Below are 285,843 nucleotides of genomic sequence, written 5' to 3'. Positions count from 1 at the left end.
TTGCAGAGAGAGGAGAGGCTGAGGGTCCACACACAGCCAGGGGTCAAACTCAGGTTGCAAGTCCTGTTTTTCCACCACCCTGTGCTGCTCCCTTGGAGGTGGGTTTAGCTCAAGAGGCAAGGGCTGATTCTGATCTATCCCCTCCCTCCCTCCAGACAGATGGCCCCAGGCAGCCCAGGAAACCAGGAAGCTAAACTGTCTGACTCTGAGAAACTTGTGCTTTGAGATCATCCCTTTCTTCAGGCCAGCGGGAGTTTTTACAGAGAAATTTTACAGGATTAAAGAGTTACATACTTTTTAAAAAATCTAGAATAACTAGAAGAGAAACAAACATTCAACAAATCTCTGGAGGGAGAGTGTCTTTTTTATACTTGGAATCATCGATGAAATCGCAAAGGAAAGATTAGCAGGTTTGACTACAGAAAAATTACCTTTTCTGCACTTAAAAAAAAGACTGAGAAGGGACAAGTGGGGAGAAATACTGACAGCAAATAAGGGAGATAAAATGTCTCTTTTTATTTATTTATACTCTGCCTCCTTCCTAAAGAGTTTTGAGGAGGGAATATTTCATAAAAAGCACATACAAACTGATAGTTTAAAAATAAACAAAGGGTCTTATATACAAATAGGCAAGGAGCGTGAAGAAGCAATTTACGTAAAACAAATTATGACTAGTAAACAGATGTGTAGAAAAACGTCCAACCTAGTTAACCGTCAAGGAAATACAAAGTTAAATAGAAAAAAATTTCAACTAACATCCAGTGCTCATACATGGGTGATAACAATTACACCTTACAATTCTTAAAGAAAATATAGTGATAGATACTGAGAACTATAAAAATATTTGTTCTCTTCAACAGAGTAATCTTACTACTAGGGACTTATGCCAAAGACTCTAAAATGTGGAAAGAGGTACATGAAGATGCTCACTGCAGAATAAAAAAACAAACCCCAAAAAGCTGAAAGTTGAAAATGACCTAAATGTCCTAAAGGCGAGAAATGCTTAACTAAAGCTTGCCCCATCCACACAATGAAATACAATGCAGCTTCTTTTTTTAAAAAAATTATTTATTTATTTATTTTTCACTGTGTTGGGTCTTAGTTGCAACACGTGGCATCTTCATTGCAGCATGTGGGATCTTTCGCTGTGGCGTGTGGTCTTCTCTCTAGTTGTGGCGCACGGGCTCCAGAGCGTGGGCTCTGTAGTTTGCGGCACGTGGCCTTTGTTGCCCCCGCGGCATGTGGGATCTTAGTTCCCCAACAAGGGTTTGAACCTGTGTCCCCTGCATTGGGAGAATGATTCTTTACTACTGGACCACCAGGGAAGTTCGACAATGCAGCTTTTATAAAAGAAGTTCATAGAGGCTTATGGTAAATAAAAACGCCTACAACAAAATGTTAAGTTTAAAAAGCAGGATATGGAATTGTAGCATTCATAATATATAATTAATAGTATGAATACAGTTATGTATGCATACAGATATGAGACAGGTGTGCGCCCAGCATGTGTGGGGCCTGGGGCAGGGATACAAATGGAGACCACATGCCAAATGCCTAAATATTAAATAATTATTATTTATTAAATATTTATTCAATCAATTCAATAATAAATAATGCAATAATTATGTATTAAATAACTATTAAATTAATAATTAGACATTTAAATTACTATACATTAAATATTAAATATTTAAATAAAATTACTTATTACATATTAAACTATTAAATAATTCATGCTGACAAATTGTCAAATAAAATGTCAAATATTCTGCTACCTTGTGATAAGCTAAGATGCCTGTGGTAATCCTTAAAGCAACCACTAAGAAAATAATTCAACAACTCCAAACTAGAAATAACTCAAATGTCCATCAACTAATGAATGGATAAACAATGGAATACTAGTCAACAATTAAAAAGAAATGAGCTACTGACACACATTATAACATGAATAAACCTCAAAACCTTTATACTGATTGAAAGAAGCCAGACACAAAAGAACACATATTGCATGATTCCATTTACACTGACATATCCAAAACAGGCAAATCTACAGTGGCTATAGCTAGGGTTGGCAGTTTAACAGCAATTAACTGCAAATGGCCCAAGAGCTTTTTGGGGGGTGATAGAAGTGTTCTAACACTAAATTATGATGATGGTTATGGAGATGCACAACTCTATAAATTTACTAAAAATCATGGAATTGTGCACTTAAAATGGGTGAAATTTATGGTACGTAAATTATACCTCAATAAAGCTATTTTTAAAAATATGCTAAAATTTTATAAATTGTGCTGCAAATGATACCATGAAGAAAATAGGGCTTCCCTGGTGGCGCAGTGGTTGAGACTCCGCCTGCCGATGCAGGGGACACAGGTTCGTGCCCCGGTCCGGGAAGATCCCACATGCCTTGGAGCGGCTGCGCCCGTGAGCCATGGCTGCTGAGCCTGCGCGTCCGGAGCCTGTGCTCCGCAACGGGAGAGACCACAACAGTGAGAGGCCCGCGTACCGCAAAAAGACAAAAAAAGAACAAGAAAATGAAAAGACCACCCACAGAATGGGATACAATACGTGCAAATCATATATCTGATAAGGGACTTGTATCCAGAATATATAAAGAACTCTTACAATTCAATAATAAAAAAGATAAGTAACCCAACATAAAAATGGGCAAAGGATCAAAAGACATTTCTCCAAAGAAGATATGCAAGTGGACAGTGACTGCATGAAAAGACGGTCAGTATCCTTAGGTATTAGGGAAGTGCAAGTCAAAGCCACTAAACCACATGAGCTACCACTTCATACCCACTAGGAAGGGTATAATCAAAAAAGTGGATAAACAAGTGTTAGCAAAGGTGTGGAACCCTCATATACAGCTGGAGAGAATGTAAAATTGTGCAGTCACTTCAGGAAACTGTTTGGCAGTGCCTCAGATTTTTAACATGAAGTTCCCTTATGACCCAGAAATTCCACTTCAGTATAATACTCAAGAGAAATGAAAACACATGTCCACATACCAAGTGGTACATGAATGTTCATAACTGCAGTATTCATAACATCCCCAAAATGGAAACAACCCAAATGTCTGTCAACGGATAAATGAATAAATTAAATGTGGTACACCCATAGAGTGGACTATTATTTATCAATAAAAAGGACTGAAGTACTGACTCACGCTACAACATGGATGAACTTTGAATATATTATGCTAACTGCAAGCAGCCAATCACCAAGGACCACATATTGATTAGGCAAATCTATAGAGAGGGAAAGTAGCCTAGTAGTTGCCTTGGACTGCGGGGGTTTGGAGGGAAATGGGGAATGAGTACTAATGGGAACAGTGTTTCTTTTGAGGGTGAGTAAAATGTTCTAAAATTGATTGTGGTGATGGTTGCAGAACTTTGTGGACATAGTGAAAACTGTTGAATTGTACACTTCAAGTGGATTATATGGTATGTGAATTATATCTCAGTAGAGGGAAAAACAAAACAACAGTGTAGGGCTTCCCTGGTGGCGCAGTGGTTGAGAGTCCGCCTGCCAATGCAGGGGACGCAGGTTCGTGCCCTGGTCTGGGAAGATCCCACATGCCGCGGAGTGGCTGGGCCCGTGAGCCATGGCCACTGAGCCTGCACGTCCAGAGCCTGTGCTCCGCAACGGGAGAGGCCACAACAGTGAGAGGCCCGCGTACCGCCAAAAAAAAAAAAAAAAAACCAACAGTGTATGCTACTGTTGCTAATATCACTGCTATGTTCCCAGAATCCTCGTGTCATTGTTTCCTTGGTGTCTCCACAGTTCTTCCCAGAATGGCCCTTTGGCCCTTTTTTCAGCCCTCCCCTCATGCACTGGCAAAGAGTCAGTAGACAGGTATGAGTCCCAACTCTAGTAGCCTGGCTTGGGAAACTCCCGTATCCTCTTTGGGGTCCAGTTTCCATGACTCTCTATATTGATTTGTTTTCTTATTCATTCAACAGACGTTTCACTCATTCATCAGAGCAAACATTTGCTGAGAGCTCACTGTGTCCCAGGCACTGTTCTAGGTGCTAGGGATACAGCTGTGAACCAAAGTTGCTGCCCTCCTGGAGCAGGCGGGAGGAGGGAGTACAAACAGGTACATTAATTCTGCAAATACATTACAGAAAGCATGTGTGTCTGGCTCCTTGAGGACAGAAACATGTCTGGCTTCTCCTTCTGCTAAGGCTATCTCAGCCTCATACAGGGAGGCACCTATAGATTGTAACTAGACTTGGTGCTTTAACTGGATAATTCCTTGAATAAATCTGCCCAAATAACACTGTGAGATTCGATTCCCAAAGGAGTATTCCTATAGTAGGAGAGGATAGAACTTTAGTCACCAACTCATTCATTTATACAAGCGGTTTGAGCATCTTATAGTGGTTAAATCATTTTGTCTGCCAGTAATAGAAACCTAATTTAAACTGGCTTAAGCATAAAAGGGAATTTGTTGGCTAAAGTAACTAAAAAAGTACCAGGGTGGCTTGATCCTGGTGTGCGCACAGCATCATCAAGAACACCTCTCCGCCCAGTTTTCCTCTGATTGGCTCCATTCCTGAGCTAGTGCTCAGACCCCAAGGATAGTGAGCTCTTCCTCTCCCGTCCTAACTTCCCTTTCTAAGGCTCCCTCTGCCCTTTTCCACAAAAGTCCTGCCTGAGCCCCTATTGAATTGAGTTCAGGCTTGAACTAATCACTGTAGTCAGAGAGTAAAATGAGCTAATTTCTAGCTCATCAGGGCCTGGGCATTTGCCAAGGGCAGGAGCAGTCAGCCCTGTCCGAAGCACAAGGGCTGAGAGCAGGGGAGGGGGTGGCTCCCAAAGGAAAACTGGGATGCTGTTACTAGAAACTGGAGAACAGATGCTTCGTAAACAAACAAAAATAACCCGTGACCCCACATACTTTGGTACCAGGCCCGTCAATTACTGCCTTACATATGTAATGAATATAGGACATGAGAGAGAGGTGACAGGGGTTTAGATAAGATGCTGCGGAAATGCAGAAATCAAGGACCACCTCATGCAGGAGGTACCATATGAACTTGACTTTGAAGGATGAGTGGAATTAGCCATATGTATCCATGAGAGAGGGCACTCCAGGCTGGGAGGACTGTGTGACTTAAGGTATGGGGGATGCAGACTATAAATGGGGAAATTGAGCGATTCAGTGTGGCCAGAACACAGGCCCAGGAAGAGGTGGTGTAACCTCTGAGGGAGGAGGTGGAAGCAGGGATCAGATCTTAGGGGGCCTCAGGGGCCAGGATAAAGCGCTTAGAAGACAGTCTAGAGAAAGCAGGAAACCACTGAAGGTTGTGATCATGGCAGTGATATCACCTGGGACATGAACCTGCTCAGATAATTTAACTTAGAAAGGGGAAAGCATGGAGAGCAACCAGTTTAGAGACTCCAGATATGGTTTAAGCAAAAAGCAAAGAGAATCTGAATGTCCCATTGGCACCTCCAACCCAGCATGTCTGAGACAGAAGCCAGCCAGCTTGGTTTCCCCATGCCACTTCTCTACCTGTGTTTTCTGTCCTGATGAATGGCATCAGCATCCCCATGAGTCATCCCGGACTCCCGCCTCTCCCACGTCCCCCGCAACAAACTCATCCACAAATCCGGTCCATTTCTCCTCCTGTTTCTTGAATGTACTTGTCTTGTTCCCCTGCACCGCCTTACTCCTCAGGTCGCCATCATCTGTTGCTTGCATGTGGCTCCAACGGCCTCTTAACTGGCCTCCCGGCCTCCAGCCTTATGCCCTTTCAATCCTCCGTACAGCAGCCAGGGTCACCTATTTAAATCACAGCCAGCTGGGGACTCCCCACTGACCAAGCCCTTTCAGGATGTGGTTTCCAGCCTCGCATCTTCCTGCACCCCCAGCCATTCTGAGCTGCGTTCAACTCATCAAACATTGCTGTTCTCTTTCCCCTCTGGACACTTGTATGTGCTGCTTCCTCTGCTCTCCCCCGCACTCCCCTCCCACCTCCTTTGTTTCTAGTGTAGGAGCTGGAGGGCTGTTCCTGGTGGGAACGTGTTTAGGAGGCTGGGAGACAAGAGAAAAGAGTAGGGGGAGTGCTGGGAGCTTCCTGTGGTGGACACCTTCCGTGTCTGCCCGGCACTTGCCTTCTCCTGGGAACAGCAGTGCCTCTCCCCACATTTTGTGAGCTGCTCCCCACACGCAGGTGTGTGGTCCAGTCGGAGCCGCCACCTCACATGGTCTTGCCTCCCTGCCATAGGGGTTCACTGTGAGGTGGATGACCCAACCAGTCTGGTCCCCAAAAGTTTCCTAACCAGAGCTATGGAGAAATGGCCTCTTTCCTTTTTGGTTGAGGCTGAAAAGTTAGATTGTGGAGCTCCTTGCTGCCAGGTGCCCTGCCTTGTGGCAAAAGGTGACATTCAGAGAGAAATGAAAATGACAGGCTGAGGGGAGGGTCCTGACAGGGTTCTGGTCACTTCTAAGATCCAGGGAGACTTGTTAACTTGCTGATCTGTAGAACAATGCTTCTCAGACTCTCTGTGGGGAAGGGCCAGATTTTTTTCCCAATCTACTATCAATCACTACACAATAAAAAAACTTTAAAAAATACCCTAAACACATTTTCTTAACACCTCATTTTTTTTACTGTTGTATTCAACAGACCTAACATTAACTTGTCAATTTGTTATAAAAAGTTGTCAACGCTTGATCCTAATTTCTGTGCTCGCCTCGTCACGGGCTATATCAAGCAGCCAGTAGTGGTACACACTCTGAGTAGCCCTGCCCCAGAGGCCTTCGTCCACCCTTGCTGGCCCCAGCTCTGCATTCCAGCCTGAAGGAAGGGGGAAACAGAGGAAGTGTAGGGCAAGCAAGTTCTTTTTAAAGTAGTAATGCTGCCCAAGGGGGAGGTGGGGAGGGGGAGGGATGGAGTGGGAGTTTGGGGTTAGCAGATGCAAACTATTATATATAGGATGGATAAACAATAAGGTCCTACTGTAGAGCACAGGGAACCATATTCAATATCCTATGATAACCCCTAATGGAAAAAAATATAAAAAAGAATGCATATATATGTGTGTAACTGAACCCTTTTGCTGTACAGCAGAAATTAACACAACATTGTAAATCAACTATACTTCAATTTTAAAAAAAGAGGTAACATAGAAGTTTCACACATCCCTTTCATTCCATTCCACTGGTGAAATACATGGTCACACTTAGTTGCAAGGAGGACGGGAAAAGATAGCCTCTAGTTGAGTGGACTTGTGCTGTTACTAAAAAGTTCCATTACTAAAAAGAAAAAGGGGAGGAGATTATGGGAGATCACGGCTTTTGCCACGTGCTGCTGAGAGCCACTAGGGGGCTGCCCCCAGGGCCTGACTCTATGCTTGGGAGTGTGGGAGGCTTGTCTACCTGGGGACTATATTGGTATCTGCTGCTTTGCAGCAAACCACCACAAATTTAGTGGCTTAAAATAACAACCATTTTCTTGGCTCACGTTTTTGTCGGTCAGCAATGTGGCTGGGTTCAGTTGGTGGTTCTGCCGGTGGTCTCGCCTGGGGTCGCTCATGCAGTTGTTGTCATCTGGTGGTTTGATTAGGGCTGGATGGGCTAAGATGTCCTCACACACGCATCCAGCAGTCAGCAATCTTAAAGCTGGGGTGCCTCGGTTCTCCCTGTGGCCCCTTCATCAGGCTAAGCTCAGGATCACTCACGTCCTGGTCTCTGTTCCAATCACAACCAGAGAGAGAGAGAGAGAGCAAACCTCATGCACAGGTGTGCTTCAAGCCTCTGCTTGTGTCACATTTGCAAACGGCCCATCGGCCAAAATAAGCCATATTGCCAAGCTTGGATTCAAGGGGAAGAGAGAAAATCACTTCTTGATGGGAAGAGCAGTAAAGTAATGTTGCTGAGAAGCACAGGAGGAATGTTTCATAACATCTTCACAAAGAGCCTTCCATGGTGACCTCAGCTTCCACCTATAAGACCAGGAATGATTGTCCTTGTTCAGGCTCTTGTGGCCCTAAGAAAAAAAATCCCCCAATGCCCCAAGGAATGAGTTCTCTTTTTCAGGGTACATATGGCCTTGCCCTGCATCTGAAGGGCTGCCAGGAACCAAAGCAGTCCCTGGAGGCAGAAGCTCTTCCTCTGTCTCACTGCTGAGCTGCAAGGTCTTCCTCATGGCGCCTCTTCCCCCTCTGTCTGCTCCATTCTCCTCTCTGTTGATTGTTTTATTTCTATTTACTTCCAACACCTGCTCCCTCACAATTTCTGCTTGCTCTGGGCATCGACCTATGGCACCCTTTCACCTTCCAGCCCTGCGGCTAGCTGGCTCAGCCTCTCCATGTTTCCCCCGTTCCTGTTCCAGAAATCATCACCTTGACCGGCTGGCTCATATCCTCAATCTGGACCACTTTGTGGTGGGCAGGCCAGCCTATGGATAGGCTGTCTGGAGCTCAGGTGTCCACATTTCCTCCAATCACCTGGAGAAGTAGAGGAGCACTATTGTAGGTTGAATGGCGGCCCCCAAAATATATTCCATGTCCTAATTCTCAGAAGCTGTGAACGTGACTTCATTTGGAAAAAGGGTCTTTGTAGACGTGATTGAGATGAAATTATCCTGGATTATTCAAATAGGCCCTAAATTTAAAAACAAGTGTCCTTCTAAGGAAAAGACAGACACAGAGGAGACCGTGCAAAGATGGAGGCAGAGGTTGGCATTATTCAACCACAAGCCAGGAAAAACCTGGCACCACCAGAAGCTAGAAGACTCAAGGAAGGATTCTCCTCTAGAGCACCTGGAGGGAGGGTGGCCCTGACAACACCTTCTCAGACTTCCAGCCTCCAGAACTATGAGAAAATAAATTTCTGTTATTTCAAGCCACCAAGTTTGTGGTCATTTATTACAGCAGCCCTAGGAAACTAATATAGACACTGCTCAAAATAGAGCCTCCTGAGCAGCAGGACCCATTGGTAAGGCAACTTCCCGGCACAGACATATAGGTCACATGAGCACATACCTCATTCCCCGACCAGTGAGCGAACACTTCTGCTCTATGTTCCAAGGCCTGAGACCTGCAAGCCAAGACAGCTCATACCCCAGTCTTCTACTCCTCAGCATCCACAAACACGATGCTTTCAAGGGGTCTCAAGCATAAAAGGATGTGGGAGAGATATAGAGAGAGAGACATACAAATATATTGGAATATTACTATACACACACACATACACACACACACAACACATACATTGAACTATTGCTCAGCCATAAAAAAGAATGAAATCTTGCCATTTGTGACAACATGGGTGGACCTAGAGGGTATTATGCTAAGTGAAATAAGTCAAACAGAGAAAAACAAATACCGTATGACTTCACTTATGTGTGGAATCTAAAAAAACAAATGAACAAATACAATAAAACAGAAACAGATTCATAGATACAGAGGAGAAACAGGTGGTTGCCAGAGGGGAGAGGGATTGGGGGAAATGAATGAAATAGGTGAGGGAGATTAAGAGGTATAAACTTCCAGTTATAAAATAAATGAGTCACAGGGATGAAATCTATAGCGTGGGGAATATAGTCAATGATATTGTAATATCTTTGGATGTTGACAGATGGTAACTAGATTTATCATTATGATCATTTTGTTATGCATAGAAATATTGAATTACTACATTGTGCACCTGGGACTAACATAGTGTTGTAGGCCAACTTTACTTCAATTAAAAAAATTTTTCTGGGCTTCCCTGGTGGCGCAGTGGTTGAGAGTCCGCCTGCCGATGCAGGGGACACGGGTTCATGCCCCGGTCCGGGAAGATCCCACATGCCACGGAGCGGCTGGGCCCATGAGCCATGGCGGCTGAGCCTGCGCGTCCAGAGCCTGTGCTCTGCAACGGGAGAGGCCACGGCGGTGAGAGGCCCGCGTACCGGAAAAAAACAAAAACAAACAAACACAAAAAGCAGAGGTCCAAGAGAAGAGTGACTTACCCAGGGCTCACAGCTGTTTGCTCCCGACATCCAATCCCTTCCTTTTCCTGTGCGGCTAGGACTTCCCAGTGTGCCCTTGGCAAAGACGACTATTTTTTTAACTGACTTTATTCATGTCTCTACCCGTTGTAAAACGCCTCTTCTACTTCTCTATTCCTGTGCCCTTTCCCTGCTTCCCTGGACATAGAGGCTCATGAACCCCTTGCTCCTGCCAAGTGCAGCTGAGGAAATAGGAGCGGCTGCTTGGCTGGGCAGACAGGAAAGGATGCACCGAAGGGGTGCTGGTCCTCCAGCCTGGCCGGGACCGCAGCATCTCCACCTAACTCTGCACATTCCTCTGCCTCCAGTGGAGAGCCCTGGGGTCTTCAGTTCCCAGCATTCCTTGCCAGCATGGTTCTAAGTAAGATCCTGGCAATACAGTCACTTGCACAAGACTCGATAAACCAAAGATAGGAGAGCCCACCTTCTCTGAATTGGCATGGAAAGGCGTGAGGTTGACCATGACCTCCAGGCAAGCCCCTGCAAGCTGCCCACATTGGTGCTGGGGCGATCCCGGCATCTTCTCTGCAGTCCTGGCACTTCCTGATTTTGTGCAATCTGACAGTAGCTTCCCTAACCTGCCCTCATCCAGCCCTCCCATCAGTTAGGTAAGCCTCTAAATCCCCAGTATTAAACCTTGTGTATTTGGGATACATAGAGTGGCTTCTGTTTCTCTGACCAAACCCCAACTGGCACAAGTAACGAAGCTGTGTACAGGATGTGTGTGTGGGGGGTGGGGGGAGGATCCCTTTGGAATGTAAAAGGTTCCTCCTAGAAAGTGAAATTTTTTATATAAAGTGACAAATCGTCTCCTAGGTTTGTTTTTGTTTGTTTGGTAGGAGCCATAGTGGGTGTGTGACCTTGGAACCACGAGGTTAACATCAAAGCTCTCCTTTGAGACGTGTTCCAGGCAGGAGAGCCCCTCTGTCCCACCCTCGCCCGTCACAAGATCCAAGAGAATCATGGTCAACACGGCCAGATCAAAGGTGAGTCTTCCTTCCCTCCAGGACTGATGACACATAGGGAAAAAACCAGAAGCCACAAGGAAGTCCAGAGCAATCTCTTTGAGTATGGCCATTCTATTTCATAAGCGCAAGGAGAACAACAAGTTTACGTTACCTGGTTTCCATGAAGAATGGGAACAAAAGTTAATCAAGTACAACTAATCTTTTAAGACACACTTCCATTGATATTTGGGCTAAATCATAGTATTTGCTGCCTTTTATTGACACTTTTCTCTGTACTGCCTGAAGCTGTTTTATATATTATCCTATTTAATCTTCCCAACAATGTCAAAGTGAGGACAGCATTTTCCCAGGTTCACAGAAGCCTGAGGCTCAAACAGGTCAAAACTGCCTGACTCCTGAGCCATCCTCTTTCCCTGAGTCAGTCGGCTTCTTTTACTAGAAAGGAGGAAGGAAGAACAAGAGGGAAAGAGAAAGGCAGCAGAAAGAGGAAACGAGAGAGATGGACAAAGGGAGAAGTGAGGGGAGACATGTGTATAAGAAGAAACAGGAGGGCTTCCCTGGTGGCGCAGTGGTTGAGAGTCCGCCTGCCGATGCAGGGGACACGGGTTCGCGCCCCGGTCCGGGAGGATCCCACATGCCATGGAGCGGCTGGGCCCGTGAGCCATGGCCGCTGAGCCTGTGCGTCCGGAGCCTGTGCTCCGCAACGGGAGAGGCCACAACAGTGAGAGGCCCGCGTGCCACAAAAAAAAATAATAAAAGAAGAAGAAAGGGGAGAGAGGGGAGAGAAGGCCCAGGGGTTGTGCAAAGGTGGAGAAACTCATCTCCTCACCACCTCTACTCAGACCGTGTGCTTCAGAATGTCACCTCTGCTCTCGGCTGTACTGATTAGCCAGGTAGCCACTGTTCACAGCCCTTCATCTGCTCCTTATTCTCAGGCTTTCTGAGCCTCCAGTGTGAATGGAAAAAGCCACAACAATCCACTGGGTAAAGAATTCTTTGGGCTGCCCCATCAGGGCTCAGAATAATGTTACACCAGAGGGTAGATTAAATCAAGCAGAGCGACAGCCCCAGCTTCTGGGCTAATAGGGGCTGGGAAGCAGGTTTGCCCTTGTGCCATAGGGTGGCTCATGAAGACTGTCTTGGATACTCTTCTGCCTCTCCTTCCGGGCCCTTCTCTAAGCACCCTCAATCCCACCCTGGTATCCTATACCCCCAGCTACCCCTGGGCTTACCATCATGAGATAATGACATCCTCAGCCCCCAATGACTCAGCGAGCCCGTCCTTGCTCTGTGTCCTGTGAGAAGGCATCTAGGCTGAGGAGGCAGGGCAGTGGCAGGTCTTCCTGGAGCTCTCCAGCCACACCCTGGCCATGGTCCCTCTCTGTGTACATGTAAGGCCAGGCCAGGGCTGGGAAGACCAAAGAGGGCACTTGACAGCTGGTCCATATCTCCTGAGATCCTAGAGTCTCAGAGGTCCTGTGAGCCAGTCCTTTCATTTCATCAGTGGGCAAACTGAGGGTCAGAGAGGTAAGGGGAGGAGCCCAAGGCCACACTGTCTGCACACTGCTCACAGCCCCGACACCCAGCCCAGCGCCCTTCCCTCTGGCAGCTCCCAGGACCCCAGCGGCCAGTGAGCCAGCAAGAGCCTCACATGTGATTACAATTACCGTGGGCTTGGCCTGAGCCCAGCCACACCACAAGCACATCCAGGCCTGGTCGCTGGCCAAGTTTCCATCTCAGTAGAAAAATGAATAGGTTCAAGGGATACATGTTAATCTCAAACACACGAGTGGGAAGGAGTGGGGTGAGAGGGAGAGGCCAGCCAGGATTTCTCGGGCAATGTCAGTCCACCAATAGCTCCTGAGGAGGCAGAATGCCCCTGGCCAACAGAAAAAACAGGCTGTGTGCCTGCTAGGGGACCAGGACTGCCCACCTGTTGGGCATTATGGTTCAAGAGCCATCTCAGGATTGTTTGTGGTTATAAACCCTGCCGGCTCCTGGGTCCAAGATGGAACTCAGCTGGTAAGACTTGGCTGAGGGTCCCCATAGCAGTCACCCCTCCTCAGTAGGCTCCTTTCTTGCAGTAAGCATTTTCCACAGCCTTTGTGTTTCTATCTTTCCTTCAACATCACCATCCCCTGCCACAGATAAAGAAACTGAGGTGCAAGGATGAAGGATGGCCCGAGGCCGGGTAGCCAGAGGAGTTGGGATGGGCTAGGACACAGGCCAGTCTGGCCCACAGCCTCCCTCTGATGCTCCTGAGCTGCCCCTGGGGCAGCCTGGGCTGTGCCTGGGACTCCCCTGCTTTCTCCTGCCCAGCGCCATGCCCAGCATCTTAAGACTTACTCCATGAACTGTTGTCTTCATCTGCCCTACCTCAGCGGCGTGGCCCTGGTGGGGTCCCAAATTCCACCCTAGCTGCCAGCTTTTGCCCCCCTAATAATGACGTCTCACATCCTTGAGGCTTCTACACTGTTTCTGCAGCCCTTCCACCCTCGAGACTAAAGTTCCTTCTTTCCGCTCAGACTTGAAGCAATCGTGAGCAGCACGCTGCTCCCAGTCTACCTCAACTCCCAGAACACCCATTTGCAAGCTGTGCTGGGTTCTGGCCTCAGAGAAGCAGGACATTTGAATTTTTCACCTATGATATATGTGCATCTACCCTTTGGGGGGCTTATAACAGGTTCAATAGATATTAGGAGAACCACCGCTCTCTGCCCTGGGGGTAAAGGAGTTAACACTTTGCTGGAACCGTACCAACACCATGTGATATGCTAAAAACTCTATGGAGGACAGCAGCCATCAATTAAATATCAACTGTCAGGTGGGGAAGAGCTGTGGCCCCCAAAGGGAACAATGGACTTTTTGATTAGTGATGCCTCTGAGGGAATACCATTCCTCAGAAAATGAGGTCTGCCTCAGAGAAATGTGCTTATTTACACTGACTTCTAGACTGGCTGAGGACAGCCCAGGGCCTGCAGCCAGGCATCTGAGTGAAGGGGCGAGCAAGCTCAAGTGCGGCTTCTTGCCGACTGGGGGATTTACGGGCTTCCTGGATGGGCCAAGCAGCTTGGGTTTGAGGCCAGCAGTTGGGCCAGGAGGTTGGCCAAGGTTTTCTTAGAGGCTTTGCAAGCAGTTGGGCCCTTGGGGGAAATGTCTTGGACACATGGCGGGGTGGGGGGGAGGTTACCTGGTCTTCCATCTCCTCCAGAGGCGAGGTCTCAGCAGGGGCATTTTTTCCTGATGAGGCAGGGGTGGGAGCCATGGGGGTGGGTTGGGGAAACGGAGCACAGAAATGAAGCATTATTCTCAAAAGGCCATCTCTCTCTTTTTTCTGCTTTCAAAAAGCCCCCGTGATCACTTTGTATTTAAGCCAATCTTGCTTTTTCAAAGAAATGAAGAAAGAAAAAGAAGTTTTTCCAGGTCTAATTATAAAAACCATAAGTCTGGAAAGTTATGGAGGAAACTTCTGTCTCCTGGTTCTGCCTCCACCAGGTACCAGCAAGGCCCACAGGGAGGTGCTGGTCTGTGAACACCTTGCCGGGGTGGGGAGAGCTCCATCAGCAGCCCCAGGGCCCCCAGTCTCAAGACACCCCACCCCCATTCTAGTCACATCCCCATTGCTGGAATTAAAGTCCATTTCTTTCCTTTCAATTGTTGTGAGAACTAGACAATGACCAAGAGACTAGAAGAGCTGGTGATCTGAGTCCTTCTAGGCTCTGAGGGAAAGCAGGCCAGGGGGTCTCTGTCATCCCAGGGCACCTAGTTCTTAAAATCTCTGCCGTCGCATGACAGGGCAAGCCCCAGATCCGGGGCTGCCCCAGTAGGACAACTGTCTGAACCGCACGGCCAGGGCGGCATCCTTCTAAGCAGATGGCATCAGTCTACTGGTCTTGCGCTGACCAAGAAAAACAGAGGGGGTGGCCCTTGATTTCCTGTTTGAAGATGTGCTGGTGGGTAGGGGGAAGTTGGGGGAGAGCGAAAGCATCTCATTCTCTCCCTCATCCATCAAATCTACAAATCTCGACTTCCCCAAGGTGAGGTAGAGGTGGGCTGACGGGGCCCAGGGAGCAGGCATCTGGCAGGAGCGGCCGTGCTCTGGCAGCTCCTCCAACTCTGACAAGCTTTGAGCTCTGAAACCAGGCCCTGGGGGATGCCCATCACCCCGCAGCAAACCTCTCCTTGCTCCCAGAGCCCCTCACAGCCCTGGCCACTCAAGATGGCATTTTCTAAACACTGGAGAAAGAAGCAGACAGGAGGAGAGGCCTGGGAGCTGGAGATGGCCCCAGGAGGAAAGCAGGCTCCCTGCTGAGAAAGGCCGAGGCACCCAGATTCCACAGGGGACTGGACGAGGCCGGAGCACGGCTCTCACCCTGGTTCTGACACCACGCTGAGTGGGAGCCACACAGTGGTGGGAGCCAGAGCCCTTGGCCTGGCCAGTAGTTCTGTGGTCATAACTCGTACTCCCCGGAGCAGCCCGAGCACAGGCACTGCCCCCCACCAGCACCCCGTGCCCCAAGAGCTCCTGCAGAGCTGCCCAGAGGGGCGATGGCAGAGCTAATCCTATCAGCGGGTTTGAACGAAGCACTGTTCCCTCTGTGCTTCAGTTACAGGACCAGGTCTGGCTCGTGGCCTTGTGGCTCTCAATATATATCTGGGGAAAGAATGACTTGCTGTATTACTCCACCTGGAGGGAGCTGGCGTTTTAGCTGGGACAAATTCCCCAGGGATGGAATTTCAAAGGCAGAAAGGATAACCGGCGTCCCTTAAAGCAAACACAGAGGGGCTTGGTTAAGTGTAGGTGGCCTGCGTGGGGGAATCTGGATGACCCGAGCTCTTGACCCATCTGGGGTGTTTTTAGGTGTTTGTAGGAAAGTCATCCAACAATAACAACAATAAGAGTAATGATGGGTGCTACAGCGCAGAGGTGGCGGGGTGGGGGGAATCTTCTGATGGGCTCCAGAGTGTAGTTTCAAGGTCACTTCCAGCCCCCCTTGAAACCTTCAGAATAACGAGCAGCTCAGCCTGCTGCCCTGTAACCCGAGAACCCCTGAAAAGTGGGCTGTTTGAGGTTCTGGGCTGGCCGCTCATTGAATCCCTACCCCCTTAAACTCTCACCTCCAAAGACAGTCATGCAGCCAACGCTTCAAGGGAGATCTGCACACCTCACACATCCCATGGATGATCTTTGGTTCCCCTCCAGCCTGGACAGGGTGAAATATAGCCTCTCGCCACTACCCAGCTCAGCGCGCTGCTGTCTCAGGGCAGAAACCTTGAGAGGAATCTCAGCTCCGGCCAAGGTAAACAGAGGAGTCGGGACTGGCTAAGCCAGGTGACTTCTTTCTCCCCACCTTCCGTCCCCCTGATTACCATCCTCTGGAGCCAGTGAGGTGTTTGGGTAACCCCAAGATCCCTCTCCACACTGTCTACAGCCAGCACCGGTGTTCCGGCAGCATTCCAGAACTGTGGCCTGGCTGTGGGTCGCTGCCTTTGAAAGGGTGAGAAGTACGGGGCTCTGGCTCCCAGGAGACAGACTACCTCAACCGGCCTGCCTCCTGCCTGTTTGGCCTTCCCTGAGCAGGAACCCCTTTTGGGGAGGGGTGATTGTCCTCTGAGCAGGGGTCCACTCCCTGCCCCCTACCAGATGCAGCCCAGAGTCCCTATTCTACAGGTAAAGGAAGAAATTTCCTGATCTCTTTTGCCATCCCATCCAAGGTCCCCCACGCTCCTCCAGGCCTAACCTCATGCTGAATTGCTGACATGTCCTCGTCTGCTGGGCTTTGTGAAAAAAACTTTCCTACCTTTGTGACTCTGGGTTCCAAAGCTTCACCACTTTCTCTTCTCCAGGTAAAGAACCCCAGCATCTGACAGTGTTCCCTTCACTCTGGAACACAGAAATGAAACGCAAGCCATAAATGAGAGCTGTATCTGTAATTTAATGCTTTCTAATAGCCACATTTTAAAAAAGAAAGGTGACATTTGTTTGAATGATACGTTTCATTTAACCCAATATATTTATATTAACTCAAATGAAACTTATCATTTCAACCTTTAATTAACATAAAAAATGATCGATGAGATAGCTTATATTCTTTTTTTTCATGTTAAGTGTATTCGCTTCCTAGGGCAGCTAGAAAAAAGTGCCACAAACAGGGTGGGTTAAAATAATAAAATTTTATTCTCTCATAATTCTGGAGGTTGGAAGTCTAAAATCAAGGTGTGGGCAGGGCCGTGCTCCCTCTGAAGGCTCTGGGGAAGAATCCTTCCTTGCCTCTTGTTAACTTCTGTTCGTTAGTCCTTGGTGTTCCTGGGTGCTCGGCTGTCTCCCTCCAGTCTCTTCTGCCCTCACCACACCACCTTCCCTTCTGTGTCTTGATCTTCACATGGCCTCCTTATAAGGAGTCACTGGGTTTAGGGCTCATCTTAATCCAGTAAAATGTCATTTTAACTTAAACAATTACAAAGATTCTATTTCCAGTTAAGGTCACATTCTGAAGTTCCAGGTGGACGTGAATTTTAGAGGGCGCACCATGCAACCCAGTGCAATGTCAGATTCAACTTGATCTGGTCAATAAAGTCCATGACTCCTCCCCCATCTGATTTTTGGCTCCTAAGTTTCTGTCCTGTTGTCTTTGTCCCTTTGTTTTCACTCTGGTGGTGCTTGGGGCAGGACCCCAGGTAAAAAGAAACAAGTGAGATTAATTTTAATAAGATTAATTTTAATTAACTTTAACCCAGTATCTCCAAAATATTATCTCAATATCTAATCAATACGGAAAAGGATCACCGAGATATTTTACATTCTTTTCTTCATACTAAGTCTTCAAAATCATGTATGTGACGCTTACAGCACATCTCAATCCAGACGAGCCACGTTTCAAGCGCTCCACAGTCGCAGGTGGCTAGTGGTACCTTGTTGGACAGCGAGGCTCAAGAAATTAGAAAAAAAGAATGAGACCTATGGTGATGCAGGGGACGCCCCTGGGGAGGTTGGGGTCGGGGGAGGGCCAGGGGTGGCATTTCCCCAATGGCTCCACCACCTCCAGGTTCTGCGTCTCTCCTGATTATCTTTCATCTGTGTCTCCTGGTGGTGGAGACAGGATGAGGAATCTCTGAAGTTAAGTCAGAGCTACTGCCAGTCTCTTAAAGCTGCAAGTGACATCTCTCTCCTCTCTCTCTCTTTCACAGAAACGCAAAGATACACACACACTCACATATCTTGAGAGCCTTCCAATTTTCTTCTGCTATGCACGGACTTCACAAAAAGTGACTCAACCTTACATAAGATCTGAGGGGGCCCAGGAGTGTGACTCACTGCCTTGAAATTTCCAGTGGGTTACACATGTCTTCCTAGATGATTTTTTAAATTTTATCTTTAATGGTTGTCAAAAAGAAACAATTTGGTGTGGGAGTCAGATTGGGAGGAGAATCCCGCCTCAGGGCAGGAAAGGATAGTTGTGATGGACAGGAGGGGACTGGGCCTGCTGACAGGGCCCTCGAAGTGTCAGGATTCAGAAGGTTCTGGTGAGAAAGGAGGATGCTTCCTCTCAGGACCTCTGGAGACGGGGCCCAGGCATCAGTATGTTTTGTAGGTTTCCCAGGTGATTGCAACGTGCAGCCCATGAGGAGACCCTGCTGGTGGGAGGGCCTGGGGTCCTTTTACACCAGCTGGATAATTCCAGTCCTTGATGCCTAACGAGGCCCTAATGCACAAGGGGGAATTGTTAGTTTACAGGTGGTGGCGACTTCCGCCAGAGAACTAGAGCCTCTGTTTGGCCAGGACTAGGAGGCGTCTTTGGGTGTGAAACGTGCAGCTCCCAGGGAACAGCCTGCATAGGCTGAAAGTGTGGAGGAGGGCTACCGAATTGCCTCATGCGAAAGAAATACCAGGAATTGGAGAGTTGGGGCTGGCAGCTGGAGGAGAGAGGCACTGCCAAGGAGAACATTCAGGCATTCAACTGGTATGTGTGTGAAGGAATAGCCATCGACAGTCTTAGGAGTGTGTGACAGGGACTTCCCTGGTGGTCCAGTGGTTAAGACCAGGCACTTCCACTGCAGGGGACACGGGTTCGATCCCTGGTCCTTCATGTTGTGTGGCCAAAAAAAAAAAAAAAAGTGTGACATTCTGTTTTAAGGTCTTTGCTATGGCATGGCATGGGATCACCTCCCTCTCCACCCTCGTGCCTTTAGTAAGTGACAGGACAGAGTATTCCAATGCCAAGGAGACAGGACAACTGTTCCAGGCCGGTTCCCACCCCACCGCACAGGCGCCCTCAGAGCTGACAGGAGCGCTGCCGGGTCTACCACCGTACCTGGTGTATCAGGCAGGGGCCCAGCAGGAAACAGATGACACGCTCAAAACGGATAACGTGAGAGAGTTGAAAGAAGGGACTGTTTACAGAGCCGTGGGAAGCTTTGTGTGTGTGTGGACACCATGGAGCTGGTAACAGCCCAGCACCATTAACTCCACTAGGCCTGCGGGGATGGGGCCAGAACAGGCTGCGGGCCGCATGCCGAGAGCTGTGACCTTCTGTTTGAGGGGCACAGACAGCTCTCAGTGACCCCACAGGGAGGCAGTAGGGGCAATGATGTTATGGGTTGAATTCCATGCCCCCAAATTCCTGTTGAAGCCATAACCCCCAGTGTCTCAGAATGTGACTGTATTTGGAGACAAGGCCTTCACAGAAGTGCTTAACTTTAGACAAAGTCGTTAGGATGGGCCTTAATCCAATCTGGCTGGGATCCTTATAAGAAGAGGAAGTTTGGTCACACAAAGTGACACCAGGAACAGAAGTACAGAGAGGAAAGACTGAGTGAGAAGACAGTGGAAAAGTGGCCATCTGCAAGTGAAAGGGAGAGGCCTCAGAAGAAACCCAACCTGCTGAAACCTTGACCTTGGACTTCTAACCTCCAGAACTGGGAGAAATAAATTTCTGTTGTTTAAGCTACCCAGCCTATGGTACTCTGTTATGGCAGCCCTAGCAAAGGAATATAGATGAATACCCCAAATTTACCCTCCTCCCTCTTTACAAGCTCTGGCTGGTGCCTCACCCCTACTGGCCAAACCCCACCAAAAGCAGGGGGGCATGAGAGCAAGTGGGCATGGTCCATACAGGTCAGGCCCCAGGGAGGAGAAGGTGGAGCCTGGACCTGGAACTACAGACAGAGGGTGTCCGTCTACTTGGGAGGGGTGTTGAGCCAACTTAATGTATCAAAGGATGGGCGACCAGGCATCTGACACCAAGTTTACAGGTAGGACACAGGATGGTGTGGTGAAAGTAGGCCACCACTTGGACCAAGATTGGGAGAAAACAGAAAAAAATGACGATGTTTGGCAAGGTGGTGGCTGACTTTTTTGTCAAACTTTTCTTTACCAATATGGTTAGGTTTTTTAGCCTAAAAAGAGAAAATCCAGAGGCAGACTTTTCAGAAGAAACAGCTCGGTCTAGCTTGGGGGACAGCTATTAGGGGGCAGGAGGCTGCAGGGGCAGGGGTATAGTGGATGAGGGCAGGCAACTCCCCTGAAATATTACAAGCACAACTGGAAGAAAGGTGTCCAGGTATTTTGTGCACGAGAGCCCCCTTCTTGCATGGGACAGGTGATTCCCCAGCCCCGGACTCCATCTCAACATGGGACACACCCAGGGCACAGTTCAGAGAGGAGCTGCCCTAAATGCCCCTCACCCCTCACTTCTGCCCCCAGAGTCCCTGGGGAGCTGCCATTCTAGACTTGGTCCGGTGTCCCCACCTTAGGTCTCTGAGCACCGTGTGTGTCCTCCCTACTGGGTGGGACAGGCCAGGCTGCCAGTTGCCCACCCCAGCCCTTCTCCCTCTCCACGCTGGAGCCCTCGTGTCAGAGTCCCAGGACTGCTCACCAGCCTGCCCTCCCTGCAAGCCCCTTCCCTGGCTCAGCCCCTGGCCCCGCAAGCCTGGGTTTTCCAGATTAGAAGATGCCGACTGCCCTTATAGGTTCTTCTCCTGGGGACCTCAGGCTGGGCCAGGTGGAGGGGTCCTGAGAATATACCTGTCTTACCCAGAGCTGACATGTACTCAGCTGCTCCCCGAGTCTCCTTAACTTACAGGAATCGATAAGAGGAAACCAATAACACAGGATCACCTACCTCACCAAGCCAATGTGAGGGCTGCATGAAAATCAGGACTGGGGCTCAGAGTGTGTGGCATACAGACGTTTCTGACAAACGGGGAGATTACAACCAGATTACAGAGGCCTCTGGGAGGGAACACAGCTGGACGCCTCCCTTTCTGGATGGCCGGAGTTCACAGTGCCCTCCCATCTGCAGGGCACCACCATGAGCTGATCTGAGAGCTCTCCGCGTCCCACCTCTTATAACACTCCTGATCATTCCCTGGGGGTGGGTGAGGGGGAGAGGGAGGCTGTGGTTCTCCCCGTTGTGAGCCTGAGGCAAGCGGGACAGAGTGGTCGTGTACCCAGCACACAGTCAGGCATACAGCAATGACACAGCCAGGATTTGAACCCCGGTAGATTCAGGGGCTGCTCTCTGAGTCACTGGCTCAGTTTCCTTGTAGCTGAAGGTAGCCAGAAAGGTACTCACCGCTTCCAAAAGAATAAGAAGAGGCCCACCTGAAGACGACACAACTGGTCCTGTGAAGTCCAAAGGAGCTCCCTGCCTCCTACTGGCTGAGGTCCACCTCTGTCCCCAGCCTATGGAGGTTGTCCCTGGAGAGACCAGCTCTTTCTTACCTCACTGGGGCTCAGCTGGGCTCAGAGGTCCTGCAGCCCTGCCCCTCCCCCCACTCCCCATCCCTTCCCCTCCTTAGTATCGACCCACAGATTCAACCAGGGATTTACAGATCTCCACAGGAGGGATGAACTATGGGTAACAGTAGGAACAGCTCCAGTCTTCTGAGTCCAACCTGGGGTTTGCTTGACTTGAGCACTTGACCCCCAAGATATTAAGCAGAGGTCTACATGTTTAGGACACATTAGTCAAATATGGGACACGGGCTGGGAGTCCTCTCGGGAGGAAGTGGACTCCTCCCTAACCACTGCCTGGCCACCCCCAGCATTGGAATGGCCCCAGCTGTCTGGCTTAGAGGTGTTGGGGGAGGGGGAGATGTAGGCCTTTCATCTTCCTCTTCTTGACACCAGAAAGAAGTGATGGTCCTACATTAATCAGCTCCTCCCTCCAGGCAAAGCGCTGAGCAGGGAGACGCAGGTGGGGCAGCTCTGACATTATCCCTTGTTAGAAAGCCAGAGATCTCCAGCAGGCATCTGTGGAGTTTTCAGTCCTCATTTCATATACATTCAGAAAATGCAAGACATTCTGATACTAATACTAGACAGTGGGTGCTTAATAATCACCAAGATCGCCCAACGCAAGCTTGCAATGTAAAATATCTCATAATTCTAATTAATAGCACATACTATGTGAGGGACGTTTATAGAACAGGCACTTCCTAAGATCATTTTATGTCTGCCTAAGAGAATACACCTGCCATAATGAGCACTGTCTTAGCAAAATGGCTTGAGAGTTGCAGGGGCAAAGTGGTTGTTACTTGAAGCCACCCAACTTGACACCCTAGGGATATGTTTGCACCTGAGGGAGTGACTTGTCACATGGAAAGCTAAAAGAATGACACCACAGGGACCAAGCGACCCAGCTAGGGACCCTCCAACATGGGGAAGAGAACATACTTCTACCCATTTTTCAGTGAAGCAAGAAGTGGTAGGGACACATAACTACCTTTAGCAGGAAACCCAACTCCAAGTGGCTTAAACCATCTCACATAACAAGAAATCACAAGTTAGGCTGGCTCCAGCAAGGGTTGATTTAGCAGCTCAATGTCATCACAAAGGACCCAGGTTCTTTCCACATTTCTGCTCGGCTATCCTTGGTGCTCTTGTCAGCTTCGGGCTGGTAACTACATGCTTACAGTGGTTCCAGGCACGATATCCAGAGGTGTAAGAGAGATCTCCTCCTATGAGAATGAGAAACCTTCTTCCGAAGCACCCCTAATAGACTTCCCCCTTATATCTCATTGGCCAGAATGGGGTCACATGTCCATGCCTAAGCCAATCACAGACAAGAGGAATGGAACCTTCATGATTGGCTTGAACCAATCGGGACCCAACTTGTGAAACTAAAGATAGGCCCAGCCTGGGCTGAGGCACAAGGCTGGCTGGGGGAGAGTGGGTGCTTGGATTAAGTCAGGTTCTATTACTGAGGAAGAAGCTACACGCCAGCTGAGGCCAATTCCAGGAGTTGGCACATAGCAGGCACCAAATACTTATAGTCATTTCCCTTTAAGCATCTTGCCAAAGGGCACAGAGCTATAAGTGGCCTGGCCAGAACACGAATCCACAGAGAGAACAAGAGGGCTAAAGATAAGCTGGGCTTGTTCACAGTTGTCCCCCAGGACAGCTCCCATGATGAAAGGCCTCGTTCTCTTGTCATCCTGCAAGTGAGGGCTGCAGCAATAGCTTTCTGGAGCAGGGGTCCCCCCTCCACTCCATGGTGACCCCGTGAGTCCCACCTCTGCCAATATCCAGCCAGCCCAGCTCTCACACCACAGCTGCATTTTTCCACCTCTTCTGTACAAAATAACTCCCCAAAGTCTGACAGTTTTTCCTGTCTGCACTTGATTTATGGCTACAATTACAAGCTTTCCTTCACGCAGTCCGCATGCCAGCAGATATCTTTTGCAATTCAGCAGCGTTGCCCTCCCAGCTCCTGGCTCAAATCCCCAGCATGAGTGCTGCGGAGGACCCTTCCCTCCACATTCTGAGATACCAGGCCCTGCTCCCCACCCGCCCCACCCCCCGCCATCCCCAGATGGCTGGGCTGCCTGGGATACATCAGAGGTGGGGCAAGAGCTTAGGTGATGTCTTTCAACAGAGACCCGAAAAGACAGGAAAGGCGGCTCTCCCCACCAAACAGCCACCTGGGATGGCTCAGAGAGCAGCGTCTGCAGTCAAGGGGGCTGGTGGCTACCTCCCTAATGAGATCTTTACCATATGTCTCAGAGGGTTCCCGTCTTTAAGAACAGAAAAAACCCTGGGCCATGTTTGATCGGTACCCCAGCCTCACTTCTGCCTCTTTTGCCGCCTCTTCCTAAAGTAACCACTCTGGAGTCCAGGTCCCTTCTTCAGCAAGTTACTTACCTCTCTGTATCCCAAGTTCCTTCTGTAAAATGGGAATAATGATAGTACCTACCCCATAGAGCTCTTCTTGGATTAAATAGGATTAGATTTAAGTCCTTAGGATAGTATATGGCATGTAGTCAGTGTCCTCTCAATGTTCTTTTTTTATCCTTACCATCATGGGTGTTTATTTGCTAATCCAGAGCGACTGCTGGGTACCACTCACTGAGCATCTCATCCCACCGGGCACGATGCAGGTTGTCTCTGAGTGGGATCCCAGTGTTCCTCACAGCCTCTCTGGAAAACAGCACCCCCATCCTGCAGTTGAGCAAACCCAAGTCCGAGGGGCTAGGAACTGGTCCAAGTTCTCACAGCCAGAAAGTGGGAAAACAGAGATTGCATCCCAGATCTGGCCGGGTCCACTTTTTCACTACAGCAACTGCCTTGCAACTCCATTTTATCCGAGGGATGTTTTTGGAGGATTTGGGGGCAACTGGAGAAATCTGAGATGCGGGAAAGGGACGTCACCCAATTAGGAAACAATGCCACAATCCCAGAGATCACCAGGCATCCTGGGGCTCCTGAGAAAAGAAGGCAGGGTCTGGAAAACACTCACAACCTCCCACGTCTGTGACTTTTGTTGTCTGCCACCCGATGCTCCACAGCGATCCTTGGAAACTTGATAAAAGGAGAATGGCCTCCAGGGTCACTGCATGGAAGCAGGCTGAAAAAAAAAAAAAAAAGAAAGCCAGGCATGTCAGGGCAGGGAGGTGCAGGTGTGGCCCTCAGCCTGCAGAGGAAAAAAATTCTCTCTGTCCCTTCCCACCGCCCTCCTGGGCCAATTCAAGGATGTCGATGGGGCCTATGGGCTAGTGGGTGGGGTCACTGTGCACTAGGGTGTGGCCCCTTGCAGGCCAAGCCAGAGCGGTGCCCAGCTGGGAGCTGAGTCTAGAGACGAAAGGCCCAGGGGTCGCTTTCCCTTAGAAAAGATGTTTCTCCATGCGTCTCCCTCTCCCCACTTGTTGCAAGTAGCCCTAGACGGCTCTTCCGGCCCCACCCCAAGCCTGCTCCATTCAGAAAATGTGAGCCTGAGTCTGATCCCAGGAAGGCCACCTGGGCCATGCAGGCCCATATGTCCGGCCCCTGCTGCTTCTGTGCTGGCCTCTGCTTCCCTGAGACCCAGGTGTGGCCTTGTGGGGTTAAGAGGCTCTTTGGTCCAAGGCTCTGGGCCCCGATTCTGAGGAAAAAGGCAGTCCTGTGTTGGTTCCTAGGTTTAGGGTCAAGGTCCCAGCTAGTAACAAAGTATCCAGTTACTTTGCTTGACCTTTTTCTGAGAGGGGCTGGGAGGATGGGAAAGGTCTGGGTACTTCTGAGTCCTCTGATCTGACATCCATCTTATGACCACCTCAGTCTCACTGTGACATCGACAGCGGGAGGTGGCAGCTATACGGAAAAAAGAAAGCGAGAAAGAAACAGGAAGGTGGGCTATGTCCTTGAGCCTCTGCAGATAAAAAGCTGTGTCCCCGGCTCCTGGAAGTCTGGCAGCCTAAAAGCCCGTGTACTTCCCTGACATGCGACCCGCAACCCAGTGGCATTTAACTTAGCAAGGGGGACAAGTGCAAGAGAAATGAAGACACTGGGGGTAGGGGAGTAAATGAGGGGGGAGACGGGGAGCAGCGGTGACCGAGAGCTGGGGAGGGAGCCTGTGTCTTGTGCCCTGTTCTGGTCCCATAATACAAGCTCTCACGACACCAAGGCAGCTCTGACAAACTGCCCTGTGTCACTCACACCAGAGCAGGTTTCAGGCCTTTGGGGTGACGATGGGATAACCAAGGCCAAGGTCCAGCCGGCCAATGGGAAGGTGGGTGGGTGGGGTCCTCAGGAGGGAGGCTGCAGGTTCGGAAGCAGAGGCTGAACCTGCAGTAATGGGCGACTGGGTGAGGTGGGGTGGAGTGGATAGGGCTCTGAAGGGAGCAGAGGGGAGGCCCCTGGGAACACAGTGTTCTCAGGAAACAGCAGTTCCTGTTGTAAATCCTGGCCCGTCGCCTCCCACAGACTTCCCGATTCTGAACTGCCTGGCCTCTGTGCTGGCACCTTCCCCACACGGAGCAGGAGGGGAGACTGGCCCCTGTGAAGGTCTGCCGTGTGGCACGGGCTGCAGGACGCCCACCCTGACTCCCTGGGGGGCGGGGGCCGTTCCCACTGTGCAGAGGCTGAGCCTCACCCCATAGCGAGTCACTCAGGGCTACTCAGAGCGGTCACCGTCCCCAAACTGGGACTACAGGGACTGCATTCTCATCCCAGTTGATGTGCTACGGAAGAGGGCACGTCACTTCTTTGCGCCTCCGTTTCCTTGCCTGTAAACAAGAATACTAGATCTCGGAGCCACCTTTCAACTTGAAGGTTCTAGATTCCTCTTTCGGAACCAGGGGTGCCACATTAATGGCTTGCCGTGTATTCCTAAATTGGTTTATATTTGGGTGTCTTCAAAGCTCCCATGCGAAGAAAGGCAGCCTTTCTCTCTTGGCATGTCTGGACCTTCTAGGGGAGAGGCTTCTGCCTTGCTAACAGGGGCTGAATCTCCCTCTGCCTCCAAATTAAATTCCACTCAACAAACATTGACTGGGCCATGCCATGTGCCTGTCTCAGGGCTGGGCATCATTGAGCTTAAGGAACTTCCCTCCAGGAGTTCTTAGTCTAGTAGGGGAGACGGTCAATAAAAGCTCGCTGACATAGGGTAAGAGAGCAGGTCAGGGAAGGAAACAAATAGCTCAGTCAGGGAGGTCAGGGAAAGTTTCACAGAGGAGACGGGTCCTAAACTGGGTTTTAAAGGGTGAATAGGAGTTCAATAAACTAAAGCACAAAAATACTCGAAGGGCTTCCCTGGTGGTGCAGTGGTTGAGAGTCCGCCTGCCGATGCAGGGGACACAGGTTCGTGCCCCGGTCCGGGAGGATCCCACATGCCGCGGAGTGGCTGGGCCCGTGAGCCATGGCCGCTGAGCCTGCGCATCCGGAGCCTGTGCTCCGCAACGGGAGAGGCCACAACAGTGAGAGACCTGCGTACCGCAAAAAAAAAAAAAAAAAAAACTCTAAAAAAAATACTCTAGGCAGAAGGAATAGAATGTGCAAATGCACAGGGTATGAAACAGCGTGGCATAGGGGAGAACCGCAAGGGTCTAAAATGGGATGAATGTGACTCGGAGGGGAACACCAGGGATGAGGGTGAGGCTGTGAGTGGGGGCAAAGCGAAAGGCCTAGTGGGCAGCCTGAAGACCGTGAGCTTTATCCTGAGGGTCGCAGGGAGCCATCGAAGGGCTTAGACAGAAGACGATACGAAGATCTGTTTCTCAGAAAAAAACACTATAGTGCGGAGGGCAGATCATGGGCGAGGGTGGATGAGGGGAGAGTGGAGGCAGGGAAAGCTACTGGGAGCTATTGCAACAGCCCAGTAAGAAGCAAGGAGGACTGGACACGGTATGGTGGGCATGGAATCAACAGCCACCCAGGGGAGGGAGGCAGCGGGAGCAGAAACCATCAGAAGTGGCTGGGAGGAAGAAGGTCCAGAAACCAGTTAGGTGTGTTTCATGCTACAGGCGGGCATGATTTTTGCGCACCCAGTGAAGCTGTTCTCAAAGGAAACAAAACCTGGGCTCCCAGCCACCTTCCCTGACCACGTGACGTGCCTCTCTCCTCGTGCTCTCCGGGTGGGGATGGGGTGGAGTCTGTGACCCCAGCCTGGCCAGCCCAACTTAAAACACCTTTCTGGGTCCCAGACAGCCTCCCACCTTCCTCTGTCTCAAGGCCCAGAGTTCTGGTTCCCATGACAAGAGGCAGAAATTCGAGGACTGGGGAGAGATGAAGGGACCCACCCAAAGTCCCACCAGTCCAGCAGCTGCCGGTCCCAAGGCTCCTCTGGACCTGAGCCCTCCCCTTAGACCTGTGGTTTTCAATGGGGACAATTTGTCAAAGTCCTGAGACATTTTGGGTTGAAGGGACAGGGGGTGCTACTGGCATCTAACGGGTAGAAGGTGGATGTGCTGCTACACATCCTGAAATGCATAGGCTGGGCCCTCACAACAAAGAATTATCCAGCCCCCAAAGTCAGTAGTGCCGAGGCTGAGAAACCCCTTTTTAGACAAGGGTGTCGGGGTGCCCCTGCTCACAGAAGCCAGCAGAAGCCTAGATGCTCAAGCAGGGCTCCCAGGAAGGTGTCCCAGTGATAAGAATAATCCTGCCAAGAGCAAGAGTCTGTGTTCCCAGGGACTGATGTGCTCAGAGGGGCTGCGACCAGCCCTATGTCCCCCAGGGGCAGGGGCAGGGCTGGGCCTGGAGCCCACCTCTGCGGCTTCCTCGGCCAAGTCCCAGAAGACACCCTGTGTCCTCTCTGAAGAGCAGCACCTGCCTGAGTTTGAGGGGCTCCTCCCCTCCCCCTCCCAGCACCCTCACTCCAGCCGGCTAGGGGAATTTTTTCTTCTTTGGAGCTTACAGCGTGTTCAGCTGTCTCTGACACTGTGGGCTACAGGGGCCCAGCTGGGCGTCTGTCAGGAGCAGCGCAGAGCCCACCCTCCACCAGCCCGGCTCAGTGTTTTGGCAATTCACTCAGAACACACACACGCCAAACGAAAGCAGGGCTGTCTCCAGGACATGTGTCTGCCCCACTGTGGCTCACTTTTATTTGTTTATAGACCAAACTGGCCTGCATTTGCTGTCGGTTTAACCCAGCTTCCCCCATTCCCCACCCCACCCCGCCTTGGGCCCATGCCCTGTCCACCCTTCAGACCCCCAAAGGTCCCTCTGCCCGGCTGGCCCTCCCCTCCTGAGCCTGGGACACAGATCCCAGAGGCCCCCACGGCACCCAGCCTGAGTTTGGCAGCATCTGTTGCAAGTCAGGACACTCTAAGGGGAAGTGTGCCATCAGACCAGCTGGGGTTGAGGTTGGAGAACAGGCCCAAGCGAGTGGGATTGTCAGGCTTGGAGTCCAGCTGCTCCCCTTCTGCCCTGTGACCTCGGGCAAGTCCCTTCACCTCTGTGTGCCTGCCTTCACATCTGTAAAGTGGGGGCGGTAATAGCAGGGCTGTGGTGAGGACTCCCAGCTGCAAAGTATCAATACGTAGAGCAGAGCCAAGCACTGGATAACAATGAAGAGCTATTATTGTTATCATGTGGCTTGGTGCTCCTTTGTGAAGCCTGAGCCCTAGGGTCCTGGTCTTTGGCCCACCAGGGGCTCTACACAGGGGTGAAGACCAGTCCCCTTCCTGGCCAGATCCAAGGTCAGGATGCTGACTGGGCAAGATAAGGTAGGGGACATTTTTTCGGGCAGAGGCTGTCATATTCCTTCTCCCTCAATGGGCACCACCCTGAGGCAGAGTGTACGGTTCATTGGCAGTGGGGGGGGGGGTGGGGAAGAGCAAAGCCTGGCCCTTGCGTCGGGTCTACAGAGAGACTGTGGACCTCACTTCCAAAGCCTGGATCCCCCTCCCTGTTCCTCAGGCCAACCCCTCTCCCCGTGCCAGCCCCGCCTTCCCAATTGCCACATCCACAGACCCCCATGACTTTTCTGAGCCTGTCTCTGGGCAGAGGGGCAGGGGTACCCCTGGTCCTGAGGCTGAGGAGGTCAGCCTTCTGCCCCAGGCTTTCATGTTCTCCATTTCTTTTCTGCGTGTCCGTGTGTATCTGAAATGTACACATTGCTATACAAGTTCAGTCTCCTGCCACAGTCCTCATGGGTCAACATACAAGATTTCTACCCCCTGATGCCATAAATTTGTTCCATCGCTTCCCACCCTAGGACACGTACTGGGCCCCCTTCCATCAACTTCACCGTAGGAGGCACTGTACCCTTTTCTCTTTCCCAATTCCCAGGCTTCCTCTGCACCCCCTCCCAACCCTCCCTAACCCCAGCACAACAGTCCCGCTGCCTTTTTTAATAAATTCCTCACCTCTTTATTCCTCTGCCCTGTGGTCCTGTTTCCTCCCCCAAGCTGGCCCTGCAGGAGACTGCCTGTTCCCGGGGCAACCCCTCTAGGAAGAGGGAGAATTCCAGTCTTTAGAACACCTTTAGGGCCTTGACTTCCAGCTAACACATCTGTAGGCCCTGGTTTTCAAATGATCTGTAATTAATGTGGTTTTTGTTATTTAGCACTCTCTCATCAAAGGACTCACTTATTCCTTGCAACCATCTGACAGATAAGGTCACATTTAAGGCTTCTTGTGAGTAGCCCCAGTGAGATGAATGGAAGTCCCAGACTCCTCTGCCCACCTTGAGTTCCTGTTGCCCATGTTAATTAATTGCTATGAAGGATGGGAAACAGGAAGGGGAGATATTCCATCTTCCCTTTCAGACCAGGGATGCCCTGAAAGCATTACCTATGGTTATCTCAAAGGTAAAGGCCCCGTCTCCTCCAAATGGGGACATCCCCAAGTACTGACCTACTGATTTGGGTATCTGGTTGCCCAGAACTGTGGAAGCCTGCTCTAGAATGCAGCAACATCTCCTCTGAACTGGCCCCCAAATGGCAGTCTTTCTGTACACCTCCACCCCAGGATAAGAATTTAAAGCCCCCCTTCCCTAAGCACACCACATGGGACTCTTGGCTAAATAGCTGGCCTCTTGCATCTCCCCTCCCCCCCCCATTACCCTAGAACGTGGGAGATCCACAGTGAATGCTTGATAAACACTGGTGGCAGGGGAAGGAATCTGATCCTCTAGTACAGTGTTCTCAGGAGCGGCTGAAGAGAATCAAGCTGCCATCAGGGATCAGGACAGCCTCTCCTCTCAGTCTCCAGCCCTGAGCGCAGGGCCAGATGATGGGGGCGGGGGGGGCAGCCTGAGGGGGGTAAAGGTGATGACAGGGGATCAGGGTGGTGGGAGGAAGTGGCCCCAATGGTCCAAGGCCCCTTCTGACTTTTCAACTGGGAATTTCTGCTCCCCGCACCGCCCCCCATATTCCTCACCCCCAACACTCCAACCTCACTTTGCACAATCAGTGGATTCCTGAAAAGACGCCAGGAAATTGGGTTTTTTGGGAAATCATACCCTGTTCTGAATGCCCAGTGGGGAATGCTGTGTTGAAATACATCTTCTGTAAATCCTTTTGTAAAGTAACACCCCCTCCCATGACCCCCATTGCCCAGACCGGGTGAGTTTCTCTAGGAAACTTCCTACTTTAATGAGCTGTCCCCCCACTTCTTACGTTAATGAGCTGTCCCCCCACCCACCCACCAGACTCACTTGGTCTGGAGGTGGAGGCCAGGCTGGGGGACCCTCCATCTCAGAGGACAGAAAGGACAAATAATGAGATGTCTGCCCTGTGCCGGCGGGACCTTAGCCCCGCAGCGCTGTGAGTCACGGCGATGAGTCACCCCTGCATTGTTTGTGCGGATCATCCTTGGAGGGATCAGTCAGACTGCAGGGGAAGGTGACTTTCCTCATCCCCCTTTGGGCTTGTGAGTTTGAGTGTGTGCGTGCCTGTGTGTGCATATGTGTGTGTGTATGCGCACATGGGGCAGCATACATACACCTGGAAAATCACTATTTCCTAACACATCTGGGGTAAAAATGACTGCCCTTCAATCGCAAGCTTGTGCCTTAAAGATAACAGGGTCAAGGCTGTACAGCACCAGCCTTTGGAAGCATCCCTTGGGGGTGCAGTGGGGAAGTACCACTCCCTGCTCCCCTAAGCAGGGCACCCCTTCCTCCTCTGGCTCACCTCTCCCCTCTCACCAGTCACATCGAGGTTGGTGTTTGTTTCCTCTCCCAGACTGAGCTCCTTAAGGGCAACAGCTGTGGCTCATTCATCTTTGCACACTTGGCACAGTGCATTACACATAATGTATGCTCCTTAAATAATTTTGGGCCAATGTCCCAAGTCTAGTGTTGACCTTGACCCCCGCTGTTCCCTACACAGTTAATGAACAGAGCCTCTCTTGCCTCTGTGGAAGCCTGAATTCACCTGGGCTGACAGGGCTGAGAGCAGATGGTCTCTACATGCCTCTCCGACCCCATCCTGGGGAAACCGAAGCAGGAGGTGCGTGTTTTCTGATACAGGGAGCATTCTGAAGAACACGAACCCTGCAAAGAGAAGAGCTTGTTTCTGAATTGGTTGGGATGTGTTTGGCTACCAGGAACTAACGCCCCCTGGAGCTGGCCTCAGGGAACTCAGTTTAAGGAGTAGAGGGTGTCTTAAACCAAGGATGAGGGCCTTAGAAATCGCCCCAACCATTTTCCATACAAATGTGGATACAAGTGTAAGTTTTTACAAATATGAAAACAAACTGTACACCCATTATTTTGTTATTTTCATTCAACAACATATCACAAACATTTTTTCATGTTAATAAACCTAGACTTAAAACGTGATTCATTACTGGTAGTATTTCCGTTGTAAGGACACGTCAGGGTTAGATGCATGAGCCTTGTTGTTTGACAGTTAGCTTATTGGTCATTTTAACATGGAAAACAACATTACGAAAGAATGCCATTGTACATGCCTCTTGAGTGATCATCTCCATCAGAGAGTTATTTAAGTAGCATCGCTGGACTACGGGGTAGGCATTGGGGTTTTCAAGTGTTTCAAGGCATATCACCTACGTCTCTCCAAGGAAAGATTGTATCAATGAAACCCCCCTCTCCAGCAGCCTGTGAGACTGTACATCCCCTCACGCCTGACCAGCACTGGGTCCTATAAGCCTGCAAATGATTATCAAAGAATCAATCAGTCATAAATAAATTTTCCCCTCCCTTGCTTAAAATACAGCTTCACAAGGGACGATCCAAACTCGCTGGGGAGGGACTGACATTACTGAACAGCTTCTACCATGTGCCAGGCATGAGACAGTTTCACTCTCATTTAACCCCATGAGGTAGATACTATTGTTCCCATCTTACAGATGAGCAAGTAAAGGTTCAGAGAAGTTGAGTGACTTGTCCAAGGTCACACAACTAGGAAGTGGACAAAATTAGGCTTTGATCCCAGGTATGACAACAAAGCCTATGACCTTTCTCCATATAGGTCCTGGTGACACAAAATAATCTGGCCTTAATCCACACCTTCCAGCCTCATGCCTTCCAAGCCACACTTTAGCCACACTTCAAAGGGTATACACCCTGTGTTCGCACGGCCACTGCTAGGTGATGGAATCGGAGATGAATTTTTTTCTTGCTTATTTGTACTTTCTATCACAGCAATGTTTTACTTATTTAATAAAGAAACAGAAAGGGGTTTTAATTTTTTTAAAAATTCATTGTCAAGATTCTCTTGGAGAAAAGAGTCCCCTCCAGTGTTTCCCAGTGTCCCCAGACACACACACACACACACACACACACACACACTATGACAACCTGGCTGTAGGCAGGAGGGAGCAGAGCATCTCAAAAACATCCTGTGACCTTCTAAGGCCATGAAGAAAGGCTGGGGCCAAGTTCACCCACAGTCAATTCTCCCACAATAGGCCACTGGCCTTTGAGGATGTCCTAGAGCTACTGCTGGCCTCCTTCTCCCCCAGGGACCTGACCTCCCTCGACTCAGGCTGGCTGTCTCTGGCATAGACCCTCGACCAGCCAGGCCCTGGGGAAACAGCTGGAACCAAATGACTCCAGCGGCTGTAGTTAAATGGCCAGGTCTTCCAAAATAAGTAAAGGGAAGCCGAGGAAGACAGAACTGCCAGCATCAACGAGGGAGTCAGCTGAGGGCAGCAGAAGGGTGGGGTGGGGGTGGAGGGAGGAAGAGCCTGGGAACAGGCTCAGGGGGAGCCAGGGCAGCAGCAGGGGCTGATCCAGGAAAAGGGTAGAAACTGGGGGACAGGATGGAGAGCAGGGGAGGGTCTTCCCCCACTACACCCACATCCACACACATCTACCAGAATGCACGCTCGTTTGGGACTTCTGCAATATATTTAAGGCTTAGAGGATATGCAGTATACATTGGATGGATGGATGGATGGATGGATGTGTGGATGGATGGGTGGATGGATGGACGGATAGATAGATGGATGGGTGGATGGGTGGGTGGATGGATGGATGGATGGGTGGATAGATGGAAGGGTGGATGGATAACTAACTAAACAAAACAAAGAATGCATACATTTATGGATAACTAATAAATAGACTTGGTTCCTTTAGAGGTCAATGATACCAAGGTGAATCGAGAGTCATAAAAATGTTCTTTCCATTAAATACCTTTCCACCTGATTTTTAACATAGCTCTACAGACTTACACAGTTTAAATTCTTTTATTACTTAATGTTATTTCAGAAACAGTGTTACCTTTTTTTACAGTCTCATTCTGGTTATCATTTGAATGGTTGCATAATATAACATTTTACCATAATTTACTCATCAACCCCAGGTCATCGCTCATTTAGGACATTCTGGTGTTGCTGCATTAGAAGTAATGCTACTACGACCCCTTGGGACCAGAGCAATTTTCTGCCTCTGAATTATTTCCTTAGAGTGAATTCACAAGAATGGGATAAGGACTCAATGAGTGTGAACATTTTTATGACTCTCGATACGGGCATTCTGGTAGATGTGTGTGGATGTGGGTGTAGTGGGGGAAGTCCCTCCCCTGCCCTCCATTCTGTCCTCTGCTCCCTGGAAAAAGACCAATAAATTCAGATTCACTGAGCTTGGAGTACCTGCTGTGTGTTGATGCCTTCAAGGACACTTTAGGATGATAGCAGACACGAACATAGTGTTTGCTCTGGGCCAGGAACTTTATGAGAGCTTTTTTTGTGTTAACGCAATTAATCCTCGTAACAGCCCACTGAGATAGATACTATTATGCACACTTTAGAGAGTGGAACACTGAGGCCTGGAGAGTTTGGCTGGGCCCAAGAGCACACGCTGGTGACCAGAGAACCAGGATCAGGAGCCCTCAGCACCTCTGACACGCCTGCTGCAGTCTCCTGAGATCACCGTCCTAACAGTTTCAGACCTGGAGTCACAATGTAAGCGTCTCTAGCTCCACTGCAGGGCTCTTTCCAGAGGACAAACCCGCTGGTCAGTCAGCAGTTGACCATTTTTTCCTGATGAGTTGGTGCCTTTGCTGCACTGAAGCAGCAGACCCGGCCTGGACCAACCCCAGGTCCTCATGCCCCATCCTTCCTCTTCCCAGGCACTCTGCTTCCCCGTCTCCAGTCCTTGGATTTCTCAGTTCAGTACCCTGACCCTGGGGAGGGGGCTCCCAATGCCAGAGTTCTCTCTCTCTGAGACTCCACTCCCAGGAGAACCCAGGGGGCGCCCTCACCCCCAAGTCCAGAGGGCAGGATCATCGCTGGGCACCAAGCCTGGGAAAATGATTGGAACAGAGGAACCAGCTCTGTGACCTGGACAAGTAGCTTAGTTTCTCTGATCCTGTTTCTTCATCCGTCAGGAGGAAGAATTATAGGTATTTTGTTCCTGTGTCTACTTACCACACAGCGTCCCAGGTGAGGTGAGAAGGCGGCCTGAGGAGTAACAAGGGCACTTCATCCTGCCACTAGGGGGCTCCCGGCTCAAGGACGGGGCGAGCCCTGCGTCTGGACTGTGGGTACTGAAGAGAGGACGGGGCTTCTTGGCAGGTAGAGGGAACGGGCCTAAAATCCCCTAACAGTATTATCCTAACCTCCAGCTGTTTGGAATTCAGCTCACAAGTATTTCTCAGCTCCTGCTGCAGGTAAAATGGTGTTTGTGTGTTTGGGGCCCTGTGGGGAAACGGAGGATGATGCAAATGGAAGCAGCAGTTGGGCGGCTTAAATGAACCATTACCTGCTACGCACAGATTTTTCACATTCACTGCTTCCTTTAACCCTCACAGTTGCCCCAGGAAGTAAACACAGTCACCTCCTTTTACAGAAGAGGAAGTGGAAGCCGTTCCAGATTTTCCCACGCACCTTGGTATAGTCTGAGCGAACTGAGGGACGGGGACAGGAAGAGATGCTCTCCAGGGACTCGGGTTCCGGCTGAGTCACCTGCCTGGATGTCCATTTCATATGGCCTCCCTGTTACTCACTGACCAAGAATATGACTTAATTCCCCGTGGGCGATACCACCAGGCACATAAAGAAATGGATGATGACTGTGACACAGAAGCTAAAAGCCTCAATTACCCTCCATGACAGGAACATGGGACATTTTTATGAAGAGAGAAATTTTTGCCTCATAAATTGCACTTGTGAGAAATCAGCCCACGCTGCTGGTGACCCTGTTACATCTTCCACAGCCAGAGGCAGCCTCACAGATGGCGGGGATCACCTCAGCCTCACCCCTGCTCATTAAGCCCCAGATATGTGTTTTGAGAGAGCGCTTAGGGGTCAGCCAGGGCCAGCATTAGGCCAGGATAGGCAGCCGGAACGCAAGTATATTCCCGACTCTCAACCTGGCTCTGCTGGTTGGTATCAATTGTGGGGGATGGGCATAAGGGAGGGTCTTTAAAAGGTCTTCTTGACGGTCCCACCCCGATGATGTAATTGTTCTAGGGTGCAGCCTGGGCACTGGGAGCTGTAATAGCCACCCAGGTGATTCTGATACACAGCCAAGCTGAGAGCTAAATAGACCTTACCCCGCCCTGCCAATCAATGAATCAAACAGCAAGATTTTAGCAAGTGTGGGCTGGAAGGGGGACCAGAAATAGGACACCGTTTGTGCCCAGGCTCGTTTACATGAAGCGTATTGCTGACTCCCCACACCCCATGGGCAACAGAGACCCTAGGAGGATGCCTGGGTGCAGGATGTGGTACCTTGGGGAGCAACAGCTGCACCTATTCCAAGCCCAGAAGCTGAATCCGTTTGGGGGCTCCCAACAATGCACACAACCATTGCTCCCCGCCCTGTACTGCCATCACACATGCATGCGTCCTCTCGGCCCTGCTTTCTTAGTCCTCTGACCTTCACCAAATGTCCTGAGTGCAGCACACCCAGCTGCTTGAGGATCCCCTTTCATTCCTCTTACAAACGTTTGCTCACCACCTCGGACACCAGGACTGCGAGGGGCAGCAGGCTGGTAGAAACAGGGACACGGGCGGCAACACGGCTCCTTCAAGGACACAGCAGTTCTTATCTCTAACAGGTGGAATCCATTCATTTGAGGCGCTGGGTATTTATTTATACCCATCAAATGATAAATGAATGGGTATTTATTTATACCCATCAAATGATACCCATTTGATGGGTATAAATAAAGTCCTATTTTCTGTAATCAAAATCCAGTTCACGGGCTTCCCTGGTGGCGCAGTGGTTGAGAGTCCACCTGCTGATGCAGGGGACGCAGGTTCGTGCCCCGGTCCGGGAGGATCCCACGTGCCGCAGAGCGGCTGGGCCCGTGAGCCATGGCTGCTGAGCCTGCGTGTCCGGAGCCTGTGCTCTGCAACGGGAGAGGCCACAGCAGGGAGAGGCCCGCGTACCGCAAAAAAAAAAAAGCCAGTTCACTTGAATATCAAAGCCCCAAACTCTCACCCAATTTCACCATCTCCCCTTCCCTCGGCCAGCAGATCAGCCCTGAGGTGGCTAAGGGGTCTCAGGGTCCATGCTGACACTCTCGGGGAGACTCTGTGCGCTCTTCAGAGACTTTCCAGGGCTGGCGGGGTTGGTGTCCCTGGACTCGACAATACCTCCTCCCGAAGCTGACACGACAGCAGAAGCCTTGTTTAGCAGGGCTGTTTACTTACCCAATACTCAAACTTCTGTAGGTTGTCGATGTTTTGCTGTTTGTTTTTTTTACTTTTTAAAATTATTTTTTAATTAAAGTATAGTTGATTGACAATGTTGTGTTAATTTCTGCTCTACAGCAAAGTGATTAAGTTATACATATCTATACATTATTTTTTATATTCTTTTCCACTATGGTTTGTTGATGCTGTTGTTTGTTTTCTAATGAAGATATTAAGAATATGAAATTTCATCAGAGTACATCTTATTTTTGTTCATTAGCATTTATTGCTCCCCCTACCCTTCAATAATAAATAAAAGTATTTTATGTTCATTGTACTGTTTCTATTGATACAACCCAGAAAAGCAGTCATTAATTCATTCAACAAATATTCAGCCAGTGGCTCCTGTATCCCTAAAATCGTTCTTGCCACTATGGACACATCAAGAAACACATCAGCATGGACCCTGCATTCAGAGAGCTTACCATTCACCCAGAACTCAGAAAGTAATAATTATGATACCATCTGCTGCAGAAAGATAAAAAGCACGTCACCCTTCATCTCAAAGCCCAGAGGTTTCCAGAGTCCACATTTCAGTACATGACTTTCTAGTACCAGCATTATCATTTCTACACAGCATTACATTGTGAATAATTTTTCCATATCAACAAATTTTTTTCAACAAAATGATTTCAGTGTTTCAAGATGTGGATGAATCATGAATATCTTAATCATGGAATCTTTAAAGCTGAAAGAGCCCTCACCAGTCTCCTATTCTGTGGGTGTGTGAAGTGGGTGTAAAAATCAGGAAAGAGTGAGAAGTATGAATAGTAGCAGCATTTCCCTCCTAACGGCACACACATTTTTGGAAGGGAAGGGAAGAAAAGTTAAAACTCTGCACTGGCCAAACACATCATGTGTAAGATTTAGCCCCAGCTCCTAAAAAACCACCCCTTCACTGAGCCACAGATGAGGCCTGAGAGACCCAGAGGGCTGTGTGCCCAGGTGGCCCTGGGGTGATATGATCAGGACAGCTGATGGTCACCATCATGTTGTACAATGTCCAGAAGCTAGATGGCCGGGTTCCCCCTGCTCTCTCTGGATTCCTGAATTATTTGAATTATTGCCTCTAATTTCTCAGCAAAGCCCAAGGCTGAGGCAACCAACGTTGGAAGCCACCTTTTTCCCTTTCTAAGGGAAGACATTGTGCTCCTTGCACCCACAGGGCTGGACCCTTAAACACCTTCTGAACGCAAAGGCTGAACTTGACTCAAATTCCCTTTCCTCAACCGCAGCCAAACTGCTGCTGAATTTCAACTTTATTTAAACCTTGGAAAGGTCTGGTGAGTGTCTTTAGTTGGAAGAGGTTTTCTCCCTTCCTTTTAATCAGCTCATAAGTCAATAAGCAGCTTGGGCCATAAAGTTCATACTTGGAGAAACCGAAGACTAAATCACCATCTGTATTCACACCCAGGGTGGACAGCCTCAGCTTTCAAGAATTTAATGTTTGTCTTGGAGAAAACCAAGAGCCTAACTGCAGCCAAGGGAAAGAGAAAGGCCGCCGCTCAGCCCCAAGCTCGGCTTCCCCTGCAAACACCAGAGCAAAGGTAGTAGAACCACGGCACTGTTGAAAAACACAGTCCAGGGGAGCATCTGTTCAGATTTGTTCATTTGAAGGTTCTGAGATGGTCTTGCATCACCCTCCATGTTTGAGTATGTGAATTCACTAAACCATCTGCTGATGGCAGGTTTTCCAACTAAACTTTCAGCTTTGGACAGGAACCTTGTGGGGCTCGGGGGTTTGGTTTGTTTTACTGCCACCCACCTCCCTGTCCACCCATGGCCCTTCACACAGGCTCTGTTGTAATGTGATGGGGAAGAAAAAAAGTACATCAAAAGCCGTGGTTCCTGTTTCACTTACAAGCCACTTGACACAGAATAAGTCACTTCTCGGAGGCTCGGTTTCTCATCTGAAGAATGGGGAGAGCAGTGTCTGCCCTGGGAGGCTGTGCCGCATTAAATACAGTTGGTTAAAATATAAAAAGTCACATAAAGTTGATTGCTATTATCCTTACTGTTAAATGCTAGTTACCCACATGGAGATTTGAATTGTCTCATAAAGAATGTTCGTGTCACTTCATTCTCCCCCTGGTATGTTCCCAAAGAGAAAACATTATAGGAAACTTCTGGAGCAAAAGAATAAACTGCAAATTGATGGAGCCTAGCCCTGGGCGTGATGCTTTCTCATGAACGCGTTTATTCCCCCCCAACCCCATGAGGGGAGAAATATAATTATCCCCGTTCAGATGGAAAGACAGGCTCATTCAGAGTGGTTTTCCATGACCTCCTCCCTCAAGGTCACCCAGAGCAGGAGAAGTTACAGAGTGTGCTGGTAAACTGGCTCTCTGAAGGAAAAAAAAAATTAAAAAGCCTCGGCTGGTGGGTTTGCCTATTGCTCTGGTGTAAATGCTCCCACCGTGGCTGATTTCACACTAACCAGCATGCACCAGTGTCAGCACGCTCCTGGACGAGCAGCATCTGGAAGCAAACTCAGGGTTTTTGGTAAAGAACCTTTCCTGAGCCCACAACTGAGATGTTCCCCTCCAGCAAAGAATCCCCTGGCACCAGGGAGGGACCAGGGATGGCTGAACCACCTGGGGCTCCACTTCCAGATCCCCCAGGGCAGGGCCTAAGGGCCTGCATTCTAATCACAGACCTGTATGTGCACTGGAGTTTGGGTACGGCCCAGCCTTCAGCTGCCCAGAGGTTATGAGTCCAGTCACCCAAAGGCCCCTCTCACTCCGGTGCTCCAAAGGAAGCAGGGGGGCTGACGGAGGAGAGAGAAGACAGCATCCTGAGTCACCTGTACTGGGATTCTTGTTCTGAGTGTCGTTTAGAGGCTGGATCATGGTGGAGAGCTGATGACTCTGTCTGTATGATTGTTACTGGTTTTCACCAACTCTAAGATTTCACTGATTGTAGTCACACCATGATTCCATTTTCATTTACCACCAAGAAAGAAGAAGGGTTGCCAAATTCAAATATGTGAAAACATGAAGATGCACATTTGAGAATCGATGTAATATATGTGATGTATATACATTCATAGGGTCTCACTTATCTTTATGTATGGCCTCAGAGATCCATCAGATTTGGTTGAATGAATCCATGCCAAGGAGCATATTGATACATACAATTGATCCATCAGTTATCAATAAATGCCACAGGCACTTGACACTTAATTTCCACAACAATCTTATGTAATAGGCACTAGATTATCCACACTTTACAGAGGAGGTAACTGAGGCTCTGAGAGGCCACCTAACCCCCAGAATCCTGACCCCGTTCAATCCTGGCTCTTGAGAGATGTTCAAAACTGCTGTCTGAACTGATCTGTAGAGCCCTGTTCCTCAAGGCCTGACAATAAATAAAGCAGTTTGAGTTCTCTTTGGTGCTTGTGTTGCTAAAGGATGAGTAACATTTCTAAAAGCAACGTTTTCTCACCTCTGTTGGGGTTTCAGCGTTCTTAGACTTTTTAAAAATATATATATATTTATTTATTTATGGCTGCGTTGGGTCTTCGTTGCTGCGCGTGGGCTTTCTCTAGTTGCAGCGAGTGGGGGCTTCTCTTGTTGCGGAGCACGGGCTCTAGGCGTGTGGCTTCAGTAGTTGTGGCATGCACGCTCAGTAGCTGTGGTGCACGGGCTCTAGAGCACAGGCTCAGTAGTTGTGGTGCACGGGCTTAGTTGCTCTGCGCCATGTGAGATCTTCCCGGACCAGGGCTCACACCTGTGTCCCCTGCATTGGCAGGCAGATTCTTAACCGCTGCGCCACCAGGGAAGTCCCTCTTAGACTTTTTGAAGAGAAGTGTGGCAGGAGGATTTTCTCAGCTTTGGTAACATCTGAGGAGCTTGCTGGAATCAAACCTTAAGGATTAAGGTTAGGATATAAAGACCAGGGTGCAGGGCACTGACAGAGCTCCCCCCATTCCTGTCTCTCTCTTGGGGTTTGGCTCTTTCAATCTACCCCGTTTTCCAAATCCAGGTTGTTTCCCATGAATCCCCATGCCTCTCCACCTCCATTCTCACAATGTGGCAACCTCTGGGGTGGCCTTGCTCCCCTGGAGAGCCATCCTGATTGCAGTGGAGGGGAAATTCCTTTTCTCCTTGGCCGAGCTGCCATAGGGTGGAGATTTTTCAGAAGGCATTTGTATTAGGAAAAGAAAGCACAGTGGCACAAAGGCTGATAAAGCCTAGATTTCATACATTGCTTTGGCCTGTTCAGAGTTTACTGGGTCCACAGCACCACCATCTCTTCTTTGCAGCCAGGTCATCACTTCCATTGTTTGGGGAAAGGTTAATAATGCCTTTTCCCAAAGTAGTTCAATCTGAGCAGTTTCATTCTCTTCAAGTTCTTATTCATTTTTGAATGGATTTGTTGTTGTTTTTATTGTGTGTGTGTGTTGGTGGTGGTGGTGGGGTGGTGTGTGTGTGTGTATGTTTTAGAAGAAGGGTTCTAGTGGCCATTTGATGCCGGGAGATTTGAAGAGGAGTCAGCTTATCTTTTTGCCCGTGTAAATGATCGTGTGGAAAGGAGGGCAAGTCACCTCCAACTAAAAAGACCCTGTGATTCGGCTCTGCTGCTCGGGAACACACATAAGCGTTTGATGTCAGCCAGCCTGCTGCTTGGATTTGAAGATTAAAAGGCTTTTGTTCCACCTTGAAGCAAACAAAGCTGCCGACCCACAAGGAAACGTTCTGTGTCCTTCTCAAGTTCAGTGACCCAAACACAATCTACTGTAAGGTTTCTCACCAAGCCTGATTCATCTAAGAATAGCGTGTGTAATAGGCTTGGGGCTAGCTTGAGATCACTAGGATCATCAATGATATGTTCTTTAATGTTTTTATTTTTTAAATTATATAATGGCAACGTGACAGAGTAGTTTGTATAGAGAATATTTCATATAGACCATCATCCTTCAACTGCATCCCAGCTACTGACTTCATGTTTGCACGTCACCTTCGAGGCTTCATCCACATACGTACTTTAGCCTCGTTGCAATCGGAGTTTCTTGTAACTTACATTTTCCAAATGGACTGAAAAGCCCAGTGAGAGCAGTACTGCTCAGACCAGCACTGGTTCCCACTGCTACTCTAAACCGTTCTCCAACCTCCCCGCCCAAAGACCACAGCTACTCTTCCCCTTCATCCTCAGGACGTGGCCACACATCTGAGACAGGGACAGTGTATCCTGTAAATGAAGCATAGCATTGGGTCTGACACATAATAGGTGCCCAGTAAATGCTGGTAGGAACTGAATTCCCCATGCATACCAATCAGATCATCTTGTACTGACCTTAGACAGTCTACCTACCTACCTACTCTCTTCCACTTTTCCCCACCGCGTTCCCACTGGAGGAGCAAAATAATGCAGTGACGACACTGTCTGGGAAAACCACATGGGTCGGGGGAGGTGAGGAGGGTAGTGACCTTGGATTTTCCGGGAGAGAAATAGAACTGACTCAAAAAATAAATGGCCCTTGGATGGGCGTCTAAGGGCTGGGAAAGGAGATTCTGTGGGATGCTGCTGCCATCTAGTGGTGCACATGCCAATGACAAATTTTGCATCAAGAGACCTGAGGGGATCAACAGGGTAGATAACAAAAATCTCAGAATCTTAAAATATAGACATTCAAAGAGTCATCATAGGCAGAGTCAACAAATGCTGATTGAGTGGTCCTTCTTGGTCCAGCCTCTGCTGTGCATTCAAGTCGGGGTGGTGGTCCAGCGGTCAAGAGAAGACAAACTTAGGTCCATCGAACACAGGACTCTGCCAAGACAATGCCACGTAGAACAGGAGCAGACCCCAGTGAAGGGCAGGCAGGCAGGCGGAGAAGTGATGGGGCCTGGAATCTTACTTTAATACACATCTCTTCGGCATTTTTAAAAATACATTATTTCAATGGCTATAATTAATTTATTACATGTTACTGACCAGGTACTTTCTAGGGCAAGGGTTCTTAACCTCAGGTCCACCAACCGTCCCTAGATATACTTCAGGGGATCCATGAGCTTGGGCAGGAGAAAAAGTACATCTTTATTTTCATGAAACTCAAGCTGAAACTTAGCATTTTCATCAGTCATGCATTAGGCAACAAACCGCGCTGGTATTAGCAAAAACCGTTACTTTGTCATTCAGAGAAAATTACAAAACGTTTTCCTATCACAGTGCAGTTGCTGCAAATGTCTGAAATCACTTACTCATCACAACTTTGAAATTACAGTGATTATTAGAAGTGCCGCTAGATCTTACTAATGTTAATTAAGAAGCATATATATTAAGTCGCTCACCCTTTAAAATATTTTGATATCTGTATTTCAATATAATTGGCTTCTTTGAAATCCTTTGTCTTTTATTTTATGCATTTGAAAACATTATTCTGTAAAGGGATCCATGGCCCACAAAAGGTCAAGGTCTTCTGTTCTGGAGGCTCAGAGGAGGGACAGGTGACCACGGGCTGGACTAGTCAGAGGAGAAAGGATGAAGGTCTTCTTCAATACAAGCCTTTCCTGGGGAAGTAGAACTAGGCTTTGCCAAAATGTGAACATGGAAAAGTATCTATGACTTCTCTTGTGTCCAGCCCAGCAAATGATCCCTTTGAAAAGAATCCAAGAAGATAACTTTGTCCTAAAGGATGAATGGCTAAAATCATTTTCATTTTGGGGGGGAGGGATTTTCACTGAACGTGACTCAAAGCATCTATGAATACAGAGGACTGACTGTCTGTTGATGGAATTCAGTTGGTATGGCAAACTGGGTCAGCCTGCCCTTGAGTTACACTGTCCCCACCGACTTGTCCCTGTGCGTTGGCGAGGTTCTCTTGGTCGTAAACAATATAGAAACCAAGTTAGCCAGACAGAAAAAGGCAATTCAGTGGAGGCCACTGGAATCTGAGGGAGAGTGGAACCAAACCTCCCAGAGCAGCAGATACAGGGCAGCTCAGGCCTCCTGGCAAAAGGTGTCTGCGGACCTTCTCTCTAGAGCAGCTTCTCCAGTTCAAATGAGCACACGAGTCACGGGATCTGTTAGAGACTCAGCTGATCTGAGGTGGGCGTTCATAAAGCTCCCAGGTGATGCTGCTGGTCTATACCACACACTGAACAGCAAGGGTCCCACACATGCCTCCACCACTGTGCCTCCCTGCTGCTGTGTCCCTCGGTCCCAAGCATCAAATCCCTGGGAGGGAGAATGCATTGGCCCAGCTTGAGTGGGTATCCAGGCCTAGCTCTGAAACTATGATCAGTATGGCCTTACAGCCTGGGTATGTCCGCCTTCTTGGAGGGGGGAAATGTGAGAACATTCCAGAGGGAGGCACACCTGCCCGAACTATTGGCTAGAGGTCCCACCTTGAGGCAGCCCTATGGCTTCACCATCTGCCTCTGCTCCTTGCCTGCCCCATCTACACCATCTTCTGCCCATCCAGTGACCTACTTCCACAACCCAAGGATGGGTTTTGATGAGGTTGCTGTTGATGGGGCCCTGGGCTCCCGTAACCCACAGGCTACACAAATGGGTACTTTCAAAACCCTTATCCCTTGAGATATGGTCCCCCCATTCTACCTCTCACCCCAGAGAGCTCACAGAATTTAGCTATGGATGCCAGACCCTGGCCTGTGGATGACACCACACGCGCGCACACACACGCACACACACACACATACACACACCCCATTTCCCACACTCTGATTCCCTGACATCTGTGAAGCTCAAGGTCTCTCCCCAAGATCTCCTCCATTTGGACACCTGTTGCATCTCTCCTCTCAGGTTCACCCACTACAGCCACACCTCCCCCCACTCCACTCCTCTTTGGCTGTACCCACAGCCAGGGACAAGGGACACTCAGCTTCTTCAGTCCTGTGGGACTCCGGCCACTTAGGTCAGCCCCTCGTAACCCCCTCCACCGAGGTGCAATGACTTCCTCACCCTTCCTCTCCCCTCCCTGGGCCTCTTAGCCTTGGCAGGAGCGACCTGTACATCCTTCCCCAGCCACCCAGTGGGAAGCAATTAGAAATTCATGGACAGAAAATGCCCAGCGCAATGTTTCTGGCAGAGCAAAGCGAATTCTCTGAAAGCCTCTGGAAAAAGGCTCTAATTGTGAGCACTGCCAGTACAGCCCCTGGGGCACTAACACCAAGTAACAGGCCTACTCTAACGCTATCTCAGAGGGCCCACGTTTAAAATTGCTGTGGTGGGGCTGAAAAGACTATGTCTTTCAACACTTTATTTTTTAATTAAACTTTTTATTTTGAGATAATTATAGATAACTCACATGCAGTTGTAAGAAATCATAGGGAGATCCTGTATACCCTTGACCCAGTTCTCCCCAACGGTAGCAACTTCCAAAACTAGAAGGCAATATCCCAACCGGGATTTTGACACTGATACAGTCAAGATACAGAGCATTCCCATCACCACGAGGATCCCTCCGGTTGCCCTTTTATAGCCATGACCACTTCTCTCCTGCTCCCACGCCCTCCTTAATTCTTGGCAACCATAAATCTGTTCCCCATTTCTTTAATTTTGTCGTGTCAGGAATCCTATATAAATGGAGTCATAGAGTATATAACCTTTGGGGATTGGCTTTTTTCCACTCAGCGTAATGCTCTGGAGATTCACCCAGGTTGCTGCCCGTATCAATAGCTTGTTCCTTTTGGTTGCTGAGTAGGGTTCCATGTTATGGATGTGTTATAACTTGTCCCTGTTGAGGGACCTCTCAGGTGTTATCACATTTTTCATTTCTAGATTGTTTTTCCAATTTTTCCTTTTTCATGGCATCCTAATTATGTTTCATGGATGTGATCAAGTCTCACATCTCTGAGGACACCGATTATAATTTTTTTAATTGTCTGCTCATCCCTGTGTTAATTCAGTGTCCCCAATGTTCCTCTTCTCAGTTTGTTTTGGTTACTGTCTCTCTGTGGTGTTGAAGGTTTCCCTGAACTGACTTATGATCCTAAGTAAACCATTCATATTGAAGTGTGACACTAACAAGCTGATTGGCAGCCGTAGGTGTGTGGACGGGCTCCACTTGGTGGTTGTCCGCTGGGGGAGCAGGTGGCCATACTGATTTTTCATTGGGAACCCCAAAATGTTAGTAATTGAAGGTCTTGGCGGGGGGCAGCTCAGTTTCTCAAGAGAATGAACTTGTCGTTCACAGGGAACACAAGCCTGGCTCCTGGCTGTCTGGAGCTATGTAATCGTGTGCAGAAGTGCATTTCACTTCTGTTTTCAGCGTGGTCCCTCATCCCCACTCTTCTCCACTTGGCATTCCCGAGACAAGAGCGTCTCTGGCTCACCTCCCTCAGAGCCAGCCTGCAGTATTCTGGGGAGGCCAAATGGGGGATGCCCAGATGAGACAGACTGGGCCTGGCTGGGTCTATCCCCTCTTCTCACAGGGTTGGAATAATCCCTGCCTGTGGCTCCGCACTTCATATCCACCTCCCATGGTACCTCGTTCCTCTAGCCCCTGAAGCTTTCTAGAATTCTAGGGGACAAAGAAGCTGCTTCCTTCAGTGCCACCCCCATTCCCTTCCTGTCAGCCTACCTACCACACTCCTCCTGCTTTCCACCCTCACATCTGGCAAACCCAGGCCACTGAAGATGGAATTTGTTTTTTTGTTCTTATTCTTGATTTGGGACAAATTACTTGAGATGGAGATATAGATGCCTTTATTCTATCATCTTGTAGTTGCCATTTATTTAAAAAATCCTTCTCTAGTGCTTTCTTAAAACTACACACCTCCAAAACTCTCTTGGGGAACCGCAGGTGAAAAAGCAAGTTTGGAAGCAGCTGTCCTCTGGTGGTCTCTATCTCCACAGCCCTGCACACTTGCTGGTGCCTCTCTTCTCTTTTCCAGATCTTTCTAAGGAGGGAGGCATAGCTAATGGCTTGGTGCCTTCTGTGTGCCAACGAAGGAAATGTGGGAGGTGGTCAGTTCTCCCCTTTCTCAGGGGGATTAACTGAGGCCCAGTGAAATCAACTGTCAGGAGGCCAGGTGAGCAGAAAACTCCTTTGGTCCGATTTCTGCTTCAACGCTTTTGTGTCTTTCACCACTGCATTTAATACGACCCTTCACTTCTTCTCTTCTGAGAATTCATTCACTCACTCACTCATTCATTCAGCACTTAGACTGAGGAATATAAGAAGCAGAGAAGAGGGAGTTCCCTGGTGGCCTAGTGGTTAGGATTTGGCACTTACACTGCCATGGCCCGGGTTCAATCGCGGTCAGGGAACTGAGATCCCTCAAGCTGCGCGGTACGGCCAAAAACTAAAAAAAATAATTGAAAATTCAGATTTAAAAAAAGACAAGCAGAGAAGACCCTTTGATGCGAGCCCCTAGGGGCCGTAAACTTCTGTCCAGCCCCTCAAGCTCCGACTCTTCAGTGAGAAGGGGCCCTGACTCTTCAGCCAGGCTGAGGAACAAGTGACTGACCGTGTTTAGCTCCTACTCTGTGCCAGCCACTTGCCTGATGTTTTATATATTTTCTCTCACTTTGTTAATACTCTTAACCACTCTGTGGGGTAAGCTTCATTATAGTTTTATAATGAAACTGCAGTGGGGAGAACTTCAGAGCATAGCTCTGCCTGAGTCCAAGGCTTGTGCTGTTAGGAGGCGGCCTCTCTCAAGTATACTTATCTTCATTTTAGAGATAAAGAAACTAAGGTGCAGAGATGTTTCTTATACATTCTGAGAAACCCTTGAGGTGAACTATGAGAAGGCCAATGCCTCACAAAAGGGAGAGGAGATAAAGGGGGTATGAGAGGGAAGGGTAGACCATGCTCTGCCCCTAATGGTGCAGGCCCCTCTCCCACAGGGAAATTTCCTAAGAGGAAAGGTAGGCTAACAGGACCGCAGAGGCCAGCATGGAATAATTTCAAATAGCAGCCAGCTGTGGAGGAGGAAAGAGGTGTCTGGTCCGGGTGACTCTACCTTGTAAGAATCGGCTTCTTGCTCCCCAGCTGCCTCACTCCCTAGCTGCCAACAGTGCGAGGTCCTTTCAACCGCGAACCTGCTCTCTAGATCCATCCAGAAGGGCAGCTCTGGATGAAGAAGGGGCTTCGGGCAGGGGGTGGGGCTGGGGGGGGAGGCAATGGTAACTTCTTCCCTTGCTCATTTTTCAATTGGCAGAACAAAGTGTCATTCCCAAAAAGCCAGGGAAGACTGTGCTTTTTGCTTGGGCCAGGGAGGCTTTCGATAACACTATCTAATTAAATTTTCTGGCAAAGAAAAACCAGTCACCAGACTCAAGGAGAAAACCTTGTATTTTCCTAAGCTAGAGAATGCAGTCATAATCTGAACGTGGCCAGAGAAGGAAGGTCCAAAAAAGTGATTTCATTCAGAGGAAAAAAATGCCTAAAAGGGAAAAGTGACTGTGAATCCTGGGAATCTACCCCTGCAGAAAGGAACAGGGTAGCGCCGGGGTGGGCCCCAGCACCTGGGATGGAGAAGGCACGTGTAAACTTCTGCATTAAACCAACCGACCCTTCGTGTGGTAGGAGAAGCAGCCTATGTGGACAAAATCAACTGCTCTTTCTTTTGTTTCATCGGTTTTATTAGTCGTATATCCAGAATTCATTATATAAATCTTTCAAAATACTAGACTTTGCAAGAATAGTTTACAATTCAGCTCTGATTGCACAAATACTTGACACGAAACCATTTTTACAAATACTTATTTTTCTTGAAAGAATACTTTGGTACAGAAAATAGTCTCTATATATCTTACAGCAAATTTTATGCAGTTTTTTCCCCATTCAACCATCACTTCAGGTTTCCTATCACAGCACATGCGTCACATCCCATAAACCAAGTTATAATCTGCTTCTGCTTGTCTTCAATTACTACTCACCATGTTAAGAGTTTTCAGGCTTCTTTTTCTAATCTTTCCTGATCTGAAAGAATTCACGTATCCAGGCTAGAAGAGGTAATTTAAACAACATTCTTTCTAAACCTAACTTGCATTGGGTTAATCACTGTGCTTCATGAACAATCTTTACACGTCTCACTTACGCTAGCCCAGCTAGTAGCTCACCCCTGCTGTATCAAGCAGAAGGGATCAAGTCCTTTTGTCCCTAAGAGCTTCTAAACTGCGAAACAGAACCCTAGAAACAAGAGTTAAATACAAATATTTAGAAAGCTGTAACATTTGCTAATGATGAGAAGTAGAGAACACTTTTAGACTCGAGGTCTCTCCTAGGTTGAAGAAGACATAAAAGAAAGCATAAGGATGTGGCAGTAGTTTTATAAAATATTGAAAAACTGAAAACGGTGAATCACTTAGGTCAGTGGTGTGCTGTTTCCAAAGTGCCAGGAGATACAGAATCTTAGACTCTGTGGCTAGCTGAACTATTTGACATTCTTCGAAATAGATGCTGTGGCTTTGAAATCGCCTAATAAATACTCCCTTGGCCAGAACAAGTAATCATTTAGGCCAGGGGAACTTTACAGAATACTGACCATGTTTCCTGAAGACAGGACCCACCAGGGAAAACGTGTGGCATTCATTCCATTCCTTCAGTTGCTGAAAAGTGTGTCCAGTTAGCAAGAGCTTGTCTTACTCTTCAGGTAGCATGAATTAAAACCAAGAGCCTGGCAGCATTCTCCAGTCTAGTTCCTGAGTGCTCAGCTCCAATTATCCAATATTCTTAAAAGGATTCTTTAATCAAGCCCTTGTCCAATAAGAGATTGAATAGTACTTGGGGACTACAGTATGTCCCATTTCTCTGCTTTTTGATTTCTCTTGATTTCTCTTTCTCACCCCAGGGTAACAAGCTGCTACAGGTTCAAAACACCGTAGCAGTATTTTGGAAATGAGTTATTTTGCATTACCGAAAGTGTTTGGTCACATTATAATGGTTCACGTTTGCATCTAACTGGGAGGTGGCCACATCGTGTCTACTGCAGTGATTTTGCGAACTCGGCATAGTCAATGTATCCGTCATTGTTCTTGTCATCGTCTCTCAAAACACCATCTATTAAGTTGATCAGTTCATCTTCGTTCATTGGTGTCTGTTCATTCCCTTCCTACAAGGTACAAATTAGACAAGGATGAGCGGCATCTTTTACTGGAAGCGCTTGGTTAATGTCCAAAATAAAACGTCAATAAACTCCTTCAGATGTAGTATTTCTACTTCCAGGAATCCACAAACCACATATCAGATCCAGAGTCAATTCATAATAATCCAATTTAGAAATGATTTTTTGGCAGTTAAAAGGATGATACAATCAAAGTAAGCCCTCGCTTATTTGTTTTAAAAATTACTTTTCATTCTTTTCTCATTACAAAAGTCATATGTGTTCATTGTAGAAAGCTGGGTCCACACAGAATTCTGAGCTTCAGAGATTCCAGGACCCGCAGCCCCATCCTAGAGAAAAGCTCACAGCCCAGGCCCTCCTGAGGGTCAGCTCTGCTAAAGTGGAAACAGTCCACGCTAGACAACATCTCGGGGTCAGAACAAGACGAAGAAGGCACTGCCGACCAGTAGACCTCATCATGATCTTTGAGGCGAAGGCATTTCTGCTCACGGGGCCGAGCGCTGAGCTACTGCTGTTCACGTCCTCAGCTGATTCTTCCCCTGCCTCCTCTCCCACGCCCCCCTTCCCTCTCCTGCCGCCACCAGCATCCTCGCCTGCCAGGGCTGCTGGACCCCAGTCCCTCTGCCTGGCGTCCGCCCGTATGCCTCCCATAGCAGACCCTGCGCTCGTCATGCCAGCCTCCTGTGCGAGCCCTAGCACTCCCCGCAGCCTTCAAAGCAAACCCCGCCCCGCCCTCCCCAACTTTGCCTCTCCTGCTCTCTAGAGATTACAGTGTGGCACAGTGGGACAGACATTAGATCTGGAGACATAAGATCTGAACTTCAGCTTCCTTACCTCTCAAACTGGGGGCAATGACAAGGCCTGCCCCTTCCTGCTCCCAGGCTACTGCAGTGATCAAACAAGATCTCTAAGCTGCCAGAAAGTGCTTTGTAAACTACGAGCACCGTACTGTATCACCCAAACCCTCAATTATCCCCAAATCCCTTGAGCCCTTGGTCCCCTGACTCGCCATTCTTCCCAAATGAGATAACTTCTCCCCTGTTCTGCATTTGGAATGTGGTCTGTCTTTTAGCTGGTTCTCAGATGCTGGTGTGCAGCAGAAATGCCAGCAGCACTTGCTAAAGATAAAAGGAAAGTTCTGGGGCTTCTGCCTCAGCCCGTCACCCTGTATGAGAAGGACCGCTGAATAGGAAAAGAGGCAGAACAGAGGGTGAGCAGAAAAAGGAGAGGCAGCAATAGTGTTGCACAAGGACGGGGGAGGTCATCAAGTTCGGGGACTGAGTTACCAGAGGGAGGCTTTTCCAAGCTGCTGTCTACTGAGCCATTGCCTGACCTACCTCCTTATGGACATGAGTGATGGCTGTGGAGAGTTCTAGGCCGTCAAGCAAATTATTGCCGTCATAATCATGCATTTTGAAATAATGGAGCTGCAGTTCTTGTGGGGACATCTCTGCCTCTGGTTTGTTGACGACACCTTCTAGATGCTCCATGATATGCCTAAAGACCAACAGTGAGACTCAGACCGCTTGGTGGCGAGGCTGGGATCCTACCAAAATCTTAAGGACTCTGAAACGTTCAAGATCTTAAAGTTCATCCATCCCAGAAAAACAAACATCAACAGTGGCAGACCACACTCAAGGAAGACAGATACAGGCGAGGCCCTGAAAGGAGCAGGGGGAAAAAAAAAATCAAATAGTTCATTTGTTATGCTGGCAAGATTATGGGTGTTTTTCCTTTTTATTATTAGAATATTGTTAGAGCATTTTGGGGAGCTATTAATTTTTTTTTCTTAAACCAATTTAAGGATAACAGAGTATAATGTGTGAGGCTAACTGGCCCAGGGCAAAAGTGGCAACAAATGATTCGATGTTTGAACATGCCAATACAAAAGAAAAAGGTCTTGTCAGAAGCAAGAAACCTTAGCTCTATTTTGGACTCTGCAACTACCAGTGTGTGTGTGTGTGTGTGTGTGTGTGTCTGTCTGTCTGTCTGTCTGTGGCGAAAGAGAGAAACAATGAATTCAGGCAAGTCATTTATCCCTTCTGGGCCTCAAGATCCTCCGTCTGTGATATGATGGTGAAAAAAGAATAGCTGACTTACAGGTGGCCATAAGGAATAAATATCATCCTTGGAAAATGTTAAGGGGTCGTACAAATAGTAGAAGGCAAGTTGGACAGCGCGTGCCTTTGCAGCTGGCTGCAGCTGCAGATGGGGAGGCCCCTGGACCACAGCCCCGGCTGAATACGTACTCTTGGTCATGCACTGTGCTCTTATCCAGGCCCACGCTGCCGGGATGGGAGAAGCTGGCCCCGGGCTCCTCGGCCCTGGCACCCAGGGCACAAAAGGCCCAGAGCAGGGCGCACAGGAAGGGCGTTCTGAGTAGCTGCAGAGATCTCATGGTCACCAGTACCTGGGAGGCGGGGAACACAGAAGAGGAAGGTGAGAGCACCAGAACTGAACCGAGGTTCTTTCAAGACTTGACACAGCGCACTCCTGGGAACCTGGGTGAAGAAGCAAGGCTGGGAAAGAGGAGGGCTGGGCCCAGGACAGCTCTGGCGCCAGACTGCAGGGTGACCTCGCGCTCTCCAGGTTCCCATCACTCAAACGGGAAGGCAGGTCCATGACATTTCCTGGCGCCCCTTTGGAATGCCAAGCAACGTGGTGAGAGCTTATAGGAATGTGGAGAGTATTTCTGCCTACAAGCAGCTTATAGTCTGGCGAGAGAAATACTTCCTACTGAGAGCACGAATCAAGGCACAAGGTGAGGTGTACTAAAGAAAGATTAAACCCTCTGAGAGTTCAGAGGAAGAAGTTTCCTTTGGGCGAGGGAAAGCCAGAGAAGGTTAACAGACATGGGGATACTTCAGCAGGGCCCGGATGGATGGGCACGCAGTGGATGTGCAGGGACTGAAGGACGAAGGGAAGGTGTGAGCAGAGGGGCAGGTGCAGACAAGTGGGAGAGAAATTCCGAGTGGTTGAGTCAGGCTGGAGCTTAGAGGGTATGAAATAGACGGAATGGTGGACAACAGGCTGCAGAGGTTGACCAGGCCGTGCTGGATGTGGTTTTGCCCGCTAGGCCAAGGAGGCTGAAGTTTCCTGGGGATAAATGGGAGCCACTGAGGGTTCATGAATGGGAGACGAGATCAGAGCTTGGTTTCACAGTGGCTCAGCTGGCAGCAGAGCAGGGAAGGTATTAGGTGGACTGAGTCCAGAGACGGGGGTTGAGGGAAGCAACGGGGCGGGTCAGATCAAGGCCCGCGGTGGTGGACACGGAAAAGAGGACGTTAACCCTTGCCTTGTCCACCTCCCAGGGCTGTGACGGGGGCAAGTAACTGAACCAGGTGAAAGAGCGCTGGAGAGGAGAGTTCCATAGGAATTAGGTTCCGTCAAGTACTTCTGGGGTTTGGCTAGACTTGGAATCGTGGTCAGCAAGAAGACACAACTGGCTACACAGCAAGCTCCCCGAGGGCAGAAGTGCTTTGTTCCCATCCGTATCCCCACCAAGGCTCAGGCCTTTACTAACTGCTGTTAAACAGAAAGTCCTGGTCTTTCCAGGGGCTTACAGACTGACCTCAAAAAGGAAGGTGAAGGATAGCCAGGAGACCTCCATACAACACAAAGGAAACACCTGACTCACACATTCACTTCCCTGGATAATAAGGGCCCGTGATTTCTAAGGGGCCAGCTGCAGCCAAAAAACCTAGAGCAGCGAGGAGAAAGCATAAGGTACTAGTCAGACCCTCGCACATGCCACACAGGGCTCAGCTCCGAAGCCGCCGCCATCACCACTGAGGTGTTACAGCCCCTCTCACCCGCCCTAAAAGGCTCTGTAGGGTAGGACCCTGGGAGAATACCATCCCCACAATGTTTAAGAAAATTTCCCAAACCCACTTCGCTGGATATCAGCAGTATCCTCCCTAAGGAGACAATGGTCACTGGGATGTATAACTTCTAGGGTATAAAAAGAAGCATCTAGTCTCACAACTGAATAGGGACATCATAATGCAATCGTCATAATTCATAACAGAAACAGAAAAAGATGTTCAATATATACCAAGAGAAAAAGAGCAGGCTATAAAAGTCTGTAAAGAATCATTCATTTTTGGGGAATTCCCTGGCAGTCCAGTGGTTAGGACTCAGTGCTTTCACGGCTGTGGGCCTGATTCAACCCCCGGTTGGGGAGCTTTGATCCCACAAGCCACGTGGTACAGTCAAAAAAAAAAAAAAGAATTCATTTTTGTAAAAACCAAAACAATGTATGTATATTTCTCATACACAGAACAATGACTAAAAACTATTAACAAAGATTATTTTCTGAATTATGAGATTAGGAGTGATTTTTTTTTTTTTTTTGCCCATGCCATGTGGGATCTTAGTTCCCCGACCAGGGATCTAACCCACGCCCCCTGCAGTGGAAGCTCGGAGTCTTAACCACTGGACCACAGGGGAAGTCCCCAGGAATGATTTTGATTTTTCTTCTCTTTACTTTTCTATTGCTTCTAAAATTTCTACTATAAACATGTTTTGTCTTTACAAATATGTATTTAATGCAATTCATCCCATAATTTTGTTCCAGACTATATGGATGGAATATAAAGGGGGATTCCAGTTAAGTCTCATCTCTACAAAATAATTCAGGAACAGCCAGAAACTACATCCCAATCTTACCAAATAAAAGTGTCCAGACCCTGATGAGGCGACTGTCACTGTACCTGGTACCAGAAAACAAGGTCTCAAGTTACTCTCAGCAGAGACTGCCCCAACTAGAGCAGAACAACTTGTTCTGACCACACACCATAGAGTTCTGGGACAAGAGGGACCAGAGGGGGAAGCCAGCTCCTCCCAAGTCTTTCAGATTCATATGCATTAGATGTCTCTTTCTCCAGCAAGCCTTCTTCAATTCCAAGTCTGGCTTAGGCGTTCTTCCCATATGCTCCTAAGTGATTCTCTTCAGAAGGGTCCTGTCCATCGCTGACAACAGCTGTGCACATGACCTTGAACATGCCTGATTACCTCTCAGTACCCCCTGCGGAACTGGGCTCTGTGAGGCCGGGGACTGCATCCACATCCCCAGCATTGGGCACAGTGCCTGCACAGAGGCTGGTGATTCTCAGCCTGTGTGCCACAGTCCTCGGGAGCTGGGGGGGATTATCACCTTCACAGATAACGCTGCCGAGTTTTGATGTCAATGTAACTGAGGATGAAACTTAGTTTTGGAGGTATCTATCAGATAGAAAAGCTGAGCGGTCATCGGACCCATGGCACCATTTCCTATAACTATGTGGTTGGATACTTAGTATATCAGGTAGGGGTGGGGTAGGCGGGGGAGAGGTTCTATTTAAATGACACCAAAAAGCAACCAAGTGCTTGAGTCCAAATTACCCCCTCTTCATAGGAGACAGGATAAAGGTCAAGAACCATACATTTTGGACTTAGCCCATTTTGGTCTGCTGTGGCAGGTTTCTAACCATTAGGCCACAACAAAAGACAAATCTACAAACACAGAAGAGAAACTCCCCCCTACAAGTGCTACAAGGAGCACAGGGAATCTGACTGCCACTTAACAAATTAAACCACTCACATTGAAAAGGAAATATTAGCAAGTTCCTCCCACCGAAAGAACAAGTTGCATCATCCACACTCCAACTACTTAGCTCAAGGCCATAAGCAAAGAGCTTGGCAGATAAGCCCCAGGAGTTCCTGGGCTCACTGGCCTCTGAGGAATTAAAGGCTAGGCTGGAGAAAAATCCAGAGGAGAGATTTCTGAGAGAGTGGAACACAACCACTGAGACATGCTTCACAAGGAGAAGCGTCATTCCTGGGAGGAAACGCTAGACCACTGATGGTAGGGAGCTCCCGCAGTGCCGTGACTGTAACTGGGCTTCCCTCACAGCTCCAGCAGCCTCTTCCAGTCCCAGAGCATTTGTTCCCACTGTTTCCACCTGTCCGTCCTCCCTGTTCCTTCCAGGCCCAATTCAAATGTCACCTCTGTGTTCTCCCAGCCAAGACCAACTGTTCCCTCCTCTGACCTCAGTCTGCAGTCCCTCACACTCACTTGGCCTTAACATATGGTCACATATTGTGCTCCGTTTGTTTTTCTCTTTTCTCTCCCTCTCTGAAGACAGGGAACCTATTTTCTCTGTTTCTCCTTTACCCTAGTGAATTTATTACAAAGTGCTGAGCCGACCTGGTATAGCACACCTTCACTCTGAATCAGGGCAGTGGATCCTGCAACCTAGGTGTGCTGTTCCCTATCACAGAGGATCTGACTACACTAAAAAAAATAACTGGGCTTCCCTGGTGGCGCAGAGGTTGAGAGTCCGCCTGCCAATGCAGGGGACGCGGGTTCGTGCCCCGGTCCAGGAGGATCCCACGTGCCGCGGAGCAGCTGGGCCCGTGAGCCATGGCCGCTGAGCCTGCGCGTCCGGAGCCTGTGCTCCGCAAAGGGAGAGGCCACAGCAGTGAGAGGCCCGCGTACCGCAAAAGAAAAAAACAAAAAAAAACTTCCCTTTGGAGCCGTCCCACCAGTGGTTTGGCCAGGCCCACGCTCATTGTGTCTTACCAACACCTAAGAGTTTGCAGCAAGCCTTCCTCCCATAAAAACCACAGCAGCTGCTAGCCACTTTTCTCTCCTGCTGGGGCCCTCAGCTGAGAATCAACCTCAAAGCAGCCACACATCCTGTAGCCAGAGGTGATGCCAAAGAAAAACCTGACTGGCATTTCCCCATTTAAAACTACCATGGTCCTGGACTGAAAGCAAGAAAAGAACCAGGTTCCTAGGCAAAGAAACCTCTACATGGGTTGGGGATTGAGAACTGGTTCTGAAAAAGCAGGCATTTAATAACTTGATCTCTTTGTTCATTTGGGGAGCCCAGGGAGCTGCCATGCTTCATTTATACATTTAGCTAACACTCTTCATTAACAGCTTGGTGCTGCACAAGGTTCTAAAGATAGGGCTGTGAACCAGACAGGCTCCTGTCACACAGATTACAGCCTGCTGGAAAAGAAAGACCAGTTCATGCAACAGCCCTGGGGTACCACAGAAGCCCGAACCCACACCTGGGTTAATGCATGAAGAATGATTTTTTTTTCAAGGTGCTAAAGGACAGCATCTCAGGTAGAGGGAACATAATGTAACAAACACCTAAGCCTAGAAGGAACTTGACCCAATCTGGGAAATAAAAAGCTTTCAATATGGTTGAAGACACAGTATAGTGGAGATGGATGAGTTAAAGTAAAAAGAGGACAGGTCACGAAGGGCCTTGTAAGCCCTGTTCAAGAGGTTATAAGAGCAATGGGAATCCACGGAAGGGTGATAAGGGAATGGGGAGAGGGGTCTGGTGACGTGATCAGATTTCTGTTTTAAGACCATCACTCTGGCTTTCCACTACATAACAAACTACAGAGGATGGAGAAGGGATACAGGGGACCAGTCAGGAGGCTACTGAGTAGTCCAAGGGAAAGATGAAGGTGGCCTGAACTAGCTAGAGCAGAGGAACTGGGCGTGGAGAAGTGGGTGTATCCCAGAGAGATTTGTGATGAAATCGATGTGGGTGGGTAAAGAGTGTAGGAGGTGAGAATGATGCCCAGGTTTCTGCTTGGGCAACTGGGTGGATGGCGGGTGCCATGCCCAGACAGGGAATACTAGAGGGGAATACAAGCTCCCCCTGCCTCCCCACTCCCCTGGCACGGCCTGGCCAAGCTCGCCCGCCCGACAGGACCTGCTTATTGTCTCCCCCAGAGAGAGATGGGGTACAGGAGCAGATGGAGAGCTACGACTCAGGCCCGCGCGCAGGTCCACGGCAGGTCTCCAAGTGGGCAGAGATTGGCCCTGATCGGGCCCATCTGCCCCGGGGGAGAGGCTCTGCTCCTAGTCGGCTAGCTTCCCGGACCGACTTGGGGTCCGATACCCTCACCCAGGCCGCTCCTGCCTCCCAACCTGAGCCAGAAGCCCCGAGCCCCGCGAAGGGACGCCGGGATCCCGCCCGCTGCGGACCCCTGAATGCCGTCCCACGGACTTCCTCCTCCAAGGTCGGGTCACAGGCCTCACAGGCCGCAGCCAGATTGCGGCTGCTCCCTGGTTCACTCACCCTCGCAGCTAGCAGTTGCCAAACAGCTTTCTCCGGACACGAAGCCCTACGGGGTGAGCCTCACCAGCACCCGTCCTCAGAACGCTTTTTCTCGGCCCCGCCCCACACCCCCGTCCCTCTGTGCGCACGCGCACCCCTTCCGCCCGCCCATTGGCGCCGCGGGCCCCGCCCCTGCCCGGCGCCGGGCTGTGTGGGCCGCTGGGCTGATTCCGCGTGTAACGGGCTCAGGCCCAGTAAGGGCTGGGCGGAGGCATTTCTTCCCGAGGGCGACACTCGGTTGGGCCACCTGAACCCCCAGAGTCCCCGCAGGTTGCTAGGCAACCCCGGAAGCCCCCAGGGACGTAGTAGGGCTAGGACCTAAGGTGGCGAAAGCGGATGCAGCGGGTGTCAAAACTGGCTTTCAGCTCCAACTCCACCTCCACCTCCACATTTACAGGTTCCTGGGTTCCTCTGACTGCAAGTTGGGAAGAAAAATAATAGCGTAAAGGAAAAAAATGTTGCGTGCCATTCCAATTCTACAAGGATCAAGCCATTAGCCACTGCAATTGACCACCAACAGTGTGCCCCGAGGGGAATTCAGGATGGAGGAAAACAGGAAACTTTCTGTACTTCGGATATACTGATCCTTAGATAGGTAAGATGCATCTCTAAGGAAAAATTCCAAATAACCCCAGGAAATATGGAACTGCCGGGGTCTCAGCCAGGGACTGAAGAAGATGCAGGGACTTGGTTGAGAGGACCATGTCGGGTGTCTGGGAACTGGGAGAACAAGGCACCCGGGCTTCCTATCTTTTTATGTGTTGGCAGAATGAAGAAATAAACATGGATGGTGAAAACATGGTCTAGGATCAAGAATCACTTAATAGCTTAATAGCCCAGAGAAGGCACTGTTTTTCCAGTGAAGTTCAGAAATCTTTATTTCCTCCCTTCCCTGACCGTGTGGCAAGAGAGCAGGGGCTTTGTAGGATAGAAGAAACCCTATTAATTCCAGGCTCCTTCCCCTTTCCTTCCCCTGAAGTTTGAGTTAGTTATAGATCTAGTTCATTTTTCAGCCCTCCCTCTGCCATGCATCCATTCTACCATTTGCTCATTTATTCATTAATTCAGTAACATTTCTTGAGTACCTCCTAGGTACTAGGCACTGTGCTAGGAGTTACCAGAGAAACAAATACAAACAAGATATGATCTCTTCCTTCAACAAGCTCAGTGTCTGATGGATAAAGCATTCTCATTCTATTTAACCAACGCTTACACTTTTTCTATGGATCTTATCCTCTGTCCTCTCTCTCTCTCTCGAATCACCAATTACTCCCCCTCTAATAGCCCATCCCCGCGATCATATAATCTTGCTCTGGTTTCTTCCCCACTACACTGCTGAAACTACAATCTCCATGCAAATTCAGTGGTGCTTCTCCTCTGTTTTTACTTGCCCTCTCAGTACTATTCCTCACAGTCAGCTATCCCCACTTTGAAACACCATCTTCTCTTGTTTTCTGATGCCATGTACTCTTGGTCCTCCTCCTACCTCACTGACTATTCTTTCTTGGGCCCTTTTCACTGACCTCTCATCTTCTGCTCCACCTGTAAATATCAGAGTGCTTCGTGTTCTATCCTTAGCCCCCTTCTTTGTCTCCCTACCCACTGACCTTCTGTGACTTCATCTGGTCGTATGGCTTTAGCTGCCATTTGCAAGCAGGTGACTCCAAAAGGTAGATCTCTAACAATGACCTCTGCCTGTAAGTCCTGACTCCTCTAAACAACTGCTTACTTGGCATCTCCACACGAGTGTCCAACTGGCATCGCAAACTTAACTTGTCCCACCAAAATATTCATTTTCACCCCCAAACGTGTACCTCTCTGTTTTTCCCATGTTAGTGACTATGACTGCCATCCGTTTAGTTGTTCAAGCCAAACTTGAGGAGCTATCCTTTTTGCCCCCTCAACTTTATTGGGGTGTAATTGACATCCAGGAAACTATCACCTGCTACCTACCTTCATTCTTGCCCCATTTTAGTCCGTGAGTCAATTGTTTAAGCCATTTATAGGTGAGCATTCCGTAACTTGTAGCTGAACCCATTCCTAACAGGCAGATAACTTGGTACCAGCAGTAGGACACGAAAAAACCAGATACTAAAACGTGAAATTGGCTAACAGAAGGTTAAGGTAGCCAGTGGCAAAGACTCTATTCCAAATGGAAAGTTGGTGACCTACATGTTAAGCAGTAGGTAAACCGTTGAACTGCTGTCACTTGCTGGACCTTGGGAAAAACCCACATGCCAACCAAAGTTGTATTGCGGGAGAAATCTCAGGAACAATACAGAACATTCATGACTGTTGGCTTTTTTTTTTTTTTTTCCCCTTTTAAGTAGCTTTCGGCAAAGTCCTTCAAGAGAGTGGCAAATCCAGATTAGAGAGAACTGATTGGAAAGCAGAGATTAAAGAAATTAAGGCCTTGGTGGGAAAGGAACATCTTGCCTGCAGTTTACAACCTAAATTAGCTGAGTCCCACAATTTGGAGACTTGCTGGGTTGAAATAAATAATTTTCTTTAAATACCCAAGCTGAAGCCAGCACAAATGGAGACAGGGAAGAGGCAGCTTTATCAGGAGAGAAGATGGAGGCCCAAGGTAGCAAAGATGGACTATAGGTGGCTTCTCTACCTTCTTTGTTTTGAATTGTCTCCACTGCAATCAAGCACACAGATACCAGCCCCTACAAGACTTAAATATTCTAATAGTTGGTTTTGCTTGTTTTGCAGAAAGAAACATTTGAGGTATACACAAGAAACTAATGAAAGAGAACAGAGGTGAGAATAAGACCTCATTTTATATCTTTTTGTTTGGCTTTAATTTTAAAAAAATCAAGTAAATATATTAATTATTTGGGGGGGAAATATAATCTTTCATTAGAAAACCATTTAAAGACTCCCTAGATAAGTTATTTGATTGTGATTACTCATGTATGGAATTGACCAGAAGCCTAACAAATGATTGAGGGAATCATGTGTCCCTCAAATCTCAAGCCTGGTCAACATTGGTCTGTTCCTGTTTAAACAAGGGAAGGGCTGCCAGATTTCCCAACAAGAACTTAATACACTGCCACTGACTGGGGGATACTGCATATCTTCCATTCTTTTTTTCTGAAAGGAAGCATTTATTATTTTTTCACATTGTGCATTGAATGTGTTTCCCTGTATTTTTCGTGTGGTTTTGGTTTTTACATTTCATTGATGCACGATTGTTTAGAAAGAACACACTTCTTTTTCCCTTTACTCACACACACAATACTCCTGACAGCAGATGTGTGGTTTTTCCCCACACCAAGCAATTCCTTACAACACCAGCTGAGTGTCCTACAATGCAATGCAATTCTGACACTAACTGAAGTTAGTACAGTCCCCACAGGTAAGGGCTCAGCCCCATAAGACTGCCGCCCACTTCAGATGCCAAGCACAATTAGTAGGTCCCCAGGTTACCCATGACTTCTGTCCGACTTTACAAATTGAAGGCTCCCATGACTCCCTCCCATGATCACTTGCTAGAACAGCTCACAGAGCTCAGGGAAACACTTACATTTACCAGTTTATTATATAACACAGGATATCATAACGGGTACAGATGAACAGTTAGATGAAGAAATACACAGGGTGAGGTCTGGAAGGGTCCCAAGCACAGGAGCCTCTGTCCCTTTGGAGCTGGGGTGCCCCATCCTGCAGACACGTGGATGTGTTCCACCAACCCAGAAGCTCTCCGAACCCTGTACTATTGGGATTTTTATGGAGGCTTCCTCACATAGGCATAATTGATCATTAACTCAATCTCCAGTCCCTCTCCCCTTCTTGGGGGATAGTGGGTAGAGCTAAAAGCTCAAAGTGTCTAATCATGATTTGGTCTTTATGGTGATCAGACCCATCCTGAAGCCATACAGGGGCCCACCAAGGGTCACCATATTAGAACAAAGGACACTCCTGTCACCAAGGAAATTCCAAAGGATTTGGAACCAGGGTCACAGGCCAAGTATTAGAACGAAAGATACTTATGAAATTACAAGCATTTTAGAAGCTCTGTGCCAGGAACCAGGGGCATATATGTAAATATATGGGGTTTTTTTCCTATTATCTCAGAATAGTATACACAAAAGTACCCATACAGAAAAGCATACAGCTCAATAAATTTTCGGAAATTGAACACCCCCATATAACCAGCACGCAGATCAAGAAACAGAACATTACCAACACCCTAGGAGACCCGCCTGTGCTCCCTTCCAAGCACCACCCTCTTCCTAAAAGGTAATTGCTATCCTGACTTCTAATACCACAGAGCAGTTTTTCCTGTTTCTGTATGTTCTATAAATGGAATCACACAGTACATACTCTTTTATCTATGGCTTCTTTTACTCAACATTATGTTGAGATTCATTCATAGTGTGTAGATTTAGAGCATTCATTCTCATCTCTGTATGCTATTCTCTTTTCCCTTTTACTGTCAGTGGATATCTGGGTGGTTTCCAATTTTAGGCTGTTATAAATTATGCTACTTCAACATCGTAGAACATGTCTTTTCTTGCACAAGTGTTCAGGTCTCTGTCAGGTATTAACCTAGGAGTAGAACTGCTGGCTCCTGGGAACGCAGATGTTCAGCTATATTAGATAGTGCCAAAAGGTTTTCCAAGTGGCTCTGTCAGTTTACACTCCAGCAAGAGTTCTATTGGTCCCCCTTCTCTCCAACACTTGGTACGTCCCATCTTTCTCATTGTAGCGGAAAATGAACTTGTCTTAGCTTAAATCATCCAACCATGAGAAGCCACATCTGGACCTGAAAGGGGCCTGCACAGTACACAGAGTACCTGGTCTCCCAGCTGTATGTAGGAGCTGGCTGGGACTTTAGGATTACCTCCTCTATGGAGTGAGCTCCCCGCATGTCAGATGTGTATGTGAGAAAGCGGGATGCGCATGGGTTTCAGGTAACCAAAGAGCTACACCGGGCCAACGCGGATGAGTTTGAGTCAGTGGTAGCCCAGTTTCCATTTTCAACACCCTTCTCTCTTGTCTGTCTCCACAATGAAGGCTAAAAAAACGTTAAACACTCACTTCCCCATCTTTTCTGCAGCTAGATGGCTAGGTAACATAGTTCTGGGCAATGAGACAGAAGGGGAACTTGGGAAATCTTGCTTTTCTGATGAAAGAGACAAGTGACGGGTGCAGACCTTTCCCCTTCCTCCAGCCCTGAATGGGGACGTACCATCTCGGCAGTCATCCTCAGTCATGGACGGAAGTGGGAGAGAATTTAGGAAGGCTGCCCCGACACTGAGGGCCGCTGAACCAACACCAGCAGCTTACTTCCAGATCTCCCGTTATGTGCAGAGAGCTCCTATTCGTTTAAGCCTCTCGAAGACAGTTACTTGCAATCCAAAGCATTCTCACGTGATACAGAGGTCCAGCAAGATGTGGACTCAGATGTGAACTGGATTTATCAGTGTGAGGTCACTGGGGGCTCAGAGAGCAGTTTACGTGGAGTGCTGGGCAGCAGCCAACGTACAGTGGGTGGTGAGTGGCTGGTGCGAAAGACTGGGTACAGCAAGTATGGGCAAGCCTTTCATGCTTGGCTGTGAGGGAAAGGAAAGTAGTTAGAGGGGGACACAGGATCCAGAAGTGTTGTCTTTAAGGTGGAAGGCCTTGTGCATGTTTAAATCCTTTCGGGAAGGAGCCAGCAAAAATGAGACTGAAAAGAGCAGAATGGACAAAGCTGAAAGAACAAGGTTATTGAGGAGGCAGGAGAGAATGGATACGAAGCCCAGACGGGTGTTAGCCTGAAACGTGGGAGGCATGGCTATTTTCTGAGAGAGCCGTGATTGGGGGAAGGGCAGGTAGATTGAGTGGGTCAAAGTTTGAAATCATCATTGTGTATCTGGGAAAGCAAGCTGCCTAAAGGAGATAGAAGACTTCCTGGCCTGAGTTGAAGGCTCAGTTGAAATTGGAGATTGTTCATTTCGAGCGGTACGGTCTGCATAATTATTTGATTATACACAATGGTTAATGTACATTTCATGAATTTTAATTTAAAAATTTTTTGCATCTAAGCTACACATGGATGTGGCTAGAAAAAAGTAGAACAGAAGGTTGTCTAATAAAATACCAGGTTCCTCCCTCTCAGTCACCAGCCCTTCCCCATCCCACTAACTGCTGTTTATGACCACGCTAGGGCTGAGCGGCCTGATGGACTGGAGAGTAAGGGGGGTAAGGAAGTGGTTGCGGCTCTGCTTCCCCCACTCCATCTGACTGGTTTAGTCCTGAGTGCCTTTGTGCGGCTCCCCTGCTGAACCCCTCACTGCAGTCCCCCTGACATGGGTAGCACCTCTCTTTGGGAAGGCTCGTGGTCCTCTCTCAATGTCTGGTTTTCCCTAGCAGTCCAACAGATACTCTTTTGGGCAGAATCCCTTTAAAAATGATCCCAAGCTGGTTCAAGGGCTCATGACTTGGGTTAGGTTTGAGAGGAGACCAGGGTAGAGTCCCCACTTTCCCTTGGGTGTTTTTGTTTGTTTTTTGCGGTACGCGGGCCTCTCACTGTTGTGGCCTCTCCCGTTGCGGAGCACAGGCTCCAGACGCGCAAGCTTAGCGGCCATGGCTCACGGGCCCAGCCGCTCCGCGGCATGTGGGATCTTCCTGGACCGGGGCACAAACCCGTGTCCCCTGCATCGACAGGCGGACTCTCAACCACTGCGCCACCAGGGAAGCCCTCCCTTGGGTGTTTTCCAGGAGATGGCAAGCCCTGTGGGGCCCAGTATGGAACCTGAACAATGGAGAAGCAATTCTGAGAGTGATGTCTAGGAAGATGGGCCTGAGAGCATCCTCAAGCCCTCAAGCCCTCGAAACCCAGCATGGTTCAGCCAAAGGAGGCAAGACTTCCAAAGCCCTCCAAGAGGGCTAGGTATGAGAGCAAAGCACACCAGATGAGACCTGGGATGAGGAAAATGCAAAGTAGATCCACCTGACAGAGACAGGCCATGGCAGAACTTTGGACATTAGTGGCACATGCAGAAAGCACAGGGGTGTCCTGTCCTGGGCGTATTTGCCTCCAGAGCCATTCCTCACTCTTCCCCTCTTGTGTTCTGCATCACAAGCAGGCTGACCCCAGTGGGTTGCATTTCCTAGCCTTCCCTGTCAGCTGGCTTCCTGCTGGCTCAGCTAATAGAGAGTACCAGCAAGGGGTCAGAGGATGGAAGGAAGAAGCTGCCTCTACTGGGAAGGGAGACCCAGTGAGTTTTAGGAATGCCAGGTACTCAGGTTGAAATCCACCTAGATTCCCCCATCCTAATTCCCAAGGTCCCATATGTTCTTCATCAATGCCATAACTTTCTCGTAAGAGACAGGATTCGTTTTGTAAACAAAAAGAACAAAGGGTGTCACTCATCCCCTTATACAAAGGGTTAAGTCGTAACCCACTATAGTTGTCCACCAGTGGTGCGCCCTGAGCAGAATTCCCGATGGGAAAAAAATGATGAGACATTCTGTGCTTTGGATACGCGGGACCCTAGATAATTAAGACGCACATTTGAGGAAGAATTTCAATGATCCCAAATTCTTGTATCTTCCCAGACATAGATATCTATTCTTTGTCATTAGCAGTAATCTTTTACGAAGATGTATGCTTGACTATAGGTATTTCCCGGCTGAAAAATTAATATATATATATATATACCAGCTCTGCAAGGCTCTGGACGTGCAGGCTCAGCGGCCATGGCTCACGGGCCCAGCCGTTCCGCACCATGTGGGATCTTCCCGGACCGGGGCATGAACCCGTGTCCCCTGCATCGGCAGGCGGACTCTCAACCACTGCGCCACCAAGGAAGCCCATTGTGCATTTTTTAAGTTGACAGTTTGTAAATTCATCTTACGTTATAATATAGATTACCACAGTATCAGACACTGCATCTGGATTTTAGCTGCTTGTGTTCAGGAGCTCTAAGACAAAAGAGATCTTTTAGGACATTTTTAGAGACTCTGACTCGTTTGAGGCAAGATTTTTAAATTTTGGGTTGGTGATTTTTTAAATTAATTTTTTAAAAATTCTCCATTCATTCATAATGACCCATCACTGTTCATACAGAGCATGAGTACTAGAGGGTACATACAGATATTCCAAGGGTGCTCAGGCACGGGTAGTTTTAGAGATTACTTTCCAGCCTGTCCGTTTTTTCTATGCACTGCACTAAAACTGACCTGCCTGATAAGGACCTGCCTTAGAACATCACGTCATTTGTCCCTTTCACAGTCATGTTCCCTCCCCCCTTCAAACAATGAAATGCCACCCTGAATCTTACTAAGATGCATTGTCCCAGGGTATAAGAACCTCAGGATAACCACAAAGGGGGCAATTCAAAATACTGATGTCAGTAAAATCTGCTTAATCAAGGCAGTGGGGTAGGGTTTTGTATTTCTCCGTCTCTTATTCATATTTCTGATAAGGGCAAAACATGGTGCTAAAAGTTTGGAATTCTGGCTTCTCTTGGGATGTTCTTTTTCAGCTGTACTATAAACTGGGGTGCTGGGAATGATACCTATCTGGATTTAATGACCCCACTTCTTCCATCCCTGACTATTATCAAAGAACACATAACTCCTGATGAAAATTCCCACAACTGTTGGTTTCTTAAACTTCTAAGTATATATACCTCCCTTCTAACAAGTCAAATGCATTAGCATTTTTAATACCCCTTTTGTCTCCCCCTCCTCCCCCATCATGTTGTTCTTGTTTGGAATTTTTTTAAAATAAATTTATTTTATTTATTTTTCTATTTTTGTCTGCGTTGGGTCCTCGTTGCGGTGCACGGGCTTCTCATTGCAGTGGCTTTTCTTATTGCGGAGCACAGCGCGCGGGCTTCAGTAGTTGTGGCAGACGGGCCTAGCTGCGCCGCAGCATGTGGGATCTGCCCGGGCCAGGACTCGAACCCGTGTCCCCTGCATTGGCAGGTGGATTATTAACCACTGTGCCACCAGGGAAGCCCCTGGAATTTTTGACATTAGTTATTTTGGATAAACATTCTCTTCTTTAGTCTTAGCTTTTTAATTTTTTTTTTAAACAGCAATAAATTTATCAAAATATTTGATCACCCTGACATCTCATATCTCTTGAAGGTTCTCCTGGATTTGTTTCTCTTACATAAACACTTCTTTTAAAGGTATTTTCATTGTGGATTTTTGTGTGTTAAACTTCTGAGGCCTTGTGTGCCTGAGAACGTTCTTATTACTTTCTCTCATTGAAATGAAAATTTGGCTGTGTTGCACATAAAACTTCAGGTTCAGAGCTCTTTTCCTTCAGTATCTAAATAAAGAAATAAATACATTATCGTAAGAAAAGTGATCTTACGATCATCTAAAAAGATGGGGTAAAAAGGTGTTTGACAAAAGTCAATACCTGTTCATAATAAAAATGTTCTGCAAGCTAGAAACAGAAGAGTAGTCTCTCAACCTGATAAAGGGCATCTATTAAACACCCACAGTTGGGACTTCCCTGGTAGTCCAGTGGTTAAGACTCCATGTTCCCAATGCAGGGGGCCCAGGTTCAATCCCTGGTCAGGGAACTAGATTCCGCATGCCACAACCGAAAAGATCCCGCATGCCACGAGGAAGATCTCACACGCGGCAACAAAGATCCTGAGTGCTACAACTAAGACCCAGCGCAGCCATATAAATAAATACATATTAAAAAACAAAAACCCACAGTTAATGTTCTTGTAGCAGAAGACCGAATACTTTGCCCCTAACATCAGGAACAAAGCAAGGATGTCCACCTTCAACACTTCTATCGACCATTTTAGTAGAGCTTTAAGCCACTGCAAAAAAATATATAAAAGCCACACAGATTGGAAAGGAAAAAGGAAAATGGTCTTTACTCACAGATAACATGATCATGCAGATAGAAAATCCTTCTAAAGAATCTACAATAGAACTAGTAAGTAAATTTAGCAAGGCCACAGGCTACAGGTCAATATACAATAATCAATGTTATTTCTGTATGTTAACAATGAACATGTAGAAAACGAAATTTTTAAAATACCATTTCAACAGCATCCCAAAACATAAAATACTTAGGGATAAGTCTAATTATTTTAAGCATACGTTTTAATAGTCTTGAAACTGAGGGCAGTCATCAATTAGAATCCTTGAACTATAACTTGCTTAATAAATAATAACTTGTAACCTGCCTTCACTAATCAAGCTTGCTTTAATTGTTCTTGCAAATTGCATACCCTCCAAGCTTCACTGTAGCCTGGGCAATATATCATAAGATTCCTTTAACCACCCCCTCCAGGTAAAACCTCTGACATATGGGTCGCTATAGTAATGGTTTCTTATTTTATTTTTTTTATTATTAAAATTTTTTAATTTAAAAAAATTTTTTTTCATTTTTGGTTGCCTTGGGTCTTCATTGCTGCATGTGGGCTTTCTCTAGTTGCGGCGAGCGGGGGCTACTCTTGGTTGCAGGGTGCAGGCTTCTGATTGCAGTGGCTTCTCTTGTTGCGGAGCATGGGCTCTAGGTGCTTGGGCTTCAGTAGTTGCAGCACGCGGACTCAGTAGTTGTGGCTTATAGGCTCTAGAGCACAGGCTCAGTAGTTGTGGCGCATGGGCTTAGTTGCTCTGTGGCATGTGGCATCTTCCCAGACCAGGAATCGAACCTGTGTCTCCTGCATTGGCAAGCAGATTCTTAACCACTGCGCCACCAGGGAAGTCCCAATAATGGTTTCTTAAGTTGTTTTTCAGGAACATGGAGTTAGTCTTGCCCAGTTCAAACTGGTCAAGCACACTGACCATTCAACTGGGCCTGTGCAAGTGTCGGATGGATAACCTATTGTTGTCAGAGGGACAAAAACTCCATCATCAGATCATGCTAATGCCACCATTTTCTGAACACGTGTCTCATGAAGAAGCATGTAACTCAGATACACCTGCGCAGAACACTGATTACTTCACGTTTTTCTTATCTTCAACCCCCTTTCCCCATGCCTCAGACCACCCTGCTTCTTTATCCTGTAAATATCCCAAGCCCCTCACCTTTAGGGAGGAGGATCTGAGACTTGTTCTCCCATCTCCTCGCTTAGCTGTCTCGTGGATAAACCCTTTCTCTGCTGCAAACTTCCGTGTCTCAGTGTTTGGCTTGTTGCGGAGTGGGGCAAACAAACCTGGTTTTGTAATAGTCTGGTAATTCTGTTCAATATTATCTGAAGTTATTGTGGTCTCGTCCTGCTGCTGTGTTTATTCTTTTTGACTCTGTGAAAGCGTACCTCAGAGACATTTAGTTATCTGCATGCAAATGATATACTTGCTTATTTTAAGGAGAATAGTCATTAGGCTGTTGTCAACAAAAAGGGCTTTATAGGGCTTCCCTGGTGGCGCAGTGGTTGAGAGTCCGCCTGCCGATGCAGGGGACTTGGGTTCGTGGCCCGGTCCGGGAAGATCCCACATGCCGCGGAGCGGCTGGGCCCGTGAGCCATGGCCGCTGAGCCTGCGCGTCCGGAGCCTGTGCTCCGCAACGGGAGAGGCCACAACAGTGAGAGGCCCGCGTACCACAACAACAACAACAAAAAAGGGCTTTATAAGAGAAAAGAAAAAAACTACAGACACTCTAAGCACAGCAAGGTTTTGGATTCTTTCCATTTGATATTGGATGGGGGGAGGCTAATTGATTAGCTGTCATCTAGCAGAGCCTAGTCTGTGAAGTGTGCTCCGGAACGGGTTGCTTAGGGTAAACAAAGGAAATAATTTCAGCCACTGACAGATTCTTCTGACAACTTGAAGACTTTAACTGTGGAATATTCATGCCAGTTCGAAGCTACCATGTTAGGCAAGGTCCATACCACTTCCCTCCTCAGAATTTCTCAGTTCTCACTCATGGTGATTATTTCCTCCTGCATTTTGTAGTTTTAGATGATGAGCTCATCTTTAGTGGGGCTTTGTCTATGGGAATCCTGTGTGGTCCGAGTGGAGAGTATATTCCTTTCAAAGAAATTTTATATTTGCTTCTATCTGCTTGGTATCCATTTTTAAGTTAATTTTTCAACTTGTGGGCCCCTGGTTTCTATAGGTAGTATAAGATTGAACTCTAGACCTGAGTAAGGGCAGACTGTAATTTTAAATTCTCAGGGGAAATTTTTTTAACCAAATCAAGAGGCTCCACCAGGAGATTCTGTGTTTCCTTGTGCATTTCTGCAGTTTTGTTTCTGGTACACGCTTTCATCAAAGGTACAGCCCTTGCAGAGTTCTAACTTTATGTGAAAGCATCAACTCTATCTCTTCATTCTTGTTAACCCAAGGTCTCTTCTGTTGCTATATGTCCATTAAAACTCAAAATCCTTGGATCCTGAGACCAGTAAACTCCAGAGAGGCCTCCGCCTCACCTTATCTGACTCCCGCTCTCCCCTACCCCGCAATTTAACTCCCTCTTAGTTTTGTGACCACTGAGAATGTTCCCTACTTTCTTGTGAGCTTAGCTTTCCAATGAACAGAAAGCTTTATTTATTTTACCAGCATTTTAAGGTGTTTTGAAAGAAACAGAGTGAATACATTTATGGAATATATTCATATACACGAAGAAAAATATATTCTAGAACATATTGAATACAAATATTTTAAATTAGAATATGTGACAGTAATATCTTGAAGACTATCCTGAATAACACATATTCCCTGTGATACTCATAAAAAATACCTTAATATTCATTGGATATTTTCAAGAGTTAAGTTTTTGGTAAATCACACATTTGGCAAATTGGGAGTAGCTTGGACATTGAACTAACTGATCCTTCTGTGAACTGGCCTTTAGGGATCTGGGCTGCTTCCAATCAGCTTCCAGTACTTTTTTAAAGTACAGGTCAGTTCAGTACACTGCACTTGTTTTTCAGTAAAATGTTGACACGTGTCTGCTCAGAATAAATTAACTTGACTACGTCAACTGACTTACTTGGTGGAAAAAGGCAATTCACAAACCAGTTCCTATGCTGACTTTTCTCCTGCCTTTCCCCCAGATTCCCACCATTATGGTTTAATCTTCTCTAAGTAACATTAATAATTATTTTCTTTTTTCCACCCAATATCTCACACAGTTTTAATAACAGTAAATGAAGGGATAGACTTGTGAATGAAGCAGTTAATCAAATTTTTTCCTATCTACTTAGTATTTTTTTCCTTCCAGTTTTATTGAGATATAATTGACATAGAGCACTGTATAAGTTTAAGGTATACAGCATAATGATTTGGTTTAACATATGCCATGAAATGATTATCACTGTAACTTTAGAGAACATACATCACCTCATATAGATACAAAATTAAAGAAATAAAAAATGTTTTTTCTTGTGATGAGAACTCTTAACAACTTGTCACATATAACATACAGCAGTTGTACATCACGTTGTACATTACATCCCCAGTACTTATTTATCTTATAACTGGAAGTTTGTACCTTTTGATATCAATTTTAAAAGAATGGTAAACTTTTAAAATTTTATTTATCATAGTGACACCTGTTGACCTATACCTGAAATTCTGATTATTATAAATATACTGAAGAACGCAATGATAGAAATAGAGAAAAGAAGGACGAGGCAAGAGAAGCATTTTAAAATGTATTAAATTGTACATCGTTAAAAAAAAAAAAGAGAGACATTGTAGGAATTGAATATTGAAAGCCAAAAGAGCTGAAATGTAGGACACAGACAATATTAAAATTGAGTTCAGAGATGAATGAAAGTGAATTTTAAAACCCAGGTGGGAGGGGAAGGCTTTACAGAGCAGGTGAGTGTTGAGCTGGAGCCCCTGGGTATTGATTCAGGAAACTAGGACCCTTACAAGCCATTGGCTAAACAAACCCAATAAACTATAGGTTACAGCCTGACTATTCACATTATAAAAGTCTCTTCATATAGAGGGCATTTTCTATGATGATCATTTCTGCTTTTCTAATTATATTTAATTTTACAAAACTTCAATTGATACGTTACTTTCCAGCATCACAGCCGCTGCATGAACGGAGGTAGTTACTTGTTCTGGAGTTTTCCCAGCCACAGTGTTTACTCCAAGCATTAGCTCAAACCCTCTGCTTAGTCATCAGTTGTTTCACTATTCTTTGTAAGTAATTAGGATAAGTGTTCTCAGGGTCAACAGTACACTCACACCACCCTTGACATGGATGAAAGGAATGTGTTAAAACGAAAGGGACTTCTTTTGACAGAGCATTCTTTTTCAGAAAAGGGTAAAGGTTTGAATCCTTCTGATCCTTCTGGAAGAATGTTAGATTTTAGGGGCTGCCTTACATCCAAAGAACCATGCAGAGTGTTTACATGAACCTCTCTATACTGATTGATGGCTCATCCTTTACTATTTGGAGGCAGAGTGGGGGAAGAGGAGATTAAAGCAGGTCCATTTTAGATGCCATCCTTTGGGTTTATTACCAGAATTGCCAAGAGGATTTTAATAAACAACTTTCTCCCATCCAAGTTTAAGGAGAGAGTTCATTGTAAAATGCTATTGTGTACTTTGTCTTATTTTTCTTGGAAGGTCCTTATAAACTTGCTCCATATCTGCTCAAAATGCTTCAAGAAATGCTCATGGGCTTCCCTGGTGATGCAGTGGTTAAGAATCTGCCTGCCAATGCAGGGGACACAGGTTCGAGCCCTGGTCCAGGAAGATCCCACATGCCATGGAGCAGCTAAGCCCGTGTGCCACAACTACTGAGCCTGCACTCTGGAGCCTGTGAGCCACAACTACTGAGCCCATGTGCCACAACTACTGAGCCTGCGCTCTAGAGCCCATGCTCCACAACGAGAAGCCACCACAATGAGAAGCCTGTGCACTGCAACGAAGAGTATAGCCCCTGCTCTCCGCAACTAGAGAAAGCCCACGCACAGCAACGAAGACCCAATGCAGCCAAAAATTAAAAATTAAAAAAAAAAATGCTCACATACTTTTTATCCTTTGTGATCAAAACCTTTCCTCTGGTGTTCTGAGTGGCTTGGTGAGGCCAATCCAGAGTCGATCAGAGGTATGTATTATCTACACCTGCAACCTATGATGGACGGAGACCACATCTAGGTACATACTGGGGATGGGGACTTCCCTGGTGGCGCAGTGAATAAGACTCCACGCTCCCAATGCAAGGAGCCCGGATTCGATCACTGGTCAGTAAACTAGATGCCACATGCGTGCTGCAACTAAAAGTTTGCATGCCACAACTAAGGAGCCCACATGCTGCAATTAAGGAGCCCACCTGCTGCAACTAAGGAGCCAGCAAGCCGTAACTAAGGAGACAGCAAGCTGTAACTAAGGAGCCTGCAAGCTGCAGCAACTTAACACCAGCACATCTAACTAACTAAATAAATAAATACTGGGGACACAAGAAAGTGTGAGCCTGGAGCAGAGCTGAAGGCACTGTAGTCTTCCTGTGGACTGGACAGCAGACGGCTGCGCAGCCCCTGGCTCTCAGAGTCAGGCAGGATGGCTGCAGCTCCAAGGTTGGAGGCCCAGCTGCAGAAGGGAGAGGTCCCTGTGTCAGGGGGAACAGCTCCTCTACTCTGCCTATCTTCCTCTCCCTGCTGACTCAGCCAGGTTTGGGCTTGCCCAGGGCTCAGTTCATTACCTCCTTATCTTTACAACTTTAGTTCCACAGTTTACAAGCAAATTCTTTCTGGGTTTCTTAGCTGAAATCCCTGGGAAGAAGAATCTGGTTGAGGCCATTTTTGTGTGTCAAGCCATCCATAACAGCTAATTGGTCCATGAGTGGCCTGGCTTCCCTTGGAGCAGGAGCCCCCTCTTCTGTCTTGTGGTCACTCGTCTCTAAATTCACAAGGTTCCCTGGCATGGAATGACCTGCTTAGGCATGGTTTGGGGCTATGAATGAGTGGGGCAGATTCTCCTAGGAGGGAGGAGGGTGACTGATCAGGCCTGAAGCAGCCCTGATGGTGGCCTCTCAAAGTTCCTTGGGGAAGTATCTCCTTCAGCCTTTACTCCTGTCAGGGCCCACCTATACCCTGGGGCCTGGGGAAGGAACAGGCCTCTCACAGTCTGCTCTGGAGCCCACTTGTTTTAGCCTGGATTAAAAACTGAGCCTGGGGCAAAACTTAACTAAGATTTTATTGGGAAATCAACATGGAAACTTGGGCAAAGAGAGCATGTATTGCCTAAATAACTAGCATGTGTCCTAACCTAATGCAAAATTTGCTCAACATTGTTACAAATCAAAGAAAGGCTTAATTCTTAATTTTGGCTTATTAGACTGGCAAAAATGTAAATATCCAGTGTTAGGAGGGTATAGGGAAAATGTAAGAGAAGATATACTCTCACAATGGAAATGCTCACCAAAAGCCTTGAAAAGGTGCATACTGTCCAACCCAGCAATTTCATTTGTAGTAGGGATTTGAAAATTCACATGATACTCCCTAGTATGAAACACAAATGCAGCCCTTTGGTTTTCTACAACTGATCTTATTTCCTCTAAAGCAGCTATCTTGATGGAAAGTGAGAGAAAACTAAATTTAGTCCGCTCCACTAAATCACAGTTTAATTAAATAATGTAAGCTGTCCATTTAGATCCTCAGTCTATCCAGGGAATTGCTCAGTCTCTTAGCTTTTCTCTCTTCTCCTATTTCACTGCAAGATACTTTTAGGTATATAGGTGATGGGAGGGCTTACATATCCTTACGGTGGAAGGAAAAAGCCTCCTTGGAGTTCATGTATGTTACAATCCCATTTTAGTTATTAACAAAGAGTGCAAGTGTGTCAAAGAAAAAAAGTGTAAAGCTACATAGCAAATTCGACCTTTGAGTTATCTCTGGGAGGTGGGATTGCCCTGGGTCACTACATTCTTTTACATTTATGTATTAGTTCAATTTTATGAGAAGCATACATTCATTTTGTAATCAGAAAAACTAATGATGTTTTTGTTCCAGTAAAAAACAAATAAGTACGACAAAGGATGTTAAGTGGGAAATTTTGATTGAAATGCCAAGATATGATAGTTACTGATCATCAAAGGTGTGAGTGGACCACAAAGATGCAGATCTTCAAAGGAAATTTTCAAAATCTGGTTACCTGTCTCTTGGTCCTCTCATCTAGGGAATCCCTCACCCAGAAAGATGATATAGGAGAGTCAGAAGAAGAGAAGGTTGCAGGGGGGCAGATTTTGAGGGGAGGATTTCTTTGGGAAAATCTAAGGAGTTACCTGCTCCCTCCACTCCAGTCTAGTGAGAGAGGCCTCAAGGAGACTGACCACTGAAGGAACTTGATGTGGCCTCTGCCGCCACTGGCTGGCCCTGGAAAGCTAAGCAGCCTTGGCAGACAGAAGAGGATCTGGGCATGAACCGCTCTACCCTCAGAGTACAGGTCAAAGGAGACAAGAATTCTGGGGACCAGATGAGGAGGGGGCAGAGGCAACGTCCACCTGGGGTGAAGCCTGACCAGGAGGGTGGCCAGTCTCTCAAAAGAGACTCAGCCGTTAGAGGCCGGGAGGCAACTGCTGCAGCAGAGGCTGTGGGAAGCAGAGGAGCAGGAGGAGAGGGAGCTGGGTCTGAGGAACCCAGAAGGGGGAATCTCCCAGGAGTCTCCCATGAGAGCCCCTAGGAGTCAGTTTTAAACATCTGCCAGGAATCTGTGGGTCCTCAGGTGTAGAACTTACAAATCCATTCTACCAGGAACTTTCCTATCCCCCTTCCCTCTGCTCCTTTTCCAACTTCAACCTTAAAGGTCAGAAGCAGCAGCAAGATGAGGAGGAAGAGAGTAAGAAAGAGAAGAAACTGAACACAGCCTCCTCCAAGGCTGCAGACCACCCACCTGCCATTGACCCTAGCTTTGTGGGAGTGGGAGAGAAATATTATCTTTGAATGAGGATTTAAACATTGATTAATTAAGTCCACATTTGTGACTTAAAGTGACCCCTGGACTTTTACCTAAGGATGCACAGAAAAATTTATGAGCTTGACAGGACTTTTACACATGGCCAGGAAAAGACCATCCTGACCCCCACTGGAAGTGGTTAGAAAGCCATGGAAGGGGACTTCCCTGGTGGCACAGCGGTTAAGAATCTGCCTGCCAATGCAGGGGACACACGTTCAATCCCTGGTCCGGGAAGATCCCACATGCCGCAGGGCAACTAAGCCCACGAGCCACAACTACTGAGCCCACGTGCTGCAACTACTGAAGCCCACACACCTGGAGCCCATGCTCTGCAACAAGAGAAGCCACCTCAATGAGAAGCCCGTGGACCACAACGAAGAGTAGCCCCCGCTTGCTGCAACTAGAGAAAGGCCCGCGCACAGCAACAAAGACCCAACGAAACCAAAATAAATTAATTAATTAATTAATTAATTTTTTAAAATGTAGACACAAACTTTAAAAAAAAAAAAAGAGCCATGGAAGGGATGGACTTGGAAGGTATTATTATGCTAAGTGAAATAAGTCAGACAGAGAAAGACAAATACTGTATGATATCACTTATATGTGAAATCTAAAAAATAAAACAAACTAGTGAATATAACAAAGAAGAAGCAGACTCACAGATATAGAGGACAAACTAGTGGTTACCAGTGGGGAGAGGGAAGGAGGGAGGGACAAGATAGGGTTAGAGGATTAAGAGATACAAAGTATTATGTATAAAATAAATAAGCTACAAGGATATATAGTACAACACAGGGAATATAGCCAATATTTTATAACTATAAATGGAATATAACCTTTAAAAATTGTGAATCACTATGTTGTACACCTGAAACATATAATATTGTATGTCAACTATACCTCAAATTTTTAAAAAGTCAGTGGAGGACAAAAATAAAGTGGCTTTGACAAATACAACCCACAAGTCCTGTGTGTTCAACATACTGGTTGTACAAGATTCCTTTCTTAGAAACCACTCTGCCTTGAGTTCCTAGATACACTGAAACAGTACCACTTAGATGTCAGCAAGAGTCCCTCATTCTTTGGAGGTCTGGGTAATTCCACAGCCTGGAAAAGTTTGTTTGTTTGTTTTTTCTAACAAAAGACTATTCATATGAACAGGTTTAATGTAACATGAAATGTAAAAGATTCGAACCAGTAATGAAGTATCTAATTCTTATTTCAACTTAAAAAAATAATTAAAATAAATAAAATCAAAATAGAATAGTGACCAGAATAATAGTACCATTATAATCACATTAAATAGAAAAGCTTCCATCAACATTTTAAGAATGTAATAAATGCAGTATGATACATTTTAAAATACTCCACTCAATTTTGTAATCCATTTTCATAAAAATGTTACTCAGAAGAGAGGCTTGGACACCCCTGGAAAAATGAGAAATCAGCTTAGAAATACGTAATATGCCAGGATTTACTAATTCACTGTTAAAAAGTACCTTATATTTCTCTTAGATATTTTACACAAATGAATAATTATATTTCACATATAAGACAGGTGGTACTTCAGCTACATTAGAATTATATCAACTTTTAGATGTACATTTAAATTGTCACATTTTATAAGAAGTTAATTTTCATTTCTCCTTATTTTAAAGGCTCACCAGGTTTGCCAATATAGTATTAGGATCAGCAAATGTTGGACTGAACTACATTTAGTTATAATATGTCTAACATCCAATTTCACATAATATATGTGAAATGATACACCCCTAAGTGGTATTTAGATATATTTCTTTGAAAAAAATATTAATTTTATGAATGTGATAAGAAACAGCCTTATTCACCGTATGCTTTTTTTTTTAAATGAGCACTACAGATAGCAGACATATAACTTCTTACTACCTATACTGACTACTAAGAAATAAAGCCGAACTTTAGAAAAATACAGTGCAAGAAAAGATTCAAGTTAAAAATATACTCCTTTGGTTAAAAATCATCCCCTTAATAATTTCATCTGTAATCTAAACTCAGCATGTCTCACCAGCCCAAAGTAATCTTCTAAATGTCACTATACTTGTATTACAGTGTTTTTTTCAATCCAGTATTTATGGAGGTCACTGGGTTGCAGCAACAAAGTATTTTAACTCTAGGAAGAGAGTGTAGCCTTGTTGCATCAGCTCCTTTGACAGATGTCTTCCTTAAAAGGTTTTACTTTAGAAACCTCTGACACATGTAGTTTTCTTCAGATACTGTATATCCAAACTTTTTCTAGAAACCAGCGTTTTATGGTAGACATTCAAGGGTAATATTATAACAGTTCAGTTTCTTGCTTAGGAAAGTAAGGGTTGATAATAACAATTTGCCAAGCTGCTTTCCTCTGCATTCATCACGAACAACAACATCTTCTACTCTTCCTCTCTTAGCACAGGAACGGATGAATTTATGTTCTATTATCAGAGTTGCTGTAGCAACTATCTGTCCTAAAGTGACATCTTCCACGACTGTAACATAATAATCCCCAGATTTCTTCATGTGCTCAAAAGATTTCATAAATTGTTCCAGGTTGACAACTCCAGTCTCTGTCAGCTGACCTGGTACCTTAAAAAAACCTCTATTTAAATCAGCAGTACAAAGAGGCCTCAAAACCAAACCTTCTCCAGGATGTGTTGGGGAAATGGCTAGAGAAAATGTAGCTGTATTCTGACTCCAGTCCACTTCTTTGAGTAGACTTGGGTCAAACATAGGCATTTCATCAGGTTTCATCTTTGCAGTAAGGTCTGTAGAGACCTGCAGTCGGCGCTCCTCTCCAGGCCCGTCGGATTCTCACCCACCCGGGTACACAGCACTAGATCCACATCCGGCTTCAGCGGCCGCCCCACCTCCTCCACCTCCGGCTCTACAGTCTCCCGCAAGGCTGCCGCTCCGCTAGCCGCCGCCAGGACGTGGCAGCACCGACATCTCCAGCCCGCCCCTCCACAGCCTGGAAAAGTTTGATCTTGTCCAATAATTTCTCTTCATTCCCAGAAATTTCCCAGAAACTCACCTGAGATGCCCCTAGCCTCTTATTTCTGTGTCTATTTTGCTTTCCACTCTTTCCTCTCATCAGCCGGGATGCAGAAATAGCAGCTCTTAGCTCCATAGAAGAATCTCCTCACACAAAGAGCAGTTGTGAGTAGTGGAGACTTAACTGAAGTTTTTCCATCTCCTCAAAGTGGGGCAGTGTTTGATGGTCAAGGAGGTTTCTTTAGTAAAAGTTCAGTTGAGTTCCACAACATTTATTGAGTGACTGCTATTACCAGGTACTATGATAAATGCTGGAGACACAGAGTAAATGATATTCTCTATCCTCAACATATTTATAGTCTAGCTGGAGAGAGAATGTAAGAGAACAGGTAAATGCCTGTTAGAGCCCAGGTTGCCATGGCAGCACACAGTGGCCGGGGGGTGGGGCATGTAAACAAGCCTAAGGTGATTATGGGGGGAGTCAAGGAAGATGTCCCTCTGTGATAGAATAGAAGAGTGATAAAATAGCAGACTGGAAAGAGAATCAAATAAAAATTTGAGAACAAAAAAATACAATAAGAGATGTTAAAAACTCAAGGGATGGGTTCAACAACAGTCTAGACACATGAGAAGAAAGAGTCAATGAATCAGAAAACATGGTAGAGGAAACTATCTAGAATGAAGTAAAGAGAGACAACAAGAGAGAAAATACAAAAGCAAGGTAAGAGACACAGAATGCAGTGAGAAGGTCTTACTTATACCTACTTGGAGTCTACTTGGAGCCAAGAATGAGCAGAGACAGTATTTGAAGATAATAACTAAGAATTTTCCAGAACTGATAAAAGACTTCAAGCTCAGAATCAAGAAGAGCAACAAATTCCAAGATAATTTAATTAAATCTATTCTTGGAACATTAAAATAAATCTGCAAAAAATAAACCAAAAAAATATTAAAGATAAGCAGAAGAGAAAAAATATTATTTTCAAAGGAGCAACAGACAGCTGACTTCTCAACAGCAACAATGGAAGCCAGAGAACAGTGTAATATTGTCTAAGTGCTAAAAGAAAATTGCTAGTCCAAAATTCTATATCCAGCTAAACCATCCTTCAAGAATAAACATGAAAAAGTTAAAAAAAAAAAAAAAAGAATAAAGATGAGAAGACTTTTTTTTTTTTTTGGCTACACCGTGTGGAATGCAGGATCTTAGTTCCCTGACCAGGGATTGAACCTGTGGAAGTGCGGAGTCTTAACCACTGGACCACCAGGGAAGTCTGAGAAGACATTTTTAGACAAACAAAAACTGAGTGATTTATCGACTAGCAGAAACACTCTATTAATTTTCTATTTCTGCATAACAAATTACTACAAACTTAGCAGCTTAAAACAACACCCACTTATTATCTTACAGTTCAGGGAGAAGTCCAGGATCAACTAGGTTCTCTGCTCAAAGTATCACAAGGCTGAAATCAAAATGTTGGCCAGGGCTAGGGTCTCATCTGAGGCTCAAAGTCCTCTTCCCAAGATCGCATTGTTGAAAGTGAGGTCTAAAAAAATCTGAGATTTGAGAGATACAAATCATATCCTCTGATACAATGCAATTACACTAGAAAAAAACATTTTTTTAACTCCACATTTACTTGAAAATTAAGAAATACTTCTTAATAACACATAGCTCAAGTAAGGTATCACAAAGGAAATTAGAAAATATTTTGAACTGAATGTTAACAAAATTTCTATGTATAAATATTTTTGGGATACAGCTGATAACAGGAAATTTATAGCCTTAAATGCATATATTAGAAAATAAGAAAGGTTAAAAATTAATGGGCTAAGATTCTACTTCAAAAAGTCAGAAAATAAGGCATGGGATACTATATTATTATTCACAAAGATTCACCCGCTCTGGGCACTGGCATCAGGTTTAGCTGTATTTCCTGCTCCGGTCAATGGAATGTGTACAGAAGTGTTACATGTCACATCTAGGCAGGATTTTTACATATGGTTCACCATCCTGTCTCTTCTCTCTGCCATAATGATTGTCAATGTTCTAGACAGTGGCTGTTCTGCCAGCGTGAGCCACAAAGTGAAGACAATGTGGAAAAGAACCTAGCTAACCTGGATCGAACAGGCAGCATGAGTGAGAAATAAACTATGTTGTTGAAAGCTCTGAGAGTTGGGGGGGATTGTTTGTTACTGCAGCCTAACTTAGCCAATCCTGACTCTTACAGAAGTACAAAAGAAACCCAAATACAGTAAAATAAATGAAATAATAAGGATAACAGCAAGAATCAGTGAAATGGAAAATAACATGCCATAGAGAGGATCAACAGAATCAAAAGTTGGTTCTTTGAAAAGACCAATAAAATTTACAAATCCTTGCAAATTATCAAGAAAAAGAAAACACACAAATAATCAATGCCAGGAATGAAAAGCAGATATCACTATAAATTCTATAAACATGAAAAAGATAAGAGGGGGCTTCCCTGGTGGTGCAGTGGTTGAGAGTCCGCCTGCCAACGCAGGGGACGCAGGTTCGTGCCCCGGTCCAGGAAGATCCCACATGCCGTGGAGCGGCTAGGCCCGTGAGCCATGGCCGCTGAGCCTGCGCGTCCGGAGCCTGTGCTCCGCAACGGGAGAGGCCACAACAGTGAGAGTCCCGCGTACCGCAAAAAAAAAAAAAAAAAGAAAGAAAATACAACCAATGTCAGAGACAGAATGGCCCCAAAGATGTTCACATCCTTATCCTCAAAACCTGTGGATATCAATCTTACATGGCAAAAGGGACTTTGTAGATGTGATTAAATTAAGGGCCATGAGTTGGGCAGATTTTTTTTTTTTTAATAAATAAATAAATTTATTTATTTATTTTTGGCTGTGTTGGGTCTTCGTTTCTGTGCTAGGGCTTTCTCCAATTGTGGCGAGCAGGGGCCACTCTTCATCGCGGTGTGTGGGCCTCTCACTGTCGCGGCCTATCCCGTTGCAGAGCACAGGCTCCAGACGCGCAGGCTCAGTAGTTGTGGCTCATGGGCTTAGTTGCTCCGCGGCATGTGGGATCTTCCCAGACCAGGGCTCGAACCCGTGTCCCCTGCATTAGCAGGCAGATTCCCAACCACTGCGCCACCAGGGAAGGGAAGCCCTGGGCAGACTATCTTGTAGTTTCCCTGTGGGCCCAATGTAATCACAGGAGTCCTTATAAGAGGAAGGCAGGAGGATCAGAGTCTGAGAGAAGATGTGACCATGGAAGCACAGATTGGAGTGATGAGCTTTGAAGATGGAGGAAGGGGTCACCAGCCATGGAATGCAGCTGGCCTCTAGAAGCTGCTAAAGATAAGGAAACATGTTCTCCCCTTGAACCTCCAGAAGTGCAGCTCTAAGCCAACACCTTGATTTAGCCCCTAAGACCCATTCTGGCCTTCTGACCTCAAGAATTGTAAGATAACAAATGTGCTAGTTTTAAGCCACTATGTGTTTGGTAATTTGTTAAAGAAGCAATAGGAAGCTAATACAACTAGATTGATTTTATTCTAGAAATGCAAGGATGGTTTAACATTTGCAAATCAAAGTATTTCACCATATTAATAAATTTAAAGGAGAAAAATTATGACTATCTCAAAAAATGTAAAAAAAAAGTATTTGTAAAAATCAACTTCAATCATAATTTTTTTAAAAATTCTTTTAACTAGGAATAGAAGGAACTTCCTAAATCTAATAAAGGATATCAGAAAGCAATGCAGTAATTACCATAAAAGCTAGCAGTTACCTTTACGAGGGCTGGGGTTGTGTTTGGGAAGGGATATAAAGGGAGACTTCTAGCAAGCTGGTAAAACTCTATTTCTTGACTCTAGTTGGTGGTAAACAAGAGTTTGCTTTAGTCTAGCACACGGAATATAGTCAATATTTTATTATAACTTCAAATAGAGCATAATTATAAAAATATTGAATCACTATGTAGTATACCTGAAATTAACATAATATTGTAAATCAGCTATACTTCAACTTTTTAAAAAGGTGCTTTATAATAATTATGTTTTATGTACTTTCCTTTAATTGTGTTATTTTTCACAATAAAAAATGTTCTTAAACAGATAGCAAAGAAAGATTTGCAAAGCAGATAGAGCAAAGCTATCGTCTAAGGCCTAAAAGTGCTATAATCACTGAAGTGGTAGGGCTTAAAATCAGACCAGCTAAGGTGAGCTGAAAAGGCTCTGGGTGCTGGTGGGTGAGGCTGGCTTCTCTCCCCAGGATGGCAGTAACTGGGCAGGGAACCAGTACTGACCAAGGCTAGGAGGAAGGATGGGCCCCCATTCTTGGGAGGGTACCACTGCAGCAGTCCTGCAAGATGCCACAAAAGCCACCAAAGAGAAGCAGGAGTCACCTGGGAGCCCAGGGAACAGAACAGACAGGCTGATGGGAGGGAGTTTCGTGCATGGAGGGAGGTGCTAGTATCTCAGTCATGAAGTGGGTGGGTGGAGATAGGAGACACTCCAGAGCTCTCATCTCCCAGGAATAGGAAAACTTTTAATGTTCTAGGATTCTAAAATTAACATAACTGGGGGGAGGGGAATTGGATAAAGGTAGTCAAAGAGTACAAGTTTCCAGTTATAAGATTAGTAAGTACTAGGGACGTAATGTATAATATGATAAATATAATTAACACTGCTGTATGCTATATATGAAAGTTGTTAAGAGAGTAAATCCTAAGAGTTCTCATGAGAAAAAAAGTATTTTTTTTCTTTTTCTTTTATTTTGTATCTCTGTGAGATGATGGATGTATGTAAGTCAGATCATTATGCTGTATACTTTAACTTATATAGAGCTGTACGTCACTTATATCTCAATAAAACTGGAAGGAATAAAATAAAATTAAAAACATAACAAATAATTACTAATTACACACAAGCACAAAGAATTCATGGTTTTGAAACTTGCCTTTGTACAGCCTTTTTCCTTATCTAGTGATTATCCCCAGCTTTTCTGGCAGCTGTCAAAGGGAAAGACTGACCATACAAGCCAGCCCCTGGCAGAATTCATGTCAACATTCTAGGAGGGCTGGTTGGGCTAGCCAGTCCACAGCACTGATAATTAAGACATGAGTTACATCATAGGCCAGAAATGCTATGAGCCAATAATCACGGTAATAAGTAAAAGTTGGTTTCTGTATATAAGGATTTGGGCTATGACTACAGAAGACTGGGAAGGCAGTTGTCATTCTGCTCTACATCACATACCCTGATGACCTGGGTGGATGAAGGGACTGTTGACTGTGAACTAAAGGTTTAATTCATATTCAAAGTTAGTGTACTTTTTTAGGGTTCCTGTTGGGACCCCCAAATGGCAAATACAATAGTGTGAAAGAAGAGGCTGGAGAGAACATCTGAAGAGGTGGGAGAACATCTCTTCATCAGGCTGTCTCTCCCTCTGGATGACCTAACGACTCGTGGCCACTGTGATAACCAGTATAAATAGGAGTGATTTGATGGGGGCAAGGGGATGTTGCAATAATCATATATAATACAACTTTGAGTCAGTGCATAGGAAGAACCAAACATCCTGACAGCTTACTATTGACACTGACATGACTTTTCTGTTGCAGGAAACTCTTGCCCGGGATAATAAAAGTTGTTAACTATCATTTTTTGCAGAAATTTCAAGAAGAAAAACATTTAAATGAACTTTGCGACTTTTCAATATTTTGCATCCAACCACTCTCTAAGACTCTGAAATCCTTGCCTCAAAACCCTCCCCTTGGGCTTCCCTGGTGGTGCAGTGGTTGAGAGTCCGCCTGCTGATGCAGGGGACACTGGTTCGTGTCCCGGTCCGGGAAGATCCCACATGCCGCGGAGCGGCTGGGCCCGTGAGCCATGGCCGCTGAGCCTGCGATCTGGAGCCTGTGCTCCGCAACGGGAGAGGCCACAACAGTGAGAGGCCTGCGTACCACAAAAAACAAACAAACAAAAACAAACAAATAAACAAACTCTCCCCTTGCCCTAATAATCCTCAACTATTGTATCATTATTCTTGTCCAATCCCTAATCAAGCCCCCCCAGTGGAAGAGCTGCCTTCAAATAGACCCCAACACTTCATAAATATCCCGACTTTGCCTCCCCAGTTTAGATGGTACTCGGGCTCTGCAGAGTAGTTAGTGTTCTCCCTTCCTGTGATGAGAACTCAGCTTTACATTATCACAAAGTTGTTTTGAGGGTATTTTCAAGGGAGCCACCATTCAATTATTGAGCTCCACCGAGATCCAATGGAGACCCTCTTCACCACTGCAGCACAAGACCCCTGATTCAGAAACAGTGTCCCAAAAAAAAAAAAAAAAAAGAAACAGTGTCCCCTTCTGAGGCCCTCGATCCCCTCAGGGGTCTTTCAGGCTTCACTAGTGAGGGATGTAAGGCCTGTCCTGGGCCCAAGTTCCAATTTCTTATTTTAAGTCTCCTTTTTGTTGAGCTGCCCAAATACTGAATCTATTTTGTCTCCTAGCAATAAGGAACCCTTTTCAGGAATCCTTTGATTACCTGACCATATTTGAAAATCTTTTCTCCTGGGTGCATATCCGCCTTATCATTAACAAGGCAACTATTTGTCTATGCCCATCCTGGTCATTTATTGTTGTGCATATATTAGAATAAAGTTCATGGTGAAGAGGACAGGTGTGGGTCCCAATAAGTCCATCCCTAAGCCAGCCCAGGGAAAAGTTTTGTCTCAGGCCACTGAACAACACCTTATGAGAACTTTCCTCAGACTAGTTTTGTCTGTGAGAGTTTGGATCAGCAGAGATCTCTCCACGCCCTTCATCTGCTGAGAACTGTAAGTTCAACAGAGTTGCCATTGGGTAAGGTCTAGCTGTGAGGTTGGGGGTCCCCGACCCACAGGATACACAAGCAACTCTCCACTGACATTCCCAGTCTTAGTATAAACCTCAGTCCATGCCTTCCTTGGACCCAACTTCTGCTTCTTACCTGTATTGATGCTATTGCCCAAATTTGTGCACTTATCTTTCTAAATAGCATCATTTCACCAAGGATAATTCAGAATGACAGTGGCCACTATAAGAACTTTTGTGTTTTTTTTTTGCGGTACGCCGGCCTCTCACTGTCGTGGTCTCTCCCGTTGCGGAGCACAGGCTCCGGACGCGCAGGCTCAGCGGCCATGGCTCACGGGCCCAGCCGCTCCGCGGCATGCGGGATCCTCCCGGACCGGGGCACAAACCCGCGCCCCCTGCATCAGCAGGCGGACTCTCAACCACTGCGCCACCAGGGAAGCCCCACTATAAGAACTTTTGATACGAACAAAGTTATTCACTTGAGAAGTGCCTTTGAAGGGAAAGGGAACATAATTCCAAACATCCAACAGTCTTCATTTTTTTATTAGCATGAGGAGGCATCCAAAAGAAATTGGATTCCAAAATTGCCTCCTTAACAGATTCCTTGTCCAAAGCAAAAGAAAAATATAACAACTTAAAACTGTCTTTTAGATCTCCCGCAAATCACAACTCAAACACACTATTCCTCTTCCTCTATCCTACATTCTTCCATCTACTGCTGCCCCATCTCTCCCTCTGACCCCCTCTCCTTCCCTCCTAGCCAGCCAGGTACCCCAAACCTCACTTAACCTCTTTAAGGGAAACCTCCTTCAGCACAGAGAAAAGCTCTTATGGTGAATTTTAAGCTCTGGTTCCATTCTCAGCTGAAAGCCATTGCCTAAGACTCTCCAAGGCCTAGATAAGATAGAACATTGCAGAGGAATTTAGAATAGTTTGAGGGACATGTAATCCAGAGTGGCCAGATATATACCAATAGTGCATACGTTGCAAAAAGTTCGATAAAAAAGTCAGAATTGGAAGACCTCCAATGATGACTTAAAAGACCTTGAATTGTATAGGAAGCTGAAGGGACTTAGAAACACTGCAGATGTCGGTCAAGGACTTTCGGAGGCTATCCTTTGCCTTTCCTGTGAAATTAGTGTTCTGATTCAGTTCTTCAAGCCAAAAAAAGAGAAGCCTGATGGAGACTTTAGGGATAGGTTCTTTAATACGTTGCATTCAGTAGTAAATCTTGAAGCAGATGTGACCTTGGCTCTCCCTGTTATCTTTTTGTGAATGGCCTCAAAGCAGAAAGAGAGGATTTAATATGCAAGCAAAAAGTAGGGTGGGAAATAGGCCCATGGCCAGACCTCCAAAACCTTGAAAGAGCTCTATTTTAAAAGAGCTCTAGAACTAAGAAACTAAAGGGAAAAGAAAGAAAGAAGTTATCAATGAAGGTGTTCAACTTCCCATTCTACCTGCAAACCCACAAGGAAACATTTCTCTAAAAATTAAAAGACAGTCTTACAATTTTGATTGATATGGTCACAATAATATCAATCTTAAACCTGAGCACTATGATACAGATCTTCCTCAACTTATAATGGGGTTACATCCTGATAAACCCATCATAAGTTGAAAATATCCTAAGTCAAAAATGCATTTAGTAAACCTAACCTACCATCATAGCTTAGCCTTGCCACCCTTAAATGTGCTCGGAACTTACATTAATTAATTAGCCTGCGACTGGGCAAAATCATCTAACACAAAGCCTATTTTATAATAAAGTATTGAATATCTCTTGTAACTTATTGACTACTGTACTGAAAGTGAAAAACAGAATGGCTGTGTGGGTACAGAATGGTTATAAGTGTATTGGTTGTTTCCCCTTGTGATCACGTGTCCGACTGGAAGCTGCCCTGCCCTGCCCAGCATCATGAGAGAGGATCTTAGGGCACTTTGCTAGCCTGGGGAAAAAGACCAAAATTCGAAATTCTAAGGGTGGTTTCCACCAAACTGATATCACTTTCCTACCATCTCAAAGTTGGAAGAAATCAAACCATCATAAGTCAGGGACCCTCTGTACAACCCTTTCCTTGGAGTCAACAAACTACTTGGTCAGGCATCTATCTAATAATCCTAGATATCTAAAACCACACCTTCCCTAGGCCCCGGCACTTAACCACCAGCCCTGTACTTTTAACCAAGGAATGTTCTTTTCTCCTTTGTGACACTACACTCATTAACTTAATAGCAAGGGATTTACTGTGTGAATGGAATTGCCACATTAAATGCTCTCCTGACGCCGCTTCCCTCCAGTCCCTGAGGACCTCCCTGTTCATAATGAGGTCCTGGCTAATTCATTTGCCAGTACTTTTGTGTGTAAATCAAACATAGATTGAAGCTCTCCTGTGGGCAAGCAATTCCAGAATGTCAGACATTCTACTAGAACTAAACCCATCAAGGTTCAGACTGACCCACCTAAACCTCTACCCAAGTTTGCACAATAGCCTTTCAAACAAGGCACTAAGGAAGGAATAAAACTAAAATCAAAAGCCATAAAGAGAAAGGAGTCTTCATACCTCATCCTAGTCCTTGTAATACTCCTATCCTCCCAATCAAAAGCCCAGTGGCAGGAGTATAGATTCACTTAGGTCCCTGGGGCCATCAAGAAGTCACTCTCCACTTCCCTTTAGAACCAAACTCAAATACTGTTTTATCCTCAAGGCCTAAGGAGACTGACCACATGGTGTACAATTGTAGAACTCTGTTGTGCTTTCTTTGGTGTCTCTTTAAAAGTTAATACCTGTCTTCTCCAAGGAAAATCAACAACATACTTGGACTGGTATGCCTCAGTTTCTGAGATGCCCTTCTACTTTTCACAAGTCCTCAACCAGGACCTCCAGAGCTTTAAATTGCTCTGTGACCCTATTCTTAGCCAATATATGGATAATCTTTCTTGTTCTAAAGGTGAGGCAAGCTCTAAGGCTGATTCATCTCTCTGCTTCCTCTTTTAGCTCAGGGAGGGCATATGGTTTCCAAGAGAAGTGAACAATTTGTCAAAGGAAAGTGCACGACCTAAGACAAGATTTATTCCGTGGAGGCAAATCTCAATCCAGACAACCAGCTGTGCAAAAGGTACCCGGCCAACTAAGAGACAATTATGAGGATTCCTGAGTCTCACTGGCCACTGCAGGCTGTGTGTTCCCAAGTTTTCTGAAACTCCCATACCATTATTTGACCTGCCCAAGCCTCTGGTAACCAAACCTTTTCTCTGAGAACAAACATGAACTTGTTTTTTGTGAGTTGAAATGAGGTGTTCAATACCCTCCTACTCTGGGCCTAACTAAACATCATAAGCCTTTCAACCTATAAGTAAATCAGAGATCTCACTAAGCCCTTAACTTCATGAGAATAAAGACTAATAGCTTAGCCTCTCTTGTGATCCAATGGCAAGAGCTTCCCACTTTGTTGAGGGGCAGCAGCTAAACAAATAGTCTCCTATTGGCTTGGCTTTAGAGTCTCCTTTAAACCAGATGGTCCCTCGTGCTGTACCATCTTTGTTGCTCCCTGAAAATACACATTTCTCATTAAGTCGATTTACCTCCTGCGAACTTCCTTCTTTTCTCTGAGATGCTACAAAGATTGTCAAGGCAGTGCTCTCCCTCACTCTGGTAAGCAATGAACTCAGCTTCACCTGATCAGCAAGTTATTTCAGTAGCATTTCTGAGCTGGCAAATGACAGTGGTCTTTATCAGGATGTGTCCTAAACTCTCATCTGAGAAATCCCAGATTATTAAAAAATAAAAACAACCACCACTCTTTCTATTTGTCATTGATTTTGGAAAATATTACTGATTGGATCATGATTGTTCTTTGTTCTTGTTCCTACAGCCTCTTACTCCCCTGTAAGATGTTGGTCACTAATGGGCTGGGGTCCTGTCTCTGCTGGAAAAGAGCCGTGAAGGGGTCCAGCATGTGTTTTGTGGTGCTGAGGGGCAGTTCGTCATAAGCTTTCACCATGATGCTGTGTTCCTCCCTCCCATGCCCTCACAAATATTGATGCACCCGCGGAAGAAACAGGCAGCAATACCCCTTCAGTTAGTTCCCTGGAGTCCAGCAACCTGGGGGAGGGGTTGGCAAAGGATTGGAGATAAAAGAGGGAGGAGAGGAGTTTTCCTTATTTTGTCAGGATTCCTCTTATCAGCTCTGCTTTTCTTTGCCTGCCCTAGGGCTGACTCTGGGGAATGCCAGATTGGGGCAAATAGCAGGGTGTCCTCAGGCCACCCTCACCCACAGTACACGCACATCTCTCTCCAAGTGAAATCTGGTTCTGGTGACCAGCAAGGGCAGGCAAAGGGTAACAAAAAGCCGGCTAGGGCAGTTGACAGGAGTAGGTGAGGAGGAGTTTGTGTAAATTGAGTAAACTGCCAAAGCTGTCCCCATTTTCCTTCATCTATCTCCTGGTCTCTAAGAGCTCAGGACAGACCCCGGAGCGGCAGCCAAGGTGAGGAATTCTGCCCCCCCGAACAAGGAATGGAGCAGCATTTGAAACCTACAGAAGAGGATATCCACGGGGGAGGGGGGAGTTGGGGGCGACAAGGGGGGGCGGGGGGATAGGAAGGCTGCCTTCAACAGATAACCCCTTGTGGCTGCAGAGCAAAGGGCCCAGGAGCCTGAGCTCCACTTGACAAAAACTTCCCACGGTTACAGTTGTCTAGAAGCACGAAGCAGTGAGTCTCCTGACACTTAAAAGCTTGCTCTAGCTCTCCCGTGTTCTGGAATCTTCGGTCTGTGCCATGCACTATGTCACTTAGTTTTGTTTTGTCGCTTGGGTCTCGCTGTGATTTCTTGAGCGACGGCCTCCATCCCCACACGGGACTGTACGCTGGGGTCGCCCCGAGGCGGGGTCACCGTAACCAGTGTTCGGCAGAGGGTGTCGTCCGCCTCTGCCCCCGAAGCCGCCCTGTAATCCTTTGAACTTCTTAGTCCACACAGCAGCGAGCTAAGTCCTAGAGCTCGGTACAGCTTTGATCACAGTCTTCAGACACCGGAATTAAATATGTAAATACCGAGTTGGAGAAACAGCTTAAAAAGTTTAAAAAATCCAGAGCAACAGGATTCCGCAGAGGACAGGCCTGCCAGTTGGGTTGGGGGCAGACAGGTTGGAAAGAGGAACACCGCTCTGAAAAAACAACGTTCAAGTCTCTCATGGTGGAGGCGTCCCGAGAGTCGCTGGACTCCGAACCGGCGGGTTCTCCCGAGAGCCCCGCGGGTGGCGCGCAAGGCTCGTGCGGCCCAGTAGGGCGGGACCCGGGAGGCAGCCGGCGGCTCTCCGGGGAGGCTCGCTCTAGGAGTTGCGAGTGACCGGCCGGCCGGCCTCTCCCGGGATTTGTGACGTGCCGGAGAGCGGTGGTGACGGGGCCACCACATAAAGCCGGGTCGTCGGGGCGGGTGTCTCCCAGGCCAAGAGCCCCGATGGGATGGGGGAGGGATGGCGAGCGAGGCGCCCCCGAGCTCCGGGGCTCCGCGCAGCGTTAAAATGACGCGCTCCCGGCTCGCCGAGGCCGCGCCACGCCCCCGCGGGGGTGGAGCCGCGGCCGGGGGCGGGTCCGAAGCTGGCGGCGCCCAGGCCTGGGGCGGGGGCTGTGACAGCAGCTGCAGCGGCGGCGGCGCCCGAAGCTGCTGCAGCAGAGGCGGAGGCTGCTCCTGGACGCGTCCGGGCCGCTCAGCCGGAGCCCCAGCCCAGAGACGCCAGGCGGTGCGCTGGGTGCTGCGGCTGCTGCCCGCCGGCCGCCGCCCGGGCCCCCGCTGCCACCCGGGCCCCGGCCGCCGCTGGCGCCCGGGTCGACCCCGCCCGCGTGTGTGCCCCAGCCGGGACGCCGCCCCCGGCCGGGTCTCCACTTCTCGGCCGCACCTCCCATGACAGCGCCCGCTCGAAGATGGCTGCGAAGGGCGCGCACGGCTCCCACCTGAAGATGGAGAGCGAGCTGGAGCGCTGCCGCGCCGAGGGCCACTGGGACCGCATGCCAGAGCTGGTCCGGCAGATGCAGACGCTAGTCGTGCCCGGCGGCGGGGGCGGCCGGCGAGCCAGCCCGAACGCCGTGCTCACCTCTATGGACACCGGTGAGTGAGGGAAGGAAGGGGCCGGTTCACAAGCGCGGAGCGCGCGAAAGGCGCCTCCTCCAGGAAGCGGGCCCCGACTGCGTGGGGCCGGCGGTGGCTGCTTTCGGTATTACCGTTCCTACAGTGCTGGTCTTAGGAGCAACCAGGGTAGTAAGGAAGGTTCTTCTGCCCAAGGAGAAAACTCACATGCTTTGGGGAAAGGAGAGAAACGGTTTTTGCTCTCTGCCCTTTCGGGTCATGTGGGCTGCTCCGACTGCTGTGAAATGGTGATTTCGGCACGCATCAGATTGGGGCTTAGGCCGGACTCTTGCGCCGCCCCTCCAACCCCCATTCCGGTTCCTAAACTCCGTCAGGTGAAGGCTGTGCCTGTCTCTCCTTGCCCTCCCCCTCTTTCCCCCAAGTCAAATTAACGGCGAAGTTCTGTGCGCAGCCAGTATGATTGGGGGCTTAACGAGCGCCGGGTGGAGTGGTGGAGAAGTGGGAAAGAGGCCTGGTAAGCCTCAGTTTCTTCTTCTGAGTTCTGGCTCGGGACGCATCTAGCCCTGGCAGTCTGTGGCTTTAGCAGTAGGGCTGGTTTGGCTGGGCTGGGCTCTTGTGCTGGGGTTGGAAGGCACCCTGATGTGGCAGTGGGAGAACACCCCGCCCCAGTCTCCAACCTCAAACCTGTTCCTGGTGCCTTCAGCTCAGCCCTGAGCCCTCTCTTTGTGCGCAGCCAACTTTAGAGCCTTTGTGGAAGGAGGCAGGGAGTAAATAAATACAGATATAAAGAGTTTTAAAGACTGCCCAGCCTGTGGAAGGCTCTGTGAGGAGACAGAATGATAACGGTAATAGTAACAGTAATAGCTAACTCGCTCACTCACTGCGTGCCAGTGTACTAAGCGCTGCAATCAACCCAGTTTCTCCCAACAACCCCATGAAGCAGGTACTCTTGTTTGCCACTTACAGATAAAGAAACTGAGGCACAGAGAACTTAACTAACTTGATCATCCAGCCAATAAGTGGTGGAACCAGGATTTGAACCCAGGTTTCTGAGTACATCCTTTTAACCACTTGCACCATGACCTCTCCAAGAAGTATAACAAAATCCCAGCTTGAAGAGGTGACAAAATGGATGGGAAGGCAGAGGGGCGATCAGAGGGCAATTGCGTTAGATTATGGTGCTTAGAGGAAGAGGAGTTTTCAGGAAGCAGCAGAACTGGTACTGGCCTCTAACTGGTGCTGGGAAGGGCAGAGTATGTTTGCCCAACGAGGAGGAAGGATAGATGGACATTGAGGGGGCTGGGTGGCAGGGATGGACAGTCGGTTTGAGGCTTTGAGGTAGGTCTGAGCGTGGCAGTGAGGGGTAGTGGCCAGAGCTAAAGATGCACGTTTGGTAGAACCTGATGAGACCCCACCTTCCAGGGAAGGACAGATACATTCCAGGTTCCCCTCTGTCCCCTGTGTGGGGTGATGTGGTGGGGTGGGGCTGGTGAGGGTGGAATGGAAGATGACCCATGCAGAGGGCACTGGGGCCTGGTCAAGTGTGGGAATCTGGGTGAGGTTGGCAGCGCCACAGAGAAGCATGCTGGGCCCAAGACAGTAACCGGGGCCGCCTAGAGTCTATCCAGGGCTTTACTTCCTAAGCTGTTCTTTAGAGGTCTCAAGGAGGTTGAGTAATTAATTCCTTGGTATTCTAGGATAAAAGGGTTTGGGGAGCCAAAAAAGCTAAGTCATTAGACCTAACAGATTCAGTATTGTTAAACTGATCTTTTTTAACTGCAGGACTTCTCAGAGCCTTTAATATGCTCACCTGCGTATGATGTTCAAGCCGAGGTTAGAGTATAAATACCACATTTCTCAAACTTACTTTGACCGTACTCTGTGAAGGATTATTGGGAAACACTGGTATGGCATAGTTTATAAATGGTATGGTATAGTTATAAAGTGCTTCTTCTATTTGAAAAAAACTTTTTTTTGTAAACAGCCCTGTGGGGAGGGCAGGAATTATTGTCCCCATTTTAGACATCAAGGCCCAGAAAGGTCACATAATGAGTATGTGGCAGAGACTGTACCCAAACCGGAGTCCCTGACACCAGGTCTACTAGTGACAGAGGGAGGAGTGTGGAGCCTGGGTTGGCTTCACTGTGGGAGCTGACTAGCACAAAGAGGGAGGCTAAGGTCAGTGGGGTCTCTCCTGCCAATTTTGGGGTTTGGTCCTATGAGCGATTTTCTCCCATTGTTATTTCCAGATACATTTATCCCAGAACGCACACATGCCTGCACACACGTGCACACACAGACACACACAAGGAAGGAAAACAAATGACGCCCGAAGCCCATGCTTAGGGCATTTTTTGGATTGTCTGCTATTTTGGTTCTCTCTCCACTGGGTTCCTTGATCACTGGAGGGATCCAGGGCCTGTTTTTTTGAGGGGTTGTGGACACTGAGCCACCTGCAGCCCGGGAGGGAGATTCTTAAAAGTCCCACCTGGTGTGTTAGACTCAACGACCAGAAGCTTCAACATAATTACATAATTTGGGAGAGGTGAGGAAGGTGCTGAGGGAGGAGGACAAACCCCAGCTGAACGCTATTTTACAGACAGAGGCCCTGCTGGATCTGTGGGATTTCCCAAAGAAACGAAGGATAGCCCCCAGAACATGGGTTTCACTCCAGGGAGCACAAGGGGAAGACCCAGCTGAAGGGGGGGGACCTCTTTCTGGTCTGGTGGGAGTAAAGGATCAGGAGATGCTCCCGCGGAAGGGGCCCCCTTTTCCTGTCTGGGGAGGCTGCTCCCCACCACCTGCCCAGGGGGAAGGTGGTTACTACTGTTTGTACATTTTCTTTCAAACTCACATCCGGTTTAGATTTGGTCAGGATGGAGCAGGGGAACCCCAGAGGGTGGCTAGCTGTAAAGGGTTTTGTTCACGTAAAAACAAAGAGCCCCATCCAAGTGGTTTAAAAAGAAACAAAACACTTGATTGAGAAAAATTTCCAAAACGTCAAAAAAGTAGAGAGAAAAATGAATCCCATATACCCATCAACCAGTGTCAGTGATCACAAACTCATGAATAGTTTTGTCTGAGCTACACCCTGGGCCGTTTCTCCCCCACGTTGCAATATTTCAGTATGTATTTATCAAACAAGAACTCTTTTGAAAAATAAAACTACCATAGTTTTACTACAGCTCCCCCTCATCTAATTATTTAATTTTACAGTTTGTTTGCTAGAATGAGGATCCAAATAAGGCCACACATTGCATTTGGTTAATGGGTTGAATCTTTCTTTTATCCCCAACATTTTATTATGAAAAGTTCAAACATACAAAAAGTTGAAAGAATTTTGCAGTAAACACCTGTATTCCCACCACCTAGATTCGAATATTCTTTTACTATACTTGCTTAGATCACATCTGCTACTCTCTCCATCCATCTGGAGTCTCTCCTAATCTGTAGTCATCCCCTATCTTTTTTTTTAATTAGTGATTTTTTTAAAAAAGAACTGGAAATTGTTCTGAGCATTTTTTCAGTCGAAGTTAGCAGGAGTACATTTGAGGCAGGTGGCCTCTCACTAGTTTTGCCCTCTTCCTCCTCCTGCCGCGGTTGGAAGGTCCCAGCCCTTTGCAGTCCTGTGAAGTGAGCCTCTGCAGAGACCATCGTGGCCCCATTTGACCCAGTAGGGAAGGGTCTGGTCTGAGCGCCTGGCCTGCCAGCTGGAACCACCCTTCCTGACTGAATTGGCAGGTGGAAGAATGGGGAGCACTGCCCTGCAAATATGGGTTCCAGGGAGGAGGCCGGTATCCTTGAAGTGGGTCCCTGTGAACTGGCACGCTGCGAGAGGCCTGGAGAGGGGTGGGAGTGGAGAGGAAGCTAGCCGCCAGAGGCCTCCTAAACAAGGTGGGGAGACTGGGCGGGCCACTAAGTGGGGACTTCCTTTGGACCTCTGCTGAGAGCAGAGAGCTGGGCTGGGCTGCCAGAATCAGGAGCCAGGCTCCCAGAGTCTGTTGCACTGTCTGGGAGGAAGGCCTTCCTAATGCCCCAGCACGGGAGAAGCTGGAACACTTTACCCAAACCAGGATAGGGAGTAGGTTTCGTACGCTAGGATGATGAAGAGCAATCTGTTTTACCTTTGGAGAAGGATACGAAAGCCTCGATCCACCTGGATTCTTATTTAACAACTGAAAACCTAGAACTTTTCATTCCAAACTACCCTTCAGTTCCATAGACTGACCAGTTGAGAACAGTGGGATGGAAAATGTGGAGCAGGGAAGAGAGTTAGACAAGGAAGAAAAGAAAGTAAATTCCCGATATCTACTTGAGTGTATGCTAAATGGAAAAACAGAGAGACTGAGTTGGGTGTGAAGAGGGAGGGCAAAAAGGCTCTGGAGAAGGATCCGGAGTGTTAATCTACAAAACAGTCTGAAACTCACAAGTGTGTGACAGTGAGAACTACTCTTATTCCTGTCCTTGGAATTACGATTCGCTTTTAACCTACTGTTTACAGCTCTTAGACTGTTCTTCATTTCCAAACTGTCAGAAGCTCTGCTCTGTGTGGGAGGTGGGGAAGAGGACTGTTCTTTGGCTGTGTTATGTTATGTGGGTTGTGACCATAACAACATTGCATCTTTATTGTCATCTATAAAATGGGAATCATTTCTACCTATCAGGGCTGTGCAGGTCAAATGATACTATATAATAAAGTACCTGGTACTCAGTGGGCCATCAGCAAATACCAGCCCCCCTTTTTCAGTAAAAGGCACTTTTGAAGTTTAGAGCAGTGCTTGTCAAACGGTCTGTGGTGAAGGCTCAGTTTTATGTTCTGGTTTTTTTTTTTTAGATTCCCAATCTGTTGTGTTCCGATACTTTCTTAAAATACATAAACTGATACCCGCTCCCCCCACCACCAATTTTTTAGTATTTGATTCAACAATTATTCTGTCACATGGTTATCAGCGTTTCTGAACATATACTCCAAATTTCTGCACTCACCCCGCGGGACTGGGTCACAAAGACGCACAGACCCACCCCAGACCACGGACCACACATGTGTTCAGAGGACATTTTGAGGAGAGGTGTGGGCTCTGGGGAGTATTTCAAGATTGAGGTTTGCCTAGAAGGAAGCTGGTTTCTCTTGGCATGAAAGGAAAGGAACCCTAGGGAGCTCTGGGCGGGGCAGCTGGGTGGCGGAGGCGGGACCCGGTGGCCGGAAGGCTGGGCTGCAGACTGGCACCTGCAGACCGCGGGGCGGGAGCTGTGCGCACCGCTGCACCTGACGGCGGAGGGGCGGGACCAGCCCGGCAGGCGGAGCCTGGGGAGGGATGAGGTTCTGTGGGAAGGAGGAGGTTCATAGCTCTACCTCAGGTTTTATAGATGCAAAACAGATTAGAAGGGGACAGCCCATTGCCAGGTGGCCCACAGCTCAGGAATGCTGCTCAGGCACCCACTTCTAAGCAGCCCACTCCCCCTCCTGGCTGAGCTATTGGAAATGTAGAAGATTCCTTCTATTCTTGGGTCGATTTACATTTAATTTTGACTAGGTAATATATTCACATGGGTCAACCTTCCAAAGGTACCCAAAAGTAACGAGTGAAAAGCCTCCCTCCATCTCTGCCCCCGTCCCTGTAAGGTAGAAAAGTTAGCAGATGTTCGTGTTATCCTTTTACGTATTTTCATGCATAAACACACAGTGGTCCACTGTGTGTGCTCTACTTTCTAATCAGTTTATCTTGAAGTTCATGTCATGACAGCCCATACAGAGCCTCCTCATTCCTTTTTATTGTGGCATGGTGTCCCTTTTAATGGATATATCATGCTTTATTTAATCAGCCTTCTGTTGATGGACATAAAGTTTTCTCTGGTTTTCTGCCATTATAAACGGCGCAGCAGGAATGACCTTATATGTTGGTTGTTTTACACATACATGTTCGAGGACATCTGTAGGCGTGGGATTGCTGACTCAGTGGGGATGTGCAAGAAATAATTTTGATCTATGTCTCCAAGTTGCCCTTTGTAGAGGTTCTGCCAACTTCTGTCCCGCTAGTGATGGATGATAGTTTGAACCATCATTTTTGGCCATTTCTTCCTAATGTTACTTTTAGAAATCATGAGGTAGGTAGCAAAGGATGGGCTGCTGGGCTGTGACATCCGTCTGGGCTTCCAGGATGCTCTCTGTGGGGAATCTCCCTTACGAAGAGAGACAGTTATTCAGGGACATGCAATTTCACACCCGTGGTTTTGAGTTGTGAGCAAACTGCAGTGGTCCTGAGAGTAAGGAGTGCGTGGCATTCTGAGTAGGTCTGAGAATGCCATTCTGGCAGCAGGAAGAGCACTAGAGGACGTGGGATCAAGCACATGTTCCTGGAGGCATTTTGTTTTTTTAATAAATTTATGTATTTTATTTTATTTTTGGCTGCATTGGGTCTTTGTTGCTGCATGGGCTTTCTCTAGTTGTGGCAAGCGGGGGCTACTCTTCGTTGTGGTGCGTGGACTTCCCATTGCGGTGACTTCTCTTGTTGCGGAGCATGGGCTCTAGGCGCGCGGGCTTCAGTAGCTGTGGTGCACGGGCTTGGTAGTTGTGGCTCGTGGGTTCTAGAGCACAGGCTCAGTAGTTGTGGCACATGGGCTTAGTTGCTCCACGGCATGTGGGATCTTCCCGCACCAGGGCTCGAACCCATGTCCCCTGCATTGGTAGGCAGATTCTTAACCACTGTGCCACCAGGGAAGCCCCCCTGGAGGCATTTTGGATGGGCACAGAACTCCCTGAGCCTCAGGGCTTCCCCATGGGGGAGTGGAAAGGATCCCATTACTCAGTTGCTATTTATTGGGTGCCTGTATTAAATGGTCCTTGCTCTGTTCGAGGGGGACAGGCCAGGAGCCAGTCACCAAGCACAGCCACCCAAGGTGGTCCTGAAACCACCCTCAACCTCAAACCCTGCACCCTGAGCAGCTGGATCCCACCCCACTCAGGTCGCCCCTGCTGTAGGTAGCAGGGATACGGTGGCTTCAGGATTGCAGTTTTCAGTGCTGTGGGGGAGACAGCAAAGTAAACCAAGCAGTATGAAATCACTAGCCAAGGGGTGAGGTCTGTGGACGAGCTAACGTGTGCGGGAACTCCAGAAAGTCCCAAGGATTGCCGTGCTACACCAGTAAATCTGCTTCCGGCCTTAACTCTCCTTGGTTGCTAGGTTATCCCTGGGTCATGCTAAAATACCTTAATAACAGAGAAAACCAATTCTGCTACATGGAAGATAGGAGCACCTGACAATGTGTTATTAAGCCAGCTTGTATATTTTTCCTCTTCAGTTCTCTGCAGGGAATTCCTTCCTTGTGTAAGAACTTATCACCTTGGAGCATGGGTGTGACTTTGTCCCTCAATATTTTTTTTTTCCTTTTTTAAAATTTAATTTAATTTAATTTTGAATTTTATTTATTTTTTATACAGCAGGTTCTTATTAGTTATCCATTTTATACATATTACTGTATACATGTCAATCCCAATCTCCCAATTCATCCCACCACAACCCCCCCCCACCACTTTCCCCCCTTGGCGTCCATATGTTTGTTTCTCTACATCTGTGTCTCTATTTCTTCCCTGCAAACTGGTTCATCTGTAGCATTTTTCTAGATTCCACATATATGCATTAATATACGATATCTGTTTTTCTCTGACTTACTTCACTCTGTATGACAGTCTCTAGATCCATCCACGTCTCAACAAATGACCCAATTTCGTTCCTTTTTATGGCTGAGTAATATTCCATTGTATATACGTACCACATCTTCTTTATCCACTTGTCTGTCGATGGGCACTTAGGGTGCGTCCATGACCTGGCTATTGTAAACAGTGCTGCAATGAACAGTGGGGTGCATGTGTCTTTTTGAATTATGGTTTTCTCTGGATATATGCCCAGTAGTGGGATTGCTGGGTCATATGGTAATTCTATTTTTAGTTTTTTAAGGAACCTCCATACTGTTCTCCATAGTGGCTGTATCAACTTACATTCCCACCAACTGTGCAAGAGGGTTCCCTTTTCTCCACACCCTCTCCAGCATTTGTTGTTTGTAGATTTTCTGATGATGCCCACTCTAACTGGTATGAGGTGATACCTAATTGTAGTTTTGATTTGCATTTCTCTAATAATTAGTGTTGTTGAGCAGCTTTTCATCGGTCTCTTGGCCATCTGTATGTCTTCTTTGGAGAGATGTCTGTTTAGGTCTTCTGCCCATTTTTGAATTGGGTTGTTTGTTTTTTTAATATTGAGCTGCATGAGCTGTTTATATATTTTGGAGATTAATCCTTTGTCCATTGATTCGTTTGCAAATATTTTCTCCCATTCTGAGGGTTGTCTTTTCGTCTTGTTTATAGTTTCCTTTGCTGTGCAAAACCTTTTAAGTTTCATTAGGTCCCATTTGTTTATTTTTGTTTTTATTTCCATTACTCTAGGAGGTGGGTCAAAAAATACCTTGCTGTGATTTATGTCAAAGAGTGTTCTTCCTATATCTTCCTCTAAGAGTTTTACAGTGTCCTGTCTTACATTTAGGTCTTTAATCCATTTTGCGTTTATTTTTGTGTATGGTGTTAGGGAGTGTTCTAATTTCATTCTTTTACATGTAGCTGTCCTGTTTTCCCAGCACCACTTACTGAAGAGACTGTCTTTTCTTCATTGTATATCCTTGCTTCCTTTGTCATAGATTAGTTGACCGTAAGTGTGTGGGTCTATCTCTGGGCTTTCTATCATGTTCCACTGATCTGTGTTTCTGTTTTTGTGCCAGTACCATATTGTCTTGATTACTGTAGCTTTGTAGTATAGTCTGAAGTCAGGGAGTCTGATTCCTCCAGCTCTGTTTTTTTCCCTCAAGATTGCTTTGGCTATTCGGGGTCTTTTGTGTCTCCATACAAATTTTAAGATTTTTTTGTTCTAGTTCTGTAAAAAATGCCACTGGTAATTTGATAGGGATTGCATTGAATCTATAGATTGCTTTGAGTAGTATAGTTATTTTCACAATATTGATTCTTCCAATCCAAGAACATGATATATCTCTGCATCTGTTTGTGTCATCTTTGATTTCTTTCATCAGTGTCTTATAGTTTTCTGAGTACAGGTCTTTTACCTCACTAGGTAGGTATTTTATTCTTTTTGTTGCAGTGGTGAATGGGATTGTTTCCTTAATTTCTCTTTCTGATCTTTTGTTGTTAGGGTATAGGAATGCAAGAGATTTCTGTGCATTAATTTTGTATCCTGCAACATTACCAAATTTGTTGATTAGCTCTAGTAGTTTTCAGGTGGCATCTTTAGGATTCTCTATGTATAGTATCATGTCATCTCCAAGCAATGACAGTTTTACTTCTTCTTTTCCAATTTGTATTCCTTTTATTTCTTTTTTGTCTCTGATTGCTGTGGCTAAGACTTCCAAAACTATGTTGAATAATAGTGGCGAGAGTGGACATCCTGTCTTGTTCCTGATCTTAGAGGAAATGCTTTCAGTTTTTCACCATTGAGAATGATGTTTGCTGTGGGTTTGTTGTATATGGCCTTTATTATGTTGAGGTAGGCTCCCTCTATGCCCACTTACTGGGGAGTTTTTGTCATAAATGGGTGTTGAATTTTGTCAAAAGCTTTTTATGCATTTACTGAGATGATCATATGGTTTTTCTTCTTCAGTTTGTTAATATGGTGTATCACATTGATTGATTTGCATATATTGAAGAATCCTTGCATCCTTGGGATAAATCCCACTTGATCATGGTGTGTGATCCTTTTAATGTGTTGTTGGATTCTGTTTGCTAGTATTTTGTTGAGGATTTTTGCATCTATATGCAAAAAATACTTTATTGCTAAAAATGCTAACCGTCATCTGACCCTTCAGTGAGTCATAGTCTCTTTGCTGGTGGAGGGTCTTGCCTCGATATTGATGGCAGCTGACTGATCAAGGCAGTGGGTGCTGAAGGTTGGGGTGTCTGAGGCAATTTCTTCCAGTAAGACAATAACGAAGTTTGCCACACAGATTGACTCTATATTCATGAGTGATATTGGTCTGTAATTTTCTTTTTTTTGTAGTATCTTTGTGTGGTTTTGGTATCAGGGTGATGGTGACCTCATAGAATGAGTTTGGGAGTGTTCCCTCCTCTGGAATTTTTTGGAAGAGTTTGAGAAGGATGGGTGTTAACTCTTCTCTAAATGTTTGATAGAATTCACCTGTGAATCCATCTGGTCCTGGACTTTTGTTTGTTGGAAGATTTTTAATCACAGTTTCAATTTCATGACTTGTGATTGGTCGGTTCATATTTTCTATTTCTTCCTGCTTCAGTCTTGGAAGGTTATACCTTTCTAAAAATTTGTCCATTTCTTCCAGGTTGTCCATTTTATTGGCATAGAGCTGCTTGTAGTAGTCTCTTAGGATGCTTTGTATTTCTGCGGTGTCTGTTGTAACTTCTCCTTTTTCATTTCTAATTTTATTGATTTGAGTCCTCTCCCTCTTTTTCTTGATGAGTCTGGCTAAAGGTTTATCAATTTTGTTTATCTTCTCCAAGAACCAGCTTTTAGTTTTATTGATCTTTGCTATTGTTTTCTTTGTTTCTATTTCATTTCTTTCTGCTCTGATCTTTATGATTTCTTTCCTTCTACTAACTTTGGGTTTTGTTTGTTCTTCTTTAATTCCTTTAGGTGTAAGGTTAGATTGTTTATTTGAGATTTTTCTTGTTTCTTGAGGTAGAATTGTATTGCTATAAACTTCCCACTTACAACTGTGTTTGCTGCATCCCATAGGTTTTGGATCATTGTGTTTTCATAGTCATTTGTCTCTAGGTACTTTTTTTTTTTTTTTTTTTTTTTTTTTTTTGCGGTACACAGGCCTCTCACTGCTGTGGCCTCTCCCGCTGCGGAGCACAGCCTCCGGACGCGCAGGCTCAGCGACCATGGCTCACGGGCCCAGCCGCTCCACGGCATGTGGGATCCTCCCGGACTGGGGCACGAACCCGTGTCCCCTGCATCGGCAGGTGGACTCTCAACCACTGCGCTGCCAGGGAAGCCCTCTAGGTATTTTTTGATTTCCTCTGATTTCTTCAGTGATCTCTTGGTTATTTAGTAACATATTGTTTAGCCTCCCTGTGTTTGTCTTTTAAGTTTTTTTCCCCTCAGTTGATTTCTAATCTCATAGCGTGGTGGTCGGAAAAGATGCTTGATATGATTTCAATTTCCTTAAATTTACTGAGGCTTGATTTGTGACCCAAGATGTGATCTATCCTGGAGGATGTTCCATGCGCACTTGAGAAGAAAGTGTAATCTGCTGTTTTCGGATGGAATGTCCTGTAAATATCAATTAAGTCTATCTGGTCTGTTGTGTCATTTAAAGCTTGTGTTTCCTTATTAATTTTCTGTCTGGATGATCTGTCCATTGGTGTGAGTGAGGTGTTAAAGTCCCCTACTATTATTGTGTTACTGTCGATTTCCTCTTTTATAGCTGTTAGCATTTGCCTTATGTATTGAGGTGCTCCTGTGTTGGGTGCATAAATATTTACAATTGTTATATCTTCTTCTTGGATTGATCTCTTGATCATTATGTAGTGTCCTTCCTTGTCTCTTGTAACATTCTTTATTTTAAAGTCTAGTTTATCTGATATGAGTATTGCTACTCCAACTTTCTTTTGATTTCCATTTGTCTGGAATATCTTTTTCCATCCCCTCACTTTCAGTCTGTATGTGTCCCTAGGTCTGAAGTGGATCTCTTGTAGACAGCATATGTGGGTCTTGATTTGTATCCATTCAGCGACCCTGTGTCTTTTGGTTGGAGCATTTAATCCATTCACATTTAAGGTAATTATCGATATGTATGTTCCTATTACCATTTTCTTAATTGTTTTGGGTTTGTTTTTGTAGGTCCTTTTCTTCTCTTGCATTTCCCACTTAGAGAAGTCCCTTTAGCATTTGCTGTAGAGCTTTTTTGGTGGTGCTGAATTTTCTTAGCTTTTGCTTGTCTGTCAAGCTTTTGATATCTCCATCAAATCTGATTAAGATCCTTGCCAGGTAGAGTAATCTTGGTTGTAGGTTCTTCCCTTTCATCACTTTAGATATAGCGTGCCACTCCCTTCTGGCTTGTAGAGTTTCTGCTGAGAAATCAGCTGTTAACCTTATGGGAGTTCCCTTGTATGTTATTTGTCATTTTTCCCTTGTTGCTTTTAATAATTTTTCTTTGTCTTTAATTTTTGTCAGTTTGATTACTGTGTGTCTCGGCGTGTTGCTCCTTGAGTTTATCCTTCCTGGGACTCTCTGCACTTCCTGGACTTGGGTGGCTATTTCCTTTCCCATGTTAGGGAAGTTTTCTACTATAATCTCTTCAAATATTTTCTCAGGTCCTTTCTCTCTTCCCCTTCTGGGACCCCTATAATGCGAATGTTGTTGTGTTTAATGTTGTCCCAGAGGTCTCTTAGGCTGTCTTTGTTTCTTTTCATTCTTTTTTCTGTATTCTGTCCCATGGCAGTGAATTCTGCCATTCTGTCTTCCAGGTCACTTATCTGTTCTTCTGCCTCAGTTACTCTGCTATTGATTCCTTCCAGTGTATTTTCGTTTCAGTTATTGTATTGTTCATCTCTGTTCATTTTTTAATTCTTCTAGGTCTTTGTTCTTTAATTCTTCTAGGTCTTTGTTAAACATTTCTTGCATCTTCTCAATCTTTGCCTCCATTCTTTTTCCAAGCTCCTGAATAATCTTCACTATCATTATTTTGAATTCTTTTTCTGGAAGGTTGCCTATCTCCACTTCATTCAGTTGTTTTTCCAGGGTTTTATCTTGTTCCTTCATCTGGTACATAGTCCTCTGCCTTTTCATTTTGTCTTTCTGTGAATGTGATTTTCGTTCCACAGGCTGCAGGATTGTAGTTCTTCTTGCTTCTGCTGTCTGCCCTCTGGTGGATGAGGCTATCTAAGAGCCTTGTGCAAGCTTCCTGAAGGGAGGGACTGGTGGTGGGTAGAGCTGGCTGTTGCTCTGGTGGGCAGAGCTCAGTAAAACTTTAATCCGCTTGTCTGCTGATGGGTGTGGCTGAGTTCCCTCTCTGTTGGTTTTTTGGCCTGAGGCGACCCAGCACTGCAGCCTACCTGCTCTTTGTTGGGGCTAGTGGTGGACTCTGGGAGGGCTCACGCCAAGGAGTACTTCCCAGAACTTCTCCTGCCAGTGTCCTTGTCCCCATGGTGAGCCACAGCCACTCCCTGCATCTGAGAAGACCCTCCAACACTAGCAGGTAGGTGTGGTTCAGTCGCCTATAGGGTCACTGCTCCTTTCCCTGGGTCCCGATGCACACACTACTTTGTGTGCGCCCTCCAAAAGTGGAGTCTCCCCTTCCCCCAGTCCTGTCGAAGTCCTGCAATCACATCCTGCCAGCCTTCAAAGTCTGATTCTCTGGGAATTCCTCCTCCCGTTGCTGGACCCTCAGGTTGAGAAGCCTGATGTGGGTCTCAGAACCTTCACTCCAGTGGGTGGACTTCTGTGGTATAAGTGTTTTCCAGTTTGTGGGTCACCCCCCCAGCAGCCATGGGATTTGATTTTATTGTGATTGCACCCCTCCTACCATCTCATTGTGGCTTCTCTGCTGTCCTTGGATGTGGGGCATCTTTTTTGGTGAGTTCCAGCATCCTCCTGTCAATGATTATTCAGCAGTTAGTTGTGATTCTGGTGCTCTCGCAAGAGGGAGTGAGCGCACGTCCTTCCACTCCGCCATCTTGAACCAATCTCTGTCCCTCATTTTAAATTCTGAAATTCTGGGCTTGTTCCAAGTCCTGGGAACTCCACCTCCTCAAACACTGAACTACAGAAAATAAACCCAAGGGGGCAGTTGGTGCTGTGACCATGGTAGAATGTGTGTTTTTTCTTTAAAGGCTGTTTTAAGTGCATAGAAACGATGTCTTTATTTTCTCAGATCCGAGCCATTCAAATGCTGGGTTGGGGGTGTTGGGTGGGTACAGGGGCGTGTACCAGTCTCCACATCTGCCATGTTCAGGGGACTACTGTCCTCACGTAGCCACTGTGATCCCTGCCCTGTTTTCCAGATGGCTTTGGGAAATTGCTCCTGGCCGAGGCCCTCCTGGAGCAGTGTTTGAAGGAGAACCACTCCAAGATAAAAGACTCTATCCCTCTGCCGGAGAAGAGTGAGCCGAAGATGAATGAAGCCAGAAACCATCTGAGCAGTATCCTTAATCACGGGAGGCTGCCGGTAAGTTGTAGACCCCCCCACCCACCCAGCCTGGAGCTGTCTCTCCTCTCTCCTGCCTCATCTCTGCTGTGAGGACCTTCTGGGGTCATTTGGTCACCTGAGCAGCAAGTGTCCCTTAAGGGTTGGCCTGCCCTGCTCAGTACAGTAGCCACTAGCCACATGGCTTGTCCAAACTGAGCTGTGCTGTGAGTGTGAAACACACACTGGATTTTGAAGACTTAGTACAAAACGCGGAATATAAAAGAGCATCAATTCTTTATATTGATTACATATTCAAATGATAATATTTAGAATATATTAAATAAAATGTATTATTAAAATGAATTTTACCTATATTTACCTTTTTTAATGTGACTAGAAATGTTTACTAGAAAAATCTAAATTACACTTGTGGCTTGCACTTGTGGCCCAAGTTATATATTTCTATTACACAGCGTTTGGTTGACCTAGTTTGTGCCTGGTCCTTTGGCTTCTTTGAGGATCTCAGGGAAATAAAACCTCAGTGAATGTATGATCTAGTTGGAAACAGGCAAACATTCTGAGTTGGCTAGCAACGGAAGCACTCCATAACATGGCAAGCCAGTTCGAGCCCATGTGCACTTATTGAGCAACTACTATATGCAAGGCACTGAGGGGCAGTATAGAGGGAAGTATAGTCACAGCTTTCTTTAGACCTTTACTGCTCAAAGCATGGTCCACCCACACGCAGTATGGGCATCATCTGGGAGCTGGTTAAGAATGCAAAATCTGATTCAGAACCTGCATTTTTAACAAGCTCTCTTGGTGATTCTCAGGCAGTTTCAAGTTTGAAACTGTTCTCAATTACCATGTATCCTGAACTATAAAAGAAGTATGGGTATGTCATTAGAGAGCCCAAGGGGAAATGATTTTTCAAGAGATGTTCCAAAGTAATATATTTCCTGACTTACATATTTTATTGCAACCTACTATGTGCAAGGCATTGTATTATGTACTCTCAGGGCAATAAAGATGAGTCCAGCATGGACACTGCCCTCAGGGAGGTTGCAAGGCTACTGGGAAGATAGTCCTATTAAAAAATTATTCAGGGTGTACCGTGACACATGCTACAGGAGTAGCATGCATGGGGAGGCAAGTCTGAGGGGGACACTCCCTGGGGTGAGGTGGGGAGGCAAGTCAGGATTATGATAGTGCTGGAATTGGACCCATCTGGGGGCTGGACCTTGAGGGAGGTCAGGATATAGACATACACAGATAAGACAAGGCATTCCAAGCTACGGAAGCAGTGTATACTCAAAGAGCTCCTCTTAGAAGAATTTCCTTAAAGTATGTCAGTTAGCAAGAGTGTAAGGGACTGGTGTGTAATTGGTGTAAAGGGACATTAGGGCGAGAGAGTGGGACTGGAACAGCAGGCCAAGAAGTGGGGGGGGCGTTTTCTGTAAGCAGTGTGGGGAGACTATACTGGAAGTTTAAGGTAACTGCGTTTAGACTCCTTGACAGGGATTATTGTAGCTCTGGGAGGTTTTGTCTCGGATTAAAATAGCTGCTTGGCCCTGAGCCTGTCCCCTGATATCCTGGACCCTCCAGTTCCTCGTCTGCCAATCAAAATGGTTGGACTTGATTGATGGGTCTCAAGCTTTTCCCACCAAGACCCTTTTAATTTTTTTCTTTCCAGTAGACTCTATTATATATTTAAAAATTCTTTTTAAAATAAAAATGACTCGGGCTTATTGTAAAAAAAAAAAATTCACTAAATAAAATAAAGAGTTTGACTAATAAATACATCCTTGTTTCCACCCCTACCCCCATGCCCACTTCCATCCCCAGAGTTGAGCGCTAGTCACCATTTGGTGTGAATCCCATATGCTTTCTTTGTGCGTTAACAAACACACATACACATGTGTGGAGCTTTCTTTTCTTATTAGTCATAGGATTCATATTTGTCAAGTTGCACTTTTGCACTGAAAACTTTCACTTGAAGCTTTCTGCATGCCAGTACCTCATTCTTTGTATTGGCTGAATGGTATCCACGTGTATTATTGTGAAAACTATTTTGTCTACCATATCACATTTATTAAGTACAAATTTTACCATGCTTGGGAGTTCCCTGGTGGCCTAGCAGTTAGGATTCTGGGCTTTCACTGCTGTGGCCCGCGTTCAATCCCTGGTCAGGGAACTGAGATCCCGCAAGCTGTGTGGTGCGACCAAAAAACTAAAATTAAAAATTAAAAAATGGCTAGCGGTTAATTTTAAAATTTTACCATGCTTTGTTAATCAAAGACATACATAGACACCAATGAAATTGAGAAATTCACTGTTTTGCGAGCCAAGGCCAAAAACTTGCTGTTGATCAGGCAAAGTAAAATGTTAAAAATAGTTTGTGGGATTCTCTATCTTACCCCAAAGGCCAGGGTGTGGCTGGGGGGATGCTCTTTCCTGGCAGCAGATGAAATCTCAGGTGGATTCCCCTGCATCCCGAGTAGCTCTGATGGGATGAGGAGGAGAGGTGGGTCCTGGGGCGCCTCCTCAGGGTAGTTTGGAACTTTCTACTCTTAGTCATCTCTGAGATCCTATACAGCTCAGTGCTTTGGAGGCTGGTGACAATGAGCCATTTGTCCTAACTTCTGTTATCCAGTGAGTGCCAGGCTTTGCACCCTCTCGCTGGTGCCTCTCTGTAACCTTCTGCAATGGTATTTACTATTATCCCCATTTTCCAGATGAAGAAACTGAGACCTAGGAGAGGTTAGTCACTTAGCCAAGGACCACAGTGCAGGTCTTGAATGCGGGCCTATTTGCCTCTACTCCCAAGTTCTCATGCTGTTTGCCATTTCCTGGTGCTGTCTCCGTAGTGCTGGAGTAGAAATGAAATAATGACTGAGAAACCTGAGCTAACGTTGGTGGTGATGCTGCCACTCCTGCTTTTTCAGGTCTCATTTTGCATCTGTGAAGTATTTCCTCATCTTTTCTTCCTCTTACCTGGGTATCCACATGAGGTCATTCTTCCCTATTTATTGACAGAGACAATGAGAAACAAAAAGACTAGGTGACACGCCTGACCCACCCAGCAGAGGGACTATTCCCCAGACCCAGTGACTTCCTACATAGCATCCTTCCACAGGGCCTGGGCTCTGTGGTTCCCTGACTGTTGGATTGACAGGCCAGGTTCAAATTCAGAGGCATGGGTTCTGCTGAGTGTAGCCAACTTTTCATTCTGCCAAGTAAGGACATTAAAAAAGCCCCAAAACACAACAGCAAAACCATACCATCTTCTATAACCATCACTCCATAAAAGAAAAAATAACACTGAAACACAAGACAGATGTGCTTAAGAATTAAGGATAACGTTTTAAATAGTATAACTTTAGCTTTAGAAACATTCACCACATTGTCCTTAATTTTCTGCCAGCTTGGTGGAAGCTCTGTTGTCAACTGTCTTTGATCCACCAGGAACCACTCTGAGCTACACCCTGTCATCTTGCCCTGAAACGTGTCCTGAGCTTAGCTGCCCTTTTCCCCCTTTATAGTAGGACAGGATAATAATAATAATTACTCATGGCCTGTGTTTATCTAGCTCCTTTCTAAAGAAAAGTTCAAAGCTGTTTTCTGGACTTTGCCCTGTTAATGCTCTTGGCATTGCTGTGCTGAGAGTTGAGGGGTGGCTGTTATTTTCTCACCCTCAGCAATGGGGAAAACCAGGCCAGAGCAGGGAGGAAATGTGCCTGTGGCTTGAGACCAGGGGAGCAGGGATGGCAGAGCTGTTGCTCAGCTTGAGGGACTGTGGGCCACATGCCTCTGGGGGGGTGTGATCTGTGGCCCTGGCCCAGGGTGTAGGCAACCTGTCTGGGGAGACTAGCAAGTCCCCTTGAAAAATTCAGCCTTTGAGAGTTAATCACTAGTCAACAGGTCAGGCACGCAGGGGCCCAGTGGGTCCACTTGGTAGAGACGTTGTAGGAGGTCAGCAGAAGGGAGCTGTCTGGTAGTCAGGGAGGCTTCTAGGAGGAGGTGGGCCTGAGCAAGTCTCCGAAGGATAGAGGAGGATCTGGATAGACCGAGGGGAAGGGAAGGCTCTTCTAGATGGGGGCTTGTGTGAGCAAAGGAAGAACGTGTATTTACAAAAACCAAAGACCAGTGAGGAAGGAGAATTTGGCTTTGCCGTGTTCCATTTCTCTTCGTTGGCTTCTGAGAGGGCAGTAGATGGCGAGGAGTGGTGGACGCCTCCCCTGGGCTCACAGGCTCCCCAGACTCTGCTCTCCCTGCAGGGAGTCAGGGGCAACACCTTCCTGTTGGTGACAGAGGCCGGGGTGCTGACCGACGCTGCATCTCCTGGGGGCTCTGTGGACAGAATTGATGCTGTGTGGCAGGGGTGGCGCCCAGAGCCTGGCCAAGAGGGTGGTGGGTCGGCTGAGCACAGACATGGAAGTGGAGTGGCCTCAGAAGGTGGGAGCTCTAGGCCTGCGTCCAAGGCCAGGACTCTCAGGCAGGGCTGACCACACGTCCTTGGGCTCTGAGGGAGGCCCTAAGAGTCCTTGTATGGGGTGGAGATTTGGGCGTAAGCGGCACTTGGTCAAGTAGGGGAAAGAAAACTGGTTTGAATGCAGGCACTTGATTCTGATAAGAAGAGGGCAGTGGCCTCACGGGCCTTCACTCTCCTCCTGTCTTCTGTCCATGCTGCTGCTGTGGCCGTCTCCCCGCAGGGGTTCTGCTGCTTTGAGTGCGGGCTTCAGCTGCCTCACCTGCAGGACTCTTTCCAAGGCCTTTCACCTAGTTATATATTTGTACACATATGCATATATAGAGGAGCCCCCCAGTTATATAAGCTTTAGGCCCCGCAAAACTTGGCTGGGCCCCTGACTGCCCACTGGTGGGCCAAAGCTTCTGGGAGCTTCAGGAGAGAGGAGTCAGGGCCAGTCTGCAAGCTGCCTGCAGTCTAGTTGGGGGCATAAGGTACACACACTTGAAGCAATTAGGGACTCATAAGAATGTCACTAAGAGCCACAGCATAGGCCACGGACTGCAGGTGTGCAGAGAGGGGAGCTGTCCACATGTGTCTGAGGGTCGGGAAGGCTTCCTGGAAGAGGAGGGGAGTTCTGAGCAGGATCGTGGGCAAACCCTCATGGCTCGGCGAGGAGAGCGTTCATTCTCAGGTCCCCGGTGGGAGTGGAGCCGGCGTCTCTGGGGCAGGACCCTGCTGATGTGGTCCTTGGCCTTTCAGCCGCAGTACATGTGTGAGGCCATGCTGATCCTGGGCAAGCTGCATTACGTGGAGGGCTCGTACCGAGATGCCATCAGCATGTACGCGCGGGCCGGGATTGATGACATGTCCATGGAGAATAAGCCCCTGTATCAGATGCGGCTGCTGGCGGAGGCCTTTGTCATCAAAGGTAGGTGTGAGCACCGGCCGGGTCTCGCCGCCCCTGTGCACAGCTCGTTACACTCTGGCCCCCATGTGCCGGGAGCGGGTGGCAGCTGCAGGGCAGCAGTGCTGTGTTGAGGGTGGGCCTGCAGGGCAGCGTTTAAGGTACTTAACCCCCGGGAGTGCCCAGGCACTGACCAGCCGGGTGGATGCCAGGGTAACCAACCACATCAGCACATGCCGGCTGACGGCAGGCGCTGGGCCGGATGTCAGGTCAGAAGACTCAGGTTCCTGCCCTGGCTCTGTCGACAGATAGTCACCTGACTGTGTGCCCTTGGGCATATAGCTCTTCACCTTTCTTGGCCTCAGTGGATTTACCTGAAAGACAGGGTCGAAATACCTACCCTCACAGGGTTACCATGAACGAGAGGAATCAGTTGTGTAACCAGGGTGAGAAAGTCTTTAAAAGCGTGCCACCCGTTGCTAGAGTGGCACTAGTGACTGGCGTTGGCTACAGATCAGGTGCTCGATGGCACAGAGCAGCCTGGCTCTCCTCAGGTATTCGCTGGGCACCTGCAGTGAGCGGCCCAGGGAGGCAATGCTGGGGTCCTGTGATGGGCAGGTCAGAGCCAGTTCCCAGGGCGAGTGATGCTGTGGTGGGGAGCCAGGCACACAGGGTCAGTGATGTAGGAATTTCATCATGTGTGCTGTGGATGCCCACCTGGGGAAAGAGTGCCCTTGAACTGACCCTGAAGGTGTCACATGGCAGTTAGAGCCCTCCCCCAGGCTTTGTGCTTCAGGCACCGCCTTCCCTGGATCCTTGAATCCTGGGATCGCAGAGCCTGAGTGGTGGCTCTTGGTGGCAGTGAGGTCCCAGGAGCCCCTCTGTCCACACTGTTGCCAGGAATCTTGGATGTTTGATCATCTCTTCATTCCAGCACAAACCAACCCCAGAGAAAAGTCTAGAAACACGTGTGACCCTGTGGGGATTTGGTGTCTGGCATTGGTAAAGTATTCGTCACCTTCTTTTCTCTTAGAGATGGGGACATTCTCCCATCTTATATACAGGCAAACTGAGGCCCAGAGAGGGGATGTACCCTACCTGGAGTTACCCAGAGATTTGTGGCGGATCCAGGATTGGAACCTCCACTCTCTGACATTGGCCTTGCACTATGAGTCCCCAGTCCCACGCCTCTGTGTCCTTTGGGTCCTGGAAGGTTGACTATGACGTCTGTGCAGGGCACAGCCTCCTTTAACCATGGCCGATGGGGCTTCTTGAGAGCTGTTTGCCCACCTGTGGGTCCCTGGGTCCCTTTCCCCATTGAGAGACTGTTCACACAATCCCGGGGGGTCTGCTGAGACCCTCCCCCAGACAGACCTGGTGCCAGCCTGTGGGAGGCAGGTGCCCATCTGGGACAGTCCAGTGTGTGGGGTCTTCTCCCTTTGCTCTCTCATCCCCTGCTCTGTGCCCCCGGCACAGGCTGGTCTTGGGGGTGATCTTCATTTGGCATTTGGGTCTTTCTGGCCTCTTGGAAACCACTTATGCCATGGACTCCCGAACCTAACACCCTTTCTTAGGGCTCCTTTCCGGCACTTTTTCCTGTAGACCTGGCTCGGTACCTGCTGCTCCCTGTCTCCTGCTCTCTACTCTTTCCAGCACGCCTCCAGCTTCTTGGGGGAACACAGGCCCGGTGGTCACAGGTGCTGCAGGGGAGGTAAGGAGCTGGGTGTCCCTGGTGTGGGCTGCTCGGTCATGGGCTGTACTGGCTCCCTGCCCCCCGCTGACTGCACTAGGCTTCCCACTTGCTTGCCTCCTCTCTGCCCGTCCTCCCTGTCCTGTCGCAATGCCTGCGCCCTGCTGCTCAGCATGCTGAGGTTCATCTGACCCTGTGTGTGCTTGAGACTGTGCACGTGGCCTCCAGGGTGTGCATGGTGTTGATTTTCCTGGGTTTGGCAGGACCTGGTGTGGCTCCTAATGCAGAGAGTAGGGGATGGGGATGGCTGGTCATTGGTCCTGACTTCATTTATGAGCATGGGGCTTGTCTTAGTCTGCTAGGTTGCCATAACAAAATATCATAGACTGGGTGGCTTAAACAATAGGAATTTATTTCTCACAGTTCTAGAGGCTGGGAAATCCAAGATCCATGTACCAGCAGTGTTGGTGTCTGCTGAGGGCTCTCTCCTTGGGTTGCAGATGGCCACCTTCTTGCTATGTCCTCACGTGACTTTCCTCCATGGGTGCTCATGGAGAGATCCCTCTCTCTTTGCCTTCTTATAAAGCCACTAATCCCATCATGAAGTCCCCACCCTCATGACCTCATCTAACCCTAATTACCTTCCAAAGTCACCACCTCCAAATACCATCACATTTCGGGTTAAAGCTACAACGTATGAATCTGAGGGGACACAAACATTCAGGCCATAAGAAGAATGGTGGCAGCAGCATGCCACAGAGTTCACAGAATAATAATATATATTTATTAAACACTCCATGCCAGGTGTGCCCTCATTCAGTCCACACAGTAACCCCCCTCCCTGAGTAGGTGTTCTCTTCAATCCCATGTTATAGCCCAGGAGTTACGAGTAGAGAGGTGAAGGGACTCTTGTGGATTTCACTGGAATTGGCAGAGCCAGGATTTGAACCCAGGCAGCCAGAGCTTGTAAACACCCCTTGATGGTGCTGCTCAGAATTCTAGACTGAAAGGAAACATAGAAATGATCTAGGCCAATTCTCAGGTTACAGATGAGAAAACTGAGGCTGGTGAAAGTAAAATGTCAGTTGGTTTGTGTGTGAACCAGAATGCCCTGCCACCAGGCTGCCTCTTTTCAGGCTCTGTCAGATGCCAGGCGGCCTCCTGCGGGAGCCTGATGTGCCTTCACCACAGTACTCGGCCTGACTAGGCCATTACGTCTCAGCTCATTTATCATCTTGCATCGTATTCCGCTCCGTGGTTCCACTTGGTATCTTCCAGTGGGGCAGGGAGTTGAGTTCTCAGGCACACCTGGTTGGCGGCAGGAGGGCGGGGCAGTGTGTCATGGTGGGAGGGGCCTGAGCAGCCAGGCCTGGAGGCTCAGTGGGGGGCGTGTGTATGGGTGTCTCAAGAGCAGGCTCTGGGTCTCTTCACCCACAAAAGACATACTCAGTGCACCTGCTTTCCCCTTCAGAGCAGAGGGACTTGGCAGGGTGTCCTCTGGCGGTCACTCACAAGGACTTGGCCTTGCTCTGAAGTCAGGGGGACGTGGATTAGACCAGAAGATGCTTTCTGATTCCCAGGGAGGGCTTCAGACACTGTCCCAGGAGCTTGAGAGAAGGGAGCAGTTGAAGCAGTCGTGGGTTTCCCTTGCTTGAAGTGCAGAAACATTACGTGCACATATGTATATATTGCTTGGTGGGGAGGTGGGTGATATATGACCCTCCAACTTCTCCAAGGGGAAAAAGGTTATTGTTAATGTCAAGTTTGTTTAGAAACAGTATGAACACCACAGATTTTTCACTGAGATAGAAAAATAAAATAGGTTCACTTCCCTGTCTGAGCGAACTGTCGCCCAACTTCACAGCTGGGCTCAGACTGACCTGGTCCTGCCAGGAGCGGAGGCCTGGATTTTTAGGGCCTCATTTTGGCCTCCGGGAGGTGGGCTGGGCCCTGTTGGGGCCTCTGGCTTTGGAGGAAGAGCTCCCTCTCCCTAGGTCCTGCGTCTAGCTCCTCCTGGCTGCCAGGTTAATGGGTCTGGCCTGTACTGTGGCCGGCTGCTCCCAAGCCACCTGCCGGCCCTGGCAGGGCTGAGGGCCCTTCCCCTGCCTAGCACAATCCCCCATTTGGTCCCTTCTCCCCCAGTCTTCCAAGCTCCTCTGGTGTACCTGACTTTGATGTTGTACCCAGAAACTTGAGGCGTGGACCCTTCCCCTCTGGAACCTGAGCGTATGATTGTCGGGGGCATGGGCGTGGTAAGGGTGCGGGATTATCACATGTGCACCACCCAGGAGTCTAGAAATGTAGATTCTCAGGCCCCTCACCAGACGTATTGAATCAGAATTTACATTTTAACAGCTTTCCCAGGTGACATGTAATGCACCTTACAGTTTGAGAAACACTGCCCTGGAACTCTTGTTTAATAAATACTGATATTTGTTGGCTGGTGGGTTAACTTTCAGTTGATCTCTGTAGAATGGGAGGGAGTTGTTATATGCCCACTGTATGGATGGAGAAACTGAGGCTTGCCCACGATCGTGCAGCCTGTGAATAGCAGAGCTTGGTCTGGTGGCCAGTGGTTGTCTCCCAAGCCTGAGTCCTGCCTATGACAGAGGACCCCTCCAGAGGGGTTACCTCCGAGATGCATTCGCACAGACAGAGGAGGGTATGGGACGTCCAGAAGCCCTGAGAAAGGAGAGGTAGGGTCCTGACACTTACTGCAGAGCCTGGGGGCTGGCCAGGATGGATGATGCCTTTGGGCACTGTCATTCTGCCCCTGAGGGTAGCCCAGAGGGGGCCCTAAGTGGGCCTTGGGGACATGGGGGACTCTAGCAAGGTTAGACCCACATCAGGGTTCTTTGGGGGGTCCTGGAGGAATCAGGCCTTTCCCGGGCCGTAGCCTTAGCTCCTGATGGGGTCCAGTTTTCCTGCCCCTTCCGGCACTGCCTTCAGCAGGAGCAGAGAACTGCCAACTCCGATTGTCTGATTTGATTCTCAGCTGTCTCTATTTTTGTCCCCAGGGAAAAAGGGCCTGTTTGCAAAGCTGTGTCATTCCGAACAGCTGCCTCGAGTGCAGCTTGCCCCTTTCTCTAGGCCTTACTGTGGGCCCCAACACAGGCTAATTACCCTGCAATGTTCTACCAGATATCCTAAAGCTCCAGCCTTCGTGGCCCAGGGTCTCGCCTCGAGACAAAATAGGCTGCATTTCCACTGGCACTGCTGCCGCCTTGTATCTGGAATTCCAGCTTCTTAGCTGAGAAGTGACACAGTCCTCACTCCCATGCCTGACCCCAGCTCAGCCAGTCCTGCATTTCAGGAACTGTTCCTCTGACATCATGCTTCTAGGCATCGGTTTCTGTATAATCAGACTTACGGTTGTAATGACAAAAATGCAACCCCAACTAGCTGGAAAAGCAACGACCCAAAGGGGGAGGGACTGAAAATGTACAGACCTATGTAACTAGTAAGTCGTTGGGGGCAGATAGCATCAAACATAGCTGGATCCAGGGACTCCACATGTTGTGGTCTTTCTCGACAGCTCCAGGTTTACGTGGTCCTGCAGCCTAAACTCACAACCTCAGGAGGAGAGAAAGCCTTGGGGAAGGTTCTCGTTGACCTGGTTTGGTCTCATGCCCACCCTGGAACCAATTTCAGTGACCGGCATTTAGGTGGCTGGTTTGGTGCCCGGGGTGGGATTTCCCCACTTGAATCTTGTGGACTGAGTTGGAGGAATGGTTCCTCGAAGGAAAATCAGGGTGCTGTTACCAAAGTAGGTGAAAGGTATGGAGGACAGAACCCCAGGGCTCAGGCAGAATTGACTCTCCTCAGGTTACACCAGTAGTGCCCAGGTGAGGATTTGAACTTGGCTCTCTCTGATTCTGGCTTTGGGGCTCGTCCCTGATGCCCAGGGAGTACTTGTTTGACTGACACACTCTGCTCCAGAGAGGGAAGTGAGTGAGACGCAGGTAGCTGTGGGACCTTCCCATGTGGGCTAGGAGGTGAGGCGGGACTTTAGGAGGAATCAGCTGCTGGTGAGTGGAAGAGGTACCTTCCAGGTGAAAATCCAGAGGGAGGCCCCTGGGAAATGGAGGTGGCTTGTCTGGAGCGGGGTGTTGTCATACCTTTTTGGAGCTAAGAGAGGTTGTGCATGGGAGGATTGGGAAATGAGGGGGCATTGAGAGCCCAGCAGGAAGGCTCAGGGTCTCCCTTTTGCTGGTGTTCCAGAACTTTGGCCTTAGGTAGCCATACCATGAAGTGTGGCCGAGCCTGTTTCCCGTAAAATCAGCTCACCTGTTGGTCAGCATGCTGTCTGGGTCCATCTGGAGCAGAGCGCTCTGGGCCCTAGACTAGGCAAAGCCGTTGTAGATCCAGGTGACAAACTGTCCTCTTTTCTGTTGGTTTGAGTCCTAAGGGGTAGCCCCAGCTTTGACGGACGTGCAGGATGCTTCAGGGACTGTTCTTTCGACATCTCAAGCCTTACCCAGTTCAGCCCCCAAAAGCACCAGTGTCATTGTCCGCCTCTGTGGCGAACGGCTTCCTTCTCTCCTCCGGCCTGTGTTGCTTTCCTTTCTCTGGTGCTTGCTCAATGTGGTAATGATGTGGGGAATGACCCCCCATCTCTCCAGCCATGAGTCCTGCCCTGAGCTCTAAAGACCGAGTCGTTGCTGCCTAATTTGGGGCTTGTTGTGCCTGTGGGCCCCTTGAAAACCAGTGCTGCCCTGTGTTTCAGCCTAGCAAACCCCTTTGCCGCTTGTTCACGGCCCAGCACCAGCGAGGCCACTCTGGGCAGTCTTGCCTGCTAGCTTACCGATAGAAGGACCTGCCTGGCTATGAAGGAAAATGCCCCCGGTTCACCCAAAATACTGCAGTGAGATGCTCAATTGTGAAGGTGCTGTGAAAAGTAAAAATGTAAAAAACATTAGGCAGCTGTGAGAATTATGATCTGCAAATTCTCTTCTCCTCACCCCTCAAGGTTTTTTTTTTTTCTTTTTTTCTGTTCTTTCAGCCTCTGAAACCCCCAGCTCCTCTGCTCTCACCTGGAATTTTATGGCTTTAGTAAAACTTCCAAAAATAAAAGAACACCAGGCTGCTCCTGGGGCAGGACGTGGTGGGATATTGGTTTGGGGTTTTTTTTAGTCCTGGTATGGCAGGAATTAACTGTTTACTTTGGCTTCCTTCTCAAAGGGGCGTGGGCCGTCTGCCTTGTGGGGAAGCAGGTCAGCACTTTTGGTGCTGCTGCCCTGGCCCCAGACTGTGGTCCACGGAGTGAGAGGCTGGCCTCCAGGTGGAGAGGAGTGAGCAGATGAGGGCGTCTTGGAAGGAGGCTGGGTGTGTTCATTGTGTGCTTACCAAGCCTTCATTGAGGTTCTGCCTGGACTGCGAGATACGAAACAGGGCAGGAGGGTAAGTGGACTCATGGAGGGAGACCACGGGGAGTTGGAGTGGTCTCCCCACATCTTCTCCTGGCAGGCCTTTCCTCCATCGTTGGAGGTCACCCCAGAGAGTAGTCGGTAGAGGTGTGGAGTATGGATAGGGTTTTGAGGGGTGTATTTGAGAAACCAGCACCGACACTAGGGCCTATCCCTTTCAGGTTAGACAGCTCTAATTCAGCCATTGGATACACATGGGAAAGGCAGGCCCCCGTGCGCTGGCCAGAAGCCTGAGATGTGGGTTACCGAGGGTAAGGAAAGATGCATGGAGTCTGAGCCGAGAGAACGGACGGTGTTGAAGCCAGAAGACCTGGATCTAGTTGGCACTTTGAGCTGAGGGGTGTTGGAAGGAGTATCTTCTCCCTGAATTAGATTTCTCATTTGTCATTCTAGGGAAAGGCTAAACCCCTACGTGAGAGGTCATTTTGAGCATCACTTGAAACGTTTTCTGAGAGCGCACTTTCTGTTCTTTATAAGACCCATCTAATTTAATTTTCACAGCTACCCTATGAGGTGGGCATTGTTAGTGATCTTATTTTGTCTTTGGGGAAACTGAGACTAAGATCTCTCTAAACATTTTGAGGTATATCCTTCCAGTCTTTTTTCCTATAGGTTTTTATGTTTTAAATGAAAATAAGTTCATACAGTCATATATTTTATACGCTTGTTTTTTAAAGCTAATATTTTACGAAATAGTTTCTAGTATACATCTACATCACTGCGTAAAGTAGCTTTATAGCATTTCATTGTAAGAATCTATTGTAGTTTAGCAAACTTGTCTCCTGTTCTTGAACCTGTAGGTTAAATCTCTTTTTTTTTTTTGGCCACTATAAACAATAGTGCACTGGATATCCTTGAAGCTCAACTTTTGCATTTTTTGCATACATTATATTTTTAAGGATAAATTTCTAGAAGTAGAGTTACTGGATTGAAATGTGTACACTTTTCAGAAACTTTGATACAAGGAGTCAAATTGTCTGCTTTTTTTTTTTTCAATTGGTAAAATGTAACATAAAATTTAGCATCCTGGGCTTCCCTGGTGGCGCAGTGGTTGAGAGTCCGCCTGCCGATGCAGGGGACGAGGGTTCGTGCCCCGGTCCGGGAAGATCCCACATGCCGCGGAGCGGCTGGGCCCGTGAGCCGTGGCCGCTGAGCCTGCGCGTCCGGAGCCTGTGCTCCGCAACGGGAGAGGCCACAACAGTGAGAGGCCCGCGTACCGCAAAAAAGAAAAAAAAAAAAAAAAATTTAGCATCTTAACCATTGAGAATTTTTTTAGCTGCAGTGAAATACACATAACAAAAGTTATTATCCTAAAACTTTTTAAGCGTAAGTTCCGTAGTGTTAAGTACGTTCATGTTGTTGTGCAGCCAATCTCCAGAACACTTTATCTTGCAAAATTGAAACTGCACCCAGTAAACAGTTTTCCATTCTCCTCCCCCAGCCCCTGGCAGTCAGCATGCTACCTTCTGTCTCTATGAGTTTGACTACTCCAGGTACCTCACAGAAGTGGAATCATACATTGTCTTTTGTGACTGGTTTATTTCACTTAGCATAATGTCCTTAAGGTTCATCCATGTTGTTGCATATGGCAGGATTTCCTTCTTTTTCAAGGCTGAATAATATTCCATTGTGTGTATATACTACGATTTTTTTAAAAAAAATAATAGTTTCTACTTTTTGCCTTGCATTGGGTCTTCATTGCTGCGTGTGGGCTTTCTCTGGTTGCGGTGAGCGGGGGCTACTCTCAGTTGTGGTGAGCAGGCTTCTCATTGTGGCTGCTCCTGTTGTGGAGAACAGGCTTTAGGCACGCGGGCTCAGTAGTTGCGGCTCGCGGGCTCTAGAGCGCAGGCTCAGTAGTCGTGGCGCACGGGCTTAGTTGCTCCGCGGCACGTGGGATCTTCCCGGACCAGGGAATTGAACCCGTGTCCCCTGCATTGGCAGGCGGATTCTTAACCACTGTGCCACGAGGGGAGTCCTGTCCTGCATTTTGTGTATCTATTCATCCATCAGTGGACACTTGGGTTGCTTCTCCCTTTTCGCTGCTGTGAACAATGCTGCTATGATCATGGGTATAGTACGCGTCTCTCTTCTAGACCCTCTTTTCAATTCTTTTGCATATATACCCAGAAGTAGAGTTGTTGGATCATATGGTAATTCTGGCTTTAATCTTCTGAGGAATGGCCAGACTGTTCTCCAGAGCAGCTGTACCATTTTATGTTCCCACAGTTGCCCACCTTTGAGTGTGATTTATGAGGGTTCTCTTCCCAACCCGGCCTTGAGGCTTCCTCTCTGAAGGCTGAAGCAATGAGTTGCATTTCTTCCTACCCGCCCCCCATCCTCCACCCCCACAGGGCCTACGCCTCTCGGGTGCCCTGTGCTTTTGGACCAGCTGGGTAGGCAGGAGGGCGGGGGTCCACCCATCTGGAAAGTTCCATTACAGGGGAGGCATCGTGCTCTCCATCTCCGCATCCAGTGCCCAGGGCTCCAAGGGCGGGGCTTCTTGGAAGGGCTGCTGTTTGGGATGTGATGAGTCACCGAGACCGACGAGGCCCGGACCAGCCTGGGTGTTGAGCTGTGCCAGGGTCAGTTTGCCTCCAAACCGAAAGTTCAAAGTTAATGAAAAAGCAAGCGCTCCTCTTGAAAGGGGACCTCCGCTGGCTCGCACGACTGGGTGTTTTCACATAAAGGCCCCTCTGCCAGTGGGAATCAGGAGGCAGTGCCCGTGCTTCCTGACAGCCTCTGGCTTTCTGCCCGCTCAACAGGGCTGGGATCCACTGGGATCCTTTGGGGGCGGGCTCAGAAGCAGCCCGTCTCCATCTTGGAGCTAGTGTTGTGGTCTGGCCACTTGTGCAGAAACACACAGGGCAGAGGATGAAGGAACCCGAGGGTTGGAATCCCCGGTAGCTTTCCCATCAGATGTTTGTGACAGGAAATTGGCCCGTCATGTGACTCAAAGAGCAAATGTAAGGCAAAGAAGCCTCTTTTTTTTTTTTTTTTTTATAAATTTATTTACTTTTGGCTGCTACTCTCTGTTGCGGTGCACGGGCTTCTCATTGCAGTGGCTTCTCTTGTTGCAGAGCACAGGCTCTAGGCGCACAGGCTTCAGTAGTTGTGGCACGTGGGCTTCAGTAATTGTGGCTCGTGGGCTCTAGAGCGCAGGCTCAGTAGTTACGGCGCCCGGGCTTAGTTGCTCCGTGACATGTGGGATCTTCCCGGACCAGAGCTCGAACCCATGTCCCCTGCATTGGCAGGCGGACAAAGAAGCCTCTTTTTATGGGCAGAACTGGGGTGACTGGACTGTGACCCTCACTAGGAAGAGCTGTTGCCAGCTCCAGGAAGCTTTTTGGTCTGCTATATGTTAGAAATTTTTTCACAGACCGCTACCTCAGTGACTGTAGCCCGTTTACTTTGATCTTCATTAGTCCTCTGGAATCATAATTGCTTCCTTTCAAAAAGGAATATATTTATTATTTTTAGATATATTTTTACACAGTACATAGATCTTAAATGTGTAATTTGATGAGTTTGTCAAGTATAGATACCCATGTAACCAACACCGCAATAAAGACAAAGAACATTTCCATCTCCCCAGAAAATTCCCTCAGGTCCTTTGCCAATTGATCCCCTCCCCAAACCCACCCCAGGCAATGACTGGTTGGTTTCTGTTAATATAGATTGTAATTTTGCCCTTGTTTTGAATGTCATATAACTGAAATCATATGGCCTGTACTTTTTGATATGTAGCTTCTTCTGCACAGTATAAGTTCTGAGAGATTCACCCGTGTTGTATGTATCAAGAGTGTGTCCTTTTCTTTATTTCTGAGTAGTATTCCATTGTATAAATATGCCACGGTTTCTGAATTCCACAAGAACCATTTTTTAGATGGAGAGGGAGAAACGCCACCGGCCTCTACACTCGGCATGAGTGAATGTGTGTGTTCGTCTGTGTGTCCATCCACTCACTAAGCCCCAGGCCTTGCTCTCGCTGGGTGCTAAGATCAACCAGAAATGGGCAGAGAGGATGGTCACCATGTAGGGGAAAGGCATACGCAGAGGAGGCGCAGCTAAAACGTGCTGCTGGCTCTGAAGGCGGGAGACTTAAGAAGCCTTCAGAGAAAAGGCGGTGCGCTGTGAGCTTTCAAGGAGGTTGGGGTTTAGAATTCTCAGAGAAGCCTGGTGGAGAGGCCCCTGCTGGGAGCAGAAGGAACAAATGGAGCACGGGGAACGTGGTGGCCCCACAGACTGCTGAATTCACCGCTTTGCCGTGGCCAGCCCACCGGAGGCTCGGGACTGGCAGCCTGAACCTGGTCCATCCCAGTTCTGGGCCCAGAGGTGGGGCAGTAGGGAACCCAGACAGCAGCACATCTCGGGCGGGGGGGGCGGGGGGGGGCGGGGGGGAAGCACAAGGATGTGTTAAAACAGACCCTCTCTGTGTCTTCTGGCGTTGGCTCTGCCCTCCTGCCATTTCCACTTGGCTTCCAGGCCAGGCCCTGAACAGTTTCTATGTCCCACTGTCCTGTAGGGTACACGGGGGCCGTGGGTCTGGAGGGGAGTGGCTGGGCCAGCGCCGGCAGTGAGCAGAGGGGACCAGCCTTCCCCTGCCTTCTTGCCACGTCTTCTCCAGTGCGCCCTCTGTTCCTCCTCCCCCTTAGTCCTTTCCTGGTCGTGAGTCATTTGGCAGGAGGCACGTTGACACTTGGTGGCCCGGGTAACTGAGCCTTTGTGTTGAGCAAGGGCCTTCACGGTCTATGTCCACCTTTCCCCAGGCCGAGGCATCCCGACCTTCGGACCCATTCACACCCCAGTCTGGCAGAGGGCAAGGTCACTGAAACCATATGAGTTGGGAATCTAGCCAAGAACAGCAGCATTTCTTTACCTTGTGTTTGTAGAGTACTTTGGACTTTGTCAGGCACCACCAGGCTTGTCGTTTCTTCAGCCAGCCAGTGCTTGCTGAGTGCCTACTGTGTGCCAGGTTATAGAAAGGTGAATGCGTTAAGGTTGATGCTTTTAAGGAGCCTACAGTCTGGCCGAGCAAACACGTGAACAAATAGGTATAACAAAGTGGTGGGGCAGGAATACGTAAAGTGTAGATCAGGGCCCAAGGAGAGAATGGTTGGTTATACCAGGGTGTATCGGGGGGGCTCCATAGAGGAGGGGGCACTCAGTGGCAGAAGGTGAGCTGTAATTTTGGGTGGCCTCTGGGGGGTGGGGTGGAGGGTGCATTCCAGGCAAGAGGCGCAACCCGAGCACAGTGGGAGCAGGAGGCTGGGTGTGGATGCAGCAGGTATGGTGTCATAGTCAGCTCAGGCTGCTAGAACAAAGCACCACAGATTGGGTGGCTTATACCCAACAGACACTTATTTCTCACAGTCCTGGAGGCTGGGAGTCTGAGATCAAGGCACCAGCATGGTCAGGTTCTGGTGAGAGCCCTCTTCCAGGTTGCAGGCTGCCAACTTCTTGCTGTGTACTCACATGATGGAAGGGGCTCTCTGGGGTCTCTTTTATAAGGACACTAATCCCTATCATGAGGGCTCCACCCTCAGGACATAATCACCTCCCCAAGGCCCCGCCTCCTAAAACCATCACCTTGGGCATTAGGTTTTCAACATATGACTTTATGACTTTCAAGGGGACACAAACATTTGATGTGTAACGTGATGAGAGACAAGGCTGGGGAGGTGGCAGGGATGGATCTTGGAGGGCATGGTATGGAGTGTCAGGAGTTTGGACCTCACCCTGGAGCAGTGGGGACCCCGGTGGAGGGTTTTAAGTGGTGGGTTTAGAAGGATCACCCTGGGATCCTTGAGCAGGACGGATGAGAGTGAGACTGGAGGCAGGGAGGCCCGTTAGGAGGCCAAGGTGGTCATCCACTCGAGAGATAAAGCCTAAAACAAGGAGATAAGGGAAGGGGAGGGGAGGGGAGGCTTGAAATGTTAAGGGCTTGGTCATCAGTTGGATATTGGGGCCAAAGGGCAGGAGAGAGTTGAGGATTCTCTTCTTGGACCTTCCTTCGGTCACTTCATCTTGAGCACCTGCTACATATAAAGTACCGCGTGGGCACAAAGGTGAGAAGGATCTGGGTTCTGCCCACCGAGAACCTCAATCTAGGACAGTGCTCTCTAGTCAGGACTGTGAGTTGCACGTGACAGCAACACAATTTAAGTGGACTTTGACCCCACCCCTCCCTGAGGAAATGGGGGATGGGGTTTATTGGTGCATGTACTGGAAAGTTTCAGGGGGTAGTGCTTCAGGTAAGTGTTCACACAGTGTCTTTAGGAATCTGCCCTTTTCCATCAAGTCTCATCTCTGTTCTGTGTAGACTTCGTTTGTTTTTTTTTTCATGACTGAGTTTATTCAATCTTTTTCCTGTCTCAAAAAAAAAAAAAAGTTAAAGACCAAAAACCCAGACATAAATATAGTTGTTTCCCTTTACAGCTTTCCCTTCTTGGTTTCTTATAGTTTTGGGGGGGTTTTTTTGTTTTTTTTGTTTTTGCTTTAGAGCTATGCTTTTATATTTAAAATTTTTTAAATTTTGGTAAAAAACACAAAACATAAAATACACCACCTTAACCATTTTCAAGTGTACAATCATGTTAATGACATTCACGTTATGTAGCTTCATTTAAAGGCAGCCTTTCCCTAACATTTCCAGGCTGGCCTCTTAGCAGTTTAACAAGCCCAGTGGAAGGGGTAAGAATTCTGGGATTGGGTCTTCTCGGCACAAACCAGGCCATGTGCGCACCCTTAGCCAATCACTGTGGCCCTGATGATGAGTCAGCCTGGATCACGTGCCTGCCTTTGAGGTGGGGCGGGGTCTTCGCTCTGTGAGCCACAGGGCTGAGCGAGGCTGCACAAATGGGTGCTCAAAGGGAGAGAGAGGTGCTGCTGTGGAAAGAATGGGAAATGGATGCCAGGGACGCAAAAACAGCAACTTCCACTGCAGGCGCATAGGACCCGAGCGCCTGACTTAGGTGAGGTAGAAACTGTTTGGTTCCACGGGAGAGGTGCATATAAATGCTGTGTAATCAAGTCATCTACCATGTGCTAGGGACTGTGGCAGTCCAAACAGGCTCATTTTGCCCCCATTGAACTACTGGGGGAGAGAAGAGCTAGATGTAAATAACCACTCCATGATGTAAACATGGTGAGTGCCTGGGGAGGGGTCAGGATTGCTTCCAGCAGGCAGGAGTTGGGCATGGGGGTGCCACCAGTGTGGTTCCCCACGTGGGGCATGGGTGCCTGCTGTCTGTTCACCACTTGATCCCAGCCGCAGCTAATACCATCCTTGCTTTAGCCCCCTCCTCCCCCTCCCAGGACCTCTGCCTCCCACTGGCTGCTCCAGAGTCTCCTCGGATGAGCTCACCCTGGGCCCCTGGGAGGGGCCTGGAGTTGGGCCCCCCGTCCCCCGCCGAGCAGGGCAGGTCCGAGATGCTCCCCTCGTCCCGCAGGCCTCTCCCTGGAACGCCTCCCCAACTCCATCGCTTCCCGCCACCGCCTGACCGAGAGGGAGGAGGAAGTGATCACCTGTTTCGAGAGGGCCTCCTGGATCGCTCAGGTGTTCCTGCAGGAATTGGAGAAGGTGAGCTGGAAATAATAGCCCCATTGGTCATCACTGCCCTCTATTGAGCACCTGTATCTATGCAACCCCCCACCCCCACCCCACTAAAACCGTAGGTCCTGCTTGTACAAATTAGAAAAGAGGACCCTCCACCTGCCCTGAAGATGCTCTGCTTTATCTATTGGAAAACTCATTATAGTATCCTGATTCTGTAAGCATGAGACTCTCTACTGCCAGAAAAGAGTTTTAATAAACAGAAGAGTCCACGCCACCTGCGAGCGGCTGGCAACCTCCTTGGTGAGCTCAGCTTGTACGACCAAAAATGTGACAGCCCTGTTGTGTTCGTTAACTTGTTTACCCCTCACAGCAGCTCTCTGAAGTAGGTATTACATTCATCCCTGTTTAATACATGAGGTTTAGAGAGATTAAGCCATTTGCCCACTACTCTTCCCTTGGAAGGGTACAGTCAGGCCGGTCCATGTAGGCACTCTTCCCAGCTCTCAGGTGCTCTGGAAGCTCGCTACTGGACCCTTTAGCGGGGAGGAGGACCATTCTTAAAGCCTTGCAGAGGCTGGCAGAGCTGGCCACAGGGGTCTGGAAATTCTCGGGCCTACTTATCTCCCTGCTTGTGCTTCGGGGGGCCTGAACGAGGTCTCAACAGGACAGCAGTTCCAGGTGTTAGCAGTATACTGTGATGTTACCCCAGTTCTTCCCTTCTGGGGACTCCTGGTTTAATGGGGGGGCTACAGGCAGCCCTATTCAAGAAAGATACTTACAGTTACTGCATCCCTGTTTTCATGTCAGGCATTACTTTGAGTACTTTACTCAAAGTTCTCTAATTTAACCTTCAAATAGTAACCAACTGCAACAGGTTACGCTTGTTATTCCCATCGTGTAGGTGGGGAACCTCAGGTGTGGAGAGTTAAATAGCTTCCCGGAGCTCAGACAGTTCATAAGTGGCGTTGGCAGGGCTTGGACCCTGTGTGACTTGTGACTTCGGGGTGGTGCTTAAGCCTCCTGTTTAGTAGACGTTTAGTAGATGCTAGATGGCAGGCTTGGCAGAGGAGATTTAGGATTGGCATCCAGACAGAGGAGGTGGGCACGATCTGAGAGACTCAGCACTCAGGAGATATTTGAACCTCACCTACTTTGGCAAATGCCAAAATGTCAACCCAGCACCTGTTTGTGATGGACCTTTTTGGAGGCGTCCTCCTCATGCCAGGTCAGTTCCCATGGAGCAGGATTCTCAGCCTCAGGACTTCTGACGTTTGGGGCCAGATAATTCTGCTGCCCTGTGTAGAATGTCCAGCAGCACTCCCAGCCTCCACCTATGGGCTGCCAGCAGCCAGCCCCCCTCCAACTGTGACAACCAAAAGTGTCTCCAGATAATGCCAAATGTCTCAGGGGCAAAACTGCCCCCCTGTTGAGAGTCGCCGTCCTAGAGACCCTCTGCTTGGCTGGACTTCAGTGGGAAAGAGGTGATTGGCGGCTCAGCAGAAACAGGACTCGAGTGTACTCCCTGGCAGAGGTCCACGTGGAGACTTGAGTTGACCTCTGCCAAGGTCACATGCAGTGTTTCAGGAGCTCCTCGTGTTTGAATTACATACAGTTTGGAGGAAGCTTTCATGAAAAATTGAAAGTCACCCATTCAGTCAGAAGCCTGGGTTTTGGACTCTTAAAAGGGGATTAAGGTGATGAGCTGGAATGGTGTCCAGGGCTGGAATCAGCACCTCTGGGGCACTGGGTGGACAAATGGGCCCCGACAGCTGGTTATCTCAGGTCAAGGGAGGGCAGGCCATAGAACCCTGTGCACCGCAAAGCTGGATATCCCTCCTAAGACCCAGCGCCAACCTCTGAGGAACTAAGAATCTCTCTAAAACCTATTTCAGTTTCTGAAAGAGGTGGATGGCTCTTTGATTTTTTTTTTTTCCCCTCATGTCAGAGAGGGAGGTGGCATAGTGAAGGCAGGCCCATCTCGGTGGGGCTGGGTGACCCTCTCAGAGCTGAGGCTTAAGCGACAGCTCAGTTAGTAACAATTGTTCCTCAGCTTTCCCACGAACCAGGGGTCAGCTGTTGGGCTGTTCTGAGGTTACATGGTTATGTGACAGGGACAGTGCAATGTCTGGTAGGCGCTCGAGTATTGAAAGAATGCACCAATAAGTAGTTGAAAGAGCCTGGAATGTGTAGCTGGCCAGACTTGAGTTTGAGGTCCAGGCCCAGGCCAGCTCTGTGTCCCCGGGCACTTTCTGAGCCTCAAGTTCCTCATCTATAAGGTGCAGAGAAAACCAGCCTTGTAGGGCTGTTATGGGCATGCAGCATTTGCACAGGGAGAGTGCTTTAGACCTATTTTGAATTAAAGCAAGTTAGGTTGAGTTTGGTCTGAGTATCGCAGGTTGAGTTTGGTCTGAGTATTGCCCTACGTGCCCCTAAGGTAGCTGGGGGCTTGGGTGGCAATGGGGCCTCCACCTCTGCCTGGGCTGACCCTGGCCCTGGCCTCTCGGCCTCAGAACTTAAAGATAGCGGCTCTCTCTGTGTTCCCCTTCCCAGATCACAAGTAACACCACATCCCGGCACCTGAAAGGATCTCACCCGGTCGACTACGAGCTCACCTACTTCCTGGAAGCTGCACTCCAGAGCGCTTATGTGACAAACCTGAAGAAGGGGTAGGTCGCTGGCAGCTGAGCAGGACCCGGACATTTCTTTCAGGCCTGGGAGCTGCTGACATTGGTCAGGTCTCCCTCTTCTCTGGGCTGTGTGTGTGCGGGCCCCCTGGAGAGACGATGGGGGCTGGCTTGTTCCCGTCTTGTCAGACTGAGCTTGCCCGGGCCCTGGGGGGAAGGGCCGAGCTTCAGGAAGCTGCTGAAGCAATAAAGCCTGCACGTGTTGGGGGTGGTCATCTTTAGAAGGGGGAGTTCTGGGAGCCCGATGATGGTGTGGGAAGAGTGAAGGACAGTGAGCTGGGCGGTCTGGAGGTGGTCACTGTCGCCTGAAGTGTCAGCTAAAGTCATTTTGCTTCTCTGAGCCTCATTCTCCCCAAAATTTAATGGAAAAGGTGATTCCTGATAATTCCAACTTTCAAGGGGCTGTGAGATACGAGGAGAAGTGTGGTGAAAGTAAAGGCCTGGCATCATTTTGGGGGTGCGACTGCCCTGCTGGTGAGGTGGCAGGAAGCTCGTTTTCCTGTGCGTTGACTGGAGGGTCCTGGGACTCAAGAACATGGTGCCCAGAACCCCTTTCTTAGTCTTTTGCTCCTTGGGGTTAAGCAAGGCACCCTCCCTCTGTGAAGAGTCTGGTGGATGCTTCCATCTGGGTGGGAGGGGCTGGTGGTGTTTCGTGGGTGTGTTGTGTGGTGGTGGAGATGGAGGGAGAAGCGACAGGACCAGGAGGGCGTGTTGCTGGCCACCGTGGCTCTCCGGCGGTTCTGCAGGGCTGAATGCCTCAACCAGGCTGGAGACTAGCAGGTGGGGGCCTGGGTTTCCCGTGCCTCACCAGCTCCCTCCTCAGCATCATTACTACCCCCTGCAGACACCGTGGGCTGGGGCCTTGAGGACATCCGGGCAAGCGGAGGGACTCACGTGTGCCGAGTGCAGCCAGTCACCGTGGAGGCTGGGCACACGTCTCGCCCCTCTCGAGCCTCCCAGGTGGAGGTGGGCCAGCCACACAGGTGTTCCCTCCTCCCCACAGGTGAGGAAACGGAGGGTCAGGATCACAGAGCTTTCTTTGCTTTGACTGGCTAGAGTCCTTTGAAGCCCCTATTTTGTTTTTGGTATGATTTATTTTGTTAAATTTCACTTTATTCATCCTTTTCATTTAACATTTTCTGGAATAGATGATTCTTGCACAGGATACCAAATTAAAAAGGTACAGAAGACTAGACAATAAAGCGTTTCCCTTCCACCTCCATCCCCTGCCTCCTGGCTCCTGTAGGCAGTGTTCCTAGGCTCCTGTGTCATTCCATGATAGTTAGCAGCACACACAAGCGATTATACGCACGTATTATTTTCTTCCTTTTTTAAATGCATATTCTCCCCTTTGCCTTTTCTCATTCAAAATATATCTCTTGGAGATGGTTCCACATCAGAGCTGCCTTTTCTTTGCACTGCTGCAAAGTCTTCATAGTATCATACAGTACAGATCTCCTACAATTTGTTTACTCAGTTCCCAACCGAGGAACAGATAGGTCACTTCCAGACTTGGGCTCTTTTCAGCATATGCTAGAGTCCAGAACAGAACCGTACCTATGCATTGTTTCAGTGGGGATCTGTCTGTAGGGTGGATTCCGAGACAGGAAAGTTCTGGGTCAAAAGGTAGAACGCTGGTCATTTGGGTAGAGGTTGCCAACTTGGACCTCATAGAGGTTGTTTCAGTTTCTGTGCCACCAAGATGTGGGAGAGAGGCTGCTTCGTAAGCCCTCACAACATAGTGCAAGCTTTTTTTTTTTTAAGTTTTTATTGAAATATAGCTGATCTACAGTGTTGTGTTAGTTTCAGGTATACAGCAAAGTGATTCAGTCATACACGTATGTGTGTGTGTGTGTATATATATATGTCCTTTTTTAGATTCTTTTCCATTATAGGTTATTACGAGATATTGAGTGTAGTTCCCTGTGTTATACAGTAGGTCCTTGTTGTTTAGCTATTTTATATATAGTAGCGTCTATCTGCTAATTCCAAATTCCTGGTTTATCCCTGCCCCACCTTCCCCCTTTGGTAACCATAAGTTTGTTTTCTATGTCTGTGAGTCTATTTCTGTTTTATAAATAATTCCTTTGTATCATTTTTTTAGATTCCACATATAAATGATATCATATGGTATTTGTCTCTGACTTACTTCACTTAGTATGATAATCTCTAGGTCCATCCATGTTGCTGCAAATGGCATTATTTCACTCTTTTTTATGGCTGAATAGTATTCCATTGTGTATATATGCCACATCTTCTTTATCCATTCATCCGTCGTTGGACATTTAGGTTGCTTCCACATCTCGGCTATTGTAAATAGAGCTGCAATGATATTGGGGTGCATGTATCTGTCTGAATTATAGTTTTCTCCAGACACATGCCCAGGAGTGGAATCACTGGATCATCATGGTAACTCTATTTTCAGTTTTTTAAACAACTTTCATACTGTTCTCCATAGTGGCTGTACCAGTTTACATTCCTGCCAACAGTGTAGGAGGATTAGTGCAAGCTTTTTGATGCTTTCTTGACGTTATTAGGCGTGATTGGTGAAATATGCTATCTCAGCATCATTATTGTTGGCAGGGGAGATGATATTTATCTGTTCACTTTTCCATTGTTGGTACTTGGAAGGTAATTGCTTCTTTTGTTTTCTAAAATAATTTCTGTTGAAGTATATTTGATTTATAATGTTGGCAGTTTCAGGTGTACAGGAAAGTGATGCAGTTATATATATGTATATATGTATACGTACATACATATATATATATATATATATCCTTTTTCAGATTCTTTTCCGTTATAGGTTATTACAAGTGATTGGGTATATAGGTCCCTGTGCTATACAGTAGGTCCTTATTGGTTCAGCTTTTTTTTTTTTAATTTGCACTTTTCTTAGGAGTGAGGTTCATTAGATTTTTATGTTTTAATTGTTTGCACCTTTAAAAATGCATAATTTATTTTTAAAAATCTTAATTGAAGTATAGTTGATTTACAGTGTTTTAGTTTCAGGTGTACAGCAAAGTGATTCAGATATATATATATATATGTATATTCTTTTTCAGATTCTTTTCCCCTTATAGGTTAATACAAAATATTGAGTATAGTTTCCTGTGCTATACAGTAGGTCCTTGTTGGTTATCTATTTTATATATAGTAGTGTGTATATTTTAGTCCCAGACTCCTAATTTATCCCTCCCTCCCCAAAATGCATAATTCATTGATCCCTCCCTCCCTCCTAGTTTGTCTAAGTAATATAATTATAATGTTTATGGTGGAAAACTTGGAAAATACGTAAAAATATAAAACGGGCAAATTTAAGAATCACATATTCAATCTTTAGATCAGGGACTGGCAGGTTATGACCTTCTGGCCAGTCACCTGCTTTTGTGAAGTTTTTTGGAACACAGCTTGCCTGTTGGTTTAGGTATCTTCGATATCTATGGCTGCTTTAGAGCAACAACTGCAGAGTTATATGACTCCAAGCCTAAAATGTTTACTGTCTGGCTCTTTACAGAAAAAAATTTGCTGGCTCCGTATTCTAGGTAATCACTGTTAACATTTTTTAAAATAAATTTATTTATTTTTCATTTTTGGCTGCATTGGGTCTTTGTTGCTGCACGCAGGCTTTCTCTAGTTGCGCTGAGCTGGGGCTGCTCTTCGTTGTGGTGCACAGGCTTCTCACAGCAGTGGCTTCTCTTGTTGCTGAGCACGGGCTCTAGGCGCGCGGGCTTCAGTAGTTGTGGCACGCGGGCTCCGTAGTTGTGGCTCACGGGCTCTAGAGCGCAGGCTCAGTAGTTGTGGCGCACGGGCTTAGTTGCTCCGTGGCATGTGGGATCCTCCCAGACCAGGGCTCGAACCCGTGTCTCCTGCGTTGGCAGGCGGATTCTTAACCACTGCGCCACCAGGGAAGCCCTCACATCTTTCTAGGTACAGATATGCAGGTATATTTTTTTCTTTTCTTTTTTAAACAACAACAAAATAGTATCTTACAGCACTGCTGCTTTGTAGCCTGCTTTTTCCACTCAGGGCTTGGTTGGGAGCCTCTTTTGTGTTCCTGCTAATCTCTCTTCTGCATGAAGTTGCTCCCTGTGGCATCAGGGGAAGGTGCCAAGCCCACGCCTGCAGCTGGGCTTAGGGCTTGGTGGGCTGTGTGGCTGGGACAGTCATCCTTGAGCTGGGCCCGGAGGGAGGGGAGATACCCAGAGACAGGAGGAGTCTGGGTGGGGCAGAAGAGGTAGGATGAGGCTGAGGAGGATGGGGGACTAGCGAGGGTCCAAGGCCAGATACACTTGGGAAACAGTGGGTTAAAGACTCCTCAGACCCTTTAGAATAGGAATTCCAAGGAGCATGGTTGCAGGTAGTAAATTTTCAGGAGGAAGCAAAGACATGTAAAGTTTTCAGTTTCGTTTGACATGGAGCCCTTGTTTGGTGTGGGTCTCTGGGGACCACTCTTTAGGAACCAGCGCTCTGGGACTCTAAGGGGAACAGCTGGACTGAAACGCAGTTTCTGGCCCAGGCAGCTTTTCCATCCAGCAGGCATCCCTGTCCCATCAGAGCTACATCCCATTCGGGGTGTTGGAAGCCCCCCGAGCTTCAGCCCTCGATGCCTGGAAGAGAAGGAAGTGGAGTCCTTGCCCAGAATGCAGAGCAGGCCATGGTGAGGCCACTCCCAGGAAGCAGCGGTGGCTGAGATGGCTGGGGTGTGGGCGTAGGCCTGGGGGGAGGCAGTCCTGCCCCAGCTGGACCCCGGCCTGGAGGAGGCCTGTGTGCCCCTTCTCTCTCACCACCCTGCCCTCGTGTTAGAGGAGGCGGGGTGCCGCACGAATCCTGTCCTCCAGATGGTAAGAGCAGGGAGAAGGTCCCGGCCGGGAAACAGGCTCTCTCCCTGCTCTCTCCTCGTACATGAACACCCACCAGAGCACCTGATTCGTCACAGCTGCTTAGAAAATCTAAGGCAGTATTATCATTTGTTTGTATTATTATGTTTTTGAGGCAGCCCACAGCTGAATGGGCTGCTGCCTCAAGCTTCAAGTTTACACTTAAAAAAAAAAATTTTCTCAAGTGCTAGGCCAGGGAGGCAGTGGTGTCCCGTTTGGGACACGAGGATCGGGCGGCCCGGAGAGCCAAGGTGGTTTACGTCCCAAGGGTGGGACTGGCCTGGGAGCCCTGGGTGCCTCCGACCAACCACCCTGTGGCCAGGGAGGTGGAGCTGCGGGGGTGGGTCACCGGGACACGCACGCTGCCTCTGCTGTAGCTCCACCATGCCTTGTTCCTATTCAGTTACTGAATTTCAGTTTCAGTGAAATGGTGGCCTAGCAGGCTGGTTCCTGTTTTTACTTCCCAGGCAGCTGCCACCCGGCTGCTTCTCTTTAGCTGGAGACTGGTGTCACCCTGTTTTTGCAAATAAAGTTTTATTGGCACATAGCCACACCCATTCATTTACATACTGTCTCACCCTCAGAGCTGAGAAGTTGGGATTGAGATCAGATGGCTAATCCTGAAATATTTACTCCCTGATCCTTTAAAGAAAAGAGTTTGCTGATGCCTGCTCTCTGTTTAAGAAGTTCTCCCTCCCAAGGCCTCTTGCAGAAGAGGTGCTCTTCTTCCATACGGCAGTCCCATGGAGTAGATTTTGTGGGAAGGGGACAGTTCTAATTTTAGTGTTCTGTGCCCTTCATTCATTCATTTAACAAATATTTGTTATACTAATACGTGCCACCTATTAAGAGCTGAATTTGTGCCAGGCACTTAAGTGCTTTGCTGGCATGTGTCTTTAGTCTTTCCAGGAGCCCTCTGAGGTAGGTGCTGTTGTTAGCACCCCCATTTTACAGATGGGAAAACTGAGGCACAGAGAACATAAGTGACTTGTCCTGGACAGAGCCAGGGTTGTGTGTGCCGGGGTACTGTCTGACACCATTAACCACCAGTCTACACTGCCCACAGCAGAAACCCAGCAATTAAGACCCTGCTGCCGCCCCTGAGGTGCTCACAGCCTAGCGTTTGTTCCCCCGAGTCTGCCTCTACTTGGTATGCGTGGTCCCAGCTTCTGGTTTGAAGTGTTGGTGGGCGTAAGGGCAGGGCCGGGGAGTGGAGGCCACTCAGTGATCCTGAGCAAGTTCCTCCTCTACTCCCCACCCCCACCTCTAATGCCCCCCATTAGAGGGTCCAAGAGGATGGAGGGAACGAAAAGACACTGGAGTATGGAATTCAGAGCCCTATTAACTCCCTCTCCGCTGAGGTCCCCCCACCTCCACCCCTCAGGGCTGCCTGCTCCCTTCCCCACACCAGCTTCTCTGCAGATATGATGAGGTCAAGGTGAGCATCCAGGACAGTCAGGAGGGAAAGAGAGCCAGCAGTTATCAAGCACATGCTGTGTGCTAGGCTGGACCACATGCTCTGTGTACAACACTCTGTGAAGGAGGTCATGTGACCCCAGCCCACTAGTGAGGGGCTGGGGCTCAGAGAAGGTTGAGTCACTTGCCCGACCTCACCCACTGGGATTCCAGCTTTAGATCTGAGCGGCCTGGAAACCCATGCCGTTTCCAGTTTTGTGGGTGTCAAAGGGCAGCCTGGGCACCTGTGGGGTGTGTGGAAGGACAGGGCCCCGGTGATGGGGCTGATCCTTGATGTGCTGACTTACGGCTCTCCTTCCTTCTCTGGGACCCTGAGTCACGTTCTCAGAGGGTGGGCCTGCTTCCTGCCCTGTCTTTGTTCTGCGCACTCAGGGCGTGCGTGCATGCGTGTGTGTGTGTGTCAGTTGTGGGCAGAGGCATTAACCAACCATCACCCCTCCAAGTAATTTTAGTTAGTTTTCTGTTGCTCTCACTTTGTTCCCCTGTCTTTGTCCTCTTCTTCCTGCGGCACAAATTTGTCCTTAAAGCTGATGCTGACTCCCTCCACACTCCCGCCCTTTATTCCCAAATAAAGAGGAATGGAAACTGAATCATCATTTCTTTCCAAGCAAACAGCCCAAATATTTGAAGCCTGAATGTGAGGAGCAGTTCCCAGGACACGTGGGAACAACTCAGCCCCTCTCTCAGTTTCCTGTGAACACATTCAGCCCAGTGGTGGCCCTGGAATGTGACATATATAAAGTAGCCCTGGGTGCCTGGGTGGGCTTTAAATAATTTCTTTACACCTTTCCTCTTGATAGTAGCTAATATTGTTGAATACTTACTGCATGTCAGGCAGAATGCTAATGCCTTTACGTGTAATCCCGTGAAGTTGGAACTAGTAATATCCCCATTTTCCTGAAGGAGAGGTTAAGTAACTTGCCCAAGGTCACAAGGCTAACAGGTGGTATTGCCAGCGAGCCTGGTGCCGAACTGTGTCTGCCCAACCCCACAGCCTGAGGCCACGCTTATTACATAGTCCCCGGCCCAGGATACCACCCCCCCACAGTAGGTCTGCATCAGTGAGCTCCTGTAATTATGTATCATGGTCTTCAGGTCAAAGTTACATCTTCCTGGGTGAATCACCGGTTCCAGTATTTTTCTTATACATTTGTCATTATTAGGAAGTTAAAAAAAAGAAGTCAGCTTAGCCCAGGGTTTTTCAGCCTCAGCACTGTTGATGTTTTGAGCCAGATCTCCTTTGTTTTGGGAGCCTGTCCTGTACACTGTAGGTTTTAGCAGCCTCCCTGGCCTCCACCCAACAGATGCCAGTAGAACACCCCACCCCACGAGTGTGACAACCAGAAATGTCTCCAGACACTGAAAAGTGGCCTGGGCTGGGGGTAGGGGGCAAAAGTGCCCCCACTTGAGAACCACTGTCTTAGCCCAAGGTGTGAGAGGCAGGAGGTCAGGGGGAGATTGGGATGCAGACGCCTGATATTGGGTCACCTTCTCCAGGGCCGCTCTGGAGAGTCTTTTAAAGGGCTCCAGAGCCATTTCCTGCAGGTTAAACTCACCCGCACTTGCCTGGGCTCTTGCGGTGTTTGGGAAGGGTTGGGGAGAAACCCTTCCCTGTGTTCAGAGAGGTCACAGCCCAGTAGGGGGGATGGCGCTAAGGTGGAAAAGCCCAGCAGCTCATTTCCCAGCTGGCCTCCGAGAGCCCATGGAGTGTCAGGTCCCCTGCCCAGGGCAGGATGAGGACCCACTTCACGGAGCTCACGTCCCAGTGGGGAAATGACAGTGTGGGATCCAGATGTTGACGATGGACAGTGCTCTGTACTAGAGGAAAAGAAGGCAGAGAAGTGCGAGTGCTGCCTGGGACAGGGTGGACTCTAAAGAGACATTTCATCCTCAGGGGCCAAGTGGAATGGAGCCCCCGGGGCTCAGGCACTGCTGGTTGTCAGAAGAGGTTCCTTAGGGCCTGAAGAACAGGAAGAGGTGGTGGGATCTGCTTCACAGATTCTGGGCTATAACCTGAGAGCCTGAGCTCATTCCCATGTGGGCATGGGGTGGACCCAGGTTCCAGAGGGCCCAGAGGAGCCCTTGCTGAGAATGGGGTGCTCAGCCCCAGGGGCCAGATGGCCACAAGCAGTGCTCTTCCCAGGGTCCAACTTGTCCCTCCAGTTGAGGATTTGACATAATTTAAAGGGTTTGGTGTTCTCCACTGTGTAATGTGGGTGATGTTTTCTTGGCCTCCAGACAGTGCTTCTCCTTTAATTCTGAGCTTCGGTGAGGCCTGGACCTCCCTTATGCTGCCCACTTACTCATTCAGTGTCCGAGGGACATTCATTTTTCCCAAGGGCCTTGCCCTGTTGATCCAGCAGTTAATTCCCCCGGCTGACTCCTGCCCCTTGCTCTTCCTAATTGACCTGGGATTGAAAGTGCTGGCCTGAAAGTCAGGAGCTGGGAGGCCCCTACCTGGGGTCCACTTCCCCTCACTGCCACCAGAGGGCAGCCGTGGACTCTGGTTGGAGCCTCGCCCCGGGCAGTTCTGCGGATGCTTCTGCCAGGAGGCAGCTTTCTGTTGGGCTGGGGGGTTGATGGCTACTGGGCCCAGGGTCTTGGCCGTGGGGGAGGCTTGGTTCTCCTTTGCACGAAGCAGCCCAGGGGTGAGGCAGCAGGGGACACCTGGGGGTGGTGCAATGCCAGGGAATCTGTTGATGACCCTGACCTCACTAGGACCGGGTCTCTTGAGTATCTCCCAAGAAAAGAATGTGAGCCGGGGCTTCCCTGGTAGCGCAGTGGTTAAAAATCCGCCTGCCAATGCAGGGGATACGGGTTCGAGCCCTGGTCCAGGAAGATCCCACATGCCGCAGAGCAACTAAGCCCGTGGGCCACGACTACTGAGCGTGCGCTCTAGAGCCTGCGAGCCATAACTACTGAGCCCACGTGCTGCAACTACTGAAGCCCACATGCCTAGAGCCCGTGCTCTGCAGCAAGAGAAGCCGCCGCAATGAGAAGCCCGCATGCCACAACTAGAGAAATCCCGCACACAGCAACGAAGACCCAACGCAGCCAAAAATAAATAAATAAAAAAAAGAACGTGAGCCAACTTGGCTCCTTCCCCCACAGCAGGCAAGAGGCCGTTTCTCTTTGGGTGGCTTCTTTCTCTTCTCCCTCTACCTGCAGAGCCCATTCTCGGCTCAGGGCTGAGAGTGAGCTTGGGCCACGTGTGTTGAACCAGGTGGGCTGCATGTTTTGTGCGTGCTCTTAAAAAAATTTTTTTTAATCACTAAAGCAATATATGCTCATTGTACCAAAACAAAACAATAGAGAAGAGTGTTTTCTGAGGGAGTTGCCCAGGACTTGGCAGGTTGTGCGGCCTTATGAAGACACTCTCCCTTTCTGCTGTGTTGTGTGTGTGTGTGTGTGCGTGTGTGTGTGTGTATGTGTGTATGTAGGCACCTTAGAAAACCTGCTGTTGGGTATGACCCCGTAAGGGGTGTGTTCAGTCAGTAGTAATTTTGTACTCTTAGCAACCACCCAGTATCTGCAGTGCTGGGGGAGGGCACGAGACAGAAGGCTCTCAGGGGCATTCAGGGGCCAGAATCACCCAACAGTGAAGCCCAGGAGAGCCTCCTGGTGGTCACAGAAGAGACCTCTTTGGGCACAGGGAGACCTCTGAGGCCCATCGGAGAGAGCATATCCTTCCAGCGTCTCTTAATGCACAGCCTTTATTTATTGTCAGCACCCACCGCCCATACCCCACCTCACTAGAAAGCTCCCCTTGCCTGGATGTCTTCAGTGTCCTGCAAAGGAAGTGTCACAGCCTTTTTCTGGGGCTGGGAGTGAAGAGGGAGCTATCAGTTTCACATTTGAAACTGATAATGTGAGTCTGTGGCAAGAAGGAATAGCTTCATAACCATTTGAACTTCACCTGACCTTGTCTCCTGAGTCAACCCTCTAGCTGTTGGGATGTGCCAACTGGCTGAGCATTTCTGGGTCTTTGACCGGAAACCTCTCATACACGGTTAGCAATGCCAGCCCTGAAACGGGGACTTCTGGCCAGTGTTGTACATACCAGAGCCTGTTTAGGTTCCATTCAGTGAAAAATTCTATACGTTTTCTCATTCTCTGTTTCAAATCCAACAAAATCCCCACCCCCCACCCCAAATTTGTTGAGCACCTACTGTATGCAGAATATTTTGCTAAGCTCTTGAGTAAACCATGAGCGTGTCTAATTTCACAGACCGTGAGCTCGTTATGTGCAGGGCTGTGAATAAGCTCTTCGGTCTCTTAATTCTTTCTCTCTGCATTAGTTGGATGCCTGTTGAGAACAGGACACTTGGTGTACAGTATCCAGGCCCTTGGTATACAGTAGGCACTTTGTAGAGACTTAGTTGAGGGAGTCCTGGAGTTCAAATAGGCAGGAAAGGAAAGTGTAACTGTGCCATTCATTGTCTTTCTCAAGGGTCTTGTTAGTTAAAAGGGAGTGAAATCTGAACCCCTTGGTACCTGCGGTGAACCCACCTCTCCCCTTGGGTGATTGATGGCCTGAAAAGGCAGGCATCTTCCAGGCTTTAATTTTGTGATTGGAAAATGAGGATTTATTTATTCCACAATGACTTCTTTTTTTAAAATTAATTAATTTATTTTTGGCTGTTTTGGGTCTTTGTTGCTGTGCGTGAGGTTTTTCTAGTTGTGCTGAGAGGGGGGCTACTCTTCATTGCGGTGCACAGGCTTCTCATTGCGGTGGCTTCTCTTGTTGCGGAGCACGGGCTCTAGGCACGTGGGCTTCAGTGGTTGTGGCACATGGGCTCAGTAGTTTTGGCTCACGGGCTCTAGAGCGCAGGCTCAGTAGTTGTGGCACATGGGCTTAGTTGCTCTGCGGCATGTGGGATCTTCCCGGACCAGGGCTTGAACCCACGTCCCCTGCATTGGCAGGTGGATTCTTAACCACTACGCCACCAGGGAAGTTCCCACAGTGATTTGTTCAGGGCTTTCTATGTTCTAAGCATTGTGCTGGTACCCGGGAATGTGAAGCTTCCCTCACCAACCTCATTAGAAGTTGCAAAGACTGGATATGATGAAGTGCTTTGGAAAAATCTGCCCCGCTGCCTACTGCTGACCAGGGGCCTGGGGGAGCTTGCCACCTCCTTGCATGGCTCCCCTGGTGGCCCCCCTAAGATGAGCTGTTTGCCTTGACCCATCCCTGCATGCACGTATCCTCTTTCTCTGCTCCTGGCCAGCCAGAGTTTACTTGAGTTGGAATCCATGACCTCCTGGCTTCTCCACATGCAGCCTGATTCTGAGCCAGGGTTTGTTTGAGGCCCTGTTTGGATATTGTTAAAAGTGGCAGCTTTGCTCAGAAAGGTCAGTGTGAGAGACCAGAACAAAAAGATCTTTCAAGCTGGCCTCTCGTGGGGCTCAGAAAAGCCCCAGCTCTACCTGGCACTGACAGTTTATACCCAGGACAGGATTACTCAAGCTGGTGGGAGGAACCCCATCTAGTTTCCCATTTCCCAGAGGGCTGAGCTGAGGCGGAGGGGCATTCCCGACATTTCAGAATAGGTCGGCACCAGCCAGGAGCCCAGATCTCTCCCTGTCTAGCCCTGGCCACTGGAACCTATGTTGGTTTTTCTCTTTACCTGCATTCAATAAAAAGTGGGATTTACCCCCAAAGATGCCTAAAGGTGATTATTTCCTTTGCTAAAGAATTCCTGGGAGCTTATTTAGATGTCAGAGTCCCGTATAGATTTGAAAAGAGTAAAAATATACAACTTTGGAGGCACAAGATCCTGTTAAAACTGCAGTTCTCATTCCTAAATTGAGTGTGTATTGGGGGAGGACCCTGAAACAAAGCAACTAGTATACCAAGTCCATGATTTCAGGTATGCTTGATTAAGGTGAGATATTTACTGAAGTAAAAAGATAAAAGGTATAAAGAAAAGTATTATGCAAAATAATGACACTGATGGTGTACAGCTAGTAGCAAAAATTGTAGATGTGGTATGCAGATGACAGAAGTCGGGGGGATGCTGATTGCAACTGAAGACCTGATTTTATAGAGGAGAGGGCCGTGCATAGCCCACAGAGGTGAGCTCTGTCCTCAGTAGCAGTGCCCAGGCATGAACCATCTCTAAGGACCCTGTGGAGCCCTGTGCTGCTTGCCCCTCCTGGTTCTTCCGAAGCTCTAGGCAGGCTAGGGAATATCGTTGTGACTCTGACTCTATTCCCCAGGTCTTTGTCTCCATTCTCAGCCTTACAAACAGGAGTCTGAGTTCATAGTGTTGGTTGTTTGCACATTTGGGGCTTGCTTGTATGAAACCAGAGGTTCCCAGAAGGCAAGGAATTGATCTCCTGTCCTTTTATGCCTCCAAGCTCCAGAGCCCCCAGGAATCTATTTCATTCATGAAAGCTGCAAGAGGGGCTCACGTGACTTTTCCAGCTGCCACCTTTGGCTTTTCACCCTCTGTGATCTTTCATTTCTAAATTTGCTGGCCTGGGAGCCTCTGCTTTCCCTTGCGAGCTATTGATCTAGGGAACCCCCGGGAACAAGTGAGGACGGCAGTTCTCAGACATTTGCTGAGCACACATGTCCGGGCTGAGCTTCAGGAACAAGACTGCCCTCAGGGGGTGCACAGTGGGAAAGTGGTCAGCCTGTAAATGGAAAATGACTGCAATGCCATGCTTGCTTCAAAAGAGGACTTAACACGGGGCGAGAGCTATGCAGTCAGGAGGGGTGGGTGTGGGGAGGGGCCCAGGGAAGGCTGCAAGGAGGAAGTGATGTTGGAAAGTGATGTGTAAAAACACAGATTTTTTTAAGGGTGAGTAGGGGAAGGGCTCTTTAAGGCAGTGGGGGATGCCTGTTCCAAGACCTGACATAGGGAACTGTGGACGGTTGTTCAGAAAGGACTTGAGTGGTGGGAGATGAGATGGGAGAGAGGCAAGGGGCAGACCCGACAGCCCTGGGACACCGTACTGAGGGCCTAGACTGAATTCTGTAAGCCTGGGGGCACCGACGAAAGGCCAACATGGGAAGGAACAAGATGACTTTTGCATGTCAGGTAGAGCCCTCAAGGGGCAGTGGGAGTTGTTTTTCAAACTCAGGCCACACCCATCAGTGGGTTGCAAGATTGTTTAGTGGGCTGCCGCCAGCATTTTTAAAATGGGGAAGTAGTGGGAGACGTAAAAGAGAAAATATCAGAGTGGATTACATTGCACATAGTCGAGATAGGTAATATATCAGGAAACTTAACTTCAGTTTTATGTAAGCAGTGTGTGCATATATACAGGGTTGCAATGTCAGGTGTATTTCTTACTATGCATCACACTTTAAAAAGCTTGCAAATGACTTTAAGGCACAGAGGGCTGACTGGAGGGGGTGAGACCAGCTGTCACTGTCATCTAGGCCCCAGGTGATGCAGGCCAGTCTAGGGCCCTGGTGGTAGGGATTGAGAGGTGAGGATGGATTCCAATGTAGACCGGATGTGGCAGATGAAGGTGGAGAATTTTTTTTTAATCTCATTAATAGCTTTTTAAATATGATTTTTTAAATTTATTTATTTATTTATTTTTGGCTGCGTTGGCTCTACCTTGCTGCGTGCATGCTTTCTCCAGTTGCGGCGAGCAGGGGCTGCTCTTCGTTGCAGTGCGTGGGCTTCTCATTGCGGTAGCTTCTCTTGTTGCGGAGCATGGACTCTAGGCACGCGGGCGTCCGTAGTTGTGGCTCGCGGGCTCTAGAGTGCAGGCTCAGTAGTTGTGGTGCACGGGCTTCGTTGCTCCGTGGCGTGTGGGAACTTCCCTGACCAGGGCTTGAACCCGTGTCCCCTGCAGGCGGATTCTTAACCACTGAGCCACCAAGGAAGCCCGAAAATGGAGGATTTGAGGTTGACTGAAGTCAGAAAGTCTGGCACCAGCCCAAAGCACTTGGGCCAAGATAACATCTTGTTTGAAATACTCGATCCTGGTCTCTTTCTGGTGGTAAACTGGAGGCCTGGGTTTCTAGAGAGCTACGGTGGAGAAGGATCCTTTCTATTCTTTGATCACTGTTGTCCTGGGCCTCTACGATCCTGGTGTTACAATTCTGACCTTTCATACCAATCATTGGATGTTTTCAAATAACACTCAAATGGACAGCCTCCTCCTAGTGTCTGCAGGCTTGATGAGGGTGTCTGTGTGGGAACTAGGCTGGTAATGACCCCGCTTCTACTGTCTTCCTGCTAGGAACATCGTGAAAGGCATGAGAGAACTCCGGGAGGTCCTACGCACTGTGGAGACCAAAGCAACTCAGAACTTCAAAGTGGTAATGGAGGAGGCCCCAGGGCTGGGTGCTGGCTGTGGCTGGTTTATTCAGGAGTTGATTTCAGTGGGAGGCAGCAGAAATCCTAGCAGGCAGCCTCTGAATCAGGGGAGTATGTGCTTCTCCTCTCCCTGTCATGCTCATGGCAGACATTGCTAGTCAATCTCAGCATTCTTTTCCTCCAAGCCTGGGGCACACCCTCAGCATCCTTCTCGTCGCAGCACTGCACATAGCCCCTCATGTTAGATCAATGCTGAAACCTCCTGTCATCCCTTCCTAGCAAGATGGTGTGCTAATTCTTAGGGATTTGTTTATGATCTTAATAAATAACCTTGGCTTGCTTTCCTGCCCCAATTCAGGCCTGCCTTCTTAGGCTTCTACCCCTAATCAGAGCCACAGCTGCTTCTCACTCTAGACTTTTCGGTCAAATATCAGAAAGGTATCTGGTGGAGAGAGCTGCTTGCGCTGAGGGCTTTATGCTTTGCAAGGGCTATGAATACTCTGAGCCGTGCTGGGCTCCGTGGGGCCGGGAGGAGGAGGAAATGTACCTCTTGTCTAGGAGAAGAGAGAGGACAAAAGATGAAGTCGGAGCCGTCACAGGCCAACAGACGGGGTGGGGCGGCTCAGTGCTGGAGATACAGAGAAGCAAGGGGGCTCCTTGGGGCACAGTGGTAGACCTCCTGGAGGGGCAGTGATTTGCAAGCAGGCAGGTTTGGCCGGGCAGAGCCAGCACCTGCCTGCATCTGAGCTCCTCCCTCTCTGCCAGATGGCAGCCAAGCACCTGGCAGGGGTCCTGCTGCACTCCCTGAGCGAGGAATGCTACTGGAGCCCCCTGTCCCACCCGCTGCCCGAGTTCATGAGCAAGGAGGAGAATTCCTTCATCACACAGGCCCTGCGGAAACCTCAACTCTACGAAGGAGACAAGTAAGCCTGTCTGCTCTGGGGACCACCCCAGGCTCAGGCCACCGTCCCCCCACTGGTGGCCCCTCTCTCTGCCCCATGCTCTCCTGCAGCCGCCGCCCAGCTCCCTGCCAGGCAGGCTCTTCAGAAGCAGTGGAGCCAAATAGACTAGAGAAGGCAGGTCTTGGGGTGGGGGGTCGAGGGGGCATCCTCTAAGGCACCCAAAGGCCAAACAAATTATTTGGCGGGCGGGGGAAGGGGGGTACCTGCCTTCCTAATGGTCTTAATGCACCGTCTGTCGTGTTTGTGCCAGTAATCGAAGGTGGGGTCTGTGAGCTTCTTTCTCGCTTTTGTCTGCTGCTGGCCCCAGCCACTTCATGCAGTGCTGGGGGCTGGAAGGGGCATCCCCCTCAAGAGCATTGCAGTGTTTCCAGCCCTCGCCCACCGTAGGCTTTCAGATCCATGGCTCTGGGGCATGATAAAGAGCTGCAGGTGGGATCCAGTGCCTGTGAATTATGCAGGAGAAGGTCACCTTACGAGGGCGGGTGCTGACTCCGGGGCAGAAGGGCCAGCGTGGCAGGCCAGCCGTGCTGCTTCGGAGGGCCGTGCTGCAGCCCAGGCTGCCATTTGTGTCTTCCAGCCTCTACTGCCCAAAGGATAACATCGAGGAAGCCCTGCTGCTGCTGCTCGTCAGTGAATCCATGGTAAGCTCAAGGCCTCTGGCCCGTGGAGTAAAGCTGTGGGGCTCGGGCACAGCCCACCAGGTCCTGGCCGAGCTCAGCCCCCAGGGATGTCCCTGAAGCAGGCCTCTTGGATCTGTTCCCCCCTCAGGGGGTGCAGCTCCCTCATGAGATTTAGGTGTGGAGTACAAGGCCGCTTTCGGGGGCCTGGGTCCTACCCTAAATGAGTAGGGACTGGGCGAGCTAACAAATTCCCACCTCCTGCTTCTGGAACTACAAAAGGTGTCACCAGCAAGTCAACAGAAGGTTGCATGAACAGTTCCGTGCTGGGTCGGTGATGATGGAAGGGAGTGGAAGGGACGTGTACTTTCACGGCAGGAGGCCTGGATTCAGGTTCCGGCCCTGCCACTCAGTAGCTGAGGGCCCTGGGCAGATCCTCTAAGCTCTGCGAGCCTCAGCTCCCACCGCTAAGGTGATAGTAACTCACAGAGGTGAGGTGCCTGTACAAGGGATTCACTCATTCATGCCACTCCTAATACAGAGTGTCATCCACTTTGTGCCAGGCCCTGTTCTAGACTCCAGAGAAGCAGCAGCAAACAAAACGGAGAAAACTCCCTGCCCTCATGGAGCTTACATTCTAGTGAGGGAGGTGGGTTGCGATGTCTAAGTGCTGTGGAAAAATAAGGCGGAGGGGGTAAGGTGTGCCGGATAGAGCACACGTGAAATGCTCTCTAGAGTTTTTTCACAAGACCCGCTTCTCCTGCCCCGGGCAAACACACATGTGCGCACGCACACGCACACGTGCCGTGGAGGCTCAGCGTTGGGGAGAAGTGTGTTGGGTCATCCGGGAGGTGATGAGATGAAGGATGGGTGGTCCAAGGGGGCTGAAGGAAGGGTGGGCAAGAGCATCAAAGCCAGGTGTCCTCTGACTGAGGGGCCCCTCAGAGCTGACGAGCTGGGGACCCCCGGGTCGAGAACTAGGTTTTTTAAGATGACGCATCTGAGAGCAGTGCGTGAAAGTGGAGTTTAAGAAACTGGGTCCCCAAATAGCAAAAAACAAATGTCCCTTTGGAAACCTGGGACTGTGTGATGCCAGGGTCTGTTTAGAGAACTCCGATCAGTGGGTCGCCTCTGGCTGAGCAGGTCCCCCAGCAAGTAGACAGGAAGAGGGACACTGGACTCGGGGGTGAGAGAGTGTGTCCTTCCCCAGGCAGGCGGGGTCCACTCGGATCCAAGAGTGCCGGGGAAGGGGCGTGGATATTTGGATCCCGAGGACAAACTGGCCGGGACATGGTCCTGAAAGGTTTGCACGGTGGGTGCTTGTGTGGAGGTTAGATGGTTGCTGCTGGGCGGGGACATCTAGCTGGTTAGCCCAATGTGGAGGTAGCGGTACCAAGTGCCAGGTCTGATTGTCATGGGAGAACAGTGTACTTCTCACAGACTGAGACGCATTTTTAAATTATGGAACCTCAGCCATAAACCAGTATCCTCTCCCTGCCCCCTTCACACACCTCAGGCATCTCAGCACCTACACCATCAGGTGTGACTGCACAGAACTCACCTGTCTCGGGAAACACAGGGCGTTATTGTCCCTTTCCTATGCTGAGGGTTACAGTGTTGTCCGCAGGTGGGAAGTAAAAAGGTGAAAATGGGAACGTTTCTCAGGTCCTTTCTCTGCCAGATTCCAAGCTGATTATCTCATCTAGGTAGGCATTGTGTCGAGCAGTTTGCAAAATAACAGTTTCATGTGATTCAGTCTAATACTAATATGTTCCCATCTTACAGGTGAGAAAAGTAAGGTCCAGGACAGGTATATGTCTTGGTCAAGGTTACATACTAATAATCCTTGCAGCCATGATTCAAGTCACGTCTGTGATTCACTGACTGCTCTAAGTCTTGGTTTTCTCATCTGTCAAAGGCTCAAGGGGGTAACTTTGAGGATCAAGTGCGACAGAGCTTGGGGAGGGCTTTGTAAACAAGGAAGGCCTTGGCTGTCTGTGTGAGAATGGTCAGCATTTTGATCCCTGGCAGGGATAGAGGCTGGGCTCTGTCTCCCTAAGTATTTTCTGTGGCCATTGCTTGATCCGGGTGCCCAGAACCAGAGCTGAGATGCCTTTCCATTAAAGTTATTCCCCCCAAACCCTCAAGCTGCCCGTATATCTCAAAGTAGAGAATGGCCTTTTACTAAAAGGTGACCCATACTTGGAGCCAAGGTGGTTTCCCTATAAGCAGCTCTTTCAAGAGGGCATGTGGCCGGCTGGCCTCCACCGGCGACTCGGGGGATCCAGGCCGGCTGGCCAGGCGGGTGTCGTGGGACTTCCCTGTGGCCTGCAGAGCAGCAGAAGTGCTCAGACGCCGAGTGTGCCGTAGCTGGGACGAGGCAGTCTTCCAGGGCTGGCTGGTTGGTTTCCTCCTGCTCACACCCAGCCTGTCACACATCTAGAAGCTTCAGGTATTTGGGGGAGGACGTTGGCGATGGACGTAGCTTTGGTGTCTCATCTATTGAGGGCTTTCCACCTGGGATCCGGATCTGGCCACCGTGGCTCCACGCGGTTTCTCGGAGTGACCAGACCGCCTCTGACTTCTCACTTGCCCTTATTTTACCCCCTCCTTTCCTGCAGGTCACATTCTCCATCAGATGTGGGCGCCAGGCTCCTGCTCTGACCCTTCAGCTGACCCCTGAGGCTCAGCCCAGCCTCCATGTGCCAGCAGGGTTTTCCTCATCTCCCTTTAATGCGGGCTGGGTTTGGCTCCAGATGATAGGGAGAAACCTCTAGAAGCAGCAGCTGCCTTGGCTGCTCCTTGGGTTCTCCTAATCCCTGCAGAATTCTTTATGCGGCAGTAACAGCTATTCCAGCACAACCAGCCCAGGAGGCGTAATCATCGCAGCTCTCCACTTCTCCACAGCTAGCTGCTTCAGGAAAGGGTGTTGCAGGTTTCCTGAGCACGTCCACCCCTGTTTTGTGGTTTGCAACTCAGAGGAGTAGGCTGCATGGGGGCTGGGTGTGGGCTTGGTACCTGAAGTATGGTTTTTGTTTCGGGCTGAGTGTGATCAGAATGAGTCGGGCAGCCCTTGTCTTTCAAGAGGTAAATAGAAACCTTACAGATGCTTTCACAGAAGCGCAAGGGACATGAGTTATAACTGGCTAAAGGAGATTTGTGTTTTGAACTCAGTTTTGAGTTTTCAGGACCAAAAGGACACTTAAAAATGCCCATCCACCCACCCACCTACTCATCTCTCCACCATCCAGTCTTGTTTGAGCAGCGACAGTGTGCTGAGCTGTGCCCAGCACTGGGGGTAGAATGAGGAATAGTTAAATCACAGCGCTCGTCCCAGGCGTCTTCCTACCCAGTGGAACATGTGTCTGGGGACACGGAGGAAATCCTGGTCCCCAGATCAGAAGGAATTATCTCAGTCTGCTGAACCTCAAATGCATATTCTAGTCATTTTTTTTTTAACACCTTTATTGGAATATAGTTGCTCCACAATGGTGTGTTAGTTTCTGCTGTATAACAGTGTATCAGCTATACGTATACCTACATCCCCATATGCCCTCCCTCTTGCGTCTCCCTCCCACCCTCCCTATCCCACCCCTCTAGGTGGTCACAAAGCACGGAGCTGATCTCCCTGTGCTATGCGGCTGCTTCCCACTAGCTATCTGTTTTATATCTGGTACTGTGTATATGTCCATGCCACTCTCTCACTTCGTCCCAGCTTACCCTTCCCCCTCCCCGTGTCCTCAAGTCCATTCTCTACATCTGTGTCTTTAGTCCTGTCCGGCCCTTAGGTTCTTCAAAAACTTTTTTTTTTTTTTTTTTTAGATTCTATATGTATGTGTTAGCATACGGTATTTGTTTTTCTCTTTCTGACTAGTGTTTGAAAGAACCATGTGTCAAAATCAGCCTGATTTTCTCAGTTGGGTAACCAGGAGGTACAGGGCTCTGCCATTTCTCAAATCTTGATCTAAGGCATACAAATATGTGTTAGAGCAAACTGAATCCTCGAGCCCCTGTTTCGTTCAGCTGGGGGAGAAGCTTCTGCCGGTGTCAGGCTTTTGGGAGCTGAAAGGACACAGAGGCTTGGGTTGAGAGAGGGTGGGGGGGTGGGTAAGCCCCTGGGGCCTGGGATCCTGCAGGTTAACAAACTAACTGCCATCCGTGCCCAACATCAGGCTGCCAGCGACTTGCACCTTGAACTGGCCGTTCACAACCTGTGCAGCCTGGGCAAGTCTCTTACCTCCCGGATCCTCAGTTTTCTGTAAAATGGGGCTAATAAGGTCTCTCTCGCAGGCATTGGGTGGATGAAGTAAGAAAATGAGCACGAAGCTGCCTGGTACATTGTGGGTGTTGAACATGTATTCGTTTTATCCTGATGACTACCTGGTTCTGAGTCATTAATTTTAGAAAACATTTAGATTCAGGTCTGGTTGGGAGAAAAATTGGTTTGAGGATATACCGTTTGGTTAAAAAAACAAAACAAAACAAAAATGCTTCTTGGGCTTGATTCCATTCGGGTCTCAGCAGATGAGCACAGATAGTTCCAGCTTCTGGCGCCTGGTTTGCTCTGACGTGAGGCTCTGCTGTGCTGAAGGCTGCAAGCGGAAAGGGTCTGTTAATGCTGCCAGCTCAGAACCCTCGGAGCAGTGGAGGTGGGAGAGCCTCGCGCCCTCGTTGGCAGGAAGATTTCTGCTGTGGGAGCCCGATGCGCAGGAGCGTGGGCTGGCGGGGGCCTGGCTGGGGCCGCCGTGTAGATGGGACACGGCACAGAGCATGTTATTCCTTGGCTCTGTGGACTGGCGGCTCGAGAGCCGGTGGTGATGATGTCTGCCGGTGGGGGTGACAGCACGAGCAGAACGGGACAGCATCCTCCAGGGAGGAGGGGCAGGGGCCAGGCAGACTGGCACCAGGAGACTCCTTTCTGGGGCGATTGTTGAGGGAGGTGAGCAGTGGGCCCTGAGGCTGGGTCCTTGGCCAGCAGAGAGGTTGTCCCTGAGAACAGGGCTGACGTGGTCCAAGGAGCTTGTTCTCTGCAGAGAAGCAGCACCTGAGGCCTGACTGAGAAAGTCCAGCCTGTGTTTTGCTTTGGTGCTTCCCTAAGCAGAGACATCTGAGGGCCTCTGATGGCATGGGCGGGGCTAGTGGACACTTCCTTGGAAGCACCTGGAGGCAGGGGAAGAGCCAGGGGTGAAGTCAGAATGTCTAGGCTCTAATCTGGGTCCTAAACCCCCTATCTGTATGCCTTGAGGAGCCTCCCTGGTCTCTCTGGGCCTCAGTTTTCTCATCTCTAAAATAGGACAGTAGAACGGGAGATGGTTGTTGTCAGCATTACGAGATACCACTTACAAAGTGCTCTACAAGTTAGTTCCCTTTCCTTCTCCTACCCTGCTTGTGTCCAGGATCAAAGGAGAAACAGGACTGGGCGAAGTGAAGGTCAGTGCTGTCCGTGGCCCTGCAGCCAGCGGAGGGTGGGGACCAGGGCTGGCAGAGGAGCCCACAAGACAGCAGGTGCTCAGGGCAGCAGAAGCCATCCTGGACGGGCTATCAGAGGTTCAGCCTTAATTCCTGGAGACCCCGCACACATTAGTACATCCTCTGGGGCTCAGTTTCCCTGCCTGCAAAGGGGGCGTCAGCAGTTTCATCCTGCCCCTCTGTGGGGTTACTGCGAGATCATGGCAGTGACAATTCAGTTCCTAAAATGCATGGCACACACATGAGGGATGGCTGTTTGAGCAAGAACCATCTTGCCTGAGGTGTCACGTGGGCTGCCCCCACCTCGGGGAATGGCGATGCCCTTGTGGCCCCATATTTGCTTCATGGATACGTGTCCAAAGACCACAAGTGGGTCACACTGGATGATGGGGTGGGGTGGGGAGGACCACGTTTCTTTGGCTTTTCCTCTTCTGACCTGCTGGAGGCCTGGGGTGAACGTCCCTTAGTCTGGGGAGACTGCCCCTGGGAGGACAGCAGAGGGTCCAAGGCTAGGAGCTTGTCTCAGGGAAAGCTGCTGAGCCCTACCTGGGATTAAATGCATGGATTAAATAAGAGCAGGGCACCCCCAGAGGTGGGGGACCTGGGGGTTTTGCAGGGGAAAACAGAGGAGAATAGCCTGCCATTATCCCAAAACCAGTAAGGAGTATGGTGTTGAGAAGACCATTTAGTTTCTGCACGATTCATGTCTCTCACTGCATCTGATCTGGAGGATTTCCATGTGAGGACATTTAACTGGTGGAAGGGAAAGAGTGTGACTGGGACTAGTTAAAGGCAGGCTGCTGGTGGAGCTGGGAGCACTGTGTGGCCGGAGGGAGGTGGGTGCAGCAGAGGAGGGAATGGGACACCTGGGGTGCCCTGGGTGGGGACTTGAAGCCCCCAGAGGGTCTGAGACCCTGTGCACTGAGGCCTGTTCTGGCCCCTGAGCTGCACGTGAATTCCTACCCTGTTGCCAGTCCCCCGAGGCTTCTTTTTTTTCTGCCCCAGTTCTCCCCACCCCACCCTGTTGCATGGTTACGTACACATGCTGCCCAGCTGCCCTGCAAGCACTGGAGCATTTCACTGCAGCCCTGCCCCGAAGCCATAGCAACCACTCGGCAAACTTCTGCTTTTGGCTTTCCTTTGGGGACCCACGCTTCCCTCTTGGCACAAGTGCCAAGTCCTGAGGACCCCCGAGAAGATGCCTTCCCCACTGTCTGTGTGTTGGGCGGCGGTCCCCAGGCAGAGGAGATGCTGCTGTGAGCCCCTCTTCTGTTCCTGTCCTTCTGACCTAAATGCTTGCCCAGAGCTGGAAATTCATGCCTCCCTCCCACCAGGCACACACATTCAGAGACGCTGTTCTCTTAAAGGTCAAGGTCTAGGGCAACAGGAGGAAGTTTCCACACCAGTCCCAGAGACCCTTCTCTTTCTAATGTCACTTGAGAGTGCTGTGTGCAGGCCTGTGCTGGGGCTGGGAGGCTTGAGATGAGCGAGATGCATCCCTGCCCCGAGAACCCATGAGCCAGTGGGGTGTGCAGGGGCCCGGGTATGTTCCCAGGGTTGGGAGAGGATGTGGCGGGGGGGGCAGCCTCGCCTGCTGAGATAAGTCGGGGACAGTGGCCGAAGGCAGGGATCCTTGAATTGAGTTTGAGGAGCCAGAAGGCATCCACATTGACAGACGGAACAAAGATGGGCCTCGGTTAGGAGAGGGAGCTGCAGGGAAGGACCTGGGAGCTAGTGGAGAGAAGCTGGCCAGGTGGGCAGCGTCTCATGGCAGCCACAGAAAGTGGGGGAGTTGGGAGTTGGGGTCTGGCAGGGGCTGCACCTGGAGGATAGGCCGACCAGAGCTCACTGCTCACCATCCCCTGCATGAGACTAGTCTGCATGGGTGGGTCCCCGATCCTGGATGTGTCCTGCAGGCAGCCTTCCATCAGGACCTCTCTCTCCCACCAGAGTTCTAGGTCAGATCCGCTCACTGTGTTCGTTGTGTACTGCGGCTGCGTCCCGTTTCCATAGCCCCTCCCTGAGTGCAGGGACTGTGTCTCCCATCCTCTCATTCCCTGACCTCCTGCCCCCGACCCCACCCCCACTGCTGCCTGGTGGGGGCCCACCCAGGGCGGCGAGAGCTGGGGCGTTGCTGGAGGTGGAGGAGTGGGGAGGTCCACGGCCGGGCGCAGAGCGAGTTTTGTGCTTCTCACTGTGACAGCCATGGCTCTCCTTAGAATCTCTTCTCTCTTCCTGTTGCTGCCTGTGTGGGTGGATATCACCAGGAAGGAGGGGGATTTCTCTGGCACTTTCCCTCTCCATTCCTCTCCCTTAACCCTTTGGCACCTGACCGTCAGCTCTTGTTTACCAGGCTGGCACTGGTGCTCATCCTTTCTGGGGATATGCTGGCATCCCCGGCGCCCTTTCCTGGGGCAGGCCCACGCCCGTCCGGGCGGTGGGCAGCCCTTGCCTATTGTACCTAGAAGGGCAGCCATCAGGACCCCTGGCCCCTGGCCTGCCTTACTGAAATGCCCCCCCTGGGTGAGTCACATCCTTGGGTCTTATAGGCATTTTGGCTTCCAGAAGCCTCTGTGGGAATGCGCTTCAGGCCTGCACGGTAGGACACGCCCAGAGCCTACAGTCCAAAGGCTGTTGACCTTCTGCCTCTGCAGTCATCACCCTGGGGAGCCTCAGCCCCTGACCTGGAGGAGGGGATAGTAGTCCTGCCCGGAAGAAGGTTGTGAGGACCACCTGTGGACGCATTGTTTGAACCTGACCAGTGGGGATCTGGGTTTTAAGAGTCAGCAGGTCCCTTTTATTCTATCAAAAAGGCCAGGTTCTTGGATCTGCAGTCCTTTGTGGGGAAGTAGAGGAGGGCGAGTCCCAACTCATGGAAGGGGGTTCAGCGTCTTCTACAGATGGAGGGGGATGCTGGGAAGAGACCCCTTTGGCAGAGGGGAGAAGAGGCAGGAGAGGGGAGGATGCTGGGAGCAGCCAGTGGGGGCATCTGGCCAGAACCCAGCTTCGCTTCAGCTCAGGCACAGCCCTCAGTGTGTGTGTGTGTCTGTGTGTAGGAGACATGGGGGGCCCAGAGCATCCCCAGCCTGGCCCCCACCCCGCGGGGGATCCCCATGACTCCTGTTTAGCTACTCCCGAGCCTGAGTGCTGTCCCCAGGGTGTGAGTGTACAAGAGAGGGTAGGACCACAGGCCACAGAGCAAGGGTCCCCAGTTCCTGATGGGGAGATTTCACCCTGATGGGGTGATACAGAGTTCCCCCCTTCAGATCGTACAGAATCGCCCACTCCTAAAGCACGTTTCCCCTTGCCCCTCCCCTCCCTGAGCAGCAAACCCCGCCCCCCCCAGGCAGCTCTGAGCTATTGGACTCCTGAGTGCCACATGCCAAGCACAGAGACCCTGGGTTTTGAGGAGGGACAGAGAGGAGGGTTCCGTAGTCGGAAGGAGTCAGGGATAGGTCTGGGCTGGACGCAGGGGTGATGGGAAGGAGGTATGAGGTTCCTTATCAGAGGGACTTCGGGGGCCTGCAGAGGAAGAGAAGAGGGCACAGAGGGGCCACAGCCCAAACGCCCGTCCTGTGAGTCAAGCTGCAGAGCCGCCCATCTGATCTACTAGTCAGTTCCAGATGCTATCTGAAGCTCTTTCTGTGGGTGGACGGTTACAAACACACAAGGAGCTGTCCCCCAGAACAGCTGGCCTGTATCCTCAATAATGCCAGTATCCTGGAGCCAGGCAAGGGCTGCAGGACTCTTCCCATGAAAGGGGGCACTAGAGACATGGCATCAATCCTGGATTGGATCCTGGCACGATGACTACCAGAAAGGCCATCAGTGGGACAGGCGGCAAAATCTGGATATGAGCTGGTATTAGAGAATAGAAATAACGGTGTTCCACTTCCTGGATTTGGCATTTCTGTTGTGGTTATAGAAAGACTGTCCTCTTTTCTTTAGGGGTGAAGGGCCAAGTTGCCTTAACTGACTACTACTACTACCACTATTACTACTACTACTATTATTAGACAAAGCCAGTGTGGCCAGTGTTAACGATTGGGTTCACTGCTGTGGTACTGTTCTTGTGGCTTTTCTGTGGCTTTGACTGTTTGCAGAATAAAACATTGAAGTTCAGGAGCATGGGCCCTCAGGACTGCTGTCTCACCCCAGCCCGGGCTGTGGGTGGAGGGTTTGCTCTCTGTCCTGGGGGTGAGGAAAGGCTCTGGCTGGTTCTAGGAGTGTGGCCTGGGTCAGCGGCGAAAGGGCGACGGTCACTGGGCCTCAGAGGCAGGGGCCCTGTGGGGACAGGCACCTGCTCATTCTCTGTCCTTGCTCTTTCCTAAACCGTGTCTTCCCACAGGCTACTCGGGATGTGGTGCTGAGCCGGGCACCGGAGCAGGAGGAGGACCGGGCAGTGAGCCTGCGGAACGCTGCGGCCATCTACGACCTCCTGAGCATCACGCTGGGCAGGAGGGGCCAGTACGTCATGCTCTCCGAGGTACAGTCTCCTCCGCTGCCCCTCCCCTGCCTCCACCAAGGGGTACAGCTCTGTTCTTGGGAGACCCAGCTGGGGACTGTCTTATTTCCAGTGCCGAGAGGGCTGCCTTTCACTGGCAGGGTGGTTTTTGTTTGTTTGTTTTACAGATTTTTTTTTTTTTTTTTTTTTTTTTTGCGGTACGCGGGCCTCTCACTGCTGTGGCCTCTCCTGTTGCGGAGCACAGGCTCCGGACGCGCAGGCTCAGCGGCCATGGCTCACGGGACCAGCCGCTCCGCCCCATGCGGGATCCTGGACCGGGGCACGAACCCGTGTCCCCTGCATCGGCAGGCGGACTCTCAACCACTGCGCCACCAGGGAAGCCCTGTTTTGCAGATATTTTCATGTGTTTTTTCTTGTGAAAGAACGCATGATGCTGTATAGAGAAGCACAGGAGGAAAATTATGCACCCCTCAGTTTCCCCCAGAGGTGATGCTGGTCTTCTGTGACTACCTGTCCTGGCAGGGTTCTGAGCTGGGTGTGGTCGGGAGCCCACTGTATTGGGCAGACACTGCCGGGGCAGTGCTCCATGGGCTGGGCCCAGAGGGTGGTCCCTCTCCAGGATGTGGGGACCAGGAGCACAGAGCTGCCGCTCTCTCCTGCCCCCTCCCCACAGTGCGAATGGCTTGCACACTTCTTTGAGCTTTCAGATCCAGGCTGGGATCAAGGGTGGCATGGGGACCCTCGCCCCCTTGTACAGGTGGCCCTCTTGGCGGCAGATTCTCTTTGCACGTGTTTGGGAGGGCTCCCGAGAGGAGGGGCGGTCACGCCTGCTGAGCCCTTACTCACACCGAGGCACCGTGCGAGGTGCTTCCAGAAGATACCTTCTTTAACGTGGGGGGATAAGCGGTCTCTCAAGTTCACCAGTGAGGAAGGCGAGGCCCAGAGAGGTGGGTTTCTGCCCAGGATGGTGCAGGGAGTGCAGTTGAGCCAGCACGGGGGGACCCAGGCCACCAAGCTCTGAAAGTACCTGCTGTGTGGTCCTGTACCCCTCACCTCTGTCCCCCACCCGCCTGACCACGGCCACACAGTGAATCCTGGCCTCGAATGCTGGCTTCTGCCTCTGTCAGCTGGAACCACTTCTGATGGTGACTGTCAGATCTCACAGGCAGCGCCTGACTCGGAGTGGCCCAGGATCAGAGTGGCCAGGGAACAGACGGTTTTTCTCGGTGGTCGTAGAGAAGAGCGGAAGGAAGCCTGTACGTTTGGGCAGCGTTTTATGCACGGGCTTTAGAGTCGGTATGTCTGCCACTGACTGGCCCTATGACGGTGGCAAGTCGTTTACTGAGCTTCAGCTTCTTCATCTGTGAAGTGGGGGGTAATTAGAGAACCCGCTTCACTGGGTTGTTGGGAAGAGTAAATGAGTTAAGACACGTAGAAAGCTGAGTATGGTGCCAGGCACAATAGTAAGAAGAATTGTCAGCTGTTATTATTTTTATTGGATGTTTACATTTTGAAAGCACTTTAACCAATCTCATTTGGTTTTCACCATCGCCCTTGTGAGGTGTTCACATGATACGGAGGTGGGAACCGAGGGCCAGAGAGGGTGAGAGACTTGCACAAGGTCACACAGCATGCGAGTGGCAGAGACAGGTTACCCCTGGAGTTTTCCGAGAGGAACCAAGTATGAGCTCTGGCGACCTCCTGCGGGAAGCGACTTGGGCAGAGATTCCCCCGGAAGGGTATGGGGTGGGCTGGTGTGGGAAGGACCCCTAGAGCTAGGGAAGTACTGACCGTCTCCCTCTCCCCAGTGCCTGGAGCGAGCCATGAAGTTTGCATTTGGAGAATTTCACCTTTGGTACCAAGTGGCCCTCTCCATGGTGGCTTGTGGGAAGGTAAGACCCAGGGTGCGCTGGGGGTTGTACACTCACCCTTGGCGGGGGAGGTGGTCTGCTCTCCTCTAGCCCTTCCCAGAGGTGGGTGGAGGGCGGGGCAGTGATTCAGAAATATTGTCCGGCAGCTGATTTTAATCTCCAGGGAATGAGGGGCATGAAGGGTCACACACAGACCCCTGTGTGAATCTGGTTCCTACCTGTGAGTTACGACCGTGCCAGGTAGGCAGGTGTGTCTGTGGATGCTTTCTTCCGAGTACATGTGCACGCCTGGGGCATCGTAGCATTTCCGCCTGTGAGTTGGTTGGTGTGAGTGCCTGAGGCAGGCATGGACATGGGTTCCAGGCGAGGGGAACGTTGTTCCATTTGGGCCGCAGCTCTCTTCCTGCCCAGGAGGGAGCGTGGCATCAGGAAAGGACATCCGGAACTCACCTAGGAGGGAGCAGGGGCCCCCCCTCCCCTGAGGGAGTGTGGAGGGAGCGCTTCGAGGAGAGGAGGACGAGGCCGGGGGTGGTCAGGAGGAACCCTGCTCAGTGCGGGGCTGACCTTATTCCAGTTTCCAGAGCTGTGTTTGCTCTCCACCCGCCAAGCTCTGCCCCAGCACCCACTGGTTTTCCCTCCCATGAGAATCACACTTACGTAAGCTGCTATTCTCAGCAGTGACATGAAAGGAAAACCTTTCCGGAGCTGGGCGCTGAGGGTGTTGGGGCCGAGGATGCTACGAAGGCAGGAAGTGAGGAGGCATGAGCTCGCAGGTGGTTCCAAGAGCTGTAACACCCGGAGCCCATTTGTGGGGCTGAGGGGATTCCTCCCTGCCCCCCGTCCCGCCCCGCCCCGTCTGCGCCACCTGCCATTTCTAGCCCCGCAGCCATCTCTGAGGAGGGCCCTCCCGGCCTTGCCAGCAGCTCCTCCATGAATGGAGGGTGACCAGGTCCTGGCAGGAAAGGGCAAGAAGGGCAGGTGCTGCAGCCTGACAGGTGGGAAGGGCCCGGAGAGGTGAAGCCGAGAATCAAGTGGGAGCCTTCTCTGCACCCCACTTCCCTTGCCAGGCATTTGCCTTCCCAAACCTCTTCCCCTTCCCCCATCACACGGGCCACCTCCCCGAACATCCTGAAGTCATGACATGACGTACCCTGGCTCTGCACTCCGCAGGGTCTCGTTGAGGCTCAGAGTTCAGAACACAGACAGGGCGAGGCCCTCGGGGTGGCGAGGTGCTGGAGCTCGTGTGGAGCCTGGGCAGACAGCTTGCAGTGGGTTGCGACAGCTTCTTCCCACCTCCAGGGAACAGAGAAGGAGCCTCTAGTCTTGTAATAGTGAGTATGGTCCAAGAGGCCCAGGGCCAGGTTCTCACCCTTCTGGGGGTCATGGACCCCTCTGAGATGCTGAGGAAAGTGGTGACCCCGCCTGAGAAGAGTGCACTGTGCTCGGAAGTTATCTTTAATTTCTGGGGGTGCTCCTGGAAGCCCCCCCAGTCTCAGGAAAAGGTGTCACGTTACAGGGTCTTCAACCTCCTTACTGAGAAGAGCCAGGCTCAGAGAGGTCCAGATGCAGCCTGGCATACCCCTGGCATACCCCAAGATCCAGGGAGCTGGTGTCCAGACCAGCAAGGTGGATGCGAGAATGGCCTTACAGGCAGGAGGTTGGGGTGATCAGTGAGCTCCTCATGCGTGAGGCCCCACAGGCTGGGTTACACCCACCCCTGCATTCAGTGCAGCAGGAGATCGTTCTGGAAGCGCACTCTCCACCCCCCGCCCCTCAGGAACCCCGCGCACTGGATCAGTCTGCCGGGTTGGCTCAGGCAGCCCTCGGAAGCGTGGCCAGACCTCGCCCTTGTCAAGAGCCTAAGGTGGGAATCAAGGTTCTGTAACTGCGATTGTGCGCAGAACGTGAGGCCGAGCGGATATCAATATATCTGGCACCTCCACCTGCAGGAAGAGAGGAGGAGTTCCATGGCGTGATTTAGGTCACTCCTCTTGGTCTCCTCGGCAATCACAGTGGCTGCGTTGCTAGGTAACCAGAATGACAAAAAAAGAGCCCGCAGCTCCGACTGTGGAGTCCTCAGATGGCTCCTTAAATAGCAGTGTTTTGTGGTCTGGGTAGGGGTGGGACGTGGAGGGTCAGGGTTAGAGAAGCCCATGTTTCAGGGATGCAGAGGTCAGCAGCCAGGGAGGGGGCAGGCCTGCTGGAGTGTGTGGGCAGAGGGGGCTGTGCTGAGGGAGCTGGGAGCGACCTTCACGGGAGGGGGTCTCCGGAGAGGGGGATGGCCTGGTAGCTCTTGCAGAGCCCCTCACCAGCCTCCCTCGCCCCAGCCCAGGCCGAGTACCTCCCTCCCCCGCAGCCTCCCAGCCGGTCATATGCTAACACCCTCTTGGTCTCATACCTTCTTCTTTCATGAGAGAGCAGTGTGGTGGGGACTCTGTCCTCTCTCCCCCGCCTTTCTGTGGGCACCTGACAGGCAAGAGCCATGGCCTCTTCCCCCTCCATGCAGTGACCCCACATCCCCCAGCCGCATGCTTGGGGCTGAGAAAAGCTCTCCTTTCTCAGGGGGGAAAGGAAAGAGAGCTAGAGAAAGGCAGGGGTCCAGAGTGGACGCAGACCAGTGGGGCCCCAGCTCTCCATCAGTCATTCTCCACACTGTGCTGTGGACAGGAGAGTCCTCTAGATCCCCCATTTTCCCAGCGGGGCGTGGAGTGGCTGGGGAGGATGAGAGCTAACTAACGGCGGGGAGCTAGGCCCACTGCAGGGCCCAGCTTGTGGGAATTGTAGTTACGTGTGTGTGTGTGTGTGTGTGTGTGTGTGTGTGTGTGTGTGTGTGTGTGTGTGTGTGTGTGTGTGTGTGTGTGTGTGTGTGTGTGTGTTTTTAGGGCAGTGGTTACAAGCTTACAGCCAGACTTCTCAAACCCCAGCTCAGCCACTTAGGGGCAGTGTGGCTTCAGACACACTATTTAACTTCTGTGCATTTCAGTTTCCTCATCTGTAAATAGGGACATAGCTACCTACCTCATAGAGCTGTGAAAAGCAAATGACTTCATATTTATAAAGCAGTTAGAACAGGGGTCAGCACACTTTCTGTAAAGCGTCAGAGAGTAAACATTTTTGACTCTGCGGGCCAAACAGTCTCTGTGGGAACTACTCCACTCTGCCTTTGCCTCCCGAAAGCAGCCATAGGCAGTATCCACATGAATGGACGTGGCCAAGTTCCAATAAAACTTTATTTACAAAAGCAGGCAGAGGGCCAGATTTGGCCCGTGGGCTGGGTTTTGCAGACCTTCCGCACTTGGCCATCCTCAGCACGTCTAGTGTGGCCCCATCCCCACGGTTTCTCTCCTGCTGCTTCTCTGCCGGCCTTTATGCTCCCCGCACTCCCCACCACTGGTCCCGCCTCCAGTCCCCATGTGGGCTTATCCTCATCTTGCCACCTATAAACTGAGGGTGTTGAACTCAGGGGTCTGAGAGAATTCCTTCTACCTCTAAAATTTCTGTGGTTCACATTTGAATTCCTTTTGAAGAGCTTCCCTCTGTTGTCACCTTAGCTCTTATCACATCACTTCTGGGCAAGGGTCACAGCCTTCATTCTCCAGATGAGGAAACTGAGACCCGGCGGGGGGGGGGCCGGGGGGACTTGCATGCCACCACCGCCTGGGCTCCTCCCGCTGGGCCTCTTCCTGGCTCGGGAGGAACGGGGCGCAGAGCCGGGGCTGGCTGTTTGGGAGCTGCCCCCACTGTGGGCATGAGGCACCCAGCCTGCCGCAGCGCAGGGCTGTGAGTGACTGTGTTGCCCACCCTTTCTCCTGCAGTCATCCTATGCTGTGTCGCTGCTGCGGGAGTGCGTGAAGCTGCGGCCCTCGGACCCCACGGTGCCCCTGATGGCCGCCAAGCTCTGCATAGGGTCCCTGCACTGGGTGAGTGAGCTACGGGGTCAGGGCCCAGGTCCTGGCGGCTTCCTGTGGGAGGATGGTGGCAGGTGGGCGCCAGGTGATCGTGTGCGTACCTCGCTGTGTGTGTAAGGGGTGGGGGAGCATGGGGAGCTTCGAGGCGGGCAGGCCTGGAGGGGAGAGAGGGGTGGAGCATGGCTTCTGAGAAAACTCCAGCCTCCATCCCCAACTCAGGATGGTGTCAGGTTTGTGGTTCAGCCTTGAATGTCTCCAGGGAGCCAAATGTGGAGTCAAAAGCTGGGGTGCCCCCCGCCTGCCCAGCAGCAGGGGCAGTGGGCAGGACCTTGGAGTTACCTGGGCCAACACACCATTTGGAGTCAGAACCAGCTCCGGGCCAGTGGGAAGGTGGCCTCTCTGTCAGCCCCCTCCTTCCTCTGGGCTCCAGCCCCCTGGTCCCTGCCTTGTGCTCAGCTCCCTGCTTACCACTCTGCTGAGGCGGCTGAACTAAAGATGAGCTCAACGTGTGCCCTCTGCCCAGCAGCACTTTACCTCGAGGAGGTTAGCAGGGGGAGTGAGCAAAGAGCCCTGGGCCAGGAACCCAGAGTCCCAGGCCTCGCCTTGGTGCTCCCTCCGCCAGGCTTCCAGCTGCTGCTCCCAGCCTGGAGGGTCTAGCGGCGGGGCCTCTGCACGGCTGTCTCCTCTCGCTGGGAGCTCCCTTGCCTACACTCAAGGCTTCCTCAGGTCCACATCAGCCTCCTGGTGTCAGGGGAGGTCCTATTTCCACCCTCTCGAGTGACATGGAACAGTGCAGCATCTCTCCCATGTGTTGGCTGTCAGCCCCACCCACATCTCCTCTCTTCAGGCTAAATAAGCCCAGTTCCTTCATTGGCCCAGCATCTTCCAAAGGGGGAGCTTCTCCCATACATGGTCCTCCCCTTCCTGATGTCATGACACCCCAGCCTACCCTCGCTGTCAGGTGCCCAGCTTGTTCCAAGGCAAAGGGGCCAGGCTCCAGATGCCTGCAGCAGGCACTTCAGAATTAGCAGCCTCTCCAACTCCTCCAGTCCTGGGAAGGGAGACTCTGCCAGGTATCCTGAGGACCCTCTCCGAGGGGTCCCTGCCTCACTGCCCAGCGGGCCTCATCCCACCTGTGCTGCAGGGACTGACTCCTTCGCACGATTGGTGGAGGGGGGAGGAAGCGGCACCTTTCCCTCTGTTCCCTGGGCCTCAGGTCCCCATGTATGATATGCACACATGGCCCTGCCTTGGCCCCAAACGACTGTGGATGATGGGGGAGGGAAGAGCATTGCTTTTGGCCCCAGGCTTTATGATGTTTTTCTATAAGACTGATCTATAATAGGCTCTAGGCATTTGGAAGAGGCTTCGTGATGAGGTGGGTAAGAGTTTCACTGTTCCTCATATGTGGCATAAATGACATAAAGTATGGAGAGGGCTGGACAGGTCAGGGAGGCTTCCAGGAGGAGGAGGCCATGGACTGGGCTTCGAGGTGGGCCAGTGGCGGGCCCTTCCATCACAGCTTGCTTTCCTCAGCCGCATGATTAGTGGGGAAACTCGTCCCCCAAATGTTTTAGGGAGACTGTTAGCGTCTTACACCCCAGAGGGTAGGGTGCCGTTGAGATGTGGGTGACGGCAGAGTGGGGACCCAGTCTGAGCGCATTGCAGCAGTGGGTGGCGTGAGCCGGAGGATGCAGAGGGTGGGCTCGCTGACCCGTGGCTCACACCCCTGTGTGTTCCCAGGGCTCCTGAGAGGGGCCTCAGGTGCATCCCTGGGATGAAGCCCAGATACCCGCCTTGCCAGGAGTGGGGCGGGGAGGGCATCTGTGCTCCCAAGGGCTGCCAGCTCTGAGTCGGCTGTGGGTCCACCCAGCCAATGGCCGCCCTTGCTGGGAAACCCTAAATGTAGGTCTTTCGGCAGCGGAGGAGCTGTTTCCCTCAGCAGCATAATTACAGTGATTATGTGCATTCAGATTACATGGTAATAAAATTAGGATCCAATCAGTCCAAATTGAAAACAGATGAGCTAGGAGCGAAGTAATCAATGACAACGTAAATAGAAAAGCCCAAAAGGAAACTTAAACATGCAGACTGGACCTCAGAATTGGGGAGGAGGGTGAGTTGTTTAACCTCACCGGAGAAGTTTATTTGGGTTTGGGGGCTGGTTTGAGCCAGGGTTTAACTCGGGTACAGGCTAGAGCGTGGTCCTGCTGGAGGGCTGGGGCTGGGCTCCAGGCAGCCTTCCCTGCCCTGAACAAAACCTTCTGTGCCTCCCTACCTGCCTTGGACACTTAGCACAAGGCATTGCATTTTTTGCTGCATGTGTGTTTCTTGAAGGCAGGAACTCACTCTCTTCTTTCTTGAAACCCTAGCCCAGAGTTAATGCCTAGTGCTTACTGGATGGATCCTACTTGCCAGTGAGCACAATCACTTGTCGAGGAATTCTGCCTTGTTTGGTACTTGCCTTTCTGTCTAAACGGGGAGCTTCTTCACTTACTGTTTCTCACACCCTCAGCCCTTCTCTCCCACAAAGAACCCTGCACATAGTACGTGTTGAGAAATACAGAATAACACCTGCTTCAGCAGTCCACGAGGGACAGGTGTGGGAAGTCTACATCTGGCTCACGGTTCTCCCTGGCTCCTTGGGTTGGCGCTGGGCTGAGAGCAGGCTGTAGGTGGCCTGGGGCAGCCTATTCTCCGAGGAGACCAGGAGAGGGGCAGCCCAGCGCTCTCTGTCCTCAGGGCCGAGAGCAGGAAGAATGGGTCTGACGGGCGGGCAGAGGGGTGCTGGTGCTTTATAACGGGGCACAGATCCTGCAAGGCAACCCATGCCACCTCCGCCTCCTGCCTTCACAGCTGTCCTGGCTCACCTCAGCCCCCAGCAGGCCCAGCCATTGCCCAGCCCAGCCCCATGAGCTGGGGCCCGAGATCTGGGGATAAACAGTTTGGCCCGGGTTGCAGGAAGGGAGGCTTAAACTGGGACACTGGAAAAACGAGTTGTGCTGGGTGAAAGCGGACCAGGTGGCCGTGTGCCCAGAGGTGGAGCACCTGCTGTCCCCGTGTCCTGTCCTTATGCCCAGAGCCAGTGTAGGATGCTCCAGACTGGGTCTGGGTCTGAGATCAAGGTTGCCCTTGGGTGAGGGCGGGTGAGGAGGGGCCTGGGCAGAGGTGCTGGCATGGGCCCATGCTGGCTGCCCTGGGTTTGAGAGCACTGGCCCCTCTGCTTAGCCTGAGGCTTGCCTCGGTGGGGGAGGGCGTCCCAGACTCTGACCCAGTGACAGCAGTGGGGCAGCCCCCTGCCTCAGCATGACCAGCATCTTGCCGGTGTCCCCAGCCAGTTATTTGGGGCAGGAGAAAAGGGAGCTGTAAATATTTTTTCACATCCCTCCAAACACAATTAGTTCAAATTCATTTAATTAAAAAAGTTAAAACCTTTCTAGGAGGATAGGAGATGGGGGTGTGCCTGTGTGTCACACACAGAAGGAGAGGAGGTTGTGGAATGGAAAAGCAGGCCATGCTCATCTTTGGAAAGGTCTGTGGTGCTGCCCCTCGGCCTCTTCCCCTAAGGGGGTGGGATGGGATGGTGGAAAGAGTGCAGGCTTTGGAGGCTGAGAGGATAGGGTTCAGATTCCTAGCTGTGTGACTTTGGGTGAGTCATTTACCCTCTCTGTGCGTCATCAGTAACCTGGAAACAGTTACATCCACTGTTACAGGGTGGCTCCGACTACCAGAGCTGAGCAGTGTCCCTCTTATTTAGCATGTGGGAGGTACCTGGTAAATGGCAGCCATCCCTGTAGCAGACTCTCAGGAAGGATGTGCCTTTGTGTTTTTGCCTTCATTTTTGAGATTCAGGGATGGGGAGGGCCAGGAAGATGGATTAAGTGTTCAGGAGGCCAGAAAGAATGCCAGCTCTCCTGCCACAAGCTTGTGGAAATTAGGAAGCGTACCTGTTCCTTCCAGGAAGAAAAAAGTGCATTTTCAGTAGAGCAGATAACAACAGGTCCTGGATCCTATGGGAAGCAACTAAGGAGAAACTGGAGGTGCTGTTTAAGCAGAGCTCTGGGGGCTCAGAAATGACCTTTCTCTGGTTCCCAGGGAGGGAAGAAGAGGTGAAGATTCCAGGGGTACAAGCTCTTTGGCCCACGCCGAGATGAACCGGGCAGCCTGAGCCGGAGCAGAGTGTACAGGCCAGGAGCCTATCTGTGTGGGGACCAAATGAGGAGAACTGGAGAGATGCAGGAACTTGGAAAGGCGTGGGAACGCTTTCCGTACTTACAGAAAGCAAAAGCAAAGGGTCAAAACATTACATCCTTCGATGCATCCTTTTCCCAAAGGGACAGAGAGGAGAAAAATGAAGACCCACAGAGGGCAGCCGTGAATCAGGCAGCTCAGAAAGATCCAAACGTAGACTCAGAAGACCTGGGTTGGAAATTCAGTTCTCTCACTTACCAGCCGGGTGACCTTGGATAGGTCCCCTAAGCACCCTGTGCCTCAGAGCCTAAGCTGTAAGACACCCCTTCCATCAAGTGGCTGCCGTGCTATGACACGCCAGGTGGGCACCCAGCTGCTCTAGAATTGCAAGGGAGGAAGAGAGAGAGGATCTCCACCTGGGTTTTGTGACGAAGTTACATGGCCTCCACAGGAAAGGAGGTGTTAAAAAGCAGTGTAGGAGGAGAATGGTTGAAAGCTTTGGAAACCCCTCACCCTGCAAGTATTTTGATGAGCAAGGAGGTCCCAGTGCTGTAACCCGAGCAAATCTTGCAGAAGCAGCGGCACAACTCCAGAGCCATTAGCTGTTAACTTTGGAGGCCACAGGAGGAAGTATGTGGAGATTGGAAAGGGCAGGTGAGGTGCTAGACGGCTGGGTGGTTGTAGATGGGCAGGCGCTGGGTGGATCAATCAGGAATTTACTTTTCACACTGTAGGTTGAGACCCATTAGTGGACTGTGAAATAGAACTTTTTCAAAAAAGAAATAGACAATCACAGAATAGCATAGAAAATATCCGTGTGTATTACCCACAGTAGAGGTGAGTATTGTGACAGGGTAGGTGGGTGGTTACACGTATGTGTGTCCCAGACCACGGGACAGAGAGGTTGACCGACCTGGCGCAGCTGACTGCACAGGGAGACCCCGCTGTCCTTGTGTAGAGTTGCTCCTTATCTGAGACGAAGGGTCAGGCCAGAGACAAAAGGCAGACAGTGGTGCCCCCTCTCTGGATTCCAGGAGGGTCTCTGATGCCACTTCCTAATTTGTCAGTGAGCTCATGTAGCTTTAGGCGACAGCGACTCTATTCAGATGGCGCTCGCCACATGCATTAGGCTGAGAGTTAAAAAAAATTCTGGAAGATTAACTATAGATCTAAAATCACAACCAATAATAATAGTAGTAGTTTATGTTTATTCAAGCACCGTTCTGAGCATTCATTGTGTCTTTATCTCATTCAGTCCTCCCCGCAACCCTGTGAGACACACGCCCGTTATCCTCATTTTACAGAAGAGGGAACGGAGGCACAGCAAAGTGAAGTGACTTGCCCAAGGTCACACAGTAAATAGCCACGCCAGGATTTGAGCCCAGGAAGCCTGGCCCCAGAGCTTGTGCTCTAAGCTGCTAGGCCGTCCTGCTCTCTGGAAAATTTACCCGTGGGCATGGTGCTGACTCTGGATTTAGGTGGGATTATCATACTTCAGAACAAAGGTGGCAAAGCCATATTTTCAAGGGCTTTAGGATTCCCCCTGCTGTCTTAGATGAACAGGAGTTGTGCATTATGTATATATATTTTTAATATATATTTTATATTTGAAATACATACATATTGGCGTTTTTTGTTGACTTTTGATGTGACTTTTTCCCTTTTGCTAGCTAGTTAGAGCATCCTTGTATAAATCTATTAATACTGTATGGTATCATATTGTATATTGTCACATTTAAGAGAATTGATGATACTTCTTTTTGTTCATAATCCCATGACTCCACATGCAAAAAACTGTTTTGTGGTAGGTAAGAGAAATCAGAATGGTGTCGGCCATGTAAGAAAACGGTCCACGGAAGCCTTGTGGGTTTGACTTGAGACAGATGGTGACACCACACTTAAAGACCATTTTAACCTATGTGGGCAAGGCTGGCAAGTACTGGCCCAGGACAGCTACTCACCTGGGGTCAGAGGGGACCACAAGTTGGACAAGCTAAGGATACGTTGTCACTTTTTAAAGCTAAAGGATGGTGAGCTTTGTTAATCCAGGATATGATATATATAAACTGGAGAGTGATTTTTCCCTGTTTGCCAATAATTGCCGAGCGTTGTTCCTGGCACCCTCTGTGCCTGGGCTGCCGGAGATAGAAGCTGGCATTTGCTGAGGAAGGACATGGCCGTGAGAAGAGTGCACACACGTGGAGTGCAGGAGGTTTCTGAATTCTGTTTATAATGCGTACTTGGTGGTTTGTGAAAAAGCTCGCCCCTGTTTGAATGGGGCATAATGATGCCTAAAGACAGTGTGGGAGACCAGCTGCACCAGCAGTAGGGATATTAACAAGGAGGCAAGATGCTGTTGCTCACCTGCCCTTCCCTTGGTGCCTCCTGCCCGCCCCCTGCCGCGAGGCCTCCTTGGACAACCCCAGCCAGGAGGTTGCCTGCTCTTGGGGAGCTCCCATGGCCCCAGGCCAGCACCATATAGTGGAGCCTTAATTAAGAGCCACCTTGTCCTGTGGGGTCTCTCCCTCCTTAGGGATTCCATGCGTGCTCATCCGGGCATCCTGCCCCTGTGTCATTGGGCCTCCCCAGCCAGGCCCAGCATAGAGCCTGGTGCCGCAGAAGCCTCAGTGGAGGTTTGTAGGGAGGAGTAGTTATATTGTGGGAGGGGGTCCAGCTCCCCATTTTGCAGATAAGGCCCTCTGGGACGTAGAACTGAAGTGACTTGCTCAAGGCCCCGTGTCTGTCAGGCCGAGCCTGTGTCGCGAGGCTTGTCCTGTGCTTTTCACTCAGCCTGGCTCTGACTTCAGGGCCCCGCGGCTCTCCCGAGTCCTGCTGGGCCACGTGCTCCAGGGGACAGATTTCCGCATCTACAGACTTGGGTCCACCCGGCCAGCAGACACTGGGCAGCAGGCAGCTGTGGGGTTTACTGAGCTGCTGCCTCCCCCGAAGCGCAAGTCCTCAGGCCTGATGGTGTTACAGGCCCAGCTCCCCAGACTCCCATGTCCTTTCGGTGACCAGCCCACCAACCTGGAGGTGGCCCACTACCCAGGCCGGCAGCTTGAGCTCTACCACAGGGGGGTAGAGAGCTGCCATTGTCGCCATTTGTCAGGGATGGTGGCCAGGCCGCTGGGATCCAGCCCCCCTTCCACCATCTCCCTCTGGGCTGTCACCTCACCTGCTCTGCCTCTCTTGTAGTTTGAGGTTTTTTATCCCCTCTGTTCAGTGGGTTCTCTGCTCCATCGGCCTTTTTCCTGCACATAGCGCACCATGGCTGTGCCCAAAAGGTGAACTCAGCCCAACTTGCCTCCGCACGGCTGATGGCCTCTATCTCAGGGTCCCTCATACTCCAAGGAGGGAGAGTCCACCAGTGTCCCAAGCTGTGGCCAGTGGTCAGGCCACTGTCCCTCTCCTGCTGGGTGGGGTGCGCCTGAGCAGGGACGGGAGCAGAGTGCGGGCTCACTGGCTGGGGTGCCAGAACCCAGCTTCACTTTCTGGGCCCCACACAAGGGAGCCCTGACACCTGGGCAGCAGTGGGGCTGTGGGTATGAATCATTCAGCCCCTTGGTGAGGGCGGTACCAGTTGTTCTTGGTGACACTGCTACAGCAGGCACACGGGCAGATGACATTCCTGGGTGGGTAGGAGGGAGGGGACCTCTGGGAGGCCTGTGGGCCCTGAGTGGGCACAGCTGAGGCCCCCAGCTGTTCCCTGCCTCCCAACAGGCCTGCCTGCCGTGGGTGCCCCAGAGGGCTGCCTGCGTGCCCCTGTCTCCGTGTCACATGTTGTGTGTGATGTGTGCACACGTGACCTGAGCCAGTTGGTCCCTTTCCAACTGGAGCAGTCCCTCCTGCTCTCAGGACAAACACAACCCCAGGCCTGAAAAGTTAGAGCTCCCGGTGTCAGGGAGCAAGCCCACAGCCGGAGCCAGTGTGGTGGCCTGCCCGCTCTGCAGGGTTGGCGGTGTCCCGGAGGCCCAGTCCCTGAGCCCTGCCTGCCCCCCGCTCCCGCTTCCCTGTCTCTGCCGAGCGGGGCAGGGACGGACACGGGCAGAGTGAGGAAAGGAGCTGGCACAGACTGGCCTGCTCCTGGGTCCAGGCTCTCAGCAGAGCAGCTGTCAGGGAGCTGGGATCCTTGGAGCAAGGGAAGCTTTCCCTGTGAGAGGTGGCGTCCCGTGATCTTGAGCACAAAGCCTCTGGGTGGGGGAAAAGGTCCAGGTTGGTGCTTGTGGAAGAAACAGCTCTCCTTCCATTCAGTGACTGTGTGGCCTCAGGAAGGCGCCTGGCCTTTGTGGTCGGGCGCAAGGAATTGCAGTTCTGAGGCTGGCGACTATGAATGGCGGCCCTCCACGGTGACCTGCGCCTCTCCTCTTTGCAGCTGAAGGAGGCGCAGCACTTCGCCATGATGGTGATCCAGCTCGGAGAGGAAGCCGGGGAGTTCCTCTCCAAGGGCTACCTGGCACTGGGTCTCACCTACAGCCTGCAGGCCACCGACGGTGAGTGCTGGGGCCTAGGAGCCTCTGCTCGGGGTGACTCAGGCCTCCTAAGTGCCCCCCGGCACAGCCCACGCTGACCGCTGCCCCTGGAACTCCTGTGGCGCTTGCCGTCTGTGATGCGCCACCAGCCCTTGCCCGCACAGTGTCTTCTTTCTGGTTCACCTTTATCGTCAGCACCACTGTCATCTTCTGGGGTCTTTTAAATCCCCCCAGTGCATGGCATAGAGCTGGGTATGCAGCAGGTGTTTACTGAATACTTGTGCTTGGTGCGTGGGTTTGCCGCCTGGAGTCTGGTGTTCCGTCCCCAACCCCGCCAGCTCAGCCGTGTGTTCCCCCAGGGATCGGCAGCCACCTACTTCTGTATCCTTGCAGCTTGAGGGAAAGGGAGTGATAGGCCCCCACCCAGACCAAACCCGGAATAGTAATCAGCTCCAACCCACACCGCCTATTCAGGCGGTGCCCCTGGGAGCAGGCTTCAGAGGCCCCGCACAACGAGAGGTAAGAACAGCTGGCACTGGCAAGACGAGGGCAGGAAGAGGGGTGAGATCCTGGTGCCGTGCCAGCTGCTTGTTCTTGAGTGACAGTAGTCACTGTGTCTTCAAGGTATCGGTGAGGCTCTGATAAGGAACCCTGGGATCCCTCCACACTGGTCAAGTGAGGGAGTCATCAGTCCCTCAGTCAGAGTCCAGAGACCCTCCATGTGCCTTTAATCCTCTAGAAGCAGGGCTGCTTTATAAGCTGGGGACCCCTGACATCCATCCATGCCAGCAGCATCTTGACCTGGTCTGGTTGGAGCCTGACAACAGTCATTTTAAAGCTTCCCAGGGGTTCCGTGGGCTGCTAAGCCTTCGAATGCCTGTGCTACCCTATTTAAAGGTGATTTAATTTACCAGAAAGGTGCCCAGTTTGGGTTAAATCAAGAAGCCTCATGGGGAAAGTATAATAGAGGTTTCTGGTGGCCTAGTGGGAGGGGAGTTAGTGTTCAGTGGGTACAGACAGTCTGTTAGGGACGATAAGAAAGATCTGGAGACAGATGGTGGTGATGGTGGCACGACATGGCGAATGTACTTAATGCCATGGAATCGTCCACTTGAAATTTGTTGAAATGGTTAGAAAAGAAGAAGTCTCGTCAGGAAGGAAGCCCAGGGAGGCATGTGGCCAGGACAGAGGTGGTAACTTTTCCCTAGAGGCTTGGGCCTTTGGAAGGGTCAGTGTGGCCCAGGTGGCAAGGAAGGCAAAGGAGTACAAGGATCTGTTGTGTCAAGAATCATGCCAGGAGGCTAGGACCAGGGTGACACCTGCCCCCCTTCCCCCAGTAACCAGGGCAGAGGGTGGCACCACTCCGGAGCTGCTTGAGTGTGAGCATTTGCCAGACGGGGTCCCGGTGGGGCCTCTCCCCGCAGAGCTCTGTGCCCTGGGTGGGACAGAGCTGGGTCGGCCCCGCTCCAGCACCCCCTCATGGCTTTGTCTCCATCCTGTCTCCTGCAGCGACTCTGAAATCCAAGCAAGATGAATTGCACCGGAAAGCACTGCAGACGCTGGAGAGGTGAGGGAGGCCCGACTGGCAGCGTTGCTCAAGGTGGCTCATTCTCATGTTCTCTTAGGAGACCTTCTGGTGTAGACAGAGTAAAGGTTTCTGTCCCCATGTTGTTGACCAGCTAACTGAGGCTCTGAGAGCTCACACAGGAAGCAGGGACAGGCCTTTGGGGTTGGGTGGGCGGGTTGAGCCCTTCCACACGAGTAGAGCTTCCCCCAGGCTCAGCTTCCGTCCCCCTGAGCTCAGGGGACGTGAGCTATAGCAGGAAAGCACCTTGCACAGTGACCTACAAGTATAGCAGGGACTCAGAAAGAGTGTTTGCCTCCTCCCAGCCCCTCTGCAACCTGAGGGCTGTGAGGAGCCCTACCCCAAGTCCTCACAGAGATTTCCTGGGAGCCCAGAGTCCAGGAGGGAGGAAGGGAGGGAGGGGGCGGCAGAGAAGCCCCTCCCCCAGCAGCAGCCCTTCCTCCCTCTCCAGGCCCATCCTGGCTGAGCCCCCTCTCCACCACAGCCCGGGGACCCACCTGAGCATCCCTCCCCTTCCTTCCTCTGGCCCATCGCAGGGCTCTTCCCCGTGAGCCCCGTGTGTCTTTCTCCCTCAGAGCACGGATGGCAGCTGCTGGGTAGGGGCCTGCCCTGGACTCCTTATGCCAGCTTCCTGGGAACTCCCCTCTGGGGCAGGCTGTTCTCAAGCCCAGGGAGGAAGGAGAGGCCCATCCTGGCAAACCCCCTCTGAACTCCCAGGGTCAGGGGACATCGCCTTCCCTCCCCCGCTGGCTCTTCATTCCCAGCGCTTCTTGCCCAGAGAGGCCATCCCAGCCCCACATCCTCCGGGAACTGTTCCCTTCTGTCGTGCGGCGGAGAGGGCAGACTCCAGGCTCTGTACCAGGCCACAGCCGGGTCAACAGCTGCCCGGAGGAGAGGGCTTCCCCCACCCAGCAGTCCTGTCCTCCCAGACGGCCCCCACCTCAGCCAGAGCCAGCTCTCTCGGCACCCACTGCCCCTGCCTTGGGCTGCCCGTGGGCTTTCTGCCCCAGCCATGGTCTCCCGTGGGGCACCCTCCAAAGCGGGCCCAGGCAGAATCTCCACTATTTGGCCCTGCAGCACCCAGCACAGGGGTGGGCACGCTGGAGACCCACGTGACACACTGGTTGTCGACCTTGATGGCTGACTTGCTGCTCCCTTGCCCCATACAGAGCCCAGCAGCTGGCGCCCGGTGACCCCCAGGTCATCCTCTATGTCTCCCTGCAGCTGGCCCTCGTCCGCCAGGTGAGTCCTCACAATTCTAACACCCAGGTCTCTGGGGGCTGCTGATCTTCTCCTGGCTCCACTGCCTTTATCGGCTGTGTGACCCTTTGCAAGTGACTTGACCTCTCTGAGCCTCTGTTTCCTTGTCTGCTATGTCAGTACCTTCATACTCCACCTCAGAGGGCCCTAGTAAGGATTAAGTCAGCTAATGTGGTAAAGCCCCTGGCCCACGGTGGGTGCACAGGAAGGGGTTATTCTCTGCCCTCACTCCTCCTACAGTGTGTCCGTCTCCTGAGAAGTTGCCAGGTGAGCACAGTAAACATTTGCTGTGTCCTCACCTTCTGTTGAGCTTTCCCCGGGGGCCTGGAGTAGAGTGATTGGCACGTGGAGCTGTTTCTGTGTGACCCAGAGCTTTCCTCTGACCCTGTGGACGCCACCGGCAGGCTCGGCCTCTGGGGCCTGACGGGGGCCTGCTGTCCGCCAACCAACTTCGACTTGCATGGCTCTCCAGGCCGACCCACCTTCCTTCTCCAAGCTGTCCAGGGAGTGAGGCCGGGCAACCCACCCAGCCATTGCCTTTCAGAAACGAGCGAGAGCTCCCGTCACCCAGGGCCCTCAGAGCCTCTGCTTTCACGTGTGCCCTGCAGGCTGGTGCTCTGTGTGAAGCAGGACCTCTCGGTGGCTTTGATCGGGTGAGCGTGGACGCTGGGCCACTCGGGCTGGGCTGCAGACTGTTGGAGAGGAGTCCACAGAGCCCCCATCTGCTCGTGGTCAGGCGACAGGCAGCCTGGCTGCCGAGGGTGCTGCCGTACCCCCACTGGCCTGGGCGAGCCCTGCTTCTGATGAGGGCGCCGGTGGCCCCTTTTGACACCTGAGGCACTGAAGCTCTCCTGAGCTCAGGAACTGGGAACTGGCCAGGCCAGCACAATGTCTGCTCCAGAGCCCACCCTGACCCAGTGAAGCAACCCCATGGGGCTCTAAGTATCCTGTCCCCCTGTCCCATTTGGAGACTGGGCACTTGGAGCCTTGTCCACCGGCCTGGTGGTTGGTTTTACTGGTCGATTTCAACTTCTAGCCCCTGGTCTCATCTTCAGGGAGCTGTGTTTCCAGCCCCTCTCCCACTGTGCCCCTGGCTCCTGACTTCCAGGTCCTGGGGGAGGCACCTTGTCCCTCTGTGCTGCTCTCTCCAGAAACATGAGTCTGCTCTGCTGCTCCCAGGAGCGTGGACGCAAAGATACCCGAGACCAGTTTATTTTTAGCCCTCTGTAAAAGAACCGGTGCTTTCCTTGCCAATCAAGTTCCTGATAAACCTTCGGTGATGCATTTTTTTAATATCTTTAAGTATTCAGCCGCCTCTGATGAATGGCGTGTGTCCTCCCAGAGAGATGGCTGGGCCAGGCCAGTGGGGCCTGGTACCCGTTGTCCTTGGGCACCCAGATCTTGGTAACCTCAGGGGGTTGAAGGGTCCCTGAACGAACTCTAAGCTAGTCCTGCCTGCCTGAGTCTCTGAGCTCCTCTGGCCCATCCTGCCCAGAGCATGCATGGCTGCTCAAGTAGTGAGGGCCGAGGATTTGGACACCCAGCCCAGAATAACGGGGCAGGAGCAGCCTTGGGGAGGCACGGGCAAGCCAAGCCAGGGGCCACACTGACCTTAGCTTCCTCCTTTACTTTCCATGACCTTTCCACAAAGGGAGGTCCCCGTGGGAGGACTCTGGGCCTGGCAGTATGCCCGCAGCCTGTGCAGAGGCCGGGTGGAGACCGGGCGGGTACCAGGCACGCCAGGGACCAGAGCCCCAGCTGACCTGTGTCCTGTAGGCCCCTCAAGGAGCATTGGAGACGGGGGTCTGAGGTTTGGTGAAGAACAAGACTTTCTGAAAAGGGCTCCCGAGGTTCCTGGGAGGACGGGGTCCTGGTGTGGATAGAGCCGCAGGAGCTGACACAACTACCAGGCCTGAGCGCCTGAGAGAACACGTCCCTCAGGACTGGAAGAAAGGATCTTACCTGTTCGTTAGCTGCCTGGCCTTTGGGGGCTTGTAGAGGGAAACTCACATTTTCAAACGTGTTCGACACTCAGCAGGACATTTTTCCTACGTCGTCTCACCCTCTCAGCCACTGTCATAGGTATGACCGTTATCCTCGTTTTGCAGCGTAAGGACTGCAGCTCAGACAGGCGAAGTCCCCTGCCCTAGGCGCCAGCTAGGAAGTGGCAGGGCTGGGATCCATGCCCCCATCTGACCCCAGAGCCTAAGCTCTTGCCACTGTGAGCCTCTGAGTAGGAGGCAGCATTTATCTGTCAGCCCCCAGCACTGCGTGAACAGGTTCGGAGAAGAGTTCTGTAGCTAGTGGTCCAGGTGGCCTCTCCTCACAGCCCCACTCCTCCGGTTTAGTTGGTGCTTCCCGGCCGATCCTTCGTGGTACACTGTGAACCTGCCCCTCTTTTCCCTCTTGCGTGGGCACAGTGCTAGCTTCCAGGGCCTGACTTTGGACAGCAGATCCCTCCTGGCCATGTGATTTGGGGGGGTGTTTTCTCATCAGAGCCCCTGCCTGCCCCACAGTGCCTGGGGTCTCATTGAGTCTGCTGCACCCTTGTTGGCTGGCACCTGGCCCCAGAGTCCGGGTGAGCTGTGGGCCTTGGGGAAGGTCACTCAGCTGGTACCTTTCTCCGGCAGATCTCCAGCGCCATGGAGCAGCTGCAGGAGGCCCTGAAAGTGTGCAAGGATGACGCCAACGCCCTCCACCTGCTGGCGCTCCTTTTCTCCGCCCAGAAACACTATCAGCATGCCCTCGACGTCATCAACATGGCCATCACGGAGTATCCCGAGAACTTCAAGTGAGTTCCCCGCGGACAGTGCTGGGCTGGCGGGCTGGTCAGTGCACACACTGAGCGTCAGGGTGGGGCGGGGACCTGTGGGGGCGGAGCCTGGCTCTGGCATTCTGTTCTGGCCAGGTGTGAGCAGAGGGCACACACCTGCTGTGTGGTGTGAGGGCAGCTCCACGTAGCCTGTTGTTTGTATTCGGGAGACAGCCCTGGCTCTTGGTCTCCATCCTGCATTTGAGAGATTATTAAAACTGAAATCAGTTCACTTTAAAAGACAGGTCGCTTAGGGAACACTACACGTAGATAAAACAACCTGTGCGGACAAGGGATTAGTTACCTAATCCCAAATATAATACAGCAAGACCTACTGTGTAGAAGTTTATTTTTTACTTTTATACAAATACACGAAGGACAAAGGTCCTCCTCTTCCAGTAGCAGTTACCTGGCTTTTTTCCAAGCTCCATCCTCATGCCTATCTGGCAGGGTCTGACGCGCGGTCTGCTGCCAGCCATGTGTGTGCACATATGTGTGTATGAGTGTGCCTCTGTGTGTGTGCGTTTATTGTCGGTTACGCTTCGGTGGAAACAGAAACTGTCACGAAGAGAGGGTTAGAATCCTAGGGTGGGGAGGGGTTGCCTCACCCGGCCCCTGGGTCAGAGTGCATGTCACAGAAGAAACAAGAGGCTGGGCCAGGCATCAGACACTGTCCTTTTTCTGAGTGAAATCTTGCATGCAGGTGGAAACTGTGAACAGATGGGAGCAGAGCTGTCCTGTGGAAGCCAGGGAAGGGGGCCCACATGCTGGCCCCTCGGTGCCCCCAGCCCAGTGCAGGAGCCTCCCGTGCCAGCGTCTCCCATCTGAGTGCACGAGTTGAGTGGGGGGTGGAAAATCCACCTGCCACGCAGCCCTGTGGAGTGACCCTGGGGTGTGACCGTGGCTCTTTGCAAATAAGTCCGTACTTTTCCCCATGGATGAGACCCCTGGATTAGCAGGAAATGTCGCTGAGTCCATTACTGGTCAGGGATCACTGAAGAATGTCATTGCTCTTCAACTGAAGGTGCATCCTGCTTCTCCAGCTGCACCCTGCATTGGGAACAAGCTGCGTGTGGCTCCCGCTGTTGCCACGGCAGTTAATTAAACCCCGGATCCAGTAAATATCACTGCAGCCAAACAGAAAAGTCAGCCTCCTTCGCCCTGACCTCAGTGTCCTCAACAAGGTCTGGATTGCAGGCACTTAAAGGCCCGTGGTCTGGGTCTGCCACCCAGTGCCTCGCTGGTCCCAGGTGGCTGAGACCTTGTAGAGGCTCTTCCTTTCTGCAGAGACTGCCTTAGTGTAGGAGAGGCTGGCAGGCTGGTGTCAGGGGTCTGGGAGGCCTGGCCCAGGGGGATGCCGCTGGGTGGAATAGACCCCTTTCCTCTTGCGCTTGTCCCCATGTGGGAGCCACAGCAGGTCCCTGGCTGTCACTTACCTGTGGTGCCTCCAGCAGCTTGCCCCTGCATCTTCTCAGCTGCTGAAAGACTGACATCTGTCCTGCCTCCAAGGACTATTGTGAGACTCAGACAAGAAAAGATCTCACAGTCAATTTACAACTGGTTTCAAGGGCAGCAGTGGGGGTGGGTCTGGAAGATGGTCCACAGTGTAAGGCCGGGACCTGGGACCCGAGGGCAGCAAGTGCCCTCAGTGGGCCGGGAGGTGGGGGAGGGCGTCCTGCACGTGAGGGCAGGGGAAGCTGTGAAAAGGTGTTCAGGCTCCTTAGCTGCACAGGAGGTTGCCGTTCCTGGGGGGCAGACTCAAGACTCCAGGAGAAAAACCCAGCTTTCGTGGAGTTGACTCTTGAAAATCCTCCTGAATTCAGGGATTAGAAAGCAAAGCAAAGAGAATCTTGATTTCCAAGCTGTGGGGTGACCTTTAGTTAATGGAGCTTGAGTTTAAAAAGGCAGAAACGTGGTGAGGCAGAGACTGATGGGCCTGCGGGGACAGTGGGAACCTGGCACGGTGGGAACCAGACACCCGAGCAGCTTCCTGAAATCCTGAGGGCTTCCGACGGAGCCCTGGACACATGTGCTGGCCTGGCCGTTGCTGGCCAGTTTGCCGGGGGCCTCAAGGGGGCAGCAGGCTCCCTATTTGCACCTGGGTTCCGAGCCAGGCCAGGCCTCAGAATGCAAGAGATCCCCACAGCAAGCTTGGAGATGCCTTTGCTGGTCCCTTCCCCAGTCCTGGGATTGGGAGGCTCAGCCGGGAGGGTCACGGGGAACAGGCCACTGTTAAGCTTGGTCCCTGAAGCCATGGGCTCCGTGGGGCGCTGGTTTTAGGTAACAGATTCCTTGTGCTTTAGTCAGGCCGCTTGTAGGGGAGGTCGCCGTAGTAACCAAACAACATTCCTGGGCTAATGATGGGAGCTTTCCAATAACCAGCCTGTCAGTCACTGCTCCCACCCCAGACCTGGCAGCCTGCCAGACGGGTTTTGCAAGCCCAGGCTCTTGGGCTGACAGAAAAGGAGCAAACTGGTTTGCCCTTCCCTTCCCCTCCCACCCCTCTTGGGTTTCTGGCCAGCCCAGCCCAGGTCCTGGGGGCCTTGGAAGGTCCTGGGGGGAGGGGTGTCGGAGGGCTAGGGAGCTCTCCCCAGAGCAGGAGCTGTATGGCCCTCTTGACAAGCCGGAGCTCACCACTTGTAAGCAAATGGAACCGGTCACAGCATCTCCCCCAGGAAACCTGGGCTGTTTTGGAAAATGTTTGAGCTGAGAACTAGGCATTAGCTGGGGCCAGACCGTGACTGAATCCAGCCAAGGCCAAGCTGGCCTCGAGGGGACCCCTCTGATCTCTCCCTGGCCTGCCTCACCTTTTTCTCAGGTTGCATGTGATAAATTTCTAGTGGTGCATTCCACTGAGCAGAAGGGATCAGAGTCCTGGGGCTTCTGTTAATGTCTCTGACTTAAACCCAGCGTGTTTATTGGATGGTTCTTATTAGGGACTTGGAGTAGATCAAAGGGACGCTTAAAATACCAGCACTCCAGCGAGGGGGCTGGAATCAAAGGTATTAGCACAAACGTAGTTTATCACTTTGCCGGGTTCATGAAACATTTTTGGCTGCCACATCCCCTGATGAGGACAGGAGCTATGGGGTAAGCTTGCAGGCCATGTGGTGGAGGGAAGTGTTAAACCAGACATAATCACTGGCACCGGCACACTCTTCCCCAAAGGTCAGTTCCTCATCGGCGAAGCTAGTCTGACATTCAGCATTTCCCTTCGCGGGTGGCTCTTTGGAGCCCTCCTGAAACCTCACTCCACGCGACACTGCGGTCGGAGAGTCTTCAGCCTCCCTGTAGCCTTCTGCTGACACTCCACCTAGGAGGGCAGATGATCGAGGTTATTTTGTTTGGGGAAGAAGAAGGAAAGGAAGGAAGACAGATATTTGCAGGTTTCTCCAGAAGGAATTCTTTGTTTCAAAGCCGTTTCCGCTCTTTGCTCCCTGATCCTCACGCCTATGAACATTTTCTGGTGGCAGGCACTGTGGCCTGGGGCCCTTGGCTTTCAAGCAAGAGTGGCCCAGCCTTTCTGCCCCTGGGAGAGGGCTCGAGGCGAATTTGTGCCCATGAAGTAGGGCTGGCCTCCCCTCTGCAGTGGGTGGTCTTCAGGTCCCCAGGCCTGCTCACTGGGCAGAGATTATAGACCAAGACCAAGGTGTTTGCTTCTTGGTGTCTTATACCTGGCTGGGAGCCAACTTTTGTTCCATCTAAGGACGTGCTTTCCGGAAGTTCTTCCACCCCAAAATGGTTATGGAATGGCTCTGTGTGGTTTGTGTTCATATCGTTCAAGGTCAAGAATTGTGTTTGGAGAGTCACCTGGAGGTAACCGGAGGTGACCTGCAGCTGAGGGAAGCTGGGCCAGCCATCGGTCAGCACAGATAAGGCCGGGGGTGCCATGGGCGCAGGTGGCTGTTCTGCGGGTGGGCCAGAGCTTTTGAAGCAACAAGGCGCTAACTCCTGGATGTGGAAGCTTATGGGCTGTCGATTTTAAACGTCGGATCACATTGAATGAATTCATTAAGAGGTAGAGGATCAGTGTGAACCTTAAAAGGCTGGGGGATATGAGTCAGTGTAATCCTCCAGAGCCAAGGAAAAATTACTGGTTTTTTAGGGCTAAGAAAAGCTGCCATAGGTGTCCCTTGCAAGTTAGGGATTAGTCTATGGGAAGGTAATAAAGATGGGCCTGACTGCGGCCCCCTCCCTTTTGGGGGGGTCCCTCCTGTTAGAGCTTTAAAATAATATCCTCAACGAGCAGGTGTGTGAGCTTCGTCAGGTAATTGCCCTGGTGGAGCCTCTCCCAGAGGCATGGCATTTAGAGGAGCCTGAGACCTGTGTCCTTCAGCACTTCCCTGGCCAGGGTGAGAGCCAGGTGATGACAGCCCTTGGAGGCGAGGGAGTGGCTGGTTCCTACTCATATACGGGCTGCCCCTCCCCTTCTCCCTGAGCCCCACCTCCAGGCCTTCAGACCTGTCCCTGCCAGTCCAGCCCCAAGGAGTACCTTACCTCGCCTTGCTTCCTTACCTCGCCTAGCTTACCTCGCCTTGCTTCCAAATCCTGCCCATCCTCAGAGACTCCCCTTGGGCTCCACTTTGCCTTGAAGCTCCTGTACTCAGAGCTGAACCACTCAACTGAGTGTCTGATTCTCTTCTTCTGTTTCGTTTCCTAATGGCCTTGGATGTGTTTCTTGAGCTTCCCCGAGAGTGTGGAAGCACCTTTGGGGCAGAGATTATGGCCTGTCCTCTGCCTCCCCTTCCTACCTGTAGGGAACCCACAGCTGGACACCCAGCACACCACTGGACCCCCCGATGGGTAGACCGTAGGAGCTGTTTTGTTCGTTGCTCTGGAAGGAGGGAAGGGAACACATGGGGATGTTGGCTCTTACAGCCCTCAGAGCACTCTCATACCCCTTAACCCTGTTTGGTCGTTGCTTTGGTTTGATTTACTTTTTGGTCTTTACAACCCTCCTACTCTAAAGGTAACGGAACTGACGGGAGAGTTAGAGGGTCTCTCAAGGTCAGAAAGCTGATGAGTGGCAAAGCAGGGACTAGAACCCGAGGCAGCTGACTGACTGAACAGCCCTGGTGCGCTTGAACCCCGAGTGCTTCAATAATAACAGAATAACAACACCCGGTGCTTGCTCTGTGCCAGGCACTGCTTAAGCAGTTTCCGTGCAGTAACTCATCTAATCCCTCAGCAGCTGTGGGAGGTGGAGGAACTATCGTTACTCCCACTTTCCAGATGAGGAAAACAGAGGCACAGAGGGCTTAAGTAAGCAACTGTACGTGATAGGGGCTAGGTAAGTAGTGATGACAGGTCATACGTGGACTGGACCGTTTATGAAGTGCTAGGCCTTTTATGTGCGTTGTTTGCTCATAACAGCCCCCAGGGTGTAGTGATACCGTCATTCCCATTTTACGGATAAGAAACTGAAGCTCTGAGAAGTTGAAATGACTGGCCAGAGGGTACATGGCTACAAGAAGGGAAGCTGGGATTTGAACTTGGGTCATCAGACTTGGGCCCCGTTTTCCGGGACAAGACCCACTTCCTGTAGAAGCCCACGCTGCATGCAGGCTCTGGCCTCCCGGCTGAGGAGTTAGACTTTCCAGAGGCGTGGCCGCCTGACTCAGAATAGCCTGCTTTTTCCACCCAATTATGTGTTTTCTATAAAAATAGAACTCTTCATTAAAACAATGCAGCACAGCCATCAGCTGGAATTACTAATTACCGTCCTTTAAAGAGATAATACCCCTTTTGTGCATTCGCCATACTTGCCGCCACCCTCTCCCCCACTACAGAGGGCCAGGAGCCAGAAACCAGGGCCCCGGAACGCACACACGGGGCAGTGGGACCAGAGGAGAGAGTTTCTGCAGGAGGCTCTGCAGCTTTGTTTCCTTGGTTCCTGGTCATGGGGACCCCACAGCTTTCCAGGCCTCCGTGAGTCCTTGTGACTCAACTTTCTTCTTCTGTTATCCAACAAAGATTTGTTGAGTGACATTAGGTGAGGCACTGGGAAGACAGAAATAAGAAAGACGTGGTTCTGCTCCGAGCGCAGGGTCTGGTAGGAAAGACCGGTAATGATGGAGCGGTCTCAGGATGAGGGCTGACCTTTCTTGAGGGGTGGCTGTGCACCGGGGCTGGCTGCCTTGACAGTTTCTGTTGCCCTTAGTCCTCCCGACAGCCCTGCTTGGTGGTGCCGTTACCGTCCCTATTTGACCAACATCCGGTAGAGCTCAGAGAGCTGAAGGCACCTGCTAGGAAGCAGCGGGACCTGGGTGTACCTGCATTGCCTGATGCCAAAGGCCGTGTTTCAGCACGACCTCCTCCTGTTTGCTGGGGAGTGAGTCAGGGGCCAGAGGTGCTTCCCTCAGGTACACAGCAGGTATCGTGTTCAAGTGTTTATTGCACATGCTGAGTAAATTTTATAGGGAACTTCTTTCAAGGAACATGAAAGTAAAAACGTGGGCCCGTTGTGCGTGCCTCGCACACAGCCCATGTCCCTCCCTGCAGCCAGCTCTGCTCTGCCAGCATCCCCCTGCCACCGAGAGTGGGGTGCTGGGGTGAGCAGCAGGGAGGGAACACCGGGGAAGATGGTTGGAGGCCCTGGGTGAGGGGGATGGACGAGATAACCTCTGACCCCAGGACAGTGCTGGCTTAGCCAGAGCTGCTGTCACAAAAATATCCCCCGTTTACAAAATAATTCTTTTTTTTTAAAAAAAGGTTTTGGAAAGGCTCATGCTCACCCAGTTCTGAGGAGGCCCACCCTGAGATGGTTCCTCTTTGCAGCAGTGGAAAGAAATGATTTGTCTTAGCCTCAAATGGGAATAGCTCCAAGTCTTAATCCTTTTGACAAATAATTAGCAGGCTGATCCTGGCCCAGGAGTTCAAGCCAGGCGGGGACTGGGAGGAGAGAGAGGAGGCGGGTGCTAGGCCCACCCGAGCTTTCCCCTGGGAACCTCCATCATCAGCCCTTGGCCAGAGCTATCACGAAGATTGGCAAAGCCAGTGACCTGTGGCGACACCCAGAGAGGCTGACCTCGCTGGTGTCTCTCTTCCCCCACTGGAGGAGGGCTGGCCCAGATGCAGACAGACTGACTGACTGACTACAGGGCTGAGATCGTTCACGGTTCAGCAGGGGCTGGCTCTGTTCAGGTCTGATGGGCACCTGTCTTTGGCCCCAGGTGCTGACCCATATAGGCGACTCGGAAGGTGGCCGGCGTGGGCTGCCAAGGCTCCAGTGGCCATGAGGGAGGGCGTGCGCTCTTAGAGGGTGGGCCTGCGGCTACACTGGGCCTCCTTGGTAGGAACAGGGTGCACATGCCTCAGCCTTTGGAGTGCGCAGAGTGCCAGGACCCGGGACTCTCCTCCCCGCAGCCCAGCAGCCTCACCCCTGCAGCGGGGACAGAGGGCATGGCGTTTACACTGACGCTTGCTCCTTCGCCTTCCCCAGAGAGAACTCTCATCTTTCACATCTGCCTTCAGATGCAATGGCGGCGCTGCAAAGGCGTTCGGCCTTAAAAGACCTCAGTGTTTATTCTACATCTTAAAAAACAGGAAGGTGCTTGCAAGACAAGGCCACGGCCGAGGTTCGTTCACCCCGACCGGGTTGGCTGTGGCTCTGTCCCTCCCCTCTGATCCTCTTCCTTTCTCATGCCCATCTTTGGTCCCAGGAGCCACCTGGAGCCAAAGGTGCCACCTGCCTTGCTGAACAGGCCATGAAGCTCTGGGGTTTTCTGAGAGCCTTCAGAGACACCTGGCCTGGACACTGCTTTTGGGGGTCTGCTAGGCCTGCATTTTTAAAGGAATCCCTTCCCTGAGCCTTGGGCAGGCCTGTGCTTAAGGACTTAGTACAGCTGTAGGTTTCTCAGCTGCTGCTTCTGGGTCATCACAGTTCATCCTGCAGGAGTCCCTGGGGCAGACAGGGCAAGAGACTCCACTCCTATTTCACAGGTTTGGAACCTGTGACATGCCCAGCTGGGTAGCAGCAAAGCTGGGACTTTGGCTCGGGTTTCTCACTCCTGGGCCAGTGTCTGTCTACCGAGTGACGCTACAGTGCAGGGTTAGGACAGCAACGTGGCCATTCCTCTTCCGGAATGGCTTTTGTCAGGTCGTTGGAGGGCTGCAAGATTCCAATACCCCAGCCTTCCTGTCTCAGAGACTCTCCTCAGTTGTGCTGTTGGCTCTGCCTGGCTGACTGTCCTCTGGGATGAAGACCCTCAGTCACATGGGGCCAGACGCTTTCATGTCACGTCCAGAACTCCCTGTTCCTCCCCAGGCCCTGGGAAACTTTGCTTCTGGACAGCTTAAAGTGGAATCAGCCAGCGCTTTGCTTGTGGGCTGTGTGAGTCCAGCCCTCTCTGCAGTTCTGAGACATCAGTGAGCAGATTCCTCGCCTGCCTCCTAGCCAGGAGCCAGCAGCGGGACGTGGGGCTGTCACAAGCCGGCTCTGATTCAACATGGATTGCGAGACGCAGAGCGTGGCTGGAGGGTTGTAACAACACGCATTTTCATAGTGTTAAGCTAAGCGGACACCATGTGCTCAGCTCTGTGCCAGGCACTGGGGAGGCGAGGAGGGCACTGACATAGAGGGAGGCAGGGTCCTGTCCTGCAGGCAGTCGTCATCCAGGTGGGGACATGCGGCAGGACACAGGACGAGATAAATGGTAGTTTTGCCATCTATAGGCAGGACTGGCTGCAGGCTGTTTCTAGAGTATTTGAATTTTTCAATGCTTGATATGAGTTTATCTTCATTGTTAAAAGCATAAGCCTATGTGGCAAAAAAGAAAAAAGTGTGCACACACACACACATACATACATACATACATACATACATACATATATGAGAGAGAGTAAGTGCTAACTGAAGATTGTCCTGAGCGTTCAGAGAAGGGCAGGGGTGGCCACGCTTCTTGGAGAAGGACTGGAACCGTTGGATTAAAATTGTGGGTTTTTTTTTTAAGTCTCAGAATCCTTTCTTCCGATGACATTTTAGACTCATTCAGCATATAAAACAGGTATGCCAGGGGCTGGGCTGTTTGAAGGGAGGGGGGAGCCCGGGCTCACCCCCTCTGTTCCCCAGCCCTCACTGCAGCGGCCTCCACACGGCCCCATCCACGAAGCACAGTGCTCTGATGAGGCTCTGGCCTGTTGGTGTGGACCCCAGCAGCCACAGTGGCACCCTAGGGCACTGCCAGCCTCCTCGTACCATTGTGTGAAGAACTGGGCCACCCATCCCGGCAGATGGGATAGAGAGGGAGACCTGTGCTCCAGCAAGACCAGTGGTTTGGTTGTCTCAGAAGAGTGGCAAGGAGTGGGGTTGTTTGCTGATCCCCGTTGCCAGGCGGAAAGAGTTCAGTGGTGACTTAGAGGCGTGGCCGCTGTGTGTGGATGACTAAGTCCCCACGATGTAGTAAAGGCCGTGGGGGTTGGGGCGGGGTGCAGCCCCCATGGGGACGCACAGAAGGTCAGAGGGTGACATCTGGTTAGGAGTTGGCCAGATGTCAGAGAGGAAGGGTGAGCCCCAGCAGGGGCGACAGTGTGAAACAAAGCCTGTCCTGCACGGCAGGGAGCCGCTTATACCCTGTGAGCAGCCCACAGGTACCCAAGGTCATGGGGAGAGGTGGCAGGAATGGAAGGTGGCCCGGACAGTCGGGGCAGGGCCCCTTGTTGAGGAGGACGGTTCTGGCAGCGCTGAACTGCGAGACCAAGGAAATCTCAGGAGCTAATCTGGAGCCTCCCAGGATCTGGGAGTGAGGGATCCAACCGGAGTGTGACTGTCGGAGTGCTTGCCCCAGCCCAGAAAGGATGTGGTTGGGTTGAGAAATTCCGCTCTGGGTCACTCATGCTAATGGAATGTCAGGGTCTGCGTTGGTAGAAGTCAATGTAATGCCAGCTCAGCATTCAGCCACTTCTGTTCCGGGCACACAGTGTGGCCAGGTCTGCCACGGACCCCCGCTGGCTCTCAGGGGCGCAGGCAGCAGTAGGGGGAAGGGACGGGGCGGAGAGGGACGAGCTGCAGAGGAGGCCTGTCTGGGGGGATTTGGGAGCAGGGGAATGCTGCAGGGCTGGTCTGCCCAGGGACGGCTCCCAGTGGCCCTGCCCAGGGGAGGTGCAGCCTTGGAGTGGACTAAGCCCGGGTGACCCGACCCTCCAGGGGGAGGAGCTTTCACTCGCACCAACACCTGTTCCAGCCGCAGGCCCTCCCCCTCCCCCATGCTTCTCTTCCCTCCCCCAGCTCCCGACTGTATCCCACCCCACCCTCCTCTTCATCAAACACCAGCCCCGGCAAGACCCCTCATCTGTTCTTTCCTTGCACTGAGTCTGATCCAAAAATACAGCCCTGGATTCTCTGGGCGATTTTTCATTTTTAGCACTGATTGTCACCTTGAAGGCAGAAATTGTGTCTTCTATTTCACGTTCCTAAAGCAGAGGCTCCTAATACTTGTGGAGTGTTGGACCTTTTGAGAGTCCGGGAGAGGGGAGTGGGGATGGCAAGACCAGGGTCCCCAGCAGCTCCCACAGGGGTACTGAGACCACATTCCTCACCAGGCCCATGCAGTCTGCACTGCAGGGGACACACTTTCTGCCCTCTGGACCTCGTAGGCCTGCTGGGCGATTCGTTAGTAAATGTTCTAAGGAGGGTGCAGGACATCCTGAGAGTCTGGGAAGGCTTCCTGGGGGAGGTGGGATTTACAGTTGAGCATGGGGGAAGGGATGAGAAAGGAGAGGAGAGGCCATGTGGTGGTGGGGACGACCCTGTGAGCAGGGGCAGAGAGGGACGTGGATTTTTCAGGGAAAGTGAGGAAGAAAAACAATACTTGCCCAGAACCCAAACCCTCTCCACCGAAAAGGGGCAAATTCCACCCTTTTAATTCTCTTCCAACAAGTCACAATCTGAGAAAAACAAGGCGTGAGAAGAAAGGAATGGAGTGAAGCCATCCAAGTCCTTTGTGAGGCTGGAGGCCCAGGACTCAGTGCAAGCAGGGGAGGCCAGGGCCCTGACTGAGGGGGAAGGTCAGAGGGAGAAGCCCCCAGATGGAGGCCTGGCCTCCCAGTGTGGGGCCTGCTGTCTGCTGCAGCCTCGGTCATGGGGGTGCACCCTGTCTCCAACGCAGGACTCGGCTTCTGTGATCTGCGAGGGCCTGTGTGCCACCCTCAGGTGGGCCGGCAGCACCACCAGGCAGCAGTCAAATTCAGGGCCTGATACTCGGGTTTGCCCAAAAGCAGTGCCGTGAACGGAAGGGCGTCACCGCTCACCACCCACAGAGAACCAGGAGTCGCAGCCTTGTTTGGGCCTCGGTGGCCCGGCCAGGTTCTCCGCAGGCTGGTGCGCATCAGTGTGGCTGGCAGCACCCGTGGTAAAAAGATGGCAGTACTTCCATATGTGTGGGTAAACAGCCACTGCCCTGACCCTCCCCAGGACCCCAGACTCCCCAGCAGTGAAAGATCTATCACTTGGCACCACAGGGCATCCAGACCCCATCCTGGTCATGCTGAGCCAGTGTTCTGCCGGTCTGTCTGTGTCCTGGGCAGAGGGAGGCAGCCAGCCAGCCCTGCGTCCTGCCTCCTGGTGGACCAGCACTTTCTCTCTCTTCCCAGGCCTTCTCAGGGCCACATCCCCACTGCTTTTACCCCAGAGGACTTCAGGGTTGGGGGTTGAGAGAGATTCTAAGCGGTGACGGAATAAGACTTCATGTCACTTTCATCCTATTGAACGTATAAGGAGGGCTGGCAATTTTGGGCTATCCAGGGAAGAATCCTTCGACAGAGTAAAACCTGACCCTCCTCAGGTATACAGGGTCAGGATACAGTTTGCATTCAATTAGGAGATGTTAACTGAGCACCTGTTGCCTGCTGGCGAGGCGGAAAGCAGAACCCTGTGCCCTTCTGTGACCTTTTCACCAGCCCCTTGCTTAGCCTCATTCCTTGAGTCAAAGTTTGCTCCTGGGTCTGTCTCTTATATAAAGCCCCGTCGTGGGCCTGGTGGGCCATATAAGTAAAAAGATAGGCACGTGTTTAGTGAGGATGCTGCAGAGCCGAGGGTGTGGAGGGAGAGGAGGGGCAAAGAAAGCAAGACCGAAACCACCCTGGACAGTGCTTCAGAGGCTGGCCGGGATAGTGCACCATCAGGGGACAAGCGTGAGCGACAGGGACACTGGTGAATGCAGAAGAGTGCTCTGTGCTTTGGCAGAGAGGATGGAGAAACTGAGGCACAGAGAGAACACGTGGTCCAGGGATACAGCTGAGGCCACTGTGCTTGTGGGCACTCTACCTTCTAAGGGCTGGGGAGGTGGGCAGAATCCCTTGGGGCTCCACCCTGGGAGGAAAGCCGGGGGAAGGGGGCCCCCTCAGGCATTCTCACTGCCGTGCCCTCTCCCCACAGCCTGATGTTCACCAAGGTGAAGCTGGAGCAGATACTGAAAGGCCCAGAGGAAGCCCTTGTGACCTGCAGACAAATGCTGCGGCTGTGGCAGACCCTGTACAGCTTCTCCCAGCTGGGGTGAGTGGCGGGTCCCTCCAGATGGAGTTAGGAGGTGGTGGTTGCCAAGGCAACAGCACACAGCTGAGTGGCCATGATGCCTGGTGGGTGGAGGTGGTGAGGATGTTTGAATGAGGGAATGGGACTTACTGCTTCTGGGGCCTTTTACATCCCTGCTCTAATTTTAACCTTTTGACAATCCTCTGTGAAGGACAGAAAGAGGCTGTTTAGGAAACTTCAGAGGGGTAAGGAAAGTTTAGGTTTAGGTTTAGGTTTAGGAAAGTTCAGAGGGGTAAGAGGGAAGAGAAATCGTTATTAAGCATCTCCCCCATCAGCGGCTTTTATCTTACCCACTGTCAGATTTTACCTCACCCCAGGCGGTAAACTGGGACTCAGAGACTGGGACTCATGCCAGAGCCACTCCTGTAAATGGTAGCGGTGGAGCTAGAACCTGGCTCTCCGGAGCCCCAGCCTATGGAGCCTGTCACTTCTTTCCTGGTTCCATTTGGAAGCTGGGAGAGGAGGGGAGGAGGAAGCTGAGTTCTAAAAGGGCCCCCCACTCCTCCCCACTCACCCACTGTCCCCACACATCCCATCTCCTTCTCCAATTCCCAGCCCAAGCTCTGGGATTCTCCTGGGCCAGAGCAGGGCACTTTTGTCCAGGCTGAATCTGCAGAAAGTCTTTGCTCAGACCTACTGGGACACCTGGGCTCAGCCTATACAGCCCAAAGCAGAAATGGGCCTCATTTCCAAGTGGGGCGGTGCACTGCCCCTTCCCGGTCCCTTGGTACCACCTCCTCCCCTTGTCTGGCTGTGTCACCTCCTCAAGGGACCCCACTCTGGTAGGTATATGTATTTTCACAGGGACCCTGGCAGCCCAGCAGCCTCTTAGAATCCCCAGAGGAATATCTCTAAAGGTGCAATTTACAGAGGAGGCCTCAGGATAATCTGATGGAATAAAATCCTTGGTCAGGGTAGGGTCGGCCCTCTCTTTGCAGGCCTTTGGGCTTGGGAGATTCCAGGGCCCAACAGGACCGGTGGGTGGAAGCTGTCAGCAGGAGGCTCTGGGGTGAGGGACTTTTCAGAAAGGAAATGGGGACCCACCTGGCAGCTGGGTGCTGTGAGGGTGAGGGCCAGACTCTGGTGTGAGGGGGGCCCACATTTGGATGCCCCTCGCTCTGCCACTCACTGGCTGTGACAGGTCCCGCAGGTGCACAGCCTGGCTCCCCTTGCAGAGAGGAGCTGTCGCCAGAGCTGGCAGAGAGCGCCTCTTAGCGGGGTGGCCAGTTGCTTGCTCATCCAGGCGATCATGATGGGGCCCCTCTGAGCTGCAGCCTCATCTCCAGCGTGTAGGGCTTAGCCTGTGCCACCCCTGCGGGAGCAGCAGAGCTGTGGAGCTGTCAGGTGCTCTCCAGGATGGGGCGGTCGGGTTTGCCTTGGGGTCTTTTCAAGTCACCACCCGCAGCCTCATCTCTGGGGAACTCCCCGGCAAACGGCCCCTGGCCCCACCAACCCAGGGTGGAGCAGAGCTCAGCCCGGCCAGCTACCTGCAGGCAAATTGTTGGGACCAAAGGGTTGGATCCAGTCCCCTCCAGGCTTGCCCAAGAAGAGGAAGCATTCTTTCTGAACCTGGAGCCACAGAGCAGAAACTAGGGCTTGTAAAATCTGGGCTGGGGCAATCAAGGATCAAGGCCAGAATCCACAGCCTGAAGGTCTGGCCTGCCCCACCCCACCCTGCCGGCTCCACCTCCGCTCTGCTCCCTGGCCGCCTTCCTCTGCTCTGCCTGGCGCCAGCCCACACGGCCCCTCCAGGAGGCTCCAGTGCCCGGCCTCTGATGGCCCAGCACAGCCCTCTCTCCATCTGGGTCTTTGTTAAACGCTCAACTTGGACTGTCTCCTTCCATCTGGCTGTCAGGTTCTTCAGGGTAGGGGCCTAGGACCAGGAGACAAGAGGTCCCCAAGATGAGCTGTTTCTGGAGCCCTAGGAGAGCCCGCTTCAGGACGAGAAACTGTGTCTGTGCATCCGCTCCAGGCCAGCACAGGCTGGGCACCTGCCCACGTTCTCATTTAGTCCTCACAACGACCTCGTGAGGTGGACATTCTCATGCTCATTAACTGCACAAAATAACTGTGATCATCTCAAGAAGAGAGGGCTAAGATCTAGAAAGGTTAAGCAGCTTTGCCGAGGCTCACATAGCTAAGGAGGGCAGCCCCGTGGCTTTCCCCCAGTGTCCCTGGCTCTTTTGCCCTGCACTCAGGTGCCTCCCGGGAATGAGAAGGGGGTGTGAGAGGTGGGAACCAGCCCGACCAACTGTGTTTCTGTGGATGGTTTCCTCTAATGCCCACAAAGATGGCTGTGCACCCAAAGAACCAAGTTCAACGTGAACCGGAGTTAGGATGGCAAGGATACCCCGGCTCTGGCGTTATTTGTGGGACCATCGTCTTGGTGCCCCTCTGAAGGGAGGAGGCCTCTGGCCCCCAGCTGGGCCTGCCTTCTCCTCTCCTGCCCTTTCCGCCTCAGTCCTCTAAGCTTCCCCAACCAGCAGGTTCAAGGCCACAGACCGCCCCCCCCCAGCAGGGGGGCAGGGGCTGCCTGGGGGCTGTGTGTGCTTCAGGGTGGGCACAGCCAGTTGTGCTGCCTTTCTGAGCTGGTGGTCCCCCCGCATCCCCACTCTTGAGAAAAGAGGAGCCTCCCTAGCCCTGTGGGAGCTGCAGGGACGCGGGGAATTGGCGGGGCTTGTTTATCTCCCACCCTCGGGCCCCCTCTGGCTCTTCTGGGGCCACCCTGGCAGCCCCGGGGAGGGGGAACCTGAGGCAGGGAGCGGCATCTGGGCCTCCCTTCCCTGGAAGGTAGGGGGCTGCAAAACCAGGCTTCCCTTGGAAGCCAGTCCACAGTGCCTGTGGCTCTCTGCTAGACGTTGAGAGGGTAACGAAAAGTAGAAGAGGGAATAGATGGATGGGAGAGGTTCTCATCCTCGGCGTACGTGGTGCTGGGATCCACGCTGATGGAGAGCAGAGAGGGAAGGCAGCGTGAGGGCAGGGGAGCCACAGGAGACCTCTAGATGGATGTTGGCCCTCGGGCTGGGTTCTAAACAATGCGGGGTTTGGGTGGACCGAGAGCGGCGAGAACATGCTTGGAGGCAGCGGTATGAGTAAGCATGTAGCTTTGGAAACAAGATGTGGCAGCGTCAGGGAATAGTGAGGAGGCTGACGGCCCCACAGGCACACCGCGGGCACCCTGTGCCTGTGTGTGATCAGGACTAACATGTCGGTTTAGCATCTGGGGTGAGCCAGATTCTAGAATCCCAAGCCTGAGCTCCGATCTGGCCTGCTGCTCTGGTTGTCTCCATCCTTCCTAGTGGTCTTTGGCTCCGTTCTCGGGCCTGAACTCTTCAGCCCCAGAGCCTGCCTAGCATAAGGCTCCCCTCATTCTCCATGCCATCCCCCTCCTCCTCACCGGGGCCTGGCCCTCCCTTACCTTCCAGAGGCCTGGAGAAGGATGGCAGCCTCGCCGAGGGCCTCACACTGAAGAAGCAGAGTGGCATGCACTTGACTCTGCCCGATGCCCACGATGCAGACTCCGGTAAGAATGTGCCCTGTGGGCAGCCGTCCACGTGAGCCCACAGCTCCCTCTCCCAGCCTGAGCATCTACCCGCCTGGTCAAACCCACCCCACCTCCTGCCAGCCGCTGTGCTAAGGGGCCTGTGCTACCTCGGGCCTCTTTAGGGCCCATCTTGGCTGGATGGCTGCTGGCCCTGGGGCGGGAAGTGGGCAGCTGGCGTAGGCGAGCGAAGGACCCCACCCCCTGTGTGGGGAGTGAAGAGAGTGGGGGAGACTGGGGTGGAGAGGGCGCTGTGGAGCACGGAAACCGTTTCCCCTTAGGAAAGCTCCAGGCCAAGGTCTGCCGTGATAATGTCCACCGTAGATCCATCGAGTAGAAAGGAAGGGCTGAGCTTCTGTTTACAACTGCAGACCCAAAGCTGACTGTCGTTTCCTGGAAAAACTCATCCTGACGTCCACGACTTGTGAAATTCAAACAAGTTCGGGATCTGCAAACTTACATGTTTTAACCCAGGACCTGATTAAAGCAAACACCTTCCTTAAAAACACAAGCAGAATTAGTCACGGGAATGGAAGCATCAGGGAGCTGTGTTTGGTGGCATTGCTCATCTTTTCCACTCCTGTGGCGGTGAATCAAGTTGTGCCTTCGTTGTCAAGTGATGGAGCTGATTTCCGAAGCCACGCCCAGCACCTGACTTGAGAGGCAGGTCTGAGGGTTGCTGGGCTGGACGTGGAGCTGCGGACTCCAAGGAAGCAGTGGTGACGGAGAGTGTAGCTTCCTTGCAGTTAGAGAGGGAAGGACCCTGGACAAGGTTATTAGGACTCTGTATACACCCGCCTTATAAACTGAAATCATGTGTGGTTTGCCCTGAGGTCTGAGTTTATTGGAGCCTTTACTGCCTCTGAGAGAGAGGGGGAAAAGTGCTCGCATTTCACCTGCACGTGAATTGTAAATGTCAGCGGCTTATATATCCTGGACAGGGACCCATGTCACTCCGAACTGCCACATGGAGAAGTTCTCCAGAGGGCACAGGGTCTGGCCTGATCTGCTACCCAAGGATCCTTCACAGCCCAACCACCAATGGGACCTTTCTATCAAGAAATAATAGGCACTTGTGAAAACAGAACGTAAAAACGTAAAAGGAAGAAAGGAAAAGTCATCTGTCAGTTCATCACTCAGTCCTTAATAAATGGCCTTTCAGACTTGCGGAAACATGGCCGTATTTTCTTGTTTGTAAAAATGTGATCATACTCTTTTGCAATCTGCTTCTTTGTACCAAACTGTGTAATGTCAGCCTCTTTCTGCATCGATACCCATATTTATGCATCGCTATTTTAATGACTGCATAGTCTTGTATGATTATACTCTCACTTACTTTTAATCAATCCCAGTTGGCAGACAGTCAGGCCATTTCTGTCTTCGGTATCCCAGGCAGTGGTAGAATGCCCACAGTTGCCGACATTCATGGTGTTCTTCCCTAGTGATTAACTCCTAGAAGTGGGCTCACCGCCTGATTGCCCCTCAGAAAGCTCCTCTCTCCGGCCTGGGTGAGGGTAGGAGGTGGGCCCCTCCTAGTGGGTCTGTGCGCTGTTTAGCGGCTGCTGGGCCAGGCTGCCCTGCCCTGTCGGTCCCGAGGGGCTGCGCAGCCTCTGTCCTGGGGCCTGCGGTGGGGCACTCGGACTCTGTGGCTCAGCCCCTCCCACCTTGCTCTGCAGGTTCTCGGCGGGCGTCGTCCATCGCAGCCTCCCGGTTGGAGGAGGCCATGTCGGAGCTGACCGTGCCCAGCTCGGTTCTGAAGCAGGGCCCCATGCAGCTGTGGACCACGCTGGAACAGATATGGCTCCAGGCTGGTGAGTGTCCCCAGCCCCAGTGACACCCAGCCCCCTGCCTGCGGGCCACCAGGGCCCCCTCTGGCTCCTCCGGGTCTGCCCTGGCAGCCCAAGTTCGGGGAGCTGTGTCCTGAGGAAAACTAGTTAGGACTCAAACCCCCGAGAACTCATGGGAGAGCTAGAGCAGAGGTGAGATGTGCTGGCCCCAAGAAAGCGAGGCCTGGTGGTCAAGTTCGTTGAAGGCAGAGGGCTGGTAACCCTAGGGTTGCCATTCGGGTGACAATCTCTCTTGACAGCTAGTGGGCACCGTTGCCACCATGGAGTTTGATGGTCTGTTAGTATTGGGGAGGCCGGCAGCTTCAGAGTTGCACGGCTCACTTACTGCCTGTCCTGATCTAAAATGAGCTAGTGTGTGTCAAGCAGTTAGCACATAGTAGGTGCTCGGTAAATGGTTCTGGGCTTCTGTCCTGTCCACTATAATGACGGTAGAGGCAGAGGCAGCGTGGTACCCCCAGCGGTGAGGTTCCTTGATGTTTGGCTAAGGGATGCTAAGGAGTGACTCGCTGAAGTGATAGAAAATTTAACCCCACAGTGGTGTGAGAGGTGGATTAGAGTGAAAAAAGAGAGAATCAAGGCCGGAGATGTACCTGAATGAGATAGAGTGGCAGCAGCAAAAGAAAGAAGGCGGCGGTAGGATAAGTGGAATCCTAAAAATGCACCAGGCCAACACGCTCCCTTGACCCAGGAGTGAAGCTCCTCACCTTTTACTCATTACCTTCCTGTCTGCCCCGTCTCCAGCAAGGGGGTGGTGCCTATAGCCCCGAGGGCAGATGGAGAGGAGGCAAAGTAGATATTCCGTTCCTGGGACCTGCGGATTTTGCAAGTCAGAGTTAGAATGTGCTTGTTGATTGAGGATCTAAGGTTCCCCGCTGCATGGATTTCACATATGGACACATTAGTATGCAGGATGCCCCCGCTCTCCCCTCCACAGGCTCTAAATCTGGGGGGGAAAAGTTGGACCAGGATTCACAGAAAGACTAGACCGGGAAGCATGTTAATAATGCAAATATTGCCCCAGTTAGCACATCAGGCTCCCTTAGGACGCTAGGGATATGGGGCTGTGCTCCACCGTCAGCTTGTTACATCTGAAGTAGGAAGAGGAACTTTGAAAAATCCAGAGGGATAACAATCAAGGCCTTAGTCTGGTTCAAGATAAATTGCATCCCAGTCTGTTTTTGGCAGTAAGTTCCGTCATTAACCCAGTCTTAGGTCGGTTAACGTTATATCCTTCATCTCCCAACTGTCATTCTCCCCCCCTCCCTCTGCAAAGCCTCTTTCCCATTCCAGTCTGATGTGAGAAGCCTCACAGAGGGTTTCCACCCGAGAGATGAGTTTCAAAAATGTTGCCTCTTTGCCAGTGGGTTCGTGTGAAAATGGGAGAGGCACCCGGCCCCATAGATGCTCCAGGATCCTGAGTGTCAAGAGATGCCTTCCAGAAGGGCAGGATGGCGCACCTTTCTCTCTCACTGAAGCTCATGTCTCTGGGAGCTAACAACGTGCTAGAGAGAGGGAAATAGGTGTAGGGAGAGTTCCCCTGCCCTGGAGGTCCAGGGGCTCACAGGCGGCTGTGGGCTTTCCCTGGGTCAGGGGAAGTTAGCCCGAGTCCCAGCTCCCAAATGGCAGATCCACACTGTCTGGGCTGCCCTGGCTCTTTAGGTGGCCCCGAAGGTGGAAGCTACCCCTGCTGTCGGCTGGGCAGACTGGGGACCTGGGGTAGGGCCGTCAGGGCTGTGTCTAAAGAGCGTATTTATTATAAAGATACAGTTGAGACGGAAGCTACGTCTGACCCTTGGTCCGACAGGCTCCTCTAATTCTTGTTTCCTTCTTTCCTCCTCATTCTTCCCTTATCTTCCTCCACTCTCCATTCTTTCCCAGCTCCCTGCCCTTCTCCCTCCGGCCTTCTGTGCCCGCTTCCCATGGCCTCTTTTCCTTTGCTCCTGCCTGCCCTTCTTTCCTCCTCTCTGCCCGTCAGCCCCTCCTCCTGAGTCCGTGAGGAGAGTGCTCCCGGGGCAGGAAGCCGGGAGCCCAGGCCCGTACAGCCCTGACATCTGTGTGGCCTGAGGAAAACGGTGCCCCTCGCTGCATCCCAGGGGTGGAGGGTCTCAGACCAACCCGAAAAATCCCTTCAGACCTTTGCGTTCTCTGTGTTACTCTCCCGGCCTTTCTCCCTTCCGGCCCCCTGCTCTTCTCTCTCATTCCTCCTCCCCCACCCTTCCTTCTCCTTTTTTCTGGGCATCCATATGTCTTGAGGGTTTGCTCCATGGGGAACTGCTTAGTTCCTTTAGGGGACAGTTTTGGGGACCCCCCTGGGGCTCAAGGTGTATCCTTTTTAGGGTCTAACCTTCTCTCCTGCCCTGGGGGCCCCTGCCCTTTTAGCTCTGGTGGTCCCCCTTCCTTTCTGGGGCCTCACAGAGGGCCTCTAGGAAGCGCATCTCCCCTGGCGAGGCCCCTATAGGCCTTAAGCGGGGCCCTGGGCCCTCCCTCACCCTGCTTCTCGGCTCAGCAGCAGCGAGCGAGGCCTTCCTTCCTGCAAAGAGGGCTCGGCACTGGCAAGACGGGCAGGAAGACTGCAGCCAGCTCTGGGTGCAGGGTTAGATCAAGATGCCTCAGAAAAACATAATAAAAGGGACTGTTGCAAAGCTCCAGGGAACAGATGTTTTCCGTTGGAGCCTGCTGAGAGAAAGCACAGAGGAGGGTGGGTGGAGAGAGATGGAAGGAAGAAGAGAAGCCGAGACAGACAGACAGACAGACAGGAGAGGAGGTCAGGAGCAGGCAGAGAGGGAGACGAGAGAAGTGAAAATTGGAAGGGAGGGGGAGAGAGAAGGAACCAAGGGGATCAGAGAGGGGCCTCTGACACGGAGCGGGGCAGCAAGGCCCCTGTTTGCTGGAGTGGTGACCTCGACTATGAGAATTCGAGGAAAACCCAGTAACAGTGGTTGCTCATCCAGCCCTGGCCAGGGGAGGCCGGGATGGGTGTGGGCACCTCGGGGCCCTGGCAGCCAGGACTGGGACGTAGAGGATCGGGCAGTGGGTGGGCACCGTGCCACGAGGCTCCTGCTGCAGCCGAGGCCGGCTGTCTGGGGAGCACCATGTTGGGTAAAACAACTGCCCAGGGATGCTGAGGCTAGGAAAAAGGGGTGCATTGCAGCCCCCAGACCTGTGGGTCTGTGTGTAGGTCAGGGACCCCGCCCTGGAGGCTGGGCCTGCCAGGGGCTATCCGTAAAGCGGCCAGGAGCCCTCACTTCTCTGGCTCTGTTCTGTGTCATCTGGTTTCCTGCCTAACTGGTAATGTTCATCGGAGCAAAGCAGTCCTACCTATTTTTCAGGGTATGTTCTCTGGTGTGGGCCCAGGACAAGGCCCAGGGCCCCGAGGAAGAAAGAAGGTGGAGGTCTCTATAATTGAAATCTGTTGATGTGAAGGCACTGTGAAGAGTTCCCAAGGGAGGGACCGGGGCCAGCCTCCAGAGATGGGGCTCAGGAGACAGGGCAGCAAGTTGTAAACAGCTTAATGAGGCGGGCCAGGACCAGGTGGGCAGGTGGGCCAGGCCTGGGGAGGGTCAGCTGGGACAAGGTCCAGGGGAGTGGTGAGCTGGCCTCTGAGCTCAGCTCCTGGGGATGGAGGAAGCAGCCCCAGGGGCTGGTGCAGGACAGGCCTCCCCACGCCCAGCACTCACACCACACACTTCCTTCTGCTTCTCCCTTCTCCTCTGTGACCCTGAGAAGTCCTGCCGCAGTGGGTCCCAGCCCTCCACGTCAGCACAGCCTCCCTTCTCCTCTCTGCCAGTCCAAGTGTCCCTGTGCCTTCAGGCCCTGGCTCAGATGCCTCCTCCACCAGGAAGACTTCCCTGACCACACCAGCACAGCTAGCCTGACCCCATCCGAGCGCCCAGAACACTCAGCGATGGCACTTGTCACTCCGCTGCCTTCGGTCATTCCAGTGGCTTGGTGGCTCAGCTGCTCTGCTTTCCCCCCCTCTCCTCTTTCTCCTTCTCATGGGAGGGCCAGGCACACGGTCAGTCCTCAGCAGCTGGACATCGGACCCAAGTATGAAGGCAGCCGGTGGAGAGCCCCAGGCGGCAGCTCCGGAAGGGAACACAACAGCAGAGCAGAGGAGAGCGAGGCTGAGATAGCCAGCCCTCCCTGCCGGGCCCCAGGTTCAAAGCCCACCCCTCCTGGCCTGGCCTTCCAAGCTTTTCACCTTGGGAATCTCCAGTTCAGGCCATCTCTGAGGACAAGAGCCTGTGCTTCTCTCGCACCTTATCATGGGAACCTGGCTCCTCTGAGTTTAATTAATTCTCTGATTCTCCCAAATTCTCAACTCCAGAAAAGAAAAAGAGTACCCTGCTCAGAATGCCTTCTGCAGCATTCAAGCTACTTTGATTACAGTGGACCTTAGGCCACATTCATGCTGAGTGCCCCCTGTGCTGTGTGCTACAGTCAAGGCCTTAGGCCTCCTTCCTGCTTCTTGTTGGAACCAGAAGACGGGCTGCCTGGGCCCAGGTCTTCCACCTTTTCTGGGAGCTTTCTTTGGGGAGTCTGTTATCCGCCCCCCAGCCCCCGGACCTAACCTGAACTCGTGTAACCTCAGCTCTCGGCCTGTGCTGGGAACAGCTCTTGGCAAAGCCCCCAGCCCGGCTCTGCTTGCCCTTCTGTGCTCCCTCCCATCTGTGCGGGGCAGCCGGGCCCGCGCTGCCACGAGACGAAGGCTGAGTGGGCTGCGAGGCACCTCCGATGCTCCGCGCTTCTGAGGGTGCCTCCAGTGGGTGTGTACCTGTGCAGCGTGGGTTTGAAATGCGCGTCTGTGTGGGTGGGCCCGCAATTGGAGAAACTGCCCTATTTTCTACTGACCTGGGGGAAGAAGGCAAACTGGTTGTGGGGCGGATCTTCCCCACCTGTTGGTTGAAAGGCGTGTGCATCCCTGATTCCTCTCCATGCGACAGAAAGTCCCAAGTTTGGAGGGAGGCCAGGAGCTGCCCCTTGCAACCGAGGGACTGGGGTGAGCCCCCCCGCCCTCAGCCTGGTGTGTCAGCCTGGGGCACGGGAGAGTCTCCCTCCCGGACTCCTGAGGATTAAATGAGAGGAGATGCTTGCTTGGCCCACGGTCAGCTCTCAGTAAGTGCGGGCGGGTTTGTAGCTCCTCAGCGTGAGCCCCACCCCTGCCCTCCGCGGGTGCTCCCTGGGCCTCCTTCCTCCCATCCCTCCGTGGTAGCATCACTTGGCTGTCCTCGTCCTGATCACGCAGGTGGATTAGCTCTTTTGTCAGCAGCCCTCCTTGGAAAGCGACCTCATCTGCCTCCCGCCCCCTGTTCCCAGATACGTGATGAATAGGTGAAGTGACGGGACAGAAGAGTCACCCGAGCAAACGCTTAGCTGCAGGAGATCCCACTCATGCCCCCACTGCCAGGCTCTGAAGTCAGACAGCCCCCTGCAAACCCTGGCTCCATTGCTTACTCTCCCTGTGGCCTTACACAAGTTCCTTACCTCCTCTGTGCCCATATCCTCCTCCCTGAAGTGGGTAATAGAAGTGCGTCGTTCACATAGGGTTTTGTGAGTGTTGGTGGAGTCGGACTGCGTGTAGCACAGAGCATGAACTTGACACAGAGTGAGCGCTCAGAAACCACAGCCTGGTGCTACCGCCGCACCCCAGAGCAAGCCAGTCCCATGCTGTGTCTCGGTGGGATGGTTTCCATCACCTAAGACCAGTTCCTAAGCTCCGGGGGCTGATGGTGGGATGCGGGAGGGGGCCGCTGCCTCTGACTTTTCCCACTGCCTCACCTCCCCTTCTCGTTTCACAGCCGAGCTGTTCATGGAGCAGCAGCACCTCAAGGAAGCAGGCTTCTGCATCCAGGAGGCCGCGGGCCTCTTCCCCACATCACACTCGGTACTCTACATGCGGGGCCGGCTGGCCGAGATGAAGGGCAGCTTGGAGGAGGCCAAGCAGCTGTACAAGGAGGCGCTCACAGTGAACCCCGACGGCGTGCGCATCATGCATAGCCTGGTGAGTCAGCCCCACACCCGCTCCGAAGGCCTCAGGGCCCCCCTCCCTACCCCGCAGCCTCCACTGCCTACAGTGCCTTGCTGCCAGTGTCCCCTGCTGTCCGGGGAGAGGTGGCTTCCTGCCTGCTCTGTTGGGAGAACAGAGACTGTTCTCTGTTCTTGTAGAGACAGGCCATCCCCCTTCAATCAGAGCCTGCCTAAGGGGATGAGGAGAATTGGTTGATTCTTGGTGACTCCCTTTTGCTGTGTTTCTGTAAGGCGATCTAGCCCCAGACGTTTTCACTGTTACTCATCAGGTCCCTGCCCTGGAGACTCTAGGCAGATACCAAAATGCGTTTTTTCGGGGGTCCCCGGGCCCTCCCTGATCACGGGGCTGCCTTGCCCTTTTGAGAGGAGCTCCATGCCTCCTTGTGGGATTCAGGCAATGTTTTGGGGTGGGCTGTCATGTCAGGCCTGACTCAAGCACACATTGAGAATGGCCTCGGGGTGCTAAGAGGGGCCAGCAACCCCTAATCCTAGGACATGGAGCCCAGGACTTGGGTGCCCAGGGCTCGGTGACTCTCCTGTGGGAAGGTTCAGAGGCTGGGAGCAGGATGCTGGTGCTTTTGTCCTGGCCTTGCCATTCTCTTCCTGGGTGATCACGGGCAAGTCAGCCCCTTCTTGGAACCTCAGTTTTACTCACCTGTGCAATGGGGATTCTCTGGTCCAGGAAACATGTAACAGGTGGTATAGCATACCCTAGGGAAGACTGTTTTTCCTCGCCTTCCTTATCTGCTTTCAGAGAGCAGGTATCAGGATAAATGTAGTGATTTAAAGTGTACAGGCCTGCATATGCACAGTGATTTCTGAAGTATAATTTAGGAGCCCACAGCAACACAGTCTTTCCCAGTCTCAGGGTCTGGGTTCCACCTCAGATGTCTCACTTTGAGAGCTCTCTGAGGAGAATGGCCGTGAGGGTATCACTGATGTCTGCCCCATGGAGAACACAGAAGCATCAGGAGCATGGCTCCAGGTGGCTGAAGGATTATCATTGACAAAAGGGGTCTGCTTTGTTCGTGAGTAGAAGCTACGAGGAGTTAGATGTCAGCTGAGTGTCAGGAAAAACGACTTAACTCTTAGCATAGTCCAAGCACAGACTCATGAATCAACTGGTGAGGATGTTGCCCAGAGAATGTAAATATCACATGTGGGAGGAGCTGGACCAGGTCATCTTTATAAGGTCCTTGCTAACCCTGAGAGTCCTTGAAAACAGACCAGTACAGAGATTCCCATCTCAGCCTGATCTCTTAAAGGATTTCTAGCTCAGGCCCATGTAGCAACATCTTGGCCTGGTCTAGGTTCCCTCCGCATGGCGCCATGTTGCCTTCCTGTCGGCTCAGCAAATGTTTGTTTTTTGCAAGGCACATCCTCCTTCCTCCCACAATTCAGACATTAGCTCCTCTGATAAATGCCTCCCCGGAGGTCACATCCAGAAACTTGATTAGGGATCTGGGAGGGGGGATGTGGGCTCTGTCGTTAGGCCTGCAGGCAGGCAGACGGCTGCCTTTCCCTGTGCTCGTGGATATGAGCCTGCCGTCTCGGTCTCGAAAACCCGACCAAATCCAATAACAAGTACAATTTTGAAGCAACATGTACCATTTTTCATTTATGCTTATTATTGTTTGTAGCTATTTTCCTAAAACTGAAGCAGTTTGCAAGGGTGGGTTTCCATGGTAACTGAATAAGTTGTCTGGAGTGGCTCCCTACAGATGTTTCTGAAAAGGTCCCTTTTCTCTTCCTGGGGTGCCTTGCTGATTTGATATAATCGGAGAAGGGACTGCCCACTGTTAAGTTACAAGCAACCAGAGGGGCAGTCAGCTCCAGCGTGGGCAGCCCATCCCCTTTCCACATTCTGTTCCTGCCAGCATCCCACACATATGCATAAAGAATAGCAAATTTCAAGCCTGGGGAAGATTTACTAAGCACTGTTTTCCCAAAGACATGCGAACACTTTGGCTTGTTGGACCCCAGTGTTCCCTGAGCTAAGTGTCTTCCCTGTACAGTCCTCAGACTCAGGACATCTGGAATCTAATCCCGGCTCTGGCCCTAATTCACTTGGGTGATTTAGGAAAAGACACACTTAACTTCCATGCTCCTGATGTCTCCTTTTATAAATGAATAACGAGCTTCATCATTACTAGACCAGTGTTGTTCTAACCAAATGAGGTGACGCATGTGAGAGTGCTTCTGAAAGTCCGCAGTGCTATAGCAGAAAAGACAGAACACGACACACGCCACACTGTCCAGTCCCTCGCCCGGGACAGACGTCGCTTATCGGTCACAGCATTTTTTCCCACTGAGCACAGATGGGATCTTGGGATCTTTTTCACCATGGTGTACTGTGTGATGGGAGTCTCCCCATCGGTCTAAGTCAGCTTGGCACTTATGTAAGGGATTCACAAATCCCTTAGATTTGATGTGAATCCCTTAGATTCACAAATCTAAAAATAGTAGCGAATAAGAGAGACACAGCAGTTGTCTCAGCGTGAGGTTGGTGCATCCTTGGAGAATTATCCAGAAAAAGGAATATGGAGGGGAACTGGTAACACACCCCCACTGGAGTCGTTGCCAAGGCAGGTTCCCAGGGAGGACATCCTGGCCTTGCCATTGCCACTGTGGCTCTTTGAGGACATCGGCCTCTGCTAGGTACAAGGGGAAGGAGACACAGCCCTCCCCTGAGAGCATGGCCACCCATAGCCTGGTCTGGAAGAGCTCTGGGCTCCTCAGTGAGCCCTCTCATATAGTGGCTGAGTCCCACGCTCCGAGTTCCGGAGAGAGGAGGGCAGAGATGCACTCAGTGAGCTGTGTGGGTGCCCGGTTCTGCCCTGCAGTTCTTGGGCAGGATGGTCCAACACCAGGAGGCCGGCCTTGTGGCCTCTCCCGGGCTTTGTACATGGGACAGGAGATTTGGAGACAGGCTGGAGAAAGCGTCTGGGAGGGGAGAGTTGTTGTTTTCAGGAGCCAGGGTTCAGGCTTCCAAGAACATGAACTTCGGCCCAGCAGCATATTCTCTGCTCTTCCTGTCCTTCTGCCCTCCCGGCCCTGGATGTGATGGGGACGTTTCCGTGGTTCCAGCTCCACCCTGGGCTCAGCTCAGGCTTTTCCACCCAGATCAGGCAGGAAAGAGACACCTCTTTGGCAGTGCTGTGTCAGCAAAGAGTTCCCGCCGTGCGCACAGCAGTGTCCCTGAGGAGTCTGTGCCGTCAAGCCCCGATCCTGCAGGCTGCCACCTCCACCAGGCTCAGGGATGGCCAGGTGGCTTTGGGAGACTGCCAGGTGTGGAAAGAGAAAGACATGCTCTCTGCCAATGGAAATTCCCAGTGAAATCCCAGGAGCAGGCCCTGACAGTCTCTGCCAGCTCTGTCTCAGCCTCCCCTCCAGGTAGCCGGAAACCCCACTCACTCAGCCTGGCTGCTCAGAACTTAATTTACTGGCAGAGAATCTAGTTAAGAAGGGGAAACCTGAACTTTATCTGCCTGTCCCTGAGGAAACCTGAGAAAGGAAGCAGGGTCCTTCCCAAGATCAGCAGAGGAGTTGTCCCTCGGGTGACGCTGTTTTTCAGAGAAGGCTCCATGGGCTTGGCCGAGAGGGGACCTCCAAAGGAGCAGAGATGCTTAGGGAAGGCAAGGAGCCCAGGAGTGACTGATGGAGTCATCAACTCCCTGAGGACCCTCCCAAGAGGGGGCTCCTTTGAGGTAGGTCACCTGACCTTAATGGCAGGAGGGTCACTAGCCCTGGCCACAGACTGCCTCACTCTCTCTACCCTCCACTTGGCTGAGCCGGGACTATGGATGCTTTGGTGCAGACTGTCTCACTGCAAGTGATAGCTTGAAAGCCTCAGCCAGGAGTGGGCAGGTGTGGCTGCGTCCCTGCCATCTGTGTTTGTGGTGGTTGGCGTCCCGCCCTCCTCTCCCAGGGACAGATCCTGGGGGGTAGTGGTTTCCTGGCCCCTCTCTGGGCAGGCTTCGCTGCTCTTCACTGGCCTCTGCCCGTGGTCATGCTTTCTTCTTGGGACAGAGCTTTAGCTCCTGCTGCCCCCTCTCCCCAGAACCCTTTCCACGTCGGACACCCCAGCAGTAGGGGGGGACAGCCCTGCATAAGCTTTGGCTCCTGTCATGTACCCCAGAGATGTGATTTCTGAAGCAATCCTGGCTGCATGACCCGGCCTATCCTCTCTCCAGATGCCCCTGGAAAGACAGGAAGACAGTGTTTCTGTCATCTGTTGCCCTCTGATGAGAGCTGGTGATGAATTATTCCCCTGCATTCGTTCCCTCTGGCTCCCAGCATGGTTGTCTTTAAGTGGACTTGGGGCACGGCCATGGCACGCGGCCAACCCGTTGGCCCCAGAGCTTCTTGCCTCCCTCTCTCCAAGCTGGGGTGTGCCACTTCATGACTTAAGTCCCGCAGAAGCTCCCTCCCACCATCGCTCTCCCTCCCCAAGGCCGGGCCTGAGTCAGCGAGGACCAGGGCTCTGCCCCACCCAAACCTGAGGTTCTGGGTTGGGCCTTTTGCAGGTGCTCCAGGAATCTAACCTGGAAGGCTCTGCTCTCTAAGGTCAAAGAGGTGAACTCCACCCACCCTCCCCTGACTGGTCCTGTCCCCAATCCTGGGGGGTAGGACCAGACAGGAGAGGTCTGAGACACGCAATCAACCCTGCCAGCCTTCAAGTTATGGGGGCACTTGGAGATTACTTCCTCTTGCTGGTTCAGTTTCTCTTCTATCAAATGGGGATAATAATTCAGGCCCTTGTGACCTGAAGGGGTAGTTTTAGGGGACGAGCCGAGAGCTGTGAAAAGATAAGTCAACACCGGGTATTTTTGCCACCATTCACGTGGAAGACCAGGTGGCCTGAGCTTGAGCCCCACCTTCGACAGGGCTGCTTGACCTCACTGCCATGGGACAAGGGTCATTGGCCCAAATTTCCTTGTGCTGTTGGGTGGCCCGTGGTGCCAGCAGAGCTGCCTTTGGGGTTGCCTCTGGGGCTCGTCGGCTGGGATGGTTTTTAAGCCCCCAGTATCACGTCTGGAGGTTGGAGCACAGCATTCGAGTATGACTGAGCTGGACTTGAGTTCCACTTTGCTTATACTCACCATTTAACCTTGGCCAAGTTCTTCAACCTCCCAGAACCTCAGTGTCCTCCTCTGTAAAATGGGACTCGTGATGCCAAGCACCTAGGGCTCTGGTTAGGATTAGGTTAAAGAATGCTGTAAGTTAATGGCCCAGTAGACAGGGTTACTTTTACCTTTTTCTTTTTTGATTTTTTAATTTATTTTTTATATTGGAGTATGTTTGATTTACAATGTTGTGTTAGTTTCAGGTGTACAGCAAAGTGCTTCAGTTATACATATACACATATCCACTCTTTTTCAGATTCTTTTCCCATTTAGGTTATTACAGCATACTGAGTAGATTTCCCTGTGGTTTTTTAAGTCTCTGTTTTGTAAATAAATTCATCTGTATCATTCTTTAAGATTGCACGTATAAGTGGTATCATACGATACTTGTCTTTCTCTGCCTGACTTACTTCACTTGGTATGATAATCCCTAGGTCCATCCATGTTGCTGCAAATGGCATTATTTCATTCTTTTTCATGGCTGAGTAAATAGTCCGGTGCATATATGCTTTATCCATTTTTCTGTTGGTGGACACTTAGGTTGCTTCCATCTCTTGGCTATTGTAAATAGTGCTGCAGTGAACATTGGGGTGCCTGTATCTTTTCAAGTTATGGTTTTCTCTAGATATATGCCCAGGAGTGGGATTGCTGGGTCATATGGTAGTTTCTGTTTTTAGTTTTTTAAGGAACCTCCATACTGTTCTCCATAGTGGCTGTATGAATTTACATTCCCACCAGCAGTGCAGGAGGGTTCCCTTTTCCCCACATCCTCTCCAGCATTTACTGTTTGTAGATTTTTTGATGATGGCCATTCTGACCGGTGTGAGGTGATACCTCATTGTAGTTTTGATTTGCATTTCTCTAATGATTAGCGATGTTGAGCATCTTTTCAGGTGCTTCTTGGCCATCTGTGTGTCTTCTCTGGAGAAATGTCTGTTTAGATCTTCTGCCCATTTCTTGATTGGGTGGTTTTTTGCAATTGAGCTGCATGAGCTATATGTATATTCTGGAGATTAATCCCTGTCGGTCGCATCATTTGCAAATGTTTTCTCCCATTCTGTGAGTTGTCTTTTCATTTTGCTCATGGTTTCCTTTGCTGTGCAAAAGCTTTTACTTTTACCTTTTTCATTTCAAAGTGTGGCTCCCAGGCCAGGTTCAGATGCTCTTGGTTTGCAGAGGGAAGGGGGTGCCCAGAGCCGAGCCCCAGACGCTCATTGTAGCGAAGCCTCTCCACCCTCTGAGTCCACCAAGCGACTCTGACCAAGGCACAGAGGTCTGGGACATCAGCCCCAGCTGCCCTGCGGATGGGACAAGACTGTGCACAGCGCGAGGCCAGGCTGACCCTGGCTGAGAGCGGGAGCAGCCGGCCCAGTGAGCTAGAGTCTGCGTTGAGGGACGAGGGGGATTTGAGACCCCCTCTTGCCGTCGCATATGTCAAAAAGGTGAGACTCTGCAGCTAAAGGGGCGTGCTGGGCCCTGAGGCTGCTGGAGAGGAAGAGCAGGGAAGGCCAGGCTCGGGGAGGCCCTACGCTTGGGCCCATAGTCTTGTTAGGCTGGTTCGGCCGCTGCTTCCTGACTTGAAGGAGGAAAGGTGTTCGGAGCAGCTGAGAAGTGAAACTCAGCACCCGGCCTTCTGGAGGTTCTCTGACGCTGGATGAGGCGGGCAGTAAGGTCTCTGGTTCCAGGGCCCCATGCCTCCGCATGCAGGACAGCACGCCTGCTCTAGGCTTCTTCCTTGTTGGCTTCCTGAGCCGTGGCAGAGGGCTGAGGGTCCAGGCAGCCTGAGGCAAGGGGAGGACCTGGAAGTCTTGCCTGCGCTCGTGAGCGGAGTCTCCCCAGCTCCAGTGGGGCAGGAATGCTGCTGCTGTGTGGCAGGAAAACTCAATAGGAATGTCTTCTTGGCCATGTGACCTCCTAGGTTTTATTGGGAGCTCTCTTCCTGGTCCCTCCGCAGTGCTGCCTGCGGTCTGCATTCCCTGATGGGGCAGTGGAGAAGGGAGGAGGGGTGGGAGGTGCCAGGGCGTGTCCCCTCAGCCTGGGCCTCCTGTGTCCAGCGGCCGCCCCCAGCCCGCCTCATGCCCATGATGGCACAGCCGCAGCACTGCCCCTGAGCCCACGCCCCGGGCTCGTGGAGGCGGGTCCCCCTGCCTCTGACCCAGGACTTTAGGCAAACCGTAGGCCGGTGTGTGGACTCCTGAAGTCCACACCAACCCTGATTAGAAAGTGGGCAGGAAGCTTTCTGGCAGTGGCACAGACTCAGCTCAGAGCCACGGTTAAGCACTGTTGGCTTAATTTAACCCCAGAATCAATGGTCGGAAAGACATGTCTGGAGGGTGTAGCAGGGTTCAGGCCTTTCCCCTTGTGCAGAAGGCCAGCACACCCCTCTGGCTCTTGCTTAGAGAGGAGCAGCTGCCGTGGGGTCACAGGGTGTTCACTTCTAGAATCCAAAGTCCAGAGGCCTCGCTGCAGCCTCCTGACCTGGCCCCGTGGGCCTGGCCGTGCTCCAGGGTGGGCAGAGCCCCCAGCCAGCCCAGAGCCTGAAACCAACCCGAAAAGGCCCAGCCCCCTGCCTAGAAGTGGGACTGGCAAGACCCCCTCCCCCGCAGGCTATGCCAGCCCTCTGACCAAGCCGTGCTTGTCCTTGAGCCTGGCTGTGGCCCTCTGAAGACAGACACCACCCCCAGCCGAGGGGCCCGCTGGTGTTCACGACATCTCACCTGTGGAGGCCCTAGGAGGAAGGGACAGGCGTGAGTTCTGGTATGTGAAGAGCACAGCCACCTCTGCTGCCCCAGAAGCCCCCTAGCTAGGCTGGGCTCTGAGTGAGTCTGGGGGCTCCCTGGGCCGAGGCCTCTTCCTGTGAGAGAGCCAAGGGGAGCTCTGGGTGGGAGCTCATCAGCCAGGCCTCGGGTGGGTCTAGGAGTCATACCCTTCCCCACAACAAGGAGGTAGGACCAGCCTGTGGGCCTGGAGCTGCCCCAGCTCCAGGAGGGATGTGGTGATGTGTGGGCTAGGTTCTCAGCCGGGACAGATTCCTCATTCCCAGTGTGGTTGGACAGGTAGGGGCTGACACACCTGGGAGGATGCGGGAGTGCACGGAGAGAGCTGTGAGCTCGGCTGGAATGTGGGCCTCCCTGAAGAGTGTGTCAGCCCCCCTCCCCTCCCATCCCCGCCCCTGGGGTGGGTGAAGGGAGGGAGCCTTGGAGCAGCCTCAGAGGTTGTCCCGCCATGGGCTCCTTCCTGCAGCCCCATGGTCCCCAAGCAGGGGGCTCCAGGGACCGGGAGACTCCAGCAGCCTCCAGCTGATTCCCGGCTTCCCAGCTGGAAAGGCAGTTATAGAATCCCAGGAATGTGCCTTGAGCTCAGAAAGAAAATTCCCAAAATAACTTCTATAAATACTTGAGGGTAGGGGTGGGGAGGGAGCCCTCAGCCTGGCCTGCAGCTGGCCTAGCAGTCAGGGCTGCTTCCCAGGGCCGCCCTCCCCCCAAAGAAGAAAAAGGCTCACACAGCGGGACCTTCCTGCCGCCCCTCCCCTCTGGGGTACAGCGTCAGGCACTGAATCAACCGGATGAGATGGTGTGCAGTGGTAATTCTCCACAAGGCAGGTAGGACCCCCACTCCCCTTCATCCCCATCCCAGGCTGTGGCTCCTGACCCCAACCTGTACTTCCCCAGAGAACCTGGGTTCCTAACAGGGAGAGTCCCTTCAGAGTCCCCATACAAACCGGAGACCAGACCCTAGCCAGGGAGGCGGCCCTCAGGCTGCCTGCCTTTGTGGCCCTAAGCAGGTCACTAAGTATGCATAAAGGCCTCCGGTGTGCCTGGCTTTGCATCCGGGACCACCACCATCCCCCCAAACTCTTTTGAGCTGCTGTCCTGTGGGAAATCACGGAGCAGGCAGGAGCTGGGGACCCTGTCTCTCTCAGCCTGCGGGGGTGGGGTCAGGGATGGCATTGGAGAGCTACAGTGAGGAGCATACCCTCCAGGCGGTGGTGTGATAGCAGGTGCTGCCCTTAGGCAAGAAAGACACACTTCCTAGAGGAGCAGGGTCCCGGCGGATGAGATGAGGCCAGATGCTCCCTCCCTTCCTGAGATCCAGGAAGGGAGGGAAGGAAGAAGGAATGGACGACCTCAGGAATTTCTGGGGACTCCCCCATAGCCCTGCCCCTCCCTGAGCTCCGGTTATAGGCGCTGTGCTCCACCACCGTCAGTGACTCGCACTTCTTTCTAATCCCTGTGTGGGCAGCACGGCGATGGCATCTCCCAGGTCAAGTGTCAGAAGCTGAGAGTCACTTAGCAGGTCTGGTCTCCTCTCTCGACACAGAGAGGGAAGGAGTCAGCCGGGATATTTGGATGGAATTGAGACCAGTTCTGTGTTCCCACCATCTCCCTGGAGACCTGTTCTAGGGGCAGCTGGGGGTGGGGTGACTGACGGCAGCCCCTCGGCTCAGCGCCGGGCTTTGGGAGAGCAGGTGAGACCTCACATCCTCCTGGGGCAGGGCCCTGCCCAGTTGTCAGGCAGCAAACAGCTCCAAGTTGCTACCAAACACGAACCCAACGGGCTGGTGTCTCGGGCAGGTGGCAGCAGATCCTGTTACAGGCCCTGGGCCTCCAGACCCCAGCCTGACCCCGGTGTCTCCTTTCAGGCTCTGAGGTCAGCACCCCAGGGTGGGGGGGATGTGATCCAACCCCACGCCAGCCCACACAGTCTTCCCTCACAGGGAGCCTTGCCCTCCAGATCTTCTTTGCCCTCCCTGCCCCTCCACCCAGGACCCTCTGTTCATCCTGGGGACACTTCCACTTGCTGTCAGCCCACCATGCACCCTGCTATATAATTTCAAATTCATCCTTGCAGAATCCTCACAATAGCCTACGAGGTAGGACTGTTCTATCCCCTGGTTTACAGATGAGGGAACAGCAGCTCAGAGAAAATGGGCCACTTCCCCATGGTCTTGGCACTTGTCAGTGGCACAGCTGGGATTCCAACCTGGCCAGGTCTTCTGGCTGTGTAGCCCTGGGCTTTTTTCCTCTACATAGAACATACAGAGGAGCCTTCCACAAACCTCCTAAACCAACACACACACACCCTGTTCAGCCTGCAGACACATCTGGCCCCTTCCCAAACACCTACACACTTCTTGAGATCAGGGGTTTTCAGGCTTGTTTTTAGCTATAAAGCCCTCTTTTCAAACAAAAATCTCACATGGAAGCTCAATATAGAAAACTTGGTGTGTAAAAGCCACTGCGGCCCCGCCCCCGCCCTGGGTGGCCCCGCTGGCCTTCCCCATCTGTCCTCTGTTGCTCCCCCATGGGCAGCACTCACAGGGCTCAAACCTTCCATTTTTGGTGCTTAATTTTGGTGTCTGGCGGCCTGTTGTCTCGCCTTCCTGCCCTCCTCCTCGTGGGCCCTGTTCCATTATGAGCTGCTCAGGGTCCAGCTCCCAGGCCATGTGGACAGAGCAGCTTGGCCTGGAGCCCTGCTGGACAGCCCTGAGTCAGCACTGCACCCATCTGGCCCGATCCAGGAGCCCTGCCTGAGGCCTCTACCCTGCCCCTGGTTCCCCTGCCCTCCCCCCATCCCTGTGGTCCCCTGGGGACAGCTTCACCCTCGGTTGAAGAGCTCCCCTCCCTTTCCCTCCCCCTGGCCCCCAGACCGCCAGCCAGTGCCTTCAGAGAAGGAGGCTTTTCCTAGGGCTTCCTGAGCACCATCTTTCACTCTTGCCTAATTGGTCGTATTCCAAGCCCTCGGAAGACTTTATGAAATCAGCCATGTGCATCTTCCCCAGTGGGTCTCCATAGCAACGGAGGGCCTAACTCTGGGGAGTGCGGCGAGGAGGAAAATGTTCCAGCTAAAAATGTACATGGCCGTCAGTGGGCGGGCACCCGAGAGGGGGCTCCAGGCACACAGAAGGCAGCTCCCCACCCCCATTCCCTGTCCAGGAAGTCGCTGTTGTTTGGGCTTTACCTCATGTCTGAATGAGAGGATGGCCCCCCGTGCTGCGATCCTATGGCACCTTTGAGGGCTGGGACACAGATTAGTGGGAGGGTGCAAAGCAGTCTTTCTGGGACTGGAGGTCGAACAGTGTGGGTGGACATAGAGGGGGACAAGGTGCCAGTTTCACTTCCCAACTCGGTGACAGTTCCTGTCACTTCCTCTGTCTCTCCAAACAACAGGGCCAAGCTTCCCAGGCCCCTCCCAGAGGCCCTCCTTTCACCCAGCATCTGTCCCTGGTTCCCCGGCCATCTGACTCCCCTCCTGCGACCCTCACCTGCCTGGCCAGGCTGGGATGGGCTTTAGGTCCCAGGAAGACAGGCTACCGATGCGGGCACAGGAGCTGTCCATTCACCCACAGGCTTGAGGTCCTCCCCAGGCCTGTAGCGCACACTCCTTGGTCTCACAGGTCCCTGGGGAGAAGGGCAGCGCCACAGTGCACGGGGCCTTGGGGTAACAGATCCGTTGACCGAGAGCTCACACACATCAGGCACGCTTCAAGTGCTTTGCCTCTACTGTCGTGTAAACTTCACAACAACCCTAGAGGTGGACACAGTGGTCTTTCCCATTTACAGATGAGAAAACTGAGGGCCAGAGAGGGGTGACTTGCCCGGGATCCCTCAGCTGTAATGGGGAGACCTGAAACCAGGTCTGCTGACCTTAAAGCCCAACTCCTGGGGCAAGGAGGATCAGAGCTGCCACACTGGGTGACCCGGGAGGCCGGGCTGGAAGCAAGGCTGGGACGGACACAAGGGAGGGTTTGCATGGGTCAAGGGCACGGTCACTTGACAGTACCCGAGCCTGAGACGCAGGGCCCTCTCTGGCTCGTGGCTGCGCTGCTTCCACTCCTTACCCCGATGGCCAGGATGCCCCTGCCCCAAGACAGCCTCACTCACCCCACCCTGTGCTTGCTCCCCAGGGTGTGATGCTGAGTCAGCTGGGCCATAAGAGCCTGGCCCAGAAGGTGCTACGGGACGCCGTGGAGAGGCAGAGCACCTGCCACGAGGCATGGCAGGGCCTGGGCGAGGTGCTGCAGGCCCAGGGCCAGAGCGAGGCCGCCGTCGACTGCTTTCTCACCGCCCTCGAACTGGAGGCCAGCAGCCCAGTGCTGCCCTTCTCCATCATCCCCAGAGAGCTCTGACGAGGCCTCGCAGCTTTGGGGAGGGAAGGAGCTGCCCAGTCGGCAGCAGGGAGCCTGGGTCAGGGGAGGTACGGGGCCTCAGGGCGATACATCTCTAGGGAATGTGTCTGCAGGCTGCAGCCCTAATTCTCCTCGCCTCCCCCCGCCACCCCCGCTTTCCCTCCAGGGCCAGCTGGGACTGGGAGCTGCTCATCTGGAGCAGGGTGGACCAGGTCTGCATCAAAAACAAATCCCTTGTTCCTTGGGACTCAGACTACATGGAGTTTATGAGCAAGGAAGTAGCTGGGAGGCCACATCAACACGGGGGACGCTCCCCAGTGTATCTGTGCATCATCTAAATGCACAGTAAGGGTCTGTGAGGCTTGGGTACCTCCCTCCACCCCGCCCCGTCTAAAAGCCCCTGTACCGTACCTGCCACCCTCCTTCAATATCTCTGACCCTGAATTTCCCGGCTTTGCACAAGCTTTAGTCTCGAACCTCAGCTCTCTGCTCCCCACGCCAAAGATGAGCTGCCCTTTGGCTGGGCCAAGAGGGTTCTCCTGGGTTCCTTCCTCGGTCCCTCGGGAGGCAGTCTGCTTGAACCCTCAGTGACTTAGAGCCATGGTGACTGGACTTGTTCCCCAAGAGCGCTAGTGGGGGAACCTCACAGCTGTACTTCACCACCTGCCCTCAGCAGGCCTCGGTGCCTGGGGGAGCCCCCTGGCCCTGGCCTCACACCCCACTCTCAGGTCGTGCCCAGGGCAGTCATGGCTTGAAGAATCTGCTGGCAGGCGGGAAGAGGATGGACCTCTGGGTCCTCTCCCAGGTTTAAGTTAGTGGACAGTGCCTGGCCGTGCCTCTCTTTGCTTGGGCCCGCCTTTAATCTTCCCCTCTGTTGCCAAGTGCCTCTGGGGCCTCTGGTGTCTGGCCAGGGGCACTCAGTTCTGGGCCTAACTAAACTTCCATTTCTGCCCACCTCCACCTCTCTAGAAACGGGCCTCAGCCACCTCCTCAGGCCCTGGGGTGTAGCCCCCTAGGATACAAACATGGCCGCTGGACCCAGCCCTTCCTTGCATCAACACCTCATTCCTTCAAGCCTTACCTTTCTGGGCAATGGGTACAGTGTAGATCCCTCTAGGGGTTATAATGTGGAGATTGGCAATCTCTAGGACTGCCCTTAACACCATCCACAGCCCATTTTCACCTCAGGCTCTCTTGGGTGACCCAAGCCCCGCCCTAGCCATTTGGTTTCCCCTGCCTGGGGCCAAGCAGGGCCTGTAATTAGAGACCCAAGGAAGGGCCGGAGCCTAGCCCCTCCCTGGTTGTGCAGGCCTCTGTGTATGTGACACCCGTCTCTACCGGGGTCCTGGGGGTGCTGGTGGGTGGTGTCTTCCCTGCTGGCTCCCCTAGCCCTGCTGCGTGATGCTCTTGGAACTCTCCCCAGGAAGACAGCCCCCACAGGCCTATCAGGGAACTCCTTTCTTATCTGCACTTTGGGTTTCAGTTTTAAAGCCCCGTGTGGCACATCTCTCACTTGAAGGTGTGTGGAAAGGTCAGGTGAGGGCTGCCCTGGCTCGTCAGAGCCCGGTCTGTTCCTCGGAGGCGAGACGAGAGGCTGTTGGAGACCCACGCTCCTCCCAGCCCTGGCTCAGCACTCCACACCCCCAGGTGCCACCAGGGAGAGCCTGTGCCTCTAGCCTTCCCATGCCAGGCCAAGGGACACTGTAAGGACACCAGATCCTTCATCCCGCCTGGCTGAAGGATCTCTATATGTGTATGTATGTGTATAAATATATATATATATATATATATATGATAGAGATCTATTTTTATTCTGGAATTCTGTTAGAAAAAAAATAAACAAGAAAAAGCAAATGCTGTTGGTTTACATTGGGATGCCCAAAGATGTTGGTAGTGAGTCCTTGGTAATAGGAAAGGCAAAGGCAACAAATGCATTTTGACTTGAAGCATTCCTTTTAGGAAGCCTCATTGGGGCTGGGCAAGTTGCTTGACAATTCAAAATAAAGGTCTTGAATAAAGAGGCCCATGAAGGGAAAGCAGGTTTGTGTGAAGCAGTGTGTTCATTTATCTACCAGGTACCCATGGGACAGGCCTTGAGGGAGCCCTGGAGAAGAGGCAGAGGCCTGAGAGGTCATGAAGGCCGGGCAGGGACGCACAGGTGGGGAGGGCAGTGGGAGGGAGGGGCCCACTGAGGAGATTGTGATGAGGGCTTGGGGAGGGGACTAAAGACCTAAATGTAAGGCCAGACACCATCAAGCTCTTAGAGGAAAACATAGGCAGACACTCTATGACATAAATCACAGCAAGATCCTTTTTGACCCACCTCCTAGAGAAATGGAAATAAAAACAAAAATAAACAAATGGGACCTAATGAAACTTCAAAGCTTTTGCACAGCAAAGGAAACCATCAACAAGACCAAAAGACAACCCTCAGAATGGGAGAAAATATTTGCAAATGAAACAACTGACAAAGGATTAATCTCCAAGATTTACAAGCAGCTCATGCAGCTCAATAACAAAGAAACAAACAACCCAATCCAAAAATGGGCAGAAGACCTAAATAGACATTTCTCCAAAGAAGATATACAGATTGCCAACAAACACATGAAAGAATGTTCAACATCATTAATCATTAGAGAAATGCAAATCAAAACTACAATGAGATATCATCTCACACCAGTCAGAATGGCCATCATCAAAAAATCTAGAAACAGTAAATGCTGGAGAGGGTGTGGAGGAAAGGGAACACTCTTGCACTGCTGGTGGGAATGTGAATTGGTACAGCCACTATGGAGAACAGTATGGAGGTTCCTTAAAAAACTACAAATAGAACTACCATATGACCCAGCAATCCCACTACTGGGCATATACCCTGAGAAAACCATAATTCAAAAAGAGTCATGTACCAAAATGTTCATTGCAGCTCTATTTACAATAGTCAGGACATGGAAGCAACCTAAGTGTCCATCATCGGATGAATGGATAAAGATGATGTGGCACATACATACAATGGAATATTAGCCATAAAAAGAAACGAAATTTAGCTATTTGTAATGAGGTGGATAGACCTAGAGTCTGTCATACAGAGTGAAGTAAGTCAGAAAGAGAAAGACAAATACCGTATGCTAACACATATATATGGAATTTAAGAAAAAAAAAATGTCATGAAGAACCTAGGGGTAAGACAGGAATAAAGACACAGACCTACTAGAGAATGGACTTGAGGATATGGGGAGGGGGAAGGGTAAGCTGTGACAGAGCGAGAGAGAGGCATGGACATATATACACTACCAAATGTAAGGTAGATAGCTAGTGGGAAGCAGCCGCATAGCACAGGGAGATCAGCTCGGGTGCTTTGTGACCGCCTGGAGGGGTGGGATAGGGAGGGTGGGAGGGAGGGAGAGGCAAGAGGGAAGAGATATGGGAACATATGTATATGTATAACTGATTCACTTTGTTATAAAGCAGAAACTAACACACCACTGTAAAGTAATTATACTCCAATAAAGATGTAAAAAAAAAAAAAAAGCCTTGCAGAGGCGTGGCCAAAGCCTGGAGGGGGGTGGGAGGCAGCAGGAGGGTCCAGACAGGGCCAGAGACCCCTGCTGCCTCCAGAGCCTGGCTGGGAGAAGCCAGGGCCAGACGTGCCACCTGAACAGGAGAGACTGCCCCAAAGGCACTGCCAATGGAGCAGCTTCAGCACCTGAGGGAAAGCACCAGGGGAGGGGTGTGTGGTGAGAATCCAGGCCACATAAGATCAGCCACCTGCTCTGAGAAGTCCATATAAATATTCTCCTAATAGAAGTTATGCCACATACAAATACACTATATAAAATGTGTATCAAATGATGACATCAGTTTACACAGAGCCCTGTTTTCTTCGTGCACCCCAAGGGATTATCTGATGGACCCCCAAGGCTGCACCCACACGGTCTGAAGACAGCTGCCCTTAAGGCTTCCCCTCGAACTCAGGGCCTGGTTTAGACAGAGCTGCCCGCTCAACACCCTGGCCACCTCCACCCTGATCCTCAGCCCTATTACTGGGGTTACGGTTTTGCTGTTAGTGAGGAAGGGCCCTTCTTGGAGCTCCTGGGTGCCCAGCTTTGATTACCCCGTGATACTTTTTTATAAAACACGTTCAGTCTTTAGTGATTTAACAATTAGTATCAGATTACTTGTCACACACCCTTGTCTGCCAGCTCATGGCCCCCTGGGGTGAGAATTAAAGGCTGCTTTAGGCTATAGATGGTGTCACTTGTCTGCCAGCCTGGGAGAAAGGCCTAGAAAACCTCATCCTACAAGGACAAGACGAGGGAATCTGGAGGGAGGGAGGGGCAGGGAGGGGCGGCCTTCCTGTCCCTGAGGAGGGCTTTGCTGAGCTGACCTCAGGGTGGTCAGATGTTGGAAAGTCAGGCAGTGGTGGAGACCCAGGCGCTTCCTGACCTCCAGCTCCCCATCTGCAGACCCCTCATTCACACTCGAGCCCTCCCTGGAGAGGGAGGGGGCCAGCCCCGTGTCCGACCCATTGTACCAAAACAAGGGCTGGAGTCTGGGGCTGAGACTCGGTTGCACTGTCACCCCCATGTACCTCCAGCCCACAGCCCTGCAGTATTAATAGTGTTTATCTGCAGGCACAGGTATGAATGGAATTTCTGCCACCCCCCCCCAGACTCCTACCAAAGTACTCACTGTTGCATTCACACCCCCGACCCGAGCGCTCAGATGTCACTGTGCAAATATTTCTTGGCCTGGTTTTCGGGAAGCATCCAGCTAAACAAATATCCCCCAGCCCGTGCTGCCAGCTCTTGATGACAACCCACAGTCAGTGAGCCTCACACATAAGCGACCTGTGGGACCACCCCCACGTGTTGCAGACTTGGATTCTGGAAGCTAGGGCGGTCCTACTGGGAAAGTATCCCATGCCAGAAACTCCTTCGAATTTTCATCAAGCTCTCTCAGTTGTGAAAAGCAGAGACCCACTCAAGGTAGCGCCAGGAAAGAGACAAGGGGGGTTCCCTGGAGCCCTAGGCCAGGGACCACAGTGCACAGATATGGGGCCGAAGCAGCCATGCATCCGTCTTTGGTGATGGAGTCAGCACCCAGACTGAGCTCGAAGGCCACTCTACCACTGGCTGGCCCTGTGCCCTTGAGCAAGTGACCTACCCTCTCTGTGCCTGTCTCCTCATCTATAAAGTAAGGATAATCCTGGAATAGTGCCTGCTTTGTGGACTGTCATGATGATTAAGTGAGAAAAAACATGGAAAGATCCTAGAACAGTGCCGGGCCCATAATAACCACTGGATACCTGTGTGATGATTTTCTCTGCCCCGCCTCTTCCCTCCTCCTCTCCCTGCTGGCTGACCTCGCTCACTCAGAGATGCTGCCATGGGACTACGTTCAATCTACATACCCTGGCTGGCCTTCCACCTCCAGTGCTGCAGCGACACCCCTCTGTGCATCTGAGCTTAGATTCTTGGATGACACGATCCCACTGGTCCCGCTCATTTTTCCATGGGTCCCTAAGAACAACCAGCTGTGACCAGGGGATGGGCCTCAGGACACAAAATATGGCTGCCTGAGCAGCTGGAGTTCCGGGTGAGCAGTAATGGGCCCCTTCTGAGACCCCCACATCAGCCCATCATTCCCTTAAGCCTTGCCCTCCTGGGCACTCGGTACGATGCAGGTCCCCCCGGAGGAGGAAGACAACAGAACTCACACCCCCTTGAACACCCACTCCACCCCTTCCCTATCACTGTCACTTATGGTACATCATGGGGGCTCCTGTCCTGTCTCTTCTCTTGATAACAATGACGATCCTGACATGCTCCCTCTACTATACTAGGCATAAGGCACTTTGCCTATCGGTGGACTCTCTCTCCGACACTGCTCCTTTGGTAGTCAACAACCTAGGGAAGTGGGTTTTGTCCCCAGGAAAGGTGACGAGATCATGGTGCCTCCATTCACAGCTAGGAATATGGCAAAGCTGAGAGTAAGGTCCTCACCCACAGAGCCAGCACCAGCTCACCAGACGATGGGAGAGAGGCAGGCAGCGCCTGTCACTGAAGCAGCAGAATGACCCCTCTGGGATCCATGGAAACGTGCATCACCAGGAATCCTCCAGCAGGGGAGAACGGCCGATGCTCAGTGCTGCCTGCCACCCTAGCCCCTTCTGCAGCCAGAGAGGAGGTTCCTTAAACAGAGACCACTCAACAAGCTGGAAAGTCCCCCAAAGAGCAAGAGGGTTCTCAAGATGCCAGGCAACCCGGAAACAAGGAAAGGTCACCATGGGAGCTGTGCGCCGGGCCATGTGACCCCACTGTCCTGCCCACCAGCTGACTGAGCCATGGGTGGTTTCTAGAACCAAAGTTCCTCCTCTGTGCACTGGCCCACAGCCTATGAGGTGGCCTGGGCATCCCACACAGAGACCCCCAGACTGGTGGTGACCGTCCCTGCTCTCTCATACTCTCACTCATTCTCTTCCCCCCTTAACTGTCTCTTTGGAATTTGGCAAGAAGTCAGTCATTGTGGGCCTCTTTTAAAAACATATTTTTTTCCGAACCATCTGAGAATAGGTTGCATAAATCATGCCCCTTTACCCCTTAGTAATTCAGTGTGTTTTCGCTAAGAACAAAGGTCCTTGCCTTACATAACCACAGCACAGTTCACAAATGAGGGAATTTAACCCCGACACAGTATTTTTCTCTCCTCTCCCGTCCATATGCCAGTTTGTCACCACTGCTCCTTGTAGCACTGTCTTCCCCTGGCCGGGGTCACATATTCCACTTAGTTGTCACATCTCTTTAGTCTCCTTTAATGTGGAATGGTCCCTCCACCTCTCCTTGCCTTGCATGACATTGACAGTGCTGAAGGGTGCAGAGGGTCTGGCCTCTGCGGTGACAGTTGGGACAGAGACAGAAGCAGTTGGTGGTGGGAGCAGAGGCTGAAAAGCGGCAGAAGCCAAGGGCCGGAGGCAAGAAGGAAGAACAGCTGGGCAAGAAGATAGAAAAATGCAGAGCAGGTGAATCTCCATAAAGATGGAGCTCTCCAATCAAAAGAAATGCCCATTTTCAAGGGGGCAAAAGACGATGGACTCAAGAGAGCTCCATTCTATCCCAGACGACCTCTCCAGCTCCTGCAGCCCGAAGTCAAGACTCCCGTCTGAGTCCTTTCCTCGGTCTTTGCAATGACCCCCTGATGACATAAGGGACCTCGAGTGTGTTTGTTCCTGGTGGCCCCGCCCATCCCCAGAGAGGCACACTCTCCTTCCCCAGGTCTCCTCTCAGTGTGCGCCTGGAGACCAGCCTTTGGGGGTGGAGGGGCGCATGCCAGGGCACCTGCCTATGGGGGGAGGGGCTCCGACCCGAAGCAAAGGGGCACCGGTGGGCATGGCGAAAGCCCATCTCACAGGGGAGGGAAGGCAGTGCAGGAAGGTGAGGTGACCGGCCCGAGGCCTCCAGCCACCAGGGCAGTGAGTGAGTGACACTCGGGCGGTCTGCATGCAAGAACCTCGGTCTATGGCATTCTTCCTGGGACACCCGCCAACCAGAGGAGGAGTGTGTATGCTGAAACGGGGATCAGAGCAGGCATAGGGACACTGTCACAAAGACTAACTGGCCTCAGGTGTCAGCTCTGACACCTGAGATGAGTCCCTTCTCTGTGCGGAGGTCAGAGCATAGGTGGCTTCCCCAGCTCCCCGTCCCCAGGTCTCAGCAGCTGGGGCAGTCTCTGTAACTGACTGTGACCTCCATGGCCTCAGCTTGGGCCCAGGAGGAGGCCGCTGCAAGCTCCCTCTCACCTGTCTCGTGCCCAGGAGCCCACAGCTCACTACCCGACCCCCAACAAGGCCCCCAGCTCACTGGCTGTGAGTGGGACCCCCTACACCGCTCACACCTGCACCCCTGAGAGCACCCCGCCAAGGGTGCAGGGGCTTTGACGGCTTGGCCCAGTGCAGACTAGTGTGAGCTCACAGAGGGCCCCCGGCAGTTGCTAGCCTGGGGCCAGGCACTCTCCTCCATCCAGACAGTGTCTCCTCTGAGCTGGGAACACCCCGTCCTGGGCCCTCGCCCTACCTGTGAGGGTGTCTCCTGTGCCCTCAATGACCCACACTCTCCCACGTCCACGCCACTCCTACTGGGCCTCTCTTCCCAGAATTCACCTTGTGCCCCTTCTTCTTCAAGACCCAGTTCCCACACCTCCCAGAAGTTTCTCTCCCTCCCTCCCTCCCCCCCTGCACCTCTCACCACTCACCTCATAGGACCCTTATGCTTTGTCAGAACACCCAGGCTGGCACACAGGCCCTGGGGGTTCTGCTTCCCAGGTGTGGCCCCCACATCCCACACGCCTGGGCTCAGCCACACTTACATGTGCCCTCATGAGCGGGACACCAGCTGGCCTTTAGGGAGGCTCTCCTGCCAGTGGGAGGCTTGGGGTACAAATGTGGAGTAAAGCCACCTTGGCCCCACCCACCGGCTGACCTTAGCCTTCCCTCTTGCCCAGCACACACACCATCCCAGTGCTTCACCCTGGGGGTGCCTGGGACAGGGCTCTGAAGAGAGACCTTAGCCCTCCTGAGTCTGTTATGGCTGTTCAAGGATCTACAGTTGGTCTCAATCCATTATATTTTCTTAATAGAGTTACATGTATGTTTCATCCCATTGTAGAAGTTATTTTAGAAATACTCATGCATCTTCGCCATTAGGATCTTCATCTGCACTACAGACATGTGGATCATTAAACACAACTTTCCAGAAGCTTCATTTTCATTTCCATATAAGATAGGGCACATTTAAATTTTTGGAATAATGTGGCTACTGGAGATTTTAACTGGAGCCATAAGTACCATATGTAAAACATTAGGAGCGTTCTCCCCCCGCCCAACCCCATTCCCCAGAATGTGACTTTTAATGTGACTGCTTTTTTATTTTTTACTTTTTTAACTTTTGGCTGCTCCTCACAGCTTGCGGGATTTTAGTTCCCCAACCAGGGATTGAACCTGGACCCACGGCAGTGAAAGTGCTGAGTCCTAACCACCGGACCACCAGGGAACTCCCAACGTGACTGCTTTTTAAGTGGTCTTAGAGAGCTTGTTTATAACATCTAACACCTACAATCCTAAGGTCAAACCTCCAGGAATGACTTCTAAAATCAGTACTAAGTTTCTTTACCTCCTCTTTTTAAAAACTTATTTCATCAGGTGACTTTTGTCAGCAAACACCAAAAATGGCTGATGATATTCAGGCTAGCAGCCCTTCCCTAGACAATTCTTTGTGGTTCAAAATAATCAAAGGAACTTCCATAATATAAAAGATTTTATGAAACACAAAAGACCCCAAATAGCCAAAACAATCTTGAGAAAGAAGAACAAAACTGGAGGTATCACACTCCCTGACTTTTGGACTATACTACAAAGCTACAGTAATCGAAACAGTATGGTACTGGCACAGAGACAGTCACATAAATCAATGGAACAAAACAGACAGCCCATAAATAAATCCACAAACTTATGGTCAATTAATCTATGACAAAGGAGCCAAGAATATACAATGGGGAAAAGACCATCTCTTCAGTAAGTGGTGTAGGGAAAACTAGACAGCTACATGTAAAAGAATGAAATTAGAACACTTTTCCCACATCATATACAAAAATAAACTCCAAATGGATTAAAGACCTAAAGGTAACACCAGAAACCATAAAACTCCCAGAAGAAAACATAAGCAGAACCCTCTTTGACATAAATCATACCAATATTTTTTTGGATCTGTCTCCTAAGCCAAAAGAAATAAAAGCAGAAATAAACAAATGGGACCTAATTAAACGTAAAAGCTTTTGCACAGCAAAGGAAACCTATGACAAAACGAAAAGACAACCTACTGAATGGGAGAAAATATTTGCAAATGATATGACCAATAAGGGGTTAATATCCAAACTATATAAACAGCTCATACAACTCAACATCAAAAAAACAAACAACTTGATTAAGAAATGGGGGGAAAACCTTAATAGACATTTCTCCAAAGAAGACACACAAATGGCCAACAGGCACATGAAAAGATGCTCAACATCGTCAATCATCAGAGAAATGCAAATTAAAACCACAATGAGATATCACATCTGTCAGAATGGCTACCATCAAAAAGAACACAAATAACAAATGTTGGCAAGGATGTAGAGAAATGGGAACGCTCCTACACTGTTGGTGGGAATGTAAACTGGTGCAGCCACTGTGGAAAACAGTATGGAGGCTTCTCAAAAAGCTAAAAATAGAACTACCACATGACTCAGCAATTCTCCTTCTGCATATATACCCAAAAAGAAAAATAAAAAACAAAAGCACTAATTCAAAAAGATAAATGCACTCCAATGTTCATAGCAGCATTATTTACAAGTGCTAAGATATGGAAGCAACCTAAGTGTCCATCAACAGATGAAAGGATAAAGAAGATGGGGCACATATAGACACAATAGAATACTACTCGGCCATAAAAAAGTGAAATTTTGCCATTTGCAACAACATGGATGGACCTGGAGGGTATTATGCTCAGTGAAATATGTCAGACAGAGAAAGACAAATACTGTATGATATCACTTATATGTGGAATCCAAAAACTAATACAAACTAGTGCATATAACAAAAAAATAAACACATTTACAGATATAGAGAATGAACTAGTGGTTACCAGTGGGGAGAGGAAAGGGGCAAGATAGGCATAGAGGACTAAGAGGTACAAACTACCATGTATAAAATAAATAAGCTACAAGCGTATATAGTACAACACAGGGAATACGGCCAATATTTTATAATAGCTATAAATGGAGTATAACCTTTAAAATTGTAAATCATTATGTTTTACACCTGAAACTTACATAATGTTGTATCAACTATACCTCAGTAAAATATAGTATTGAGTATCTACTATATGCTAACACTGTACTAGGCACCGGGAAATTCACCAGTGCCCCAGTAGGTCCCAACTCTATGATCTCAGAGCCTACAGTCCAACGCTGGCCTCAGGCAAGGATCTGGGGACTACTGGAGCCCTTAGGAGAAGCACCAACCAGCTTGGGGAAGACTGGGGAAGGCGAAGATAGCACAAGAAGGGCCACGGGAGAGTAGCATTTCAGGCAAAAGGATGCCTCACATCCCCCCAGCTACAAGTTAGATAGACGGTGTGGAATACTGAATAACGCCCTCCCGAAGGTGTCCCTGTCTAATCCCCAGAACCTTAGAATATGTTCTTTCACATGGTAAAGGGACTCTGCAAACGTGATTAAGTTAAGGGTCTTGAGATGGGGAGAGTATCCAGGTGGGCCCAATATAATCATAAGGATCCTTACAAGAGGAGAGGAAACCAGGTGGGTCAGAGTCAGGAGTAGATGTGATTGTGGGAGCAGGAGTTTGCAGTGATCTGAGGAAGCAGCCGTGAGCAACAGAATGCAGGTGGTCTCTAGAAGCTAAAGAAGAGAAGAAAATATTCTCCTCTCAGAGCTCCCAGAAAGAGACTCCTTCTGGAACCAGCCTGCCAGCACCTTGACTTTAGCCCAGTGAGACTGATTTGGGGACCCCTGACCTCCTGAACTGTAAGAGAATAAATCTGTGTTGCTTTAAGCACCAGAGTCTATGGAAATTTGTTGCAGCGGCCATGGGAAACTAACAGATGGTCAGTTTCCACAGTGAGCTACCCCGGGCACACAGGTTCTCTGCAGTCCAGCTCCCATGCCCAGCCCAGGACGGGTTGGGGATTAGAAGCCTCAACAGCTGTGACCCTGCCTGGCGTGTTTCCAAGCGTCCCCTCTGGTCCTGATGAATAAGAGAAGCTCCAGCAACTTCCTTTCTCTGTGATGGCCCTCAGTTACCATGCAGGACCTCTGAGCTCTGGGACTTCGGAAAGGGGGTGAGGAGACAAAGGTCAGCCCTCATCAAGCCCAGAGCTCTGTTTGTGACCTGCACAGCTCCAGTGCACTGCTTTGCCATCCAACCCTGCCCCCTCCCAGGTCGCTCAGTTCCCTGGCTCCCCACCCCTATCCCCCGGAGCCCACTCTGGTGACCAGAGATGCAGTGTCACTGGGCCTGAGCTCCCTTCCTGCCTACACTTCTCAGGGACTAAGCCACACTCCGACCCAAAGCAGCCACATTGCCACCTCCCTCCCCTGATGGGCCTCTCTGAGCCCCTATCTCTCTTCAGAAGGGTGGCACACTTTTCTGGGCTCTCATAGAGCTAAGGGTGCTGTCAGCAAGGCAATGCGAAGCGCCTGCTGAGAGACATCCTCCACGCGCCCACCCCCCCCCGGGCCTCCCCTTCCTCTGGCTCCTCCTCCTTCTGTCCGCCCCCCCCGCCCCCCCCACCCGCCTACTCGCCACCCCCAATCTCCAGGCCTCCGTCAGCCTTGGCTCTTCCTGCCATCCAGAGTCGCCCCTTCTCTGGGGAGACGGTTGGCAAGCCGGACCAGCGTCTGGGTCTCTGGCACTGGCGCCCACAAGCCCACCCGGTCCCTGCGGCCTTGAAACCGGAACCCAAACCCCTCCCTTTGGGTCTGGCAGGCTCTGTATGCCTGCAGCCCCGCCCTTGGCCGAAGCCAAAGATCTGTGAGAAGCCCAGCCAAGAGTCAGGCTGGCGAGAGGTGCCTGAGTTCAAGGGCCCTGCTGACCTCTCCACGCAGAATGACCTCCACCGGCAACGTTCCAGGAACTTACTTCGCTCAGACCATCCGGCCCGGCGCCATCCTCTTTCCTTAGGACTCAGCCAGATGGTAACACGGACCAACCTCTTAGCTGGAGCGTAACTTCCTAGGGCAACGGCGAAGTCTTCTTAAACCTTCAGGGGTGGGGGGAACTACCTGTGGCCCCGCCCAGAGCTATTGGTGATTGGTGCCTTCACACCATCTCAGCCTCTGTTCTCAGCCTTGGCTGATCATTGCAATCACCTGGGGAGCGGGGGGCGCGGAGGCACATTAGAAAAATCCTAGGCCTGAGTCCTACCCAAGAGAGTTTGATGTGATCTGTTTGGGCGCTGCCAGGCCCTGAGCTTTGTAAAGTCTCCCCCGGGGATTCTAAAATGCAGCTTAGAACAACTGATTCTGAACTTGTAGAAAGTGTTTTCAAGATAATAAGCCTTTCAAAGTAATCCTAGCCGCAGGGACCGGAGTCCAGGCAGCTGTGTGCTGCTTCGAGGCGGGTGGCACCGAGCAGGTGAGAGGTGATGCTGGAGGCCGGGCCGATCACCTGAGCAACCTATGGCCCTAGGCCTCCAGGTCTGCAAGGTGTCCCCTGTGGGTCCAGAAAGCAATGGGGGGGGGTTGCCAGTGGGGGTGAGGAAGGAGGGAAAGAGATGCGGGGGGGGGGAGGACAAGCTGTCCCCACGAGTGCTGCGACTTTTGACACTCTCTGACTTAACGCAGAGGGAATTTCATGGCAACAGCAGAAGGTATCTGCAGCCAAGAAAACCATTCGCTTTGGTTGAAGCCAAATTCAGAGGGCAGTTGGCGTGTGGGTGGGGGAGGGGAGAGGAACAGCAGGATGCTCAGGGAAGCCAGGGCCAGACCTCGAGAAGCCAGTGTCACAGCGGTCCATGGGGGATGGAGGAGGGACCCTGCAAGGAAGGCCCCTCGGGACGTAGGATGAACACCACATTCCCTTCCATCTGCCGGCTCTTGGCTTTTCTAAGTCAGTTTGGACCTGTCACTGGATGCATACAACGGCAGTAGCTGCTAGGTGTTTATATCCTAATCTCAAAGCTCAAGCTCAAAGTCAACCCCAGTCTGTCCAGTCTGTCCATGTTGGAAAGGACAGAAGGAGGCCTTGCACCTCCAACATTGTCCCAGTTTTTAGGCTTGTGGCAGGAAAAAGCCATCCAGAATCCCTCTGGTCTATTTGGAAAAGCCTCTCCCTACCTGTATGAGCTACTATAAAAAATGCTGGAATATGTCAAAGAAGAGAAGCAAAACACTGCTCTCCTCACCGCCTGGTGCCTGCCAGCCCCTCTGCTAGCACCTAGGGAAAAGCCTCCGTCACATCACCACAGAGGAGACACAGAGGAGGGGGAGGCTGCATTATGGGCAGGTGGCAAGACTGGAAAGGAGGACAGGGCTGGGGTACCCCCAGCTACAGAAAGAAGACAGAAGTCACAGGAGAAGGGCAAAGTTAGTGCATGGACTGGAGACTCAAGGGTGGCCCTGCAGAGTGTTCTCCAGCGGTTCCACCTCCAGGTGACGTCTCTGCAGGCCTCCAAAGCCCCCTTCTTGCAGGCCAGGCAGGAGACGCCCTCTCCTTCTTATTCTGAAAGGGTCTTCATTCTCTTCTAGAACACAGTGGAGCTGCCCTCCATCCCGGCACAGCTGGCCCCTGCAGCTATGTCTGCACCAAGGGTCTAGGCCCTCCTGGCCACAGCTGGAGGGCCCAAGGGTGGACCCCTGACCCAAGCTGGCCAACTGGATTCTCTCTCCTGGGAACCTGATACTGGAACCAGGAGGGGTTGTTTACGTTCTTTAGGGCATGGGCTCAGAAAATGATGCAAGGAGAAGGCTGCATTAGACCCTAAGCATAGGAAGAGGCTGGCCTGAGGGAGAAGCAGAGGGGAGACAGAGGGAGAGAGAGGCGGTTCCTGCCCGCCCCTGGTTCACACTGCTGTCGGGGAGATATCCCACATAGCTGCAACACAAGCTCCCTCCTACCCTTGCCAGTGTGAGGGCTTCCCCTAACCTTCCACCCACGAGCCCCAAGACATGTGACCGCCTCTCACCTCCCTCTCTCTAGAACTGCTGCCCTGAGCGCCAGGCACAACCCGACACACTGCTTCCTAGAGAAACCCGCTCTGTCAGAACTGCCGGCGTTACCTTCTGATCCTGCAGGGGCCTTTGACCCACCCATCTGCCCTGCAGCCATGTGCTGATCAGAGTGGGACAGGAGCTACCACCCCTGAGGCATCTGCCTCACCTTCCAAGGGGCCGTTTTCTGCTCTGAAGGAACACAGTGCAGGGAGTTTCTTCCACGAATGTGAGACGGGGATAAACCCAGGGAGATGATGACCTCTTCCTTGCGCCCAACGCCTGCTATATAATGGTGTTTATATGACTAGAGAAGAGAGCTGGGGTTTTCTTTTAATATAATAAAACATAGGGATTTATGTTAGGTTTTCTTCTTCTTTCTTTTAGTTAAAAAGAAAAAGATTCCTTCCTATTATTGATTAATGACGCTAGTCTGCCCATTCTTCATGAGACCCTGGCTGTCCAGCGTAGGGTCTGTCTGGCTGGAGCTCCCAGAGCAGGACTGACTACTTGGCCTGTGGTCTGGGTGTTGCCCAAGCCCCCTCCCGCTCCCATCTGCACCCTCCACTCTAGTTGGGCCAGGCTCCCTCTGTTCCCCTCCAGCAAATGTTTCTTCCTGCTTTTCGCCCAAATGGGGTTCCTTGCCCTCCATCTTCCTCCCTCTCCTCTCTGCCTATCTCGGCCTCCTGGTCCCTTGGGTACCAGCCAAGCTGCCTCCTGCACCCAGCCGTCCTTCCCCGCTCGGGCCGTGCTGCCCTGTCCCCGCTCTGAGCGCCTGTTATGGCCTTTGTTGTCAGAATTTGCTCCTCCACACGCCGGGCGTGGTGATCTCGCAGTTTCCCGAGACTAGGGCCTGTCTTGCTGGTGGAGCTGCCATCCACATGACGGCCACCCCTGAGCTGCACACACAAGGTGACCAGAAGGAGGCTCTTGGCATGGGTTTCAAAGCCTTCCTCAAGCCAGGAACTATTCCAAACTACCTTTCTGGCCTTGTCTCCCCTCCAACCCTCCCTAAACTCGGTCACATGCCTTGTTCATCTTTGTTTCAACCTCCACTCCCTAACCCCAGCACAGCACCTGACACAGAGCAGATCCTCAAAATATTTCTGTTGACTTGAAACCACAAATGCTCATCGGGTTGAATCAATATTGTTCTCTTCAGGGAGTTGAGAAAGAGAAAGAACCATCTGTTGGGATCCCGTCAAGCTCGGGTTGGCCTTGGCTGAATGCCGACCCCCCGAGAAAGTGTCCATGAGTCTGTGAGGCATGATAACCCCAGTGCAGTGGAGACCCAGCTAGAGAGCCCAAGGTCACACAGAGCCCATCTGACATATCAGGGCCCGTCCAGGTGCTGTGAGAGCAGCCCAGGGGCACAGCCTCTGGGGATACACCCTCTGACAACACACAGAGGGAACATATAACTGATTGTTCAAACCAGGAAACTTCTGCACGTGAACTGGACATTTTGCTGGGACTATTCCAGATAAGCGGGCTGGGTGGTCCCCACAGGCCATCGATTATGGTCTGTGGTCAAACCCTCCTAAAGAAGAGACCAAATAGAGTTTTCTAAACATAAGAACTTACTAAAACTCAAAGTCGCTTAGGGCCAAGATGGGTTTATTTTAAAAGCCAATTGTGTTGTTGAAGAAAAGGCTATGTTCTCGGCCCATTTTGGCTATGGTCCGGGGCTGCTCGGGGAATTGTGCTGAAGACGTGTACGCTCCTGGGCCTGGCGTTTTCTGAAAACACAGCAGAAAACAGGGAGTGAAGAGATAGTGACACCAGAACCTGAAGCCTCCTGAGCCTGGCTGTGCGCTCAGACGTGGCTGGCAAATCCCCACGGAGGGAGACGAGGGCCACAGTGGCCGGGGCTGGGGCCTGTGCACCCTGGAATTAGAGCCTGTCCTAGGGGCTGAGACCTGATCCTGTCCACGGCTCTCCCCAAGGCTGCAGAGGTGCTGAGAGAAGAGAGGACAAGCAAGTGACAGCCCAGGGGAAGGCGGGCTCACATCCCACCCTCACCTCAAGGCACGCTTTCTCCAGGGCACCCCCTGTCCCTGGGGATGCCAGCGTCTCCCCCCGCCCTCCGCCCTCAATGACCTCAGTCTAGTGGTAATGGGTTGGAGAGGATGGATTCTGAACCTGGGTGGTTGACCTCAAAAGCCCAAACTCCTGTGTTTCCATCGTTTTCCCCAGTGTAATAGAGTAAGGTGCTTCACTACCAGGGGCTGTGGACCTCGGGCTCAGAGGGATGTATTCTCAAGGGACTGACGAGTTCTAATTTTGAAAAGCCATGTTTTCATTTTGATGAAATTCTTGAAAAATTATTTAGCCAATTATATAAAGAAAGCTTCTCTTCTATAGTGATGAGATATAAATGAATGTCATTCTCATAGACGAAGACTTTGATTTCTGAAGTCAGTGTTGCCCATGGTGAGGTGCACCCACATATTCTTGAACGCCCCAATATTTTATCTTAGAGACACACTGGTGTCTCTGGGTATCGTTAAGGGAAGGGTTTTAATGTCAGACGGGGCTGGGTTTGAGTCCTAGTCCCACCACCAATGGCTCAATATGACCCTGGGCCACGTGCTTCCCACGCCTTACCCAGCAAGTGAGGTTTTGAGGTTCACTGGGGGCCCCGAAAGACAGACAGCACCACCAGGCTGGCAGCAATACTGCTCCACACGCTAGCCACCACCGCTATTATTATCCCCTATCATCACCTACTTGTCATTGCCATCCTTCCTTGCAGTTTGTTATCTCTTCAGGAAACAGTGAGAGTGGAAAGAGGATTACTAGAGCGTCAGCCCAGAGTGGATGAGATCAGCTGCCTGCAGACGCTGCTTTAGACAGGATGTTTTCCTTGCCAAAAGCAGGGGAGCAGCCTGGAAATCTAATCAACTCCTGGCCAGACGTCAAAGGAAGCCGAAGCCTTTATTAGTGCTCTTAATGAGGAAGCAGCATGCGTGTGGAGTCCTGGAAGGCCAGTCCCCAAACAGGAGGTTCGTGGGCCTGGGCCTCGCAAGGCCACCCCTCAGGAGGCTACTGGGTGTAGTTCTCAGACCTTGAGAACATCCGGCTCCGTCCCCCAGCCCTGATTCCACTGTCACCAAGCAAATTTCTGATTGTCGTTGGCTTCCTTCCGAGTTTCCTACAAGGGGAGACGCTCCACAGAGCAGCGGCCCCAGACATCAGCCCCCTTGCCGGACACTTGTAAATGAATACCACACCTTCCGGCTTCTCCATCAGTCTCCCTGGAGTTTGGTTAGCATGACTCCAACTTCCTGAGGAGCTGTGAGCTCTGACAAAAATCTGTGTTTGGGTCATGATAATGCCGCTAGGGTGTGAGGACCCACTGAAGGGATCCACTAGCCTCCCGCTGTTGGTGTGTTTTTAATACTATTGGTGGGGCCTCCCCAGTATTCCTCCAGAGAAAGACCACACCGCTGCCACACTGTAGCACCGCAGCTGGCAGCTCTGCAGCGAGATGGCCCGGGACAACCCAGGGGGTGCTGGGGGAGGTGACCTGCAGGCAGCTGTCTCCTGCCCACCGCCCCAGCTCCTCCCACCCTCCTTGTTCGCCCCCCACCCCGGGGTGGTGCCGTTTTCTTATGAGCAGAATTCGTGTTTCTGTCTTCCTAACCATGTCCAATAAGGCTACAAACCACTGAGTTTGGGGGACTTTCAGACTGAGGTGCTGGCTAGGAACCACAAGGCCAGGGGAATTCAAACTTTTAGCATCAAACGAACAACAGCCCTAGCCACTTTCATAAGCTCCATGTTATGCTTTTGCCATCTTTCTTGGTCTTCTCTAGGCCTCAGAGGCTCTCGCACACTCCCAGAATCCACCTTCTTTGTGTATCTCCATGAACTTGAGCCTCTTCCCTGTCTGTCCCGAGTCCTTGGGGGCAGGATGATGGCTCAGGCCTTAATGGTCCCCTTTGGTTCAATCATAATGTTTCTGCTGTGACTTTTTGTTCCCAGAAGACACATACACAAAGAATGGCAGTTCTGGATGGGCGGGGGCAGCCTGTGCCCACTGCTGGCTTCAATTCGCTAAAGGAGTTTCCCCCCAGAGCATCCAGGACATAACACCGATGGCTAATTACTGCGCTGGCTGTTCGCAACTGGACCCATAATTCAGCCACGGCCTTCAGGTCTGGAGTCACTCTGAGCCTGAAGCTGGCCGAGGGCTTGCCGAGGAAGCTCTATGCCCTTTGCTGCCTTGATAAGCAATTTTAGTGTATATATACTAGAATTGTATATAACTCTGCTACCCCCATCCGACCCCCAATGCCCACTCCCCACCCACCCACAAGCCACAAAACCTACAACCACATCTGTCTTTTAGGATACTTACTGAACAGGCAGGCAAGAATCGAGGTACTCTGGATTGAAAACAGGAAGTAACAGAACTTACTGAAGGTATTTTCAAGTTATAATGACCTGGTCCTGGGCCTTCACGCTGTAGAAAAAAAAATTTTTTTAAGTGTTTCATAAATAGTGATATCAGATATATTTTGATGCTATATTTGCCTTTTATGAATAAGCATATGAATCAGTGTGATAGGGTAGAAAAATCCCTGGATTGGGGCTCGGAAGATCTTATTAAGGTGTGCCCTGGCACAAGCCACTGTGAATGGGAATAATACCTGCTTTACCTGCCTCATGGATGACTGTGAAGACTGGAGTTAGGTGACTTGTGAAAGTCTCCCCTGTCCCTGCCTGGATGCCCTCTTCTTTCCCAGGCCCCCTGCCCACCCCTGCGGGCCTCACTCCATTCTTGTCCCTCTGTTGACGGTGACTTGCTGCTCTGAGCTGTTAGCTTTATAAAACATGCTTATTCTTTCATATAAATGCAGCATATGTTCTCTTAGTCCAAAAAAAAAAAAAGTATTCACAGCAATTCACTGACCTAAGTATTGATACAATGCTATGAGGTTAACAGAAATGCACGAACACAATTTTAAAAAGACAAACACATCAAAAGAAAAGTTAGCAAAAGGCAATTCACAAAGAGGAAATGCAGTGAGGAAACTGGGGGCTGGGGCGGGCTTTAAGGTCATTAATAGCCAAATAAGGTGTAATTAAAACAAAGAGATACTTTTGTGGGGGCCAGGAAAGAAAGAGAGGGAGGGAGGGAGGAAGAAAGGGAGGGAGGGAGGAAGGAAGAGAGGGAAGGAGGAAGGGAGGGAGGGAGGGAGGGAGGAAAGGAGGGAGGAAAACTTTATCCACAGCGTGGACACTCCTATATGACTTTGGTGGAAGTATCAATTTGATTAGCCTTTCTGAAGCACACAATTTGGCAAGCTATGAAACAGCTTAAAAACAGATATACCTATCCAAAGGGAGAGAAAGAAGAAAGGAGTCTGGTTACAAGATTGCTGCGGGAACCCAGAAGACAGGTGATGAGTCCTGAGCCCAGGTACGGCAGGAAAATGAACACAGCCCAAACAGCACCGTAGATAACACAGACAAAATGTTAACCTTTCCTTATTTTCTAGCAATTCACTTCTTTTCCTCTCCCATTTTCAAATACCTGTGCTATTTGACAGAAAAGAGTCTTTCTGGAATGATGTCTTGGATCTGTTTCTAAACAACACAGGAACTAGGGGAAGTGGGTGGGGTATGGACTGGCCAGGAGCTGGTCACTTTCAAATGGGTACATGGGGGTTCTGTCTATGTGGTATATATTTTTAAACTTTCTACAGTACAAAGTTAAAGACAATATATATTTATCATTTTGACCCATCAATTCTTCCTAAGGAAACAATTGAGAATGTGTGCAAATATTTGGCCACAGAGACATTCACTATAACATTGTTTCTAAAAGACGTGTGCCTGGTTAAATAAATTGTGATTCTTCCATCCAGCCATCCAGGTTGATGAATTTTTAGGGACATAAACACTATTCCCAAATATTGTTAACAATGCAAGTTTTAAAAAGTGTGCCTAAAAAAACTGGAAATGGAACGGTCACTGACAGTAGTTTTCTCCAGGTGGTGCCGTGTTGAGTAAAAAGAAACTTTTTTTTTTTTTTTTTTTTTTTTTTTTGCTTATTGGCAATTTCTAATTTTTCTATGATGGACTTAAGTACTCTTGAAATATGAAAAAAATTATACCTAATGTATAGATAAATGAAGATGGAAATTGGGTAAGTGAAAAAGGGGGTAGGGAAAGAAATAAAATGAGCAGTAAGGTTAAAACAGAAATGTTCCTGTAAGATCCTGTAACATATGAGGCTGAGCCACAAGGTAGCTCAATGGCTTTGGCTGAACAAGCACCAACTGCAGCCCCTTCTCAGGATTTAAGAGCAAGGCTTTCAAAACCCTGCTCTCCTTTGGGTGGTACAGCAGCATAATTAAGCCTGCCATTCTCAATTATCCACCACGAATGAAGTCTGTTATTATCAGCCAAGCACAAATCTGATAATCAAGGGATGCGCCTCATCATTTTACAATTCGTGGCAGAGAGATGAAATAGCAGTGTTTTCAACCTGATGCATCCATGGGACAAAGATCGCTGTCAGGGCAAGGCTCTCTGTACGACGTGACCAACCTCTGCACTCCCACTGGAGAAGTCCAAGCCACGATAAGAACACAGGCATAGAAAGGCGGGGAAATCTGGACAGGAACGGTTTGCACAAAGTCCCTTTGGTTTGGCCGTAAGAAATGTAAGCTCTCAAGCCAAAGTGGTAGCTGGGGCCAAAGATGCTGCTGAGGGTGCTACCACTGACTCTACGCCTACGACAGCCTAGCTGTCTGCGGGGTGGCTAAGAAATGCTGTGACCTGCACCCTTTCCCCCCAGGCCTCATGCGGCTTTCACTTCTAAGCTTCCAAGTCATGAGCTGCTTGGGAGGCCAGGTGCCAGGCCTGGCGAAGCCCTGATGTGTGCCTATGCCATCCAGCAGCCTCCCTGCATGTGCCTGGTCATCTGAATCAAAGGGCCTGAGACTTAGGGCAGAAAGAAATTACTAAATGCTATTTGCCCCCCATGTGTTACATGGGATCTTTTAAGTGGGGAACATTAAGGAAGTGGATATGGGCCCAAGTTCATATTCCAGAAGCCACAGGAATCCTGCTCTAAGTGAGAAGTAATGGTCAGGCCAGGGCCCTGCAATGGGCAGGAAGCAGCTCCAGCAGAGTCCCCGATTCTGCCCTAACCGAGGATGGCAAGTGGGCAGAGCTGAAAGGAGGGAAGGGGACTTGGTCCAGGATGCCTCTGAATGTGTGTTGAGAAATGGACCTGGTTCAACGAGAGGGGTGTTTAAAACAAGGAGAACAGGGAGGGGTAATATAGGAATAGGAGATTAAGAGGTACAAACTATTATGTATAAAATAAGCTACAAGGATATATTGCACCACACAGGGAACATGACCAATACTTTATTAATAACTACCCTTTAAAAATTGTGAATCACTATATTGTACACCTGTAACTTACATAATATTGTACATCAACTATATATCAATTGAAAAAAAAAAAAAGAAGGACATTTAACTGTGTCCTACCCCTCCCTGAAGTTGGGGATTCTGCTCTCTGGTTTGCTGGCGATCTCTGAGCATGATCCAGAACTTTGGACCACATTACGTACGATGTGTGGGTGAAGGGTGGCACCCAGGTTCATCAAGCAGTACTAAGCACCTCTTGCACAAATTGGATGGACCATTTCTTAAACCTTCCTATCATCAGGGCCATGCTTTGGCAACTCTGGGTTTCCCAAGCTAAACTTTTCAAAGACATTGACGTCTGGTGCCAAGGGAGAACAGAATTATCACCTTCCTAGAATCCCAGAACCTGCTGCCAAAAGAAACGACAGGAACCTTTTATAGCTCCCATTCCTCGATTGGGGGCATGATTACATCTCAACCCTCCTGGTAAGATGATCATATCTTTCTCTTGCCTTTGAAAAAGTCTTATCTAATTGAGTTTCTACTTGAGGACAATCTTAACCTTAAGGGATTACACAGTATTTTATGTATGACAGTATTTGATGATGAATAAAATACTATCATCGACCTAGAGGAGTTTATGGTCCAGTGAGGGACACAGGCAAACAGAAACAACAAAAAAGAAGAAATGAAGATGTGAGGAGCTAGCATGGTGCTGAGTGAGGGCAGAGCTAGCTGCATGGCTTCAAGATTCCAAACCAGGCCCTTGGTGTACCTGGCCTGTGCTACGTAAGTTTGATCTCAGTGGGATGTTACAAAGAGCTGGAGTTTTCCACTTACTGCAAAGGACTCGGAATGCATGGGTCTCACTCATTTTTCTGGCGTGCTCCTGGGACCGTGTCGTACCATGAAGACATACCATAGCCTCCACCTTGGTCTTCTTGACCAGTTTGGTTCCAACCCCTAATGTGCAATAATGCTTAGTACCGTTGTAGGCCTTTGGTAAAAGCCTTGCCACCCCCTCACCTGCCACTGAACACACTCCTCCTCCAGGGCTGAGAGGATGGGATTGGCTTATCTACACAACACCGCTCAGGAACTGAGAGGTGCCAGGTGCCTCTGAAAGACTGTGTGAGAGTAGATGAAATTACCCCACGATTTTGTGTATTGAATTATGTTCTCCCAAATCCATAAATCCTATGAGTTTTTGGTGTGTTGAATTATGTTGAGTGTTGAATGGTGTTCCCCCCAAATTCTTAAGACCTGTGGATTTGGAATTCCCAGTACCTCACAATGTGACCTTACTTGGAAATGAGGTCACTCCAGATGTAGTAAGTTAAGATGAGGTCATTAGGATAGGCCCTAATCCAATATGAATGGTATCCTTTAAAAGGGGGGAATTTTGGGCACAGAGACACACAGACGGGGAAAACATCATGTGAAAATGAAGGCAGGGATCTACAAACCAAGGAATGCCAAAGATGGCCAGGAGACCACAGGAAGCTACCAGAGCAGCATGGAACTGACTTTCCCTCACTCGAAAGGAACCGAAACTGCTGGCACCTTGATCTTGGACTTCTAGCCTCTAGAACAGAGACAATACATTTCTGTTGTTTAAGCCACCTCAGTCTATAGTCCTTTATTATGGCAGCCGTAGCAAATGAATACATAAGTGTTCAGTTCATTCAAACGATATACAATGTTCCAGACACTGTGCTGGGAGTTGGGAATACAGTGGTAAATGATTGTCTCCCAATCTCTGTTCTCCTAATTCCTTAGTACTAGGACAATTTAAAACTGGGCACATGTCCACCCAGAATAAAGACTGAATTTCCCAGCCTCCCTTGCAGCTAGGTGTGGCCACATAGCTAATTTCTGGCCAATAGGATGGAGGTAGAACAGGTGTATGCAAATTCTAAGGAGCATCCTAAAGGAGGGGGCAGCTCATCCATCGTCCCTGCCCTCCTGCCTGCTCGCTGGTCCCATGTTCTCAGCTCTCTGGGACCATGGGTGTGGAAGCAATGCTTAGCAGGGCAGCACACAGAAATCTGATGCTGCAGAATTACCACACCAGCCCTAAACTGCCTACTGCAGGTACTTTATATAAGAGAGAAATAAGTTCCTATCTTGTTTCTAATATTGTTACCTGTGGGCTCTGTTAGTGGCAGCAGAACTCAGTCTTAATTGACAAGGTAGGCATGTTTCCGACTCTCATGGGGTTTACATTCCAGTAGGGAATGTCTACCTTACAAAAATATGATGAATGTGTGGAGTATCACACAGAGGACATATATGGTGCCATGAGAGCATGTAAGAGGGTACACTGACCTGGCCTGAGGGGCCTGAGAAGCTCTTTAAAGAAGTACATTTGAGCTAAGACCAAAAGAACAAGGAGGAGGAGGAGTTTGCAGGGCAAAAAGGCTGGAGGAAGGGTCTGTGTAATAAGAAGTAATGGGGGGCTTCCGTGGTGGCGCAGTGGTTGGGAGTCCGCCTGCCGATGCAGGGGACACGGGTTCGTGCCCCAGTCTGGGAAGATCCCACATGCCGCAGAGCGGCTGGGCCCGTGAGCCATGGCCACTGAGCCTGCGTGTCTGGAGCCTGTGCTCTGCAACGGGAGAGGCCACAACAGTGAGAGGCCCACGTACTGCAAAAAAAAAAAAAAAAAAAAAGGATTAGGGAACATCAAAAGGGGCAGGGCCTCAGGGCAAGCCTGAAAGGAGGATATTGTTTATTCTAACCCTGTTGGGACAAATTCACAGCATCACAGGAATAAAATAAAAAGTGCATAGGCTCCTGTCAAAACATAGGGTTAGGGACCTGAAATTCAACTTGCTTGTGACAGTTACCACTTTGTTGTTTTTTCACATGCGTATTAACACTAAGAATGGTTTTACGATTTAATTGCAGATGTAAACTGTCAAATATCACCTGTGTATGTCCAATCTACGAGTCCTCAGTTTCCTGAAGTCTTCTCGTTTGCAGGCACGTGTGCTGGTCATCCAGGGCACCTCTCCAGCCTGGTCTGAAGCAGACTCAGTCTCCACCACTGCCCACGCGAGCTCCCAAGGACCTTCTGCACGGCCAGAGGGCTACCCCATCCCTGCCACCATCTCTAGCTCCCAGCCTTCATTCACATACCCTCTCATTTGATGCTCACAACAGTCCCGTGGAGGAAATGCTATTACCTCCACTTAACAGACAAATAAGTGAGGCTCAGTAGGGTTAGAAACAAATGACTTAGCAGCTGCAGAAGCCAGAACCAGTGACTGACCTTGCCTCTCAGCGCTGGGAGGTATCAGTACTTAGTTCTACGCTATTTTCCTTTAAAATCATAAAGCTAAAGGGAACCTAGAAAGAGCACACAGTCCGTCCCTACTGATCCTAGGCGCAAACAACTTTCAACGAATCATACTTGAAAAGAGAAAAGGTCAGAGATAAAATGTATGGCCCCAAATGTCTATATATACACATGTAAAACATAAGAAATATGCAACATAAACTGAAATTACTAGACGTGGTGGTAAAAATGATCTCCCCCAAATTTGGTGTGGTGGATGGGTGTGATAGCTGGACCACACTGCCCAAAATAAAACAGATGCCCCAGCAAGGAGGGTGGAACCCTGTGTGGTGGTGGGCAAAGAGAGGAGCTAGAGCTGCCTCTGTGGGAATTCAGGAGGAGGCATGTGGCAGGGTGTATCCAACTTGGGAAATTCTAGAATTCTGTAACTACCGGTCTACAGGTTCAGAGAAAGGAGACATGCCTGCTGGTGGGTGGGGTAGCAACAAACCTGGCAGGGGCCAAAAGTTATTCACATTTGAAATTAAGAATTGATGATATCTCTGAAGCTCCGTACGTCTTAAAAATCCTAGTACATCTGTAGTTATATTTGAAAGGTTATATCTTTCCAAAAACGTTACCTACAAGCGAACTCATCTTTGAGGAGACTGACACTGGGACCTGTTTTACTCATCTAAACTTTCAGATTCCTTTCAGTCAGACGTCCATTTGGCTTTTTTTCAATGTGACCATGTTTACTAATTAGTTTTCTGCTCCTCACAGAATTTTAAACTAGCAGCTTAGTTTTTAATTGAAGTAATTCCTTAAATGCAGAAATAACTGAAATGATTCAGCGTTCTTTCATAACGCTAGTTTTAATGCAGGGAGTATGCCATGGATCTGCTATCCCCTTTTCAAACTTCTATCAAATGCGACTAAAACAGATAAATCACATAACGCTCATTTGTGTCTGTACGGACTCTTCCCTGTTTATCTGATCCTTTTTTTTTTTTTTTTTTTTTTTTTGCGGTACGCGGGCCTCTCACTGTTGTGGCCTCTCCCGTTGAGGAGCACAGGCTCCGGACACTCAGGCTCAGGAGCCATGGTTCACGGGCCCAGACGCTCCACGGCATGTGGGATCTTCCCGGACCGGGGCACGAATCCGTGTCCCCTGCATCGGCAGGTGGACTCTCAACCGCTGCACCGCCAGGGAAGCCCCTTTCCTTATTTTTTATAGGCTTGTCTGGTTTTAAGAAATACAGAAACATCTTGAAACACTTCTAATATCAAATAAAAGAAACCCATTTTTTCATTTGACATTGTAAGATTTTATTCCTACTGTCGGGAAAGATGTGTGTGTCTCATTTTTTCACTTTATGTACAACTGTGAGAAGTAATCACTGAAAAGAACCTGCTCAGCGAATCATTGTTGGAAGCCCCAAATCATATGAATGACTGAGTCCTAATTAAGTAGTAGTAATGGCACTATTTTTATTAGAGTAACAAATATTTTTATGTTGACCATTTCCATGGCTCTTTTCTTCAAACTATCATTTTTCTGGCTTTTAAAAATTATATTTTGAAAAATTATAAAAGCAATGCAAAAGAGAGAAAGGAAGCAAACAACCACCCTTAATCATAACACCTCAGCATAGAAACTAAAAGCATTTTGGTGCATTTCCTGTTTTTTCATACACATAATTTTTTTACATTATTTTAATCATGAGAGACATACCAATATGTATCTTGCATTTTTTCACTATGCATTAGATCATAAATATTTTTGGTACTATTTTATAAATTTTAACAATAATTGTTTTAATAGCTGTAAAATATTCCTTTGTGTAGATATGTAATATTCTTTTTTTTTTTTTTTTTTTTTACGGTACGCGGGCCTCTCACTGTTGTGGCCTCTCCCGTTGTGGAGCACAGGCTCCGGACACGCAGGCTCAGTGGCCATGGCTCACGGGCCCAGCCACTCCGCGGCACGTGGGATCTTCCCGGACTGGGGCACGAACCCGTGTCCCCTGCAACGGCAGGCGGACTCTCAACCACTGCACCACCAGGGAAGCCCATGTAATATTCTTTTTAAATTATATCCTTCTTCTGAATACAAGATTGTTGCTATTGTTATCTTGCTATTATAAATAATCCCTTGATGATATTCTTTGTATAGATTAATATTACTGTATATAAATTATTACTTTATGAGGGTTTTCACACAATGGAATTAGTGGGCTAACAGAAACAGTTTTAATAGCTCAATACATACTCCCACCAGCAAGAGACAAGAAAAGCACTGATGTTATGGTCCAAGTAGATATTGGGGAAAAAAGATTTAGAAAAACAAAAATCTTCCTCACTCCTCCTTACTTTAATGGGAGTATTAAATAAAGTCATCAGTGTCCCCTATATGTTCAAAGAAGTTGTGCAGAATATCTGCTATCCTTAATGCCTGAATTTTGAAATGCATTCAGGAGGGAACAAAATTCATGCAATTTTTTTGTAGCTCAAGAGATTAATTTGAGTCATTTATAAAAGCTAAAATTAAAGGGAGGAATGAGGGGAGGAGAAACCAAAAATGACAAGTTTCACTTTGTCCACTTTGCTTGGATAAGAATGACTGGGGGGCTTCCCTGGTGGCGCAGTGGTTGAGAGTCTGCCTGCCAATGCAGGGGACACGGGTTCGTGCCCCGGTCCGGGAGGATCCCACATGCCACAGAGTGGCTGCGCCCATGAGCCATGGCTGCTGAGCCTGCGCGTCCGGAGCCTGTGCTCCGCAACGGGAGAGGCCACAACAGTGAGAGGCCTGTGTACCACAAAGATAAAAAAAAAAAAAAGAATGACTGGGATTTGTTGCAGTTTGTTTTTCTACTCTTTAAAAAAAATCCTGCTATGAGGGAACTGTGCCTTTGGGTCTGGGGATTTGAGGGCCTTGGTCATTATTATCAAAGTGCTAAAAGGGAATGGTGGCTGGTAGAATTTTCCAATACAATTCTTTTCTGTGGGTAAAAAAGGGCCCTTTTTACTTTTGGTAGAACATATCTTCTGGTGTCTATCCCAAAATGCTCACATAAACACTCTTCACAGTCTTTCCTACGGACAAAACAATTATGCCGATCCATAATCAATTATTATTATTATTTCAACAATAACTGAAATAGCCAATAAGTATGCAACCTTACATTGGTCATCTGAAGATAAGAAACCATCTTTCAACCAGACAAATCCCTTCCCAACTGCTGCTCCTGAGAGCCACCTACACGTTGGGACAAAGTGTAATTCATCAATGGAATCCTTGACATAAACAAGAAGGCTGCATTTTTTTAACAAGTGATAATGGCTCATCCACATGGAGGGGCCTTCAGGCACATAAGACCCTAGAGGATTTTCAAATTCCAAGTTACTGTACTTTTTACAACTAAAAAATCGTGTAGTAATCTGCCATGCCTTCACATGGTCATCCACTCAGTTTTTGATAGGCTGCTCCTGGAGATTCTAGGCATAACTGATTAACGCATGTCAATGAGCTAATTTTCACAGATGATGGAAAGAAAGAAGGAAGAGATACACACCTGTATGTATCCATCTTTTATAACCTGCCTCATTCCCTAAAGGGTTTAAAGTGACTTGGTGAATGTCTATAGGTTGTCGTACTCTATTGCACCTGATCTACAGGTCAGATTTCTGGTGATCGTAGGTTTCGTGTATACCAACGGTGAGGCAACCTGTCCTAAATCAACAGGGCTCAAGTGACACTGTGACCTTACACAAAATGCATTTCAGAAGAATTAAAGAGTGACAAGTTGATTAAAAAAACCCAAAATGCCAAAAAAAAAACCCAAAAATATTAAAGTCTGTGGAGGGAATTTTTAAGTGGTGGAAACGATACATAGAAAAGGAATGGAAAATTGGAAATTTGGAAAAGGAAAGGATACATAGGTTTCATTCATTCATTCAACACATTTTTGGAGCACTGTCCTAGGTGCTGGGGGCATTGAATAAGACAGCCCCTTCTTTCATGGATCTTACATTCCAGAAGGTGATTACAAACTCTCTAATTTGATGACACAAACATTTTACATTTTAGGGACTTCCCTGGCAGTCCAGTAGTTAAGACTTCGCCTTCCAATGCAGGAGGTGTGGGTTCCATCCCTGGTCAGGGAGCTAAGATGCCACATGCCTCTCAGCCAAAAAACCAAAACAAAGAACAGAAGAAATGTTGTAACAAATTCAATGAAGACTTTAAAAATGGTCCATATCAAAAAAACTTAAAAAAAAAAAATTTTACATTTTAAACTTCTGTATATAAAAAAACAAAAAGTAAAAGGCAAAAATCCCTGAAAAACTTCCACAAATAGAACTGCTAATGTCTCTTCACTATAGTTTATACAAATCAACAAAAAAGAATGTTAAAGCTCCACCCAATAGATAGCTGGGTAAAGAATGTGGCCAGAAAGTATGCAAGAAGGACCACAAGGAACTGGCTAACAAATAATTAGAATGTGTAGCCTCGGATCCTACAGATTAAAATAATGAGATATCATTCTTTTACCATCAAATTAACAACGATAAACAAGATTTATAAAAATTTTGTGAAATAGGCACTCTTTTTTTTTTGGCCGAGCTCTGTGGCACACGAGATCTTAGTTCCCCTGCATTGGGAGCACAGCGTCTCAACCACTGGACCACCAGGGAAGTCCCGGTACTCTCTTTTGTTAATCTATCTATCTATCTATCTATCTATTTATTTTTGGCTGCATTGGGTCTTCATTGCTGTAAGCGGGCTTTTCTCTAGTTGTGGAGAGCAGGGGCTACTCTGTTGCAGTGCGCAGGCTTCTCATTGTGGTGGCTTCTCTTGTTGAGAAGCACGGGCTCTAGGCACGCGGGCTTCAGTAGTTGTGGCATGCAGACTCAGTAGTTGTGGCTCGCGGGCTCTAGAGTACAGGCTCAGTAGTTGTGGCACAGGGGCTTAGCTGCTCCACAGCATGTGGAAGCTTCCCGGACCAGGGTTTGAACCCACGTCCCCTGCACTGGCATGCAGATTCTTAACCACTGTGCCACCTGGGAAGTCCCCCGGTACTCTCTTGATTGCCGGTGGAGATATATAAATTAATATACTACTTTTTTAAACAGATCAAGAACCTGTATATAATCTCTACTCTAGTAAATTCTATTTGTGATGATCTATAAAAAATGATTCCCAAGTTTAGAAAAGACTTTATGCGTTGTCTTATCATAGCATTAGTCTTTTGATCTATGTATTCAGCACCATTGTCCTTGCATAACAAAGCTGTGAATGTAGACAGAATTTGTCAGAACACAAAAGAATTCTCCAAAGAGCTGACCACTAATAAAATTATATCCTATTCAAATATCCCTCCCTGCTTAACACTAGCATCCACCACCGCAGACAGGTGACGTTCTTTGTGAGTCAGTTTCTCTCCCTCATTAAATATTCAACAACACACTGGAAATAAAATGCAAATCCACTTCACATGAAAATGCAAATTTTACCAAATAATGCAAGATTTCGTGAAGTTGATGTAAGTAATGAAGTGCCTAAATCACAGGAACAGTTTTTGATTGACCAGTGAGGTTCCAGCAAAGTTAGATCAGTTAAAAAGAAAGAAGAAAAGCTGGACAAGGATTGTGACATTATTGGCATTTCAGTAAAGATGATTTACAATATCAAAGAAGACACCCTTGGGAAAACTGATGAACCTTCAAATATTTTATTCTAAAATTTGTACTTTATGATTTCATTAGAATGTCAAATATGAAATGAAGGATGTCACTATACTATCATAAAATATTGTCAGAAAAAATTAAAATCAACACAATTTCCTTTTTTAATATGATTTAGTACATAGTTGCAGTTATATTTTCATGATTTTTAGTTTAACTTTTTAAAATTGAAGTATGATTTATTTACAATGTTGTGTTAATTTCTGCTGTACAACAAAGTGATTCAGTTATATATACATATATACATTCTTTTAAAAATTCTTTTCCATTATGGTTTATCACAGGATATTGAATATAGTTCCCTGTGCTCTACAGTAGGACCTTGTTGTTTATCCATTTTATATATATAATAGTTTGCATCTGCTAACCCCAAACTCTCAATCCATCCTGCCCCCACCGCCCCCCTCCTTGGCAACCACAAGCCTGTTCTCTATGTCTGTGAGTCTGTGTCTGTTTCATAGATAGGTTCATTTAGTTTAACTCTTTTTCAGTAAAGTTCAATAACTTTATTGATTACTCTGATATTTTGATTCCATTTAAAGTAGGTTCCCCTTAATAGGTCTTTTTTGTGGGTTAAGTTATACTTAGATAATGAAGACTCCTGTATAAGGAATAATTGAAAACGAGGTTAATCATCAACAGGAGAATGGGTGAATAAATTGAGATGTGGGGCTTCCCTGGTGGCGCAGTGGTTAAGAATCTGCCTGCCAATGCAGGGGACACGGGTTCGAGCCCTGGTCAGGAAGATCCCACATGCCTCGGAGCAGCTAAGCCCGTGCACCACAACTACTGAGCCTGCGCTCTGGAACCCGTGAGCCACAACTACTGAAGCCCATGTGCCTAAAGCCCATGCTCCCCAACAAGAGAAGCCACTGCAATGAGAAACCCGTGCACCGCAACAAAGAGTAACTAACCCCCGCTCACTGCAACCAGAGAAAGGATGTGCGCAGCAACGAAGACGCAACACGGCCAAAAATAAATAAATAAATAAATTTTTTAAATAAATAAATTGAGATGTGATAACTTGATTATTTACCCAGTAAAAAGAAAGTTTAACAGGATTTCTACTAACATGAAAGTGGAACATACGCTAATTGAAAAAAAGGATATAAAATTGTAGTGTAGCATAATCACAAGTATGTTTTTAAAACTGCACAGAAAAAAAGGGAGAAAATTACTTAACATTATTGGTTGCTTATGAGTAATAGGAAATTTTAAAAATATAATTTTCTGTATTTTCCAAATTTTATTCACTCAATTTTATTCTAACTTAAATTTTTAAATATATTTTTACTTAAATTTTAAGATATTTTATTCAATTTATAGATAAAAATCATTTTAAAAATCAACTGGAACCAAAAGCCTTATAATGAAAAACAGAAGTCTTTGGTCTCATCCCTCTCCAATTTCATTCCCTAATGGGTTTTGTTTTTAAGAGTGTATAACATGCAGCACCGGATGGTGAACACAGTTCGTTCACAGAAATGATACCATTCTGATTCTTTTAGGCAACTAGCACTCTTAGAAACATCTTTTCCACATATGTCTTAGGCACACATGTCTGAGCAGGCTCTAGAGAGCCTAAGACAACTATTTTTAACTCTTAGTTGTTCTTCTGGAAGTTATTTCCTTATCACTAAACAATATGTTCATATTGTTATTCTTTAACTTATATTTTAGAAATTATCTCTTGGTGACATCCTGGAATAAATGAAGATATGGCTCTGTTGCTCTATCCACTATTTCTCTCTCCCCATCCACTCAAAATAGCATTTTAAATCACTAACCAATGTTTACTAAATAAATATTATTCCTTGCAGAGTCAAGTTATATAATATGATTTCTTGTCTTGCACAGTCTTTTGTTTTACCTGGAGTTAATTAGTGCCTTGTTTTTTCACTTGCACACTTTGCTATACATACTTTCTCAAATTTTCCCATCACATCAGCTGTTCTTTTTTTTTTTTTTTTTTTTTCGGTACAGGGGCCTCTCACTGTTGTGGCCTCTCCCGTTGCGGAGCACAGGCTCCGGACGCGCAGGCTCAGCGGCCATGGCTCACGGGCCTAGCCGCTCTGCGGCATGTGGGATCTTCCCGGACCGGGGCACGAACCCGTGTCCCCTGTATCGGCAGGCAGACTCTCAACCACTGCGCCACCAGGGAAGCCCCAACATCAGCTGTTCTTGAGTCCCTTTTTCCTTAGAAACATTCCTTCTGGAGTTCTTTTGTTTCTTTCTCAAATGTGGATTGGTTTCTCTCTCAGCCTGCTGTACAGTGGTCCACCTGGGACATCTTTTAACTACTTTCCCAAATTGGATCCACTTTCTCCTGGATCCCATCCCTTACTCTTTCTGGATTACTCCTTTGTTTTGCTGTATTTTATCACCAATGGCATCTTTAAAAAGGGTATCTTGGAGGTAATTCTTATGAAGTTTTACATGTTGAAAATGTCCTTTAGGAATTTAGGATTAAAATATATACACTACAAAATAGATATATAAAATAGATAACCAATAAGAACCTACTGTATATCACAGAAAACTATACTCAATATCTTGTAATAACCTACAGTGGAAAAGAATCTGAAAAAGAATATATATATGTATATATATGTGTGTAGGTATAACTAAATCACTTTGCTGTACACCTGAAACTAATACAACATAGTAAATAAACTATACTTCAATAAAAAAATTTTTAGGGCTTCCCTGGTGGCGCAGTGGTTAAGAATCCACCTGCCAATGCAGGGGACACGGGTTTGAGCCCTGGTCCAGGAAGATCCCACGTGTGGCGGAGCAACTAAGCCCGTGCGCCACAACTACTGAGCCTGCGCTCTAGAGCCCGCGAGCCACAACTACTGAAGCCCACGTGCCTAGATCCTGTGCTCCACAACAAGAGAAGCCACCGCATTGAGAAGCCCGCGCACCACAACGAAGAGTAGCCCCCACTCCCTGCAACTAGAGAAAGCCCGCGCGCAGCAACGGAGACCCAACGCAGCCAAAAAATTAAATAAATAAATAAAGTTATTAAAATAAAAAGTTAAAAAAAGAAAAGAAAAGCCAGTGTAGCAAGGCTCTCAGCAGGAGCCTAAGCTGCGGCCCTCCATCGTAAGGATCTTCGATGATCAAGGCCCAGTAGGCGGGCTGGCATGTGGGCCTCGCAGGAGAGAGAACTCATCCCACTGCAAATGGGGTCAAGCAGGCCAACCCGGCCCCATGAATAAGCCTCAGTCATCAGTGGGGAGTCGTGACTCCAGAGACGGTACAATGTCTGCCACTTGGATTTGACCCCAGATCAGCTCTACACATCTAAAGACATTAAGCAAGTCACTTGGTCAAGCTCACTCACGGGGCAGCTCAGGTTCTGAGTCACCATAGACTGGGTCTAAGTCCTGGCTCTACCTTGGGCCACTGACTTCCATTTCCTAACCTATCAAAGAGAGATGATAAATAGCACCCTCCCCACACTGCAGTAAGGATGAAATGATATGGGGTATGTCAGTCACTGAGCACTGTGCCTGGCACCAGAAAACCAATGAATGATGGTCACCACCATCATCAAAACTGACCCCAACAGAATAGTTAAGTTTCTTCTAGTTCTAAGAGTCCTTGACAGCTCTATGACTATGATGTTAATATCTAGAACAAGGAAACTGAATGATAAAAGTGATCAAATCAGTTTCCAGATAAAGGCCTAAGGATTAATGCGTTTATCTCCGGAAGGTCTGGGGTGATGTTCTCCTAGCAAGCATCATTTCTTCACCACACTCACACTGCGTGCCACCATCTCCCACCGTTGGGATCAAAGCCATTTGCTCTGTGCCGTTTACAAGTTTGTGGATCTAACAAACCCACAAGTCTGCTCCGGGAGTGTGTGTTTAGGACAGAAATGAATCACATCCCCGAGCTATTTCTTTGTCTGGGAACATTTTCCATGAAAGTATTCTTTTCATTTGGTTGAAGGACAGGATGCTCCAAATTGTGAATCACTTTTATTTATAAAATGGGATGAATGAGGTGACATCAATGAAAACGGCAGAATAAGGATATCCGAAAAACTTCTCCTCCGTAAAGCAACGAGAACAAAGGCAAAAGCTGTCAGAATCAACTGCTTTGTGCTATTTCACAAACCAGGCTGCTCATCCTTCAGGATGCCTAACCTGAACTAAAACCAAATTAATTTTAACTGAGTCTGTTTACCAGTAGTAAATAAATCATTACTAACTCATGGCATTCATTTAACGCATGCATTTCAAAGGAAATACAGTATCAGCCAGGGGCGGGGGGGAAAGAAAACTGATGTCTTGACTACTTGCTGCCAAAGCGAACTGAACACGTGCATTTATCTCCATTCCTCCCCGATCAAATAAAAAAGGCACAACTATCTCCCCCCAGACATATATACCTGTACACACACACACACACAACCAAGCGAAGAGACAACAGCCAACAGAGATCATGTGTTTGGGGAAGATGTGAAACGGTGTGGAGGAGTGGTCCCTGAGGTAGCAGGGTGGAGAATGCTAAAGCCCAGTGTGTGGAGAGGGCCTGCTGATGAGAAGCAGGCCGATGTGCTCCACAGAATCCAAGAAAAGCTCAGAAATTTCAGGCTTTAGACACCTGTGAGGTGGAGGTGAGGGTAAGGCTGAAAGCAGGAAGATTGCCTGAGTGTCTTTCCCCCAGGTCCCTACCTACCTACTCCCAGCAGTCAGGTAGCTACCCTTCCCTCATCCCTGTAGGAGATGGAGGTTTTCGTTTCCAGGGAGACTGAGCCAGAGATCTGGACCCAGGAGCCCCAGGCACTGTTAGGACAGGGGCTTTTACTGAAAACCGGAATTAAGAGAACTTCTAGACATACAGATGGCCAACAGGCACATGAAAAGATGTTCAGCATAGCTGCAAATCAAAACTACAATGAGGTATCGCCTCACACTGGTAGGAATGACCATGATCAAAAAGTCTACAAATAGGGCTTCCCTGGTGGCACAGTGGTTGGGAGTCTGCCTGCTAATGCAGGGGACATGGGTTAGAGCCTGGTCTGGGAGGATCCCACTTGCCGCGGAGCAACTGGGCCCATGAGCCACAATTACTGAGCCTACGCGTCTGGAGCCTGTGCTCTGCAACAGGAGAGGCCACGACAGTGAGAGGCCCACGCACCGCGATGAAGAGCGGCCCCCGCTTGCCACAACGAGAGAAAGCCCTCGCACAGAAATGAAGACCAACACAGCCATAAATAAATAAATAAAATTTTTTTAAAAAGTCTGCAAATAATAAATGCTGGAGAGGATGTGGAGAAAAGGGAATCCTCCTACACTGTTGGTAGGAATGTAAATTGGTGCAGCCACTATGGAGAACAGTAGGGAGGTTCCTTAAAAAACTAAAAATAGAGTTACCATACCATCCAGCAACCTCATCTCTGAGCACATACCTGGAAAACATGAAAACTCTAATTTGAAAAGATACATGCACCCCAATTTTCATAGCAGCACTATTTACAACAGGCAAACATGGAGACAACTCAAATGCCCATCAACAGATGAACGGACAAAGTAGATGTGGTATGTATATATACAATGGAATATTACTCAGCCATAAAAAAGAATGAAATATTGCCATGTGCAGCAACATGTATGGACCTAGAGATTATCATACTAAGTGAAGTCAGAAAGAGAAAGACAAATACCATACGATATCCCTCACATGTAGAATCTAAACAATAATGCAAGGGAATCTATATACAAAACAGGAATAGACACAGAAAACAAACTCATGGTTACCAAAGGTGGAGGGGAGGATAAAGTAGGAGTATGGGATTAATAGATATAAACTACTACACATAAAACAGATAAGCAACAAGTATTTACTGTATAGCACAGGGACTATATGCAATATCTTATAATAGCCTGTAACTGAAAATAATCTGAAATATATATATATATAAAACAGAATCACTTTGCTGTATACCTGAAACTAACAAAATATTGTAAATCAATTTAAAAAGAGAGAGAGAACTTCTGCACAACGAATGGTGAGACACCACCACCCCAACACAGCCCGTTCCCCCACTCAGTAACCAGAACACGGGCAACCAGCTTATAGTCCAGGCAGGAGGCTGAGGAGTCATTCTGAAGCAACTGACAAGTTCAAAAGAGAAAGCCTAACAGATACAAACATTTATGAGCTACAGAGAGGAAAAGCCAGTCCTCATCTTATCAGTCTACTGTGAAATCCACCTGGAAATAATCCCCACCTGTATTAGTTTCCTGTGGCTGCTATAACAAATTACCAGAAATTTGGTGGCTTAAAACAACTGAATTTTACTCTCTCATAGTCCTAGAGGCCAGAAGTCCCAAATCAATTTCACTGAGCTAAAATCAAGGTGTTGAGAGGCCTGTGGTCCCTCTGAAGGCTGTTAGAATCCATTCCCTTCCTCTTCCAGCTTCTGGTGGTGCCGTCTTCCTTGGCTTTTGGCCGCATCACTCAAATCTCCACCTCCCTGGTCACATTGCTTTCTCCTCCTTTCTTAAATTTCCCTCTGCCTCCGTTTTATAAGGACATTTGTGATTGCATTTAGGGCCCACTGGATAATCCGGGATAATTTTTCCATCTCAAGATCCCTAACATACTCACATCTGCAAAGTTTTTGCCATCTGGTAACATTTATAGGTTCTGGGCATTAGGACGTGGGCACATCTTTGTGGTCTATTATTTAGCCCACCACACCACCCACATACAGAAAGTTTTCAATTAGCTTTTTAGTTTCTCACACTTAAGTATTAGTGAAATAAAATTTTTTTCACCTTTATTGGATATCTGAATTTCTTATTTTATGAATTGTCTATTCACTGCCTTCATCCGTTTTACTTTTCTATTGGTGTTTTTCCTATAAATCATCAAGAGAATTTCAGATAAGGCCATTAACCATTTATCTGCCATGTATGTTGAAAATACTTTTCCTAATTCACATTTGCCTATTAATAACTTTGTTTACAGTTTGTTCCCTGATGTACAAAAAATTCAAAATGCTATGTAATCAAATCTAAGACTTCTTTTCCTTTGCAATTCATCCACTGCTGTTATCTCAGAAATCAGCCTTATCCTAAAATTAGATATATGCTAATATATTTTCTCCTGGTTTTATAGTCTCAAAAGTATTTAATTCGGGCTTCCCTGGTGGTGCAGTGGTTGAGAGTCCGCCTGCCGATGCAGGGGACACGGGTTCGTGCCCCGGTCCGGGAAGATCCCACATGCCGCGGAGCGGCTGGGCCCATGAGCCATGGCCGCTGAGCCTGCGCGTCCGGAGCCTGGGCTCCACAACAGGAGAGGCCACAACAGTGAGAGGCCCGCGTACCGCAAAAAAACAAAAAAAAAAGTATTTAATTCTTTAATCAATATGGAATTTATTATAATATGTGGTTTGAAGAGTCTAATATTTACAAGTTAATTAATCAATTGTCTGGCACAAAATAGCTCTTCCTTTCCCTACTGATTTGTCATACCATCTTTATCAAATATAAAAATTTTACATATTCTAGAGTCTGTTTTTGAGCTCTGTTCAGTTGTTTCAACTCCTCTTTCATATGCTTGCTGTATCTTTTCCCCCTCAAGTTTCTCGTTACAAATAAATAATCATAGTCCATCAAAACACCCCAAAATAACTTCATATTTTCTCATTCTTTCTTTTTTTATATTTTGGCATCCTACTGATTAGTTACTTATCTAAAAGAGTTCATTTTTATCAAATACATGTACATGTATTTGAAAATTTTTAGAAACAGGAAAGCATTTTCACCTTTTTTAAAGGAAAGAAACCAGGACAACTTTTCTTTCTTGCTGTTCATACAGTGATATATTGAATATCTTTGATGATTTAAATAATTAATTAATTCAACAAACACTATGTGCCAGCCATTTTCCTAGGCACTAGGTACACAGGACAAAAACAGACAAAACTCCCCACCTTCATGAAGCTTACATTCTGGTGGGGGAGACAGATAAAAACAAGATACGTAAATTTTTAAATGTAATGTATCAGACAGTGATGAGTGCTATGGAGAAAAATAAACCAAGAAAGAGGGACAGGAAATTCTGAACAGGTGACTAGAGATGACCTCAATAAGAAGGTCATATGAGTCAAGACCTAAAGAAAGTAAAGGAGCCTTTACTTTTCCTCTATAACTTGACACAAATGGGTTACTTACATTGAAATACCCAGTGTATCTTTAGATATATTTTAAGTATATCTTTTGTAAAAAAGTTATTTATTTTTGGCTGTGTTGGGTCTTCGTTGCTGCACGCAGGCTTCTCATTTTAGCGGCTTCTCTTGTTGCGGAGCAAGGGCTCTAGGTGCATGGGCTTCGGTAGTTGTGGCTCACGGGCTTAGTTGTTCCATGGCATGTGGGATCTTCCCAGACCAGGGCTTGAACCCGTGTCCCCTGCACTGGCAGGCGGATTCTTAACCACTGCACCACCAGGGAAGCTCTTAAGTATATCTTAAATCAACTACATTAATCATTCATTGCTTTTCTACTACGATGAGTGAAATGTTAATCTTGATACATCAAAAAGGAATCATGGGGCTTCCTTGGTGGCGCAGTGGTTGAGAGTCCGCCTGCTGATGCAGGGGACACGGGTTCGTGCCCCGGTTCGGGAAGATCCCACATGCTGCGGAGCGACTAGGCCTGTGAGCCATGGCCGCTGAGCCTGCGCGTCCAGAGCCTGTGCTCCACAATGGGAGAGGCCAAAACAGTGAGAGGCCCACATAGTGCAAAAAAAAAAAAAAAAAAAGGAATCATGGCATATTTTAAACATCAAATTCATCATGAGTTAATTGTCTACCAACATACTTACAGGAGTGAAGCAGCCTGTTGGAAACCTTTGAACTGTAGAACGAAATACGAAGCTCCTATATTAAAAAAACAAAAAAAGATATGATCTTCTAAATCTATTTTTTTTTAATGTGAGGATCTTTAACATATTCCCTGTCTCTCATTAAATATTTAAAAATGCTAATCTGGGGACTTCCCTGGTGGCACAGTGGATAGGACTCTGTGCTCCCAGTGCAGGGGGCCCAGGTTCGATCCCTGGTCAGGGAACTAGATCCCACATGCATGCCACAACTAAGAGTTCACATACCACAACAAGGAGCCCACGTGTTACAACTAACGAGCCCACCAGTCACAACTAAGGAGGCTACCTGCCACAACTAAGGAGCCCACATGCTGCAACCAAGGAGCCGGCAAGCCGCAACTAAGACCCAGCACAACCAAATAAATAAATAATAAATATTTTTTAAAATGCTAATCTAATATGATGGGCATAAATGAGGTTTAAAAGTCATTAGTGTTGGGACTTCCCTGGTGGTGCCGTGGTTAAGAATCCATCTGCCAGTGCAGGGGACACAGGTTAGATCCCTGGTCCTGGAATATCACACATGCTGCAGAGCAACTAAGCCTGAGCACCACAACTATTGAAGCCCGTGTGCCCTAGAGCCCACGCACCACAACTACTGAGCCCACGTGCCTAGAGCCCGAGCTCCACAAGAGAAGCCACAGCAATGAGAAGCCCATGCACAGCAACGAAGACCCAACGCAGCCAAAAAAAAAAAAAGTCATTAGTGTTGGTGGTTAAGCATGTAAATAGAAAGGCATGAGTGAAATTAGTAAAAGCAATTTAATAAGTATATAATTACCTGGAAGCATGCTTGGGAACTGATGCAGGAAGTAGCTCGTATTGTCCTGGCGAAAGCTGAACCGACTACACAGAATGGACAAGGACACCAATAATAGATTAATACAGGTCTCAAACTCACTTTATTATCTATCATTCATAATCCTTTATTTTATTACCATACAACATTATATAATTTATTTTCTATTTTAAGAGTGGAAAAGGTACACTTTCAAAGGTAGAGCTTCAAAACACTCAACAGCTATTCACTTTTCATGGTGAATATTATGACAGTATGCCTACAGTAGTATGGAGAAAAATGCTGTACAATTAATCATATTTTAAATGTACTAGATTCAACAAATCCAATTGATCACCAATTAGTGAGCCTGCTCTGTTGGTAAAGAACTGTGCTAGGTATGGTGGGGAATACAGGAGTGTTCTCATAATACATAAACAATGCTAATATAAAACACTATAATCGACACTAAAAGAAAGATTGGAGATGTCAGAGATAGGGAGAGATTAACCCAACTGGGTGACCAACAGCTAACATCACATACTCAATGGTGAAAAGCTAAAAGCTTTTCCTCTAAGGTCAGGAACAGGACAAGGGTGCCTATGTCTCCATTCCTATTCAACATAGTACTGGAAGTCCTAGCCAGAGTAATTAGGCAAGAAGAAGAAATAAAAGGCAACCAAACTGGAAAGGAAGAAGTGAAACTGTCCCTGTTTGCAAATGACGTAATCTTATATATAAAAAACTCTAAAAGACTCCACCAAAAAACTGTTTGAACTAATAAGGAAATTCAGTAAAGTTGCAGGATACAAAAACAACATACAAAAATCAGTTGAAAAAAAAATCAGTTGACTTCCTATACACTAACAATGAAGTATCTGAAAAAGAAATTAAGAAAACAATCTCATTTACAATAAATAGCATCAAAACATAAAATACTTAGGAATAAATTTAAGGAGATGGAAGATCTGTACACTGAAAACTATAAGACACTGATGAAAGAAACTGAAGAAGACACAAATAAATGGAAAGATATCCCATGTTTATGGATTAGAAGAATTAATATTGTTAAAATATCCATATTATCGAAAGCAATCTATAGATTCAGTGCAATCCCTATCAAAATCCCAGTAGCATTTTTTCAAAGATATAGAAGAAACAATCCTAAATTCAGTATGGAATCACAAACGGCCCCAGATAGTCAAAGCAATCTTGAGAAAGAAGAACAAAGCTGGAGGGATCACACTTCCTGATTTCAAACTATATTGCAGAGCTACAGTAATCTAAACAGTATGATACCAGCATAAAAACAGACACATAGACTAATGGAACAAAATAGAGAGCCCAGAAATAAATCCACACAGAAACAGTCAACTAATCTTTGACAAGGGCACCAAGAATACACAATAAGGAAAGGATAGTCCCTTCAATAAATGGTATTGGGGAGACTGGATATCCACATGCAAAAGAACAAAACTAAACCCTATCTTATGCACAAATACTAACTCAAAATGATTGAATACTTAAACATAACATATGAAATGATAAAACACCTAAAAGAAAACATATAGAAAAATCTCCTTGACACTGGTCTCGGCAATGATTTTTTTAGATATGACACCAAAAGTACAGGCAACAAAAGCAAAAACAAACAAGTGGGACTACATCAAAGTATAGCCAAGGAAACAATCAATAAAATGCAAAGGCAACCTAAGGAATGGGAGAAAATATTTGCAAACCATATATCTGATAAGGTGTTAATATCCAAAATATATAAGGAACTCATACAACTCAATAGCAAAAAGACAAGTAATCAAATTTAAAAATGGGCAAAAGACCTGAAGAGACATTTTTCCATAGAAGACATACAAATGACCAACAAGTACATGGAAAGGTGCTCAACATCACTAATCATCAGGAAAATGAAAATCAAAACCACAATGAGATATCGCCTCACACCAGTTAGAATGGCTATTATCAAAAAGACAAGAAATAACTAGTGTTGGTGAGGATGTGGAGAAAAGGGAACCCTTGTGCACTTTGGTGGGAATATAAAATTGTATAGCCATTATGGAAAACAGTATGGAGGTTCCTCAAAAAATAAAAATAGAACTACCATATGATCTAGCAATCCCACTTCTGGGTATATATCTGAAGGAAACAAAATCAATATTTGGAAGAGATACCTGCGGTCCCATGTTCACTGCAGCATTATTCACAATAACCAAGCTATGGAAATAACCTAGGCGCCCATCCATGGATGAATGGATAATGAAAATGTGATATATATTCCCTTAATGCATATACTATATTGGAATGTTGTTCAGCCATAAAAAAGAAGGAAAGCCTACCATTTGCAACAACATGGATGAACCCAGAGAACATCATGCCAAGTTGAATAAGCCAGAGAAAGACAAATACCATTTTGTGACACTTACATGTGCAATCTAAAAGGGTTGTACTCATAGAAACAGAGAGTAAAATGGTGGTTCCCAGATTGGCAGGTGGTAGAAATGGGGAGATGTTGGTCAAAAGGTACAAACTTTATTATAAGATGAATAAGTTCTGGAGATAGAATGTACAGCATGGTGACTACAGCTAATAATACTGTATTGTATACTTGAAAATTGCTAAGAGAGATCTTATGTGCTTTATGGTTTTGTTTTCTTGTTTTTCTTTTAATTATTTGGCTGTGTCGCACGGCATGTGGGATGTTAGTTCCACAACCAGGGATCGAACCCGCACAGTAGAAGTGTGAAGTCTTAATCACTGGACTGCCAGGGAAGTCCCCATTCTTATGTGCTCTTATAACACACACACACAAAATGGTAACGTGTGAGGTGATGGATGTGCTAATTAACTTGATTGTGGTAATCATTTCACAATATGTGTATGTGTGTGTGTGTGTGTATATATATATATACATATATATAAAACAAATCATCATGTTGTACACCTTAAATATATTCGGTTTTATTTGTCAATTACACCTCAATAAAGCTGGGGGAAATAAATAAATAAATCCAACTGGGGGATCTAAAGATGGTAAAGACAGTCAGATTTGAGTGGGGTTTTAAGGAAGGCAAGACTTCCTGAGGAAGGCAAGAGAGGGATTCTAAGGAGGAACACCATAGAGTCCTTCCATTTTGGGAAGGACTCTACCCAGGATTCGGTAATATAACTCCTCCCTGCCAGCTCCTTGAACATAGGAAGTTCTGGAGGTCCGGTCAGTCTTCCCCTGGCTTCTCATTCTCTTTCCTTCCCTCCCTCCCTTCCTTCACACATCCCACTCTCTGTGCTTACCAGTTCCTGACACTCCCTTATTTCCCTTACCTCAGGGCTAATATCCACAGACCCAAGGATAGTGGAGCCACCCAGGTAGTTTGCAATGTTTCACAACGGCAGAGAGACAGTCTCTTCTACGGTGGATTTTTCAGTCCATTAGAAATCCTATCAGGATACTCATAAGATGAATGCAGCCAAAAGACTGTCAGGTACAATATTTTTAGGTACTACTGGTGGAAATTTCATCCAGTGTGTCTTCTTCTTTGAGAAATGGTCTCTTGCTTCACGTGGAAGTATCAGTGACTCACCACCCAGACATCTTTATGGTCTGAGAAATAGACAGCATTGGACTTTCTCAAAAAGATGCCTGCCTAATGGTACCAATGATGTTGTTCTTACCAGCACCCTGTAATTTTCATCAGCTCCAGAAACTATGTGAGTCCCAGTCCCTGAGATGTCTTCTGTATCCGTCTTTCAGATTCACTTTCATTTACCATTCTCTTCACAAATTTACTTGTGACAATCACTGCTCTGCCTTGCAGTTTCTCTATGAGAGTTCATCCTCAAATAATACCTGCTAAATGAGCCAACTTTGAGCACCATTTTTTTTTTCTTTTTTTTTGAGATACGGGGGCCTCTCACTGTTGTGGCCTCTCCCGTTGCGGAGCACAGGCTCTGGACGCGCAGGCTCAGCGACCATGGCTCACGGGCCCAGCCGCTCTGCGGCATGTGGGATCCTCCCGGACCAGGGCACGAACCCATGTCCCCTGCATCAGCAGGTGGACTCTCAACCACTGCGCCACCAGGCAAGCCCATGAGCACAATTTTTTTTTTCATTTAACTGCATGATGAATTGTTCCATCTTATCTATGCTTTGCTCTTCATCATTCTAACACTTAAGTCTTCGGTTCCCTGAAGTATTACCTGCCAGCCCCCTCCTAGGCACAAAATTTCTCTCTGTTGACACCTTGCTCAATGAAAAACCATCCTGTTGAAAATTCATTCTTTCAGCCATTATTTTACCATGGAGCACTTTGCAAATAAACATGTCTTCAGAGATACTTGATCACAGTTATGAACACAGCTAAGAAAAACCAATTAACCGGTTAGATTTTCTCAACCATCATCTCCCAATCAGCTGTTCAAGGATGTCTTTTGAACACATTCAAATGGATCCTTGGATTCATTCTCTGAGTTAATAGAGGTGCCATTCCATCCTGCCTACCTCCTTTTGACCTAAAACAGATATTGGGAGGTGGGGAGGGGTGGGCAGAATCACCACATTTGTTTCTTTTCACATAAGTTTCATCTTCTAAGACAATGCTGAAGCTAACCTAGACAGAAGTTTGAGGCAATTTTAAATTTTGTTTAATTGTGCTTTTCATTGAAATAGCCTAGGAAGTGAATAAGTTTTAAAATGGAAAATGAAAAGAAATAATAGCAAAAATATTAGTTGGAAAAATTTTTGATTTATACAAATGAACATGAATGAAAAGACTATTACTTGCACACTGAAAACAAGTCAAATCTATAGAAAGAAAAAAAAATTAAAGGTAAGTCTCTTTGCCCCCTACCTAACCTCTGCTTCCTAAATGGAAACACTGTTAATGATTGCTTAAGTATCACCCAAGAAAACAAGTATGCATTTAACATTGTATATATATTTGTTTTTATTTTTACAAATGGGATTATGCTATAAATATTGGTCTGTTCCTTGAGTTTTTTCATTTAATAATATATCTTGGAGGTGCTTCCATATCAACACAGATAGATATACCTCATTATTTTTAATGGTAGCACAGCATTGTATGGTTGTGGCATTATATAACTAGCCCTCTAGTTAGATAAATTTATGAACAATGCTGCAGTATTTTATATAAATATCTCACTGTACTTTCATAAGACTATTTGTAGGAACTACTGAGCTCGCGTGCCTCAAGGAGAGAGCCTGTGTGCCACAAACTATAGAGCCCAGGTGTGCCTGGAGCCGGTGCGCCACAACTAGAGAGAGAAAAAAAAAAACCCACGCCACAACTAGAGAGAAGACGGCACACCACAACTAGAGAAGCCCGCACGCAGCAACGAAAGATCCCGCATGCTGCAACTAAGACCTGATGCATCCAAAAAAATAAAGAAATTAAATAAATAAAATTAATATATTTTTTAAAAGACCATTTTTAGGGTAAAGTCCTGACAGTGGAATGGTCCCTATGTGCATTTAAAATATGAACAAGAATCTTCAAACCACCCTCCAAAATACTTGCAACAATTTGTATGCATACAGAATATCTCTTTCTGTACCTCCCTTTGCCAATATAATGGGTATCATCCAACTTAAATTGTTGATCATCTGACAGGCAAAAAATTGTGTCTACCTGCTTTTGTTCTTTTGTAATTATTTAATAATTAGTGGAAGTCAAGCATCACTTTATGTTTTTTAGCAACTGGTATATCTCTTTGTGAACTGCTAGCTCGTATCATTTGTTCATTGTTATTTGCATTTCTCTGATCATTAGCAATGTTGAACACCTTTTCATGTGTCTGCTGGCCATCTGTATGTCTTCTTTGGAAAAATGTCTATTCAGGTCTTCTACCATTTTTAATTGTCTTGGTTTTGGGTTTTATTTTTTTTATATATTGAGTTATGTGAACTGTTTATCTATTTTGTATACTAACACCTTCCTTATTGGTTATATCATTTGCAAATATTTTCTCCCATTTAGTAGGTTGCCTTTTCATTTTATTGATGGTTTCCTTTGCTGTGCAAAAGCTTTTAAATTTAATTAGGTCCCACTTGTTTATTTTTGCTTTAGTTTCCTTTGCCTCAGGAGACATATCCAAAAAAATATTGCAGCAATTTATGTCAGAGAGTGTTCTGCCTATGTTTTGTTCTAGAAGTTTTATGGTTTCTGGTCTTACATTTAGGTCTTTAATCCGTTGAGCTTATTTTTGTATATGATGTGGGAAAATGTTCTAATTTCATTCTTTCAGATGTAGCTGCCCAGTTTTCCCAGCAACACTTACTGACGAGACAGTCTTTTTCCCCATTGTATATTCTTGCCTCCTTTGTCATAGCTTAACTGACCGTAAGTGCGTGGGTTTGCTTCTGGGCTCTCTATTCTGTTTCATTAATCTATGTGTCTGTTTTTGTGCCAGTACCATGCTGTTTTGCTCACTATAGCTTTGTAGTATAGTCTGAAGTCAGGGAGAGTCATAATTCCGGTTTTGTTCTTTTATCTCAAGATTGCTTTGGCTATTCAGGGTCTTTTGTGGTTCTATATATATTTGAGGATTATTTGTTCTAGTTATATGAAAAATGTCATGGGTGTTTTCATAGGGATTACATTAACTCTGTAGATTTCTTTGGGAAGTATGGACGTTTTAACCATACTAACTCTTCCAAGCCATGAACATGAAATATCTTTCCATCTCTTTGTATCACTTTCAATTTCCTTCATCAGTATTTTATAGTTTTCAGAGTATAGGCCTTTCACCTCCTTGGTTAAGTTTATTCCTAGGTATTTTATTATTTTTGCTGTGATTTTAACTGAGATTGTCTTCTTGCTTTCTCTTTCTGACAGTTCATTATTAGAGTATAGAAAAGCAATAGATTTCTGTATATTAATCTTGTACCCTGCAACTTCACCAAATTCAGTTTTTAGTTCTAATAGATTTTTTTTGGTGCCTTGGCTCATTTTTAAACCAGAATGTCCATTTCAATTGCATTATAAGAGAGCATGACTCATTTTTACCCTTTGATACAAGAGTGTTGAAGCCATGCAGTTAGTGGTCAGTGTTTCTTGAAACTCCCTTGCAGCTTCACTACCTGATAGCACTCTACTCTTCTGCATTGGCTGACCTTGGCCAGTACTGACTCATTGCCTACAGACTGGGGCAGAGTCACCATCTTCTCCTCGCCCCTTTCATTGTAGGGAAACTCTGGCACTGACTTATTTGACTTTGGGTTGCTCTGAAACTCCCCTACCATGTTGATTTCAAGCTTAGGCTTTAAACTTCCCCATTTAAATCACTGGATCCAGGTTTCCAGTTGAAAACATAAACAGTGCATTTTAAATGGTCCTGGACTTATACTCTGCAAGGTGGAGTGGCACTGGGGCACAATTTTTCTGCGGGGCATTTTGGCAATGCATCTCAAAAGACTTAGACATCTACATGCCCTTTCCTCAACAACTCCACTCTCTGACTAAAGGCAGGAAATGACTGAATATGAAGTATTAGTATTAGGTTATGTCCTTACAGTAGAATACTATGCAGCTATTTAAAATGATGTAGAGAATACATGATGGTGTGGAAAAGATTCACAATATACTTCCAAGGGAAAAAAAGAGTTCTGCTTTCTGCTAATGGCAGGCTAGGTTATTTGGATGAAGAAACTTCCCACTGCAGACAACTACTAGAAATGAGAGTTGAAATACTAAAAATAGACAAGAGCTTTTAAAAAGATATGAAATTGATGACATTAAGGAATATAAACCCCCCAAACCAAGAGACAGCAAGAAACCAGACAGGCAAATGGCCCAGTTTTGCTCAGAGGATGTATGCTGGTCCAGACTAAACTCAGCAGAGGAACAGAGCTGGGTTTGAGTGAACTTCAGAGCCCTAGAAGGATCCAGAGGCCACAGCCTGGACCATCAATGTCCTTGATTTAATGGAAGTCTTACCAACAGGAGTTGGAGGCCGTAAAAGGGGACTTCCTGAAAGCAAACCTACCACCTCACCCCAATGCTAGGGACTGCAAAAAGAGTTGTCTTGGTGCTAAGGAGAATTGGGAGAGGGGGAAGAAACACATCCTTGAGAGACTCTAACCGTGGCCTGGTTCCTTTCATGGATTCAGTCCAAATGCCCATCACTAGAGTGATCCAAGAATACATAAGCAGTGTATTTCAAGTGGCACCAAACTGGTAGCTCCCCTAAGTATTAGCAGAACCAAAAGCAAATTTCTCTGAAGGAAAAAGGCTTTCATCTTAGGGAATTCATGAAAACAACCTTTCGGTGGGAACGAGCAACACACAGTCAAAGATAGTCACACATCCAAGGAACCAAAATGAGTAAGGCCGAGTCAGATTTCAGAAATGTAAGCAATCATTAATTCATTCATGCATTCAACAAATATTAACCATCAGACACTGTTCTAGAGGCAAAGATGTAGCAGTGAACAAAGCGGGTAAGTATTCATGGCCTCATGAAGCTTCACTCTCACGGAAGGAGGCAGACAACAAATAATAAATGCAAAGTGCAAATAAATTATATAGTATACTGAGGGCTCTAGGTGCTATGGAAACCATGAAAGAGCAGGGTAGGAAGGTCAGGAGTGTCAGGTGGCCAATTTAAATGAGGCTCATTGAGAAGGTGACACTTGAACAAAGACTTGAAGGAGAGGGGATAAGCCATGCAGATGTCTGGGATAAGAGCATATGAAGGAACATCCAGTGCAAAGACCCTGAGGTAAGAGTGAGAGTAGCAAATTCAAGAAGCAGCCAGGATGAGGCCAGTGGGGCAGGATGAGAGTGAGGGGTGACACAAGAGATGAGGTCACAAATGAAGCCTATCCACCATCAACCTGTTGGCCCTGAAAACAGCCACTCAGAGATCACACCGACTGTCACAAAGCCTGAACCCGGAGGTTCTCAATCAGGGGCGTTTTTTTGGTTTTTGGTTCCCCCCTTCCTCAGGGGACACTTGGACAATGTCTGGAGACAGTTTCAGTTGTTACAATGGGGAGGGGGGGACTGCTAATTGGCATCTAATTATCCTGAAATGCTGCTAAACATCCTACAAAGCACAGAACCGCCTCCTACCACGGAGAATTATCCTGACCCAAGAGTCAGTAGTGCCAAGGGTGAGAAACCCTAAATTTTGACATAAAATGGAGAAGTCAAAAAGGCAGTTGGATATACAAGTCTGGAGTTCAACAGAGAAGGCTGGGCGGGAGATACACGTTCGGAAATTATAAACAAATAACTGGTGTTCAAAGCCTTGAGACTGAATCAGATCAGCGAGGAGTGAGTGTAGATGGGGAAGAGGTGTTGTGTGCCTGGCGTTCCAACAGGAAGAGGGCAGGGAAGAGGGGCTGAACCGGCCAAAAGGCTGAGAAGAGGAAAACAAGAATGAGGATTGAGGAGGAGGTGTCAGGGGTTTGGAAAGAGGGGAGATGTGAGAGAAAGCTACCCTGGAGAATGGGAGAGTAAACAGACTAGGGAAGTCCATTCTGGGCCCACAGGAGGTGAAGAATTTAAAATGAGACTAGTCATTTGGTTACACAGATGCAGGTTCAAAGTTCGAAGAGAGATTTGACCAGGGTTGTGGCTTTGCCAAACAAGTAAGATGAGCCATCAGGGGCCAGGGAATTGAGGGCGTGTGCAGGGAATAACTCTAATCATTAACTTAAGCTTTGAAAGGAAGGAAAGCACTGAAAGTTGAGAGGCAATGAAAGGTGGTAGTATAAGCAGATAGGGTAGAGAGTCCCCAGAGAAAGAGAACGAGGCATGGCTTTCCTGACATAAGAGAAGCCATTTTTGGCCTAAGCCATTTTGTGATCTAAGCCTGGCCTCGGTGATTAATGATCTTAAGGGAAGTGAGGAAATGAAGGAACAAGGAAAAACAGTCAAGGAACAATAGGTCAGCAATAAAACAGAGTCCCAGTTCCTCCTCAAGGGGTATACGTAACAATTGGATACGCGTCTTTGAGTTCTGCAGGAACTAAGGCCTCCACCCAGGTGGAGGATAGAAGGATGAAGCTTGGACTCTGTCGACCTTTGCCCTGATCCTACACTGAATTCTCCTCTGCTCAAGCCCCCTCATGAATATGCATGTACCTTTAGCTTCAGACTTCCCCAATTTTGCTGTTAGGGAGACACTGCTTTGGGAAAGATACCTGTTTTCTCCTAACTCGCTGCAAGTAATAAATCCTTCCTCCTCCCTCTCTTTGGCTTAGTTGTATCTTTTGGTTCGACACCCACCAGGAGGCAAACTCATTTTTTGGGCAACAGTGAGATCAATGGATTGTAGACTGGGTGGGAACAGAAAAATTGTTGAGGTTGGGATACCAGAGTGGGCAAGGCGGAAGATCAGGGGACAGTGATCAGAGTGGGATGCATGCAACTGAAATTAAGGAGGGTAGAAATGATTGGTGTTAAAAAAAATTTAAGGAGTGAGGGCTGAAGTGCAGGAGAGTTCAAGGAGCTGAGAAGCCAGATCGTTGGAAAATCATCATCTACGTGTGTACTGAAATTATGACAGGAGTAGTGGAAAAGAGTGACAGGGTGCAAAGGGAGCTAAAATCATCCAGAAATAAGGTGGAGTAACACAGGGGTTACTGGGATGACTGCAACACTGGGAAAAAGCAGGTCATAAAATTATATAATGGAGAGAAAAGTCCCACTTCTGTACATATATTCTAAAATAAAAACATTATTTCTCTAATAAGAAAAAAATGACTATAAAAGTTGTAGGTCTATATCAAATACTCTTTGGAAAGAGCCAGATATAGATGAGTATACACACATGCACATTCAAATGTGAATATAAATATATCTATGCACATATGATTCTTTGATACAGATTCTCCTCTTGAGTTACATGCTTCAGAATAAAGGTGTTTAAAATAGGAAAAACTTTCTTACAAATGAAGGACAGCACTAACAAGGTATAATGTGAATATTCTATTAAAAATTATGATGCTTGAGAATGCTATTCTATCTTAATAAATAACAATAATGTATACTGTATCTACCTCGAATTCCAATTATTATTTTACTGAGTTCTATTAAAAAAACAGAATTATGAATTTTTTTCTCCTCCTTCACTTCATACACTTTAATGCAAGCAGGATCATATGCCTAGATGCAAAAGATAGAACTATAAAGTTTCTAGAAGAAAGCATAGGAGAATATGTGTACAGCCTTAGAGTAGGCAGGGATTTCTTTTACTTTTTTAATTAATTTTTATTGGAGTATAGTTGCTTTACCAGAATTATGAATTTTATTGGTCACTAAACAGGGTTACATCTGAATAGCTCTCCTCTCGTGAATATATTATTATATGCCTTTGAAACAGAAAATTAGGAAAACATTTAATTCTTCCAGTTTCTGGAGCTCAAGCCTTTGTGGGAGGTAGGGAGAGAGAGGAGAAAGAAAGGAAAGAAACAGGAAAAGTATGTTTTCAGAAGGTTTTTATCCATCCCCCTGGGTAAGCCACACTCTTTTGGTCTTTTAAAGCTTTAAATTTTGCCTAATACCAACCATCTATGTTTTCTCCTTTCACCAGTGGGCCTGGGCCTACCCTTAGAAACCTCTAAAAGCCAGAAGAGAGGAAGCAGAAGAGAAGTAAATGGCGAGGGAGGCTAACGAAGAATGATTTTGTATTGGAGGTGGCCAGAACAATTTCACACGTTGCCTGGTTACCTGACACCAAGTCATAAAAGTCTAATTTAGTGTTTGTATTCAGCCACTGAACTGAACGGGATAAGATTTATCCCATGAACGTTTATCATCCTGTCCTGTTTCAAAGCTATAATTTGCAAAGCTGCAGGAAGGGTTCACGGTTGGATACAACAGGTGTTCATCCTGCTGAAGATTCCTTGTCCACCCTACTAACCACACTCCTTCCATTTAATTCAACCTCCTGTGGCAATGCATCTTCTCAGGTTATCACCATATTATTCTGATAAGGTGGTGAAGACTGATACTATTATTAGCTCCTTTATAAATGGGAGACATTAAGGCCCAAAGTCCCAAATAACAAAGTCCAAGTCCCAACTCTGGCCCTTGGGCAGGCCCCAGACAGTGCTCTGCCCCTCCCGTGAAACGCCTCCCTTGGATTCCACCCCCTGAAACCCTGCCCCTCATTCAACGCCAGAGGAGCAAGGTAGACTGGGAAAAGCACCAAATTGGGGCTCAGAAGCTCTCCATTAAAAGTACTGCCTCCGCACTTTATTAGCTATGTGCCTCAGAACCAGTTACTTCGTCTCTATTCACCTCAGTTTTCTCATCTGCAAAATGGGGATTAACATCTGTTTTGCCTATCTCAGAATGCCTGTGACGAACTACTAGGAGAATATATGTGGAAGCTCACAGCAAACCGTTAAGAGTCACACGAATGTCATATGTTATCCAAGGTCCAGCTTGAGTCCTACTCAAACCAGGGAGCCTTCCAGATTTTCAATCCCAGCCCCTGGCATTTCCTCTTACACTATTTATCTCAGTACTTGATCTATGGGCTCTTGTGTTGTTATTTAAATATTTCCAAGTCAGGAACATCTTCCCTCAGAAGAGTCTAGCCCAGGGCTATAAGCAAGCAGTTCTCTGTATTCTCAATGTGATGCATGAACTGGTGAGCTGGGAGTACATCCTGACCCTCCTGGTACCAGGGTGCTCATTTCTACAAGAAATTCTTGCAAAAGCTTCCCTATGGTGTATAGTTATACTCACGCTCTAATAAGAGGACTACTGACTGAAAGGCAAAGTTTTCTCTTTAAAAGAAGAGGGCACACCATATCAACTGCTTGAAGAGACCAGAAGCATGGGCCCATCACAGATAAGACCCCAAGTCAGGGGAATCCTGCCAACAGTTCCCAGCGAGGGAAAAAAAATTTCCCCATGCGCTCACTTTAGGTTGAGGAGGTCTCACGGGGATACACCTTGCTGGATATATTTGCAAATGAGACAGCCCTTTGTTTGATTTCTGGATGAAATAAGGCATTCTACAGGTTTTCAGTTTCTCCTGGGGAAGATACACTCTAAGTATAGAGAATATTTTCCTCAGGGCCTCTTGGTAGCTTTCCCATACAAAGCCAGCTGCTAGTAGTGCTTTACCTGATCTCTGTAAACCAGCGTGCTGGGGTTTGACCGTGGTTTGTCTTTAAACGAGTAGGTGGCCACTTGTTTCTTTAACAAGTCCAAGAAGTCAGGAGGCATGTACTGGGGAAGGTCATTTAGTACCAGATCGTTTCTTTGCAGAAGAGGTGGTTTTTTCCTTCCTTCATTTTTAAAACTGTATGTTGCGATCACTGGATTTAATAGAGATTCTTCAATAAAAGTTTTCAAGTGGTAAGTGCCAGGATTAGGAGTGTTCTGTGGAGAATTGACATCATTTTTAAAGTCAGTGTGTAAACTGGTTAACATCTCTTAAAGCATCATTCTTGCAAAGGTCACTCCTAAGTAGCATTTCTCTTTGTTTTACAGTTTAATAAGATTCTATCAAATAGAGTCAACAGTCCCGCCAGAACAATATTTCAAGACAATCACGATGATTTCCTTTCTGAGACAATTGCTAAATTATAGCAAATGGGTTACGGCCATAGCTGAAGTTTTAACTTTTTAAAAAGCAGCTTCAGAGATACTTAAACTTGAGATTCAATTTGACTGTAAATGTCAGGCCTCTCATGAGACCCCTCAGGATAAGCTTCGTGACTAAACAGAAGTTATCCTACTTCTGCTTAGTAGATACCACGTGTTTCTTTCTAGCCCTCAAGTGGGAAGCTAAAGGATAATAACACGAGACTGAGGATGAATTGGCAGAACACATGGCCTAATTAGTCCCATAAGAGGTTTGGTACTTTCAAATCACTACCACAGTATGGCTGAATGGCCAGACCTGACAGTTTGGTTGCTGCTGCTTTTGTGGCCATCTTCCCACTGAGCACTCAGCTCAGTTCTACCATTAAAATTAGTTCAATTCCAAGGAGGCTTTAGCTCCTGAGGCCCCTCTGTTATAGAAAGGTGTGAACAGAAAATATTTCTGCCATATAGAAACAATGTATCTTGAGAGGCAGATCTTCCAGTCATCTTTCTTTTGTATATTACCGTCTTGTTTTCATACATTGATCATGTTAACAAAAGTTATCATAGACTCTTACTTTTTATCTAAGTAAGATAACGACCAAAATCAAACACATTTCCAGAATGCATGCTTTTTCTTCCTTGTGTAATCTCACCAAGGTCATAAACTAGGTTGACTTTATCAAGATATCCTGTAAAACACCTAGATTCCTAGAGTTGTTTTACTTCCAAGCTTTTACTGCGTTCAAAATTTAAAGTTAGTTTCTCAGTCATATGCTGATACTAAAATTATAAATATGAAATAAGGCCCATGTAGTTTTTTTTAAGGCCCATGTAGATTTGAACAACCATTGTTTTCTTAAAATTAAGTATTAGTGACTTAATCAGGTTAGATTATAATACTAATAAAAATGAGAATACTTTGAATAGGAAAGGAAGAAAATATACATACTGTTAATGCTATTCTCCACCATCCTTCTCTTTCAAAAGATGACTTCCGGCTTGGTTTCTATTAATAAACATAAAATGTGCTTATTCATTTTAGAAGTGATCCCTGGAAGTTAAATATCACTTATAAAACATGTACTTGAAGAAATGGATACCAGTACCAAACTGGTCAGCCTGAATTAAAATAAAAGCTACATAATGATAAATTTTGCCTGTAATATTTCCTTAAATTACTATTTTATGATCTTAAGTGCTTTTTAAACATCTAAATTCCCTTTGGGTAAATTAGAGTAATAAACATCCCCATCTCACAGAGATGTCATGAGAATAATTAGAGGTGAAAAAATTTGGTGCTCTTAGGAAGAAAAGAGTTGTATGAACCCAAAATTGTGTTAGTATAATTGTTATTAAGATTTATGGCTTAGGGAGCTCAAGGTAAAAATGTATAGTCATCAAATTAACGGGATATTGGGATACAAATTCCTGGCGATATGGCAAATGTTGAACACTGCCATTTCCTGGATTTACATATGCTATGACTTGGGCTTGAACTCCAGCTCGGCCACTGGCTAGGAGCACTAGGCAAGTTAACCCTCATGAACCTCAGCTTCCTCTTAGGAATACAAAAAAAGGCACCAGGCCTGGCATGAAAATAAGGCATTGTAAAACCTGTACCCACAACCAGGGCTCAGTAAGTGGCAGCTTTTATTTTTAACATCTCATCTGTCAAGTTAAGAAGCAGATTATTTTGATATTCTTCAGTTTCCAAGGACGCTCTTGTCTTCCATAGTTACACCCACTCATTATCCCATATTTGTTTCAGCTTCACTGTCAACAGAACACGGTTGTTTAGTTTTTTCCTTTTGTGCTATTTCCAGTAGGTAAAAATCATTAAAATATTGAGTTCTACTTTCATTTAGAATACTTTTGTTATTACTATGAAATATAGATTATCTCAAGCAACAAGGCATTAAAAATAATAATCTAATCAGTCAACAGATATAATTAATTATTCCTGTCTAGCAACTTATAGCCACTTACAAGTACCCTTGGGCTTTAGTTTTACTATGAAATATAGGCATTTCCCTAAAAAAGCATTGTTTCATACGCACTGCTAAGTCTGAATTTCTTCCTATACATTCCCTTTATTAGATTTATGTTGAATCTTCTCTGTTGCACATATATAGTCACAGAAATCAAACTTTTTCAGGCAGGTCGAGACAGGTCTCCACCTCTACCTAGGACCAAGGAAATGAGGTGGGAAGGGAGAAGTAAACATGATACATCTAAAGGAAGGTAATTGACAGCTGCTGTTTTGTTTTGCCCAAGACAGGTGATCTCAACTTCACCTATTCTCCCACTTCCAATTCACTTCGGGGTGAATCACTTTACACAAGACGGGCTAGACATCCCTTGCCCAAATTTATTTAAAAACTAAACAAAGATACTTTCAAATATTTTATAAATACTAAAGTAGGAAGCAGGGCAAAAACGTGTCCAATAGACTAAGGAAGGACAAACGCATTCTCTCGGCAGAGGGGAAAATGAAAGAAATCTAATTACCCTATTAAAATAGTTGTCCAGTGCAATTAGCAGCAGGTAAGGGGGTGGGGGGAACAACACAGAAAACAAAGGGCGAATGTGAAGGATAAGGGAAAGCGAGGGAAGAGGAGAGCAAACGAAGTGGCACTCAAATACCGATCGGGAAGAAAGGACCGCAGGCGCCGACGTGAAGAAGCGGAGGGGCGCCAGAGCCCGGGATTAGAGAGAGGTGGGACTTGGGGCGGAGCTCGGTGAGGGGAACTTTGTTGTGGAGGTGGGAGGGCAGGGAAGGAAGGCGGTACCGAGGCCGCCCCGCCTCCCTTCTTCCCTTACTGCGGCAGAGGCGATGGCCATGATTGGCTGGTCCATTGCTGCCGCCTCGCTCCCTAGGCCGAGGCTGGCGTCCGGTTGCCAGGAGGCGCCTCAGTCTGCCGGTTCCTGAGCGTGCGCAGGGCACCCGTCAGGTTCGTCTCCGGATGCGGGGGAAGGGAGGCGAGCACACGCTTGAAGGGCCCGCAGCAAGCCTCACTCAGAGGAAATGGGTCGAGACCGTCAGGCACATGCGTGGTAAGGAAACCTAAAGAGCGCGGGAGTCACCAGAGAGCCCTCGGCAACAAGTTTCTGCGCCAAGGGAGGCCTGCAAAGGCTAAAGCGCCCCAGGATCTCCATCAGCCCTTTCCCAAATCACCTCATGCTTGATACGCATAGATTTAAGGCAAAAATCAACCTCAGCACCCACTTTATTTTTTGAATTTTTTTATTTTTTTATACAGCAGGTTCTTATTACTTATTTTATACGTATTAGTGTATACATGTCAATCCCAATCTCCCAATTCATCCCACAACCACCTCCACCCCTCCGCCACTTTCCCCCCTTGGATAGCACCCACTTCCTAAGATTGTTTCTAAACTCCTCCAGATGGAAATTCTGGGGGTGTCACTTTTGAGAAGTGGAGTGAGTACTAGACACAACAGGCTGTAAAACCACGGATTACCTTTTACCATCCGTATAGACCCTCTTCATTTTCAACCTCTCCTGGCTGTAGCTTCTCAACCTATAAACATTACCATCTTTAAAAACAAACGTCCCCTTAAGCGTAACAATTCCATTTTATGGAGTATCTGCTGTGTTCCAGATATTTCACACATATTTAATCCTCAAAACGACCCTGTGAAGTAGGTGTTAATCCCATTTATGAACAAGGAAACACGCTTCCTTGGACAGTTTAGCATAGCTTACTCTGCATCACACAGAAGTGGCAGAGCCAGAGTTCAAATCCAGATCTGACTCCAGTGCCCCACTGTCCACTACACCACGAAGTTTCTGCTTCCGTTCACAAACTTTCAAGAGTAATGTGGATTCAATACTTTCCTAAAACCATCTTAATCTGACATGTGCAGGCACCTTTCAGTTAAAATTGCATTTAGTAACTAAGCTAGCCAGTTATCTAGTTGCCAAATCCAATGGGGATTTTTCAGGCTTTTAGCAAACTTGACCTCTATTTGTCATCATTGCATTGATTATTCCTCTCCCTGGCTGCATTTGCTGATTTATTGTGATTCTTTGTCTATAAGGAGGTGATAATATATTGGTACCTACATAGGGTGATTAACTTGAGTGAAATGTCTGGAACCACATCTGGCACAATGCATTCAAAACATATAATCACTGCCTTTAGGACAAAAGCAAAATTTACAAATTTACAATCCAGTCTCACCTCATTAGAACCTCATGATCTGATGTATACTTGCAAATCCCAAACATGCCATCTTCACACTTCTATTGTCTCCCCATATGCTAGCCCTTCTGCTTGAAATACTATTCTCTTCTTCAGTGGCCTGGCAAACCTCAAGGGTCAGCTCCTCTGAGAAGTCCTCCTAGGCCTAATCCCTCGTACCCCTAAGGACCCTGTTCCTCTCTTTACTGCACTGTGACAAATCATGTCTCCCCCCTAATTTTAAACATATCCAGAACACAGGTTTTTGTCTTAATTCTCAGCCCTTTGAACACAGGAAGAATTAAATATTTGTTAAGTTTTCCTTTTATAAATAAAACCAGAGGATGGACTACAGTAGTGGTTTTCAAAAACTAATGTGCATACAGATACCAGGAAATAATGTTAAAATAAAGATTCTGATTGAGATTCTAGGGCAGGGCCTAACCCTCCGCATCGCTAACAAGCTCTCACAGGTGATTCTGCAGGTGACTTTCTGAGTAGCAAGAGACAGGAGGACGCCATTAAATTTCTCTTGAAATACTGGGATTCTGAATTCAACACAGCCTTAAAAATAGCAGGAAAAACGGGGAGGGGAGGAGCCAGGCACCAGGTTTGAAATCAAAAACTGAAAAAGACCAAGAGACAAGTAAAAAACAGAACTTTCACAGAACTGATTAAGCCAGTCCATCACTGTACCTCATTTCATTTTCTTATTTTGGCTCAGCCTGTAAAACTGGCTCAGCAGACTAGGGACTGGTACCCTAGAGACTGAATATGATGAAAGGTACAGAGAAGTCCAGAAACCCATGCACGGTGTGAAATATAAGGAAACACCTAGATGAGAAAATAGTTTTGGGTATCGCAAAAATAGAAACAGCATGGGTAAATGATTTCAAGGACTTCACCAATAAAGCAGACTAAGTATGCAGAATAAACAAAATGTCCCCTTAAGAAAACACTGTCTTGCATAATATCACTGAGAAAAATTTAAGATTTATTTTCAGGTTATCATTACAGCAGTTTTAAAGGGGGGAACCATTTCTCTTTGCAAATACGAGACTACGTAGAGATCAACAGTGCCTCTGCCACGCATCAGATTTTTAATAAAAATTCTAGGTAAAATACTTCATATTCTACATATTCCAGGATCACTTTTAACTGCAACAGTGATGTTTAGGTTAGAATCATCTGAAAGCAAACATACTACAGACAGTATTTGGAAAAAGAATCATCAATTACCATGATGCTAATATAAAACAGGTAACACGGGTAAGATTTGAAGATAAGGTAATTATAGTCCTGATTTAAGATTATGTAATGCTTACTGTGTGATTTTCATGAAGATTACAAGAATATAAAATCAGTAACATGATACACAAAGTACCCCAAAGATGTGTTTTCCCCTTCCACCTTGTTATCAACAACTTTACTTCAAACTATTGGAACTGCAAAAGCACCAATATTAACTTTGCCCAATTCCCTCATTTTACAAGGATCATAACTGATTTAACAGCATAGATTGAACACTTAATGCAAATACCAGGAACTATGCTAAGTGCTTTACCTAACATTATTATAAAAACAAAGTTAGAAACCAGCTGGGTAAATCACACCCATTTTACAGGTAAGATAACCGAGGCTCAGGTAATACTGACCTCTTCAAAGTTATACAGAGCAATGATCTGAATACTGTTGCAATGAAACTCCAAAGCCCATGTTTAATATTCTGGAGATCACTGTGCCTCAACAGCTCGACACATGAATCTTCTCCCACCTTTGACTAAACTCTTATCTAATGAAGCTCTTCCTAATTAGTACTGCCTGCCTATCAATTCCTGTTAACTTCCCTCATCCTACCTAAAACATACTTAACTCTTTTCCTTCACTGACCATCCAGTCTTCCATTTTCCTGTAGAACTAGTAACAGTGATATTAAAATAGTCAAAGATGCACAGTAAACAAATTGCGCCCCTGGGAAATTAAAAACCTTGTGGCTGTAATAATCAAGTAACAATTATACTTAAATGTTTTAATCTTGGCTCTGCTTTGCTATGCAATCTTTCCTTAAGTATTTAAAAGGTAGTTAGAAAAACAGAAACCCTGAGTAGTTTACAGAGTAAGCAATAGTTTAGAAGCAAGCAAATACTAAAACAAGGTTTAGTTACTGTCAACCCACTACTAAAGATACCTTATTTGTAAAAGTATGTTGCAGACAGGCAGGCACAACTGAAAATTCTCCTTTGTTTTCTGGTAGCAGAATTAAAAAGCACTGAGTAAAACATTAAAAAATAGAGGCAAAACATAATGACCCACCCCCATTTGGATTTTTTGTGTTTTTAAACACAAACATTTAAAAAAATCACTGCATGGCTGAAGTCTATATGGATAAACAAATGCCAAAGTTGAAAAATATATTAAAAAGGTAGGCAGCAACACTGAACACCTACCTTATGCCAGTCCCTATGCTAGGTACACTTACAAAACGTTTCTTAATCTTTCACTTAAACCTTTTGAAGGAAGTATAATTTAAAAACCAAACAGTCTTAAGTAGTCAAAAAAATTACTTATCTAAACTTAAATTATACCAAGTAGAAACCACCTCCCCACTTGATTCTCAAAATTATTTAACCTCAAGTTAAGTAAATGACTCAGATTCAGAGCAACAGTTGGGTAAATTGTAATTTTTTTATTGGAAAACAAATATACAACTTGGAATGGATTTGAGGCAAATTGTGCCATAAGCAGATTTTCTTTAAGTGGCTAAAACAAAGTTTAAAAAGCAAGTAACAATAAAAGAAAATGTTTCTGGTACAGGACCAGCAGTACAAAAAAATAGTGTACGAGTACCTGGATAAAACACCCGTTTTGCAATAGTGCAACTTTTAAGTACATATTGTTGACTGTCCATAGTCCACGCAGAGTTACAACTCCACACTTCAACAACAACATGCTGACAGTTCCTAAAGAAAACTACTTAAAAAAAAAAAAGGCATAACCCAGATGTTCCCTCATTTGACCAACTCCATCTAAGTTTAGATGTGCAGAAGGGCTTATTAGATATATCCAGAGTAAGCCACATGCAACATGTTACTTGATCAATTTTTCTAAAATAAGGTTTCAGGACAATGACAGTAAGATAAGGGAAGAAAACATGGAGGAATGAAGTCCTAATTACTATACATGCATATTTTTTTTGACAATAGGGGGGAAACCTTTTACAGATAAGTTACAAACAAAGAAAAGGCAAATAAACAATTTTGTACAAGAAATTTAACACATTCTGTACAATGTCTTCACTTTGCTGTCATCATTTGTACAAACTCTGAAAAAGAAGTACACAAAAAATGTTGAGTCAGAAGTACACAAAAATGTTGAGTCAATGGCAAAAGTCTGACAAAACCAATCACATTTACTCAATCACTGAGCAGTCTCCATTCCCCTTTCTTTCCTCAAAATTATCATGAAGTACAGAAGAAAGCTAGTTTACTGCCAAGGCTGGACCTTCATAAACCAAAATTATTTATGATTATTAATGAATAAACCAAATTAATGCTTTAGATAAGCTATTACAAATAAAAAGCATTCTTGCTCTTAGTTCAATATCACATATGATACTTCTGAACTGAAGCATGTATAATTTTAGACTTAAAGCTAATTAGAGGGAAGGAAAATCCAATGAAAGAAAGTCACCTTAACTTTGAGGATCTTGAAATAAGTTTGAAGAAGCTTTTCACACTGTTCCACAATTGTTAACAAAAATTGTTTTATCATAATTTGGAGTGTAGTGCTTCTCAAACTTTAATGTGCATTATGAAATCACCCAGGAATCTTATTAAAATGTAGATTCTAAGTAAAGCGACAGGATCTGATAATAAAAAAGCTCTCAGGTGACAATGATGTTGCCTAATCTGTGCACAACACTCTGATAGCAAAAGGTTGGTAAATATCAGTAACTGTTTTAGCATCTCCAATTCTGGTGGTGGGGGGAATGTCACTAATTTTGACCTATCAGATACCTAACAAGAACCTCTACCTTAAAGTCAAAACACAGAATACGGCAGTGACAATGAAAGACTTACCTTCATAGTTTACTTGCCCATCACCATCGATATCTGCTTCCCTGATCATTTCATCAACCTCTTCATCTGTTAACTTCTCTCCAAGGTTTGTCATCACATGGCGGAGCTCTGCTGCACTAATATAGCCATTACCATCCTACAAAAAAATGTAGTAAAATGTCTAAGCAAAATTATAGACGTAACGAGTTGGAATAGAAGTTTATTAAACTTCACATTAGGGAGCAAAATATACTTTAGTAATCTGTACAAACTAAAGAGAGTTTACAAATAGCTGACCTATATATTAAATGGCACTGAGAGTCAAGCAGGATATTCTATATTGAAATCACAATTTCTTGGTTCCAAAGTCAAGTGATGCCTCTTTCGCTACAAAACTAACGCAATATATATGTTATTTGGAAACCTCCATCTACACTGAATTCTTAAAAAGCTTTTGCTTGATATTAAAATATGTTGGTAAATCATCAGAAAAACAAGTCTTCACAGATTAAGAGGTCCTGGTATCTTTTTATCCTCAAATTAAAATTGAACAAATCCAGTCTTTGGATACTTACCTTATCAAACACACGGAATGCTTCTCTAATTTCTTCTTCACTGTCTGTGTCTTTCATTTTTCTTGCCATCATTGTCAGAAATTCCGGGAAGTCAATTGTGCCATTACCTGAAATGGTTTGTTTAGTTGAAACATTACAACAGAACTTAAATGCCACTTCTTCAACTCCCCCTTCCCAAACCCTGAAACTAAAAAGACTTACCATCAGCATCCACCTCATTAATCATGTCCTGTAACTCTGCTTCTGTGGGATTCTGCCCAAGAGACCTCATTACAGTTCCCAATTCCTTTGTTGTTATAGTTCCATCACCATCCTTGTCAAATAGTGAAAAAGCTTCTTTGAATTCTGTTTGAAAGAGAGACCACAATCCAAATGTACAGGTTAACAATAAAAAAGTAACCTCCTAAATGAAATGTATTCATCAACCGTCAAAGCAAACATATATAGAGAGATAGGACCTGAAATGGGATTTTGATTCCTGAAGGATTAGGTGGGGAAACCTTGTGGTATTTCAAACATTTTTAGCTAATCATATGCTCATGTATTGATCTGAGAGTTTTTTCATCTAAAATCTTACAGGGAACTTCAAAATCTAGTCCAGATAAGAGTCAAATTATTGTTGAAAGAGGAAAACACTCAAAGCCCCAGATGACTGGCTTCTCTATTTTCTGTTGAAGCTGCTCTGTGGAACACAACTCAAAATTACAGATCTAACCTATACTCAGAATAGAAAAGGAAAACTACTGTTACTAAATACATACTTCTATATAGCAACTGTACTACTTACAGTAATCCCCAAAGTTTAAATTAAGTCTATTTAATCACCTACTAAATTAAAAAGAAAAAAATTTTAATTTCAGAACAACCTGCAATAGGCCAGCTTCCTTTTCTGGAAGATAGAAGGGACCAAATAATCTACAATGATGTTAACAATGGGATGATCAAGATATGAATGGCCAGTTTTAACTAAGTACTGTATCACTGAAAACAAAATTTAGACCTTTCTTCAGAATATAAAATCCCAAGCTTATAATAGAGTGAGATATATTATTGCCTAAAATCTTTTCGATCTTCTTGTGAAATTATGTTGCTTTCAATTCACCACTAGATTACATGGAAAGCTACTGGAGCAACAGTCCAGAATACCTGAATATAGAGAAACTAAAGCAGAGATTTAATTTGGTAGTGCAAGGGCATATAAGTGAGCTAGTTAACAAAGCTAGCAAAGATATTAGGCCCAGTCAGCAAGCAAACACAAAAGCATACAGCACAGAAGCTAAAAGCGGACTTTGGAACTCAACTGCCTGGGCTAAAAAATTCCAGCTCTGCTACTTACTAGTAATATAAATAACCTTGGGCAAATTTTCTGCCTCAGCTTTCTCATGTGTGTTAAGTGGGGATAATTGTACCTACTTCCTAAATTTAAGAATTAGGATAGGTAAAGCACTTAGAACTATGCCTGGCAAATAAGTACTTAATAAATGTCGAGAAAAAGATGGTCTCATTTTCCTGCAGCATCCACAGCTACACTGGAAAACTCTCAAACTTCTCATGGCTTTCACAACAGTAATTTACCTTCTACCTCCTACTGCCAAAGGGTCTTGCTCCTATTTGTCTCTTACATATAGATGTGACCAATTTTCTTATCCTTTTTTCTCTCCTCGGCCATCTCATCTGTGCCCACTAATAATGAAGACTTCACATCTTTAGTCCACTCATCACTCTCAACATAATATTTTTATTTCTCACTCCTACAGGACATCTTCCCTGGCTGACCTCAAGAAGACTTAATGAAAATCAATTCTGTACTCCTCAGCAACCCTAGGAATGCAAACAAAAGCCACCTTACCTTAATTCTTTTTCCCTGAAACCTGTCAAGGCCTGCTGAATTCTGCTATTTAAATACTGCCTGATTCTTTGCTCATCTCTACATCCAACATTTTGGCTAATGACCCTATCATCTTTTATCTGGACTATCACAATAGCCTCCAAATGGATTCTTTATTTAAAATTACCCACACAACTACCTGAGTCCTATTACCTTTTGGGATTATCGCATTATTTTCTTCTGCTTTGATTGTTTTAATTGCTTAGCTTTAGACCAGGTATCACTGACTAGTTACAGTTTGCTACACTCAGTAAGTAGTAAGTGCCACTTACTACTACTGAGTGCTAAACATTCCACTTCATTTAAATATTACTTGTCTTCAGAGGAACTCACCTGATATCAGAAGCTTAGTACCAAACTACTGACTGATCTTAAGAAAATATGCAGTACTAACCTAGACCAACCCAATGACAAAAATAAATCAGAGTCCTACAAATAGCAGAATTTGATGAAAACATTTCCATTTTACACTCAGGTTTTTTAAAAAAACAGGATGTACAAATACTGTCTAGAAATATATAAACTATTAGGTTCGGAACACAGTAGCATCTATCACCTAATAACTTAGGCTCCAAGAAAATTAAAGTACTTAGAGATTTGTATTTATTTACATTACATTGTCTACTATAATACAGTTATCGTGTAACACCACCATCATGTACAAAAATTCCCAGTATAACTAGCCATAATCATTTTACTACGTGATTTAACTTAAAGGACAAATTCTGAAAGATGCATGCTATAAGTTTATGTATGTGTGTTCTAAATTTCAAGAAGTTTAAACATCTAATAACTCTTAAAATATTTGCTGGAATAAGTGAAAAGCAGAAAATAAAACCATTTCTATGCTGTAACTAGTGTTTACTTCATGCATACAAAAAGGAACGAATAAAAATACTTTGAAGGTCAAGGTTTATTCCAAATCTCTATTTGTATTTTTACACTAAAGAGGCACAAACACCTGCAAAAACTTAAAATAATAAACTGAAAAGTACAATTTTATTTCACCTGCTTTTATAGCTCTCCACCTGTGCTTCAGAACAGTTTAATCTTAATGTATAGAAGCATATCATTCTAAACAGTTATTTCCCAGGAATGAGTTGAATATAAACCTAGGAGTCAAAACCTCAATTCACGATAAGAAAACAGGTCCTGAATGTCACAGAACAGCTATCTGCAACATAATTGATGGAACCTCCCCAAATCCATTCTAGTTATGCCCAAGTTGAAACTTTCAGAAATCATACTATTACTTGTTTTATTTGTTCATTAGCAACCCCAGGATACCTTTCTAAATATTTTTTACATAAACTTATAATTCTATTAAAACAGGTCATCATAAAACAATCACAAGAAAAATCAAATGCCTGTTTATCAATTTCTATTTATTTATAAAAATTCCGAACTTATTAATCCTTTAAAGGCCGTGTACCAAACCTTTATTGTTGAGTAAGATTAGTTTTTTATCAAATAAGTTTTATCCCTACACTGAACTTTAAAAGTTTAATGGTTTAGGCATAAATTTCTTTAAAGAAAAAAATTATTTTTCCTTTAAATATTAAATACCAACAACTAATGGCATCATGGCAGAGTCATCAACAAAACTAACTTGTTAGTGATGTCACACTAGACTGTTCTGGATTGCTCTTTAAGACCAAGGTAACGTAAACAACTCTAGAACTTCACCTAAACAATAAGCATACTTTTTTCTAGACTTATTTGTTAGAGGAATTTCAAATCTGAAGTAGTAATGATTACCAGATGAAGATAAAGCCAACTGAAAAAGTACCTTAGTATATTCAGCCTTGCATTATATGTATGAAGCTCGTTAGCATAAGTAGAGCTAAGACTCTAAGATATTAACTGGTTACCAGCAATTACAATTTACCAGATTAAAAATATTTTTTGCCTTCACCTCAAAGGTAGGTATTGAGAGGGGACTTTGGGAGGAGGCAGAATAATTCTTAGGAATAGGGTAGGTACTGTTCTAGAACATATATGTGTGACACACCTCTTTGAAAATTTATCTATTCAAAGAAATATTTATTCAAAGTTTAAGGGAATTTAATAAAACTGTAAATGGCAAAAAAAAAAAAAAAAAAGAGAAATATTTATTCAGTCCTTACTGTGTGGGAGGTACTGGGATACAAGAGTAAATAAAAAGGTCCCCAATTTCACAGGACTTTTATTTTAATAGCATAAAAGCTTTGGCTCCTCTACCTTAAAGGTTCACTAAACCTAGGGTCCAAGAACAGCTTTATTAAAAGCCTAGGAAAAGGCAGGGTATGGAAAGAACCTGAAATAGATTTTCCTACCACTCTCACTAGAAATTTAATTGTATGATAGGAACCAATGAAAAGACAGAATTTATCTTAAAGACAATGTTCCATGAACTACAAGTATTCTTCACAAAAATGCAATCAGCCAGAGGATTGAGCCTCTTATATTAACAGACACAAACTAGTTGCATGTGTGTTTGGGAGAGGAGTAATGAGCATCAACTATGTGACTGGCACCTTGAGGAATACATTTTCTATCCTGAAGTGAACATGCTGTGCCATGCAGAACTACCTGACTTGGACAACCGAGAAATGAAAGGCAAAGACAGGTGTATTAGAAAAGGTAAGAACTTAAGAGTGGAAATAATACCCCAAGTCATTTCCTCAAGACATTATATAGAAAACTATTCCAGAATAATCTACATTTCATCAATACACTTATATATGAAGAAAGAAATTATTTCCAAAGCTGTGCTTGACTACTTCAACACACCCTATACGTGCAAGTTTACCAACCCTAAAAAGCAAATTCCCAGTTTAAGTCAAATGCACACAGTAAGAAATAAAAATAAAACCTGCTTAAATTGGTCCTTAATGCTAATAGCTTTCTACTTTACACAGTCCTAGCAAATACTATTTTGTGATGAGTACTTGAGGAGACTAATGATTTCTGGCTCCACCAAATTTGTGTATGAGGGGTGGAGCTTACTTTAAATGGGCTACATAGCTCAGTTCCAACTGGGTTTCTCAGTTTATTCTAGCATTAAAAAAAAAAAAAAAGCTTTAGTGATTTTGAGCTCTTGAAATTCCTTGCCTACCAGGAAAACTATGGCAGTCAAAACTGCTTGATGCTTTTGTTAATAAGTCTATAAATCAAAGTCAACGAATAGAGTTTGAAAAGCATTTCAACACTGCAATCAAAAAAACAAAACACCATTTATTAAGTTTCCCCAACATTTTGATGTTAACTAGCCATCTCAAAGTAGTAGAATAAAATCAAAAGTACTAATGGAAAAAAAAAAAAGTACTAATGGTTTGGCATATTAACAACATCTCATCAAGTTTTATGTAGCAATTTCACATACTTCCATAGCAAATCAAAGGATACAAAACTTAAAACTGATTTCAACAGCTGTCACTGCTTTTTAAGATAAAATTCAAATGACTACATCTGTAAAGTAGAATGCTAACTTTTGGATCTAAGTTTTTCACTAGAGAAATGGTTATTCCCTGAATGACCATATATGCAATTCTAAAGTTAAAATATTAGCTACTTTAAACCAGGGTAAATTCAACATTCATTTTCTGATTTTACATTTCGAGTTACCTATTAACTATTATTTGGCCTCTTTTCCTATGGAGACTGATATGAAGCTGAAGTGTTAAAAACTGCCCAGAATTCATGTTTTACAGCAAGATAATCTCTAAGAAAAACAAAGACCACCCCTACCAGGCTCAAAAGTATATCTACATAACCTAAAAACATGTCTTTAATTACAGTTAGCCCCACACATCTTTCATAGTCAAGTTTACTTTCTCACTTGCCAGAGTAGGTTCAATTACTGTATTACACTCATTTGTTACCATATACTACATAGATCAAAGTTAATTCTGTCATACAAGTACCTTATTTATTTTTTTTTTTACAAGTACCTTATTTTGAGAACAGCGAATCAATTTATAATAAAATCCGATGGGTATAATCTAGTAAGTAATTTCTCACCTGCAATCTGCTCTTCAGTCAGCTGGTCAGCCTACAAAGAGATCAAAGAAATAGTTAAGTGGCTTTAGAGTATGTAGTTTAACACTTACAGAAACAAGTTTAAAAACATTCAAGGTGGGACCTCCCTGGCAGTGCAGTGGTTAAGAATCCACCTGCCAATGCAGGGGACAAGGGTTTGACCACTGGTCCAGGAAGATCACACATGCTGCGGAGCAACTAAGCCCGTGTGCCACAACTATTGAGCCCATGTGCTGCAACTACTGAAGCCCGTGTGCCTACAGCCCGTGCTCCACAAGCAGCTGCCACAATGAGAAGCACGTGCACCGCAATAAATAGCCAGTGTGCGCCACAACTAGAGAATGCCCGCATGCAGCAACGAAGACCCAACCCAGCCATAAATAAATAAATAAATATTAAGAACAAAAAAAACATTCAAGGTTCACCCTGTTCCATAAACTTTAGTTCAACACTCCTTAGTACCAAACACAGGTGGGCAGAAAATGCACACATCTTATCTTCAAAGCTAAGCTAACTTGCCCCCAAGTTTAAGATATGAAAATATTTCAGAATACGTTTGAAAGTCTAATTTTACACAAATTTTTAAAAAGCAAATCTAGCACACTAGAAAGTTTAATTGGAATTGGTATTCTTCTAAAGCAAGGATAGATCCAATAGAAATGTTTCCTTTTTCAAAATTAAGATATCTAAACTTAAGCTCACCTCCTCAGGTAAATACAAACCATTAATACCAGAAATCTCCATTGAATCAAAAATAATGAACAAGGACTACATTTAAAATTCCCCTGTAAGTGGCTAAATACTTCACTTGGACATTTTCCAAACCTCAACAATAACAACAAAATTACTAAGCAAAACTACCAAAAAGACAAAAATCCAAGCTGTCCTGGTTGGAGCAACATGAAAAGTACCAGTTTTTACTCCTCCTCACCTGTCATGCAACTGCAGAGAATCCAGGATTCTGAATATTTGAAGTACATTACTTACAAAATGTTAAGTCCAGCTACTTATTTTCTCTTGATGTTTGAAATTCCAAAGTGAGCATAAGATTTGTGATGTTTTTAGCAAATGGAGAAACGTTACTTGTTTTTACTTTAAAAAAAAACACATTCAGGCACTTGCTAAAACCCATTATATATGTTGTTTTTATTCAATCTTCACAACAACCCTTAATGGTATTAGTAATATCATTAATACCCTATCTTACAGATGGGGAGAGAGGCTCAGGTTAAATTTCAGTGAGCGGGAGTACAAAACTACTAACTAGTAGAGTCAGAATTAAACACTAAGGTGTCAGACATATTCAATACCTTCAATTTTAAATTCAGAGCACACCACAATATAATAAAAATACTTGCAAAATAACATGCCTCCTTGTTCTTCATGTGGCCTTCACCCTTGGACATTTCATTGCTTATTGGTACATATATCCAGAGACACTGACAAGAAATAGCCTCCTAGCTAATATTCCTACTGACAGAAGTCAAGTGTACTATGATTAATCCATTCACTTACTGGTATGAGAAGAATAATAAACACTGCCTGGTTTCCTTCATTTTAAGTGAACACACCCCTGGAAAGGATATACCTTAATACAGGATAGCATCACATTTTTTTCTCTAGGAGACAGCATGAGAACATTTGAGAAAAAACCCAGAAAAGAAGAAGTTTCTTTCCCTGATAAACAATTTTGACTTTACCTTGATGCAAACTCAACTCGTTGCGTTAGAAAAAAAGCCAATAGTCTAGTAACTTAAAACTGAAGAGCCAATAATTAAGCTCAAATGCAGAAGTTTATAAAATAAAAATTATCTACTTTTTCCCTTACAAATCCCAATCCTCCAAGTATTTGGTATAAAATCAGTCGATTGTTTTCTCTAGGAATAAGATTTAAAACCCAGGAAATCCACTGAGTTAATTTTTACTTTGTTAGAGGCTATAGATGATTTACTTTTAGTCTCATTCCATTCTGCTGGACGTCTATCATTTTTGAAAGAAGGGCAACATGGCATGGTGGAAGAAAAAAGCATGGTGCTTTGAGTCATCACCAGGCTAGTATCCCAGCTCTGCCACTCAATAGCTGTGACCTTGGACATGTTACTCAACCTCTCATTGTCAACTTCACCTGTGACACAGAATATTAATACCTACCTTGAAGGGTTATTGTGCACAGTAAGTGAGAAGCTATGTAAAGGGCTAGCCCAAAGAGTTCAGTGATAACTATTTTATATAAATTAATTAACCAAAGAACCTACAATGTAATGTTAAACACCAACCTGACTAGGTCAACTTCCACACAGAAGGTAGACAGGTGGGGCATTATCAAGCCCTTTACAGCAACCTCACCACATTCCATGTTAACTTTAAGATGAGAAAATCTACTTCCACAAACTGAAACCATAAGGTGCAAGCCCACGGACAGATGTGGCAAGACATCAGTTTAGGACTAGTTAAACCAAATGTGTGGAAGACACTGCAGCACATGTGAAAGCTGAAGGAATGACTGCTACGTGCAGAAACAGCAGGGATTTTTCTCTCGACAAGTTGTGCGGGAAGAGATTTTGAGAAGACTCATTTGTATGAAAGCTGAGAAGGCCTCAGGAAGAAAACTTTAAAATTATCCAATTTTGCTCGTAAAGTCAAAATTTTAATGGCCCCACACCATCCTGTCTGCGATCTCAGTAAAGATCACAAATGAGCTTCAAGGAATAAACAGAAGACTAAGTTACATAGCCTGAAAGTGCTGGATATTGCTTGTAATGTTTCAGGAAACTTAAAGACAATTTTTTTGTATTTACTACTAACCCAGAGTTCAAGGTTTTAAAATAACCTTTATCAGCAACATTCAGATTAAAGCCTACTAAAAGCAAGAACACAAAGCTCCCTAGCACTGTAATTTGTAAGCCTTTTCCAAGAAATACAAATAAATTTGGTTCTTATTTCTGTCTATGGAGAGAGTCATTTTCTTGGTAGAAGAACTAGAAGAATTATACTTTTGGGAAAACTCAAGCTCATCAAAATGTGTGTTCGTCTCAGTAAATAACTCACTAGAGAGATGACTAGTTCTTACTCCTTTGTTTCTACAAATACAAATATTGATGTAATTCTTCCTGTTGCTCCTGTCAACTCTAGAGAAAGCTCCTAGGCATCAGTACACTCTCAGGTTCCACCTCAGACCTACTAGACTAGAATCTGCATTTTGGAGAAATGCAGGTGATTTGTCAACACTGAGAAAAACACTACTAATCTAGACTACATGTGTGACCTTAAGGAAATTACATACCTATTAAACATTTCCCAAATGGCATTCAAAAGTAGGTATGGATACCCTTGGAGTATATCTAGTGAAAGGTGGTATAAAAATAATCCAAAATTTATATCGGAGTAAGTTTATCAGTCCATAGGCTTGAAATGAAACAAACTTCCACCCTTCATTGATTCCTGTTTACTCCAAGTGCTACTTAGATACAACAAAGGCTTCATAAGTAAAAATTTTTCTACAATTTCAGAAATCAGGGTATTTGTTTTATCTATATCAAAAGCAATCTCAGTAGAGTTTAAGATACCTTTCATTCTCATAGAACAGCACTTATACGGCATCTTGGCCCCAAAGAGAAAACGCCAGAAGACATTACTTCTTAAAAATTACCTTTACTAAAGACCTAATTTGATCAGTCTAGCCGAATCTAGAACTTTCTATATTTTAATAGAGCCTTGGTGAATTTCTTCAGTCTAGTAGAAACAGATCTTCTTGCTGTTCGATGGGATATTTAATTAGACTGAAGTGACCAAATTTTCTACTTCTTCACATCTTTTACTTATCACCCCAGCCTCAAGTCTTCGTAATGCAATCAATCTCCCTTCAATGAGCATGCCATCAACTATATGTAAACCCAAGAGCCATGTGAGCAAACTTATTCCACTTCCACATCAAATACATGTTCATTCTTTGACTTTACAGAGTCCTAATTTTAAATCGTCAGGTCTTATAATTATAAAATTACCTGAGGACAATTCCCAAATTAGTTAACAACGACTGTCAATTTAACTAACTGAAACCCCCCCCAAACATCAACGATGTGAGCAGTAACTACAAAAGCCTACCCTTGGCAAAGGACCCCGAAGGGTAGATACAAACTCTATGCCTCACCAAGACACTCCATTTGAGCTCTTGATTCAATTATCAGACTGATCAGGAAGAAACCTTACCTTCATATGAGAAATAAAAAAAAAAAATTTACCCCACAATTTTGAATCTTAATTACATGCCTATAGTATACACCTTGTTTCACCTAAAAGTAAACTCAACCAGCACATTCAAATTTACAATAATTTAGAATATCAAGATAGAAGAGTACATCAAACAAATGCGAACTCCTCTCCCCACACCCATACATGGTGGAGGTTTCAGCTGGCAAGGATTCCCAACTGTTTAAGATGTCACCTTGCCTCCTGGACACACCCATCTCCCGTAACCACTTGGCAGAAGAAACGACAAAATAAGTATTGCAAATTACCGCCCTCATTAGTTGTTTTTAAAAAAAAAAAAACAAAAAAACAGGAAAGAACTGGAGTTCCGGTCTCTAGTGACAGGAAAATGCTT

General features: G+C 48.5%; 4 protein-coding genes and 1 pseudogene across 8 annotated transcripts; 1 reads left to right on the top strand and 4 right to left on the bottom strand.

The window, feature by feature from the left end:
* Nucleotides 1-49,300: 49,300 nt before the first annotated feature.
* Nucleotides 49,301-59,017, bottom strand: MCFD2 (multiple coagulation factor deficiency 2, ER cargo receptor complex subunit). Its single transcript, XM_022573912.2, has 4 exons — nt 58,915-59,017; nt 53,074-53,234; nt 52,162-52,321; nt 49,301-50,812 (listed from the first exon to the last, which is right to left on the bottom strand). The coding sequence occupies exons 2-4, from the start codon at nt 53,220-53,222 to the stop codon at nt 50,684-50,686; spliced, it is 438 nt and encodes a 145-aa protein (XP_022429620.1). The 5' UTR covers nt 53,223-53,234; nt 58,915-59,017; the 3' UTR covers nt 49,301-50,683.
* A 16,574-nt stretch (nt 59,018-75,591) lies between these two features.
* On the bottom strand, nt 75,592-81,402 carry LOC149747758 (glucosamine 6-phosphate N-acetyltransferase pseudogene; annotated as a pseudogene).
* Nucleotides 81,403-92,053: 10,651 nt separating this feature from the next.
* On the top strand, nt 92,054-214,083 carry TTC7A (tetratricopeptide repeat domain 7A). Of its 5 annotated transcripts, XM_089923196.1 has the most exons (22): nt 92,256-92,731; nt 103,558-103,743; nt 106,746-106,909; nt 112,101-112,269; nt 126,810-126,940; nt 129,467-129,582; nt 144,159-144,237; nt 145,001-145,158; nt 145,775-145,838; nt 155,632-155,769; nt 157,557-157,640; nt 161,435-161,539; nt 170,091-170,208; nt 171,697-171,754; nt 172,942-173,014; nt 175,663-175,823; nt 188,218-188,334; nt 191,799-191,896; nt 193,591-193,725; nt 199,560-199,762; nt 203,363-203,495; nt 211,822-211,930. In XM_089923196.1, exons 1-21 carry the CDS (start codon nt 92,548-92,550, stop codon nt 203,444-203,446), a joined length of 2,625 nt encoding a protein of 874 aa, XP_089779322.1. In that variant the 5' UTR covers nt 92,256-92,547; the 3' UTR covers nt 203,447-203,495; nt 211,822-211,930. The 5 variants fall into 5 exon arrangements, with proteins under 5 accessions (XP_089779324.1, XP_089779322.1, XP_089779321.1 ...); XM_089923198.1 differs by lacking the exons at nt 103,558-103,743; nt 203,363-203,495 and adding an exon at nt 92,054-92,147 and having other exon boundaries at nt 92,535-92,731; nt 211,822-214,083; XM_089923195.1 differs by lacking the exon at nt 203,363-203,495 and having other exon boundaries at nt 211,822-214,083.
* Nucleotides 214,084-224,392: 10,309 nt separating this feature from the next.
* Nucleotides 224,393-269,335, bottom strand: STPG4 (sperm-tail PG-rich repeat containing 4). Its single transcript, XM_089922493.1, has 7 exons — nt 269,315-269,335; nt 267,444-267,500; nt 266,027-266,284; nt 252,912-252,976; nt 252,071-252,125; nt 231,167-231,194; nt 224,393-228,542 (listed from the first exon to the last, which is right to left on the bottom strand). Exons 1-7 carry the CDS (start codon nt 269,333-269,335, stop codon nt 228,457-228,459), a joined length of 570 nt encoding a protein of 189 aa, XP_089778619.1. The 3' UTR covers nt 224,393-228,456.
* A 4,030-nt stretch (nt 269,336-273,365) lies between these two features.
* On the bottom strand, nt 273,366-281,374 carry CALM2 (calmodulin 2). The gene is made up of 5 exons (XM_022573911.3): nt 281,223-281,374; nt 275,534-275,677; nt 275,333-275,439; nt 274,779-274,914; nt 273,366-274,021 (listed from the first exon to the last, which is right to left on the bottom strand). Exons 2-5 carry the CDS (start codon nt 275,601-275,603, stop codon nt 273,993-273,995), a joined length of 342 nt encoding a protein of 113 aa, XP_022429619.2. The 5' UTR covers nt 275,604-275,677; nt 281,223-281,374; the 3' UTR covers nt 273,366-273,992.
* Between the last annotated feature and the right edge of the window lie 4,469 nt (nt 281,375-285,843).

The sequence above is a fragment of the Delphinapterus leucas genome, chromosome 13 (genome assembly GCF_059928025.1).
Source record: "Delphinapterus leucas isolate spDelLeu-1000000601 "Yukka" chromosome 13, BTC_Dleu_Yukka2, whole genome shotgun sequence".
Taxonomy (NCBI): domain Eukaryota; kingdom Metazoa; phylum Chordata; class Mammalia; order Artiodactyla; family Monodontidae; genus Delphinapterus; species Delphinapterus leucas.
The sequence above is the reverse complement of the archived record's forward strand: the minus strand, read 5'-3'. Positions and strand labels throughout refer to the sequence as shown.

What these genes read in the sequence shown, in the direction of transcription:
- MCFD2 (XM_022573912.2), bottom strand. Translation starts at nt 53,222, where the DNA reads ATGAGATCTCTGCAGCTACTCAGAACGCCCTTCCTGTGCGCCCTGCTC. An exon ending in AGCACAGTGCATGACCAAGA is followed by an intron (nt 52,322 to 53,073) that starts GTACGTATTCAG and finishes GTTGGTCTTTAG; the next exon opens with GCATATCATGGAGCATCTAG. An exon ending in TCACTCATGTCCATAAGGAG is followed by an intron (nt 50,813 to 52,161) that starts GTAGGTCAGGCA and finishes TGTACCTTGTAG; the next exon opens with GAAGGGAATGAACAGACACC.
- TTC7A (XM_089923195.1), top strand. Translation starts at nt 92,548, where the DNA reads ATGGCTGCGAAGGGCGCGCACGGCTCCCACCTGAAGATGGAGAGCGAG. An exon ending in AGTACGTCATGCTCTCCGAG is followed by an intron (nt 155,770 to 157,556) that starts GTACAGTCTCCT and finishes CCCTCTCCCCAG; the next exon opens with TGCCTGGAGCGAGCCATGAA. An exon ending in AGCTGGCCCTCGTCCGCCAG is followed by an intron (nt 173,015 to 175,662) that starts GTGAGTCCTCAC and finishes TTTCTCCGGCAG; the next exon opens with ATCTCCAGCGCCATGGAGCA.
- STPG4 (XM_089922493.1), bottom strand. Translation starts at nt 269,335, where the DNA reads ATGGCCATCGCCTCTGCCGCA. An exon ending in CGCTGGTTTACAGAGATCAG is followed by an intron (nt 252,977 to 266,026) that starts GTAAAGCACTAC and finishes CATTCTGTGTAG; the next exon opens with TCGGTTCAGCTTTCGCCAGG. An exon ending in GATTCTTGCCTGCCTGTTCA is followed by an intron (nt 228,543 to 231,166) that starts GTAAGTATCCTA and finishes CTGTGTTTTCAG; the next exon opens with AAAACGCCAGGCCCAGGAGC.
- CALM2 (XM_022573911.3), bottom strand. Translation starts at nt 275,603, where the DNA reads ATGAGGTCTCTTGGGCAGAATCCCACAGAAGCAGAGTTACAGGACATG. An exon ending in TAATGAGGTGGATGCTGATG is followed by an intron (nt 275,440 to 275,533) that starts GTAAGTCTTTTT and finishes AAACCATTTCAG; the next exon opens with GTAATGGCACAATTGACTTC. An exon ending in CATTCCGTGTGTTTGATAAG is followed by an intron (nt 274,915 to 275,332) that starts GTAAGTATCCAA and finishes ATTTTTTTGTAG; the next exon opens with GATGGTAATGGCTATATTAG.